This window comes from Malaya genurostris, chromosome 3 (assembly GCF_030247185.1).
Source record: "Malaya genurostris strain Urasoe2022 chromosome 3, Malgen_1.1, whole genome shotgun sequence".
Classification (NCBI taxonomy): Eukaryota; Metazoa; Arthropoda; class Insecta; order Diptera; family Culicidae; genus Malaya; species Malaya genurostris.
In genome coordinates this window covers 286,254,585-286,539,591 of record NC_080572.1, presented here as the reverse complement: position 1 = coordinate 286,539,591, position 285,007 = coordinate 286,254,585, and the positions used below count along the sequence as shown (strand labels likewise).

At 37.2% G+C, this 285,007-nt stretch overlaps 12 protein-coding genes and 2 pseudogenes across 21 annotated transcripts; 8 read left to right on the top strand and 6 right to left on the bottom strand.

The window, feature by feature from the left end:
• The first annotated feature begins 9,403 nt into the window (after positions 1 to 9,403).
• LOC131434504 (brachyurin-like) lies at positions 9,404 to 10,518 on the top strand. The gene is made up of 3 exons (XM_058601254.1): positions 9,404 to 9,645; positions 9,813 to 10,212; positions 10,271 to 10,518. Exons 1-3 carry the CDS (start codon positions 9,434 to 9,436, stop codon positions 10,448 to 10,450), a joined length of 792 nt encoding a protein of 263 aa, XP_058457237.1. The 5' UTR covers positions 9,404 to 9,433; the 3' UTR covers positions 10,451 to 10,518.
• A 109-nt stretch (positions 10,519 to 10,627) lies between these two features.
• LOC131434500 (brachyurin-like) lies at positions 10,628 to 11,640 on the top strand. Its single transcript, XM_058601250.1, has 3 exons — positions 10,628 to 10,856; positions 10,907 to 11,315; positions 11,386 to 11,640. The coding sequence occupies exons 1-3, from the start codon at positions 10,642 to 10,644 to the stop codon at positions 11,563 to 11,565; spliced, it is 804 nt and encodes a 267-aa protein (XP_058457233.1). The 5' UTR covers positions 10,628 to 10,641; the 3' UTR covers positions 11,566 to 11,640.
• Positions 11,641 to 21,827: 10,187 nt separating this feature from the next.
• On the top strand, positions 21,828 to 22,807 carry LOC131434487 (brachyurin-like). The gene has a single exon (XM_058601237.1). It carries the CDS (start codon positions 21,849 to 21,851, stop codon positions 22,743 to 22,745), a length of 897 nt encoding a protein of 298 aa, XP_058457220.1. The 5' UTR covers positions 21,828 to 21,848; the 3' UTR covers positions 22,746 to 22,807.
• Positions 22,808 to 26,940: 4,133 nt separating this feature from the next.
• Positions 26,941 to 27,997, top strand: LOC131434502 (elastase-1-like). Its single transcript, XM_058601252.1, has 3 exons — positions 26,941 to 27,216; positions 27,284 to 27,683; positions 27,742 to 27,997. The coding sequence occupies exons 1-3, from the start codon at positions 26,996 to 26,998 to the stop codon at positions 27,919 to 27,921; spliced, it is 801 nt and encodes a 266-aa protein (XP_058457235.1). The 5' UTR covers positions 26,941 to 26,995; the 3' UTR covers positions 27,922 to 27,997.
• An 8,952-nt stretch (positions 27,998 to 36,949) lies between these two features.
• LOC131434503 (elastase-1-like) lies at positions 36,950 to 39,086 on the top strand. Its single transcript, XM_058601253.1, has 3 exons — positions 36,950 to 37,186; positions 38,446 to 38,845; positions 38,902 to 39,086. Exons 1-3 carry the CDS (start codon positions 36,966 to 36,968, stop codon positions 39,079 to 39,081), a joined length of 801 nt encoding a protein of 266 aa, XP_058457236.1. The 5' UTR covers positions 36,950 to 36,965; the 3' UTR covers positions 39,082 to 39,086.
• A 9,185-nt stretch (positions 39,087 to 48,271) lies between these two features.
• On the bottom strand, positions 48,272 to 49,312 carry LOC131434501 (elastase-1-like). The gene is made up of 3 exons (XM_058601251.1): positions 49,055 to 49,312; positions 48,586 to 48,985; positions 48,272 to 48,528 (listed from the first exon to the last, which is right to left on the bottom strand). The coding sequence occupies exons 1-3, from the start codon at positions 49,273 to 49,275 to the stop codon at positions 48,349 to 48,351; spliced, it is 801 nt and encodes a 266-aa protein (XP_058457234.1). The 5' UTR covers positions 49,276 to 49,312; the 3' UTR covers positions 48,272 to 48,348.
• Positions 49,313 to 61,332: 12,020 nt separating this feature from the next.
• On the bottom strand, positions 61,333 to 62,323 carry LOC131434367 (uncharacterized; annotated as a pseudogene).
• A 3,941-nt stretch (positions 62,324 to 66,264) lies between these two features.
• On the bottom strand, positions 66,265 to 67,293 carry LOC131434506 (collagenase-like). Its single transcript, XM_058601255.1, has one exon. The coding sequence runs from the start codon at positions 67,251 to 67,253 to the stop codon at positions 66,465 to 66,467; it is 789 nt and encodes a 262-aa protein (XP_058457238.1). The 5' UTR covers positions 67,254 to 67,293; the 3' UTR covers positions 66,265 to 66,464.
• An 8,421-nt stretch (positions 67,294 to 75,714) lies between these two features.
• LOC131434489 (brachyurin-like) lies at positions 75,715 to 76,675 on the bottom strand. Its single transcript, XM_058601239.1, has one exon. The coding sequence runs from the start codon at positions 76,647 to 76,649 to the stop codon at positions 75,756 to 75,758; it is 894 nt and encodes a 297-aa protein (XP_058457222.1). The 5' UTR covers positions 76,650 to 76,675; the 3' UTR covers positions 75,715 to 75,755.
• A 12,424-nt stretch (positions 76,676 to 89,099) lies between these two features.
• Positions 89,100 to 90,041, top strand: LOC131434498 (collagenase-like). The gene is made up of 2 exons (XM_058601248.1): positions 89,100 to 89,337; positions 89,400 to 90,041. The coding sequence occupies exons 1-2, from the start codon at positions 89,117 to 89,119 to the stop codon at positions 90,001 to 90,003; spliced, it is 825 nt and encodes a 274-aa protein (XP_058457231.1). The 5' UTR covers positions 89,100 to 89,116; the 3' UTR covers positions 90,004 to 90,041.
• Positions 90,042 to 116,686: 26,645 nt separating this feature from the next.
• Positions 116,687 to 117,659, top strand: LOC131434499 (collagenase-like). Its single transcript, XM_058601249.1, has 2 exons — positions 116,687 to 116,940; positions 117,008 to 117,659. Exons 1-2 carry the CDS (start codon positions 116,720 to 116,722, stop codon positions 117,606 to 117,608), a joined length of 822 nt encoding a protein of 273 aa, XP_058457232.1. The 5' UTR covers positions 116,687 to 116,719; the 3' UTR covers positions 117,609 to 117,659.
• A 7,762-nt stretch (positions 117,660 to 125,421) lies between these two features.
• LOC131434480 (prominin-like protein) lies at positions 125,422 to 283,034 on the top strand. 10 transcript variants are annotated; one of them, XM_058601223.1, is made up of 17 exons: positions 150,728 to 150,886; positions 157,715 to 157,789; positions 229,888 to 230,508; positions 245,973 to 246,246; positions 246,398 to 246,750; positions 246,815 to 246,939; positions 247,291 to 247,314; positions 253,037 to 253,482; positions 253,552 to 253,843; positions 253,912 to 254,115; positions 254,183 to 254,326; positions 254,395 to 254,733; positions 254,803 to 254,924; positions 266,556 to 266,606; positions 266,966 to 267,100; positions 267,388 to 267,912; positions 278,892 to 283,034. In XM_058601223.1, the coding sequence occupies exons 3-16, from the start codon at positions 229,947 to 229,949 to the stop codon at positions 267,821 to 267,823; spliced, it is 3,507 nt and encodes a 1,168-aa protein (XP_058457206.1). In that variant the 5' UTR covers positions 150,728 to 150,886; positions 157,715 to 157,789; positions 229,888 to 229,946; the 3' UTR covers positions 267,824 to 267,912; positions 278,892 to 283,034. The 10 variants fall into 10 exon arrangements, with proteins under 10 accessions (XP_058457203.1, XP_058457204.1, XP_058457208.1 ...); XM_058601220.1 differs by lacking the exons at positions 150,728 to 150,886; positions 157,715 to 157,789 and adding an exon at positions 125,422 to 126,224; XM_058601221.1 differs by lacking the exons at positions 150,728 to 150,886; positions 157,715 to 157,789; positions 278,892 to 283,034 and adding exons at positions 125,422 to 126,224; positions 268,215 to 268,286.
• On the bottom strand, positions 221,406 to 222,689 carry LOC131434507 (uncharacterized). The gene is made up of 2 exons (XM_058601256.1): positions 222,046 to 222,689; positions 221,406 to 221,985 (listed from the first exon to the last, which is right to left on the bottom strand). Exons 1-2 carry the CDS (start codon positions 222,527 to 222,529, stop codon positions 221,900 to 221,902), a joined length of 570 nt encoding a protein of 189 aa, XP_058457239.1. The 5' UTR covers positions 222,530 to 222,689; the 3' UTR covers positions 221,406 to 221,899.
• On the bottom strand, positions 275,834 to 275,983 carry LOC131439710 (U4 spliceosomal RNA; annotated as a pseudogene).
• Positions 283,035 to 285,007: the final 1,973 nt, after the last annotated feature.

The following is a 285,007-nucleotide window of genomic DNA, read 5'->3' as shown; positions in this document are numbered from 1 at the left end:
ATGCAACCACGGTGGCCGAATGTCTGCTGCGATGTCAGCGGTTCAATAATTGGTAACAGGGTGGTTGACATCTCTACGCGTTGGATACACTGGCGTCTTACTGCTGGCGCGTACTTTGCTGAGGTCTGTGCGTACGGGCCATATGCTATTCGGGTTCGTCCATAACTATATATCATTAAAATGTTGATTGATAGCTAGCAGTGTCCTATTTTGTCTGCTAAAAATCTCCGGCATACCGATTTCCCTGCCATAGACGACGCTTTTGAAGGAGTAAGCGATATATCAATGATATCTGGTTCGACTCCAAAGGCACCTGGGGATGTCACATTAGGTATCTGAAACAAAAATGTCAGCAAAGAATCAATTTTCTTCGTACAATAACCGGATCATGGTGGGGTGCCCACCCAGGAGACCCGATAAGGTTGTACCAAAAAACGATATTGTCCGTGATGGAATACGGATGCTTTTGCTTCCGATCCGCCGCGAACACCCATTTCATTAAACTGGAAAGAATTCAGTATCGTTGTTTGCGTATTGCCTTAGGTTGCTAAAGTCGACTCATACGATGAGTCTCGAAGTGCTCGCGGGCGTCTTACCGTTGAAAAATCGATTCTGGGATCTCTCATATCGATTGCTTATTCGATGCGATATCTTGAATCCGATGGTGATTGAAGACTTCGAAAGGCTTGTCGAGATCAATTCTCAGACCCGTTTTATGTCCTTGTATTTTGATTACATGGCTCAGAATATTAATCCTTCTTCGTTTATTTCCAACCGTGCTCATTTCTTGGTTACTTCTGATTCTACTGTGTTTTTCGACATATCCATGCGAGAAGAGATTCGTGGAATTCCGGAACACGTACACCCTCGAGTGGCCCCTAATATACTTTATAAAAAAATTAGAACAGTCAACTGTGGAAAGATGTTTTACATTGATGGATCAAACAGGTTAAGGCATCTTCAATCAGAACATCACCGCTTCGTACAAAGTCAGTGATCCGGCTTCAGTTTACGTCGCAGAATTAGCTGCTATTCAGTACACCCTCGAGATCAATGAAACTTTGCGGCCAGCGCTAAATATTTACCAACGCCATCTGGAAGACTCGTGCAACACTCAATTCATCGACCACTTCCGATCGCCAGCTGAAAGCTGGATTTACGAGAACCCAAGATAACATAGTCATAGTAACATAGTAACATGATACTATTCTAGTTTTAAGTTAGTCGTTAATTTAGATTAGAAAATACCCTTGGCATCTTAGAGCTTAAGCAGTGTGCCTAAAATTAAATTACATTATTGAATAAAAAAAATAGCAATTACAGCATACGACTTACAATTTGTGGTGCCCAAAACGGTAATTGAGAGTGGGTCGGCCGGTGTGTACTACCCTTCATGCAACCTAATACAATTTTTATTAATTTAACATTTCCAAAAAGCCATGCTTACTTATGTCGTTTTCGCTTGAGAAAACTGAAACTGCCCCAGGGTAGTTTCATCAAACAAACACTTTTCACGAAACTTTGTTGATTTCGCCTACTGATTTGACATTTGACGACGGTTGATGATTTGGCTGACAGTTGACGCGCCACCTTCGATGACCGATAAGGCACTGTTTAGCGTTTTACCGACGACACGACCTGCCACTCGTCTATCAAAACTGTATCGTATAGTCGACGACACGACCAGGCACTCCGAAGGAAAATCTGAATAAAAAGTGTTCGTGAGCGATTTACCGCCAGTTACCAAAAATATAGCGACCCCTTGATAATTTTTTTTCCATAAATACGTTTATTTCATAGGCAATATACATAAGTTTTTCTTCGCCGTAGCATCTACAATACATAGTACTTTAAACCTAATACATTTCGAATATCCTATTAGTATGTTGGTATTCATTAGTTAATCTAAACACTGTTTTTATCAAGCGAGTTGCTATTATAAATTACATTAAATGAAATACATTTATTTTGTACATGATCTCTAACTATTTCAGGTTTGTTTGTATCAGTTCATCACTTTTATTTAATATAAGATAGCTGGCTATTGGTTGAACTCATGGAAGAGAAAACAGTCTAACTTAAAATAAAATTTAAATTGGAACTTCAATGGATTTAATGAAATGATAAAGAAGTTTCATGTATGGAAGGTCACGACAAGCAAGAATGTCGCGAACTGGGACATTGGATAGTCTACCTTGGGTACGCAAGGAATTTATTAGTTGAGATCTGACATCACGATACTCCACGCATGTCCAAACAACATGGTCAATATCGCGGTAACCTTCGCCACAAGCACAATGATTAGTCTCGGAAAGTCCAATTCGAAGGAGATGTGCATCTAACGTGTAGTGATTGGACATGAGTCTGGACATCACACGAATGAAATCTCTACTAACCCCTTGATAATGATAAAAATAATTTTCTTGAGCAACACTGTTTAAGTTGCTACGAACTTGTTACCAAGGAGCCCCATAATAAATAAACAAACCATTTGAGAAAGTTATATTATTTTAAATTGTGTGCCATTAGTGCCAAATTAATAAAAACGAAAGATTATTCTAAAGAAATCGAGAATGTACGTAGCTGTACAAGGTGCCGCGAGCCATCGGCCGGCGACTCGTCCCTCTGAGGACGTTCAACGTAACTGGTGACTGATTCAGAAACTCTCACATTCTACAAGTTTAACTTTTTGGATTTGCACCAACCGAACTGGGACTGGAACTGGGTGCCCAATATCTAAATCTGACATGACAGACATGCGTCATCTTATATCATCATCATTGCTATCCAGTAGCTCTACCTGTAATGTAGTGTTATTAAACTCATTTATGATGCTGGTCATTCTTTTCAGGAATATCCAATCGAGTTTCGGAAACATCACTATAGCTTAATATATTGTCATCAAACTAGGAATTTCGTGCCAGTCTGCACGGAACAATCGAAAAAATTTATTGTTTGAATGTATCTGAAATGACATTTGACTACTTCAACAGGTTCCAGACGCCTTACGGGAAATCGTAGTTACTAACTATTTTCAGCTTGAGAATAAATTATCAAATTATCTGAAGGAAACTTGTCTTTGTGAGTGGTTTACAATGTGCACTTAAGAACCTATAATTTTGATCAGATCCTAAGAAGCTTGATTCCCGCACTTTTCAAGTGTCTTTCATGTTCATCAAATTTTACATATGTTTTGCGAAGGTCTCCAAATAACAGAGCAGAAGTAGAGGAGTTTCTCGAATGTCTAAAATATGACAGCGTATTGTTTTACAACATGTACGCTGATCAGCAACGAGGGTTGAACGATTTGGAACAAACTCAGAAGTGCAAATATACAAAGATTTGTAGAACAATTGAAATAGTTTTACCTTCAAAAGTCGTTAGAAAAAGCAAATATGAACTCAGATTATATGTGTATTCGTACCAGTTAACGAAGTACGATTCTGGAATGGATTAAAAAATAAAGCTCAAATATTTAAGTATCTTTGATTTGCTGCACTCGAGTTTCATGCATCTCGTAGAATAGTACGAATATACCGGATCGACTCAGTTTGATCGTTCATATTTCAATACTGAATTTCGATGATTGGACTGATAAAAAGTTTCGGAACAGAGGTACTCCATACAAAAGATCTTGGTCACATACAGCAACCTGATTGCGCTAGTCTTACAACAAATTTTTCATATGTTCGAGCCCCAGCTGAACTAATCGATCCACTACGTCTAGTGATGCTGCAGAACTTGCAACTTGCCGCGAAATAAGGATTTTCCCCTCGAGGCAGTTAGTTTTGTTTACATTCCTCAAGTCATCAATAAGCGGTTACCAAGGTTTCGTTAATTGTTATTTAAAATTAATAATTCATCAACTTGTGTTGCCAGTTTTAATAATTTTTCAGGTGCTTTCGTTTTGACATTACCAGTTACTGAGGGGTACTTAAATTTGCGATACAGTTTAGATAGACGAGTGGCAGGTCGTGTCGTCGGTATAGTTAACTACCCCTCAGTAACTGGAAATGTCAAATCGAGACGCTAGTGAATTTTTTTAAACTGGCAGCACAAGTTGATATATTTATTAGAGGCCCTTACACGAGTCATTAAAAATGTCATTACTAAAAAAAAATATCATTTTAATGAACGCGTAATGGTGCACTAATGACGAGATTTCTAACAAATTTGAAATACATCATTACATTTAAAATGACATTTTTAATGCTCGTGTAAGGGCCGCTATTAATTTTGAATAACAGTCACCATAACCTTGGTTACAGCATATCGAAGGCAAGATGAATGTAAACAAAATAAATTTCAGATCGGTTATTATATTACGGAAAATTTTAATGGATTTACCTGACTCGAGCGGAATGTAAAAATTGAGGAGTATGCGTTATGTCTTATATAAAGCCAAGTTCAAAAGTCAGGTCTTGACTTGAAACCGTTGTGTGAGAAGGAAAACATGGAAATGACCGACAACGAGCTGAGCGAGGCTAGTGCTCTGCGGTACCTGCATAACGTACGGTAAAATGATTTCTTTGTGGAATTCCACTAGTAATCCTCGAATAGTGGCCAACAAGGTGAAATACTGTTTCCACTGCTGCGCAATCAACCAACAATTTTGACACCGGCATATTACACCGAATCCTATTGCCCAGAAAAGCTAGCAGTTGAAGTGTACGGATGAATCGCTGGAAGCAGATCATTGTCCTCGTTCGTTGGTTACATCCATAGTTTCGATTAAATTTCGAAAATCGAGTTCATTTAAATGCATTTCTGCTTAATTTGGACAAAGTTTAACACTAATAGAACAATTCCACCGCTTTCAAAACATGTTTATTTGTTTTGGGGTTCCTTGGTAACTAGTCCGTAGCAACTTAAACAGTGTTGCTCGAGAAGATTATTTTTATCATTTACAAGGGGTCGCTAGATTTGTGGTAACTGGCGGTGAATCGTTAGCGAAGAGTTTTATTGCTGATTTTTCTTCAGAGTGTCTGGTCGTGTCATCGGTTTTACCTTTTTTTTATAAGTATAAAAAATAGGTATAGAATTCGCTCAAACTTTCGAAAAATTTTCCGAGGCCCGGAGGGCCGAGTGACATATACCAATCGATTCAGCTCGACGAACTGAGCAAATGTCTGTGCGTGTGTGTGTATGTGTGTGTGTCCGTATGTGTGTTGTCAACTAAGAGGTCGAGATCTCAGAGATGGCTGGACCGATTTTGATCAAACTAGTCGCAAATGAAAGGTCTCCCCGTCACCCAGAACGCTATTGAATGGTTTTGAGATCGGATGTTTACTTTTTGAGTTATTCGAAGTTTTATGTCAAAATTTTCAGTTTTTTGACAGTATCTGTCACAATTGACCTTGAAAACAGAATATGTTTTCAGACTTAGATTCCGCACGATAATACCTATTCAACAAGCCATGGATTGTTAAAATCCGTCCTTTTTTAACGGAGATATCGAAATTTTTGTGTAAACGACTTTTCCCCCTATTCCAGCAGTACGAGTTTTGAACGCTGTACGACAAAGAAGTGCTTGGGAGCAACGGAAAACACGATTTTTTATTCTGTTACATACAATTGTTTCTAAGTACCAAAAAGACTGTGTACAGCATCCTTTTTCATGACAATTTGCCTCGGACCGATTTTAGCACGGCTCGTTTTTGGCAACATAATCGTTCGAATATGACATATATGAACCAGATGATGGCAGATTTTTTTTTAATTATATTGTTTTAAACTACTTACAGCAATAAATGCTGGAAGAACATAACATCTATATACCATTCGAATCAGTTCGTCGAGATCAGCAAATGCGTGTGTGACAAATAATTTTACTCAATTTTCTCGGAAAATTTCTTTTCTGCAAATTCAGATTCATACGAAAAGTCGTATGCTCCCAAACAAAGTTCCTGAATTATGTTTGGTTCCGACCTCTGGTTTCGGAACTACAGGATGATATGTGAAACGAAATCAAAATTGTGTAACTCATTCTTCTCGTAGATGGCTGAACCGATCTAAGATTCAAATGAAATCTAAGAATCATCTAAGATGCAAATGAAAAGTTTCAAGATTCTTTAAAACATCTTGCTCTTCAGTCAGATCCAACTTCCGGTTTCGGGGATACAGGATGATTAGTATAAAAATGTCTATTCCACATAAATTAATCAGGTTTATCGGGTTAGCAGATTTGGATAGTCGATAAAAAAAATTAACTTTTTTCAGTTTTAGTAATATTCAGTTGTCGATTCAGAAGGCACCTAAAAATTTAATTCGTGCTATGATTTCTCAAAGATGTCTTCACTGATTTTCAAATATTTTGAAACAAATGTAAACTATACAGCTATTCAGGTGAATTTATCTGACTTCATCCATACCGATTTTAGAATTTCGGTTCCAGTATAAAATCGTTTCTCAAAGCTCAATCGTTTTCTCAAAAAAGCCTAATCAAATTTCAGAAACAAAAATTCAAATTGAATTAAACTTATATACAAAATTTATTAGTTTTATACATACATACAAAAATTAATGAATTTTATCCAATTAAGCTTCAAAGTTGTACTCAAAACTGTAATTTATTCGTCATATGGCCATACGAATCGGTTTGGGTTATGCTGGTTCCTGAATACCGGCTCTGGAAGTACCTTAAATTACCGTAAACTCTAAAGTGAAACTTACATATCATGGCATGTTTAATCGATTATCACACTTCTAGATTTAAATTCGATTGTATTTGCAGTTTCGACATTACAGAGCAATGAGTGATTACAATCTCAAATTGTCGCTTAAAACGACGGTCATTAAAATAATGTAATGAAAACTTAAACACCGAAGAATATTCATGCAAAAAACACATGCGGATTGATAAAAAAAGGTATCATCTCACTGCTAGGTGGATTAATCACGTTTTATAAATATAAAAAATAGGTATAGAATTCGCTCAAAATTTAGAAAAATTTTCCGAGGCCCGAAGGGCCGAATATCAAATATCAATCGATTCAGCTCGACCAACTGAGCAAATGTCCGTGTGTGTGTATGTGTGTGTGTCCGTATGTGTGTTGTCAACTAAGAGGTCGAGATCTCATAGATGGCTGGACCGATTTTGATCAAACTAGTCGCAAATGGAAGGTCTCCCCGTCACCCAAAACGCTATTGAATGATTTTGAGATCGGATGTTTACGAAGTTTTATGTCAAAATTTTCAGTTTTTTGATAGTATCTGTCACACTTGACCTTGAAAACAGAAAATATTCTCAGACCTAGATTTCGCACGGTAATAGCTATCCAACAAGCCATAGATTGTAAAAATCCGTTCATTTTCAACGGAGATATCGACATTTTTGTGTAAGCGACTATCTGGCAAAGAAATGCTTGGGAGCAACATAAAACACGATTTTTTATACTGTTACATACATTTGTTTCTAAGTACCCAAAAGACTGTGTACAGCATGATATTTTGCTCGGACAGATTTTAGCACGGTTCGTTTTTGGCAACATAATAGTTCGAATATGACATATGAAAACCAGATGATGGCAGAATTTTCGAGTTGAAAGCAATTTCATAATTAAATTGATTTAAACTACTTACAGAAATAAATGCTGAAAGAACAAAACTGCCATATACCATTCCAATCAGTTCGTCGAGATCAGCAAATGCGTGTGTGACAAATAATTTCACTCAATTTTTTTCGGAGATGGCTAAACCATTTTCTACAAACTCAGGTTCATATGAAAAGTTGTATACTCCCAAACAAGGTTCCTGAATTATGTTTGGTTCCTACTTCTGGTTGCGAAAATACAGGATGATATGTGAAACGAAATTAAAATTGTGTAACTCATTTTTCTCGTAGATGGCTGAACCGATCTAAGATTCAAACGAAAAGTTTTGAGATTCTATAAAACATCTTGTTTTTCAGTCAGATCCAACTTCCGGTTTCGGAGAAACAGGGTGATTAGTAAGCAAAGTCTTGGCATTCCAATTCTCTTGTGGAATTTGGCCTTTCTGTTTCAACAGACTTCGCAGCCGATTCTTAGTGTACAGAATCATTGCATGGCAAGTACTATGGATCCTACTGACACTAAGAATCCTTCCTGGTCGGGGCTCGAACATACGACAACTTACTTGTAAGACCAGCGTCCTATGCATTGAACCGCCAACCCGGGACATTAGTAGAAAAATGTCTATTTGACATAAATTATTCAGGTTTATCGGGTTAGCAGATTTGGATAGTCGATTACCAAGTAAAAATACTTCATTTTTGGTTGATTTCAGTTTTCGTTTCGGAAGGAACCCAAAAATTTAATTCGCACTACGATTCCTCAAAGATGTCTACATTGATTTTCAATCATTTTGGAACAAATGTAAACTATACAGCTACTCAGGTGAATTTGTCTGGCTTCGACTACACCGAATTTCGAATTTCGTTTCCAGTATCGAATTGTTTCTCACAGCTCAATCGTTTTCTCAAAAAAAGCCAAATCGAATTTCAGAAACAAAAGTTCAAATTAAAATAAATCCAAATTTATCCAATTCTGACTTCCGATTCTGGAATTGTAGGATGATGAATTTTTAATATTCAAAGCGATATAGAAGATGATAATCCCGAAAAGCTTTAAAGTTGGACTCAAAAATATTGCAATTTATTCGTCATATTTCCATACAAATCGGATTGGGTTATGCTGGTTCCTGAATACCGGCTCTGGAAGTACCTTAAATTACCCTAAACTCCAAAGTGGAAATTACTTCGACATATCATGGAATGTTTAATCGATTGTTACACTTTTAGATTCAAATTCGATCCGATTTGCAGTTTTGACATTACAGAGTAATGAGTGAATAAAATCTCAAATTGCCCTTTAAAACGACGGACATTACAATAATGTCATGAGAACTGAAACACCGAAGAATATTTATGCAAAAAACACATGCGGATTGGTAAAAAAGGTATCATCTCACTGCTAGGTGGATCAAGCACGTTTTTTTCTTAGTCATTTTTTAAATATTTTTCTCAGCATGATAGTATACATTTTGGCGCATTTCAAACGTTACAAGCAAAGTTACAGCTAAGACATGAACACGAACCTGGGTCTTTTGAGTAATCGACTTCCGTTAAAAGTTATACAGAAGTGATTGTTCCAAACACATTTTCAAGTATGCATACTAACGTTTTTGTTTTGTAAATTATCCATGATTAATTATCGAACACCGGTGATAGTTTAATAGAAAATGTCGTTTAATATTGATCTTGGATACAACTTTGACATGTTATGAAAAGATCAAATCTTCGTTAGAAAGCGAAAAAACTGAAGTGAGTGTATTTTACACGTATAAATCTAATCTTATCGTTCGGTTGAAGCGATCGAACCGATAATTCAAATTGAATTAAGTTTGCTAGTTGCAAATGGTTTCAGTTCGTTGAAAACAATCAAAGTGTTCAGCGATGAGAAGCGTTTTGCTAATTTTACTGGCACTGACGGTGGCCAGTGCCATCGAGAACCGTAGGGACACCCGCATCACCGGTGGAGATCAGGCCGGACCGGATTTTCCTTTCACGGTAGGAATTTTGATCTCCGGAGACGATGAGCATACGTTTTGTGCCGGGATTCTGGTGACTCCTCGATTTGTACTGACCACTGCAAACTGTGTTATTCGGTAAGCTATGCCGTACTGTTTATTTGTGAGCAGGGAAAAGCCCGCTGGAGATGAAATTTGGCAATCTCTCTCTCCAGCAGGCATAAACCCTCCTCATATCAACAGATTACATGATATCCATACTGATACTGTTTGCTTACTTACCGAGATGATCACTTCACTTCTAGCCAGACAATGTTAACCGTTCTGCTGGGATCAACGGACATCACCCGTGTGACGCAGTTTCTAGCGGTTACCAACGTTCGACTGCACTGGAATCACAGTTCGACGGTGATCAGCCGAGCCGATTTGGCGATCCTCACGTTGGCTCGGGAGGCTACCCTAGGTCCTACAGTGGCCGTTGCCAGACTTCCCAGTAAGTCTCAAGTAGACGAAACGTTCAACGGATTTGGATCCACTATGGTCGGGTGGGGTAAATCGGGACATCGAGAGGACGAATCCGTACCGTTGCAACATTTGCAGGTCGTGCGTAATCCGATCATCAGTAACCGTTCCTGTGGATTGTCCCACACATTCATTACGGATGAACACGTTTGCACCTCCGGGGACAATGGTGGTCCATGTGAGGTCAGTATTTTTGGTTGGAATTGACAAAATGTTGAATAATACCTTGTTCTCAACCCAGGGAGACGAGGGAGGTCCAGTGATGATAACCGAGGGCGGTGAATTTACTGTGATCGCTATTCATTCGTACCACTTCGGCGGTATCGGAGGATGTGGACGCGGACGATCGGCCGTTCACACGCGTCTCACCGAACACCTGGAATGGCTGGAGCAGCACACAGGGGTCGAGATAAGACCATAATTGGCGACACAAGATTTGTTGACTATGATGAACGCGACTTGCAATAAATTTATTTTGGCTTCATTAAACTGATCGGAATCTAATCTAATCGATCCGAAAAAAAAACAATTTCATTTTTTTTTTGCGAAATTGGTAACAGTTAAAATTGTAGATTTCTTTTTGTTTTGACCAGTTCCAGTACGGAGTGGAAGATGAAAAGAGTTCTGCTATTGAACTGTTTGCTGGTTGCAGTCTGGGCAGTTTCGCCGGAACATCGCGGTAGGATCAGTAATGGACAAACGGCATCGCCGCGGGATTTTCCTTCGGCTATTGGCATACTAATTTCCGGTGATTCTTCACACTCCTTTTGCGGTGGTGTTTTGATTTCCACCAGATTTATTCTGACGGCTGCGAGATGTGTTACAGGGTAAGAAAAACCAGCATTTCTAAGTGATCAATCTGATTGAACCTTTTCAGCACAAATACTTTGACAGTTTTGACCGGTGCCAGTGATATGAACGAACTGGTTGACAACATCCCAGTGCTCAACATTCCGTCACACATCATTATTCATCCGGACTATAGTTCGTTTTCCAATCGGAATGATTTGGCAATAGTGCAACTTTCGCGACCGGCCGAATTGGGCGAGTATGTCGAAATAGCGCAGCTTCCAAGGCGGTACCACGTTCCGTTCACGTTCACCGATTGGAACAGCACAATCGTCGGTTGGGGAAACACCGGAAACCGAGACAACGAACCGATTCCGTTGCAGCATCTTCAGTTCGCTCACGGATCCGTGATTAGTAACTTCGTTTGTGGTTTGTCGCATTCCTTCATCCGCGATGGTCACATTTGTACTGCAACGGAAGACGGTGGTCCATGCGATGTAGGTTTCCGGTTCAGTCGTGTAACGAAAGAAATTTACTAAATTTTTTTTTTCGGTTTTACTGTTTCAGGGAGATGAAGGTGGTCCCGTTTATGCGGATGTCGATGGGGAGAAAATTGTCATTGGAATTCATTCGACGCACTTTTCTGGCATCCGCGGGTGTGATCGGGGTCGATCGGCAGTCAATACCCGGCTCACGGAGTATCTCGACTGGATAGGAGAGAACAGTGACGTTGAGATCTTGGATTAAAAGCTTTCGTTGTAGTTCTTTTTTACAGTGCATACATATATTGTGATAACAGCATTGCTGTCGTGGTTTGTTCCAGATTCAGATAATTACTAGATTAGTATCCGAAAGAATTTGTTGATTATTACGTTTGGAAAAGAATCGTTATGCCCCATAGAATGCGTGTCACCTTATTGTTGGACAGACATAATAAGAGCTAGACATGGCGAGCAGGGTTACCAGATATACGGATTTTTCAGTATTCTACTGATTTTCAAGTACATTGGTAAACTTTACTGAATTGTACACGGATTTTGCAAAAAATACTGATTTCATACAGATTTTGAAGGAAGTCTGTTTTGCTATAATATAATGATAGAGGAGCGTGATTAATCGGTTGGACAATCGGGCCGATTCCGGCCGACAAATTTCACTGGGTTGAATCATTGAAAACATGCCCAAGTTTAACTCAGTAGAAATAATTAACTGTTGAACTTTCAGAATGCAAGTTTGTAGTGCATGTCATAATTTGGAACGATAATAACTCAGTCATTTGTTTCGAGATTGATATAATTTAACAACCAATCGATACGGACGATACGTTTAACTTAAACATGAATGGCAACGTCGTTTCAGTGTTTCAGTAGCGTATTATTGATAAATTTGGTTTGAATTGACTTATGTTTACACGAGCCAATCGCAGCATACCATAATGATATCATCCTTTAGTCACTTCTGTCTCTGGCTGCCTGCGAACGAAACATGTAGCTTGTCTAGTGAATGGGTGACAAAACAGAGTTGCATTCATTCGCTCGCTGGATAGTCACTTTTACGCGGTGTATGGATGCATAGCGTGCTTGAGTATATTGAATACTGATCAGCTGTTGATACTCCAGTAACCAGCAGGCCAATTTAGAACTATCGGCGATAGATTTTTCGTACCTAATTTAAAGCGCTTGTATCTCGGTAATTTGTTGATGGATTTACAACATTCAACTTGATTCGAAAGCATTACTTAAATATTGTAACCTAATGTCGATGGGGTCGTGCGTATATGGGAAACTCAAATTTCGAGTGAAACGCTGGCTTGCTAATGGATTCAGTTCAAAGTTGTGTTATAAAAATAATCATAGATACTTTTTTTTCATAAAAATGTGCAATCGACAATGATATATTAGTAGCTGAAGGCTCTAACTTCGTAAAATTAGCTTTAGTTCAATATAATTTAGTAGAAAAACCATGTCTCCTTCTATTGATATATATTTCCAAACCAATCAGTAGAAAAATGTAAAATTATTACAAACCTACTTTCGGGGAGCATTATAGTACATTTGCCAATAAAGCAAGTAGTATGTTAGGATTCATTAAACGTTTCAGTCATAAATTTCCGGACTTTTACACAATACAATTATTATCTACGCCGCAAAGCTACAATGATTTACTTTATCGATGACATTGTTTTCTAACAAGTACTGAATTATTGCTTTCACAACTAACGTTTTATGTTCCTAGCCGCCTCTTAGAAGTCGTCAAATATTCTCGGAAAAAATGTAAGACAAATTATGCCAAAAATAATCCTGTTAATAAAATGATGCGCTTTAAGAAGGAAAAATGTTAAAAAAATGATCTCATTATATCCAGGAAACAAATAAAAGAGCAATTGAAACCGTTGTTTCTTTTTTTTTTGTAAATTTGGAAAAATGCCTTAACTGGTTGTTCCACAATTATTTGCCAATTTTGCAAAAGCTATAGCAGGATAAGCATGTGAAATATGCCCCCAAAGGGAATTCATATTGTTATACACCGAAACCTCCATTTACGAACTAAACGGGGGTTCGTAAAAAGAGGTAGTTCGTAAAAAAAGTTTACGTTATTTGGGATTTGGTTCGTAAAAAAAGTTTAGGTTATTTGGAATTTACTTCGTAAAAAAAGTTTTGTGTGATTATTGTGGAAACCGCGTATCATATGTTTATTTTCGGAACGGATGTGAAGAGTAAGTGCAAGAAAATGATGTTTGGGCTCGTCTCAAAATCCAAGATGGCGGCTTCCGGTATGTTGAGATTGCCTAAAACCCCTAACAATTTGGGTATCTTCGGAACGGAATTGATGAGTAGATGTCGGAGAACGATGTTTGAAGTGGTTCTGAAATCCAAGATGGCGACTTCCGGTTTGTTAATATTCCTTGAACACCTTACTATATGGATATTTTCGGAACGGAATTGATGAGTAGATGTCAGAAAACGATGTTTGAGGTAGTTCTGAAATCCAAGATGTCGACTTCCGGTTGATTGATATTTCTTGAAAACTCTTACAATATGGGTATTTTCGGAACGGGATTGATGAATAGATGTCAGAAAACGATGTTTAAGGTAGTTTTGTAATTCAAGATGGCTACTTCCGGTTTGTTGATATTTCTTGAAAACCCTTACAATATGGATATTTTCGGAACGGTAGTGTTTTAAAGGAATACCAAGTTAAAGGAAAATGGCAAAAACTTTCAAAAAATATTAATATACCGGAAGTTACTGTTTTGCATTTCAAAACCAGGGTAAGGGTTTTCAAGGAATATCAACAAACCGGAAGTCGCCATCTTGGATTTCAGAACCAGTTCAAACATCTTTTTCCGACATCTAATCATCAATTCCGTTCCGAAAATACCCATATTGCTAAAGTTTTCAAGGAATATCAACAAACCGGAAGTCGTCATCTTGGATTTCAGAAACACTTCAAACATCATTTTCCGACATCTACTCATCAATTCCGTTCCCAAAATACCCATATTGCAAGGGTTTTCAAGGAATATCAATCAACCGGAAGTCGCCATCTTGGATTTCTGAACCAGTTTAAACATCTTTTTCCGACATCTAATCATCAATTCCGTTCCGAAAATATCCATATTGCAAAAGTTTTCAAGGAATATCAACAAACCGGAAGTCGCCATCTTGGATTTCAGAACCACTTAAAACATCATTTTCCGACATCTACTCATCAATTCCGTTCCGAAAATACCCATATTGTATATGTTTTCAAGGAATATCAACAAACCGGAAGTCGCCATCTTGGATTTCAGAACCACTTCAAACATCATTTTCTGACATCTAATCATCAATTCCGTTCCGAAAATACCCATATTGTAAGGGTTTTCAAGGAATATCAATCAACCGGAAGTCGCCATCTTGGATTTCAGAACCACTTCAAACATCATTTTCTGACATCTAATCATCAATTCCGTTCCGAAAATATCCATATTGTAAGGGTTTTCAAGGAATATCAACAAACCGGAAGTCGTCATCTTGGATTTCAGAACCACTTCAAACATCATTTTCCGACATCTACTCATCAATTCCGTTTCCAAAATACCCATATTGCAAGGGTTTTAAAGGAATATCAACAAACCGGAAGTCGCCATCTTGGATTTCAGAACCAGTTCAAACATCTTTTTCCGACATCTAATCATCAATTCCGTTCCGAAAATACCCATATTGCAAAAGTTTTCAAGGAATATCAACAAACCGGAAGTCGCCATTTCGGATTTCAGAACCACTTCAAACATCATTTTCTGACATCTAATCATCAATTCCGTTCCAAAAATACCCATATTGTATATGTTTTCAAGGAATATCAACAAACCGGAAGTCGCCATCTTGGATTTCAGAACCACTTCAAACATCATTTTCTGACATCTAATCATCAATTCCGTTCCGAAAATACCCATATTGTAAGGGTTTTCAAGGAATATCAATCAACCGGAAGTCGCCATCTTGGATTTCAGAACCACTTCAAACATCATTTTCTGACATCTAATCATCAATTCCGTTCCGAAAATATCCATATTGTAAGGGTTTTCAAGGAATATCAACAAACCGGAAGTCGTCATCTTGGATTTCAGAACCACTTCAAACATCATTTTCCGACATCTACTCATCAATTCCGTTTCCAAAATACCCATATTGCAAGGGTTTTAAAGGAATATCAACAAACCGGAAGTCGCCATCTTGGATTTCAGAACCAGTTCAAACATCTTTTTCCGACATCTAATCATCAATTCCGTTCCGAAAATACCCATATTGCAAAAGTTTTCAAGGAATATCAATCAACCGGAAGTCGCCATCTTGGATTTCAGAACCACTTCAAACATCATTTTCTGACATCTAATCATCAATTCCGTTCCGAAAATATCCATATTGTAAGAGTTTTCAAGGAATATCAATCAACCGGAAGTCGCCATCTTGGATTTCAGAACCACTTCAAACATCTTTTTCCGACATCCAATCATCAATTCCGTTCCAAAAATACCCATATTGTAAGGGTTTTCAAGGAATATCAATCAACCGGAAGTCGCCATCTTGGATTTCAGAACCACTTCAAACATCATTTTCTGACATCTAATCATCAATTCCGTTCCGAAAATATCCATATTGCAAGGGTTTTCAAGGAATATCAATCAACCGGAAGTCGCCATCTTGAATTTCAAAACCACCTCAAACATCGTTTTCTGACATCTACTAATCAATTCCGTTCCGAAAATACCCATATTGTATAGGTTTTCAAGGAATATCAACAAACCGGAAGTCGCCATCTTGGATTTCTGAACCAGTTTAAACATCTTTTTCTGACATCTAATCATCAATTCCGTTCCGAAAATACCCATATTGCAAAAGTTTTCAAGGAATATCAACAAACCGGAAGTCGCCATCTTGGATTTCAGAACCACTTCAAACGTCATTTTCCGACATCTACTCATCAATTCCGTTCCGAAAATACCCATATTGTATAGGTTTTCAAGGAATATCAACAAACCGGAAGTCGCCATCTTGGATTTCAGAACCACTTCAAACATCATTTTCTGACATCTAATCATCAATTCCGTTCCGAAAATATCCATATTGCAAGGGTTTTCAAGGAATATCAATCAACCGGAAGTCGCCATCTTGGATTTCAGAACCACTTCAAACATCTTTTTCCGACATTCAATCATCAATTCCGTTCCAAAAATACCCATATTGTAAGGGTTTTCAAGGAATATCAATCAACCGGAAGTCGCCATCTTGGATTTCAGAACCACTTCAAACATCATTTTCTGACATCTAATCATCAATTCCGTTCCGAAAATATCCATATTGCAAGGGTTTTCAAGGAATATCAATCAACCGGAAGTCGCCATCTTGGATTTAAGAACCACCTCAAATATCGTTTTCCGACATCTACTCATTAACCACGTTCCGAAAATACCCATATTGTAAGGGTTTTCTAGGAATATCAACAAACCGGAAGTCACCATCTTGAATTTCAAAACCACCTCAAACATCGTTTTCTGACATCTACTAATCAATTCCGTTCCGAAAATACCCATATTGTATAGGTTTTCAAGGAATATCAACAAACCGGAAGTCGCCATCTTGGATTTCTGAACCAGTTTAAACATCTTTTTCTGACATCTAATCATCAATTCCGTTCCGAAAATATTGCAAAAGTTTTCAAGGAATATCAACAAACCGGAAGTCGCCATCTTGGATTTCAGAACCACTTCAAACATCATTTTCCGACATCTACTAATCAATTCCGTTCCGAAAATACCCATATTGCAAATGTTTTCAAGGAATATCAACAAACCGGAAGTCGCCATCTTGGATTTAAGAACCACCTCAAATATCGTTTTCCGACATCTACTCATTAACCACGTTCCGAAAATACCCATATTGTAAGGGTTTTCTAGGAATATCAACAAACCGGAAGTCACCATCTTGAATTTCAAAACCACCTCAAACATCGTTTTCTGACATCTACTCATCAATTCCGTTCCGAAAATACCCATATTGTATAGGTTTTCAAGGAATATCAACAAACCGGAAGTCGCCATCTTGGATTTCAGAACCACTTCAAACATCATTTTCTGACATCTAATCATCAATTCCGTTCCGAAAATATCCATATTGCAAGGGTTTTCAAGGAATATCAATCAACCGGAAGTCGCCATCTTGGATTTAAGAACCACCTCAAATATCGTTTTCCGACATCTACTCATTAACCACGTTCCGAAAATACCCATATTGTAAGGGTTTTCTAGGAATATCAACAAACCGGAAGTCACCATCTTGAATTTCAAAACCACCTCAAACATCGTTTTCTGACATCTACTCATCAATTCCGTTCCGAAAATACCCATATTGTATAGGTTTTCAAGGAATATCAACAAACCGGAAGTCGCCATCTTGGATTTCTGAACCAGTTTAAACATCTTTTTCTGACATCTAATCATCAATTCCGTTCCGAAAATATTGCAAAAGTTTTCAAGGAATATCAACAAACCGGAAGTCGCCATCTTGGATTTCAGAACCACTTCAAACATCATTTTCCGACATCTACTAATCAATTCCGTTCCGAAAATACCCATATTGCAAATGTTTTCAAGGAATATCAACAAACCGGAAGTCGCCATCTTGGATTTAAGAACCACCTCAAATATCGTTTTCCGACATCTACTCATTAACCACGTTCCGAAAATACCCATATTGTAAGGGTTTTCTAGGAATATCAACAAACCGGAAGTCACCATCTTGAATTTCAAAACCACCTCAAACATCGTTTTCTGACATCTACTCATCAATTCCGTTCCGAAAATACCCATATTGTATAGGTTTTCAAGGAATATCAACAAACCGGAAGTCGCCATCTTGGATTTCAGAACCACTTCAAACATCATTTTCTGACATCTAATCATCAATTCCGTTCCGAAAATATCCATATTGCAAGGGTTTTCAAGGAATATCAATCAACCGGAAGTCGCCATCTTGGATTTAAGAACCACCTCAAATATCGTTTTCCGACATCTACTCATTAACCACGTTCCGAAAATACCCATATTGTAAGGGTTTTCTAGGAATATCAACAAACCGGAAGTCACCATCTTGAATTTCAAAACCACCTCAAACATCGTTTTCTGACATCTACTAATCAATTCCGTTCCGAAAATACCCATATTGCAAAAGTTTTCAAGGAATATCAACAAACCGGAAGTCGCCATCTTGGATTTCTGAACCAGTTTAAACATCTTTTTCCGACATCTAATCATCAATTCCGTTCCGAAAATATCCATATTGCAAAAGTTTTCAAGGAATATCAACAAACCGGAAGTCGCCATCTTGGATTTCAGAACCACTTCAAACATCATTTTCCGACATCTACTCATCAATTCCGTTCCGAAAATACCCATATTGTATATGTTTTCAAGGAATATCAACAAACCGGAAGTCGCCATCTTGGATTTCAGAACCACTTCAAACATCATTTTCCGGAATCTACTCTTCAAACCCGTTCCAAAAATACCCATATTGTAGTAGTTTCCATGGAGTCGGAAATCGCTTTCGATGAATGACAAAACCTCTTTTTACGAAGTAGGTTCGTAAAAAAAGATTACGTTATTTGGGATTTGGTACGTAAAAAGAGGTACGTAAAAAGAGGTAACGTATAAAAAGTGTTCGTAAACGGAGGTTTGGGTGTACCACATTCGAAAGTTCATAGACTGGAAACAATTTTCTCAAAATTTCAACCCGTTAACTGCCATATTGACGGAGCTAGGGAGGTTATATTGAATTTTATTTTATTTGATTTTTAAAGAAACCGCTACTCCGGAAAAATTTGAAAAAAATCAGATGTGTTTAAGGGATTATGAGGAAGGTTTACATTTTTTTTCAAAATTTTTGAAGATGTATTTCTTCCATTGAAAAATATTTGAAAATTTCGAAACATATTTTTTCCCTCTTCCAATTTTTGCACCACCCCGGATTTTTTAGCGATAAATAAAAAATTTTTGTTACAGTGGTATGTTTTCATATTTGTAAAAAATGTGGATTTTCTAAAAAATAAATAAAAATTCAAAACTTCAAAACTCTGGTGAAATCGAAGAAGACGAAATAATGGTGTCATTCGATGTAACCGCCTTATTTCCATGTGTCCCGGTGAAGGACTCAATCAATCTATTGGAAGATTGGTTACTTCAACAACATAGTAACAGTTTATGGAAAAGCAAAGTAAGGTCATATCTGAACCTAACTCGGCTTTTTATGGATGTAAATTACTTTAAATTCAGAGGCGGATTTTATAAACAGTTACAAGGGACACCAATGGGTAATCCGCTCTCCCCGTTTTTATGCGAATTGTTTATGGCAAATCTTGAAGAACTTTTGAAAAACCAGGGATTATTACCTAATCGCTGGTGGAGATACGTTGATGATATATTCTGTATCATCAAACGCAATGATTCATCAACTTTCTTACAAATGATTAATAACTTACATAAAAACATTAAATTCACCTATGAGGAGGAGAAAGACAACAGTTTACCTTTCTTAGATATCCTCATTGTCAGAGAAGCAAAAACCTTAAATTTCGAGATATACAGGAAGCCAACCAACACAGATCGGGTCATACCAAATACTTCTAATCATTCCCACCAACACAAAATGGCAGCTTTCCACCACATGATTCACAGAATGCTGACCGTACCCCTTAAGAGAGATGCTGCAATAAAAGAGAAAAACTTTATTTTCGAAATTGGAAAGCTCATATCCGGATATCCGGAGCGTTCAATCCAAACAATCCTCGACAAAAAATTAAGATTGTTGAAAAAACAATCACTTACAACTCTGCCTCCCCCATCGGAAAATTTAAAAAGAATATCGGTGGACTTCAATCCAAACATTGCACATCCTTTGAAATCAAAACTAAATAAATTTGGTTTGGATTTAGTATTCAGCAGCATGAACTGTCAATTGAAAAATTTACTAGGTTCTACAAAAGATCCTACGGATAATTTGAAAATATCTGGGGTGTACAAAATCTCGTGTCCTCATTGTGATAAAATATATATTGGACAAACAAAGAGAACTCTAGACATCCGTTTCAAAGAGCACGTCGCTGAAATAGCGAAAACATCTAAAGAATTAGAGAAAGGACTACCACATCATTTCAAGTCAAAAGTAGCTGAACATGCCTTTTCTGAAGATCATGAACTCACTACCAACGACATAAAAATCATAAGACAAATTTCCAACCCATGGAAATTAGACACAGCCGAAAGTTTAGAAATCTTCAAAAATAACTCCATTTCTTTATTAAATCGTGACCAAGGAACAAGTTATTACCGACACATAAGATACAAATAGATTTAGAAAATACTTAATCTCTTAATCTTCCACTTCTTCAGTTTGTTGCCCTCCGCTGACAATCAAATTACCGTCCTACCCGTTTGTTACTACCTGTTTCTTCCCGTTTTTACCCGTTGACAATAAGACATTTCGTATAAAAGGAGCAGCATTACAGCATTCTTTCAAACAAACTTATAAAACATAAGTTATAACATTCCGAAATACGCGTATCTGTATTGTAACGTTTGTTATGCTTCATTAAAGTATAGTGACTTTGTGAAATTGTAATAACGTGACAGTGAAATAGTGGAATTAAATGGTACATTAATAGTGACACTATTGAAGACAAGTGATGTTCGGTGTTGGTTCGGATTGATTGAACTTTTTGATTGTAGATTATTAGAAATTTTGGTTGCCTTGTTTCACATCAATGGCTCGAACAACCCCATGGGGCTGTTCCTTGTAGTTTTTTCTCTTCCATCACCATGTTTGTCTTCGACATCGAAATCACCATTTTTAAAACGTTGAAAAAAACTCCCGACACGTTTTACTCAGAGCAGCACCACCGTAAGTTCTGAGAGCATTCGATGCGCTTCAGCTGTATTGTAACAGAAAAGTAAAACTTCCCGCAAATGGCGAGAATCGGGCACATTAACAGACATTTTAGAAGGTGAATAATACGAAAACAAGAACAACTATCACTGAAACGGCGATGACAATTCGTTACGCACTGTACACACTCACTTTAAAGGCATTATCATCTATGTATTTTGACCAGCCTCAGCCGGTAAAACCACCTATCGGAAAACGGTGGAAGCAAAGTTGTACACCTGATGCAATTTTTACAGTTTTTTCCTGATGCAATTTTTACTGTCAAGCCCCGTGCTAAATCAAAATAAAATTATATATAATCAAAATGCATACAGGAGTGTCTGTGATTGGAAATAACCATAATTAAATTCACCCAATCTGATCAACCGATATGACGTAATCGGGTGGAAAGCCACACTTCGAAAATCGATACAAATCTTTTTATGCATGCTTATCTTCTTTGCGGGAGCCGATTATGAGTTTCCAAACCCAAACTATATAAGTCAAGGTAAATCGTTTCTGCAGACATTCCGTACTGAATCTTCGGCAGTGAAAAAAAAAAACAATACGATGAAGACTATAGTTCTGCTGGTTAGCTTTGTGGCTTTGGCCGTTGCCTCTCTGGATTTGTCTAAATTCAAAAAAATCGAAGAATTGGATGAGTTTTGGGCGCAACTTGATCCTCGTCTGCAGCAGCTACGTGAAAAGTCAATTCCGAATCACAGAATAATCAACGGCGAAGAAGCCGCACCCGGACAGTTCCCCTACCAGACACTGACGCTCAGTTTCTTCGCCAACGGGCAGTCGGGATTATGCGGAGGAACTTTGCTTTCGAATAACTTTGTGATGACTGCCGCCCACTGTGTTGTGTTCGAAAACTTGGCAACCCACGGAACGTCCATTCTGGGAGCGATCAACCGCCTGGAGGAGGAGGCCACCCAACAGCGAATCGCTTTTGGCACTATCACCGTTCATCCGAATTATATCGCGTCGTTGCTGCGGAACGACATCGCAGTCATAGAGCTGGCCACACCCGCCGTATTCAACGATTATGTCCAACCGGTCCGACTCCCGGCAACGTCGGACGAGCGCACGTTTGCCGGAATGACCGGTATCATTTCCGGTTTCGGACGCACAACGGATGAAACTGGATCGCCTGTTTCGAGCGTGCTCATGCACACCAGCAACCCAATTCTGTCCAATGCCGACTGTCAGGCAATTTGGGGCACCATTTGGGTGGGTGCACAAAACATCTGTCTGTCCCCGGAGGGTGCCCGTACCACGTGTCACGGGGATTCCGGTGGCCCGCTTACCATCGTGGACGACGATGGACTAACCGTACAAGTGGGAGTGACTTCGTTCGTTCACTCCAATGGTTGTGTCACCAGCTTCCCTGCAGGATTCGTCCGTACCAGCCACTATTTGACTTGGATCGGTGAAAGTACGGATGTTGTACTACGAACCTAGTGTCTTCGGATTGCAGTTAATGGATTTTATGGTTCATGGCTTTTCCGGTTGGCTAGGCTGTGTGTGTGCAAATAAAATAACAAAAAAATATGTTGTTGTGATTTCTGCAAATCATTTCTTGATTCCTTAATTTGACACTTCGAAATCCGCCTCTCGGGCCGCCAGAAAAAAAAGCTTCCCCTACTCAGAAAATATGACTAAGGAGTGTATCGAAAATAAGCTATCCACATACATTTGTGTTGTACGCATGTATTTGTGATGGTTTTTTTAATGCTCAGATCACAGCGTGCTGCGCATTTGGCTGTCAGCTTTCGTTTGTTTACTTGTTCGTGCGGTTGAAATTCTGCGTTTTCAAAATGTCGCGTATTGAAAACGAAGTGAGAATTAAGGCTCTTGACACATAGCTAAGTGAGAAGGGTATTACTATGCGAAAAATGACGACGCGGTTTGGAATTCATCATGCCAGTGTTAAAACCATAATTAATAAGTTTGAGGAACACTATTCTTTAGATGAGCTACAAGGAAGAGACAGAAAACCCGGTTCTTTCAAGCCGCAACTGGACCAGAAAGTGGTATCTCTAATCATGAAGAACAAATCAATGTCAATACGTGATTTGGAGAAAAAAGCTGGAACGAGTGTCGGATTGATTCAGCATATCAAGAGGCGAAATCACCTGAAGACCTAGAAGAAGCAGAAAATCTCGAAACAAAGTGTAGAACAGAAGACGAGAGCAGCAGCAAGAGCCCGGAAATTGTTTTGCAGTGTCCGGATGCATGCGTTTTGATGGACGATGAGAACCCTTCCAGGTTCACAAAACTTTACTGTCGTCGTTGGGGATGATGTGAGCGAAACGGATTCAAGTGGAGAAATTCAAGTGGAGTGGGTATGGCAAGCAATATGTTCCTGTGGTTTGAAGTCAACCAGTTTTTACACTACCGGAACTATAAATACTGAAATCTATCGATCTGAGTGTCTCCAGAAGAGATTGCTGTCTTTATACAAGAAGCATAGTATGCTTTCACTGTTTTGGCCGGAATTAGCGTCGGCTCACTATGCAAGAACCACTCTCAATTAGCTTGCGGAAAAGGGTATAAATTTCGTTGAGAAAAACATCAATCCACCAAATTCCCCTCAGTTTCGACCCATCGAACGTTACTGGGCAATCGTGAAGAGGGTCTTCAAGAAGACTGGTAAGGCAGCTGGGAACATGCAGAAGTTCAAAATAATTTGGGCTCAAGCGTCCAAAAAATGCGATGCAACACTTGTCCGGAACTTGATGAAGAGTGTTCGATGAAAAGTTCGAAAAATCGTGAAGGAATAACTTAAATTTCATCCGGTTTTCATTATGCTCAAGTTTAACCTCGTACAATAAAGGATCAATTTTTAGTTTGAATGAAATATCGTTTTTTACCATAATTTGGAAGAATAATTTGTGGATAGCTTATTTTCGATACACTCCTTATTAACTGAAATTCTCTTCAACGACATGGGGTCATTTTCGAGTACGGGCTCAACCCGTACTCGAAAATGACCCCATGTCCGATTAAAATGTTCTCGACTTATGTGCAGGGTCGGCTCAAGGCTCATCCGTTAGTCAAAATCGCACAATCGCATGTTAAAAAAATTCAAGAAAATGGAACATTATTTTTCCAAATTTCAGAATTTTGGCATATCTTAATCTTGGCATCCTAGGAAACTACCCCCTACTTCGACTATGCCTTTAACCGGTTCATACGAGAAATTGTTGACTGCAAGACAAATCGATGTCAACATTTCATAAGGGCACATAAACCAATGAGAGCTTCTCTTTGTTTACTTTCTCTTTTGTGAATATTTCCTTAATTTTCACGTGTACCTACAAAGTATTCGTGTAGAATAAAAGACAATATCCCCATGTTTCCAACAGTACCAAATATGTAACGAATGTTTGTATAATAACGCAGATATAGTCGAAAGAGAAAGTAAACAAAGAGAATCTGTCAATTGTTTTTAGGCCTTTTTGAAATGTTGACGTCGAAATGATCATAATGTGAAGTCCTTTTCTTTTTCTTCTTCTTCTTCAGTCTGGTTTGTTTCACTTTACTTGAGCTGACGTCGGTTTGATGACACAGCAACTCTACCTATATTGTCATTAAGAAAGTACACTCAAACCTCCATTTGCGTAAACTTCGTTTTACGTTACCTCTTTTTACGTAACTCTTCTTACGAACCAAATCCCAAAAAACATTAACTTTTTATACGAACCTACTTCGTAAAAAGAGGTTTTTGCAAACAATGAAAATCATTTCCGGCTCATTTGTATTCCATAGAAATTACTATTAAATGTGGATATTTTAGGAACGGGTTTAATGAGTGAATGTCGGAAAATGATGTTTGAGGTGATTCTGAATCCCAAAATGGAGTAGCCATCTGCTCCAGTTCTTTATATCCAGAGTTTCCCTTTATTTAGGCCATTTGTTCAGCAGCTTTAACAGTCTTGATAATCTTAAACTGCACAGAAAGAAATTATTAATTTTACAGGTGACATAATTCTTCAAACGATACAATTCATAACTAATGAACTTCTCAAATGCCACATTATTCCATTCGTACAGAAATTTACTGGCTCCGAATGTAATTTGCACTCGGCTAGCAAGTGAGACTGTATGAATTTATATGCACGATTTACCAGCCAAGCAAATATGGGCTTCTGTGGCACAGTCGACTAACTGGTGTGCTTCGTGATCTAATGTTTTTCGGTTCAAGTTACGTTGTTGATGTCGATCTTTTGATTTTTATTCCTTCCGTTTTAAAGCAATGTAATTTTCAAATCACACAATTTTACATGTTCTTGAATATACATTTGTGTGAAATATGACGCTCTATTTATGTGCATCTGATAAGATGTAAAATCTCAAGAAATTTTCGCACTGTGTAATTTGACTGCTATTTTGGTCTATTTTTACTAAATCCGGCAATAATTTAGATCTGCCGCAGATTTTATGCATATTGTGAAGGTATTCGAGCATTAAAACCTACGTGAAAAGAATTAAATTTGTCATAAAAAGTAGGGTGGGAAATATTCACATAACTTTTCACGTAACTATGATCGATCGTTTTTTTAAATGAAGTAAAGAAATGTTTTGCCTTTCTCATATAGAAAGGTTATGCAATCACTGTGAAAACCGACTTTTGAACCGAGGCCCGGAGGGCCGAGTGTCATATACCATTCGACTCAGTTCGTCGAGTACGCAAAATGTCTGTGTGTGTGTATGTGTGTGTGTATGTGCGTATGTGTGTATGTAACGTTTTTTTGCACTAACTTTTCTCGGAGATGGCTGAACCGATTTTCACAAACTTAGATTCAAATGAAAGGTCTTGTGGTCCCATACAAAATTCCTGAATATTATTCGGATCCGACTTCCGGTTCGGGATTTATGGGGTAAAATGTGCAAAACAAAGAAAACATGTGTTCTAATTTTTTTCATAGATGGCGCGACCGATTTTCACAAACTCAGGTTCAAATGAAAGGTCCTGTGGTACCATGCGTAATTCCTGAATTTCATACGGATCCGACTTCCGGATCCGGAAATATAGGGTAAAGTGGGTTAAAATTGTATACCATCTCTGAAAATGGGGAAAAATCTTAAACAATTTTCTAAATCGACCTCAAATCTTTTCCAATTGATAGTTTTTATCAATAGACGGTCAAACAAACCGATTTCGGTTATTCTTTTAGGAATCGAAGAAAATTATTGTGAAGAATACCACAGTATTATATACGATAGTATGATTGATATGAGAAAGGCATCATTACACCACTAGGTGGATTAAACCAGGTTTTTTTTCTGGAAAAATATGCCAGTTGTCAGGTTTTTTTACCGGGACCCGACCCGTACCCGAGTGAGCAGTAATTTTTTTTAACCGTACCCGATTGAAAATAAAAATTTTTACCCGTCGGGTACGCGTCGGGTCGGATAAAATACCCGAGATCCGACCATCTCTAGTGTATGTATGTCTTCGTTTGAGATAATATGGAAGCGCTAACTACTAACTCAAATAGTTAAAGGTTAAACAGGTTAAAGGCATTTTCGAGTGTTTTGAAACACAATACGATGATTGACGCAGTTGGAATTGTACGCATATCAGACGAAATAACATTAGTCATTGCAATCAGAAAGATTAGACGATTAGCTTTAAAACGAGGTGGACGGGTCTTTCAGTCATTTCAGTCGTTTGTAGTCGCACTACCCTGAAACAATACAACAGGATGCAGTTTTGGAGTATTCTACTGTTTTCGTTTGCGGTTCTGCTAGGAACTGCTTCAGCAGTGGGCTCACCTCGAATTTCTGGTGGCACCATTGCTTCACCTACCGACATTCCGTGGGCTGCCGGTGTCATCATCCACGGAGGAACTTCGGGCCATGACTTTTGCAGTGCAGTTTTGATTTCACCTCGCCATGTGCTGACTTCGGCCGATTGTGTTTCTGGGTAGTGAATGGGTCTTAAAACCTTCTATTGTTCTGTTGATGATGCAGGCGATTTTTTTTTTCAACAGGGCAATTGAAGTCACAGTGGCTCTGAATGCTAGTACCATGACCAGCATTGGAACTCTGATGAGTGTGGCGAACGTTCTAATTCACCCGGGTTGGACTTCGCTGTTACGTCGTGATGATCTTGCTATCCTAACGCTCAATCAGGATGCTCCAATCGACAACGAAACCATCCGTCCGGTTAACATGCCCCGTAGATCCGATGCCAGTAACAGTTTTGTTAATTATGTCGCGACCACGGCAGGTTGGGGAAATACTGGAAATCGTGACAATGAACCCATTCCCACGGAAAACCTGCGATTTGCTGTGGATACTGTAACATCAAACACGATTTGTCAACTTTCCTACACCTGGGTTAGAAGCACTCATATCTGCATTGGAACTGACGATGGCGGTCCGTGCAACGTAAGTTAGAATTACTATTTTATTTCGTTTTGCTAAAGCATTTGATCCGTTTTTCCAGGGTGACGAAGGAGGTCCAGTGACAGTTCAGGAAGCTGGCCGAATTTACTTAATTGGAGTACATTCGTTCCATTTCAACGGAATTCGTGGATGCGACCGTGGCCGATCGGCCGTGGCCACCAGAATAACTGACTATTTGGATTGGCTTGCGGAGAACTCCGATACAATTATTCCTGAATAGAGTTGTATTTTTTTATTGTATAGCAGTCGATTATGGTCAATAAATTATCGATATGCTGTTATCGAGAAACTGATAATGGGGATATTTCGATTTTTCTTTGGAGAGCCAGAAGGCTATTCAAATCGGTTATGTGCAAAGTGCAATAAATTATTGTCATTTTTACGTTTCGCCTCCGGCTCATCAGTGCGTCAGCAGTTTAAGTTGAACTGTAAACGTCTAAACATGTGGACGAACAGTTAATGCCTGTAGTTCAACATAAACTGCTAACACATGGATGAGCCGAAGGCGAAACGTAAAATTGAAGCCAGAAGAGCCAAATTGCCACAATCTGTCGAGTTGAAATGTTTAAGCGCCCGTTTCTGCCATTACTAGATTTTTTTTTCGATATCGTCAACCATTTTACGTTCAATACTCAACCTGTCCCATAAATTGCTGCTAGATTTTATTTGAATCCGACAGTTTGGAAGTTTCAGGTTGATTTCTAGAGTCCAGTATAAATCAACCTGATTTAAGAAGAGAAAGAAATTAAGAAATTTCGCGTGTATTTCAAGACTATAAAAGACTGTACTTTAAAGTCAGCGAAACAGAAAAACTCTGATTGAAGATGCGATGTGTGGCCTGTTCTCTTGCAGGAAGGATTCCGTAGAGATAGGACTACAGACCTTTTCAAAATTAAAAGGCCACCCTCGAGTTTCAAGCTTTCGCGTGATTTTGATGGGACCACCCTTACTCAACGATGGCAACGATGGACACAAATATAAGCAAAACATTTTCGTATCGCATATTTGTTGACAAACAAAGGCCACCTCTTGTTTGTTTGTCAGTTTGTGTTGAATATAGTGATTATAAATATCATTTTTATCCATTTAACAGCGTTATGTTACTATGGGTAAGCGAAAGAGACTAAATCAACTAGAACAAGGAGGAATTTTGGCCTTCAAGAAGGTAGGATGAGGGATCAAAGCAAATCCAACAAAGTATGGTCAGAATAAAAATGCACTACCTTGAGTTGTTCACAAATCCGCACTGAACTTAAGTTGGAAGCCATCAGTTTCGACGGTTTGGAGGGCATTAAAACTTTCGCCCAACATAGTTCGAGCAAAAATGAACAGTGCTCCGCGTTTACTACCTCACCACAAGAAAGCTCGACTGGAATTTGCACGTCGGAACATGTCCCAAGATTGGGAAAAGGTATGAACATGTTCTGCAATATTAAAAAAACGCATTTAAACTATTTAATAACAAATGTGTTAAACTATTACAGCTTATATTCTCGGATGAAGAAAAGTTTAACCTAGACGGGCCAGATAAGAAACCACGATATTTCTCAAACAGAAATTTTGGCGGTGGATCTGTAATGGTTTGGGGTGCGTTCTGTGCAACCGGCAGGCTGAAACTTCCATTTGTATCGCACAAAATGAAAAGTTCCAATTACCCTCAGAGCTAGTCTGCTGCCAGTAATTAAAAGAAGACGCAAGTCAAAGCTCATTTTCCAGCAGGATCACGCCAGTATTCATAAAAGTGCTGAAACAATGAAGTAGCTAAAGTCCGAGAAAATTGATAATTTGGACTGGCCAGCTTGCTCACCGGATTGAAATCCAATTGAGAATGTCTGGGGTATTATGGTACGACAAATTTATGCCGATAATCGTCCAAAAGTGCTATTCTTCAGTCTTGGGAAGCTATTGAACTGGCAACACTGCAGACATTGGTGCAAAGTATTCCAAATCGTGTTTTTCAGACAATAAACCGTTCCGGTGGAGCAACGGATCAATAGACGCTTTTTGTTGCTTATTTTAATCATCCGAACCTCAATAAACTGCAAGTAGCCTTATAATTTTGAAAAGCCATTTTTGTGATGTGAAGTGATGTGATGTGAAGTGAAGCCACCATCAGTTCAAGGACTTGCCAGTGGATGCGGGTAGACTTACAGTAGCCCCGATATGACTCACCCGTTCACCTTCTTACTATAGCTGTTACCGAAAAGCGAACAAAAAGGGTTGGGCGGATATGTAAGTAGAGTCACTTACTCGTATTCCGCGGGAATAAAAGATGCTCTTCCAACCATAATATCCAGTGCATGGATGAAGCATATCGCTATACATGTTTGAACCCGCCTGATGGTTTGTTTGCAAAGGGCGCGTCAGACTCATGTCAAACCTTCAGAAGGAAACAAGTTTCCTTCAAGTGACTTGGGCTGGCTATTCACAATCCCTCGTTCAGTCATCAATTTGTCCGATGCTCTCTCCCCTTTACGCCCCCGTGCAAAATGCACCGATAGCACCCAGTAGACGCCGTTCTATTGACTAAATGTCATCATAGACGCTCGGGGAGGCATGAGATAGGGACTTGTGAGGACTTAGTTATCTCACCATTTAACGACCATAATTTTGAAAAGCCATTTTTCCTTAAAAACGTTATATCACAAAAGTTTTTCAGCGAAATCAATCAACTCTTGGACTCACATTCGTGTTTTGCAATCTAATTTCATGTTCCATCGAAAAAAAAATTCTTAAACTATTCCTTTTTTTTGTATCTTGAAATTTATGGGTGGCCTTATAATTTTGAAAAGGTTTGATTGAACTTTTTCATGATGACCGAACACAGTTGAATATGCACAATAAGGCTGCTTCTGCGTAATTCCCACATACAAGATGTTTTCACTGGCAAAAGATTCCAAAATTTTCGTAAGATCGTTGTTTCATGTTCTCAGAGTCTCATAGTTACATAGCCTGCTGAGAATTTTTAACCCACTCTAACTTCTAGTTCCGGAATAACGGAGTAAATGTGCGTCATGAAGTGTACTTTATTTTCTCCGAAACCACAGTATCGATTGTCGCAAAAATAATCATACAATGGTCTCATAGTTCCGTAGTCGATTCCGAAGTAACGGAGTAAATTGTGTAAAAATTGAAAAAGCGTACTCTATTTGTAACCTGCTAGTTTACTTACACTGATTACTACATGCACAATTTGATTAATATTTGATCAAAATAATAATACACTGAACTCTTTTTTATGCGAATTTACGTACCGCATAAAAAAACCGCATAACTCTGAAAATTCGCATAAAAAAACTGCATAAGAGAAGACCGCTTAAAAAAAGACCTCAGTGTATGTATATAATAGCTTTTGCCTTGAATTAAACAAAAATGTATCGTTAAAATTATTATTGTTATGACTATTATCATAAGTATTTTTATCATCATTATTATTACTATCTTATTTATAACCCCATTTTCAATTATTCTTTTTAAATACGCTGCCTAAAGCCTAAACTTCAAGTTCCAATCCTGATATTGTATCAGATACTCCCTTAGTATTCAAATACAAATGAATTACAATGATTTAAATCACGGAAGGAAGGAAGTGAAACTTGAGTGCCTTCAGAAGGACACCGTAATTTTGATCGGCGTCCCCAAGAGGAATGTTACATATTTTTTTCAGAAGTCGCAACATTTTCGACTGCCAAGATTCAAATGAACGGTCTTGTCGTCCCATAGCCCGGTTGCATGCTATCCAGATCCGACTATCGGTTCCAGATTAATGGGGTATGAAAAAAAAGTTCTTTCGATTTTTTCAGACATCACAGGTTCAAAACTGGAAAAAGACGGTTAAAAGTCTGTACTGACTCTCACTGATTTTTAAGAGCTAACGTGTCTTCGAGGAAGTTTCACAAGATTATATAATGCTTCTTTTGAAAGTGGCACCTTAATTTTCGTTAAGGGGGTAGTACCGATTTCGAATAAAAATAATTTTTTTTCACAAAAAAAAATTGTTTTCTATCTCGTTTTTAAGAAAAAAAAAACATATGAAGTAATTTTGCTGAAGATATAAATATTGTAAAAAACATATTTTTTTCAATATATATTCACTTTATTTTAAAAACAGTCTTTTTTTTCGTTTTATCTTTTCCTATAAATTTTGTAAAAATCAGTTGCATATTTCGCTACGGCGCAAGGAGTTTTAACTTAGGTGAAAAAAGGTAAAATGTTGTATAACTCTGTCAGGAAAGAACAAACCTATGCACTACCTTCAACTAAAATATGGAATATTTTGTTTTTTACAATTATTCCAAACAAAGTGTGCATAACAAAATAACTCGAAACAAGTTATGAATAAAAAACTGATTTTAAGGGGGTTGCCATAAAAACGTTTCGTATATCCGAAACGGTGCGATCTAGACTTTTGCTATGATTGACAAAGTAAATTATTTTCAATAGCTCTAAAACTTTGTGGAAGAAAAAAAAATTCTATATCTTCAGAACAAAAAAGTTATGGTTATATTTTTTTTAAAAATAAGGCCATAGACAATTAGGAATAGAATCAAATTACGCGGTATATATTTGTAAATAATTTATTAAGAACAACAATATGCATTAAAAGAACGGTTTGGCAGCTACTGATTTATGTCCACGTTTTTATTGATTCGAACCACTGTGCATCGAACCGATTGTTGCAAACTCAAGATCTCATGATCACGTAGCCTGCTATAAAATTTCATCAAGATCCGACTTCTGTTTCTGTTTTTAACGAGGAAAAATATGTAAAAAAAATAGAAATGAAGTGCACTTGATTTCTTCAATAATAGAGAAAAAAAATTTGGCATACTAAAATTCAAATGTAAGGACTGTTTTTTCTCAAACGTACACTTTCATTAAAAAGGGATAAGGTTTCTCAATCAACTATTGAATATTACCTAAATCTGATCTCCGATACCGGAACTACAGACATTGTACGAATATTGTTTTTCAGCTAGACTAACTCGATTCGTCAAAGCAATAATGGATCGATTGATGTGCGTCGTTCGAGTATCGTTGTTCACTTTCCGTTCTCTTTTCTCCAATACAAACAACCAGCACCTGGATGACGCCATCGCTCGAGCTGCTCACAATGCCGATTGATTTGATACTAAACCAATTTTGGTTTAAGGTTAAGGAAATTTTGAAAAATTTGCAATACCAAAAACATGCCATGACCTTTGAAAAACTTTTATCTATCTGCAGGGTAAGAATGGTTTAAAAATTTGATGGATTTTCCGAGTGTTATCAAACATAGCTCTGAAAAATTAGTGTTTTTGTGACCTTTCACAATTATTACACACATTCAAACTGAAGCGAACTCTTCAGTTCATTGCAAAGTTGATCTTATTCTGGGGAAAATTTGAAAAAGCATCGTTGCGAATCAATTTGTTTTTTATTTAGTACTTCCAAATCGTCAAAATACAACGAAATCGGTTATATGAGATTCGATGATTTCCATGAAAAGCATGGAAAGCTTTGCCAAAAATGTATCTGAATGTAATCCTTACAGCCATAAAAAGGTTTATTTGAGAGAAAATATCACATCATCGTATTATTTTTTCCAAAGAATTGTGAAAGATTACTAAAACACTCATTTTTCGGAGCTATTTTGGATAACGATCCCTGCACATAGATAAAAGTTTGTAGAAGGTTTATATTCTTTTTGGTTTTGGTGAATTTTTCTAAACTTCCATCGAAAATTTCCTAAAATCACCCGCGCGCATGCAACGAGCTTTCGTGTTACGTAAATTTCTTTGTGACTTTTTCGCAAATGGGCGGTTTTTACAAAAATAGCAACATACAGAATTTTGATGTCGATTATTTCTTTTCGGATTTGCATATTTCATTGAAAAAAAAAATATCCAAATGCTGTACCGGATTCATTTCTGGCATTCAGAAGGGCCAAAGTGTGGAATTCTCTGCGATATTAAAGAGTGTTCGGAACATTTTCCTAGAACCCGTTTCTGCCAAATGCTAGCTTTATTTGCACTCGCTTGGTGTGAACTTCGCACAGCGAAGTGTGCACAAAGCTAATCAAATTAATCTGGATTATCACTGAGCTGATGATTTTTACCATTGATTTGCAAAGAAGCAATCTTAGTTCTTTTGATAATATTGTTTGCCATCGTTGTCCACTTTCCGTTTTCTTGTTCTCCAAGGCAACCGATCAGAATCTAGATGACGCGATCGCTCGTGTTTGAAGCAAAACTCACACAGCGAATGTCCAAGAGCAGATTAGCTTGAAAGCTAATATTTCGTTGATTAATAATCGAATAATTAAAAAAAATCGACATCTCTAGTTATCTATCAAAATTTCATGACACTTGATTCATTTTCGTGTTTTAATTGACGCTACTTTTGCAAAATTAGATATTTACAATGAATAAAGACAAATTGCGAGGGATGGCAAAACACTGTTTTAATAAAATAAAAATATAGTGCAAGCAAAAAAAAACCTACCGGGCTCCGCTTCGAGCATTATTGACTGCTATCAAATCTCGATAAACATTAAAAATGGTGCAAATGACTAATGTTTAATTTCTCTTTCAATTAGTACGGCATATTCCTGTATTTTTCAGCAATTTCAGTAATTATCAAAAGAAAAAGTAAACGAAGAGAAACTGTCATTCGCGCTCAGGACCTTTTCTAATGTTTGGCTTCAAATATTATCAATTAGTTTTTGCACGATGACGACACAAATGAACTGTCGATGAATCAAATTCATTTTTGACAGTTGCCATGTGTTTGTTTTGTTTTGCGACTGCAAATTAAAAATTGAAAAATAACAAAAAGTGCCTCTTAAAAACATGTTCCACAGTGAAAACAACTAAGAAGATTACCCTGTATGTGTTTCCAGCATCAAGGAGCGATATTTGCATAAATCTGTTTAGTGTGAGGCGACTTGCAATTTTAAAATTCAAACGATGAACCTCTGATGAACTTTAAAACTGTAAACAAACACACGTCGACTGTCAAAAAAAGTTCATTCTGTTCATTTTTGCGAGGTTATGTTATGTTTGTGCAAAACCTAATAATATTAGATTTTTTACCATGACGTCACAAATGAGCAGAAATTAATCTTTGACAGTTCAGCCGACGACACGACCTGCCACTCGCTTTTAAAACTGTATCGTAAATTCAACTACCCCTCAGTAACTCGTAATGTCAAAATGAGATCTTGGTAAATATGTTTGGAACTGGGAACCCAGGTTGATAAACTGTTGATTCTAGAATAACAATATCCTTGGTTACGTTTATTGTTCAATTGAAAAAAATTGAATAGAACAAAACAAATCAATAAGTATTTCACCATAGTTCTATTGTATGTCGCAAAGGAATAATACGAAATTGCAATTATGAATGTATTATGGGTTTAATTTAAATGGTTAGCTTATATGGTTACCAATTCTACAAAATATCAATAAAAACTCATACAGGGAAAATATGACGAAAAATTAAAACGATTAAGACGACTTAGATTAACTTCACCAAGATTCTTAGTGAAGAAGTATTTTTGATATGACAGAACTAAAAGTTTTGCGAGTCATACTTAAGAAAATCCACCCGTATTCAAACACTCGGTACTTGTACAAACAGAACATCCATGAACGAGATGTAAAGTAAAATACCTTTGTAACAACTATTTTTAGTTTTTTATTGAAAAATAAATGAATGGGCATTTTACTGCGGTCGGTCGTGTCATAGTAGAATCGATATTTATTCTATGGGCAGATAACAATTTGAGTGAGTAACCGGCCGTATTCTTGGGCTGTTTTATACACGCTCTCTTCATTTCTTATCAGGAAACAATTAAATGGTAACTTCGTCAAATTATCGAATATATTGATAGTGAAGTTCGCAGTCGAAGTTTATGTAGAGCTCCACAGCGAAATCTGATATATACACAGCTAGGTTTCGTATATTTTCTGGAGATTCGTATTTGAAAGCTTACTAAATTAAAAAGTTTGTAGGCTCTTCCAAAACACCACCATCTGGTCGAACTGAAATTATAAATCTGTTATGAGAAATATTTTAAATAATCTTCAAAACTTCACAGAAGCAATCTTGCGATATTCGAGTTCAGACGAACTTTCTCAATTTATTTGTTTATTTTTATTTCTAGGGTACCTTGGTAACTATGTTGTAGCAACCAGAACAGTGTTGCTTCAGAATTTCATTTTTATCATTAACAAGGGGTCGCTATATTTGCGGTAACTGGCAGTAAATCGCTCACGAACACATTTTATTCCGATTTTCCTTCGAAGTGCCTGGTCGTGTCGTCGGTTCAGCGGTACTGTTTACAAACAAGCTTAAACAAAATCGAGGAACACATCTCAAACAGTCATCTTTTCACTTCACAACTAGCCACTTTTATTCAAGAAATCTCTGGAACGAACCGTATCGAATCGTTCACAAATGTTTTTAAACTCTGTTTAGGCGATATGGATCGTGAACGTTCTCATGCGTTTGTCAACAAACAAACAAACAAACAAAGTCTCTTTACAAACAGTACCGCTGAACTGTCAAAATGTGTTCATCCGATTGAGGTTAGCAGTGACGGTAAAAAACCTAATGGCAAATGCAAAATTAATTTAAATAGGGGGTAGTGGAGTTAGTTGAATCACGCTGGATATTCAAACCTAGCTGTTTTAGGCCTCGTGCTAGTGGTAGGGTCCTGTTAGATACCGTGCAAATTCCGTTCTTCAATTTCTGGTGATTGTTCTGTTACACGCTGTTCGAGAACTGAATCTACTGGTATGCGGTGTAGGTGAACACGTGCAAGGTCTGCTTACTGCTTTGATCGCTTTAATTGCTGTCACTGTTGAAATAGGCTGTGAACGTAGAACATTTTTCATTACCGTTAAGTGCCCGAGTAAAATAAGCTTGTTTGGGTCAGTATGAAATACATAGGTCACATTTGGCCGAATGTAGGTTCAAAGGTTGCTAAATTTATTTTTCAAATGGGAAAGACTAATCAGTTATTGATCGTAACGCAACGATTTGCTGACGGATTTTCCAGTAATCAAAATTATCGCAACTCTAGCCCACCCGAAGCGTTTTCTTTCGAGATAAAGAAATTAAAATAGGTATTGATTAGAGTCGTGCATGGACTTGTTCTCTTACCAGGTGTCGTTAGATCCATCCCAATTAGAACGGTTAGAGGTTAGGATTTAAAATGCCGTGCTTGATCGCAAGTTATTTCATTCGTTTGTAGTCGGTACCCTGAAACCATACATCAGAATGCAGTTTTGGAGTATTCTACTGTTTTCGTTTGCGGTTTTGCTAGCAACTGCTTCAGCAGTGAGCTCACCTCGAATTTCTGGTGGCACCATTGCTTCACCTACCGACATTCCGTGGGCTGCCGGTGTCATCATCCACGGAGGAACTTCCGGTCATGACTTTTGCAGTGGAGTTCTGATTTCACCTCGCCATGTGCTGACTTCAGCCGATTGTGTTTCTGGGTAGTCATGAAATTTTCTATTGTTCTGTAGATGAAGCAGTCGATTTTTTTTTTGTCGTGAATACGACTTACTTTACTATGGGGCGCCTTTTCAAAATTTACCCTCTGAGAGAGTGATAAGTTTTTGATCGTGAATATCTCATGTTATATCGAATGAATCAACATAATTCTTGCTACATGCCATCGGAAATATGATCACAATTTTATAATAAAATTTTCAGTTGTGTGACATAATCTCAAATAATTCAAAATTAAGCTTTTCTGATATGTTTGGTATAAACGAGTATCAAAGAGGATAATTCATAAGGCGCGTTTGCCTTGCTCGTATTTTTAAAGCTCATAGCTCCGTGATCTGTGAAAGGATTTATATAATCTAACTACCAATAGAATCGAAATTTTTCAATTTAAACGTGTATAGCAAAAGCAATGAAGTATTTCAATAGTACACTGTTGAAAAACCTGTCTCATTTGACCCATATCAACACCAGCCAATCAGAACGCGTTCTCAGGAAGAGAACAAAATATCTGCTGCTGTACAACTAATCGTTCGAGGAAAATGTACCGAAAAGTGGTGAATATCGTAGTGAGTTCCTCAATTTGGTCCTTCTGAATGCTAGAAACGAATCTCAACAGCATATATATTTTCTTTCAATAAATTATGCGAATCCGAAATGAAATAATCGACATTAAAATTCTGTATGCTGCTATTTTTGTAGCCGTTAGGACCGGCCATTAGTGAAAAAGCTGCAAACGAAATCACGTAAAAAGAAGTCTCCTAGCAAAAAATGAATCAGTTTGGATTCTATCACCACTGCGAGCAGATATATTGTATGTCGTTTGCAAAGCTAGTTTCGCTTTCGACAAGAGCGATTACGCCACAGCTGCCAGTCATTTTTATTGGTGAAAAAACAACGGTGGAAAGCATCACACAAAATCAGCCGTTCTAATGGCTCTAAAAGTTTTTTAAAAACTATTAGGAATTATTTTTCTCAAGTCTAAGGTATTTATCCTCAGTTTAGTGCAAATCTAAAACAGTTTGGTTAGATTTGTGCACTTTTCGCTGTGTGAAATTCACAGTATTCGAGATCAAGTGAAGCTTACTTTGTTTTTGCTAAAAATGTGAAAAAGAGGAATGCTTGCATAATTCATACAATTGATCAACTAATCGATATTCGGAGGTGATAAGGAACATGTCAGTTGTTTTCGTATTCACGACATCGAGTTATGTCTCTGACATTACCCACCCGCCTTTTTCAACAGGGCAATTGAAGTCACCGTGGCTCTGAATGCTAGTAGAATGACCAGCATTGGAACTCTGATGAGTGTGGCGAACGTTCTAATTCACCCTGGCTGGACTTCGCTGTTACGTCGTGACGATCTTGCTATCCTTACGCTAAATCAGGATGCTCCAATCGACAACGAAACCATCCGTCCAGTTAACATGCCCCGTAGATCCGATGCCAGTAACAGTTTTGTTAATTTTGTCGCGACCACGGCTGGCTGGGGAAATACAGGAAATCGTGACAATGAACCCATTCCCACGGATGACCTGCGTTTTGCTAGGGACACTGTAACATCGAATGCGGCTTGTCAACTTTCGTACGCCTGGGTGAGGAGTACTCATATCTGCATTGGAACTGACGATGGCGGTCCGTGCAACGTAAGTTGATATTATTATTTATTTCGTTTTGCTAAAGCATTTGATAATTTTTCCAGGGTGACGAGGGAGGTCCAGTGACAGTTCAGGAAGCTGGCCGAATTTTCCTTATTGGGGTACATTCGTTCCATTTTAACGGCATTCGTGGATGCGACCGTGGCCGATCGGCCGTGGCCACCAGAATAACTGACTATTTGGATTGGCTGACAGAGAATTTCGATACTATTGTTCCAGAATAAAGTGATATTTTATATTTCATAACCCTGGAGTTGAATACACGTAATAAATGATCAATATACTAGCATCAAGGAGCTGAAGCATGTCGTTGCTTTGTTCGAGGGTTTAAAAAAATTTCACTTCCACCCAAGAGTTCAAATGTCTGATAATGTGTGTGCGTATTTCTAATTAATCCTTGCACAAATAGGTGAATTCGAACATTTTTCCACTCTGGATACAAATAATAGTTTGTAGAACTCAAAATTTTCTTTTCTCTATGGGTATAGTTAAATCTAGTGGTCGCACCAAAGATAAATAATGAAGACCTGAGTGTGATGAAGAGCATTTGAAAAAAAGTCGCACATTGTTGAGTGTACCCGGTACCTTCTACATATAATGACCGCACTCACCACTTGGTGGCGCGCGCGGTTTACTGAATTTTGGTTGCGAGTGTATTAGGTTTTTTATCGTGACGACACAATTGAACAACTGTTCATCCTTGACAGTTCAGCGGTACTGTTTACAAACAAGCTTAAACAAAAATCGAAGAGCACATCTAAAACAATCATCTTTACACTTTGCAACTAGTCACTTCTATTTAATAAATATAAAAAACGAACCGTATTCAATCGTGAACGAATGTTTTAAAACTTTATTTAGGCGATACGGACCTTAAATGGTCTGATCCAATTTGTCAATAAACAAACAAAAGAAATTTCTGTTTACAAACAGTACTGCTGGACTGTCAAAAAGTGTTCATCCGATTGAGGTCAGCAGTGACGGTAAAAAACCTAATTGTGAGTGCCGGAAGCAAACGTCAACGCAGGGAAGCCAAATTTATAGTTTCGGTAGGTATGCTTAATGACTTCTTGAAATGCACAAACGTTGGAAATACTTCTTTTTGTGATAACAAACTGTAAATCATCTGTCAACAGCTATAATAAAGATGACTTCTGGATGATTCTGTGCTCGGTGGGAGTTAGTCATAACAGCGAAATAGAAAACTTTTATCTTAGGTCTGGTAGCAATGTAGCACATATGAACAATAATTCTACCAAAATAAAGCATAAGGGCATGTTCAGGAGTGTTCTAGTTTATGTCAGTTTCAAAATTTAAATCTAGAATTTATAACAAAATGAACTGGCAACCCCAGCAGCATTTTATCTGTTTCAAATATAGAAAAAATAGAACGGCAGCGTGTACCAGTTTCAAATTTGACAGTAGAACCAAAGATAAATAATAAAGACATGTACGTGCTTATGAATATTTTAAAAAAATGTGGTTCGTTCCCGGTACCTTCTGAAATGACCGCACTCATTGCTTGGTGGGGCGCGAGATAAATTGCATTGTTATCATTTCAACCAAAGTGTGCCATAAAATCTATCTTCTATAGATAAAAATGAATGTAAGTTTGTATGTTTGTAACGCGATAACTTCGGAACTACTGAACGGATTGCCACCAAACTTGGCACAGGTACTTCTTGTATTTCAGAGATAGTTATAAACGTATTTGGGGGACGGGAGCGTAGCAAGTGTCGTAACCAAAGAGGGGTCATGAAAAAATTCATATAACTTGATGAAAACCGATATTTTTTGAAGATCTTAGAAACATTTTGCATACCGTAGATATAATTTAATGGGGGATGGATGCAGCAAATGCCTTTAAAAAGGGGGGTGTAATGTTTGTAATGGCATAACTTCAAAACTACTTAACGGATTGCTATTAAACCTGGTACATGTACTTCTTGCTCTTCAGATATGCTTATAAGAATATTTCCATGGGGGGAGAGAGCGTAGCAAGTGTCCTTAACAATGGTGGTCATTAAAAATATTATCTAATTTGGCGAGAATCGGTACTTTTTGAAGACACTTTTTGCACAACTTAGATAAGATTATGAGGATATTCTGTTAGGAGAGGGTGTAGTAAGTGCCTCTAAAAAAGGAGTGCAATGTTTGTAACGGCATAACTCTGGAACTATTGCACGAATTGCTAAAAAATTTGGTACAGTTATTTCTTGCTCTTCAGAAATAGTCATAAAGGTATTTTTATAGGGAGGGAAGCGTAGTAAGTATCATTAACAGGAGGGGCCAAGAAAAAAAATTCATAAAATTTGACAAGAATCGATAATTTTTGAAGATCATGCTAACATTGTCCATACCTTAGATATGATAGATATGGGGAGTGAATGTATCAAGTGCATTAAAAAAGGGGGATGTAACGGCATAACTCCGACACTAATGAACGGATTGCTATCACACTTGGCATAGCTGCTTTTTGCTCTTCAGAGATAGTTGTAAGGGTATTTTTTATGGGGGAGAGAGCGTAGCAACTATCCTTAACAGGGGTAATGAAAAAAATTATTTAATTTGACAAGAATCGAAACTTTTTGGAGACCATAGACACTTTTTGTGCAACTTAGGGTATTCGTGTGGGGTGGATGTAGTACGTCCCTCTAAAAAGGGGATGTAATGTTTGTAGCGGCGCAACTCCGGAACTACTGAACGGATTGCTATCAAATTTGGCACAGATACTTCTTGCTCTTCAGAAATGATCATTAGGACATTTTCAGGGAGGAAAGTGTGTATGAAGTGTCCTTAATATGGGGGGAGAGGGTCAATGACGAAATTTGAATAGAAGCGACATTTAGACTAGAAGGAGGGGTTTTTGAAAATTAATTTTAATCTCCCATTTTTTATAAAACAAGAGTGGCAAAAATTTCAAGGTCGTATTTTTCTTTAAATAATTTTAAAAGATCTGGTTCAATTTTGCCGGGGAATTCAAAGTTCACTGACAAAAAGGAAGTTAAATCAAAATAGATTATAAGGTTATTTTGAGGGTGAGAGAGAGTAGCAAGTGCCCCGAACATGGAAAGTGTTAGGGAAAATTGATCGGGTTTTCCGAAAAATTGGTGCTTCTTTACGAGCTCAGTATATTTCTAGAAACTGAGAGAGGTTCACAAAAATATTCACAAGAGGGGAAATAAGTATTCTCAACATTGATCTGAATTGACGAAATCATATAATCAATGTGAATTTTAATATGTAAATTGAGAAAACTGTCGACTCAAGGTGATGGAAATAGGATTGCAATATTTGTATTAACTGAATCATTGTTCTATAGGTTTTCCTCTCCGATGAACGACCAAAATGGTTAAAGCCGGGGTAAAATAAATTATATAAAAAAGTTATTCTATAGTACAAATGTAGTTATGATGTTAAACAACCTTTTGTTATAAAATAATCATTATCAGATGGAAAGTTTTGAACAATTCATGATGTCATAAAATTTTTATAAAGAGGAGGGAGTAGCAAGTGATTATATCCATGGAAGCCAAAGGTATTGCAGATCGATTGTGACGAGGAAGTACGGAAGTACGTTACAAGCACATATAGATATGAAACTCGGAGGTTACTAAGAAGGTATTTATAGAGAGAAAGGTGTTTTGAATGTTCCTAACAAAAGGATTCTAATATAAAACTGATTCAGTTTGTCGAGAATACCATGAAAATTATGATTATTGTGAGATCTGAGATAAGACACTGATCATTCGCAGTCTGAACATGAACGGAGTATTGTTCGATCGGGTTTCCGTCTAAGTTATGTTTCACTACAAGAGTATTTCACTAAGCAGGACAACTTCGAGAATTTTTTTCGGCCTTCCCTTCACGAAATATTTCCGAGCAACGCCGGGTAATTCAGCTAGTTTCAATATATACAAATGAGCTACCGAATCGAAAAGGTTCTCACGGTTTGACATTTGCATTATGGATGTTTGATGTATGAACTCAGCAGTGCAACCAATTTATCACCATTGGTGCCAGTTTCAAGGAGGACCGTAGATATGCGCCAAAAAAGATCGTGACTGTCATGTCTGGAAATTCGTTTGTGGTAGTACTGTTCGACTAAATAAAACTAGAACGGCTTCCTGGGGATACGTTTGTTTCAGGTTCAGTTATTATATAGACCACCAATATGAATTTTGCAGCTGCTGAATTTGCTCTAATAGTCCTGTGTCTCAAACGAGTTACTATTATTTGGTACACCGAATAATGAATTTCGTTAGTTCATTCTGCTATTCAGATTTAACAAAGGGAAGTAAGCTAGCATGATTCAACAGTTAATTAATGTTGCCTTAGTAATAATTATGTTATATTCGTTTTGTTTACCTAAATTTTTCCAATGACTATTTTTTAATTGCAGAAACGCAAGTCGCATAAATTGCATAAACGACAGTGACGGTTTGGAATATGACGAGTAGGATCATTGTTCCACGCAGTAAATGAGAGAAAATAGTACATTTTCATTGTGGCGAAAATCGTTTCGTTATAAAAACTTTTCATTACTTCAATGTAATTTATTGTGTTTTAGTCATCCTCCAAAGAAATAATTATTGTCAATAGAAATCTAAGCCATACCATTCACCCAGACAAACTTTGACGTCGGCAAAACTATTGTTCAACCATACTAAACAGCTTATTAAGTTGTTCCGAATCGACGACAGGAATTCAAACACATGAAATATTCCAACTTCAGCCGGGTGAACTTTTTTTCTGATCGCTTCGATAACGACTGCTGCTTTTTGGTGCTTTGTTAAAAACTCTGATGTCGCCAAAGACCTATGCTCCAGGCATGATGAGATATCTGACTTATAAGCATATTCTTAATCTAAACCATTTCATATGAAGTACGACAATTCTGTATCCGTTAGCTGTGAAGACGAACAATGAGCAAAATAAACTTAGAACGGAATTTTGCCAAAGAATGTTTTGTAAGTTGTATTTCAACTTTCTTTTCACTGAACTACAAGTGAAAACCTCGCTGCGTGACAAAAAAAACCTTTCTTTATTACGAAATATTCAAATTTTCACCGTACTAAAACCACAAACGAATTTCCAGACATGACAGTCACGATCTTTTTTGGCGCACATCTACGGTCCTCCATGAAACTGGCAACAATGGTATTGAACTGTTGAGTTGACATCATCGCATTTATAACACAAATGTCAAACCGTGAGAACCTTTCGATTCGTCAGCTCATTTGTGTATATTGAGATTTTATGGTACACTTAATATTTTGTTTGTTTTGATGTAATCAGGTAACACCATGATCTCTCGTGTATTTAAATTAATAGAGAGAAGACAGTTTACAGCAGATATGAATTATAGCAGTTAAATGGAAGTTACAATGTATACTTTTCGCGTTGGAAGTAACGGTGGCTCGGAAAGTTCGGAATTCCAAGTGCTAATACAGTAGATTTCCGACGTTCCATTATGTACTACGAAAAAGTCAGAGTAGATTGCATAAATGGTAAAAAATCAAAATCTACGGTTGACGAGTATATGGAAGAAATGAGCATGATGGATGCCCATTTTTCGTGCTTTTCCGTTTTGCGATTCGTTTTGCTTATCTTGTTGGTTATTTTTAACAAAAGTCTTTTTATATTATGGCATCGAAATGAGTGACATTTGATTCTGCCCTACTCATGGCCAATTTTGTTGACATTTGATTCTGCCCTACTCATGGCACACTTTAATCGAAATGATATCAATGCAATTAATCTCGTGCTCCATCAAGCGGTGAGTACGGTCATTTTAGAAAGTACCGGGTACGAATCAGACTTTTTCAAATTATTGTAGGAACATACATGTCTTCATTATTTATCTTTGCTAATACGATACAACGTGTTCACTCGTTGAGGGTTTCATCGGAAGTGGAAATGAACAGCTTGTTCGGAAGATCATCATTTAGATCGACACCAACTGTTTCATTTGGCGTTTACGTATAAATATTGTGTTTGGAACTCATTAGCGCTGCCAGTTTCATACTCCTGTTGCCAGTTGAACGGTGGACAGCATTATGACCAAAAAAACTTCTTCACTGTCTAGTTTGTATATTTGCTTGTGGGCGCACTCAAACTGCAAACAAATTGCAGACTTGACAGTGGCAACTTTTTTCGAACGCACATCACGGTCCTCCGTTAAACTGGCACCTCTGCTGAGTTGCCTTCATCATTTACAATGTAAATGTCAAACTGATAGAACTGAGGAAAACTGAAATCATAATAATATTGAAGAGTGTTTCGGTGACTCATGTTTTTTAGGAAATATTGAAAATTGGATAATATTAAAATTGATTTCATTTAAAGTGACGTAAGAGCAAATTTTCGAGGTTTGACTTTACTTCGAAAAAGTCAGAGCCGATTGCATACACTAAGTGAAACTGAAGTTCCTTATCACAATCGGCAAAGAAGAAACTTTTGCTCAAATCATTTCAATAAGTGCAATTATCAATTTTCAAATCTGCATTTCTCTTATCATATTGTCCCACAGTCCGGATTCAACTTCCTGTTCGGAAATTACAGAATGACGAGTGTTGAAACCTTCAATTTCAATAATGTGACACGATGTCAAAGAGAGCTAATACCTTTAAACTATTCAGAAACAGCAGAAAAGGCGGTCGAAAATTTCAAAATATAACTCACATAGATTTCTCAGAGATGGCTGAATCCGTTTTATATAAATTAATATTCAAATAGAGAATCCTAGTCCTAGTTTCATATGATCCAATTCAATTTCATCGAGTCTCACCTTCCGGGTCTGGAAACACAAGGAAACGAGTACTGAAAATTTTAATTCGTCATCAGAAGCAATGCTGTTAATCAGTCTACTGCACATTCTAACTCACAAGTTTCACATTCTAACTCATGACCTTCGCTGTCGAGCCGAATGGGCATCATCCCGTCCTTCAAGCGTTTCTCTTTCTACCGAAACTCGGTTTAACCACCGTCAGTTTATCTCTTGAACAATTGAATGAGAGAGCGACCTTCAAGTGTGGTTTATGTAAACATTCGAATTGGTTCAAGATAATGGATGAATGGTAAACCAGTCATGATAACTGAAATATCAATTACAAAATAAACATAAATTAATTGTTCCCTCTTTCAGTTTACATTTTTAATGTTTGAAAAAACACATCTCAATACATTTCAAACAGTCGAAATTATCGATTTTAACTGGCTGGTCGATAATTGAGAACTCAAATGAGAGCCGCCACCCTTTTATTTATCATTACGGTCGGAGTCGCACTTGCTCACCACCCACAGTGAAGACAAGGAAGACAATGAAACAGGTAGACTACTTGGTATTACAAACTGAGCAAGCAAAACTTCAAGTGACTAGGTACGGTTATTCAATTGACGATAAATTCTGGGAGCTTCGGTAACAAAAGTAAAATGAATTAGAAGGGATACGTTGACAGTCAACGGCCAGAAAATTCCATTTTCAGCTAATAATATTCGATTAAAATGAAGTTTTACCGCACTGATCAAAAGTGACGATGAACAACAGGAAAATTTTTCTAGTAGCGGTCCAATACTCCAAAATTGAGCTTATAATGAGTTTCTAGAGATGACCAGCGCGATATTCATAAAAGGTAGAATTAATTGAAATGAAAGGTCGTCAGGTTTCATAGATTTCCATACTGTTTTAACACTTACGACTTCCAGTTCCGGAACAAGATAAAGAGTGCTCCAAATTTTAAAGTATCATATGTGTTTATGCTTCCTCATTCTCTTCGACTTGAGTTAGTATATCGCGTAGATATTGTCTATGTAACTAAACACTTATGCTTGGCAATATTTTCAATTCAAACGAAGATGCTCACTATTGAAATGTTATCACCCATGAGAATGTTATGGCCGAATTGTATGCGATGAATTGAGCTTCGAAGACATGTTCGCTCCACACACTGATCTACCCAGAACGTTAGAATGATTTCTTTCGATAGAATGAGTCAATCGATGTTATTAGACAGTGAATCGAAAACAAAGAAATACTCATCTATTTAGCGAAACATGTTGGTTGATGAGAACAATCAAAAATTCGTACTCAAGAACACCAGAATACACAAGCGTTCAAGCGCGATGTAATTATTCTAGAGACAATACACATCGTTGAAGTATTGAGTGCTTTGTTTGATAAGTCATAAAACTTCACAGGTTTTCGCTGTAACAAGAGCATAGTGGAGGCCGTTCTGATCATTCATGAATAGCATTAGAAGGAGTGGTCACTTGTTTCGACTCGTGAAGAACAGAAAAAGTCTTCTTGCCGTGCATCAAAACTATTCCAATTTGTAGGTTATATGAGTTGACTTACCTTGGCGGTTTCTGGTTTCCGGCCCCAGAAGTAGCGGTCAAAACCCAAAAAAATGGAACACACGCGATCCTATCATATACCGGTGCATTGTCTTGAAAACACGATTTTTTCGTTCCCAATCAATCCAATAACGCACACTTATACTTGCTGTCAATGGTGTTTTTCCTTTTTCGAGGTAGTCCACGAAAATTCTACCATGACATTTCCAAATAATCGACTTCATGACCTTTCCGCCCTATTCAGTCTCCCGCATCGGAGCACTCGTGCTGACGTCAGTCCATTGTCGGGTAATCATTCTGTTCGCAGGCGTTTAATAATGCATCCGAAGTGTGCTCGCGTTCGTCTTTTTAGTCCTGAGTATGTGCAGCACTTAGCAGCAGGATACATTTTCGATCTGCAGAATCGAAACCATTACTTCACGGTGTAATCTGAAGGAGCACTAGCACCAAAATATTCATTCACATTTTGCTCCACAAATATGTTTTTCAAGAACGAAAATCAGTTTGTCTTTCTTATATAGAAAGAGTATACAATCACTGCGAGAACCGAATTTAAAACCGTAGTAAGGAGGTAACGATGTGTAAACTCTATGGAACTGTGCTACAGCTTGCTCCAAAATATGGGTTAGGGGATTGCTTCGATATATGGTTGTTAGTTTAAGGCCTTATTAATTTACTATGCTATTCATATATCGGCAATAGTAGTAAAAATTTCTGCAATAAAACTTGCATAAATTGCTTATACTACTAGTAATTAGAAAGACATCAATGAACCATTAGGTATATAAAACAGGTTTTAATAAAGTTTTATAATATGTAAGAAAACAGTTCGATTTCGACAGCCCCTGGGTACGTACCTGATTATAGTAACCCACGAACCAGCAGACAAAATTTGACAGCAGTTCTATCAGTCGAACTCTAACCGTGATGGCAAACACAGTGAAACAACACCGTTCAGCAGTGTGCGCGTTCAAAGAACGGCACACAAATATTTGAACTCTCGGGTAAAAGTGAAAAAAAAGTTATTTGAACTCTCGAACAAAGCAACGACATGATCAGTTCCTTGATGCTACTGTATCGATCATTTATATTACGTGTATCAAACTTCAGCTTTATATACTACACAAAATATCACTTTATTCTGGAACAATAGAATCGGAATTCTCTGTCAGCCAATCCAAATAGTCAGTTATTCTGGTGGCCACGGCCGATCGGCCACGATCGCATCCACGAATTCCGGAATAGTGGAACGAATGTACCCCAATAAGGAAAATTCGGCCAGCTTCCTGAACTGTCACTGGACCTCCCTCGTCACCCTGGAAAAAATTATCAAATGCTTTAGCAAAACGAAATAAATAATAATGTCAACTTACGTTGCACGGACCGCCATCGTCAGTTCCAATGCAAATATGAGTACTTCTCACCCAGGCGTAGGAAAGTTGACAAGCCGCATTCGATGTTACAGTGTCCCTAGCAAAACGCAGGTCATCCGTGGGAATGGGTTCGTTGTCACGATTTCCTGTGTTTCCCCAGCCAGCCGTGGTCGCGACAAAATTAACAAAACTGTTACTGGCATCGGATCTACGGGGCATGTTAACCGGACGGATGGTTTCGTTGTCGATTGGAGCATCCTGATTGAGCGTTAGGATAGCAAGATCGTCACGACGTAACAGCGAAGTCCAGCCCGGGTGAATTAGAACGTTCGCCACACTCATCAGAGTTCCAATGCTGGTCATTCTACTAGCATTCAGAGCCACGGTGACTTCATTTGCCCTGTTGAAAAAAAAATAACGACTCCATCAGAAATTAGAAAATTGGTTGGTTTTACGGTTCGTTCACTACCCAGAAACACAGTCGGCTGAAGTCAGCACATGGCGAGGTGAAATCAGAACTCCACTGCAGAAGTCATGACCGGAAGTTCCTCCGTGGATGATGACACCGGCAGCCCACGGAATGTCGGTAGGTGAAGCAATGGTGCCACCAGAAATTCGAGGTGAGCCCACTGCTGAAGCAGTTGCTAGCAAAACCGCAAACGAAAACAGTAGAATACTCCAAAACTGCATCCTGTTGTATTGTTTCAGTGTAGTGCGACTACGAACGACTGAAATGACTTGCAGTCACACGCGGCATTTTAAAGCCTAAAGTCTAATCTTTCTGATTGAAATGGACTTATCGACGCCATCTGGTAAGAGAACAAGTCAATATACGACCCTAATCAATACCTATTTTAATTTCTATATCTCGTAATAAAAGCACTACGGGCATTTTATCTCTCGAACGGTAGGTGGGCTAAAATTGCGATAATTTTGATTACTGGAAACTTCGTCAGCAAACCGTTTCGTTACCGTCAACATGTGGTTTTTCTTTCCCATTTGAAAAACAAGAAATATGAAACTACTCAGTTCATCGTAGCCAACAGTAAGACGAACAGAGCTCGAAATCAATTTATCATAGCTGATAGAATCATTTATCACGAAATTAATTCCATTCGGATCCGAGTTCCTGTTCCAGAGTTACGACGAACACAGTATAGTCAGAGTACTACCTACTGATGTGGATTAGATAGTCCATCTGATTCTCAACTCTAAATATCCTAACAAATCTAGGGTCGAATATTGTATGAATAGAGGTTTGCGAGGCCTTCATTACTGTATCTAACGTTTTCATGTGAAAAATGAACTAAAGGTACCGAGTTTTCATGGGTTCACCGTCACCCGCATTGACTAAACTACCCATGCAGATTTCAATCATAGTAACCCAGGAGTCAGCAGACAAAATTTGACAACTCTATCAGTCGAACTCTAACCGTGTTGGCTTTCAAAGAACGGCACCCTACGGTGTCGTAAACAGACATCTTGGCATATTATTAGACAATCACCCTCATTCTTGCATACGGCCGTATCGACTATTCGTACGAATCGGCCCCCTGTCACGACGCCATCTTGATGAGATCAAAATCGGAACTTCAAAATCAGCTGATTGCGACGCAAATAAACAAACAGTAATACATTTTTTTTTTTTTTTAAAGAGAGGAAATAACTATTTATTGGAATATGAGTTAAAATTAAATTATTAAGATTTAAATTGGGTGTTCAGCCACAAGTGGTGACTTTTCAGCCCTATTATATATATATATATATATATATATATATATATATATATATATATATATATATATATATGATTTGGTTATTACCATGAAGACATCATTTGCTTCCGCAATTCTGAGATTTTTGTGTAGGGAAAATTCTAAACCTACTTGTATTGTGTAATGGGGAAACAGAACTTATATACTAACTTACTAACTAATACAGAGAGCGAATCGATTCAATTGGAGATTGCATCGATGTTTGTCGCAATTTGCTTATAATATTATGTGACATTACATCTAATGGTTCTATATTTGTGAGTCTGTGTAACTCATTTGTACTAAACCAGGGAGGACGCTTCAGAATCATTTTCAGAATTTTATTCTGAATCCTTTGAAGCGTTTTCTTCCTGGTGGAACAACAGCTTGACCAAATTGGTACCGCATAAAGCATGGCTGGTCTGAAAATTTGTTTATAAATTAACAATTTGTTTTTTAGACAGAGCTTAGAATTTCTGTTTATAAGAGGATATAAACATTTAATATATTTATTACACTTTGCCTGGATTCCTTCAATGTGATCCTTGAAAGTGAGTTTTTTGTCATACGTTAAACCTAAGTATTTAGCTTGATCAGACCATGTCAATTCCAAGCCATTCAATTTGAGAATGTGATTATTGTTTGGTTTTAGAAAAGAAGCTCTTGGCTTGTGAGGAAAGATAATTAATTGCGTTTTTGCTGCATTTGGTTTAATTTTCCATTTTGACAGATAATCACTGAAAATATTTAAACTTCTTTGTAGGCGACTGCAGATCACTCTTAGATTTCTACCCGTGGCTAACAGACTTGTGTCGTCACAGAATAACGATTTCTGACCACCAACGGGTAGATTTGGAAGATCAGAAGTGAAAATATTATACAAGATTGGAGCTACGCTCGAACCCTGCGGAACACCGGCTCGTACGGGTAGCATTTCAGATTTACAATTCTGATAGCTAACCTGAAGAGTACGATCAGTTAAATAATTTTGAATCATTTTGATCAAATAAATAGGAAACTGGAAATCAGACATTTTTGCTATTAAACCTTTGTGCCAAACACTGTCGAATGCTTTTTCTATGTCTAGAAGAGCAACTCCAGTGGATAACCCAGAAGATTTATTTGCTTTTATCATGTTCGTTACTCTGACAAGTTGATGAGTAGTTGAATGTTCATGACGAAATCCAAACTGTTCTGGTAAAAAAATTGAATTCTCATTTATATGAGTCATCATTCTTAACAAGATAATTTTTTCAAAAAGTTTACTGATAGAAGAAAGTAAGCTAATTGGGCGATAACTTGATGTTTCTGCTGGGTTTTTATCAGGTTTTAGGATAGGAATTACTTTAGCGTTTTTCCATCTTTTTGGGAAGTAAGCTAATGAAAAACACTTGTTGAAAATTTTAACAGTAATACATTTGTTTTACGCGTTTAGCTTGTTTAGTGCATGAAAATTAGTGAATTTTGGGTCGACTCTCTCACAATAACTTGTCGGTTTACCTAAAATACAGCAGCCAGTGTTTTGGGACATCAAGTGGAGATAATTTTCACAATTTGAGAGTCGCGATGAGTATCAAAACATCGCAGTGTTTGGGGCTCGAAACGCGAGGGGCTCAACGTAATCGGTATACTTTCAAATGGCTGGTGCTCACATACCGGTGTCAGATGGGTGGTACGAATGCATACTTTCGAACGTATGCGAATAAGCTATTCTTGTTTTCACTCGAATCGCACACGAATACGATTCGTGTGCTAAAGAGTGTTGCCGCATCGGTACACTTTTTCGAACTAATTCTAAGCAACAAAGAAGTGTCAGATGGGCAAAATAAACAAAAACAATCAATGTTACATTTTCATTTGCAGGCATTTTTATTTTAAAAAGATGATTCTACCTACTTTAACTCCCAGTTTGAAGCCATTATACGTTTTAATATTGGTGATGTTGACGAAACCGAACCAGTGTCGAGCGGTGGTGAGTTGTGGCAGTCTGTTTTGGTGCAAAAAATATGTAACTAGTTGTGAACATTTGGTATCGTATTAGAGTTTAACCAGGTACGACGTGTTGATAAAATAGTTCAAACACAAAAATGTTTAACCAATGGAATTTGTGATATGTTTTCCAGTTCATCGTGTTTCCCAATTTTGAGCGGATAAAGCAATTGAAGCAAATAGAGGTTCACTGTCAGATACTTGCAAGAGAATGGAACAGCTGAAATCGGGAGGTTTCGTACGTCGGATTTTTAGAGAGTTGAATCGGCGCGGCGAACTGTTTGAATGCTTTCAATTATTTTGATCTCGTCGCTCTATCGACCTTTCAGTTGATGACCACTTTGAATATGAGTGTTCCGAGGACGGATATAGCGTGAAGAATAAATCGATGCCGTTCATGTATTCTACCTGTGTTCGATTCTCAATTCGGCACATAAGGTCAGAAAGTTGATATTATTCATTCAGCAAGTTGATATTATTCATACGCACGTCAAATGTTAAATTTCCAATGAGAAAGTACATGTTGATTCAGTAATAGCCGTTCAACCGAGAAGGTTGTGTATAGAAGCGTACAGTTTAACAACGCTGGTTAGTTTACACGCGTTAAATACGACAACGGTTGAACTACAGGTAGAGACCTGTTGGCAGCAGCCGTTAAAAAGTATAGTCGTGCTGCATAAGAGAGCCCTAGTGCTGGGCCAAGCTGGTGAAGGAAACAACAAAGGGCGTTTCCCAAGCTCTACCCAGGCCACAATACACAGCCACAAGTGCTGAGCAAGAGAGTTCAAAGGCACATCGAAGAAGGAGAGTGCAAAGGCACATAGAAGCAGGAGAGTGCAAAGGCACACCGGTGCGAAGGCACTTCAGTGCAGAAGCATATCGGTGCGGAGCACAAGGAAGAAGGAGACAAGACAACTCGGTCTTTCCACTGCCATACAACACGCAGGTATACACCGGTGACCTGCGCTGGTTACAGCTGGCGAAGACGAAAGCAAATCGGAATTCGAGTGGTGCTTGATGTCAGGTAGCAGTAGCATCACATCATATTCTATCGCTACAGTGAGCTTCAGCATTGTATCAACGCCCAGATACATCCAACAAGAACATCTAGAGCAACGAGGATCTACACGGCAGTGCAACGGAGATAGACAACAATTTCAAGGTAGAAGTTTTTTCTTTTCCTTTTGATTGAGTACTGTGTAGTGTTGGTTTCATTTTTTATTTTAAAGTTTGATTAAAAATTTTAATGTGATGGATGAATCCATGGACGTAAATCCTAGCATGAATCCGATACCCCCACGAACGAAAAAATAGCAGGAGAGCTCTTCTGGGCCTTGGATAGTCTTTTTTAGACGTATATCAAACCCATTAAACATTTTACAAATTAATAAAGGTTTGACATCACGATACTCTTCAATCAAAGAGATCATAAAAGTAAATAATGATAAAATTCGTGTTGTAGTAAATAATTTGAAACGAGCGAATGATATTGTCTCTTCGGAACATTTCAATAAAGAGTATAAAGTTTACATACCCTCCAAAGATGTCGAAATTGACGGTGTTGTTACCGAAGCGAGTCTTTCGGTAGATGATTTACTCAAGCATGGTGTTGGTCGTTTCAAGAACTCTATGCTTGAGGGTGTGAAAATACTTGAGTGCAAACAACTGTACTCAGTAGTTCATGAAGAGGAAAAAAAAGTTTATCGCCCATCAGACTCGTTTCGAGTGACATTTGCCGGGTCTGCGTTGCCGTCCCATGTCTATGTCGATAAAATTCGCCTCCCTGTTCGGCTTTTTGTTCCAAATGTAATGAATTGTACGAACTGCAAAAAATTCGGCCACACAGCTACTTACTGTAGTAATAAACCAAAATGTATTAAGTGTGAAGGGCCTCATAAAGATAATGATTGCAACAAGGAAATTGAAAAATGTATTTATTGTGGAGAAAGTCCTCATGAGGATATTTCAGTATGCACTGCATTTAAGGTACACAAAGACAAAATTAAGCTTTCTTTAAAAGCACGGTCTAAGCGCACATATGCAGAAATGCTTAAAACGGTCATTGATGTCCCTCCTTTGGAAACCGAAAACGGGTTTTCAAATCTAGAGGAACCAGAGGACTCTGACTCTGACGAAAATAGTGAAGGTAATTCGTTTATCACTACCCAAGGGTCAGTTAAGAGAAAGAAGTCTTCCTCCAAATTACCAAAAAAGACACCTAAAATTTCATCTTCAAAAAAAGATCCCCGTGTTAAACAAAAAAAGTCAAAACCAAAGACTGTGCCTCCTGGTTTGTCAAATTCACAAACCAATCCAGGATCTAGTACAGAAAAAGATAATAATCCAGTGGGCTCCATTTCACAGCCACCAACAGGATTACTGAAGTTTTCGGAAATTGTTGAATGGATTTTCTCAGCATTCAATATATCTGAACCCTTAAAGACCCTCATAATGGCATTCCTTCCAATAGCTAGAACCTTTTTGAAGCAGTTATCAGCTCAATGGCCAATTGTCTCAGGTTTTGTATCTTTTGATGGATAATTTATCACCCGCCGCAAATGATACAATCACTGTCCTGCAGTGGAATTGTCGAAGTATCATGCCAAAACTTGATTCATTTAAAATTTTATTGCATAGCCAAAAATGTGATGTATTTGCTTTATGCGAAACATGGCTTACTTCAAACATAGCTTTAAATTTTAATGATTTTAACATTATACGTCTCGATAGAGACTCTCCGTATGGTGGAGTGCTTTTGGGAATTAAGAAATGCTATTCCTTTTATAGATTAAACATCCCTTCAACTTCTAGTATAGAAGTTGTTGCTTGCCAAATAAACATTAAAGGCAAAGATATTTGCATAGCTTCGGTTTATATTCCTCCAAAAGCACAAGTTGGACAGCGACAGCTTAATGAAATGGTTGAAGCCCTTCCTGCACCACGATTGATTCTGGGGGATTTAAATTCACACGGTATTATGTGGGGTTCCGTTTACAATGATAGCAGATCATCTTTAATACAAAACATTTGTGACAATTTTAGCATGACGGTATTAAATATGGGTAGCATGACACGGATCCCAAGACCTCCGGCACGCCCAAGTGCATTAGATCTATCTCTTTGCTCAACATCAATTCGACTAGATTGCACCTGGAAAATACTGCCTGATTTACACGGTAGCGATCATTTACCAATCATCATCTCAATTAGCAGTAGCAATTGCATTGCTACTTCAGCTAGTATTCCATATGATTTGACAAAAAATATCGACTGGATTAAATACCAAAGTAGGATCTCTAGTACTTTGAATTCAATGGAAGAGCTCCCTCCACTTGAAGAATATGACTTCCTCATTTGTTCGATTCTGGAGGCAGCAGAACAATCCCAAACTAAACGCTTTCCTGGGCCAACGACTAACAGAAGGCCTCCCAACCCCTGGTGGGACAAAGAGTGCTCAGAGGCTAAACTCGCAAAACAAAATGCTTGCAAGACGTTTCTAAAACGGGGAGGAGGAACTCCTCAGAATTTTGAAAAACTTATGGTTTTAGAAACCAAGTACAAGAGCATACTTCGAGCCAAAAAATGTAGCTATTGGAGACATTTTGTCGAAGGTTTGTCAAGAGATACCTCAATGAGCACTCTTTGGAACACGGCCAGACGAATGAGGAATCGTAACGTGGGCAATGAGAGTGATGAATACTCGAACCGATGGATATTTGACTTTGCTAGGAAAGTTTGCCCAGATTCTGTTCCTACGCAGAGCATTATACGGGAATCTCCTCCAAACAATGGTTTTATTAATAACCCATTTTCAATGATGGAATTTTCTATAGCACTCTTGTCTTGTAACAATAACGCTCCAGGGTTGGACAGAATTAAATTCAACTTGGTGAAGAATCTGCCCAACCTCGCAAAAAGACGTTTGTTGGAATTGTTCAACAAGTTTCTTGAGCAAAATATTGTTCCACCTGACTGGAGACAAGTGAAAGTTATCGCCATTCAAAAACCGGGGAAACCAGCTTCCAATCACAACTCATATAGACCCATTGCGATGTTGTCCTGCATCAGAAAATTGTTCGAAAAAATTATTCTACGACGTCTCGACACTTGGGTCGAGACGAACGGTTTGTTGTCAGATACTCAGTTTGGTTTCCGTAGAAATAAAGGCACGAATGATTGCCTTGCATTACTTTCGTCTGACATCCAAATTGCCTTCGCTCAAAAGCAACAAATGGCATCTGTATTTTTAGACATTAAAGGAGCATTTGATTCAGTTTCCATTGATGTTCTTTCAGACAAGCTCCACCAACATGGACTCCCAGCGGTTATAAATAATTATTTGCACAACCTTTTGTCAGAGAAACGCATGCATTTTTCATATGGCGATTTGACAACATTCAGAATTATCTACATGGGTCTACCGCAAGGCTCATGCCTCAGTCCGCTCCTTTATAATTTTTACGTGAATGACATTGACAGCTGTCTTGTAACCCCATGTACACTAAGACAATTGGCAGATGATGGCGTGGTTTCAGTTACTGGACCCAAAGCTATTGATCTGCATAAACCATTGCAAGATACCTTAGATAACTTGTCCGTTTGGGCTGTTCATCTTGGTATCGAATTCTCTGCGGAGAAAACAGAGTTAGTCGTCTTTTCAAGAAAGCATGATCCCGCGCAGCTTCAGCTCCATATGATGGGAAGAATGATCCAACAGGTTTTAACTTTTAAATACCTCGGGGTGTGGTTCGATTCCAAATGCAAGTGGGGAGGACACATTAGGTATCTGATAACGAAATGCCAACAAAGAGTAAATTTTCTTCGAACAATAACAGGATCTTGGTGGGGTACTCATCCGCAAGATCTAATAAAATTGTATCAAACAACGATACTTTCAGTGATGGAATATGGATGCGTTTGTTTTCGTTCCGCTGCAAACTCTCATATTATCAAACTTGAGCGAATTCAGTACCGTTGTTTGCGAATTGCCTTAGGCTGCATGCATTCAACACATACAATGAGTCTTGAAGTTCTGGCGGGAGTTCTTCCATTAAAAGATCGATTTTGGGAGCTTTCATCACGCCTGCTAATAAGATGTGAGGTGCTGAATTCCATGGTAATTAATAATTTCGAACGACTAGTCGAGCTTCGATCTCAAACAAAATTCATGACAGTATATTTTAACCATATGTCACAGGAAATCAACCCTTCAAGATATATTCCTATCCATGTCAGCCTCCTAAATGTCCCTGACTCAACTTTATTTTTCGACACATCCATGCAGCGCGAAGTGCGTGGAATCCCGGATCATCTACGCTCGACGGAAATCCCAAAAATATTTTCAAGTAAGTTCAGGCATATTGACTCTGACAAAATGTTTTACACGGACGGATCGCGAATTGAAGAAGCGACAGGGTTTGGTATGTTCAACAATAATGTTTCGGCCTCATTTAGGCTTCAAGAACCTGCATCTGTTTATATAGCAGAGCTAGCAGCAGTTCATTATAGTTTGAGTGTAATCGTCACATTATCTCCAAACCATTATTTCCTCTTCACAGACAGTCTGAGTGCAATTGAAGCCATTCGCTCAAACATGACTGGCAAGACTGAACCGTTTTTCCTGGGCAAAATAAAACAGTGCCTGAACGACATATTGAACAATAATTATCTAATCACTATAGTCTGGGTCCCGGCTCATTGCTCCATTCCTGGCAATGAAAGAGCCGATATTTTAGCCAAAGGTGGTGCTATTGAGGGTGAAATTTATGAGTGACCGATTGCTTTCAACGAATTCTATAGCTCGTCTCGCCAAAGAACACTTGCCAGCTGGCAAGCTTCTTGGGATAGAGATGATCTGTGTCGGTGGATGCACTCAATTATTCCGAATATATCGACAAAGTCATGGTTCAGGGGACTGGATGTGAGTAGGGATTTCATTCGTGCGATGTCCAGACTCATGTCCAATCACTACACGTTAGATGCACATCTCCTTCGAATTGGGCTCTCCGAGACTAATCATTGTGCTTGCGGAGAAGGTTATCGGGATATTGATCATGTCGTTTGGACATGCGTGGAGTATCGTGATGTCAGATCTCAACTAATAAATTCTTTGCGTACCCAAGGTAGACTATCCAATATCCCAGTTCGAGACATTCTTGCTTGTCGTGACCTTTCATACATGAAACTTATTTATCATTTCATAAAGAAAATTGGAGTTTCAATTTAATAAAGGCCCCTTTTAAGACTTAGCTCTGATCCCAGCTGCGTCCATGAGTTCAACCAATAGCTAAATTAGAATAAAAATTATGTAATGATACAAACAAACTCGAAACAGTTTATGAAATTATCAACAAAATGTCAAAAAAATCAGCTTATTTTATAATTTATAGAAGGTAATCGTTTGGTTCAAATAATATTTCCGAGTAGATTTCATAATTAATGACGAGTTACTTAAGATGATATTTAAGCTATAAGAGAATATGTTTTAATAAATTCAAAACGTTGTGACTATGTTATAATTAAATTAGGATAAGAATATTATGTAAAAGTGATGCTACGGCGAAGAAAAACTTTTGTAAACTGCCTTAAGAAATAAACGTATTTATGGAAAAAAAAAATGAGAAAGTACATGTGACGAACGAGAATAGAAAAGTTCAACAAATAAAATTTAGTGAAGAAACTCGGATTTTTTTATTTAATTTGAATTCAAATATGTACAAATTCCATTACGTATTTCGATCGAGGAATTTTTCTGCTTTAAACACTCTAGCTGATTGATGACAAGTATCATGTAATTCAACCAAATTGATAGCGGCCCTTACACGATCATTAAAAGTGTCATTACTAAAAAGGAATGGCACTTTTAATGATCGTGTAAGGTCTACGAGTTCAGTAATGATGGAATTGTGGATTTTCCATCATTACCAACATTATTTCTTCTTCTTATTTTTTTTGTGGAAGTGATGAATATCTTTAGAACTATACGTGAAAAAATGACAAAGTGTAGATTTAAATTGTTAATATTTCATTAACCTTAACGTTTCAATGGCAAATCAAATTTATTTTCAGCTAAACGAAAATAAAAATATTGCTATTGCTGGAGTAGTTACAAATACTCATCATTAATAATGAACGTGTAATGCTAAAAAGTAATGATGTACATACAGTAATGCAGTAATGACGAGCGTTTGAGCAGAAGTGTCATTACTTAGTAATGACACTTTTAATGATCGTGTAAGGGCCACTGATGAGATGAATGATATATCTACAGCGATTATTAAAGATATGGTAATGGTACCTCATCTCAACTCATGTGTTCATCTCGTATACGAAACCATTTTTTAAAGGAAGATCTGCTGTCTCTGTTCGATAATATAAAAATTATGTACTACTTGAGCGACAATAAAAAACCATCACTAGGTGGATTAGGAAGAATATTTTTTCTTCTTATAATACGTCCGAATGCGTGGATCAAAAAGCATTGCAAGTGTGACATATTAAGGTCAAACCGTATTCGGCCGACATAGCCATCGCCGATCTTTTTGTTCGTTCTTCGGTTATGACTGAGCTGCCGGCGCGCGCATGTAAGGAACGCCGGACCCGACATAAAACCCGAAGCAGAAAAAAAGTCAACGCCGGAGAGCTCGGATCGATCGGATCGGCCGAATGCGGAAAGCCCTTTATCATAAAACTTTTATGTTGCTTTGTAGCACTGTTGTAGTTGTCAAATGGTGCATTATTGACAAATGTAATCGACGAATTTTGTTTATCGGTAATACATATTCGATTTTTAGATGGATACTGTAATGCTAGGTTTAATGGCAGTGGAATACGAGAAAAATGTAATTAAAAACAGACGTTCAAACTTACGAAAACGTTGCGACATTCTAGAGATGTCGGATTCAGAGCAAGTAAATAGAATACTAACCAAAAAACTGTACACTTTGTCCAACAGCTAGAATTTCTTACATAGTAATAGTTGTGCTTTATTTATTAAATGTTCTAATTTTAGGTTTATGCCAAATTTTCGATTAAATAAATCAACATTCCAATACGTTCTGGATGAGATCGCAGATAAGTTTCCTCCTCAAAAGCAAGGCGGGATTTCGACAGAACTAAAACTTGCGACGTGTCTTCTGTTCTTTGCAGAAGGTAGCTACCAACATGGCACTGGAAGAGACTTTGACGTGGCAATAGCGCAACCTACATTTTCGAAGATTCTTTCAAACATGCTTGTCGTTTTGGAGAGGAAAATCTGTTCAAGATGGATAAATATAGTAATGACAGCAGAAGAAATGATGGAAGCAAAACGTTTGTTTTTAGAAATCTGGAATATCTGGTATTACATTATTACATTAGAATAATTCCACCTACGAGCAATCGCAACCTTTTTTACAATTGAAAAGGATTCTACAGCTTGAACGTTATAATCGTAAGAGTTTTAAGAGTAGCTTGTATTGTATGACATAATATATGTTTACTATATTTAGATGTGTGACAACAGGCAGCGGATTCGTTTTGTTGATGATAGTTATCAAGGATCAAACCATGACTCACATGTTTGGAGAATTAGTTCTGCTCGAAGTTACATGAACCAGTTGTACAGAAATTGGGAAAGAAATACAAACATTTTGGGTACTGAAAGCTAAAATGAAGTACTCACACATGATAATTTTTACTAAATTCTAGGTGATGATTGCATTATTCGCCTTCAAAATCTTCTAAAATCATTAATGTTTGTTGTGCTTTACACAATATCTGCTTAACTTATCTTGACAATAGATTACAGTAGGTTATGTATTTTGTAGTAATGTGAAAATAGATTAAAACAAAAATAACTAAAAAATCAATCCATTCGAATTTGTTTCACATGACAAAATTTAACAAAAACAGGTTCAACTACTTCACACATGCATACACAATGTTCATTTGAGTCGGATGGTTTATAAGAAACAATAACACATGTTAAAATTACACATTAATTAGTGTATTGTAAATATTTTATTTACAACTGACTCAGTTGTAGATCAATTAATTGTTTCTTGACTTTAAGTTATTCGAATGCGATTTTTTCCATCGCTAGGTTATGTCTTTTTTGCTCAAGTAAATTCTGTGCCTTCAGTTCTTTAAGTTCAGATAGTGTTTTTAAAACTTGCTTCGTATAATAAGCTATGTCACCAGTTTTTTTTTCGATTCGAAAAATATCAATCATGTTCGAATGAATTTTTTCCATCGCTTGTTTTTCTAGCAAGTTCAAACTATTCGTAACTTGTCTCTTTTTTGGTCTTGATAACAGAGGGTCTTCATCAAACGATTCTATGGCTTCATCTGAACGATTTTCGATTGTTTCCAAATTGCAATTTTCCATAGCATCATTATTTTCGTCTGATGCTATTGATATTCCAAAGAAAACCACATCCTTAACACCTTCGATCGCAGCTGTTAGTCCGGACAAATAAATTACTTTTTCTTCCAGCCCTGTAAACTCAATAATTTTACTTTTGCCACCTCCTGTAGATTGCTGTTCTTTTTTGTTGTGTGCCATTTTCCTTTTGAGATTTGATTTCCAGTCAAACCATACCTAGAATTGATGATTTCAATTGAATAAAAAAATTACTATAGTTTTGATATTAATTTAAATAGTATTTTAATAGCCAACATAATCTTTCATAGGTGGACCAAGACTGTTTAAATCTGTGGCAAGATTCTCCCAAAATGGCTTAGCATAAAACTTCGCAAAGCCTTTGGCAATATCTGGCTGATCGCTCAATGCGTCCACGAGCTTATCATACTGCCTTTTATTGGTGCTTTGTGTTTTGTATCTTTTTTCCCTATAAAAAGTTATTTCAATTTACAAATTAGCAATAGAATGCAAATAATACTCTCATCGGAAAGGAAAGCTATTAAAACTCAATTAAACTGTTTTTCTATACACGCTATCAAGCATACGAACGACCTGTTCGCAACATTTACCTGACGAATCGAATGCACTGCATCAAATCTATTCATACGTAAACAGGAATGACACTTTTCATTCGTACGAATGATGTACTAAAAAAAAGTTTCGTTCGAATTGGTTCCAACGTAAACCGTGATACGAGTTTAGCATACTTTCGAACGTATCGCATACGGCCGTAAACAAGAATGAGGGTGAATAATCGAAAGTATCGAAAGAATCGACGCTAAGCGACTAGAAGCTCCAGAGGAAGTTCGAAAGAAAAGTATCTGGCAAACATGAACATACATGTCAGGAAGCGTAAGTCGTGTCCAGCGTGTAATTTTCCCGGCGAATCACGATGTGGCGGTGGTAATGGACGACAAGACCTATCTTACCCTGGATGGCAACGACTGGCAGGGTACTTCGTATTTTACTTCCACCACGAAGGAAGTGAGCTCCGAGATTAAGTTCATTTCACACACCAGTTCCCCATTTAGGTGCTGCGCTGTGACTGACAATCAGCGAGAAGAGGATGTCGAAGCCGCTCTTCTTTCGCTTCGGACTGGCCGTGAACGAGGATAATTTATGGTACGAAATGCCTGCCGGAAGTTGCGTTGTCAATCAAGAAATACCATAAGGGCGAAGACTCCGGATTTGACATCGGCCCACTACTTGAAGCGATCGTTGGAGGAGATGGAGCGGCTAAATATCGATGTGGCACCCAACCCAGTGAACCCGCCTAACTTCTGCCCATCGAAAATTTCTGGGTCAACAATTTTGTTGTGAAAACTAAGGATGAATTCATACATACAACAAAGAAAGAACTCAAAAGAATGTTCTGATTAACCGCTCGCAAGGGCGTAGAATTCTACATTCTATCAAATCCATCAAGCACAATACTAGAAGAAATGACAACTCTCCGATGAACACCAATATTACTGTACTCTACACAGCACTTTACTGAGCTTTTCAACGATAACGTTACTTAATAACGTTGAAGATAAGCTCATTGTTTTTTTTATCACCATTATGAAAGCTTCAGAATAGTCATTAAATGAAGTAGTTGTGACACTGTACGCAATTCATGCAAACAAAATATTTATTATGCAGTCAATAGGAGTTGTTTTGAATAGTTTTTGATTTTGAAATTGTTTTCGTAGTATCTTAAAGCATGTTCTAGAACTGACCAGACAACGTAGCGTCAGACATCGACAGTTTGACTATAAACGTATCATTTGTTAAACGCTTTATGTTTTTGTCAATGTAACACAATAAAAATTTCAGGTTTTCCTTGAAAAAGTCCTACACCGAAGGCCGAAACGTCGGACAGTAAACAACATTCGTTTGTATTATAAGACTGAGGTAGCCGTTTTTCTGTTTTTCCACAATTATCACCCCACTCGAAATCAAACATAAACCAATGAATTTAATATTATCTTGTTTTGAAGCATCTTCCACGGCTATCGCAAATACAAATTTTTTTACGAGAAATGGGGCGTATTTGATTTCTAGCGGTGGTAAAAAATTACTTCCTTTCGCAACATTTGAATCTGTAACTTACAAGAGAAATAAAATACAGTTTTTGCAATTACTGAGCGGAAATATATATTGGAGAAGTCAAATGAATGACAAAACTAACAGAAAAGATGGTTTATTGGAAAAAGATACGCTCGGAGACAGGACTCGAACCTGCGTTCTTATGCATTCCGTACATACGCGCTACCATTTCGCCACTCTGAATCTTGTTTTAGTCACTCTAAAACGACAGTCAGATATGAGAAAGATTTGCACATATTGCCTTGTAATTCCGGAATCGGTAGTTGCATAAAGATAAAATTCAATAGCGATCTATGCACGAAACGACCGAAATCAGTATTTTCGCGAAAAATTTAGTTGATTTGCTGATTTTAGTTAGTTATTTTTTGAGACAACTAAAAAAATCTTACTTTTGCTAATTTAGATTTTTTATTCTCATTCCCTTAATAATAATAAAATATTTGTTGAAATGACAATTTTTTTAGTTGAATTCACAAATTGAACGTGCTGTCATTTCTTAGCTAAAGCACATTTCATTTCCATTCAACTAATTTTTTAGTTGAATTAAAGAAATAAAATGTTGTTTTCAACCAATATGAATGGTTGAATTGGCTTTTGCAATCTGCAGCTATGTGGCGCCCTGTGACCGAAACGGTAACACCGTAATGACTACTAGCCACTAGATGGCACACTACTGCCGAAAAAATTTCAGACGCGGTTGTCTTTACTATATTGGCAGGTATAAATACGATGTTGTATTGGAAAAAAAGACATAAACGAAACATAAACATCTTTTTGAATTTTTTTCTTCTAAACTGTTTTCTTATTCTCACTGAAAACTTTGAGCACTCGGAAAACAAAAACCGAATACAAGTAGTACACCGGACGGCGCAGCTCGGAAGGTTTGAAGATACAAAAAAATTTCATCACAATTAGAGTGAAACATTCGAAATTCACTTCACTGTTCCGCGTAAAAACATTATTACGCACAATCGCTTCAAGTGAGCACAAATTCTGAATAAATACGATTTCCACTAACAGTTTACGACATTTATACATATCGGTTTAGAAATTTAAATAAAGATATATCAAACACATGCGAAAAACATCAAAACAATTTTCAAGCAGTTTCAATAAGACTGTCCTTTTTAGCTTTTTAATGGATTGTTTTGCTTTGACACTTCTCATGAGTTTTTGGCTAATAAACTTGTTAATAATACCCATATCAATTTTGTTTTCTTTGTACTGTCCTTCAGTAATGATGGTGATAGATAAATAGAAACAAGTTTTTTGATTTTAATAACAAAATTAGTTGTCAATAAGAATTTCGTGTTGGATTGAAATATTGCTGGTTTGTGTCCAGGATATTCGCCAACTAAACCCAATCTCTAAAAATAAGAGTTTTTTTCCAGCAAAGTAAATTCTCAGTTTTAACTAATTTCATAGTTATTTTGGAAATTTTGTCGTTAAAATCAACTAATTCAAAAACAGTAATACGAATTAGGCGCAGAGCTAATTTCGGTCGTTCCGTGTGGGACCGCTTGGAATCTAAGTTTGTGAAAATCGGTCGCGCCATCTCGGTCGCGCCATATCACCCTGTAATTCCGGAACAGTTAGTCGGATAGGGATAAAATTCAATAGCGATCTATGAGACCATAAGACCTTTCATTTGAGACTGAGTTTGTGTAAATCTGTTCAATCTTCTCTGAGAAAATCGAGTGACAAACATACAAACACAGACATTTGCTAAGTTTATCGAGCTGAGTCGAATAATATATGACATTCGGCCCTCCGGGCCTCGGTTCAACAGTCGGTTTTCACAGTGATTTTATAGCCTTTCTATATAATAAAGGCAAGAATTACTTATCTTTCATTTATTTGATGCGGGTGCGACCAGTTAATGTTGTTTTAAATAAAGAGATGGCTTTTTGGTCAATTGATTTCTCGTCAAAACCATTATTTTTCGTTAAAAACGAACGTTTCGAAAGTTATATCTTCATCTTCAGGGCAAAACGACTACAAATATTTTACGTCAAGTATGGTGTAACATTTATAATAGTTGGTTGAAAAACGGCTACTCTACAACAAGCACTTCCCACGCACATCGACTTCGATTGAGCACTTATCTTTCATGAATACCAAGTTCTAAAAACAGCCGAAATAAAATCGATTTACGTTCACTCCACTTTACGCTGGTAGATTTCTTGAGGTACTAACGCTGCCGTTAATTATAACCTCGAATACATTTACTATTTTGGTTCTGCTGATACAAGTCTGTCTCCTACTAGTGTTTTTGATTAATAGCATGCGAAGTAAGTCACTGCTCGCTTTAAATTATGTGAATAGCGGACTGGAAAAAAACAGGTTCAGGTTTTTAAGAAAGAGTGGATGAAAGTGTACAAAAAAGAAGGTGCAAGTGTTGTACAGGATTTGATGGATGGTGTTAAATCCAAGATGCGGTAATTTAACCTTGGAGAGGAGGTTGAATAAACCAACTTTACAAAAACTGCTAGTATGTGTTTATTTATTCCCTTAGAATTTCTAATTTGAATTTTTGATGATCGTTTTATTTTGTTCGAGTACAATCTTTATTATAGAATATATCTCCTTCGTTCCTAGTAATGAATATGTAGTAAAACCACGCTTGTTTATTTCTGAATGCACTAGAAATCTTCGGCAATCACGACATCAGAATTATCTCCAATCCATGTCAGGTACGATGACATTCTAGAATACACAGCCGGGCGGTTACTTTGGCATCCGAGAACGGAATTTAGTGAGAATACTCCGATTTGGGTGGTGATTCCGTCGACGTCCACAATCGTTAGGGGGCTGCCATAGTCTCCCTTGCACGGGGAGTTGCTGTCCGAGTTGGCGCAAATGTGGTTGTCCGTGATTTGCTGTGTGGGTAGCGACAACCGGCACGAGGCTACCGAGACGACGGCCGATCTGACAAACAGTAAATCCTCCGACTGGGGCTCACCCTGGCCAGTCGCTCCCCAGCCGGCAACGGTTGCCTGTTGTCCCACGAATGTTGCTTCCGCTTGCCGTAAATTTGGCAAACGAATCGGTCTCACATTGGTAACACTTTGTGGCAATTGAATTAATCCGACATCGAACATTTCACCGGCGATTTCGTAACCCGGATGAACAATCAAATTGGTCGCCTTCAGCCGGATTTGACCCTCGTCGGTTTGATCGAAAATCCGAGTACTTCCTATGACCACGGTAACCGATTCCAGTTCTACGATGCACTGCGCAGCCGTGAGTACATAATTGGCCGAGATGAGCGAGCCACCGCAGATACCAATTGATGTGATTAATCCAACCAAATACGGAAACTGGCCGGGTGCTGCCACTTCGCCATTGAAAATGCGCTGGTTTTTCTCCACCGGACCAGCCAACACTGAGATGACGAACAGCGATGATACAACGGCTGTCATGTACCTCATGATCGGATCAGTCCAACGTTCTACAGCGAAAAATGGCGAACTTACTTCAGTTGCCGTATTTATCCCGATTTGCAAGGCAATATGTGAGGTCAACTCACCGATAAGATAAAAGTTGTGAGAATTTGCACCAAAAAAAAAATGTATTTATCAGATCGATTGATTACGGACGGGCATGCAATAACAGACAGACTGATTTAATGCTTATCGACAGTTTGAACAAACCTTCCGATAGTATTTTTAACAATTGTAATAATATTCAGAAATATCACAATTAATTTATTAATTGTTAATTTAGTAACGAGTAGAAGCAGGCGTTGCATTTCACGTCATTCTCTCCTGGTTTTATGTTTTAATCTCAAATCCATTTATGCCTGGTCAGCATTGCAATCTTGCTCCCCGTTTTTCGTTGTTGTTGATATGAGATTAGGAGTTCTAAACGTCATTGTTGGTAGTAGATTGAGATATTCTGGAATCAGTTGTTATTGGTTCGATAAAGGAAGTCTTCGATGAAAATGGCACACCAAAAAATATCTGTTCCTTTTGAAAAGTATGAGTCTTTTCACTTGAAAAATTGAGGAGAATCTTATTCATACCCTTTTGTTTACATCTATCAAGCTTCATTGTTAGGTTTCATGTTTGTGAGGAGCGAAACCTACCCCCCCCCCCCCCCCCCCCGCTGGAATGAAAAGCGAAACATTACTGCGCAAACCCGTGCCTTTTACAACCTGTGAAATTTACGTGATTTGATGTTCTGTAGGAAGTTCGAAAGAAAAAAAAACATGAAAAAATGTAACCAAAACATGATGAAATTGAAAAAAAAATTAACAATTATTTTATGCCAAATGTAGTTTTTTCGGGAAAATTATTTAAACTAGATTAAGTTTCAGATTAGTACTATACTGCTACAAAAATCCAACGAGATGACGTCATAATCACACGGGAAGACCGAAATCAGCATTTTGGCGAAAAAATTAGCTGATTTTCTGATTTTAGTTAATTATTTTTTGAGACAACTAAAAAAATCTTACTTTTGCTAATTTAGATTTTTTAATTCTAATTCCCTTAATAATAATAAAATATTTGTTCAAAAGGCTATTTTTTTCAGTTCAATTCACCAATTAAACGTGCTGTCATTTCTTAGCTAAGGCACACTTCATATCCATTCAACTAATTTTTTAGTTGAATTAGAGAAATAAAACATTGTTTTCAACCAACATAAATGGTTGAATTGGTTTTTGCCATTTGCAGCTATATGGCGCTCTGTCACCGAAAAAAACGTTAACACCGTAATGACTACTAGCCACTAGATGGCACACTACTATCGAAAAAAAATTCAGTTGCGGTTATCTGTTCCATATTGCCAGGTATAAATACGATGTTGTATTGGAGAAAAAGACATAAGCGAAACATAAACTTCTTTTTGAAAATTTTTCTTCTAAATCGCTGTTTTCTTCATTCGACTTCGCGAAATCGACTCTCTCACTGAAAACTTTGAGCATTTGGAAAAAAAACCGAATACAAGTAGTACAGCGGACCCGGAAGGTTGGAAGACACAAAAAACCTCATTTGATATATACAATTAGCATGTAACATTCGAAACTCACTTCCTTGTTCCGCGTAAAAACATTATTACGCACAATCGCTTCAAATGCGCACAAATTCTGAATACAGTTTACGTCATATTTACATATCGGTTTAGAAATTTATATATGGATATATCGTAACACATGCGGAAAACATCTAAAAAATTCGCAAGCAGTTTCAACAAGACTATCCCTTTTAGCTTTTAAATGGATTGTTTTGCTTTGACACTTCTCATGAGTTTTTGGCTAATAAACTTGTTAATAAAACCAATGTCATTTTTGTTTTCTTTGTGCTGTCCTTCAGTAATGATGGTGATAGATAAATAGAATCAAATTTTCTGATTGTAATAACGAAATTAGTTGTCAATGAGAATTTCGTGTTGGATTGAAATATTGCTGGTTTGTGTCCAGAATATTCACCAACTAAACACATTCTCTAAAAATAAAAGTTTTTTTCAGCAAAGTAAATTCTCAATTTTAACTAATTTTATAGTTATTTTGAAAATTTTGTTGTTAAAATCATCTAATTCAAAATAGTCGTTCCATGTATACGTGGCAACTCTGCTTCGCACGGCATATTTGTATACTAGTATAAAGATGTGTTCAACATCATCACTTCCACTTTCGCATTGCCGTTCGTAATTGAATGTGTTAGTGCAAAATTTTAACTTCTCGTGTTTTGCCGAAACAAGGCAAACAGTTCCTCAGAAAATGGTAGCAAAGCGACAAAATTCAACTGGTTCTTTATGATAATCTTTAGCACTTAAAAGTGCTTTGAATCGTCTGAAAAGTGCTTTGAATGGGCCTTGGTTGACTTTTTGGCTGCCTTTCTACCGGTTTTCGGTGTCATCGTGCTGACGGTGTCTCCTACGTTCCAGACGCTATTTCTCACATAACACTTCATTTTATACCTGCTACTGGCAGCGATGTACGGACAGCCCCTTTGCCAAAATTCCTTCTTCTGTTCGCAGAACGGGAAACAGTGAGACGACAGGTCCTCGATGTTGCTCTCGTGTGTGTGTGTCTTGTTTCGGAAATACAAATGCTCAACAAATGGTAGGAAAAATGAACCACTCAACTTTTATATGGTTGCTCTTGTTCAGCAGCAGACATCTCGCGTTCTGATTGTCTGGTGATGTCAAGCGTCAAATCAAACAGGTTTTTCAATAGTGTACTATTGAAAAACTTCAATGTTGTTGCAATACACGTTCAAGTTGAAAAATTTCGATTCTATTGGTAGCTAGATTATATAAATCCTTCCACAGATCACTGAGCTATGAGCTTTCAAAATACGAGAAAGGCAAACGCGCCTTATGAATTATCCGCTTTGATACTCGTTTATACCAAACATTTCATAAAAGTTTAATTTTGAACTATTTGAGATTATGTTACACAACTAAAAATTTTATCATAAAATTTTGATCGTATTTCCGATGGCATGTAACAAGAATTATGTTGATTCGTTAGATACAACAAGAGATATTCACGATCAAAAACTTATCACTCTCTCAGAGGGTAAATTTTGAAAAGGCACCCCATGGTAAAGTAAGTCGTGTTCACGACAAAAACGAAAGGCGATATACAGCAATGGGTATATTTCGGAAATCCCATGATATAAAAATGGATTGGATTCTTGACTCTGGAGCGAGCTCACACCAGAGTGCACCAGAAGAATGCAGCTAGAGAATTCGAATGGAGTTGAATTCAGTAATACAGAGGTTCCTTCGTGTGTGTCTGCGTGTGTGACATGTCTACAGCGGAAGCAGCATCGTCAGCCTTTTAACAAACAAGGCTCAAGAGCAAGTGAAATACTCGAGTTAATTCACTCTACCTTGTGTGGACCAATGGAGGAAGAGTCCTTAGGAGGAAACAAATACACTCAAACCTCCGTTTACGTAAACTTTTTTTACGTTACCTCTTTTTACGCTAGGACAGGACCAGACAACTGGCTTCTTTTTCTAGAAAAATATTTCTCTTCTTATTCCGGTTGCTCCCTGCTGTAAATAATAAATGCCTCGCGATCACTGTTGCCAGTAGAGATAATTATTCATTCTGAAAACTTTCTCCCCTTATAACATGCGAATATTTATCATTTGAAAACACTTAGACAAATGTTATATCGGTCAAAAATATAGCTCTGGATTCATTTTGATCAGATGTTTGTTTTGAAGAAAACGTTTAGTTGAAACAGCTCACAAATAAAATTTTTCTAAAACACTCAATTTTGAGTAATTATTTTTGCAGCTTTATTAACTAAAGTATTCAACATATTCTATTTGAGAAAAATAATAACATAAAGAAGTATCCAAAGATTCGGTGCTATTCTCAACCAACATAATCAATATTCTCGTCCATATCACACTTCGTGAGTTCAGGCTTTCTCTTTGTATCATCCAATGATTGTTAAATGTAATCGTAAGCTTTCCACATTGACAGGACTTAAAAACGAATTGAACTTAAATCCTATTGAAATTAATAATTTTGAAAAGATGATCCGAAAAATAAAATATCCAATATCAAGCTACATTGTTACCGACGATACTGACAACACTTTTTCTACCACCCTGCAGTAATATTGATTTCAACAACTTGTACTTGCTTATGTCAATTTCAACCAATCACGAGCTGGTCCGAAACTGGTCCTAGAAATGGATTAACAATTGTCAGGTCCTGTCCTAGTCAGAGCTGCTAAATGCCACTATCAAAGAGCAACTTTGCACTGGACTGCTGCCAACCAGGCTCTACCAATCATCATATATTGAGTGCCTGAGAGCCGATCTGTCATAACTTAAATTCTCTTGATATTATACTCACCAGGACGCTCATTGATTGCCGATGCGATTGATATTATCTTCATTTCTCCTGTCACTGCTTGATTACGATGTGACTAAATATTAATCAAGCAGCATAAACATTGAATTAAAATCATGTACACCAATAAACTCCGAAATCCGATGACTTTTTCCAAAGAACAATTAACTTTATCAATTTATGTTTATGTTAGTACTATCATTTTTGCTTCAACAGGGAATAGGAGAATGAGAGAGAGAACAAAATGCGTCACCTGTCTTTGACTGAGTATATTTCTTCTTGGTCATTGAACTATCGAGTATCTCATTTGACAGACACTTTGACCGTACCGATTACAGTTGACGATGATTTTAGTCAGTCTGTCAAGGTCATTTGACATGACTGACAATTTGCAGCTCTGGTCCTAGTTTTTACGTAACTCTTTTTACGACAAAAATCCCAAATAAAGTATCTTTTTTTACGTTGAAAAATCCAAATAACGTAAACTTTTTTTACGAACCTACTTCGTAAAAAGAGGTTTTTGCATACAATGAAAATCGTTTCCGGCTCTTTTATATTCCATGGAAATTACTATAATATGGGTATTTTCGGAACGGGATTGATGAGTAGATGTCGGAAAACGATGTTTGAGGTGGTTGTTTTCAAGGAATATACATTACCCGGAAGTCGCCATCTTGGAATTCAGAGCCACCTCAAACATCGTTTTCTGACATCTACTCATCAAACCCGTTGCGAAAATATCCATATTGTAAGGGTTTTCAAAGAATAGGAGAGAGTGGGGTTAGTTGAACCACGGGGATACATGAACCATTAGGGATATTTCTTCACTGACTAAAAACTTTTCTGCTATCATAAGGTGTACCGGTAACCCTATCGGTAACCTAACCTCACACATATTTGTGCACGCTTCTGACGTTTGTTGTTACAGTTATTAATTATAGAAGTTATTCTCTGCATGAAACTGCACGAATCGCGACCTCACTTTATTCTGGAAAATGTTCATTGTGTTCCACCTGTGGTACATAACTGCATATTTTTTTTTGCATTATTTTATATTTTTTAAAAAAAGAGGCAAAAGAGACATGTAAAAAGCTGCTATTTATGCCAAAAATCGAATTTACATTTATTGATTACATTGACTATCGAAAAGAAAGGTTTGTTTTGATTAATCGTAGGTAAAACATGTTCTACCCCAAATAGTTTAAAAGATATATCAATTAACAAAAAGGCGGGTGGGTAATATCAGAGACATAACTGGATGTCGGGAATGAGATAACAACTGACATGTTCCTCAACACTTCCGAATATCAATTAGTTTATCAGTTGTATGAGTTATGCAAGCACTCCCCTTTTTCGCAAAAACAAAGAAGGCTTCACTTGAACTCGATTACTGTGAATTTCACACAGCAAAAAGTGCACAAATCTAACTAAACTGTTCTAGATTTGCACTAAACTGAGGATATTTCCTTTCTATTTGCGAACAACAAATCCTAATAATTCTTTAGAAAACTTTTAGAGTCATGAGAACGGCTGATTTTGTGTAATGCTCTCCACCGTTGCTTTTTCACCAATGCAAATGACTGGCAGCTTTGACGCAATCGCTCTTGTCGGAAGCGAAACTAGCTTTGCAAACGACACAAAAAAAATCTGCTCGCAGTGGCGATAGAATCCAAACTGATCCAATTTTGTTGAGAGGCTTGTTTTTACCTGATTTCGTTTGTAGGTTTTTCACTAATGGGCGGTTCTAACGGCTATAAAAATAGCCGCATACAGAATTTTAATGTCGATTATTTAATTTCGGATTGGCATAATTTATTGAAAGAAACTATCAATATGCTGTAGGGATTCGTTTCTAGCGTTCAGAAGGGCCAAATTGAGGAACTCACTACGATATTCACCACTTTTCGGAACATTTTTCTCGAACGATTTGTTGTACAGCAGCAGATATTTTGTTCTCTTCCTCAGAACGCGTTCTGATTGGCTGGTGTTGACATGGTTTTTAAATAGTGTACTATTGAAACACTTCAATGCTTTTTCTTTACACGCTTTAGTTGAAAAATTTCGATTCTATTGGTAGTTAGATTATATAAATCCTTTCAAAGATCACTGAGCTATGAGCTTTAAAAATACGAGAAAGGCAAACGCGCCTTATGAATTATCCTCTTTGATACTCGTTTATTCCAAACACTTCAGAAACGCTTAATTTTGAATTATTTGAGATTATGTCACACAGCTGAATATTTTATCATAAAATTGTGATCATATTTCCGAAGGCATGTAGCGAAAATTATGTTGATTCGTTAGATACAACAAAAGATATTCACGATCAAAAACCTATCACTCTCTCAGAGGGTAAATTTTAAAAAGGCACCCCATAGTAAAGTAAGTCGTATTCACGACAAAAGAAGTGGTTCAAGTAGCCCCACTCTCCCCTATCAATGAACCGGAAGTCGCCATCTTGTAAATTGATGCTGCTTAGAACATCCTTTTCCTGTAAATACTCATAATTTTCGTTCCATAACTATCCAATATATTATACATATCTACTAATACATATACCTAAGGAAAACTTTTTTTACGTTGAATATTCCATATAACGTAAACTATTTTTACGTCATAATTCGATTTACTTAGTCCCCGTAATTTTCGACTTACATCAACAATGAATGTAAGAAAGTACACTCAAACCTCCATTTACGTAAATGGAGGTTTGGGTGTACTTTCTTACATTCATTGTTAATGTAAGTCGAAAATTATTTGTTTATTTCTTGAGTTTCAAGAAGGAAGTATTGGAATGCTTTGAAGACTTCAAGGCATTTGCAGAAAACCAAACTGGTATGCAGATTAAGTAACTTCGAACAATAAACGGAACGGAATACGTCAATCAATGAGATACAGAAAACCGGAATTCATCATGAAACAACAGTCGCTTATAATCCTGAACAAAATGGACTTGCAGAACGCATGAACCGAACAATCGTCGAGAAAGTGCGATGTCCGATGTTTGATGCAAGACTAGATAAGCAGTTTTGGGCGGAAGCAACGGCAACAGCAGCGTTTCCTATCAATCGATCCCCAACGAAAGGCTTGACTACGACACCAGAAGAACTAACAGCTAACAGATTTGCCCCCAGGACGTAAAGCACTGAACTGTAAATGGGTCTACAAAATAGAAGAGAAATCGGATGGAATGATGGAGCGATACAAAGCCAGACTTATGATAAAAGGTTTTTCACCAGTAAAAGGTATCGACTATAACGAAACTTATTCGCCCGTGGTGAGGTTGCAGCTCAAATGGGTCTATAGACACACACATATATACACATTCATCAGATGGACGTAGTGACAGCTTTCCTACAAGGTAAACTGTCTGACGAGGAAATTTATATGGAACCACCAGAAGGGTTTGTAGCTCCTAATGCTCCACAGAAAATGCATCGTTTACGGAAAGCGCTATACGGTTTGAATCAGTCCAGTCGAGTTTGGAATATAAAGCTAGATTCGGAAGCGAAGAAAATTGGACTGAAGCGATCTAATTACGATCCTTGCGTCTACTTGAAATCTGATGGCAAGCGTATCATTGTTGTGGCGGTGTATGTCGACGATCTTTTAAACAATTGTGTCAAGGGTGTCAATTAACAGTGTAACCGTTTTTGTTTATATCTTACCCTAATTCTAACGAACGTGTACCTTTTTTTCTCTCTGCTTAAATACAAAATCGCAACATAGCCGACTGGTGGTTTTTATTTGCTCTGCTAATATTTCCAATACACTTCACCTTGTAATTGCCGAACCGAAAGTCGGATCCGGATAAAAATTCAACAAATTCAATTTATGAAACCGTAGGACCATCTGTTTTAGCCTAATTTTGTGATAGTCGGTTTGGGCATCTCTGAGAAAATGACAGTGATTTCCATTATTTTTCGGTACTTCCGAAATCGACTGGGAGTTTATATATCGGAAATAAAATGTTTTGGCCATTAGCTAATAAAACATGCACAATATAAGAACTATATGGCTGGCCGAAAGGACTTAAAAGTCGGTTTTCTCAGTGTATCATTGTTTATTGTTACATGAAATCCGATTACAAACTATCAATCATCAGCGTCTAATCCCGTATGTCAGCATCAGTTTCCTCGGCGATCCATTCCAGGTAGTGAGACATGCGGACAAAACCGGGCGGGAAGTCGGAAATACATCCACTAACGTGAAGGAATGAAACCATTCCAACGACCAAGGATCCTCCGTCTTCCGCAACGGTCAGTGGGCCACCGGAATCACCATGGCATATGGTGCGGCCGCCTTCCTGACTCATGCAGATATTTTGTTCCGTAACCCAAGTCGTTCCCCAGATGGCTTGACAGTCGGCATTGGACATGATTGGATTGCTAGTGAACCAGAGCTGGTTGGAAACCGGTGATCCGGCGGTGTTCGATGTACGTCCAAAACCAGAAACGGTACCGGTCAATCCGGCGAATGTCCGGGTATCCGATAGGGCCGGAAGAACAGCAGGTTGAACAAACTCGGTGAACACAACGGGAGAGGCGAGTGAGATAATCGCGATGTCATTGCGCAGCAACGAGGCCACGTAGTTCGGATGGGGGGTTATCGTACCGAATTCACTGTTCTGCTGACTAGGCTCTTGCTGCTGTCGGTTCTGAGCTCCGACCATGATCGTTCCGAAGCTGGCCGGGCTATCGCTGATAACACAGTGGGCAGCAGTTAACACAAAGTTGGTCGAAACCAGGATACCTCCGCAAAAAATGTTGTTTCCATTCGGCCAGAAGGCGGTTACTACCGCTTGGTACGGGAACTGTCCGAGTTCGGCTAAATCGCCTCCTAATATTCTGCGGTCCGGAATAGCTTTCGTGTTACGAAATTTCTGCAGACTCGGATCAAGCCGGTCCCAGAAAGAGTCCAAATCCTCCGGTCTTCTCAAGTTGGAGAAGTCAATGGCACTTGTCAGCACCACGACGCCAAGTAGCAGAACTAGAGTCTTCATCACAAATGTTGTACTCACTGGTTGGTAGTTTCGGTACCAATTGGTGATGGAATCGATTTAACGTAGCTTTTATAGTTTACGAATTATAACATCTGTAAACAAAATATAAAATACTGCGCAACCGATAACTCCTCATAATTGGGTTTGGCGCTATTTTAGAGTTCCGATTACCGTAATAAATGACGTTTATATTGGGCAGTGCAACTGGAATTTCCTTAAACTGATATGCAGATAAATCGGTTTATAATTAACGAAACGTTCAGTGCAACCAGGTCCCGTTATGTAACTGTTGATTGTTTTGAAAATATGTTATCATATACTTTATTTTAAATTCACTATTTTAGTTTTTGGATGGAATCGGCTTCCGAACTTCTGCGATATTTTTGCAAATCGAATATCATGTTGTGAAATTAACGATTTTTCCTAACAAATTGTTAGCTTCAGTGCTAAATGTTAGAAGATATTGTGATACTAAAACTATGCTGACATCGGAATAATTTATTTATTTTTTTTTAACAAGGTGAAATGCATTCACGCACGGAGTGTGGGACTCTCCACAGAACTACCCAACTGTTGATTGGAACTACCCACTAAAACACCTTGGATCTCCAACCCTACCTCCCCGGCACCACCGCTAGGTATTACTTCGGGGTGGAAGGCTATTGGTGCTCACAGCACCCTCCCCAGATTTATGCAGAATGGGGATCAGCATCCTGCTCTCGAGGGATCGACCAGTTGGATGACGAGGTCGGTCCAGTGATGCCGGTTGGAGGGTAACTTCCGGTTCACTGGCGCCTCGACGACCCAGAACTGATGCTACGTCGCGGAACTACTCGACTAGTGTCCGCCAAAAGATCTAGTCTACACCGACGGAGGGTTCCCCGACGAGGAAAGCCCTCCCGAACCGACGCTTACGATACGCGTCTACAACCCGACCAAAAGGATGCCTAAGCCGATCCAATGATTCCGGTTGGAGCGTGACTTCCGGTTTACTGACGCTCAGACGATCCTAGCGGTACCACGCGACGATCTACTCATCTAGTCCCCGACAAAGGATCTAGACTACTCCGAAGAAGAGTTCCCCGGCGAAGGAGATTCTCCCGACACTGAGTCCTCTCTTACACCACACGGGACACCCGATGGAGTGCCGAGGTCAGTCCTGCGATTCCGGTTGGAGCATGACTTCCGGTTCGCTGGCGTCTCGACGACCCGAATCGGTGTTGTGGCGACTACTCGACTAGCCCCCGCCGAAGGATCTACACCGACGGAGAGTTCCCCGACGAAGGAGGCTCTCCTGAAACCGACGCTTTCGATACCCGTCAACGCCCGACCGAGAGGATGCCTGGGTCGATCCAGTGATTCTGGTTGGAGGATAGCTTCCGGTTCACTGGCACCCCGACGATCCTAACAGTTTTACGTACTACTCGTCTAGTCCCCGACGATGGATCTAGACTACTCCGACGAAGAGCTCACCGGCGAAGGAGGTTCTCCCGGACCGACGTTTATTCGTTGACCTCTCTTGAGCCTACTACGGTTGCACGCGGCTAGCGGTCGCGGCTGCCTGTTGTTGTTCCGCACTCCATTTCCGCTGCGATATACCCGCAATTTGGGATGCCGCGGTCGACACTGCGTTCCAGTTCTCTACGCAGTGGCACATTCTCTGGATCAGGTTCTCCGGTGTGGTGTCAATGCCGCATGCCTCCAGTAGCTCACTCCTTTGAGCCGCGAAACGCGAACATGCGAACAAGACGTGTTCTGCCGTCTCGATCTCGTCTGGGCAGCCAGGAAATACAGGGGATGTCGCGTGGCCAAACCTGTGGAGGTACCATCTGAAGCACCCGTGGCCTGTGAGGAATTGCGTCAGACCGAAGTTCACTTCTCCGTGAGGTCTATCTAACCAACTCAAGACCCTAGGTATGAGCCGATGTGTCTACCTACCCTTGGTTGAGCTGTCCCACTCTTGTTGCCATCTGCGTAGAGAAGCGGTTTTGGAGGCCCTACGGGCGTTCCTGTCTCCTGTATGCACTGATCACGCGAAGACACATCAGTCTATGCGTACTCTTCAGCATCTGTGCGTTGCGTTCCACATTAAGTGCCGACGCCCATACCGGGCTGCCGTACCTGAGGATCGAAACTGCCACTCCTGCCAGTAACCTACGGTTACTGGAGCGCACAGGCGAGCTGTTGGCCATCAATCTAGAGAGCGCCGCGATCGCTTTTGATGCGCGCTTGCAGGCGTATTCAACGTGCTTGCTGAAGCTGAGTTTGTCGTCAAGCATCACACCCATTTGCTTCAGTGATCTCTTGGAGGGGATCACGCAGTCTCCGGCATGTACCAACGCCTCCTGTTCCGATTTGCGGTTGTTTACCATCATTACCTCTATTTTATGGTGCGCGAGTTGCAGTTTCCTGCTACGCAGCCAGTCCTCCACCAAGCAGATTGCGTGTGATGCACTCAGTTCGACCTCTTCGATGGACTGTCAGTGTGACGTCGTCCGAGAACCCGACTATCTTGACACCCGGAGGGAGCCTCAACCTCAGTACTCCATCGTACATTATATTCCACAGGATCGGGCCCAAGACAGAGCCCTGTGGTACTCCAGCCGTGATTGGAGCGGTACGTGTGCCTTCGTCGGTCTCGTAGAGCAATACTCGGTTCTGGAAGTAGCTTTCCAGAATCTTGTACAGCCCTTCCGGTACTCCCAGTCGAAGTAGGGAATCAGTAATGTCTGCCCAACAAGCACTATTGAACGCGTTCGTAACGTCTAGCGTTACTACAGCGCAATAGCGGATTCCTCGTCGTTTGCGCTGGATAGCTACCTCTGCCGTGGTTACCACCGATGTTATGGCGTCCGCCGTCGACCTGCCTCTGCGAAACCCGTACTGCTGGCTGGACAGTCCTCCTGCCTCCTCTATGAAGGGGGATAGCCTGTTGAGGATGATTTTCTCAAGGAGCTTTCCCACAGTGTCTATCAGACAGATTGGTCTATACGCCGATGGGTCCCCTGGACATCGGAATAAGTGTTGGACTATTTGTACTGGTGACACTAAAGGAGTAACAAGATAAGTTGTCTTTCATTATACACTTGATTTAGCATTGGTTTGAAACCTGAAGTAAACCATCTAGGATAAATGCCGGACCGTTTCTAAGAAAATGTCAGAGACATCACATGCGTCTTCCGTTGAGAGGTAGTTGAGTTGTTTTTCACACAACCATATTAGGCATTGGTTAAAGTACACCCATATCTCACTTTGGAACTGCTTCAGTCGGTCCAAGAAGTGTGGTATCCAGAAATACTTGCCTTATTTTTGAATTCTTCATTGGTTAAAAGTTTGCACAAGCCCTTGTGCCCGTGATTGGGTAAATTCCTCTGGCTCTGAGTTTCGTTTTATGAGCTAGAAAATATGCGTATAGATTCATTGATTTCACGCTCTGTTGAGAGCTTAAATTGCAATTGCACTCTGAAAAAAGTGTAGTGAAGAATTAGTTTATATTAGTTTTTCGAAAACAAAATTTCTTATACCTCAACCAGTCACGTACCCAGAGGGGGGGCCCGAGGGGCCCAGGCCCCTCCCGAAATCAAAAACAGATATTTAATTATTCAGAAAATCTCAGACATGTTACAGAAATAACAAGACAGTAAATGTAAAGAAATGTAATACTATAACAGTTCCAGTGAAAAAGTTTAAAGTGTCTGTTAAAAACACCCGTAAAAGGCACACCGAGAATTAGGTACGTCAGCAATCTTCAGTAACATTATTTTTCATCTTTGGGCCCCTCCCGAAACGAAATCCTGGGTACGGGCCTGAGCACAACGGACGACGAAACAAACGCTCGAAGACTTTGAACAGCGTTCCGGGTCTGGCTTTTTCTATTGCAATACGAAGTAACACCGTTACCGAGCATTTCCAGCCAAAGAAGCATTGCCGAGTATTTCCAGGCTTTATTCAACTGATCATTCTGTTTGGGTTAGCCGTCAGAATTGTAAATCTCAAACGCTACTCGTACGAGCAGATGTTCTGTTATAAACAGAAATTCTAAACTTTGTCTTAAGAACAAATTTTTTATTTATTAACAAATATTCAGACCAACCAGGCTCTATATAGTACTAATTTGGTCAAGTTGTTGTTCCCCCAACGAAAATGAACCAAGAATAGATCCACTGGGTTCCTGCTTCCATGTCGTAAAAGACGACAGTTGCTGGAGTTTCTTTTTCCTTTCAGTTATCAGATATATTCAATGTTTCACTTCTGATTACTCGATTTTACTGAATTATCTCTATTTTTTTGTTTTCTTCTTCCATGTTATTGATTGTCTTCCAGGATTATAAATTATATGATAAAAATCAACTATTGCGCAAATCCGTTGATATTACAAAGTTAATAACAGAGATAACATATATCGGTATATTAAATACATAGTCAAAATACACTTGATATTAATATTTCAAATAATAAATTAATATTTTTCTCGGTAGCCGGCTGCCAAGATCAACCAATATAACCAATTAATAGTTTTAATAAATTATTAAAATAATAAAGAATCCAGACTCTCGTAAAATCTGTTGACCTTTACTTGGTGATTTTAAATGATTTTATAAAAACTGTTTAGGATATGTCAATGCAATGAATCAGCTATTTAGTCTAAATCCTATTCACTCGTTTATTTTGTATCACGTAATTTCATTTAAAAAAATTGGAAAGTTTTTATTCTTTACGCGATAGTATTGCAAATTTTTCTTCAGTTTCCTCAATTAAGAGCTTTGAATCAAGACTTCCAGGGACTTCAAGATAGGATATTGTTGAAACGTTCACTCGCGAAGTCAGTGAGTTTAGTGGTGCATCCGAGCATCTTGAAACCGGAACATACTGAGTCGCGCCCGAATACTACCAATACTGAGTTTTTTACTAACAAATATCCTTCTCCCGTGACGCTTGTGGAGTGCGCAGTACTATATACGGTCTCTAGTAACAACAAGTGTTGGACTAACATCCCTCCCATTCCTTACACGATCTACGTTCGGGTCTGGCCGGCGCCGGTACTGATCAAAGAATTCTGGGATTACCAGAAGATGTACATTGAAGGATGATTTACCAGTCCCAGGTCGGATCATCTAAAAACTCTCTGTACAATTTCAACTAATCCCGATCAGTAACGGAGTCGCTCAAGCTCAAGGAATCGGCTTCCGAACTTCTGCAAACGTGGATCCCTCCTTGGAAATATTTTTCGAAAACTTCTCATTTATCCCAATCTGACAAGAAATATCTAAAATCAACGTTTTTTCTAATCATTCCCATATTGTTTCATTCTAAAATTCTACGCATCGTCGTTAAATTCCTATCTTGAAAGCTTAGCATGTGTCCTCAACTGTCCAAGGTACCCGACTTTACCGGATTCGGATCCAAAAACGTGATTAATCCACCTAGCAGTGAGATGATACCTTGTTTTATCAATCCGCATGTGTTTTTTGCATGGATCTTCTTAGGTGTTTTAGTTCTCATGACATTATTTTAATTATCGTCGTTTTAAACGACAAATTGAGATTTCAATCACTCATTACCCTGTAATGTCGAAACTGTAAATCGTATAGAATTTCAATCTTAACGTGTGACAATCGATTAAACATTCCATGAGATGTCGAAGTAAGTTCCACTTTAGAGTTATTCGTCATTATTTATAGTACTTCCAGAACCGGTATTCAGGATCTTAGCTTGATTTTGGCCATAAATTAATACGCCAAACAATTTACATCTTCTATATCGGTATGAATTTTAAAAACTCATCAACTGTAATTCCAGAATCGAATAAAATTCACCAATTTGGAACTTTAAGTCCTTTAATTTGAATTTTTGTTATTGTAGTTCGATTTGGCCTTTTTGAGAAAATGATTGAGCTTTGAGAAACGATTCTATACTGGAATCGGAATTCTAAAATCGGTGAAGCCGAAATCGGTTAAATTCGCCTGAGGTGTGTTTAGACATTTTCGAGAAATTGTAGTGCGAATTAAAATTTGGGGGTACATTCCGAATCCAAAAACGAATACCGCCTAAACTGAAATAAATTTATTTGGTAATCGACTATCCAAATTTGCAAACCCGATAAACCTGAACAATTTATGTCAAATGGACAATTTTATACTAATCACCCTGTATCTCCTAAACCAGAAGTCGGATCTGACTAAAAAGTAAGATGTTTTATAGGATATTTAGACCTCTCATTTGAATCTTAGATAATTCTTAGATTACATTTGAATCTTAGATCGGTTCAGCCATCTACGAGAAAAATGAATTGCATTATTTTAATTTCGTTTCACATATCATCCTGTAGTTCCGCAATCAGAAGTCGGATACAAACGTAATTCAGAAACCTTGTTTGAGAGTATACTACTTTTCATAAGAATCTGAGTTTGTAGAAAACGATTTAGCCACCTCCGAGAAAATTGAATGAAATTATTTGTCACACACGCATTTGCTGATTTCGACGAACTGATTGCATTTTTAGAGAATGAGTTTAGTTGGCGAAAAACCTGTACTTCTCATTGACAACTAATATTGTTATTAAAATCAGAAAATGTGTTTCTATTTATCTATCACCATCATTACTGAAGGACAGCACAAAGAAAACAAAAATGAAATTGGTTTTATTTACAAGTTCATTAGCCAAAAACTCATGAGAAGTGTCAAAGCAAAACAATCCATTAAAGAGCTCATAAGGACAGTCTTGTTGAAACTATTGGCAAATTGTTTTGCTGTTATTCGCATTTGTTACGGTATATCCATATATAAATTTCTAAACCGATATGTAAAAATGACGTAAGCTCTGTGAACTATTATCAAAACGCCCTCTGAATGTCAGAGCCTAAACACTGATTGAATCGCAATAATATTATTAGTATTAATAATTTTTGAATCTAGTAATAACAAAAAAATTAACATGTTAGATGAAAATTTTACATGAGTTATTTTGTTGCAATTGATGTGTCCCTTCATTTAACGAGTCTCAGTGAAATTTTCCGAAAAACAGTAACAGCCTACAAAGTTCGTTTATTTACGGATTATTTGTAAATTTTATCGAAACGTCGGTAATGAATGACGAACAAGTCAGTATAATTTTGACAGGAGCATGTTCAGAGAAACGTTACCGATAGTTCAGCAAATGAAAGTTTTACTGAACTGATTACTGAATAGTCAGCTGTTTAAAAGTCAGTGAAATTTTACCGACACCCGTAAATATGATTTGGTGTGCAGTAATGTTTATGAAAATAAGAAAAAACATTTAACCATTAGGTAGATTAAAGGCAGGTTTTGTAGTCCTATGGATTTTCTTCTCAATTGATTTCCAGCTAAGACAAGACCTGACAACTGGGGGGGGGGTCTGCTTTTGTTCCAAAATGGACCAGTTTCTGATTGGCTGATTTTGATGTTGCTACCCGCACGTTGTGAAAAGAAAAAACTTTTGCAGGGTACGCGAGCAATGATGCCAAGTATAAAGAAAATCAGAAAACAAGTTTATTAAAATGTAGAATTTTAGCTCACCAATGAAAATGAAAATTTTCGGAGAATGTTTCACTTTTTTTCAATCTCATTGGTAATAAGTGTTTATAGTGGCAGCACTGTGTAATTAAAATAGACATCAAGCCGTTTTTCTTTTTAGTGAATAAGAGTGTAACCAAAAAAGATTTGTTAAATTAGTGTAAACTCGAAAGTGTGTTCAGTATAACGAGAAAAATGAACTGTCGTGTTCCACACTGTGGTCGCACTAAGCATTTCTATCCAAACCTGACTTTTTTCGGTTTCCAATAGATCCGGTAATACGCCAACAATGGATTCGATTTTGTGTTCAAAATGAGATATTTCGTGTTTTGTCATCAAAACTAAATTCATTGTTTTTAAGCATTAATATATTATAAAGAAATGCAGTCACCAAAACATTTTTCATGTTCATTTCAAATCAAAAACCTAAAGTCTAAAAATTTAAATGTAATATTTTTTTCCTATCATAGTTCATAAAAAATCTGTAAATATGGCTACACTGTAGCCGATACGTTGATATTTATTCCACAGGGCGAAAATGACGAGAGGGATGATTCGGAAGGACGAATAAGAAGCCAGTTGTCAGGTCTTCACTCTTACCAGCCGCAACCTAATTTTGGGTCAAAACCTATCCAAAATCAACTAAAGTGCATCTCCCCAATTTTGGGTAACGAGTAATGACCTCAAAATTTAGGCAACTGTAAGTTTAGTACAAATGTTATGCCATAACAAAGCACGCTACCCATTTTTACCCATCAACTCAAAGTTTGAGTAAATAACGACCTAATTTTTGGTAGCTCATAGAAGAACTCGACAATGAGTGATTTCTCCTCAAAAAATAGGTAGAAATGATTTTCAGTGTTGTCTTAGGATGTATACGGATATTGCGGGCTACGATTTTACACTGACGTAAAAACATTTATGAATTTCATAAATAAACACTGCGGAAAAAGCGCTTAGAGTTTCATTAGTTTAAAACTTATGAAACAAGCAAAAATCAGTTATATTTCGTGTTGAAGATTTTCGTGAACAGTTTTATGGTTATCTTAACTGTTCTCTAGGCATTGCACAATTTTTCGTGTCATATATTCCTTCAATAATTGGCCCGCCAAAATTCACTGGGCATCTTTAGCACACTCACACTAGTATTAACCACACTAACACATTCACGCGTGAATTGGTCAATAAGAAGCCAGTTGTAAGGTCTTGTCTTAGATTTCCAGCAATAACTTCGCTGTGTTGTAACATCGAGTTGCCAAATTGCGGATAACATGAGCTGATGTGCTCACATGTTGAGAGTTTCATCGTAAGTGTACGAAACACTTGATTCATCCGAGTCGCTCATTTATCAATACAATAAAACAATTGTGCGACCGAGACAGAAGGTGCGGGTTGTTTATTGTTTTCTCAACTGTCGCCATCCACCACCGAATGTATCTGTCATTCTTTATCGGTCGCTTTTAGACAAGTAGCGCCATCTTTTGTTCAACAGTTACAGGTTATCAACAAAATTATGTATACACAAATAAGTTTACAAGAGTTGGGCAATAAACAGACTGGCGATTACTTCTTAGGGAGCCAAACGAACCGTCAAATTCCCATAGGTTCGTTTGGCTCCCTACGAAGTTATTCGCCGGTCTGCTACTATGAGAGTCTGTATCATTTTCCATTGAGCTAATTTTTGACGCAAATTTCGATACAATCATCTCCAGACTGATTCGGGTAATTCACAAAAGTGTGCTTTAACGGTCACCTCGCTTATTCGGTAACATTTCTGGAACCAAACCAAATACATTCAGTATAAACTTGACGAAATAAGTTCCATTTTCTAGGTTTCAACCAGGATGATAGATAAAAGGGTGGGAGCATAAAGAATTTTTAGCTGTGTTAGTGAACGGCGAGAAAAGAGCCAAAACGATATGACGTCATATAATTTTAAGGATTGAAGTAAGTTTTCGAAGAGGAATTGAAAAATACCAATGGCTCATTTTTTAAATTTGAAACAGTTCGTTTTGCATCATATAAAGCATTCATTTTCAATTGTTTAGTCATTAGGTTCGAAAATGTTTCTATTTTTCTATATTTTTACGAACCACTGCTCTTCGTTTATCCGTTTGCTTTCGATTCATTTTTGATTTAAGAAACTTTTGTTCTTTGATATTACGTTTCAAATTTCTCACACGAATGTTAATCTTAGTTTTAGTAAACTGCTTGATGACCTGCACTGAAATGAAAATCTTATTTATAATCATTAGATTTGTCACATGAATCATATGCAGAACATAATTTATAGAAGTTATATGGAAACTAATAATCTTTATTTAAAGTGTACGTTAAAGGACTATTCACACATTTCAGTTCCGTGACGGTTCAGTGAAAGTGCCGTCAGTGTTCTTTTTTTGTCGGAACCCTTCAGTTCTGTTTCCGTGCTGTTTTCGTTCCGGCACAGCAAATGCAGTGACATACATATATCGGTGACGACGAATTTGAGTTTACCGGACGGACGCTACACTGACGGCGAGCTGCCGTGAAACGGCACGGTGCTGGATAGGTGTGAATGCGCGCATAGAAAACGAATGAAATAATATCAGTATCCGTGCACGGTGTCATGTCGGTACTGAACCGGACCGGATATGCGTGAATAGTCCTTAAATCTAAATAGACGTAACCTTAATGAAAGTTATAAGAATATCCCTTATAATGTATATAGGAATCCGATGAAACCTAACTCGTTACATAATTTATATTTATTGGATATGTCCTATAAATCGTACGCAGATGGTATTTCACAAAAGACATGTGACAACTTATGATGCTCAATAAATTTTATATCTTCACACATCTCTAAGTGAGCGTCGTACGATCAACATATCGTCTTAAAAAACGTGTTGCTTCGCGATAACTCCATTTATTTATACGTTTAAAAATGAAATTTCTTCGTAAAGGTATGTAATTTTACAATATTTTTTCATATTTTGTTTGGAAAACATTTTTTCATTTTTTTAATATGTGTTGAATTGAAAAGGCCTAAAAAAATTACATCGAGTTCCACTTAGATTTTTTCTAATATTTTTAATTGTCAAAAAGTAAACAAAATAAAAATCACAATTTGCAAGCATGAGCTTGTTAATGCGTGTTTACGCGCACTTTGTAGTAGATACTTAGGTAATAGAGGTAGATTCTACGTAGATAAATCCAAAAATAATGTTTTTAAAATAAAGTAAATTTATCTCAAAAAATAATTTTGTTACATTATTTATATCTTCAGCAAAAATACTTCAAATGTTTTTTTCTTCAAAATGAGATAGAAAAAAATTTTTTTTACACGGATTTCAGAAGCTACGCAGTTTTTTACGAGGATTTCCGAAGTTACGCGGATTTCTGTAGTAGCACAGTTTTTCATACGCAATTTAAAGTTACGCGGATCTCCAATATTACGTGATTTTTGTTTATGTAATCGGTAATCTAAATTCTTCGGTTTTTTAAACATGGATTTCTGCAACACAGTTTTTTTCGGCATATTTTTAAAGTTAGGCAGATTTTCGCAGTTTCGCGATTTTCTGAAGTTACGAGTTTTTTTTTTCATGCGGATTTCAGAAGTTACACAGATTTTTTACGCACATTTATTATTTTTTAAGGCACTTTCCAGAGGTTACGTGTTTTTTACGCGGATTTCAGAAGCTACGCGAGTTTCCGAAACTACGCATTTATTTTATACGCGTTTTTTAGGCGGATTTCTGAAGTTACGTAGTTGTTTTTGACCTGTTTTACGTACTGTATACCCCGCGTAATGAAAGATTTCAGTTTATAATAACTGTAACACTGTGTTGTGACTGGACACGGTCGCAGCATGCCTCGATACCATGGATTAAAGGGGGTACCTGCAAAATTAGGAAGAAACCTGTATAATTCCATTGAATCAGTTGTAACAAAAGGCATCCATCAGATATAACAGAATTTTACGAGCGATTTGAAAATTACATGGCTGAAAAATCAATAAAACTTTAATGTTTGGTAACGACTGGGACTTGAACCGAGAATCATTAGATCACGAAGAGGGTCCGTGTATGCATTGAGCCATAGAAGCACATGCTTTCACTGTTATTTAAACGTTGAAATTCCGTTGTGTTTGATTTTCAGATATTTTTACTGTGTCGGCACAGGTCAATGATCTCGCCAGTCTCGGCTTCCAGGACTACGCAGCTGACTACGGTTTTCAAACCAGAGGTGTTTGGTGGGCCCCATACCAACAGTCCGTCGGTAACCCGTGCTCCTGGCTCCTAGAGATTGTGAGGAAGGAAGTTTTGGTTTTGGGGAAGTCCCAGGATCTTCTACAAGCTTGATGTTGGCGGATCAGCTGCGGTCACTGAAACATCAATTCAGACATTAGATATTCAACGGGATTCTTGTCCTGTACTAATTTTGGTTTGGTTTGACAATATTTTTTTACCAGTCCAGAGTGAGTTGAAGAGTCGATTTTCCGGTCGAAGGCACGATGACCATTCCAAACGTCATTGTTGCGATGTAATGACCGACCGAAAGGTGAAAGAGTGAGAACACAGGGCTTGAAACATGTAGAATAATATTACTACTGTCCAGACACTGAACTGTACAGGCACTCAATCGGATTGGAAATGTTGGGATAGACCATGTAACGTATTCATTTCAAAAATTCAGAGATTTGGGTTTTATAAATTCTAATCACTCTTCTATGTTATCTACCTCCCATAGAAGAGTCCACCATCAAAACAATAACTATTTTTCTAAAATCTAATCTAAACAGTTTCCTTATTCCCTCCATCATGTACGTAATTTACGTGTGGCATTTGGTGGCGGGGGTGCGATTATGTCCTGATAAGTTACCTACTGGCTTTAAATATCGATGGGGTCCAACTTGATGTGATTAGTCTCTAGTCTCAAGTGCACGGGAAAAAATGAAATTCGTTATCGTTCTTCTGGTCCTGGTGGCCACCGTTTCGGCAATCAGTCCCGCTGGTCTCAATAGTCGTATCACACAAAGTGATGTTGCCACGTTGGGACAGTTTCCGTATGCAGCCGGTTTGATTACCAGGATAAATCTGTTGTTATCCGGTCAATGTTCCGGATCGCTGTTATCGTCACGATATATTCTGACTTCGGCTAGCTGTATCAATGGGTATCGATGTTACTTTCTGTTGGTAATCAAGTGTTGAATTGACCCATTTAATCCCATTGTAGAATACAGAGTGCCGTTGCTGTTTTGGGAGGACTTTTCATCAACGACTCGACGGAACCGGGTCAGTATCGTATGACAGTAACTGAATTTATCGTCCACTCCGGTTATGAAGAGGACTCGGAAAACTTCGATGTAGCTCTGGTGGTCCTGCCATCGCCTGTAACCATCAGTGAGCGCATTGCCCCGGTGCGACTTCCCAACCGTCGGCAGGTCGAGGCTTCCTTCGAACGGCAGCAGGGTACCTTCATGGGCTGGGGACGATTCGGAAACGGAACATCCAACTCGGAGGAGCTTCGATTCGGTCGATCGCAGGTCATCACCAATCTGGCTTGTAGGATCAGCCTCGTAACCAGCACGATCCTGGATGAACATATTTGCACTGCTGGCACGGACGACGATGCCGGAAATGGTTCGCCTTGCCAGGGAGACAGTGGAGCACCGTTGACCATCGTGGATGCCGATGGAATTACCACCCAGATCGGTGTATTCTCGTTCCATTCTACGCTGGGCTGCAACAGTGGCCGTGCTGCCGTTTTCACTAGAATGTCCGCCTACCTCAACTGGATCGAGGAGAACTCGGATGTTGTGATTCGAGACGATTTCTGAGATGCGTTCGTTGGAAATAAAATTTCTTATTAACTGAATATGATTTCGGAAAGTATAGTTATATTTAGCTCGAGTCTTTTTTAAACGTTATCATGAACTGTCCAAAGAGCAATAACATTCGATAACACATTACAGATTAACTATGCATAAGCTTATCAGTTGAATATTATTTGAAAAAACGTTTAGAATGTTGATAATTTTTTATTAGCTTTTGTCCTCTATGTCTGCAGGATGGAGGGAGGGACAAGAAAAATAAAACAAAAAAATTTTGAAAAATGTGTGGGCAACTACTACAACTGAAATCTACCCGTGTGTGTGGGTCTAGGACATTAAAAATGTGCACCGATTTTAACAAAATTGTACGAGGACAATTCCATGTGGAATTTGCATGCTGTTGGCACGACCTCCTTCGATTTGCATGAATCTTTGCATGTGTGATCGGTACACTGAAAAAAATACACACGACAGACTCATGTGAAGTGAACTTTCAATTTGATGTTTTTTTTAAATAAACATATTCCAAATTATTTCAACGTGTAGTTCATTTGTCAATTCACTTAAATGCTAGTTACATTACTACTACACTCAGCTAAGATACGTTTTCCATTGATTGCAGTATGTTTTTTTTTCAATTGATTATGTTTAACACTTCTTTCTTGAGTAGAAATTTGTACGCGGCGGAATTATATGAAAAACATTTCTTATCATTTTGAAGTGAATGTAGAGTCCATTCGAAATGCATATAAGTTTCTACACTTATTACAGAATATAAATGGAATCCATACGAATTTTATGTGTTTTACATATAGAGCAATTTCATGCACGGAACGTCCGAAATTAGCTTTGCGCCTAATTCGTTTTACTGTTTTTGAAAATTTACTTTGCTGAAAAAAGCTTTTGTTTTAAGAGAATGTGAAATGATGGCAAATATTATGGACACAAACCACCAAACTTTTAATCCAAAACGAAATGGCATTTCCAACTAATTTTGTGGTTGAATCCAAAAAAAATTGACGCTGTCTGACTGTCACCATAACTGCTTAAAGACAGCACAAAGAAAGCAAAAATGAAAATGGTTTTATTAATAAGCTTATTAGTCGAAAACTCACGAGAAGTGTCAAAGCAACAGAATTCAATAAAAAGCTAAAAAAGATTGTCTAGTTGAAACTGCTTGGGTTGATATTTTTACATGTGTGGACAATTGATATAAAAGTAATTGACATTTGTGTTGTACGCATGTATTTGTGATGGTTCTTCATGCTCAGATCACAGCATGCTGTGCATTTCGCTGTCAGCTTTCGTTTTTGTTTGTGCGGTTGAAATTCTGCGTTTTCAAAATGTCGCGTATTGAAAAGGAAGTGAAAATGAAGGTTCTGGACACATGGCTCAGTGAGAAGGGTATTACTATGCGAAAATTGGCGAAGCGGTTTGGAATTCATCATGCCAGTGTTAAAACCATCATTAGTAAGTTTGGGGAACACTATTCTTTGGATGAGCTACTAGGAAGAGGCAGAAAACCCGGTTCTTCAAACCCGAAACTGGACCAGAAAGTGGTATCTCTAATCAGAGATGGCATTTCACCAGAGTGATACACGCTGGCGTCAGATTCTTGTCCACACCGAGGATGCAAAAAACGAAGCATCGCACAAAGAGGAAAGCGCACTTCTTCTCAGTGTCGAATAGACAGCATTTGAGTGTGTGCTTGTGGTTAAAGCAGCTGGCGCGAGTGAAACACATTCTCTTCGCATGAATCGCTCTCATGCGCTCTCGCCTAAATACAACCAAGTGACCACTGGCGCGTGATGGTGAGCGAACACTTCTGTGAACTTCAATTAATAGAGAGTAGATCTGGCCTTGCTGTGAAAAATTTGCAAGGAAAACCGAAAATTTTACGATAAATTGTTTTATTTTGCTGATTTTGCGTGTCCACGCTTCTTCTACGCAAACCATACACCAGAGTGCTCACCGGCGTGTACACCTCTGTGAAAGTATCTGCATCCACCTCAGAGAATTTATTAGCTAATGTTCTAGCATTTTGGTGCGATTCAGTGGAAAGAGGTAAAAGGAAATAAACAAACGCACTCATGATGCGTGCACACTTTATACAACAGTGGTGTATGAATGTGAAAGAGAAGAGCTCTCGTTGAAGTTGTCAGTGCGAGGGGAGAAATTTTGCTTGCTCTTCGTCACACAGAGGAGATAGACATCTCTGTCTCTAATCATGAAGAACAAATCAATTTCAAAAAGTTTTTCGGTAAAAAAAGCCGGAACGAGTGTCGGAATGATCCAGCGTATCAAAAGGCGAAATCACCGGAAGACCTACAAAAAGCAGAAAATCTCGAAATAAAGTGTAGAACAGAAGAAGCGAGCTAGAAATTTGGTCGAATGGTACTGGTATGGCAAGCAATATGTTCCTGTGGTTTGAAGTCAACCATTTTTTACACTACCGGAACTACAGGGTCCGGTACTCGAAGTGTAACCAATTAAAAAGGCCATAAATTCAGTTTGGAAAATTACTTTTACTTAATTCAAAGTACAAAATGTGTAAAAATAATACAAAATTCAGAATCAATTCACTTTTGCTCGATATGACCACCTTTTGTCTTGACTATGGCCTTGAGACGGTCAAAACTCGAATCGCAAGTTGCCGAATGTGACTTGCAGGTATTTTGGCCCACTCGCGGACAATAACTTTTTTCAGCGCCTCGAGACTGGTGTATCTTTTAGTTCGGACTTTGCTCTCCAAAATGGCCCAATGAGAATATTCCATTGGATTCGCATCTGGTGGATTCGAGAGCCATTGTGTGGACGTGATGAAGTTCGGAACGTTGTTTTTCAGCCATTCTTGGTTCACTCGAGCTTTGTGAGAAGGTGCCGAGTCCTGCTGAAACGTCCATGGTCTGCCACCGAAATGTTTGTCTGCCCACGGCTTCAAAGCAACCTCCAGATTACTTTCCCGATAATATGTCGCATTTACCTTGACGCCAGGCTCGATGAAAACGATTGGAGAGCGCCCATCTGCGGTTACAGCGGCCCAAACCATTATCTGTTGCGGGTGCTGCCTCCTGGTGGCCAATCGATGACTCAAATTCTCGTATGAACGGTCGGTCAAGTAAACCCTATCGTTTTGAGAGTTTACGAATGTTCGGAAATTGACCGCTTTCGGCCAAACGAAGCAACTCCTTCGCTATCTCAAGTCTAACTTGTTGCTGCTTCGGTGTGAGATCATGCGCCTTTTGGATCTTGTAAGGCTTGACCTTCAGATCATTTTTCAGTATGCGGCGGATGCTACGGTGTGATATTTTCAGTTCTTTTGCCATTTGATTGGCACTTCGTCGAGGATTTCGTTCAAGTCACTTCTTCACTTTTTGAACCATCTTACGTGACGTTGCAGTCTTTTGATGACCACCTCCATGACGTTTTGCGATGCTACCAGTATTATTGTAACGAGTTATGGTGCGATAAACAAAAACTTTATTCACTTTAAGGTGCTCACGAACAATCGTTGGTTGTGATTTTCCATCTAAATATAAAGCAATCACACTATTACGTTTTAAATCCATCACTGATTTTTTTTTCGCGTTCACTTTTGGCAAAATGCTTTCTTGCGCTTGTAAACAATACAACTCCGAACTGTCATTTAGCAAATTTCTAGATAGCTGATGCCCGTGCGTCAGCTGCGCGAGCGGTCTGAAGTTGGTTACACTTCGAGTGCCGGACCCTGTATAAATGCAGAAATCTATCAATCTGAGTGTCTCCTGAAGAGATTGCTTCCTTTATATAAGAAGCATAGTACACCTCCACTGTTTTGGCCGGATTTAGTGTCGGCTCACTATGCCTAAACCTCTCTCAATTGGCTTGCGGAAAAGAGTATAAATTTCGTTGAGTAAAATATCAATCCACTAAATTGCCCTCAGTTTCGACCCATCGAACGTTTCTGGACAATCGTGAAGAGGGTCTTTAAGAAGACTGGTAAGGCAGCTAGGAACATGCAGGAGTTCAAAAAATTTGGGCTCATGCGTCCAAAAAATGCGATGCAACACTTGTCCGGAATTTGATGAAGAGCGTTCGATAGTTCGAAAATTCGTGAAGGAATAACTTAAATTTCATCCGGTTTTCACTATGCTAAAGCTTAACCTCATACAATAAAGGATCAATTTTTAGTTTAAATAAAATTTCATTTTTTATCATAATTTGAAAGAAAAATTTGTGGATAGCTTATTTTCGATACACTCCTTATATGTCAAACGAAATAAGTTGTATTTTCCAACATCACAATATTACAGCTGGTTATGGTTTATTCAGCAGAAAGCTGCATCGAAACAAGAAGAAAGATAAGTTTTCTTCTGTTCACAACATAGTTTTTGATCTAGGAAATAAGATCCAACACAGTTTGCGTAGAATACTTGTAATGGGCGGTTGATTTTCTCTGTAGCTTCTTGTTGTTTTCGCTCGGGCTACGCCGTCCAGAGTACTCATTGTATTCGGTTTTTGCTGTCGGAATGCAAAAAGTTTTCAATGAGATAGTTACTGCCGCACAATTGAATTGAAAAAATTATGATTTTGAATAAAAAGGCGGGTGGGTGATGTCAGAGACCTAACTGGATGTCGTGAATACGAAATCAACTGACATGTTCCTTAACACTTCTGAATATCGATTAGATGATCAATTGTATGAATTATGCAAGCATTTCATTTTTTCACATTTTTCACAAAAACAAAGAAGGCTTCACTTGATCTCGATTACCGTGAATTTCACATAGCGAAAAGTGCACAAATCTAATCAAACAGTTCTAGATTTTTACCTACGATTTGCGAAGAAGAAATCCTAATAGTTCCTTAGAAGACTTTTAGAGCCATTAGAACGGCTGATTTTGTGTGATGCTCTCCACCGTTGTCCTCTTTTCGTTGTTTTTTCGCCAATGCAAACAACTGGCAACTGTGACGTAATTGCTCTTGTCGGATGCGAAGCTAGCTTTGCAAACGACACAAAATACATCTGCTCGCAGAATCAAAACTGATCCAATTTTTATCAAGAGGTTTCTTTTTACGTAATTTCGTTTGTAGTTTTTTCACTAATGGGCGGTCCTAACGGCTATAAAAATAGCAGCATATAAAATTTTAATTGCGATTATTTTATTTCGGATTTGCATTTCATTGAAAGAAACTATCAGGATACTATACGTGAGTCATTCTTGCCTTTCAGAAGGACTAAATTGTGGAACTCACTATGATATTAAGCACTCTTCGGAGCATTTTTCTCGAACGATTTGTTGTACAGCAGCAGATATTTTGTTCTCATCCTCAGAACGCGTTCTGATTGGCTGGTGTTGACATGGGTCAAATGAGACAGGTTTTTCAATAGTGTACTATTGAAATACTTCAATGCTTTTGCTATACACGTTTAAGTTGAAAAATTTCGATTCTATTGGTAGTTAGATTATATAAATCCTTTCACAGATCACTGAGCTATGAGCTTTCAAAATACGAGAAAGGCAAACGCGCCCTCTGAATTATCCTCTTTGATACTCGTTTATACCAAACATTTCAGAAAAGTTTAATTTTGAATTATTTGAGATTATGTCACACAACTGAAAATTTCATCATAAAATTGTGATCATATTTCCGATGGCATTTAGCAAAAATTGTGTTGATTCGTTAGATACAACAAGAGATATTCACGATCAAAAACTTATCACTCTCTCAGAGGGTTAATTTTGAAAAGGCGACCCATAGTAAAGTAAGTCGTATTCACGACAAAATAGTTACGCTGATAACAGACTGCCTGAGTTTCATTTCCGTTTATGTCTTTTCCGTAAATACAGCGCGAGAAGTCACCAGCGTATTTAAACCTGCCAAAATAGTAAGAACAATCGCAAATGTACATTTTTTTCAGCAGTAGTGTGCCATCTATTGGCCAGTAGTTATTACAGTATGAACATTTTATCGGTGACAGCTGCAGATGACATAATCTACTGTTGTGACTTAGCTAAGAAATGACAGCACGTAGAATTGGTGAATTTAACTAAAAAATTCACCATTCCAACTATAGTTCTAGAATGTTTAAAGTAATAAGAGTTAACAAATCCAAATTAGCAACAGCAATTTTTTAGATGTCCTAAAAAATAAGTAACTAAAATCAGTAACCAACTAATTTTTTCGCCAAAATGCTGATTTCGGTATTTGCGTGCATACAAAATCGAAGGTCGATTTTTTTTTGTATCTTTTCATTTGGCTCAAATTTCTCATATGGATTCTTTATCATCAAAGGAGACAATTTGCGTCATACGATTTCCATTTTTACTATAATCAAAAATCCCTTGAAAATTTTCAGTAATATATGTTTCAGAAACGGTGGGTTCGATCGATTTGGTGTCTTCTGCAATGTTTTAGATAATTATAAGGACTATGCAAAACAAAATTTAATATTGTTGGGATCAGGGCCGGTGAAAGAGGTGGGTACGGTGGGTAGTACTACCCACCCGAAAATTCCAAAGGTGGGTAATTACCCACCTGAAATTTCTAACGAAAAATAGTATTAATATTAGTATCATTTATAACAATAAAAATAGTTTAATTTTAACTGAGAATAATAAATAAAATCAGAATTTTAAAAAGCTACTACTCAAGGTAGAGCAATGAAGATATACAACAAACAGGTGAGGTGTGACAATGGTCATTTGAGCAAGCAGAAATCTTTTAGTGACTTAACTTTTACCTTCAACTAAAGAGGTCGAGTTTAAGCAACTCATTCATGCAAATCACTCGACTCTCTGGTATGCCGGAAAGTACCGAAAAAGGTCTTCTGCCATTTACTATACGAACCGGTAAAAGAAAAGTTACCAGAAGTTGTCAGTTTCTACTTGCGACAGCATTCTTATACACATTGAGTTCTTCACTGTATGGATATTTTTATCAGTCTCCATACAGCTAGTTGAACATCAGAATGAAAGGTTTGTTCGAACTATTGCTTATGCCTCCAGAGTCACAGCGTGCTGGCTGTTTAGCCTAGGTTGTAAGCGGTATTCATTAGCGCTGCACTCACCGCTACCTGATGGAAACCCATCATGCTATTTTTACTTTTTCACTATTAGAGATAGTGAAGAATTGATTGTGTACGAGAATGCAGCCGCAAGTAGAAAGTAACAACTTCTGATAACTGTTCTTTTGTCGGTTCGGATAGTAAGTGGTAAAAGACCTTTATCGGTATTTTCCGGCATACCAGAGACTCGAGTGATTTGCATTTGCTTATGATCAACTCCTCTTGCGAAAGTTAAGTTAGTAAAATTTCTGCTTGCTAAAATCAACCTTGTCACGTTTCACCTTTCCATTCTTTATCTTAACATAAATGAAATCACTCAAAATCTTTTGACGTAGGATTGCGTCTTTGTTTTCTATACCGGGGTACAAATTCAAAATATAGAAGTATAAACATTCTCCCTGTTTTTCAAACCATTGTCATTTCTCTAATTGATATGACGGTTTCGTATACATAAGTTCACGGTTTCCATATGATTTCTGCTCTTCAATGAGTGCGTTCGCATTTGAGAAAATTACTCACAGAAAACAAAATTCAGTGTCGAATCGACTTGCACTCTGTGCGGTTCGATACTGCCGTAGAGAAGGTTGCTTCCACATCGTCCAAAAAGTCCAGGAACTAACTAGGAAAACAACATTTCTTGAGCAAAATTTCTTTATTTATTATCTAAATTTTTTGTATAATACTTATAGAATAGGCTTCAGTTGCGGCGATGACTCTCTCAAATCATCAAATGGCAAGTAGTCGCTGCCGGCTAGGTTATTTAGAATATGGTGGGTGAAGAAACAGATCGGTGCCCAATACGTTCAATTTGGCCATTAGTTTCATTGACTAGTGGCACGGTGCATTGGTTAAAGATGATTTTTTCTGCTTCATATGAGGCCGTTTTTTACGATTCCATACTTCAAACACATTAATAACTAAAAACTTTTGTTGGTCTTTCCTTTTCAAGATAGTCGACGTTAATTATACCTCGAGCATCTAAAAACTGACGCCATACTTGTTGCAGCTACGTGTTGCGTTTTCCCCGTCTAAATGTTTAAACAACTCCGGAGAAAAAAGATAGATCCATGTTTCGTCCACTGTTTCATACCAACGCAAGAAATCCTTTTTATTGCGACTGAACAGTGCCGACCATCTCTCTGGATTGTTGATGCGTTGTTACTTTTTATAGATTGAGAACAAAAGAGGCACTTATTTGGAAAAGATTTGATTTCATGCCCAGATTTTTGCATACGATCGTAAAAGCACTTCCAGTTCAGTCGAACTTTGATTTTGTGTTCATCCATCACGATTATCTAAACTTGCTCACATTTTTTCCGGATGACTGCTCAATTTGGTCACGTTAAAATCAGAACACCACAAATCTCTGTTTTTATTCTGAGTGCGGAAAACACTTCTTAAACCATTGCTGGACTTGCCCGGTTTTTCCTTATAGGAAATAATATTTTATCAATAAACTGAATTCGTTATTTTTAAGTTTTTGTAAATCAAAAAGTAACGTCACTTATATATCGGTAAGTTTAGTGTTTGTGGTGTGATTGACGTGAAAACACTTGTCTTCTGAACGATAATGATAGTTTGATATTACAAACGTCATCTCAGTCGGTCCCGGGACTTTTTTTAACAATGTGCTATGCACATCAGCGGCTGGATTTGTTTTGTGCACCGTTCGATTCGCCCGGGTTTGCGGTCCAATGCATACGGCGCTGGTCTTATAAGCCAGTTGTCATAAGTTCGAGCCCCGACGTGGAATGATTCATAGTGTCAGTAGGATCGTAGTACTAGTCATAAGCCTGTATGCTAAGAATCGGTTGCGAAGTCTGTTGAAACAAAAAGGCCAAATTCCACAGAAGGAATGTAATGCCAAGACATTGCTTTCGATTCATGCGAGACATCTTTCACCATCAACCCCAACCAACTAAACGATCAGGGTAACCAAAATTCTCGAAGAAATAATTTCGAAAATTTGCAAACACAAATAAGTTTATACGGAACCTAAAAGACTGCTGACTTAATGTTCCAAACAAAGATTGGCAGTAATTTTGTAGTTTGATATTGCATTTAACCCTTCAATGCGCAATTTTGTTTTACAACAAAATATCGAAAACGCTTCAAGCTTCGAATTTACGCGTCTCATGCAAAGTTATATTGAAACAAAATATTATTTAAAAATCGACTGAATAATACTTCAAAATAGTGGGTCGTTCTCCCTGGTACGAAAAATTACCCACTTGGGCTTAACATGTTTCACCGGCTCATGTTGAGATAAAATAAGATGATTTTTCAATTGTAATGCTAGTATAAATATTGTAGATATTGTATAAGAACTTAAAATAAAATTCTTTCGTGAAAAAAGCTTTTTTTAATAAACTCAAATAACTATCTGTATCGCTGTATCTCGAGAATGGTTGCATATAGTAAAATTTCGATCAATATCGTTTTAATTGGAGATTTAGCGTTCTTTCATAAAATTTTGTTTAAAAATAAATAAAAACAAATTTTTCATAATATTACACAATTTAGAAAACATGTTACTTTTTTGAATATTATTTCTCCATTCTAGAAATTTGACAATATTTTACTTCAGACTTCAGCTACGACGTATCAAAAAATTAAAAAAATCAAAAATACCTTTTTTGAGATTTTTGAATTTTGTTCTTTTTGAAACAAAAATCCAACAACGTTTTTTTTGACGGTGCTAAGTTTTTTTTACATAGTTCTTACAATTACCTAAAACATTGCCGAAGACTCTAAACCGTTTCTGAAACATATATTACTGAAAATTTTCAAGGGATTTTTGTGTAGTCCCTTCTCAAAAGTAAGGCTAGAGTAGAAGAGGTCAAATGGTTTCGTTTGGCCATGAATAACGCTTATACAAAATTTAAGCCAAATTTACAATATAATAAATATAAAATTAATATAAATTTTCAAAAAAAAAATCTGTCATTCGTGGAAGAATCGCTCTATAGTCATAGTTTATATGTTTCACACACGATGTCAACCAATCAATTTTTATCAGTGTATGGCAAATGAAGTATTTTTCACTGGTACAGATATTTTTTTCATTAAGGTCTGAGGACAGAGGGTCACGTGTTGAGTTTTAAATCGACCACGTGGCTCGCTCAATTCCCTTTGAGGATCGTATTTCTCTTGTACTCTCTCGTATATGAGCAAACTGCACCGGGTTACCAGCATACATTTTATTATTTTGATGAGAAGTTTTATCACATAAATCTATCGTATGGGTTGGACATTACATGGATTCCAATGAACAATGAAAAAATATTCAATTTTCACAAAGATTGAATGTCTGTGTGTTTGGCAGCCTTGTCGAGCCAATTTTATTTCTCTCTCCTTTTTCAGAATGCTATCAGGAAACCAAAGCGAAAAAAATGGCGGATGTATTGAAACTGACTAACATATATGTTTTTATGTACTAATCGCATCTAAACTAAATTATTGACTTTGTCACGGTAGATTTATGATACAAACCTTCAAAGCCGAGATATTCGATGAATAAGTAGAGGTATGCATTTCCGAGCGTTCCATTTTTCAGCAGTTCTTCAGTCAGAAAAAATACTACACGACCGCTAAACTTAATGAATCATTCTGTAAATTTCACAGAATATTCTCAACTAAATTTCAAAGACATTGTCAGGTGGGTTTTTCTACATTCTCCACCGTTTCCAAGAAAATTTTATTTGAAACGGGAAAATAGCAAAAAACCTACCACTTTACGGTACTGTTCTTAGCCCTTAAAGACCAACTTTTGTAAGGGCGTAAGTGTTTTGGGCCACATCATTTTCAACATACCCGGGCAAATGACCGGACTTTGTATCTCCTGATTAAATACATGAAATATAAATATCGAGGATCGAAATTTAAATGAAACTTGGATTTAATGAATAGCCGAAGTAGTATTTTCACAATTTCTGTGTTTAATTCACTTAATAGTGCGATAATGTTTTTCTCTTGAAGGTCAATTGGTCAAATTATACGTTTTTTCCAATGAGCTATTTTTTTTTTACTCAAAAGCAGGCATATCAAATAATTTTCAGATCAATTCGGATATTTCACAGAGGTGGACTTCAATACGAGTGCGATTAGGCGAACCGGAGTTTTCCGTCACAATCTAATTTCACTATATTTTATTGTATTAAAAAACAATCAATTGTGTTCGAAAGTTGTATAGAAAGAATATGAAGAACATTTTTTTTGGTAAATCTTATACAGTAAGTTTAATTTAATTGTATTTTCTACAAATTTTCAAAACCCTATTATTAGTCTCAATCTTTGGTGCCGATGAATTCGTTTGTGTTTTCTCCATCGCGTGTACGAAATCGAAAATAGCATGGTGCGTGCTACGTTTGTAGAGGTGGTATTGTGGTTTTATCTTTCGTACCGGCGTATGTACGCTTTTTGATGAAATTTTTTACGCTCATAATCGAAATTACAGAACCAAAAGTCGGATCGAGATAAAATTCAGGTGCTTCGTATAAAATCATAAAACGTTTCATTTGAACATAATTTTGCGAAAATAGGTCAAGCCATCTCAGAGAAAAGTGAGCTCGGGTTTCGGAGTTTGTGAACAATATTCTCGGTGCTTCCGGGAAACTTTCGGTTTTCACTGTGATTGCATAAGCTTTTTATATGAGAAAACCAATAAGGTGTATTCTCACGAAATATCCATTTTCTTCATTTTGTTTCCCATCGATCTCGAGAGTGACTGCTGTTGGGAAGATGCTCTCTAAGAAATTTTTCATTGAGCGTAGCTTGTAAAATAATGTTTCATTGATCAGACACATTTATTCTCTCCAATTTTTCTAAAGATTATTATTTTTTTTGTAATTTGACGAATTGTGTTGCATAGAAGAAAACAAATCGTACGGCACAACCGGAAATTTGGAAAAAAAAAACTATTTTTGATTATTTTGAAAAATCGGAAAGTTTATCTTTCAGTGTATACTTTTTTAGAAAACTAAATTGATTAATGATTCAATCTGAGCAATATTTCTGGAAGTTCTGAATTTTGTATCATTTACAGTGCATGGCATAAATTGGAGGCTCAACCCTCGCAGGAGGGAAATGAAAGCTCTTCTCCTCCTAGAAAAAGAGTGACAACGAGATCCACTTCAAAAAATTCTTTATTTATAAATTCGGCTAATTCGACCACGTAAAGCTTGTACGCAAATAGGCCTGAATAAAAATATCTTTTAAATAAAAAAAACTAAATTGGAGGCATTACATTCGCTTCCCTTAATAAAAACGGGCTTGCAGCACTGATGGTTGGATTCAATAGATTTTTAATCATTTGACAAGTTATCTAAATTGGATCGGAAAAACCTCTGACGATTTGATTACGGTTTGATTTTTACGTTTATTGCATGACAACGCAGTCTACTGGTAAACAACGTCAAACCAATTGCTGTTATCGAAATATCTTGGGGTGTGTTTTTATTTTTACTTTCTCAGTAACACGACGGAACCAGAAAGAAAGAGAATGTCCTTGAATTGTATAATGACACTCGAAGAATATCTTATTTGCAAGTGAATAACTTACACACAAAAAAAATAACGAAATTTACATGACATATAAAACAATAGTAACATGGAATAGACATGGGTTTAATCGAAAGTTTGATTGAAATCCATTATCAATGCGAAACTAAATTGAATTGCATTGAATTTTTTTCTTTCAATTAACACTTAGTTTTGCGATGCAATTATATTGGAACGTACAGAATTGTAAAGTAACTTTATGCTTAATTGCCTGATCCAAATATGTGCATGAAAAAAGATGTAAATTCGCAATATATTTTTATCTGTGTATTCACAAGTGGGAAATTACGTCGTTTCATGAGAACAACATATGCAAACAATTTTTAGGTTTACTGTATGAAATAGAAAAAAACACGTTAGTACTGTTTTCTTCTCGTGTCATCTTAAAAGCATGACAGCTCAAGTTAAATTACTTATGCAACTTAGCAGTTTAGCTGCGGATCTGAAATTTCATTTTTTTTGTGAGCAACAATTTATTGTCGATTTTCTTTTCAAATGTGGCGAGAGATTTTGAATCCAACAAATGTCAAGCGGCGTTTTTTTTCACAGCCGATTCTTAGCGTACAGAATCAATAATATGATCGTACTGACACTGAGAATCTTTCCAGATCGGGGCTCGAACATGCGACAACTGGCTTGTAAGACCACCGTCCCATGCCATAAACCATCATCCAGAAGGTAACCTCATTCTGTGCTTAGAACACAGAACCCATATTTTTTATGTTTCGTCTTCGGTTCGACAGTGCATAGTCTGTTTGGCCACTTAGTAGTGCAACATAAACCGCTATGGGCAGATCACTTTTTGGTTTTACATCGAAGTGCGTTGTCTTCACTGACGTGTCGAACGAAAACGTCCAGAGACTTTCCTAACTAACCAAAAGTTTGGATAAAAGTGACTGATTTTGCTTAAGCAGCTTACAAAGTTCATGAAAAGTATTCTAAGCAGCTTCTATAATACATTGTTCAGCTTCATTTTGCAGTGCATAAATTTCAAAATTACATCTGGACAAGAATGGGCAGAACTTAATGGTGAATATCCCTTGTTGTATTTACCACAGCACCATATTGTTTTTCTATGACAAAATTTTTCAGTAATATGAGATAACCACAGCGTCTGTTCCCCATGTTAGGAGCGGCTGATTACCGTCCTTGTGTCAGTGTGGGACTCTAAACAGTGCTGACACGATGGCCCTCCGGCGAGACAGGAGGTTGGTGCAGGCCTAACAAGCCGCCCGGAAAAAATATGTTACGAACGATCAAGAAGGAAATACGACTCGGAATAATCGGCAAAGACCTACGCAACGAACAAAGGACTACGATTGGAAGCTTGGCACATGGAACTGCAAATCGCTTGGCTTCCCAGGATACGACCGAATGCTGCATGATGAGCTTCAAACCCGCGGCTTCGATGTCGTAGCACTGCAGGAACTTTGTTGGACGGTACAGAAGGTGTGGAAAAGTGAGCATCGAGCGGCTACCTTCTACCAAAGCTGTGGCACAACCAACGTTCTAGGAACTGGATTTGTAGTGTTGGACAAGATGCGCCAGCGCGTGATTGGGTGGCAGCCAATCAGTGATAGAATGTGCGTATTGAAGATCAAGGGCCGTTTCTTCAATTACAGCATCATCAACGTGCACTGCCCACATGAGACGAGACCCGATGACGAGAATGAAGCATTCTACGCGCAGCTGGAACGAACCTACGACAGCTGCCCACGGCGGGATGTAAAACTCGTCATCGGCGACATGAATGCTCAGGTAGGCCGGGAGGCAATGTACAGACCCATGATCGGGCTGGAGAGCCTGCACGCGGTAACAAACGACAACGGTCAACGATGCGTAAACTTTGCAGCCTCCCGAGGAATGGTAGTTCGAAGCACCTTCTTCCCTCGCAAAGATATCCACAAAGCCACCTGGAGATCACCTGATCAACATACGGAAAATCAAATCGACCACGTTCTCACCGACGGGCGATTCTTCTCCGACGTCATTAATGTCCGCACTTACCGCAGTGCCAACATTGATTCTGACCACTACCTTGTCACGGTTTGTATGCGCTCAAAATTATGGACGGTGCACAATACTCGTCGCACAGGAACACCGGGATTCAATCTCGAGTAGCTACGTAGCATTCGTACTGCAGAGGAATACGCGCAACAACTGAAGCTAGTGCTACCAACGGAAGAGCAGCTTGGCGCGGCGACTCTTGAAGACGGCTGGAGGAACATAAAGTCCACCGTGAGTAGCACTGCTGCAACCGTTCTAGGTACAAGGTTATCGAATCGAGGAAATGACTGGTTTGACGGCGAATGTCAGCAGTTGGTCGAAGAGAAGAATGCAGCAAGGACGAGGATGCTGCAACACCGTACGAGGGAGAACGAGGAACGATACAGACAGGCACGGAACAGACAGAACACTGTTTTCCGGAGGAAAAAGCGCCACCAGGAAGACCAAGATCGCGAAGCGATGGAACAGCTGTACCGCGCAAATGACACACGGAAGTTCTATGAAAAGGTGAACCGCTCACGTAAAGGCTACACGCCACAGGCCGAAATTTGCAGAGATACCAGTGGTAACCTTCTCACGAACGAACGTGAGGTGATCGACAGGTGGAAGCAGTACTATGACGAGCATCTGAATGACGAAGCACAAGATACAGAGAACGGTACAGGAATTAATCTGGGTGCACGCTCAGCCGACGACAGATTCCCAGCCCCTGATCTGTCGGAGATAATTGAGGAGATCGGCAAGCTGAGGAACAACAAAGCCGCGGGCAATGACCAGTTGCCAGGCGAGCTGCTCAAACATGGAGGAGAGGCACTGGCTAGAGCGCTGCACTGGATGATTTCTAGGATTTGGGAGGAGGAGATTCTACCGCAGGAATGGATGGATGGAGTGGTATGTCCCGTCTACAAAAAGGGCAATAAGCTCGACTGTTGCATTTACCGCGCAATCACATTGCTGAACGCCGCCTATAAGGTACTCTCCCAAATCCTTTGCCGTCGTCTATCACCAATAGCTAAGGAATTCGTAGGGCCGTACCAAGCGGGATTTACTGGAGCCCGCGCCACTACGGATCACATATTCGCGATAAGACAAGGACTCCAGAAGTGTCGTGAATACAACGTACCCACCTATTCATTGATACGACACAATCGATCGAGAACAGCTATGGCAGATCATGCACGAATACGGTTTCCCGGATAAACTGACGCGATTGGTCAAAGCAACGATGGATAGAGTGATGTGCTACGTCCGAGTATCTGGGACGCTTTCGAGTCCCTTCGAATCTCAGAGAGGGCTACGCCAAGGTGATGGACTTTCTTGTATCTTGTTCAATATTGCCCTGGAATGTGTGATTCGAAGAGCGAGGATCGACACGAGTGGCATATTGATATTGTGACACGTAACCTTGAGAAGATGACGGAAACCTACATCGAACTGAAAGCTGAAGCTAGGCGTATCGGACTGGCCATCAATGCGTCGACAACAAAATACATGAGAGGAAGAGGCTCTAGAGAAGAAACCCACAACGAATATTGATAGACGGAGACGATATCGAGGTGGTTGACGAGTTCGTGTATTTGGGCTCACTGGTGACCACCGATAATGACACCAGCAGAGAAATTCATAGACGTATTTTGGCAGGGAATCGTGCGTACTTTGGACTCAGAAAAACCCTCCGATCGAGAAAAGTACGCAACCGCACGAAATTGACCATCTACAAAACGCTAATTAGATCGGTTGTTCTCTATGGCCACGAGACCTGGACTATGCTGGCAGAGGACCAACGCGCCCTCAGTGTTTTCGAAAGAAAGGTACTGAGGACCATCTATGGCGGAGTGCAGATGGAAGACGGAACGTGGAGACGGCGTATGAATCACTAATTGCAACTGCTGCTAGGAGAACCACCCATCGTACGGACAGCTAAAATCGGACGTCTACAGTGGGCTGGTCATGTCATAAGGATGTCGGACGACAGCCCAGTGAAAATGGTTCTTGAATCTAATCCGACTGGTACAAGAAGAAGAGGAGCGCAGCGAGCAAGGTGGATCGATCAAGTGGAGGGTGATCTCAGAAGCATCCGTGCCTTGAGTGGCTGGCGACGTGCAGCCATGGACCGAGTTTTGTGGAGACGTATGCTTGATACAGCAAAGGACACCCCAGGTCTAAAGGTGTTAGGTAAGGTAAGTACCTATAGCGAAATTGTTCATTTTTTGTGACAGACCAAAATTTTTGGCATGATCACAATACTTCACTGAGCATCATTTTATAAATGAACGGAATAATATTGAAATCTATGGATGGAGGCTTTCGGTTTGTGCATATTCTTTCAAATCGCTTTATAATTTGTATTTTAGTTTTATTCTTATTCACGTCATCCAGCTCTGCCTTTGACACTACCCACCCGCCTTTTAAGCAGGAAAAAAGTGGATGTTTTAAGTAATAGTGGAACTTTTGGTTAAATCACATTTAAAACCGATATATGTCCTTAGCACTAAGGCTGTGAACCGTTTCGCGGTTGATTTTAACTTTTGGTTGAAATCTGACACTTAAGCGGTTATTTTGTGTCGAGTAGTTAAATTTAACTAAAACTGCGGCCCATTTCAAAGTTTGGCGGATGGAAAGTTAGTTGCACTAGAATTAATTTTAACCAAAGAATTGATCTTAGAATTTTCATTGCAAGATTTTTTTCAGTGTCGGAAAATTACCATCGATCTGACAACATCAAAATAACCGCTCGAGTGTCACATTTTAATCAAAAGTTAAAATTAATCGCGAAATGGTTCACAGACTAAATAAGATAAAACTCTTAATGACTAGAATAGGACTTTACACATTTGAAGAAAAAAATTGCTCACAATTAAAGAACTCAGCTTAACGTACAACTGTGCCGCTTTTCTTGAAATTGTTCTAACTCGAAAACTATCAATTCTGTATAGAATTTTCATTACGACCTTGTTAGTTCAAATAACAGATTCTCTTTGTATACATTTTCATTCGATTATTACGGTACTCTTAGCAATCGTTTTCTATAACTATTTGCATAGAATGAGAGCTAAAACTTATCCTTTTATCTGCACTGAAGAAATGATCGAGAAATATTCCGTAATGAACTTTAAAACCCTGTTTTAATCCACCTAGTGGTGTAATGATGCCTTTCTCACGAGCATATAATATTGTGGTATTCTATTCAAAAATTTTCTCTTCGTTTTTTTGAAAGAAACCAAGAGATTGTTTGTGCATAGAATACAGAATAAAACAGTGCTTTGATTGCGTGTCATCCTTAAGAAAACGAAGTGGGTTTACTATTATATGCACTTCCGGCACCGGAACCCGAGAACCGGTATAATCAAAGTCGGTTCGTACGGCCACCAACTAACATAACATTAATAGGCTTTTAAGAGGTTCTGAAATATTGAAGGCAGTCATGATCCAGTCCATGATATCAGAGAATTTAACAAACCCAGTATCTGGTTAATTTTCTGACTGATCTCTAGGGACTTTCGGGGGTTTTGAAATCCCAGGAAGTGATGGAAATTCTTACTCGGAATTTAATTTTCCAAGGCCTGGAGCTTTTTTCTCCGGTTTTTTACCATCACTTCCAGTTGTTTTAATTTTTTGAGACCCGCCAGAAGATACCTTCGAACCCTTACTAGGGAGCTTACTAAAGGGTGATTTTTTAAGAGCTTGAGAACTTTTTTAAACAATAAAACGCACAAAATTTGCAAAATCTCATCGGTTCTTTATTTTAAACGTTAGATTGGTACATGACATTTACTTTTTGAAGATAACTTCATTTAAATGTTGACCGCGGCTGCGTCTTAGGTGGTCCATTCGGAAAGTCCAATTTTGGGCAACTTTTTCGAGCATTTCGGCCGGAATAGCCCGAATTTCTTCGGAAATGTTGTCTTCCAAAGCTGAAATAGTTACTGGCTTATTTCTGTAGACTTTAGACTTGACGTAGCCCCACAAAAAATAGTCTAAAGGCGTCAAATCGCATGATCTTGGTGGCCAACTTACCGGTCCATTTCTTGAGATGAATTGTTCTCCGAAGTTTTCCCTCAAAATGGCCATAGAATCGCGAGCTGTGTGGCATGTAGCGCCATCTTGTTGAAACCACATGTCAACCAAGTTCAGTTCTTCCATTTTTGGCAACAAAAAGTTTGTTAGCATCGAACGATAGCGATCGCCATTCACTGTAACGTTGCGTCCAACAGCATCTTTGAAAAAATACGGTCCAATGATTCCACCAGCGTACAAACCACACCAAACAGTGCATTTTTCGGGATGCATGGGCAGTTCTTGAACGGCTTCTGGTTGCTCTTCACTCCAAATGCGGCAATTTTGCTTATTTACGTAGCCATTCAACCAGAAATGAGCCTCATCGCTGAACAAAATTTGTCGATAAAAAAGCGGATTTTCCGAATGGACCACCTAAGACGCAGCCGCGGTCAACATTTAAATGAAATTATCTTCAAAAAGTAAATGTCATGTACCAATCTAACGTTTAAAATAAAGAACCGATGAGATTTTGCAAATTTTATGCGTTTTATTGTTTAAAAAAGTTCTCAAGCTCTTAAAAAATCACCCTTTAGAAGATTTATTTCTTCTCTTTATGAAGCTATGAGGAACCGCTGAAGATGTACCTTCAAGGGGATCATCAGCATCGCTCTCGTCAGCTGACAAACAAGCGAAAACATTCTCTGGAGGCGTAGCACTCTTCAATATTTCAGCAAAGGAATGCTTCGAATGTTGCTTAAGTGAACGCCTCATCTTGTCTTTGCGCAGTTTGTATGCGGGGCATGCCGAGAGGTCATGCGGTCCCTCTTTGCAGTAGAGACACTTTTCAATGTCTCCGCCGCAGGAGTTATCCGCATGACTTCCTCCACATTTGATACAACGGGACTTATTGCAACAATGGGATGCTGTATGTCCCAATTGTTTGCAATTAGTGCAGTTCATGACCCGCGGCACAAAAAGGCGAACCGGTAAACGAACTCGGTACAGGAGGACGTAATTAGGCAAAGCCGAGCCAGTGAAAGTCACTCGATACGAGTCTGATGGGATGTAGGACTTAGTCCCATCGTTAGCGATCGATACTGAACGCAATTGCTTGCAGTCCAGTATCTTAACATTCTTGAGTAGGGGTTTTTTAAAACCGCCTGCCCTATGCTTAAGAATGTCCTCGCAAGTCAGACTCGGATCGGTGATCACGCCGTCTATCTCGACTTCGCGAGCTGGTACGTATACGCGATACTCCCGCGTGAAGAACTCACTTTGAACGATCTCGTTAGCCTGTTTTGCACTGGCTAACAAGACCCTAAGCTTGTCTGGGCGTACTTTTTCAATTTTTTGTATTGTAGAATATCGCGAGGTCAGGTCTTTAGATAATCTAAGGATGTTCAATTTTTTTTCCGGGTGTAAACCGCGTACGGACCGGCCGGAAGTGCAAGCCCATCGGGATAATTTTTTATACGTATCAGATTATTGCTATCAGATGACTCCATTCCGTCATCTGAAGGGAGGTCAGGCAATTTAAAGCCTGTGGTCATGGCACGGAAAAGTGTCCGTGCGGATAGAGATTGAAGGTCAAAGGTAGTGGTAGTGAACAACAGGGAAAAAGAGAAAAGAAAGAAAAAAATGCGGGTGGGTAATGTCAGAGACATAACTGGATGTAGTGAATAGAGCCATTAGAACGGCTGATTTTGTGTAATGCTCTCCACCGTTGTTTTTTCACCAATACAAATGACTGGCAGCTGTGACGTAATCGCTCTTGTCGGAAGCGAAACTAGCTTTGCAAACGACATACAATATATCTGCTCGCAGTGGTGATAGAATCCAAACTGATCAAATTTTTGTTAAGAGTTTTCTTTTTACGTGATTTCGTTTGTAGCTTTCTCACTAATGGGCGGTCCCAACGGCTATAAAAAAAGCCGCATACAGAATTTTAATGTCGATTATTTCATTTCGGATTTGCATAATTTATTGAAAGAAGCTATCAATATGCTGTATTGATTCGTTTCTAGCATTCAGAAGGGTCAACTTGCGGAACTTACTATGATATTAAACACTGTTCGGAACATTTTCTCGAATGATTTGTTGTACAGCAGCAGATATTTTGTTCTCTTCCTCAGGACGCGTTATGATTGGCTGGTGTTGACATGGATCAAATGAGACAGGTTTTCCAATAATGTACTATTGAAATACTTCAATGCTTTTGCTATACACGCTTAAGTTGAAAAATTTCGATTCTATTGGTAGTTAGATAATATAAATACTTTCACAGATCACTGAGCTATGAGCTTTAAAAATACGAGATAGGCAAACGCGCCTTATGAATTATCCTCTTTGATACTCGTTTATATCAAACATTTCAGAAAAGTTTAATTTTAAATTATTTGAGATTATATCACACAACTGAATATTTTATCATGAAATTGTGGTCATATTTCCGATGGCATGTAGCAAAAATTATGTTGATTCGTTTGATACAACAAGAGATATTCACGATCAAAAACTTATCACTCTCTCAGAGGGTAAATTTTGAAAAGGCACCCCATAGTAAAGTAAGTCGTATTCACGACAAAAAAATTACTTGGCTTTAGTTCTCAAACGGCGAACGGCCGTCAAGGTCCGGTTCTATGAATTCGGTAAATATTCCTTTCGATGAAGTGCAAAAAAACTCCTTGACAAAAAACACTTTTTTCTGTCTCTCTCTCTGCACTGTCCAATGAAACATTTCTCTTTTCATCACTATATATATTTATCACTGTTTCTAATGTATATGTAAACGATATATACGCAGCGGCCAGCTGGCGCTGGCTAACGGTACCAGACGCAGTGCTGCTTTACACGAGCTCACAGTCGGCCTTGAGAACGGATTAATTCGAATTATCACTCGACCGCACTGATGCAGACAATAGAATACGGAATAACCTTGATAACGGAATAAAACAATTCACCACACGATTGGAGAAACACGAGTTTGCGTCCGATCAGCCCGATAGTTGCAGTGGAACTGACTTTGACGATTTTTTTCTTATGTGACGGATGTATTGAAGCTAATTGATTTGTCCACGTATTGCGTATCACCAGAAATGCCAGTTAACAAAATAAATTTAGCAAGAAAAAACAAAAAAATCGCGCCAATTTTCAAAAATCTGTAAATTATGATGAATGTCTGCAAACTATATATGTTTCAAAAGTCTGTAAAACGAAAAAATGTTTGCAAGTTAACTACGAAATTTGATAATTTGCAGACAAGTTTGCAGATTTGGCATCTCTTCATGTCACTGACAATTTTTCACGATTTGTTTAAAAAAAATTGGAGAGCCGGTAACCGAAATCGGCAGACATTTTGAAAATTACGAAAAAAAATTTTGGTTGTGAATATTTTGATAGCATTCGGTATCAAATCACGAAATAGATTGATTTCACTTCATAAACATTCAATCTACCCACGTTTTCGATTGATGCTTTTCAATTTAAGGTACTATAAAAAAAGTCAGAAAAAACTTTTGTGTTAATTTTCATGTAATTAAAATTTGTTTGGAGCGCAGCAAAAGAGTGCAAGCGTCTGTTGGCTTCGGTATTCGGCACAAAAAGAACGTGCTGCTATTACACACACACATGACATTTGTCGGAATGACACTATCTGCTTTCTGTCAAAAGTTACGGTGGGGTGCCGGCAACCGAACACATTCCCCTACCAGTTCCTGAATGGCCAGAATTAAAATACAATAATTATGGTGTAGATAAATGAAGGGTAAAAAAAAAGTACGGGTGTGTAATGTCAGAGACATAACTGGATGTCGTCAATACGAATATGACACGCTTTATTTATGCTTCCGAATTCGAATTGGTAGTTGATCGATTGTTTGAATTGTGCAACTTTCCCCTCTTTCATTACTAGAAATTTAAACGATGTGCCTATACTAAATTACAAATTAGTTACATTAAACATTCTGAAACGCAATTAAATATTATGAAATAAGCAGTATAGTTCTTTATAATAAAAAAATGGTGGCTCTGAAAAGAACTTTTTATGAAAGCGTTCGTGATGAAGAGTGACGAGTTGAGTTAGTTCAGCAAGCAGACTCTGAATTCTAAACCCATATTCCAGAACTACGCTCTGAAACTAGAAGACGATTTTTCGCCATGACTACCAGTATGGGTTGTACAGAGTACAGTAAAGTAAATTTCCGCATAATTCTTTAGGAGTATTATTATGGTTCTAAAAAGAACCGAATAGAACAAGTCTGGAATAAAGAACTGGATCCTGAGTTCAAGAACTAAATTTAGAAGAAATAACAGACTCAGAATCCAGTTTCAATTCTAGAACTGCAATTTCGAAACTCAAATTAGTTCCGGAATACAGTTCCAGAATCCAGTTTCAGCACGCTGGCTCTGAATTCTAAATCTCGTTACGACTACCGAAAAGCAAATGAGAGTTGCGACCTGAGCGTTTGAGGTTTTATCCACGCAGAAGGTGCACTTTCCGTCGCTGCTGGTTGAAGGTTTAACTCCCACGACGTCTGCTACCATCGACCGTACGAAAAAAAATGATCGATTTTCACCACGATTCTCCTTTTATACGCATTCAGTTGAAAATATGTGCCTGACTACCTCAAAATCGTCGTCCTTGCGCGAAAAACCCAAGCGAAAGTAAAGAGTTTTCCGCATTATTTTAAATCTTTGAGAAAACTTAATTTTTGAGTTGTTTGTGGTTATCTCACACTGTTCAAAATATTATCCTAAATTCCTGATCATATTCTTGATGCAATGGTGAAAGAATTATGTTTCTACCATTAATACAAGTCGAGATATTCATGATTAAGTTCTGCCCATTCTTCCATATGGCTAATTATGAAAAGGCACCCCATAGTATAGTAAGTCGTATTCACGACAAAAGTTTTCAATAGTTGTAAACATCGGATAAATTTCACAAATGAGTTCTTTTTAGAAGCTTAAAAGCTTCTAAAAAGAACTCATTTGTGAAATTTATCCGATGTCAGTATTTAAAAATACTGCCCAAAAAAACTGAGAAGTTTTTCTCAACTTTTTCTGTAAATCTACAAAGAAAACATGTGCGTTTTGTCTCTGTTTTGTAGCTCTCAAACGAGCCCACGATTGCTAAGATTGGTTCTGCGGTCTCCGAGAAAATCTTGCGGTTATAGAAAAGTGCGTTTTGTCGTTCACGTCACTTATACCATTGCATCTCCGGGACAGGAAGTGTCAGTCATTTGATCTTCGAACTTAATCAATGGTCGGCTAGTAGCTTTCAAATGAGCCTAAGCTTTCAACGACAAAACAATCTTTGATAGATGCACACAAACGTACATTGTCCAATCACGTCGGGCTGAGTCGAATGGTATATAACACCATGGGTCTCCGAGGGTCGGTTCGAAAGTCGGATTTTCCAACAATTCTATTTCGTTTCTATAGAGAAAGGCAAAACACATTTCCAATTTTTATTGAATGAATTTTCTAGGGAAACGTCAACATAGTTTCGACTATTAATACATCGAAATGAAGTGACTCCTATGTTTTACGAATAGCAACACAAAACAAAGAATGCCATCTATCGAAAAAGGCGGAAATTAATTGGGAGGACAACTGGTATTCATCATCGATTAAAGCGTAGTTTATTACTTGAGGACAAAGTTAGCGAAAAATTAGAGGGTTGTATTCAAGACACGACCGAGTACAATAACATTAAAAATGAAACGTTTCTAGGGTCTTCATAATAAATACAAAAATAAAGATGATAATGATGATGACACACTAAATTTCACTACACTTTAAAGTTACTTGAAAGTTCAATTTTAGATACAAAAAACCTAAAGATTTAAACCTGAACAATTGAAACTATTTTATTTTATGATGATAATTTTCGAGAAACGTACAAACTTACTAATTTGATTTGATTTATATCGTTTATTTACCCCCAGTTTTAACCTAATAATGGTCGTTCACTGGTGGACTTATTAATTTTATAAACAATTAATCGATCCAAGAGAATGTTGCATCAGTAATCTCAGTAATGGTGTAATTTTATTAATCCTTCAAAATCGTCGATAATCTTCGGAAAGTGTCGGTAAATAATATGGCAACAATACGAGGAAGAAAACATGTGAAACAGCCCGCATAAAATATTTAGTTACTTACATTGATTTTCGCTTTGGCATATTAGGAATATACGGAATGGATACGCAACAAAATTCCGAAATTTTGTTCATATTGTAACTAGATGTTATTAACACATGAATAAACATTGTCATAGTTACAACGCGTGTAGCCATCAGACGCTTATTGTTTTGAAGCAAATAATAATTCTACGAGGGTTCATATTCAAACGATACATGTGAAATCGCAAGTAAACTTACCTTGAGTTTATCTTTGATACTAAATGATATTGCATCTATTTGTACTGTATATGTGAGCCTGTGGAACTCATTTATACTACTAAACCGAGAAGGCCGCTTTTAGATAAGTTTCAGAATTTAATTTTGAATCTTTTGAAGCGTTTAATTCCTGGTGGGACAACAACTTGTTCGGTCATATTGTCACGTTTTGTTCGTGTGGGAATGGAGATTTAAGTATGCAAACCGATCCGTTGACAAATTAAAACATTTTTAAGCTTACAATATTGAAGCTTTGGAATCATTTAAATTAGGAAAATCCATTAACAAATCATCGAGGAACAAGCGCTGCAAATTAGATCCGGAAAATCTATCGCTGATAATTCTAAATTGGCCTGATAGTTACCAGACAACCAAAATAAAATACTCAATTCAAAACAATTTTTCAATGGTATGCAATTGAAATATTCGAATGACGTTATCTCATAAGTTTAAGTTAAATGTTTCCGAATCGATTAGTTGTTGAATTAAATAAATCCATCAACAAATGATTGAGTTATAAGCGTTCAAAATTATGACAGAGAATTTTTTACGCGATTAGTTTTGCATGTTTTAAACGACACCCAGCCTCGGGAAGCGAAGTGTAAGGCATTTTTAATGGCAAAATCGACCAAAGATTTGCTAAATACATGGGATATTTCAAAAGAATCGGTAACCACGCTGATTCGGTTCTTCAATAGTTAGATGATATATAAGATACTCAAGCGAACACGGGGTTGCGCAGACAGTAGGAAATTTCACCAACACATAATGCAAAAGCGACAATCCAGCAAGTGAACAATCCAGTCATCAGCTCACTGGACAAGCTACTTGTTTCATTCACAGTCAAACATCAACTAGGCAAAGAAATATTGTGCAGCCTGTATTTATAGATTTCTCTTCATACTAGGCATAACGATACGGTGTTTTTTATGCATGACGCAAAGCCTCCTATGCCGAACAAAAAGTTGACGTCATTTTGTACAACAGGGATTGGTGGATGAAAACATAGGTCGATTCCAACCATTTTTTCAATAGTACGCTATTGAAATACTGAAACGACGTCGTCATACATGTTTAAGTTACAAGTTTCCGAATCGATTGGTTTTTAAATTAACACAATCCATCAACAAATGACCGAGTTATTAACGTTCAAAATTATGACACAAAAAGGTTACGCGACTATTTTTGAAACTTTTAATTGACACCCGGCCCCATATAGTGAAGAGTAAGGCATTTTTAATGCCAAAAGTCGAGTTGCATTTGTGCACAGAATTTGACAGAAATAACGATTTATTTTAGTCTTGTTAAGACGTAGAGTTTCGTCTGTGCGGTAACTTTGTCGCAGTTTTCATTTCATTTTTGTCTTCGTAGGTTTTTTTCCAATCTGCATTCCGCGTTAGATAAGTTCCCAATTGTCGTTGTAAATGTGATAAACTGGTTGTAGCTATGTTTGATGTATAAGTTCGGAACACCTGACTTTTGATAAGCTTTCAAACAAACCAAAAATGGTTTAATTCGATTATCCAATCGATCTTTCGCCACAAGTGTTTAATGACGGTTCTGCATCTGATAGTTGCTAACTGTATAGCTTGTATGGCGATTTATCAGCTTAGACTTTCCCTAAAATACTGATAAGCGATATGAGCCCGTCTTAAATATAAGTCCGTCGCGGCCAATCGCGAAAGTTTGCATTGATCAATTGTCGAGAATGAAGTTTCTGGCAGTGCTCGGTTTATTTGTGGTTGCCGTTTCGGCATCGAAAATTCCAGAACGGGAAAACCGTGTCGCAGGAGGTTCAATCGCCGAGGCCGGTCAATTCCCGTACGCCGTGGGCATAATCACCAGAATAAACGTCCTGCTGTCGGGTCAGTGTTCAGGATCACTACTTTCTACGCGAACCATTCTAACATCTGCGAGATGTGTTTCGGGGTGAGTTGATTGGAATTGTAAATTGTTGAAGAACACCAGAACAGAAGTTTCGTTTCTCGTTCTCAAGAATTCAAAATGCAGTGGTCGTGTTGGGAGGACTTCTAATTGACGACGAAACGGAAGCGGGTCAAGTTCGTCAAACGGTAACACAATTTATCATACACAACGGTTATATCGAAGATACGGATGACTTCGATGTCGCGTTGATTATTCTACCGATACCGATTTCCTTCACCGACAACATCAGACCGGTGCGGTTGCCAAATCGGCGGCAGGTGGAAGCTAGTTTCAATGGACAGCAAGGTACCTTCATTGGTTGGGGACAGTTCGATGGTTCGAACAACTCTCCGGTGCTTCGTTTTGGAAGATCGCAAATCATTTCCAATCTAGCGTGTACCCTGAGTTTACCCACCAACACCATCGTCGACGAACACATCTGCACAGAAGGATTCAGCTCGGCTGACAACCGGGGAGCGCCGTGTCCAGGCGATGCTGGAGCTCCATTGACCATTGTCGATGCCGATGGTATCACGACCCAGGTTGGGGTGTTCTCATTCAACTCCGCCTTGGGTTGCAACAGTGGACGGGCAACGGTTTTCACCCGCATGTCGGCTTATCTTAATTGGATCGGAGAAAATTCTGATGTGGTAATCGTGGACGATTTCTAGTCCGAATGTGCGATTGTATTTTAAGAGAATAAAATTTCCTTCCACAATAAACCAGTTTTTTCATTAAAAAAAAGCAGTAACTGTTTTTCAATCCCCGCCCGATATCGTGAACAACCGATTATTTTCATTCATTATTCATTCAGATATCATTTTGCAACGATGTAATTAGGTTTTGCACGATGGCCTCTCGAATGACCTACCGATGAACTGCCGATTAATCAAGTTCATCTTTTGACACGTATTCTATTTAGAATGAACGCAATGAGAACATAAACAAACCACTGATAGCTGTCAACATTGATTCATTTTGTTCATTTTTGTGAGGTTATGTCATGTTCGTGCCAAACCTAATGATTCGAAACTTGATATTATCCTGTGGAAAGCTTTACAACACTGGTCTGATTCCGCTTGTAAATTGAATTAGCATTACATGAAATTCAAACAATTTTCCATGAAAAGCATGGAAAGTTTTCCTAAAAAATGTGACTAAATGTAATTATTGTAGCCCAAATAATTTGAAAAAAAAACTATACCATGTCATCGCATTATTTTTTTAGGTAATTGTGAAAGATCACAAAAATACGCACTCGGAAATTCTTCTCAATTTTCTTGCCATTTTCGCCCTGCAGAAATATAAAAGTTTTTCAAAGTTTTATTGTTTTGCCATATTTTTCAAATTTTCCATCGAAAATTTCCTAAAACCACCCGCGCGCTTTAATGATGGCCTTAAATCTACACTCTTAGAAAAAATGAAATTTACGCTTGACGTAAATTCAAATATGCCGTAATTTCTGCGATGATGACACAATATTAAATCTACTAACATGTAAACATAAATTTTGCGTCTTTAGCGATGTGAGTTTCAGCTAAAACAACTGTGAAGTTAATGATATGACTTATCTTTAAATGCTTTGTATTGTGAATGTAAGTGAATCGTGACGCTCCTTTTATGTGCATCTAGAAAGATGTAACATTTTTTAAGTGTGTAGTCTAATCATTAAGAATTTAGTCTTATTTGATGCGAAGTGGATATATCTTTTTTAAATTTTATTTACACTTCGGTTTTTTAGGCATTACGAACAACCTAAAGTTCTACAATTACTTAAAACATTCACTTACTTGCTCTAAAAATTACACGCGGAACTTTTCGCAACTCAAAAGTACAGAACTAGTTCCGCGTGAACTTTCTCACTGCATAGTATCTAAATAATCTATTATTGAAGCTGCTTAAAATTTTAAAACTTTAGAGCATATTCAGGAGTGTTCTAGTTCTAGATGCATAATTTATGTCAGTTTTGAAATTTAAATCTAGAAATTATAACAAAATAAACTGGAAGCCGCAGCAGCGTTTTATCTGTGTTTCAAATATAGAAAAAATAGAACGGCAGTGTATACCAGTTTTAAATTTGACAGTAGAACTAAAACGGATTCCTGGGGATACGTTTGTTTTAGTTTCATTTACATTATAGACCACCCATAGGAATCTTGAAGCTGCTGAATTTGCTCTTAGAATTACTTAAAGCATGTAAACACTCAAATCATAATAATGTCCTATTGAAATGTAACGAATCATTTTGACAGATCCAGAGTATCAATATTTTGGTTACATCTGCGAACAATGGGAGCGGACAAGTTGTTATCCGGTGACGCCAACTAGAAGAACGAAGAGAATAAGAAGAAGAAGATCATAACAGTAAGTGAAAAGTGAATTATTAACTGAATGCCTATGGTGAAAAAAAATGCATCCCCAAAAATGCGCGCAAAATTTTTACCGCTTGAGTTGAACGAATCGTCGCACAAAGCACATCAGACGAAACCGACGCATAGATACCAGGAATATTTTCAGTTACTGAGCGCAGTGGGATTATCACACGTTTTTTGGGCTTTGAAAAAGAGACTCTTATTGATTCGTAATGAATATGAAATGTAAATATTTCACATCTTAGATGTATCCTAGTTCAATCTTTATTGTTTTTGATAATTATTACACTATAACAATGAATCATTAGAATTTATAATTAACTAACATGAGGCTACATGTATCTGTATTGACTACCATTCTAACAATGTATATGTCTGAGTTTAGTATTCATGTTCTAAAGAACGATTGAAAATAAGAAATCTTTCAGGTATTTTTGCATATCTCTATCAGTATCAAACAGTAATTCACAACATGAGAGAGTGCGGTCGAATTTCATTATTGATTGAAAAACTATTGAAATAAGAAATTTCTGTAAATTCACTAGACAACGAAAATGTATTATATGTAAATGTTTATTCATGTAAAAAACATTTTCCATAAGCGTGTATATTGTTGAATTGTGATTCTGGCACCAGGTTATACAAGGTATTCAAAAGTTCCAGGATTTTTTTTAAATAGCGTCAATAAGGTTTTACACAAACATGGCATAACCTCACCAAATGAACGGAATGATCTTTTTTTTTACAGCCGCCGGTGGTTCGTTTACAGTTTAAAAGTTCATCGGAGGCTCATCGTTTGAATTTAAAAATTTCAAGTCGCCTCACACTAAACAGATTTATACAAATACGGTTCCTTGATGCTGGAAACGCATACAGGGCAATCTTTTTAGTTCTTTTCACTGTGGAACATGTTTTTAATAGGCACTTTTTCAATATTTTTCAATTTTGAATTTACAGTCGCAAAACAAAACAAGTCTGGCAGCTGTCAAAGATGAATTTGATTCATCGGCAGATTTATCTGTATTATACAGATTTTTACACGCACATACAGATTTTATACAGAATACAGATTTTGTACAGGTTTTTTAAACTCAATACAGACTCATACAGCTTTTTCAAAAGAAAGGAAAGAATAAAATAATTTAGTTCGTCTGAGCTCTCTTTGGTAGTGGTGACGAGATGAGAGTTTTGTAATCAATCGACGAATCACAAGTTGATCTGTAAATCTTTAAATGGTGTTGATAGTTTAAGTTGAGCGCTGAGATCCTACATCAACTCACCAAACCAACATTTTGAAAGTATATGAAATTGAAATTATGTTTTGTTGATTCCGATTGGTGATGAAAATTAGAAAGCATTTAATGTCGTCGTTGTAGAATGATATGAATTATGAGCACTCATTCAATTTTTCATTATAAAAGCATAAATTTTTGTAATAATATTACCTCAACAAATTTTTATTATAAATATTTCGATTCTATAGTGGATACAGATAAATACAGATTTTTTATTTTGGGTACTACAGATTTTCTATGAAAATATCTGGCATCTCTGGTCACTGCTAACCTTAGAGTGCCTATAACCAGAGTGACGACATCTCATCCGTAATTTTGGCAACAATTCAAAACATTCCATTAGCTTTACATTGAATTGACAGGTCGTTTGCTCGTTTGGAACTGGGAGCTGTCATTCCAAACGAACAGCTGTCGCCACTCTGATTATAGTCACTCTAGCTAACCTCAATCGGATGAATACATTTTGACAATTCAGCAGAACTGTTTGTAAACAGAGTTTTGTTTGTTTATCTGTTGACAAATTGTATGGGACCTTTTTCGGTCCATTTCGCCTAAATAGATTTTTAAAACATTTCTCGATGAACATTAGAAAAGGTCCCAAATGCAAATGACAGTTTCTCCTGGTGTACTTTCTCTTTCAATTATTTCAGCAAATTCCAGTCATTTCCAACAAATTCTACAGTGCATATCGAAAGTTGATGGTTTTTGCTATTATCCTACGTGAAGTGTTAAATGGAAAGATTGCTGATTGGACCGTAATACTCGAAAGAGAAAGTAAACAAAGAGAAACTGTCATTTGCACTTAGGACCTTCTCTCGTGTTTGTCTTCATTTGTTCACGATTGGATACGATTTCTTTTCCAGATTAATTGAATAAAAGTGACTAATTGCAAAGTGTAAGAATGATTGTTTAAGATGTGTTCTTCTACTTTTGTTTAAGCTTAGTTGTAAACAGTACCGCTGAACTGTCAATCGATATCGTGCTAAATGTACCAGTACATTTGTAGTGTCGGTCGGTAAATGAGCATCGAACAAAGAGCCAACATTAAAACTGCCACATCGCACTTTGCCGCTTGGTTTCGAGATCATATTTAAAGCACCTTATTCTCACATTTGTAATATGTTTCAATATTCTAAGGCTGTGAACCATTTTGCGGTAAATTTTAACTTTTGGTTGAAATCTGACACTTGAGCGGTTATTTTGTGTCGAGTGGTTAAATTTAACTAAATCTGCGGCTCGTTTCAAAATTTGACGGACGGAAAGTTATTTGGATTTATTTTCCACTGGAAATAATTTCAACTAAAGAATTAATATTAGAATTTTCATAGAAAGATTTTTTTCAGTGTCGGAAAGTAACCAAACCTATCCTACCTAGCCTATCAAAAAAAAACCATGCTCTCGAGCAGGATTATCTTTGACAGCATCAAATTAACCGCTCGAGTGTCAGATTTTAACCGAAAGTTAAAATTAACCGCGAAATGTTCACAGCCTAAATGAACGTCTACACGCTAAGATTTGATTCGTTTGTTCGGTAATGTTTTTGACGAAAACTTTCGGTAATCAATAGAAATAACCGATATTTTTTACATGATTTTAATTTTACAAAAATTATGCAAATTTTAATCGGACGATCAGTTTCACACAAGTTTTTATTACAGAAATTTGTGAATAGGTGTATAATTCATACCGAATAGTCACCGAGTACGGTAAAAATCGTTTATATGGTAAAATTATCTTCTAAATACTGATTGTCATGAACTGTCAAACAGTTACTAAAATTTTCAGTAGGTGTCTTAGCCATGACTTATTCGGGTTTTATCCGTTTTGCCTTTCTCATATGGAAAGGTTATGCAATCACTGTGAAAACCGACTTTTGAACCGAGGCTCGGAGGGCCGAGTGTCATATACCATTCGACTCAGTTCGTCGAGTACGCAAAATGTATGTGTGTATGTGCGTATGTGTGTATGTAACGTTTTTTTGCACTAACTTTTCTCGGAAATGATTGAACCGATTTTCACAAAATTCCTGAATATTATTTGGATCCCACTTTCGATTCCGGAATTATGGGATAAAATGTGCAAAAAATTGTGAAAATAAGTGCTTTATCTTTCTTCACAGATGGCTAAACTGGATCCGGGGAGTTATGGGGTAAAATGTGCAAAAAAATGAAAATATGTTTTCTAGCTTTTCTCATAGATGACGCGACCGATTTTCATAATGAAAGGCCCTGTGGTCCCATACGTAATTCCTGAGTTTTATCTGGATCCGACTTCCGGATCCGGAAATATAGGGTAAAGTGTTTTAAAAATTGTATACCATCACTGAAAAGGGCGAAAAACCGTAAAAAGTTTTCAAAATCGACCTCAAATCTTCTCCAATTAATAGTTTTCATCAGTAGATGGTCAAACAAACCGATTTCGGTTATTCTTTTTAGGAATCAAAGAAAACTATTTTGAAGAACACCACAGTATTATATATGATAGTATGATTGATATGAGAAAGGCATCATTACACCACTAGGTGGATTAAACAGGTTTTATTAGAGATTTTTTTCCATGTTATTACAATCGAGAAGATTCGGTGATCCTACATACACATAGATCGGTTTGTTAAATAAATAGTAGGAAAATGCTACTCCGATAGATTTGAATTGAATTTGAATTTCGCGGTAAATTATATAGTAAAAATAGTAAACAATCCAGACGCGCGTGAATTCTGTTGACCTTTTTTCTGGTAATTTCAAATATTTTAATTTATAAAATAATTAAGTCATTTATATTATCTGTGAAATAGAGCTATCGGATGTTTTCAATATGCCACAAAAATTAAACAACTATTTAGTCTAAATCCTATTCACTAGTATATATTGTAGCAGGCAGTTTCATTTAGAACAAAATTAAGGAAGTTTTTATTCGTTCCGAAATAGCATTTAGAATTGTTCCTCTGTTTCCATCATTAAGAACTGTGAATCAAAGAGACGAGACTTCAGTATCGGATGTTGAAACGTCCACTCGGGAAGTCCATGAGTTTTTATTAGCAGCCGACAAGGTATGTTTATGATATATATTTTTTAAATATAGTTATTAATTATAACGGTTTGTTTATTTATCTTGAACATACATCTGATGTTTATTGTTTTTCAAGAAATTTATAATTATGAAATAATAATAAAAATCATAAGACATTATTGTTATTATCATTGTTGGTTTTCCTATATTGTTGTTGGTTTTCCTATATTTCCTATATATCATTGTTGGTTTTCCTATAATACGGATAGCGATAGCTAAAGTTCTTCATATTTTGTAATAATTTTTCATCTTGTTTATTAGTTTGAATCCGAGCTGAATAATCAATATTTTAAATGCTTGATTATATTATTTCAAAGTTCTTTATGAAATTTGGTCATTTGTTCTTTATTATAAGTATTATTTTTATAATAATAAAAGTATTTGCATTATTATTTTTATTTTTATAATTATTATATCATTATTATTAGGGGAGAGGTGGTAATTAGTGCGCCTCTAAGCTTTTTGAAGTATTACAAATAAAATATTACTTTTACCAAGATCATAAACACGTCTACGGGAACATCAAACCTTGTTATTCAATATCCTCAAATGAACTATTACAATTATTATGTTACTTACAAGCATGAAAGCCACAAAACAATCGTGTTTTGTTCCTTATAGTAAGCAAGGTAAGGTAATAGTGCGTAATACTCGGAATACTCGATGCTAACTTCGTTTTGATCGAAAAGCTCTTACGAAACCAAAATAAAACATTTATTTCTATTAGAAATAAATAAAAAGTTTATTTTTTAATGACAGATTTTATATTTACGTCTGTCGTATTGATGTAAAATTAACAGGGAATTTTAAATGTATTCGAATAAAGTTAATTGGGTCAAATCTCAATATATATTGTAAGTAAAAAGTGGTAAACATTCACAGGAGCTCACAATGAGATGAGCACTAATATGTACCGCGGACTATTACCCACCTTCCTTTATTATTATTATGATTATTATTATTATTAATAATATTATTATTAAAATTACTCTTGCATAATCTAGATAATCGATACATTTCAATTGTCTCTTACTAAAATTCCGAGAAGAATTAGATATCTTCGCACTAAATAGTTTTCAAAAAAAATTTTTTGTGCCCAGTCTATATTAGCACTTTAAAACGCAACTGTTTCAAGTTTAGAATATGCAGTTTTGGAATAGTAGATGTTTAATGTAGCTAATCTGTACTTTAATGCAGGTCATCGTTTCAAACTCTAGCAGCGAAAAAAGGGAAAAGCTTGCACAATTCACACAATCGATCAACTAACTGATATTCGGAAGTGTGAAGGAAGCGTGCCAGTTTTTTTTCAGTATTCACGACATCCATGTCCCCAGCATTATCCACCCACTTTTTTCACTCAAATGTTTGAAAATTCAACGCTAATTCTAGTGTATGATTAGATGCGAGAGAACTCATTGCCTGAGTAAATTTTACTAGTTTATGAATTCGAGTAATTTTTAAATTTGAGTAATATAAAATTTCGCAGCTCAAACCATGAGTTATGTTCAAAGAACTTGTAGTACGATTCCATCGTGTGTTTTATAGCACATATGTGAATGCCCCCACTTTCGCGGCCTTCAGTGTAAAACCCCTTAACCAATCCATCCGTTAAACGGATTGCGGTTACATGTTCGTCGTTTCCCCGGCTTTCCGTTCATTCGAAACGTTCATTCTATGCTGTAGGCCACTTGTACACTAACGAGCGTCTGTTTGCTTATGTTGCTGGCTACTGCTCTGCCGCCGTGGATTCAGTTTCAGTCAGTCGCAGAGAGTCGTTAGTCCAGTGTGGTTCGATTGCCGTTCACTTGCGGTGTCGCCGCCGGATAGGGCTTTTTGCTCTTGTTTTTTTTCGTTCTGTTTGCAACATAAAAAGGTTCGGATGTTTTGCGCGTGTATATGTGTGGATTTGAATAGATTGGCTGCTGTAGTAGGGCTGTTGGATGAAAAATCTTAAGTGCTCTGTGTGTGGAAGGAAGCTGAGACGACAATCCTGCAGAAAGGAATTGCAGTGTTTTGTTATCCTTTTGGCATTTGGCATTCGATGAAACGGCACTCCGTTGTACTCCTAGTTTAAAAAAAAATTCTGTGCTGGGCTGTTTTTTTTAAATAGTGATCAATGATGATGGGTTTGAATGAGATGTAGAAAAAAAAATCATAATCGATCCGTGGCCTGTGCTTGTGACGGGGAAGCATAGATGTGTTATCAAAGTGGATACCTTTTATAAGTGAAGAGTAATGTTTTTGCGTTCTGAAAGAACGTTTCCGGTAATTATCGTGCTTCGAAGGTGGTAACTAAGCCGGATTGAAGCACATTAGGATTGATGTTATGTGATAATTCTTGCCTACAAGTGTTGGTCTTTTGTTAGGTGAAAAAACGGCAGACATCGCCTTTATCTTGTTTTTTTTCTATCCCAAACGGGTGAATTCGTGGCACAACAGTGAACAGTGGTGTGTTGGTGTTTTTCTGTTTGCTTGCGAGGGACGGTTGCTTAGGATTTTGTCCCTTTCAGGAACGGAACGGAAGGCGTTTGCCAACGAATCTGAAAAAAAGGTAGGTCGTTAACCAATACCAATGCGTTGGAAATTGAAAACATTCGCTGCGTACGATACAGGAGTTCATGCTCTACTGTCACTCTCGTTTAGTATGGTTGGCTCCCACAACGCACACACTCAAACGAAAACGATTTGGCATGGTTCATTCTTCTTGCGTTTCGTCTAGGGATGGCAAAATAGCATAACATCGTTCTGAATGCTGGTGCTGGTGGTGGCATTGAAGGATGTTGATTTCTACTATGTTAATGTTAATATTTATTTTGGTTTAGTATTTTTGTTCCTCAAATCTCAAGAATTATGCATCAGTAAAAGCTTGTGATCGAAAAATTTGTCTCGATTTTCATGCTCGATGGAAGAAGAGAAAGGACGATGTCCTCGACATCCTTTGTTTGCGGATTCACCTGTGGCCTGTTTTTCATTTACATAATTGCAGACGTTGTGCGGTGTTTGAGCGCAGTTTAATTCATCGGTTTGTTGGTTTTCTTTTCTCAACTCACATTTTAATTGAGTGAAGTCTAATTTTCAACGTATTTTCGTTTCAGTTCGTTCTCAATCATTGACAATATTCACTGAGGTGGCTTCCGGAATACTTATGAAACGCTTTCGATTGCCTAGTGCCTATCACTAATGATTGATGGTCGAAAAAGAAAACATAAACGTGTGAGCTGTGAATGTTAATAATGCTTCGATTGAATCAACAAACCGTCAGAGTGATGGTCAAGGCTCTTCCTTTTCGAACTATGAATGTTACTTCTCTACGCTCATCGCTAGGTTATTATTCATGAGGCAGGTAACTCAACCGTGAAAAGTGAAAAAAAAACAATGCAAAACAAAAAGCGCCGGTTCGATAGCTGGATGTACCTGTTCTAGCTCTACCAGCGAAATACATAAATGGCATACCGTTCTATTATTACAGCATTTGTTTCTAAAAGCTGAAAGACTAGATTGTGCCAAACATCGTACCCTTTTTTCCAGTTTCATTCGACCAACTCAACCCGGATCACTAGATAATATGAAACCTAATTGAGCCAATTAGACTGTCTCTCCATTCAATTTAGTCTTGCTTTGCAGTGTGAGGCACGAATTCCGAATTAATTCCATTGTCGTCGCACATTTCAGACGAAATTAATCCCGCTTATTATTCTTCGGTTTTTCTTCCGCGTTGGTAAACTGATCGGAGAACCGAATATTCCACAGCATTGAAGCTATAATACCGGTTATAAATATGCAATATGTGAGGGGCCAATGGTACTTTCGATAGACAGTTACCCATCGATAGGCCGCGCAAATGACAATCATATTACGCGGTTTCGATTTTCGAAAGTTGTCACCAGAATGTGGCATTGGTCTTTGACTTGCAGGAGTAGTCTGAAAAGGAGGACAAGTGCTCTGCTCTTCTCAGTCTAACGATGGCTGAGAGCTCGATTGCTGTTGTTTCGTGCCTTCAACGAGGGGACCCCGTGTGTATTCAGAGCTGCTGCATTGATTAAGTAGAGCAAAGCTTAATTGGATTCCCATTCCACATTTCATTGGAGATCGTTGTGGTTGCAACTGAAACAGTTACTATGATGCCATTTTTCTTCTTATCCACAGCCACATACTTTTCTGTGATGTGTTTTACGTGAAGCTTGGTAGGATTTGAACACTTTCCACGGTACTCAAACGGAGTGCGAGCACGACCTTCAAGCCAGCTGCAAAGAACTTGCAAGATACAGGTTTGAAATGGTAGTCGTGCTTGGGCTAAAACGCTTGAGAAAAACCGAAACTGCAGAGTCTCTCATGAAAATCTATGGACCAAAAGTGCCGAAACCAAATTCAGTGCGATCTAAATCCAGATAAAAATGCCCATCGCCTTATTAATTTGTGAAATTTGAGTTTTATCTATTCGAAAAGATTTACCACTCAACAAACAATCATTGTTTAAAACTTCAAAAGAAGTTTCCCAGCCTCAGCGTTTGTTGAGAGTGACATTGAAAATGAATTCAAACCAACAGCTCGGTTCGGGTATTTCTCAAACCCAACTACGTCTCCCACGGTACAATCAAAGCCGGTGCACTTGAACATTGCGTCCTACTCTGCAAGCAGTTACGGTACGTGCGCTTGAATGGAGCCATTTAAATTTGCCCCAGATTTTTCATTTTCGATTAGACTTTGACGGTTGATCGTCGTCGTCGTCGGAGACTGAATCATACTTGCAGGGAAAATTATTCATCGATCGATTCATTGGACTGGAAAATTTGGCTCAGTAGCTAGTACAATCAGATTCGACACAAATGGAATTTATCGCACCTACGTAAATAGCCTTTCGAACTATCGGTTATCCGGTCCCCACGCCGATGATAAAGGCTTCAATAAAGATAACCAGCGGAAATTGAAATACCTGCTCAAATGTGTACGTTCAGATAATGCGGAGTGTGCTGATAGTGGAATCAAAAGTGAAAGTGATTGCAATTAATTACACATTCGGAAAACAATGGAATACAATTGAATCCCCCTGGGAATGTTGTGATGAGCGAGACAACTTTAGCTCCGTACAGCGATGGCAGGTTGTCGCAATGTCAATCTAAAGATTTTAACTAGACGGGAAAAGTCTAGAAAGAGTAGGGTTGAATACAATGGCCTTCTCGCTTGTTTCCAAAACCTAACCCAGTTTCCACCCTAACTGCTGTTTGTTTGAAGCTAGTTCCGAACCTAATTTCAACGTTGTTGAACTGAAAATCGAGTCAGTTTCGAACCTGGTTTTTATAAAAGGTTTGCTCAAACCCCAGTTGCTAAGTGCGAAACCAACACAGTTTCGTAAAAAGTGTTTGTTTGTTAAAACCAATCTGGGTCAGTTTCGCGAAAACGACATAAGTAAAACGCTTTCCTGTAAACTTTTGAAAAGGTAGTGGCTTCCGAATAACGTGCATACCAGAGTAATTAGGCTACATTGCCCACTTGAACACTGAAATTCTGACTTTTTACGAGAAAACTATGTCAATTCAAATGCTGCGCCTGCTGTGTGTTCGAGACATGTAAAATGCTGTGCTCCTGTTACTTCTATAAATTAAATTCATGCTAAATAACGTTTTATTGGGCTCAATCTAAATAGTGCAATATAATCCGAATTAAAATAGCCTTTCGTCGCTATGATAATTATTTGGAATGTGGATAAAAATATTGTTCATCATATTGACCACCCTATGGGTATCGAAAATATCGCAGCTATTATTTCTCAGTTGCGAATTTATTCAGTGGAGATTTTTTTATTGATGAAAATATAAAAATTATATTTTTTGCGCGAATAAAAAAATGGTTCAAATATGTTTCAACTCTGTTGGGCTTTTTCCCACTCTGTTAGTTCATTTAAATATGTACTTGGTTTAATAAATAAATAAACGTATAATAATAAATAAAACGTGCTTAATACACCTAGCAGTGAGATGATACCGTTTAGCTTTCATGGAATGATTTTGATGACCATCATTTTAAATGAATTGTAATTAAAGTTTTGGAACTGCAAAAAGAATCGAAGATGAAACCTTAACCCAAAAATAGTTCGTATGTCCATGAATTAGTATGACGAATAAATTGAAATAGTCTTGAGCTGTAGTTTGAAATTTTTTTTTGTATCGTCATCTTCTATGACGGTTTGAATGTTAAAAACTCATCACCCTGTAATTTCAAAATTGGAAGTCGGAATCGGATAAAATTCATCAATTGTAATTGTATAATTTTTCTCAGAGAAGACGTGAAAGATTTTTACAAACTTTTCAAATTCAAATGAACGGTCTGATGATTCTATACAAAACTTCTGTTTCATATGATTCCAAACAAACGATTGCGGTTATTCCTTCAAGAATTGAAGGAATTCGTTCAAGTACACGAGTTTTTTTTAATAAGAACATTAAGTTTGGTTTAAAAACTTGATAACAAAGTTTTGAGATTGATGTATAAGACGCGGCTTTTTATATGCGTTTGTTACGCGATTTTTTTACGAGGATTTCCGAAGCTACGCGGTTTTTCGAAGTTACGCGGTTCTTCTACGCGGTACGTATCCCCCGCGTAAAAAAGACCTCAGTGTATTAAGAACCAACATTGAACACGCGAACCCAGACTCGGTTTGCCTTAATTCGTGTTTGTCTTGTATCCGACGAAATTACACCAATAACCTAAATATATACAAATATACCTACGTGCATACTCGCGTAACGGATCTCGATATTAATGCTTCTCTTCGCCAAGCTTGTGCTCAAGTTTTGTATGCAAGCAGTTATTTTTATAGCGTTGAAGCGGTTGAAGCGATAAACTTTTTCTCATTATCAATCGAGTTCATCTTATATGAATTAGAAATTAATCTTAAGCACTTAAAATTTACCCTGGGATGGTTGTCAATTTCTCAGGCGAAACGACATAACATGGAAATTCATTCGAGCTTGCCGGATCGTTTTATGGAACTTTTTGTTCTTCTGTCTAGCAACAATTTACCTCTAGCATGCTACGCGTAGGACTGAAACGTTAGCTATAATTTCGCTTCTATTTATAGATTCGCGTGCTTCCAACAGCTTCGCCTTTGCATTGATTAACCAATCAGAGCGATGCTTTCCCTTTGATATATCGCTTATTCCTTCAATACCATCGTCTATGGCAGGGAAATCCGGTATGTCGGAGATTTTTAGCAAACAAATAGGACACTGCGCGTTATTAATCAAAATTTCAATCATATGTAATTGAAAATACTTGATAAATTCAAATCGAATCTCAGAAATATTTTCAATCAAATGATGAAATAATAATAATAATTGATACAAAATTGACAGAGCTGTAAGTGTTAAAAATCTGATCAAATTTCTACGTGTATTTTTCCTTGGGTTTTCTAATTTTAGCCCTTATGTAGACAACAAAGATGTGTTCCACATCAAAAGGAATGTTCGTTCATACATTTGATATCGATTGGACCCCGCTCCTTGAAAGTCGAAGATCTGGTCAGTTCGTGGACCCGGTTTGAGGTAGTTAGACACGTATTAGTCCTAATGTTCTACTGGGCGAGTATAAAAGTCTGCATTGCATTGAAGATTGTCGGAATTTGCTCATAATATTATGTGACATTACATCTAATGGTTCTATATTTGTGAGTCTGTGTAACTCATTTGTACTAAACCAGGGAGGACGCTTCAAAATCATTTTCAGAATTTTATTCTAAATCCTTTGAAGCGTTTTCTTCCTGGTGGAACAACAACTTGACCAAATTGGTACTGCATAAAGCATAACTGATAGCTAACCTGAAGAGTACGATCAGTTAAATAATTTTGAATCATTTTGATCAAATAAATAGGAAACTGGAAATCAAACATTTTTGCTATTAAACCTTCGTGCCAAACACTGTCGAATGCTTTTTCTATGTCTAGAAGAGCAACTCCAGTGGATAATCCAGAAGATTTATTTGCTTTTATCATGTTCGTTACTATGACAAGTTGATGAGTAGTTGAATGTTCATGACGAAATCCAAACTGCTCTGGTAAAAAATTGAATTCTCATTTATATGAGACATCATTCTCAACAAGATATTTTTTTCAAAAAGTTTACTGATAGAAGAAAGTAACCTAATTGGCTTGATGTTTCTGCTGGGTTTTCATCAGGTTTGAGGATAGGAATTACTTTAGCGTTTTTCCATCTTTTTGGGAAGTAAGCTAATGAAAAACACTTGTTGAAAATTTTAACCAGGAGTCTCAAGGCAACATCGGGAAGATTTTTAATAAGAATATTAAAAATTCCATCATTACCAGGAGCCTTCATGTTTTTGAGTTTCCTAATAATTGATTTAATTTCATCATAATTCGTCTCAATAATGTCATCTTGTGATAACACTTGGGTTGAAATATGATCATATTTCAGTGAGGCTTCATTTTCAATAGGACTCACAACGTTCAAATTGTGGTAAGTTTTTGAGCTATTTCGCCATTTGTAAGAAGTATTTGATTTCCTTCCTTGAGAGTAGGAATTGGTTTCTGAGGTTTCTTATGAACCTTAGAAAGTTTCCAAAAAGGTTTAGAATGGTTTAATTTGTTCAACTTCTTTTGCGAAATTTTCATTTCGCAAAAGAGTAAATCTATGTTTAATTTCTTTTTGTAAATCCTTAACTATGTTTTTCATAGCAGGATCACGAGAACGTTGCTATTGTCGTCGACGAACATTCTTCAACCGAATGAGCAGTTGAAGATTGTCATCGATGATAGGAGAATTTAATTTAGTTTGAGCTTTGGGAACTGAATGATTTCTAGCTTCGATAATATAATGATTCAAATTATCAATTGCTGTGTCGATGTCCGCAGAATTTTCTAAAATAGTTTCATGATCGACATGATTTTCAATGTGAGATCTGTAATCCAACCAATTAGCTCTATGATAGTTGAATATAGAACTAATTGGAATAATTATAGCTTCGTTGGAAAGTCTGAATGTTACAGGAAGATGATCTGAGTCAAAGTCAGCATGTGTAATCGGTTCACTACAAATGTGAATTTGATCCGTTAGAACCAGATCAATTCTAGACGGGTTTTTCACGGAAGAGAACAAGTCGGATTACTGGGATGAAGAACTGTGAAGTAACCAGCTGAGAGTTGATTGTGAAGTGTTTTACCATTACTGTTATTTTGCCTACAATTCCACTGCACATGCTTAGCATTTAAGTCCCCTATTACGAAAAATTTCGGTCGATATCTTGTGAGTTTTCGCAAATCGCCTTTAAAGAAATTTAATTGTTCGCCGGTGCATTGGAATGGCAAATATGCTCCAGCGATGAAATAAATTCCATGAAGGGTTTCAACTTCGATTCCCAAGCTTTCAATAACTTTAGTATTGAAAGAAGGTAAAATTCGATGTTTAATTTGCCTTTGGACAAAAATGGCAATTCCACCACCCATTCCAGTAAACCTGTCAAATCGATGAACCACATAATGTGGATTGCTTTTCAATTTGACATTTTGTTTAAGAAATGTTTCTGTCACAATGGCAATATGAATTTTGTGAACTTTGAGAAAATTATAAAATTCATCTTCACTCGATTTCAAAGATCGAGCATTCCAATTGAAAATATTCAAATACTTATTTAACATCACTGTTAACTTTTAAATTCATAATATTATTATTTGCAAATTGCCATCCGATTTGAAATGCTTCAACAAGTGATGAAGTCGAATTCATTCGGATGATCATTTGAAATAGTTGATCTTGTAGGTAGATCATTTTATTTTCAGTTATATCGCCTAAATCGACTTCATTTAAAGAAGCAAATGGCATTGAAGGAATATTGGTAGGTAGACTGCCATTAGAAGAATATGATTTGGCCGATCTACCTATTAATAAATTGTTTTGATTATTTATATTAGAAGAATTAAGAGATAGTTGTCTACCTGTTACCAAAGCGTAACTGTCATTAGAAGAAGATGATGGCAAGGTCGATCTACCTGTCAATAAATTGTTTTCGTTAGAAGACGAATCGGAAGGCGTACCTGTTTTTCGTTTTAAATTCGAAGAAATAAGTGCCTTAGAAGAATTAGGCGTGGTATTTGTAACGTTTTTTTTATTTTCAGGATATGTTCTGTAAATTTTAGGTCGTTGATTTGACTTGTTGTCTAAGCGAACGAGCGTTTAAAAATTTTTCCCTGACAGGATATTTCTAATAATTGGATTTATGATTTCCATCGCAATTTGAACATGAAAATTTATCAGTGCTTCCATTCATTGGACAAACGTCTTTCGAATGCGATTTACCACAATTCAAGCACCGTATATCCATTTGACAATTTTTGGTTCCATGGCCGAAGCCTTGACAACGACGACATTGCGTTAAGTTCGCAATACGATTGTGCCGTTTATTATGTTCCCAATGAATTTTAATGTGGGAAATAAAACGTACTTTTTCTAAAGTTTTCAAATTGTTTGCGTCACTTCGATTGAAGTGTATTAGGTAATGTTCATGGGAAATTCCAGAGCGTGGTTTAGGAGTACCATTCGCTCTTTTTTTCATAAGTATTACTTGGAAAGGGGCAAAACCAAGCAATTCTTTTAGTTCATTTTTAATTTCATCAGTACCTTGATCATTTGATAAACCTTTCAAGACAGCCTTGAAGGGTCTGTCTGATATGAATAAAATTTATGAAGTTTCTCGGACAAATATCGAATAAGTCGTTCATAATCTTCCAATCCATCAACCAAGACTCGACATTCTCCTCTTCGTCCGATTTGAAATGAGACTTTTACTTCCGGGAGAAAAGTAGAAAGCTCAGTACGGAATGCTTTGAAGTCGGAATTGATCACCGTCACTGGTGGCATAGATTGATGTTTCTTCCCAGAACGACAAGCGTTCACTTTGGGAATTTTTGAAGAATTTTCTTCTATGTCGCTACAATCGGAATCAGGAAGAATCTCGTAAATATTGTTAGACGGCATAGAATCAACGGAAGGGAAATCCGTCCGAAGTCTTTTATTTTTACATTCAAATTCTATAAGATCGTGAAAGTTATTAGAAAAATGTTGAATAACGGATTGTGATTTATTCCGTATTGAATTATTTTTAGCCTTGGGCTTGTTGCCTTTCCGGTTGGACGCAGGCATTTTTGAAATGAATGAAATTTGAAATTAAATTAACTAGGCTAAATTAGTCTTAGATTAGACTCCTGGTTTGGGAAAAGTCTTGATAAAGACTGATTTTGTGGTAGTCTTAATAAAGACTGATTAGTTCGAAGAATAGTTCTTTGAATAGCTAGCCTTAAAAAAAGGCTGATTAATTTCTTAGTCACTCAAATATCACTCTTTGTATAGCCTTGAGAAAGGCTGACTAATTGTTAATCTTTAAAAAAAAAAGTTAGTGATTCAGGTAGCCTTGAAAAAGACTGAAGCCTTGAATGAATGAAACTCTAGGTAGCCAGAACAAATTTCCAGGAGCTAAGAGCTATACGCGTGCGGTGCGAACGACTGCTCAACGCCGACGATGGTTCCAAACTAAGTTCCGGAATTTCATATGTATCCAACTTGATAGAAAATATGGAAATAGTGCATTAAAAATGTGAACATAATGTCACTCACTTTTCTCGGAGATGGAAGTTCTTAAGATGTTATAAGAATATCCTAATTTTTATTCGGATCAAACCCCTGGTTTCGGAGATAGGGTGCTCAGTATGAAAACGTCAATTTCAGGAATACTTTGTTCATAAGCTACCTTTTTATATTGGCTAGTGATTTTCTCTAGTTTGCAGACCATGAGACTCTAAACCCAATAAACCATTGATAGCCCCATAAATGATTTGCTGAATTTTATCCAAGTCCGACTACCGGTACATTTTTTCCCACATTCAAATCGTCATAGAGAACCGTAAATAAATTTGTAGTTCATGTTAGTGTATGGTTGAATGCACCGAATGTCACTATGTCGATATCCTTCTTTCGGTTCCGGAAGTACCGGCAATAATAATCAAATATAATAAAATGGAGCTCACTTCACTTTCTCACATGTGGTTGAATAGATTTTCACTAACGTAAATTCAACAGTAATCTTCAATAGTATTTTTTGAACTTTTCAAAATGTAGTATTTCGGGGAATTTCTACTGTAATATACAGGAAAAAGTGAAAATGAGAAAGGCATCATTACACCACTAGGTGGATTGAAACAGGTTTTTCACTAATAATCCTGTATCTCCGGAATCGGAAGTCGGATCAAAATAAAATTCAGCAATTTTGTATAGGACAATTGTACTTTTCATTTGAGGTCTCTTTTTCTGAGAAAAGTAAGTGCGCTTATTTTCATTTTTTTTTTGCGCATATTACCCTGTAATTCCGGAATTCGGATTGGAAAAAAATTCAGGAACTTTGTGTGGGGTTACAAGACCTTTCATTTAAATCTAAGTTTGTGAAAATCGGTTCAGCCATCTCCGAGAAAAGTGAGTGCAAAAAAATGTTACATACATACATACACACATACAGACATTTTGCGTACTCGACGAACTGTGCCGAATGGTATATGACATTCGGCCCTCCGGGCCTCGGTTCAAAAGTCGGTTTTCACAGTGATTGCATAACCTTTCTGTATGAGATAGGCAAAAATTGATGAATTGGCAAGGAATTAGTAGTTGTGTATTTGAGAACATACTTTTCAACACAAATAAAACGATCAATTTAAGATGTTTTTAGCAAAGGCGCTTCGAGGAATAGTAATTGAATCTCATAAGGTTTCGGTGAAGTTTTGTTAAGATTTATCTAAATACCAATTTTGTTTATCTGCCCGATCGACGTTTGTTGAGTCACGCCACGAAGGTTCAACCTGAAGTATATATTTTATCGCGATATCTATTCAGCAAAACAGTAACGTTTTTTTTTCGTGTCCTAGAATTGTACCCACCACAGAATTGAATACCATTTCTCCACACACGGATTTTAATTGGACCCTCACGAAGAGTATCAAGTGTCACACTAACCAAACAAACGAACAAGAGAAGAAAAAAAAAACCTTATCTGGTTTCACATTCTGCTCTAGCCTAGTTTTCTCCAAACGCATTCAAGTCCGACGACCACCCGACCGACCGACCGACCGACCGACGGAGGTGCGAGTAGAAATCGTCATTCGAAGTGAAGGAAAGTAAACAACTCAGCGGAAATTTTTGTCCAGGCTCGAGAGGATGATTTACAGTTTGGTTTATGTTTTTTATTTCATTTCTACTTGCATCACAACCGAACGAATGAATCTCGGTTCTCGATTGCCTGAGACGAACTTTCTCCGTCCTCTATCCCTTCTGTATGGGTGAAATCCGTGCGTGTCTCTACGTTTTAGTGAGACCTGAAAGTAAATCATCATGGCACAGTAAATCTCCCTCCGAGTGCTTTAACCTCTCCAACGTCACAATTGCTACCAAAGCTACCGGCTTGATTTTTTCCCCGTGGGTTTCGATTCTGAAGGGCGGAAGAGGGTTCTTAATGGAATGATAAAAGTAGTAATGATACGCTGGTGCGTTTACTGCTCTTACGTTATGTTGACATGAGATTAGCGCAGGTGAACGAGTATGAATATTATATTGAGTTTTTTTTAGACATTGGTCTGTTGTTTAATTGCCAGAACTAGACTCTAAATTGGTTCGAATACTAGAACCGAACTTTGAATGAATGAATTTAAACCAATACAGCTTCCTGCTTTCTAAAAGCCCCATTAAATTTTAACCTTCGTGGCTACCGATCGAGAAAAGTGATTCAGTAGCGAACGTTGGCTTCAAATAGAAAAAAACGCGCCTTCACTTTTTACATTCGCGAACCAGCCAAACCTTTAATATAATCGGTTTATGTTTTCATTTATTCGGTGGCGACCGGCGGGGACTACAAACATTGAAAATAGAAAAAGTAAAAAAAAAAACGGAGAACAAAGAACTCCCTCAGACTCATGATTAATTACCGGCCGAGCGTAGCAGAAGTTGTTTTCAAATTATGATTAGCCGCAAACAACTTCAGACGACGCACACACACACAGAAAACGAACAAGAACTGTGTAGTAATAGTAGCGACGACGGTGCCAGGGGCCATTTGTTGTAACTGTACACATCGTTTAATGGTCCGGGGCCCGGGAGTATGTTTCACACCTGCTACCTACAGAACCGCAGGCCGAATGAGATATGCGAACAGAAAAAAAACCAAACAGCAAAAAAAACAATCGCGGCCGGAAGGCGCGAGCGCTCATCGCGTATATTGTTCTCCCCGGCCCGGCCGTGCTTTTCCTGTTTTGAAACACTGACACCGGCTGGCTGAGGGGGGGTGCTCAACAAACAGTCATATTTTTCGTCGTGGTGGTGGTGAAATTGTTTGCTTAGTCGCAGATTTAATGGAAGTGCTGTAGAAACATTTACCAAACGGAAAACAGATTCAATCAAACTGTACATTTAGTTACCGTTCGTCATTGTTTAGAGAATTTGTATTTGTGACTCGACAGTTTCACTATCACGAAAGCAAGATAAAAACGTTGATGACGATCGCAGAATCAGCTCTGAATTGCCTATCTCCCTGATGTCCCCAGTCATGAGTCATAATGGTGGGTTTTTAGGTACGTACAATAGAAATCATGGACAGCAATTCCAGAGATTAACAACAGCAGCTGAAAAAAATCAAGATCGATTTTCTCCGATTTATATGATACTGTGTATGGCAAACCATCAATTTTTCCGGGATAGAGACACTGATTCGACTCAAGACTAATTTTTTAAACAGGGCGAATATATTTTTTGCATTACTTTCCTCATATCGTCTACACAAAATGATGTTCAGCAAAAAAAGGGATAGCAATTCATTTGGCACTCTACAAAAGTTATGCATTGAGAAAAAAGATTTATATTACATCAAATTTTCGAAAACCAACCGAAACCCTGTTTCAATCCACCTGGTGGTGTAATGATGCCTTTCTCGTATAACTCATACCACCATAAAAATTATTGAAAACGCTTTAAAAACACTTTGTTCGGACATAAACTAGCCAATACTACAAATCAAAACCCCTGTAGTTCCGGAACCGGAATTTCGTATGAGAAACCGTATGACTTTTCGTTTGAATTTAAGTTTATGAAAATCGGTTTAGTTCGTCGAGTACGCACAATGTCTGTGTGTGTGTGTTTGTACGTATGTGTGTATGTAACGTTTTTTGCTCTAACTTTTCTCGGAGATGACTGGATCGATTTTTATAAACTTAACTTTAAATGAGAAGTTTTGTGGTCGAATACAAAGTTCCTGAATGTTACTTGGATCCGACTTCCGGTTCCGAAAGTATGGGATAAAATGTGCAGAAAGATGTTCAAATAAGTATCCAACTACCGTGGAATTGATGCTTTGTGCGCTGTATCGAAGCTGTTTGAAATTATAATTCTGGATTTTATAACACATAGTTGCTCTGACTACATATCTGAGACTCAGCATGGATCCATGCCATAGCCTTCAACTTCCCCAAATTTAGTAACCTACACTTCCTTCATCATACGTTCTTTACAAGCACGACTACAAGTATATTTTATATACACCGATTTCGCTGTTTCGTTCGACAAAATAGGAGCCTGTACAACCTCATCATTTGCTGTTACCTCTCTATTTCACAAACTGTTCTCGAACGCGCATCGTCTGTTAAGGACCTGGGTGTTCTTCTGGAATCAAAGTTAAATTCTAAAGAGCAAATAGAACTTACTATGTTCTAAACCTCTAAGCTATTAGGATTCATTATTCGCGTTACTAAGAAAATCTCTGATGTACATTGCTTGTAAGCTCCGTATTCCGCTTTAGTTCACTCAACTGAAATATACTGCGGTTATTTGGTCATCTTATTACCAAACGATATCCAACGCATTGAAGCGATTCAACGCAAATTTGTCCTATTAGCTCTCCGACGTATTCCATGGAGATATCCTTTAAACTTACCGAGTTACCATGACCGCTGCAAACTGATTGGTCTCGATTTATTATTTGGCCATCGAGATGTTTGTAAGGCTAGTTTTGTGGTAGACCTACTTCAGTCGCAGAACGATTGCTTCGAGTAATTGCAATTGTTACAATTTGTTAGTTTTAAACGTAAATGTATCTGTTGGATCATTGTAATCTGTTGATACAAAAGATGAGGAGGTTTTATGCCTGCTGGAGAGAGAGATTGCTCCATCGGGCTTTTCCCTGCTCCCCAAAATAAATAAATTTGTCATTCGATGTCGTAATCTTCGATCCTATTTTTTTCTTCGGATTCCCTATGTTGGAACTAATTATGGATATAACGAGCACATTACTATCATGTGCGCACATTTAAAAAATGTTTCAATTCTTTCGACTTTCATTTATCACGTGATGTTGTCAAGAAATCGTTTCTTATGTTACTGTCTCATTAGATTTAGTTACTATAGAAGCACTAGATTTAATGTAATGTATCATTTGGATGATTTTAATCTATTAATGCAAAAGATGAGGAGGTTTTATGCCTGCTGGAGAACAAGTTTGACAGATACTAATTCCAGTGGGCTTTTCCCTGATCCAAATAAAAGAGCAAATGATGAGGAGGAAAAGAAAGACATTCAGAGTAAAATCTGACAACAGGAGAAGGCTATATTATAATTGAAATTGAAAGTAAAAAGAGTAAATCAGATCATCCTGATGCGGTCTACCTTTAAATTCTTCTTACCAAGAAGGAAATGCTGGCCGAGCAAGATGTTGAAGCAAAAAAAAAAATGTCTTCGCTGAAATTAACTTCTTTCAATATCACAATTGTGAGCATTTTTATTTTTTATTAATTAACTAAGGACATCTTAAAAGCTGTAGAATAAAAATGCAATCATTTTCATGGGATTTCTCGAAGTGACGTGTTGTATGCGGACTTATTTATTGCGTTCATATGACAAACTTATGTAGATTTTTAAATTATATTTAAGTGAATTTTCAAGTTCTGCGGGAATTATTACCTGCATAAAAATGGTTGTCTAACGCTTCGCTCGAACATCGCACGTTTCAGTTTTCAATTTCACGCGGATTTAGCGCGTTTTAGCTGTTCACTTCGCGCGGATTTCGCGCGTTTTGATTTTGTAATGTTTCGTAACAACCCTGGAATTCCAATCGGCCTGTGTCCTCGGAACCGGAAGTCGGATCCGAATGAAATGCACAGGTTTTGTATGGAACCGTAACTCCTTTCATTTGAACCTAAATTTATACAAATTACCGACACCAAACATGAGTAAAGTGAGTAAATAATTTTCACAATTATCACCCTGTAAATCCTGAATCGGAAGTCGGATTCCAATTGAAATTTTTCATGAGACTCTAAGACATTTGAATCTAAGTTTTTGCCTTTCTCTGTAGAAAGGTATTAGAATTGCTGGAAAACCCGACTTTCGAACGGAGCCTCGGAGACCCATAGTGTTATATACCTTTCGACTCAGTTCGACGAGACGTAACCGACAAATGCAAAATTTAAGCTAAATCGAATATGGGTAAGGGGTGCTACCCGGCGGTTAAGGTTTGAAAATTTTCGATCTGGAAAAACCAGAAAGTCGATTTTTCGGAAAAATTTTTTAAATCTCGACGTTTCATGCAATTTTAAGACTTTTGGCATCAACAATTTTTTTTTTTGATTTCGGAAATTTCATGTACCACCCACACCACCCAAAAAAATGGAATTTTAAAAACACTGTCTTTTTGGAAGTGGAAGCCGGATCCTGATAAAATTCAATTGCAACATTTGTGAATATTTGAGCCATGTGACTATTTGTACACTCATCTGAGCATCAGTGAGTGTAAACAGGTGAATTCCGTTTGCTTCGGAGGTTTTTGGAACTGATTTTTATGTCGTTTATTTAAAACCGGCTTTAACCTAGTTTAAAACGCTATCGCAGAACAAATAAAAACTACTGTGTGAACGAGTGAATGTAATTTAGACAAAATGACATATTGAATCATCCATAAGCTTTTTTTTAATTGATAAAGTATGTGTATTAAGTATTCTATAGATTATAATGAACCATTTTAAATTTTCAAACAAAAATCAACTGACTTCACGCACGTCTTTGTTGTGTATTATTTCTACTATATTATTACTATTTACTAGAGATGGTCGGGTGTCGGGTATTTTACCCGAAACCCGACCCGTACCCGTACCCGACGGGTTTTTGGTCGGGTACGGGTAAAAAATTTTATTTTCGATCGGGTACGGGTCGGGTACGGGTAACTTTTTTTTCTGATCGATTACCCGGCCATTTTTACTTCACATAAATATGTTTACACGTTGATGAGAATTTTTTATTGCAAAACAGTTGTTCCGAAAAATAAACAATTTGATTCAAGGGGTTTTGACATTAGCGCCTAGGACCAGACCTGACAACTGGCATCTTTTCCCAGAAAAAAACATTTCTTCTCTTCATTTAAAAAAAACTATCAATCATAGTTACGTGAAAAGTTATGTGAATATTTCCCGCCCTACTTTGTTTATAACATATTTAATAAGACACACTGCCTTAGCTCTAAGATGTTGCGGTCGGATTCTACTTTTCACGTAGGTTTTAATGGACTGCCATTTTAAAGCTGTTTAATGCACAATCCAGTAAAAATTATTTGATTCATATATAAAATGTAGTGTAGTACTCATATTCATATCACATTCAGATACCAGAAAATTCTTATGTTAAATATTGTTTGGAGATTTTCAAAATTTTCATATAAATCATTAAGATTCTTACCATAAAAACATGAACATTTATTTCTGAAAATCTGCATAGAAGTTCTTCCTATTCCTCATTTCTGGGTGGTGTCACCTCACTTGAAATGACACCGATTGATGGCACAGCAAGTTAGGCTATATTGCCAGTAAAATTTTCGTTTCTTTTCACTGGACTACAAATGAAAATCTCGATGCGTAACAACGTGCAGTCGCCAAAAAGAAGGGGGAAAATCTTTTCTCGCGAAATACTCAAATTTTCACCGTGTTCACTCGTTGAGGGTTCCACCGGAGGTGGCACAGAAGTTAAAAGGTTGTAAAAACCACCAGCTACCGTTAACATAGTGGGTGTGGGTTTGTGAGGCTTACAAAACGGGCATAGTTGACAGATTAATTTAAATCAAAATCATAATTCATTTTGCTTTGTAGTAATAAATTGTAACCATAAAAAAAAGTTCTCACGAATGTTCAAACTACTTACACTTGAAGGACTCATTGTTCACCATGTTCAAAATTGAATTTTTCACACCGGGAATACACGTACATTATTTGATGTTTGGTCAATTCACGTAAACGAACCGATGATATTTCATTTCATTTTAGGGGATGTTCGCTTAACATTCATTTTCGTCACGTATAATATTCAATTTGACATTTGGAACCATTTTACGTGATTTTTCAAGTGATTCGAATGTGAATTTTTATTTGTGTGTCAAGATAATGAGCACGCTTACTTGTGGTTCTAAAGAATTGGATCAAAAGTCGCACTGTTTCGTAAAAACCATACCTACCCAAAATTGAATACAACGGGTATTAGGACATATTGGGTAAATATGCTTCTCGAAAAATTTGAGTAGATATTACTCCCTTTTGTTGACATTTGTAAATGAGTATAAAGTACCAAAGACATTGGAAACCTATAGGGTCCGCCATCTAAAATTTATTTTTGAACTAGCGGTTATTTTGACATTGGTAACCTATATGTCACTTCTGATTTGACAGAAATTTAGTTGTATCCTTCCGCTGAATGAAAATGGTTGTGTATACACTTGAGGAACGCGTAAAAATAGTGAAGTTTTACTTTGAAAATCATGGCAATGTTACGGAATGTGTGCAAAAAAATCATCTTCTCGGATAAGGCACATTTTCATCTCGGCAGGTATGGTAATAAGCAAAATTGTCGTATCTGGGGACGGAAAACCCGCACGTTATCATAGAGAAGCCGATGCATCCTCAGAGAGTGACGGTTTGGTGCGGATTTTGGTCTGGCGGCATCATTGGGCCATTTTTTTTCGAAAATGAGGCAGGCGCCGCCGCCATGGTCAATGGCGAGTGCTACCGCGCCATGATTAGCGATTGGTTCTTCCCGTTACTTGAAGAGGAAGACGTGGACACAATTTGGTTCCAACAAGACGGCGCTCCGTGCCACACAGGCAACGCTACGATCGATCTTCTGCGCACAGTCTTCGAAGATCGAATCATCAGTCGATATTCGGATGTTGTTTGGCCGCCTCGGAGCTGTGATTTGACGCCGTTAGAATATTATCTTTGAGGGGGCTGTCAAAGATAAGTGTTAAGTGGACAAGCCAGAGACAATTCAAGCCTTGAAGGACAACATTCGTGGAGCCATAGCTGAAATAAAGCTGCATACAATCGAAAATGTACTAAAAACCTGGACCGTACCGTACCGTACTGCCAGGCCAGCCGAGGCAGCCATTTGAATAAAATATATATAAAATAAAATATATTCCACAATTAACCGGAAGGATTGTACTTTAATATGAAAAAATAAATTTTGAATTCGGATGAACCGTTTGTGTTTAAAAAAAAGTTACATGGCGGACCCTGTATTCATGCTTCACAGTGTATTTTTATTTTTAAATGTAAACAAGCATTTTAATGTATTTTACTTATCAACTAGAGCCTGATACGGCTCGATATCTAAAACACTTTATTTTTTCCATACTGAATTTTGGTACATTTTTTACTACTCATTCGGGTCGGGTACGGGTACAGGTAATTTTTAATCGGGTACGGGTAAAATTTTCTATTTTTTTTCGGGTACGGGTCGGGTACGGGTAATTTTTTTTTATTATTGATCGGGTACGGGTCGGGTACGGGTATTTTTTTAAATTTTTAATCGGGTACGGGTAGGGTACGGATAATTTTTTTTGCTGATCACTCGGGTACGGGTCGGGTTCGGGTATAAGAATTTCTATACCCGACCATCTCTACTATTTATATATTGGTTGATCTGGGCAGTCGGCTGCCGAGGAACTATTTTTAATTTATTTTCTTCAAATCTGGAGGGTTATACTTATCTAATCGGTTTTCAAGAGTCAGGTGACCGAACATTTATAGGCGATCAAACCAACAAATATTTTCTTACTATTTATCCATTATACCGATCTATGTTATCTTTGTTATTAACAAGAAAAATGAAAAAATAAATAAAATAAAACTATTCTCAGAAGCTAGATGGAAATAAGTATGAACTCATTTTGTCGTAAAATTATGACAAAATATTTTTGAGAAAAAATAGAACTATTTGTTGAATGAAGATACAATTAAGTATAGTATAGATGTAAAACGTTGAAAAAATCAGATAACTGAAGGAAAATAGAAACTCCTGCAATTGTCGCCTTTTAAAAGCAGGAACTCAGCGGATCTTGTTCCAGAACCCAAGTTCCTGAATTCGATTCCAGGAATCAGGAATTAAATTCAGGTTCTGAAACCAGTTTCAAAATTCTGGTTCAAATCTTGAAATTTGCTTCCAAAATCCAAATCTAGAATTCATATCATGAATTTTGTTTCGAAACTCTGAACAAAATTCCAGAATGAGAATTTTGAGATACCAATTTCATAACTCATCGAATGAAACATTGTTGCTAACCAAAAAATCAGCTCACTTGGACAAAACAATGCGCATCTCTCCCGCTTCGCTGAGTTTCAGGTAATTAAATATGTTGTGAGTTAAACTATAACTCCAGATTAAGTGCGAATAATAAAAATAATGTTCTCTCCGGTGAACGACTAAAACGGTTAAAACCGGGTAAAATAAATGATATAAAACCTGTTTTAATACACCTAGCGGTGTAATGATACCTTTCTCATATTACTTCTATTTTCAAAAATGTCACTAGAAGATTCTGTCAAGAATTTTTTTTCAATCTTAAATAAAATAAGATACTTTGTTTGGGTATGATCTTACATAAAATTTTCAATTTGTAAACAGTTATGTCAAGTTAATAAGAATTTGTCTTTATTTTGCATTGTCGCACGTAATGATTAAACACACTTTACTGTATCAGATCTAGAACCGGTAGTCGAGCCCGGATGAAATTAAACAGAAACCTATTAGACTGTAGGAACTTTTATTTGAGCCTAAGTTTGTGGAAATCGATCAAATCAACTCTGCAAAATTAGAGTGAGTCTCGTTTTAGAGTTTTTGAACACAATTTTCGGTACTTCTGGAACCGAGAACTTGGAACCAGTATAGTCGAAGTGGGTTCGTAATTCACTAATAAGTAGGTAAAAATTAAATAAGAGATTTACAAATTTACATATTTTTCGCCTGAAAAATATTGATTTAAATGTGGCAACCCTACACGCTATACGAAATTGAATAAAGCACGCTGCGAACGGAGCAAAGTCGCACGTACCGTCGTGTACTAGTTTTGCATCGTCATTTTGAATGACGATTTGAATGTTTTGACACTCATAGCCCTATAGTTTCGAAACCGGGAGTCGGTTCTGGATGAAATTGCACAGTATATTTAAAGACAATGAGAGCTTTAATTTTAATCATGATTTGAGAAAATCGGTTAAACTGTTGCTGAGAAATCGAAGTGATTTCCGTGTTTTAGGCTTTTCTTCACTTTTATCGGTGCTTTCGGAAGCGGAAACCGGGGACTAGTAAGTCCCAAAGTAGTTTTATATATTCACTAACTAACATGATCTATTATTGTATGATTTAATATGTCGGAAAGCAATTCACTTCAAATACCGGATTTATTAACCTTAAATAAAACTGCTGCCGATACTGTTAATGAACACAGCACTAACGCGTTGCAAGTTTGCATTACGGATTTGGAATTGAGAATTGTATGTTACGATGAGATTCAAAACTCCTTCTGATTCCACCTAATGGTGTAATAATGAGCTTGGACTCAAACCTGTATTTTTCTTTACATTCCGTTTATACGCGTTTGCCATTTCTGCCACCCTGAGCTGTGGTAGACACTGGTCTACAGCGGCACCGAGTTGGTTTTTCAGGTTCCACACATTCCTTAGAAAACGAACTAGGCTACGTCAGCCAAATGAACAAACACTTGTATCGCTGGTGGAAGCTTAGACCGACATCGAGTTTGGAGCAAAACTTTTTCAATGCATTTTTTCATTCATTCATTTTATCATCATTGGTTGTTTGCTATGCCAAAGACGTGTGCTAAACTTAATCCAAATCGACTGATGATTTGCTACCACCATTCTGGATGTTCGGTTTCTAGGAATCGTCTGCCCACTTACCGTCATCCTCATCATGATCCTTAACGCAGTGAATAATTGAGCTCTGAAGCCGCCAAACATGCTGAATCAGAACTTTATGGATTTCCAGTTTGCCAATGCATCACGACGACGGCACTGAAGACGGGCCTGATGATGATGATGATGATGATGACGACAGTGGGCCGTTCATTCTTGTCTGATGACCTTTTCCGTCAGTTGTTGCAAAACCAGTTCCAAAGCCACCTTTGCTGGAAGACGTAGAAGTAGTAGCAGCCGAGCTGAGCTGTGGTGGTGGTGGATAAAACTGCACTTTGAAAACGTAGGAACTTCATTTCAGTCTGAAATGAATCGACGACTCTGTATTCCGTTCTGTGCGTTTTTTTTTTCGAAATAGTTTATAGTATGTGGTGAAATCAGAGCAGCAAACCATAGTTGTATTAATAACCACATACACGTTGCATCGTGGGTGATGATGATGATGATGACGATGACGATGATGTTGATGACCTCTTTCCAGCAAATAGCACCGAGAAAAAAAGCAACGGGTTCAGTCGAACTCTGCTTTCGCGCTTGATTGGTTGGCTGGGGTTGGTGGAGGTCAAAGGTTTTCTCAACGCCAACTCGTTCGGTACTCTGGTAAATTCTGGTCGTCGGGTCGTAGACCGTATGTCGCCATTCGAGTAACCTTTATGTCAGGTGGGTGGTACATATGGGCCGTGACCCGCACAGTCTGTGTTTAGGTGATAGATTTTGGCTGATCACAATTTTGGCATCGCGAAATACGAACATAAGGCAGTAGGACAGTACGAGAGCGACAGAGAAAGAGAGAGAGCGAAAAAACGGGGTACAGTAATCGACCTAAAGTGCTCGCTTTGTTCACGTGAGACCAAATTGTTCTGGGGAGCAAGCGGTTCGGGATGAATAACATTGTAGCAGTCGATCTCTTTTCAATGACTGCGTTTTTCGCAAACTAGGTTGGGGATATCGATTTTCCATAACCGTTTGTTTTTTCATTCGTTGGGAGATGCAAACGAACGCAGCATAATTGATCTGAAATTCTGCGATAACACAGAATGGAATAACAGTGCTCATCAATCACGGAAAAAAAAACCTGGTCGCATTCATTCAATTATTGTGATAATTAAAATATTTTGCAGCACGTTCAACATAACCAACTGTCCGCTCTAATTTATTTTATGTTTCATTTGAAATTACTCATGTGCACTTTAGCTCAAACCGATACACACGAGGAACCCCAAAACCCCTGAATGACTACCGTCTGTTGACAGGCAGTGTGCCGACAATTTGTTTTGCTCTTTTGGCACGTCAGGATAGACATCGCACTTCGGAGCAAATAAGTTAATTGTAAATAACAGATACTTTACGTCTGCTTAACGGATTATGTTGTTCCGCGAGTTGGCATTAACAGTTGAACATAATTTGCTCATGAACTGACAATCTGAATGCGAAACGCAAAATAATGATAAAAAGTACAAGTACAAAAAAAGCTCACAAAAAATACACAAAAGATACACAGAAAGTACATGAAAAGTTCCCAAACAGTACACAAAAAATACACGAACAGTACACAAAAATACACGAAAAGTGCACAGAAAGTACTTAACAGTACACAAAAAGTATACAAAAAGAGCATAACAGTACATAAATAGCATAGAAAAAGTACACAAACAGTATACAAAACGTACATAAAAAGTACACAAGATGTTCACAAAAAGTACACAAAAAGTACTTAAAAAGTATACAAAAAGTAAACAAAATCTACACAAAACCTATACGAAAAGTACACAAAAAGTACACAAAAGTGCACAAAAAATACATAAAAGTGCACAAACAGTACACAAAAAGTACACAAGAAGTACACAAAAAGTATAGAAAAAGTACACAAACAGTACACAAAAAGTGCACAAAAAATACATAAAAATTGCAGAAGAAATACACAAAAAGCATGGAAAAAGTACACAAAAACTACACGAAATGTATACAAAAATAACACAAAAAGTACACAAAAAAAACACAAAAAGTAAACAAAAAATACACAAAGAAAGTACACAAAAAGTACACAAAAAGTACACAAAAAGTACACAAAAAGTACACAAAAAGTACACAAAAAGTACACAAAAAGTACACAAAAAGTACACAAAAAGTACACAAAAAGTACACAAAAAGCACACACAAAGCACACAAAAAGTACACGAAAATACATATAAAGTACACAAAAAGTTCACTAAAGGTGCTAAAAAATTTTATAAAAAGTACATAAAAGGTTTACAAAAAAATACACAAAAAGCGCAGTGAAAGTAAACAAAAAAAGTACAAGAAAAAATACACAGAAAGTGCAGTGAAAATAATCAAAAAAGTACACAAAAATACATAAAAAGTACGCGAATGGTACACAAAAAGGACACGAAAAGTACATATAAAGTACACTAAAAGTTCACTAAAAGTGCTAAAAAATTTTACAAAATGAACACAAAAAATACATAAAAAATACACAAAACCTACACGAAAAAATACACAAAAAGTGCAGTGAAAGTAAACAAAAAAAGTGCACAAAAAGTAAACAAGAAGCACACAAAAAGTACAGAAAAAGTACACAAAAATGCACTAAAAGTATCCAGAATGTACGTAAAAAGTACACGAAAAGTTAAAAAAAGAACACAAAAATTATGAAAAGAGTATGCAAAAAGTACGAAAAAGTGCAAAAATGTATAAAAACCTGTTTTCATCCATCTAGCGGTGCTATAATGCCTTTCTCATATAATTCATGTGTCCATTAATATTACTAAGGGATTCTTCTAAAAACTTTTTTTGAATATTGAAATGGAGCAAAAAAGTTTGTTTAAGCTTACATCAGTGTACTTAACCTTTTCAGTTTTAAACAGTTTTAACCCAAAATAATAAGAATTCTTCGTTTTTTTTGTATTTTCGCTCTAAATGACGGTTTAAAATTTTAAACACATCTCACCCTGTTGTTCTGGAACCGGATGTGAGATCCGCACAAAGGTTAAAAGGAGATTTTTATAGACGATGACCCCTTTATTAAAGTCTAAGTTTGTAAAAATCGACTTAGCTGTTTCTGAAAAAAAGGAAAAGAGCTCTGTTTTCGAGTTGTTGAACCGGCAAGCTGAAATCGGTTTGTTGGTCAGCATAAACCCATCAACTGAAACAGTTTTGAACCAAATTTAGGATATTTACGTATCGTATCTGGATGAAATTTTGTAGTATTGCATGGGATTGTAGGACCTTTAATTTAAATCTAAGCTTAAAAGTAAAAAGTGAATGAGCGGTCTCTGAGAAAATCGAGTGCACTTTTTTAGTTCCTTTGCACATTTTACTCCGTAACTCCCGAACCGGCAGTCGGATCCAGATTAAATTTAACATCCTTTATTTTTAAACTAAATTGTAGAAAATAGGTTAAGCGGAACATAAAAAAATACACAGAAAGTACACAAACATTACACAAATAGAACAGAAAGTGCAAAACTAAAACTACAAAGTTATGAAACTATCAAATTATCAAACTATAAAACTACAAGAAACTATAAACTATGAAGTAATAAAGTTTCCTGTTTACTTGGGTATCCAGGATCTCATTTCGTTCAAATTCCCTTGGCTTGTTATCGAGTTACACCCTATCATCCTACCACCGCACCAAGCCTGAGACACTGTTTCGGGTGCTAGAACTGAACCCTGGCCAGTCAAACGAAACGGAACATGAAATTCGAAACCTGACACAGATTACTGAAGCGTTAATTCATCTGGATGCCCGGTTTTGTTTTTTCGTTTAGCGTCTCAATCCGGTCCGCAAGGTTAGGGAGTTACGACAGGTTGCAATTTATGGCAATCGATCAGTCGAATGTGCAGTGTTTTGAAATTCTTAGTTTTTTTTTTGCAATGTGGTTAAAACGTATCCGTTTATGCCCGGTTGGCGCTTAGTCTTAGCCAGTCTAGTGTGAGTTGAGTTTGTGGTTAAAGTGTTACAATTCTAGTGCATTGCAAGGCGCCTGAAGGAAACCTTACTCGGCGTCTTGCTTTAGTAAATGGTGATTTTGGTTTTCGGTTTTAATAGCTTCAGTGTCGTGAGCAACTGAAAGTGTGTGTCTTCGTGACTAGAAACGATGGGTTTGAAATTTTCAGGTTTCTCCAAAGTCATTTTATTATTGGTTTTATTAATTGAAACGGAGAATGCAGTTTTTGCTGGAGTTCTGTTCTCCGGAGTAATGGATTAATGTTTTCTAATCTATATTTACTTTCAACGCCATCTTGATTATTTGTAAAATTATTTGTCAACAAAAACTTTTAAGTTCGAACAGCCAATGCCAAAAACAACAATTGAAATATTGCAATTTGCGATTTACGGGTTCTCCGTGTGTAAAGAATAATTGAAATAAATATTTCTAGTGAATCGGACGATCTGGGACTTTTGCTAAACGTAGATTGTTAATTACCTCGATTTAAGATATCAGTGCCGACATTTCAGATGCCATATAAAAAATTGTACTAATAAATATCATTATCATAAATACGAACGATAACCCACAAAGATAAAATCGAATATTGCTCTACTCGAACAGGGTGGTACATTATTCTCACTTTTTCTTATAAAACGAAAACATTTTGATGACTTCATTGAATGAAGTACAAAAACTCTCATCGCTGAAATAGTACTAGTGACTAGTGCTACTACCGTGCTAGGATGGTATCATCAGAATATAGGGTGTCCCAGAAAGTCCAAGCACCTTTTGTAGCGAATTGTTAGTGTGTAGTATTGTATTGAGTTAGATGGTAACGCGACTCCAAGGTATGGCGAGTTTATTTTTAAGAACAAGGAAGTATCAGGACGTAAATTTGCCTCAGTGAATCAAAACCTAGACCATGAAAAGCTGCAAGCGTTAATCTGTAAAACAGGTGTTTCCGTACGAGATGTGGTCAAAAAGCTGGGAGTATCTAAGTGTACTAGAGATGGGTAAAAACCTTCGTTTCGAAGAATCACTCAGAACATGATACAGGGTGGGCCATTTAAAGTGGAAGCGTCGGGCAACTCAATAACTGCGTCATTCCAAGACAATTTTATCATAGAACAGTACCTATTTTTTTCAACGCGATGATGACGCAACGAAAACTGTTAATGGCGATCGTTATCGAGCCATGATAAATGATTTTGTGACGACCATTATTCGTGAGTCGATGGTTTTAACAGGACGGTGCAACATGCCATACAGCACGACTAACAATCGATTTGTTACGACCATTATTCCTCAGACGAGTCATGTCTAATTACGATGCGGAAACAGGAAAAAAGAGCACATTTTGTACTCAAGGTCAAAGGTTTACCGCAATATCATTTTCAAAAAATAGCTGTAACATCATTGAAACAAAATAAATTATAATCAAAATGAAAATAAATAAAATTACTTTTTTCATATATTTTGTACAGAAACAAATGCTTCCACCCTGTATGTTATGGGGGTCATATATTTTTTTCCTATATCACGTCTGAAACGTGTTTAGAAGACGTGGGCGAAAAGATTGTTTGAAATTTGAAGCGGTTGAAAAGTTATACGCGCTAGAATACGTGCCGTCATATGGGGTGTGCTTAACCCGCTTAACTTTCGAAAGCGGTTTTTCTAGAAACACGATTTTTTTAAAACTGCTGTCATGATATCTTGAAAACTATTTGACCGATTCTCTTTATTTATTTATTTATTTATTTATTTATTTACTTTATTTATTTATTTACTTTATTTATTTATTTATTTGGGAGCAGGGAAAAGCCCGGTGGAGATGAAATTTGGATATCTCTCTCTCCAGCAGGCATAAAACCTCCTCAGATCTAAAATTCATATCCTGAATTTTGGTTGGGAATTTTGAAGTTGGAATTCTAAATCAGAGTTCTGGATTCAACTTCCGAAAATAAATTAAGGAACTAAATTCAGTTCTCCAAAAACCCAGAAGTTCCAGAATTAGAATTCAGTTCCAGAGTCACAGTTTCAATTTCTTTACCTGTAATCTAGAACTTAATTCTGAAACTGAGTTCCAAAGCTAAATTTTAAACTTGAAATTAAGTCCAGAATTCAGGTGGGCCGGGATTTAGCATTAAGTTTTAGAATTTTGAACCAGGATCCAATCCAAAATTCAGTTCCCGAATCCAAACTGTTATCTAGTGTTAGAAAGCGGTTATTGATAATCCATTGTTGCTGCTACTAGCTGACAGAATTATTTGACACGACGTCCGAAAAGCGAATGAGAGCGCAATTTGGAAAAGGCGAGTCATAGTAAAGTAAGATCTCGCTGTTGACTTCAGACGGCATGTGTTTTCAAAGAAACCTATACCGTCTTTTGTGTTTTTTGGTTAGGATACACGAATTCCATGTAAATCACTTGTCACATACAACCATCAGCTGGCTGCGTGTCAATATTTTTTAGAAAGCTGCTCACTACGGTATGTTCTGCGAGAAACTAGACAAGGAGTCATGTGCAATTAAGGACAACAGCATTTCCTTAACGTCGTCCCTGTACAATTCTACTACTACTACAAATTACTAAAATTACTAAAATTACTGAGTTTGCTGAAAATACTAAAATAACTTAAATTACTTAAATTACTTAAATTACTTAAATTACTTAAATTACTTAAATTACTTAAATTACTTAAATTACTTAAATTACTTAAATTACTTAAATTACTTAAATTACTTAAATTACTTAAATTACTTAAATTGCTTAAATTACTTAAATAGCTTAAATTACTTAAATTACTTCAATTACTTCAATTACTTAAATTACTGGAATTACTTGAATTACTTGAATTACTTAAATTACTTAAATTACTTAAATTACTTAAATTACTTAAATTACTTAAATTACTTAAATTACTTAAATTACTTAAATTACTTAAATTACTTAAATTACTTAAATTACTTAAATTACTTAAATTACTTAAATTACTTAAATTACTTAAATTACTTAAATTACTTAAATTACTTAAATTACTTAAATTACTTAAATTACTTAAATTACTTAAATTACTTAAATTACTTAAATTACTTAAATTACTTAAATTACTTAAATTACTAAAATTACCAAAATTACTAAAATTACCAAAATTACTAAAATTTCTAAAGCTACATAAATTATTTAAATTAGTGAAATTAACAAAAATTTCTAAAATTGCCAAAAATTACCAAAAATTACCAAAAATTGCCAAAAATTACCAAAAATTACCAAAAATACCAAAAATCACCAAAAATTACCACAAATTACCAAAAATTACCAAAAATTTCCAAAAATTACCAAAAATTACCAAAAATTACCAAAAATTACCAAAAATTACCATAAATTACCATAAATTACCAAAAATTACCAAAAATTACCAAAAATTTCCAAATATTACCAAAGATTGCTAAAAATTACCGAATATTACCAAAAATTACCAAAAGTTACAAAAAATTACCAAAAATTTCCAAAAATTACCAAAAATTACCAAAAATTACCAAAAATTACCAAAAACTGCCAAAAATTACCAAAAATTACCAAAAATTACCAAAAATTACCAAAAATTACCAAAAATTACCAAAAATTACCAAAAATTACCAAAAATTACCAAAAATTACCAAAAATTACCAAAAATTGCCAAAAATTACGAAAAATTACCAAAAATTACCAGAAATTACCAAAAATGTACAAAAATTAACAAAAATTAACCAAAGATAACAAAAATTAACCAAAGATAACAAAAATTAACCAAAGATAACAAAAATTAATAAAAATTATGAAAAATTATCAAAAATTACCAAAAATTACCAAAAATTACCAAAAATTGCCAAAAATTACCAAAAATGATAAAAAATTACCAAAAATTATCAAAAATCATAAAAAATTATCAAAAAATACAAAAATTACTAAAATTTAAATTAAGGAACCGAATTCCGTTCTCCAAAAACCAGTTCCAAAATTAGGATTCAGTTATAGTGTCACAGTTTTAATTTAATATTTTGAACTAGAATCCAATCCAAAATTCGATTCCTGAATCCAGATCTAGTATACAGAGGCATTAACGTCATGGTTTTGTCGTTTTTGACGTTAGACGGGAGCACTTTTGACCTTCGGAACAAGAAAATGAAACCTTGTTCAAGGAATAAGTTCACCTTGAGTTGAAACGGGTTCATTCACGGCAACGAGAAATAAGACAAATTCCATCTTATGTGGGTTTCGGTCAGGACACACGAATTCCTTGTAAATCACATGTCACCTACAACCAACATACATCAGCATGTCAATATTTTCCGTAAACTACTCACCACGGTAAGCGGTAGTGAGAAACTGGACAAGAAGTCATCTACACTCAAGGACAACGGTACTTTCTGTATACCGGCTTTAAATAACCGCAGTACTTCGGACACAATCATTAACAAAAAAAGAATCACTATCATCACTCGTTTGGTTCAGTTAGAAACAAAGCCAATGCACGAAGTAATAACAACCAAGACAGGAAAACCTCGAACCTTCCACCAACAACAGTGACAGAGAATGGCGAACCATTGTCTTCTTAATTCGAAGGCAGAGATGCCTGATCTGCAGATTTGTCTGTAAATCTGCAGAGTTCGTACATAGTGCTGCAGACATCTTTTGTTGTGTAAACTTTTGCAGACTTTTGAATATCGAGTTTTTCGCAGACTTTCTTCAAAATTTACAGACTTTTGAAATTACCGCGACCTCTTTTTTTTGCTCGCCAAGTCAGTTTAGTCTATCATGCTTTATAGAGACATTGCTGCCAGCAAGAAATACTTGCTGACTGCAGATTTTTTTTTCGGATATACAGACTTTTGCAACCCTATCAGAAGATATTTGAAATTTTTGCCTGGCATCTCTGTTCGAAGGATAGCAACAATAATTTCTCTCTAGTAATAATTTTTTTTCTAATTGCACAATCGGCTACTTAAAACTTACGCAAATGAGCTGGTATAAAAATTAATAAAAATGGAATCAAAATTTGACTTGCACGGATTGGTATTTTCTAGCCATGCTTAGACTTACTGGGACACCCTACATGTGGGTTGAGCTAAAAGTTCATGACGAACAGTCGCAAACTGCTCAGCTCGGGCTCGGTCGGGCGAGTGTGGTTGGAATTACACACTTCGCTGTGTGTGGAAGTTTGTCACTCCAGTCCGTTGGCACTAAAAATTGATTGAAAAATTGGTCCATTTATCTATTCACTAGAGCGAACAGAGCTCTGAGGTCTTCGTTCGAACTGAAACTCAGCCAGTGACATTATGTACCGGCGTGATTTTGTGGCTTTCTATGGATCTTTCAAACGCCTCTCGCCGTCTGGAAGTGTGTACTTCAGTACAAATAGAGGCGAAAGTAGTGCAAAGGTATGCAATTGATAAGATTGTTTTTTTCTTGTTAATTAAACGCGACTGGTTGAGAGTACAAATTTATCGGAGTTGGATTTAAGTTTGTGTTTTATCAGATTCAATTGTAACACTTGAAGCGTGCTTTGATTTGTTGGTCAACTTTTGAAACTACATATTCGAAACACATTGGAAACCTCTTATTTATTGTCTTCCAATGAGGTGCGAACAGACGAGAAGAAATATCGTCCACCGAAGGCAATGCTAATCCTTTATGAAATCGGATCTAACGGAACCGACGAAACAAGCTTGGAGGAGCTGAAACTGGAAGACTTGACAACTACAACCACAATTTATCAGCGAGGATGGAACCCATTCACATGCCTGGCAATTAGCGGTTTGCCAATACAGAGTTGCGTCGAGGGATGCTGGTTTGTTTTTTTTATTTTGCTTCGGCGAACTTTCTAGCCTCCTAAAGTAGCCCATTTAACGGTAATAGCAATCTCATTTCTTTCCCGTGGCTGCAGTTTCTTTCTTCACACCTTCTTGCTTGTGTTGTTTTGATATGAAAATAACAAAAAAAATCGGGTTCTTGAGATCGACTGATCTTGCTTTGTTATGGGGATCTTTATGTCCATTGAGTTTAAGGGGCTTTTTTTTCTACACCACAAACGGTATTTTAAGCAATTGCCTGCACTCCAAAGTTTGTTGGTAATTAACAAATGTGGGGAACAGAATAAGACTTCAATCGACAAATTTGTAAACATGGTGAGATTCTTCTCCTCGAACGACCAACTCATCAATCTTGTTTTCAAAATATCGCATCTTCCGGCTTCGAGTTCGGACAGTTAATCTCGTCTATTCTCCAGTAAACTCAAACAAACGACGAGGGAGAAGAAGCAGAAGTGTGTGTGTGTGTGTGTGCGTGTGTTTGTACATGTTTATAAAAAGTGCGCTCTACAGTTTATAAATTGTTTATGTTTGAGGATTTCCGTTGTCAGTCAGCTCTTATCTTTCTCTTTTTCTTACCTTCTTGCCAGTTGTGCTGGCCTTTGTAGTTTTGCTGCCTCCTCCTTCTATCTCCGTTGGATGCATGCTGCTTTGAATATGCTTTAAATATGAAACCACGATCCATTTCGGAAGCTTAATGTAACACCACACCGTAGAGAGTCATGTGTCGGTGAGATTTTGGTTCGGTTTACATGTGTTTTTTTTCGAGCACCTATTCCGAGTTTTAGTCCAATTTGATGATTGTTTACCGGTACGAGAATAACGCTATTAGGCGTAAGCGCGCGCAGACCTTGAAGAAACTAACCTCGGATAAGTGCGGCCAGTCAATCTGGTCTGTGTTGGGATCTTGATTTAGGGTAAACAAGCTCATAAATTGGTTTTAACTCAAAATTGTTTTTTTTTTCTTCTTTTTTCAGGTATGTTCCATATGGTTTCGCTCTTTTGATCATCATTCAAAAAGCATTTTTGTCGGATCTGTGTCTGAATTCCGGGTAGGTTTTTGTCAATATTTCTTTATGTACAGTGCTACCGAGCAATTTTAGAAATGTGTACATGCTCATTAAAGTTCGCATACTTCGATTAAAATGAAGCTTTTTACACATCCCACTTTGACAAAGGAGTGAAAAGGTATAAAAATTCCTAGAAAAACCGACTTTCGAACGGATCATCGGAGACCCATAGTGTTATGTACCATTCAACTCAGTTCGACGAGATCGGAAAATGTCTGTGTGTGTGTACTTTTCGAAGATATTTTTACCGCTCAAATTTCTCAGAGATGACTTAACCGATTTTAACAAACTTAGTAGGCTCGTTTAAAAGCTACTGTCGGGCCATTGATCAAGTTCGAAGATCAAATGGCTGTGACTTCTGGTTCCGGAGATATAAAGGCATAAGTGACGTAACCGACAAAACGTGTTGTTTTTTTTTACCGCGCAAGTTTCTCGGAGATGGCTGAACCGATTTTAACAAGCTTATGCTCGTTTGAAAGCTACTGTTGGGCCATTGATCAAGTTCGAAGATCAAATGGCTGTGACTTTTGGTTCCGGATATATGATGGTATAAGTGACGTAACCAAATTTCCGGAATCGAAATTTTTTTTGGTGCCAAAAATTTTAAAATTGCATGAAACTTCGGAGTTTAGTGTTTTTTTTAAATCGACTTTCTGGGATTTTTGGCAGTTTTGATATTTTTTTGAAAGTCCCAGAAAGTCAATGCCTTTCAATGTCATTGAAACAGTTTCATTAGAACATACTATTTTGTCATTAAGCAAATTTATGACAGAAATTAAATCTAATGATTTCTGACAAAAATCCATTCAAATTGATTCGGTTAGCCAAAAACCAAAACTATCAGCAATAATTTATTCGAAGTTGATCATAGCAGGTGACCGGGAATATAACAGATCGGCTGAAAAGTTCGTATCGTTTCTATGAGAGGGCGCCACTAGAATTAAATCCATACCATTTTCAGTTAGTACCAACCTTCAAAAGATACGTGTATAAATTTGACAGCTGTCTGATTATTAGTTTGTGAGATATTGCATTTTGAGTGAAGCTACTTTTGTTATTGTGAAAAAAATGGAAAAAAAGGAATTTCGTGTGTTGATGAAACACTACTTTTTGATGAAAAAAAGTGCCGCCGATACCAAAAAATGGCTTGATGAATGTTATTCAGACTCTGCACCGGGCGAAGCAACAATTCGTAAGTGGTTTGCAAAATTTCGTACTGGTCATATGAGCACCGAAGACGATGAACGCAGTGGACGTCCAAAAGAGGCTGTTACCGATGAAAACGTGAAAAAAATCCACAAAATGATTTTCAATGACCGTAAAGTGAGGTTGATCGAGATAGCTGACACCCTAAAGGTATCAAAGGAACGAGTTGGACATATTATTCACGAATATTTGGATATGAGAAAGCTTTGTGCAAAATGGGTGCCGCGTGAGCTCACAATCGATCAAAAACAACAACGAATTGATGATTCTGAGCAGTGTTTGGAGCTGTTATATCGAAATAAAACCGATTTTTTCCGTCGATATATAACAATGGACGAAACATGGCTCCATCACTTCACTCCGGAGTCCAATCGATAGTCAGTTGAGTGGACTGCACGCGATGAACCGAACCCAAAGCATGGAAAGACTCAACAATCGGCCGGTAAGGTTATGGCGTCTGTATTTTGGGATTCGCATGGTATAATTTTCATCGACTACCTTGAAAAGGGAAAAACCATCAACAGTGACTATTATATAGCGTTATTAGAGCGTTTGAAGGACGAAATTTCACAAAAAAAGCCCTCATTTGAAAAAGAAAAAAGTTTTGTTTCATCAAGACAATGCACCGTGTCAGAAGTCGATGAAAACCAAGCTGAAATTGAACGAATTGGGCTTCGAATTGCTCCCTCATCCACCGTATTCTCCAGATTTGGCCCCCAGTGACTTTTTCCTGTTCTCAGACCTCAAAAGAATGCTCGCTGGTAAAAAATTTAGAAGCAATGAAGAGGTAATCGCTGAAACTGAGGCCTATTTTGAGGCAAAGGACAAATCGTACTACAAAAATGGTATCGAAAAGTTGGAAGATCGCTATAATCGCTGTATCGCCTCTGATGGCAATTATGTTGAATAATAAAAACGAATTTTGGCAAAAAAATGTGTGTTTCTATTAAACGATACGATCTTTTCAGCCGAACTGTTACTGGTTCAATGTTGGACGTTCATTGGAAATTGGGCAAACAAGCACAATGAAAGCTCAACTCGAAAATTAAGAATGATTTGGATGCTTCTGTGGGTTTTTTTTAGGTAAGTGATGTTAAAGTCTCAAGGAAACATCGGGAAAATTTTTAATAATATTCAGTGGCGCCTCGTGTCAAAATTTACAGGTTGTGCACTGATTAACTGGTACGGTATCTTATATACCAGTTCGTTGAAAGTGAAAACCAAAGATTGAGGAATGGATATTCGCTTGTGTTTTTCAATACAATGAAATAACGATATACTTTTGGAAGGGAGTTTTTTTCAAACTTGTTTCGTATCATCGCTACAATAGAAGAATTCGGCGCTCTGCAGGTCGAGAAAATCTTTCAATGACTTCATCAATAAAACCACTTCAACGTTGCAACTGAGACAGCAATTCGTTTTCAACTGACATAAGCATAAGTCTCTCCTGAAGGTGTGCATACAAGTTCTTACCGAGCCAAAAGCGACAGAAAGAGCAACAAATCTCAGAACTGAGCTGACTGATTTCTTTTCTTCTTGAATCTGTGCAGTAACTCATGTGCACGGAAAAGGTACTAACACAGCGACAAGAGATACTTGAAATTTTCAGTTGGATGTATTTTAAGATGTGTGTCAATGTACGCAATTTTGGTGCACTAGGCAAAGTACTCGAGTGTAGAGCACCACGGCAATGCAATATGAAAAGATTGTTTGGCTGTTATTGGTGCAATGTGCAATATGGAGAAATTGTGCATATTGCACTGTGGACAAAATCACTCATTATTTTATATTCGGAGACATCCGATGTTCATCGAACAACTAGAGAGTATAAAAATAATTGCATGCGGATGGGGAGACGCAATTAATTCCTTCAAATTGATCGGTTGTGCAGTGCACGAGGACGAGACGCCCCTGATAAAATTATTAAAAAATCTTGGGAGCCATTGTTTTTAGGTTTGTTAATGATTGCCCTTAATTCATCATAATTTGTCTCAGTAAAGTCATCTTGAGGCAATACTTGTGTTATGCTAATATTTCTGTGATATGTCAATAGGACTCACAAAATTGAAAAAGTTGTTGACTTTGATCTTATCCACCGTTTCCAGGGAGTATATGAGTTCCGTCAGAAAAGACTCCGTTGCAGAACAAAAAGTGTTCCGTAAGTAGCAGAAACTTTACGTCTGCTTAGCGCCTGATAGGACATTGTTAATAATTGGTTAATTTTCAGTAAAAGGCGGATGAGTAATGTCAGAGACATAACCGGATGACATAAATACGAATAAAAAAATCTTCCGCTACTGAACACTGTCGAGTACAGTGTGAAAAAGTACCTGGAAATTGACTTACCATATTACTGGCCCAAGCCCAAGTAGATATCCAGATCCAGGAACTGGATCAGATCTTACCGTATTTATAGATCAGTACCTAAAACTGGATATAGTTCCAGGTTCAGGATTTGAATTTCGAATTCCTAGATCCAGGATTAGTAATATGAAAGGTAGAAGTCCATAACCAAAACTGAGACCTGGATCAATAATATGGTAAGTCTAGGTTCAGTAAAAAGCAAAGTCTTGGCAATACATTCCTTTTGTGGAATTTGGTCTTTCTGTTTCAACAGACTTCGCAGTCGATTCATAACAGGATCATCGTATGGCTGGTACTACGATCCTACTGACACTACCCAGGTAACCAGTAAGCACTAATAATGGCATAAAAATAGCATTTTATAAGCAACAAAAAGGCTTTTAGCTCTATATCTGCCTTCTGAAAGTTTATCTGTTGTAAATCAATCAGAATTCAGCTTTCAAACTACATACCAGCCATAAATAAGCATTATCTATGAATAGCCGTATATTTTGCCACAGTTGGCCTTCAATTAGTCTCAAGTGCGATTGAAATGCCAATTAGCGATTCTTTGCTGTCATAATGCGGCATTAGTATGTGCTTATTGGCTACTGGGGGCAAGAATCCTTTCAAGTCGGGGCTCGAACAAACGACAAATCGCTTGTAAGACCAGCGCCCGATTCATTGAACCGCCAACCCGGGGAAAGTCTAGGTTCAGTTCTATTTCCAAATACAAGTTCAAGGCCAAATCCAAAAACGGAATTTGCGCCAGACTTTGAATTCACACTAGGCAACGAATTCTGAAATAAAAATTCGAACTGAATTTTAGTACTATATTCTGGAATTAAATTCCGAATCTGAATCCTGGAACCGACTAAGAATTTAGGACCTGGATTCTAAAGTTGAATTCTAGAAATGAATTCTATAACTGAATTAAAAAGCTGGAATTTAAAATTGAATTTTAGAGCTGCATTTTCAACTAAATAATTTTTCAGATCTTAATTCTGGAACTAAATTCGGAACATAAATTTTAGAGTTAAAATAAATCCTGGGCCTGGATTCTGGAATTGAATTTTTGAACTAAATTCTGAAACAGGATGTTGAAACTGAATTTTGGGAACCGAATTTTGGATCTGAGTTTTAGAATAGATTTTTTCAGCTAAAATCTGTAGTTGAGTATTGTTCCTGAATCCTGGGTTCTAGAACGCGGGAATTGCCGAAGCCGGTTTTCGAGTAAGAAAAAGACAAATTTTGAAGCTGAATTTGGAAACTGAATTCTAACCCTGAATTTTGAGATAGGATTTTCGTGCTAAATTCTGAAATTGAATTCAGAATCTGGGTTTTAGATCTGATTTTATAATTTAGACACTGAAGTTGGTAACTGTAACTGAATACTGGATCAGAATTCTGGAACTGAGCCCTGGTTTCTGAAACGCGGGAATGTTTAAAATCGTTATCCGAGTTATCTCGCCACGATCTACTCTATTTGATGTTCATTGATTCCTTAAATCGTAGAAAACTTTTGATTTTATCATAATTAGCTGATCGTATTTTCGATGGCATCAAACAAAAATGGTACGATTACACTAAGTACAATGAGACATTCGCGATTGAAAACTTATCATTCTTCCACATCGCTTATTTTGGATAGGTACCTGATAGTAAAGTAGGACGTATTCTCGTCAAAAAATGTGCGATCGAGAAAACAAATGCGATATGGCGGTTACATCACTCATACGATTATGTCAGCAGAATTCATCTTCGAACTTGATTCACAACCCAAAAGTATCTTTCAAACGAGTCTGAGCGGCTCAGCCATCTACGAAAAAATTGAGCGGAGAGATAAAATGTACGTTTTGTTGGTTACATCACTTATGTCATTATATCTCCGAAACTGTGCCAGTGACAGACAATCGGTGATTCACAGTGAAAGAGTACCATTCGAATCATCGATATCAGCAAGTCTCTCTCTCTCTCTCTCTCTCTGTATGTGTGTGTGTGTGTGTGTGTGTGTGATAAATTTTGATTCTAATGGAGATCTCATGGTATCAAACAAAGTTCTTGAATTTTATTTAAATCCGACTTCCGGTTCCGGAATTACATGGTGATATGAACCAAAAATATGAAAATAATGCTAGTCACTTTTCTCGCATCGATTTTTACCAGTTTAGATTTAACTGAGAGGTCTTCAGATGCTATAACAATATCTCGATTTTATTAGGATCCTACCTCCGGTTTAGGAGGTTTAGGGTGCTTAGTGTAAAATTTCAATTTCAATAGTATGTCTTGTCATAAGTTAGATTCTATAAATTGACTAATAAATTTCTCTAGTTTGCAGATCATTATAGTCTATGACCAAATAAACGCATATTAAATAAAATGACTGATGGCCCCATTAAAAGTTTGATGAATTTTATCCAAGTCCAACTCCCGGATCTAAAATTACAAGGAGATGGGTTTCAAGCCGCCAAAGAAAATCGTAAAAAATTTTCTAAGGTTGGCTCAAAACTGTTCCTATTTGTGGTTCATATTAGTCGATGGTTGAATGAACCAAATATCGAGTTTTCGGTTCCAAAAGTACCGGAAATAGTGGTCAAACTCATTAAAATGAAGCTCACTTCGTTTCTTCATACATGGTTGAATCTAGAAATACTAGACCTTAAATTCAAATGTAATATCTAAATGTAGTAGTATTATGCAAATGAAATCTTCAAAGCCCTCCGGTGAACGAATATATTTAGTTTGAAGCCAGCGTTAAATGTACTGTATGAAAAGGAGGGTGGGTAATGTCAGATGCATAACTGGAGGACGTGAATACGAATAAAGCTGAATTTAACATCTTTTACTGCTTCGCTTCCCAAATTGTAACGGTTCATAATTAAAGCATATATCAACTATGTGTTATTGACAACAAATATATTCTATCACACAAATAACGCTTAACAAATGAAAGTCAAACAATACAAAAAACAATGTTATAGTTGTTTGTTGTAGATTTACATGCTCACTTAGAAAAAAAATCGGATAGCTCTTTGCGAATATTTTAACGGTTCAAAAAAGAATTGATTCGTGAATTTTTTTCCGATGTTTACAACTGTTGAATACTCTTTGTCACCATTTATCTATACCAGAACCTGAATTCTGAACATTCAAAAACTGAATCTGAATTAAAGTACTAGATTCGAAACCAGGCTCCGAGTTCAGTTGCAAAATTTAGGCTCGTAGTCCAGATCAAGAACTCAGTTCATGAATTTAGTTCTATAATTCTGGAACTTAACTGAACTGACACTTCTGGAAGTAAATTTCAAATCAGGAATAAAATTACGGTTCAGAAGTCAGAAGTTCCAAAAATCTGGTTCTGGAATTCATATCTTGAATTTTGTTTCAGAATTGTGAAGTTGAATTCCTGAATCTGATTACGAATTTCTTACTTAAATTAAGACACTAGATTTAGTTTCAAAATCTAATAAAAAAAACCAGATCCATAAATCTAATTCAAGTATCTAGAATTACGATTTAGTCACCGAGTCTTAATTTTAGCTTTTGAACCTATGTTCGGGAACTAAATTCTGAAACTAAATCTTGAAATTAAGTTCTAAGCCTTACATTAAGCTAAGAATTGAAATGGATGAAAATCTTCGCTCTGATTTGCTGTTTCTGGTTGAAGGCTCTCACTACGATCTCTATTCTCGTCTAACGCATGATCGATTTTCGATCATGGTTTACTCCAGTAGAACGTTGAAACGGGTGAGGCTTCATGCCACCCGTCATCCAAGTGCCGAGAAGGCGAACAAGCATTGTGAATTTTCCTCATTATTTCCAAAAGTTTGAGGAAACTAAATTTTTTAGTTATGTAAATAGTTGTGTTGTTGCTCTATTAGTAAAACTAGAGATGTTCACGGATAAGTTCTACCCATTCTTCTGCAAGGCGAACTTTGATGTATTCACGCTGAAATCTACCAAACTAAAGGGAACGGGTATAGCCCGATGGGTTAGTCGATGTCTTTCACGCAGTCACACAGTCTGGGTTTGATTCCCAACCCCGCAATATATAATATATAGGAGATAGTGAATAATAAAGACACTTTTACACCACCAGGTGTATAAAACAGGTATTTTTAAATGGCTATTTTTTCTCGGGAACATCAAATTAGAAAAATGCCTAAAAGTTTTTTCAGCTGCTACTTATTTACTTTTTAATTAAATGAACTTTCGGTAGAATTACTAAACAAAAGTTGAAGAAACGTTTTAACTTTTCGAAAAGTTTTCGATTTTTTAAGTGTATTATTTTTTAAGAATGACCAATCCGAGCTACAAACTCAATTACAATTGCAATTACAACTTCCGAGCTTTTTGCTGCATTGCTTTTGTGGAATTGCTCTAACCGTTCTATGTAAAATGCATATCATCATTCTTCGCCCTCGACTCGTCAGTGCATAACAGTTCGATTTGACACATAATGGTGAACTATGAGTTGCCAAAATAACTGACCAATGTTTAATATGACTCAAATCTTTAACGCATTTTTTGATCTCCTCAGTAAAAAAAAACAATCCTTATTATTAAAGCTTCTCCTAAGACACCCTACTTGGTGGATTGTGCTTGTTTTCGAAGCTCCTCACTAGGCCAACCGGTACTCGATGATTCACTAATAAAACACAGCATAATTGAATCGATATAACTTTTCCCACAGCGGCTATTGTGTAGAAAAAAATTATGTTTATTTACTTTCATTCGCCTGGCTGTGCATAACAATGCACACATCACAAGCTAACTGCGCGTAAACTGTTTTGTCTAGTTCCAAAAATACCGAGGCGGAAACCAAGGTGCGAAACGAGACTAAACATATTTCCACAATGCTCTGGTGCTTGTTTTCAATCATTGCGGTAAATTGGTCGTCGCTATCAGTTATTATTAGTGGGCGGCAGTTATTTGATCTATCGATTAGGCCGGAATTTTGATGCGCTGCGTATGCCGAGTATTAAAGTTTGATTAAACAATGCAATCAAAGTGTTGTTATGACTATTTTAATCGTTGTCGATACACGCCGGTGTTGGCGGTAATTGAAAAAGGAACAGCAGTTTAATCTTTATTTTTTTAATAAAAGATATTTTTATTCAGGCCTATTTGCGTACAAGCTTTACGTGGCCGATTGAGCTGAGTTTTTAGCTAAATTTTTTTCTTTGTATTGGATCTCGTTGTCACCCTTTTTCTAGGGGGGAGGAGCTTCCATTTCCCTCCTGCGAGGATTGAGGGGCAGTTTGTTCGTGGTTTGATGCGCCATGTTGTACATTGTTTGCAGTTGGTGGTTGGTTGGATGGTAAGCTGTTAACTGCAGCTGGTGTACTTTGTTCTATAGGGGTTACGTTGGATGTTTTCGTTGAAGTTTTTGATCGTGATAATCTTTTTTCGTTTCTAACATATCAACATAATTTTTGATACATGCCATCGGAAATATAATAAGCAATTTATGATAACATTTTCAGTTGTATGACATAATCACAAATAATTCAAATTTAAAGTTTTTTCAAATGTTTTGTATCAACGATTATGAAAAAATTACGCCTTTCGCGTACCTGGGTAGGTATAAAAGGTTTACTGATAAAATAAATGGTAGAAAAAAAGGGCTAACACTTAATATATTTCGTTCATTCTAGCCTGCGCAGTTGGCTGAAGCAAGTGCATCATTCCGGTTGGTTCAGGTCCAGAGCTCAGTTCCAGTTCTAGTATCAAGAATTCAGTTCAACTTTGAAACAATTGCGGGATGTTCGTTTCAAAAAACTGGGACTGCGTCATCCTGCTGCTAGTCGTTTGCGTTGGAGCAAAATGGGGAACATTATAAAAAATCAACCCTTCTAATTGATGCTTCATTCCTTCTTCCCTACGTAATTGACTCGTTCAGTCCAGATCAAAATCCAATTCTAGGGTTTAGTTCTGAAATTCAGTTTCAGAGTTCATTACCTGATATTTTTTTCATTTCCATTGATTCTAAGCCAGGATTTTGGAACCGAAGATCTGAGATAAGGATTGATCAGAGACCTGGATCTTGGATCTTCAGATCGAAATCCAGGAATAGAACTCAGATCCAAAATTAAGTTGTAATTAATTGAGGTTTAGACTAGAATGCTAGTCTAGAATTTGGTCACTAATTTGTACTTTGAGCTTTTGATAGAGTAATTTCACCAGAATAATTTTTTAACATCATTCAGTTCTACTAAGGAGTGTGTCGATAAGTAGTTAGCAACATTCAAACAGTTATTACTCTGAAATGGTTTAATTTTTTGCAGCGTGTTTTGCGGTGACATGTTTGTTTACATGTCAATAGCAGCTGCACAATCGATTGGTTTCGGTACGGTTTATCGTTTCAATGATAAGTAGAATTGATCCGGAAACGCGAAAGAAAATTCTGCACACTTGGTGCTCAGAAAGTGGTGGAGGAAAACGGGTCCCAGCCAGCCCGGCCGGGACTTAAAAGTGGTTGAGTACATCAGGAAAAACCCATCGGCGTCGACGCGGGATTTGGCCAAGCAGTTCAACGCCAGCATCGGGATGATTCAACGTATCAAAGTTCGGAACTCCCTGAAAACGTACAAGAAACAGAAGGTGCCGAAAAAGTCCCTGGTACAGCAAGTTCAGGCCAAAACAAGAGCGCGAAAACTGTATAACCGGATTCTACAGAATAAAGACGGATGCATCCTGATCGACGACGAAACCTACGCCAAGGAAGACTCTAGAGCGCTGTCCGGACCGCAATATTGTACGAAATCGGTGTACCAGGACCTGGACGACGCTGACACCACGGTGGCGATGGAAAAGTTTGGGCAGAAGGTGTTGGTCTGGTAGGCAATTTGTACCTGTGGTTAGCGGTCGTCGATTTTCTTCACGAAGGGCAAAATTAACGCCAAGGTGTACGAGGAAGAATGTTTGAAGAAGAGAATGCTGCCACTGTACAGAAAGCATAAGGCTCTTCCTCTCTTCTGGCCGGATTTGGCATCAGCCCACTACGTCAACTCCGTTCTACAGTGGTTGTCAAAAAATAATGTACAATTCGTGGAAAAGGACATCAACCCACCGAACTGCCCGGATCTTCGGCCAATTGAAAGGTATTGGGCAATTGTCAAGCGGAAGGAAGGTACAGTGACCCAAAACATGCAGGAGTTAAAATAACTGGACAGCTGTCACCAGGAAAATCACAAAAGTAACTGTGCAGAATTTAATGAAGAATGTCAAGTCCAAAGTGCGAGCGTTTCACAGAAACTAGGATTTTCTTCAATATAATCAGTGAAATGCATAAAAATGTAGTTTTTCTACAATATATCGAAAACTGATGTCAAAATATGTTTGTTTTTCGCTTTTTTTATTCAATAATCAATGTTGCTAACTGCTTTTCGATACACTCCTTATATATAGTAGAATATAGAATTTAGTTCCAAAGTTCAGTTCTACAATTCTAGAAATGTAACTAAACTTTGGAACTAGATTCGGAAGATCTTTGAACTAAATTCTGGATCTTCTGATGTGAATTCTGGATCCGAATTAGAAAACGAAATCCTGGATCGAAATTTTGTAACTAAAATTCAGCTGCGGATCACAATCCAGGTCCACAGTTCAGTGCTAGGATTCAGGTTTAGAATTCACAATCCTGGTCTCGAATCCAGTTCCACAACACCGGTTCAGTGTTTGAGTTTAACTGTTCAGAATTCAGTTACCGAATCTAGCATCTAAATTGAGTTTCAAAATTCAATTCTAGCATTCGGATAAAAAATTCGGTTCCTGAGTTCCAGTTAAAGCAATTCAGAAACTCTCAGAAACGTCAAAGAAACTGAACGATCCATTGCATTCGTATTCGCGTCATCCAGTTATGTCTCTGAAATTACCCTCCCGCCTTTTTTGCCTTTCTATATAGAAAGGTATTAGAATTGCTGGAAAAACCGACTTTCGAACGGAGCCTCGGAGACCCATAGTGTTATATACCATTCGACTCAGTTCGACAAGATCGGAAAATGTCTGTGTGTGTCTATGTATGTGTATGTATGTGTGTGCACTTTTTGAAGATATTTTTTTTTTTTTCATAAATACGTTTATTTCTTAAGGCAGTTTACATAAGTTTTTCTTCGCCGTAGCATCACTTTTACATAATATTCTTATCCTAATTTAATTCTAACATAGTCACAACGTTTTGCATTTATTAAAACATATTCTCTTATTACTTAAATATCATCTTAGGTAACTCGTCATTAATTATGAAATCTACTCGGAAATATTATTTGAACCAAACGATTAACTTCTATAAATTATAAAATAAGCTGTTATTTTCAGACATTTTGTTAATAATTTCATAAACTGTTTCGAGTTTGTTTGTATCATTACATTATTTTTATTCTAATTTAGCTATTGGTTGAACTCATGGACGCAGCTGGGATCAGAACTAAGTCTTGAAAGGGGCCTTTATTAAATTGAAACTCCAGTTTTCTTTATGAAATGATAAATAAGTTTCATGTATGAAAGGTCACGACAAGCAAGAATGTCTCGAACTGGGATATTGGATAGTCTACCTTGGGTACGCAAAGAATTTATTAGTTGAGATCTGACATCACGATACTCCACGCATGTCCAAACGACATGATCAATATCTCGATAACCTTCGCCACAAGCACAATGATTAGTCTCGGAGAGCCCAATTCGAAGGAGATGTGCATCTAACGTGTAGTGATTGGACATGAGTCTAGACATCACACGAATGAAATCTCTACTCACATCCAGGCCCCTGAACCATGCCTTTGTCGATATTTTCGGAATAATTGAGTGCATCCACCGACCCAGATCATCTTTATCCCAAGAAGCTTGCCAGCTGGCAAGTGTTCTTTGGCGAGACGAGCTATAGAATTCGTTGAAATCAATTGGTCTCTCATAAATTTCACCCTCAATAGCACCACGTTTGGCTAAAATATCGGCTCTTTCATTGCCAGGAATGGAGCAATGAGCCGGGACCCAGACTATAGTGATTAGATAATTATTGTTCAATATGTCGTTCAGGCACTGTTTTATTTTGCCCAGGAAAAACGGTTCAGTCTTGCCAGTCATGTTTGAGCGAATGGCTTCAATTGCACTCAGACTATCTGTGAAGAGGAAATAATGGTTTGGAGATAATGTGACGATTACACTCAAACTATAATGAACTGCTGCTAGCTCTGCTGTATAAACAGATGCAGGTTCTTGAAGCCTAAATGAGGCCGAAACATTATTGTTGAACATACCAAACCCTGTCGCTTCTTCAATTCGCGATCCGTCCGTGTAAAACATTTTCTCAGAGTCAATATGCCTGAACTTACTTGAAAATATTTTTGGGATTTCCGTCGAACGTAGATGATCCGGGATTCCACGCACTTCGCGCTGCATGGATGTATCGAAAAATAAAGTTGAGTCAGGGACATTTAGGAGGCTGACACGGATAGGAATATATCTTGAAGGGTTGATTTCCTGTGACATATGGTTAAAATATACTGTCATGAATTTTGTTTGAGATCGAAGCTCGACTAGTCGTTCGAAATTATTAATTACCATGGGATTCAGCACCTCACATCTTATTAGCAGGCGTGATGAAAGCTCCCAAAATCGATCTTTTAATGGAAGAACTCCCGCCAGAACTTCAAGACTCATTGTATGTGTCGAATGCATGCACCCTAAAGCAATTCGCAAACAACGATACTGAATTCGCTCCAGTTTGATAATATGAGAGTTTGCAGCGGAACGAAAGCAAACGCATCCATATTCCATCACTGAAAGTATCGTTGTCTGATACAATTTTATTAGATCTTCCGGATGAGCACCCCACCAAGATCCTGTTATTGTTCGAAGAAAATTTACTCTTTGTTGGCATTTTGTTATCAGAAACCTAATGTGTCCTCCCCACGTGCATTTGGAATCGAACCACACCCCGAGGTATTTAAAAGTTAAAACCTGTTGGATCATTCTTCACATCATATGGAGCTGAAGCTGCGCGGGATCATGCTTTCTTGAAAAGACGACTAACTCTGTTTTCTCCGCAGAGAATTCGATACCAAGATGAACAGCCCAATCGGACAAGTTATCTAAGGTATCTTGCAATGGTTTATGCAGATCAATAGCTTTGGGTCCAGTAACTGAAACCACGCCATCATCTTAACCACGCCAATTGTCTTAGTGTACATGGGGTTACTAGACAGCTGTCAATGTCATTTACGTAAAAATTATAGAGGAGCGGACTGAGGCATGAGCCTTGCGGGAGACCCATGTAACTATTTCTGAGTGTTGCCAAATCGCCATGTGAAAAATGCATGTGTTTCTCTGACAAAAGGTTGTGCAAATAATTATTTATAACCGCTGGGAGTCCATTTTGGTGAAGCTTGTCTGAAAGAACATCAATGGAAACTGAATCAAATGCTCCTTTAATGTCTAAAAATACAGATGCCATTTGTTGCTTTTGAGCGAAGGCAATTTGGATGTCAGACGAAAGTAATGCAAGGCAATCATTCGTCCCTTTATTTCTACGGAAGCCAAACTGAGTATCTGACAACAAACCGTTCGTCTCGACCCAAGTGTCGAGACGTCGTAGAATAATTTTTTCGAACAATTTTCTGATGCAGGACAACATCGCAATGGGTCTATATGAGTTGTGATTGGAAGCTGGTTTCCCCGGTTTTTGAATGGCGATAACTTTCACTTGTCTCCAGTCAGGTGGAACAATATTTTGCTCAAGAAACTTGTTGAACAATTCCAACAAACGTCTTTTTGCGAGGTTGGGCAGATTCTTCACCAAGTTGAATTTAATTCTGTCCAACCCTGGAGCGTTATTGTTACAAGACAAGAGTGCTATAGAAAATTCCATCATTGAAAATGGGTTATTAATAAAACCATTATTTGGAGGAGATTTCCGTATAATGCTCTGCGTAGGAACAGAATCTGGGCAAACTTTCCTAGCAAAGTCAAATATCCATCGGTTCGAGTATTCATCACTCTCATTGCCCACGTTACGATTCCTCATTCGTCTGGCCGTGTTCCAAAGAGTGCTCATTGAGGTATCTCTTGACAAACCTTCGACAAAATGTCTCCAATAGCTACATTTTTTGGCTCGAAGTATGCTCTTGTACTTGGTTTCTAAAACCATAAGTTTTTCAAAATTCTGAGGAGTTCCTCCTCCCCGTTTTAGAAACGTCTTGCAAGCATTTTGTTTTGCGAGTTTAGCCTCTGAGCACTCTTTGTCCCACCAGGGGTTGGGAGGCCTTCTGTTAGTCGTTGGCCCAGGAAAGCGTTTAGTTTGGGATTGTTCTGCTGCCTCCAGAATCGAACAAATGAGGAAGTCATATTCTTCAAGTGGAGGAAGCTCTTCCATTGAATTCAAAATACTAGAGATACTACTTTGGTATTTAATCCAGTCGATATTTTTTGTCAAATCATATGGAATACTAGCGGAAGTAGCAATGCAATTGCTACTGCTAATTGAGATGATGATTGGTAAATGATCGCTACCGTGTAAATCAGGCAGTATTTTCCAGGTGCAATCTAGTCGAATTGATGTTGAGCAAAGAGATAGATCTAATGCACTTGGTCTTGGGATCCGTGTAATGCTACCCATATTTAATACCGTCATGCTAAAATTGTCACAAATGTTTTGTATTAAAGATGATCTGCTATCATTGTAAACGGAACCCCACATAATACCGTGCGAATTTAAATCCCCCAGAATCAATCGTGGTGCAGGAAGGGCTTCAACCATTTCATTAAGCTGTTGCTGTCCAACTTGTGCTTTTGGAGGAATATAAACCGAAGCTATGCAAATATCTTTGCCTTTAATGTTTATTTGGCAAGCAACAACTTCTATACTAGAAGTTGAAGGGATGTTTAATCTATAAAAGGAATAGCATTTCTTAATTCCCAAAAGCACTCCACCATACGGAGAGTCTCTATCGAGACGTATAATGTTAAAATCATTAAAATTTAAAGCTATGTTTGAAGTAAGCCATGTTTCGCATAAAGCAAATACATCACATTTTTGACTATGCAATAATATTTTAAATGAATCAAGTTTTGGCATGATGCTTCGACAATTCCACTGCAGGACAGTGATTGTATCATTTGCGACGGGTGATAAATTATCCATCAAAAGATACAAAACCTGAGACAATTGGCCATTGAGCTGATAACTGCTTAAAAAGGTTCTAGCTATTGGAAGGAATGCCATTATGAGGGTCTTTAAGGGTTCAGATATATTGAATGCTGAGAAAATCCATTCAACAATTTCCGAAAACTTCAGTAATCCTGTTGGTGGCTGTGAATCGAAGATATTTGAACGCGCTCAATTTTCTCAGAGATGGCTGAACCGATTCGAACAAACTAGGGCTCGTTTGAAAGCTACTGTCGGGCCATTGATCAAGTTCGAAGATCAAATGGCTGTGACTTTTGGTTCCGGAGATATGATGGTATAAGTAACGTAACCGACAAAACACGTTGATTTTTACCGCTCTTGTACATATAAGGGTGCCAATATTTTGGGATCACTTCTTATTTCGTAAAACGCTAGCGCTCGAAAGTTTAAGCACCTCGAAAAATGTCCTCATGCAAAATTTGAGCTAAATCGGACATGCGTAAGGGGATGAGCATGAACCTAGCGAGGCACCCCTCACCGATGATAACGCAAATAGGTGAATAATTTGTTGCTAATTAGTAACGGTAATTTTGAATTTGTTGCTCATTTTTTTTTAAATTTTTTTGAGTACTTCGCTAAGTTCATATGAAGTTAGCGAAGCCTCCCTTCAAAATATGCTTCAAAACAAATCGAAGGCTAGTAAATAATTTGTTGCTGATTAGTAACGGTAATTTTGAATTTGTTGCTCAATTTTTTTTTATTATTTTGAGTACTTCGCTAAGTTCATATGAAGTTAGCGAAGCCTCCCTTCAAAATATGCTTCAAAACAAATCGAAGGCTAGTAAATAATTTGTTGCTGATTAGTAACGGTAATTTTGAATTTGTTGCTCAATTTTTTTTTATTATTTTGAGTACTTCGCTAAGTTCATATGAAGTTAGCGAAGCCTCCCTTCAAAATATGCTTCAAAACAAATTGATCCCTAGTGAATAATTTGTTGCTAATTAGTTACGGTAATTTTGAATTTGTTGCTCAGATTTATTTTTTATTTTTTTGAGTACTTCGCTAAGTTTACATAAAGTTAGCGAAGCCTTCCTTCCAAATGTGCTTCAAAACAAATCGAAGCCTAGTGAGTAATTTGTTGCTAACTAGTTATGGTAACGGTTTTTGGCATCAAAATTATGTTTTCGATTTCGAAAATTTCATGTACCCCCCCCCCCTTCCCTATGGTGATTTTTCAAGATATATGAAAGTTCCACTAAGTGGACTAAGAAGGGTTTTTTTTTAGATTGGCATCATTCTTTTCATACAAATAGACAACGCAAATGTCAAGCACTAGTTTGGAAAAATGAAGCTGACATGAACACTGAAGCATGCTTTTGTGAACTACTCGAATCAATCTGAATCAATTGGTGTCAAAATTAGTGTCCGAAACATATTTTCATGAGACTGTTATGCAAGAAGAGAAAGGCATTATCACACCACTAGGTGGATTAAGAAGGGTTTTTTCCTTCAAGATACCCAAAAAATGCTTCAATACTCAACTAGCAGGACTTTAAAGATGTTTTTTTTACTTGGGATTTTAAAGCCACCCTAGAATTAGGTAGTTTTGCGGTTCAGTTTGGTTTGATTACCTTTATTTGAATTATCTAGGATGTTAGGATGTCAATCATTCGGTCGACACAAAAGGCCACAGTAAAGTTGGATCGACATCAAATATAATCGTTCCTTACCGACTACTACGGGTTGGCTTGCACGGAAGAATACAAACGAAATTCGATTACAAAAAGCTAACTTTTCACTAATAAATAAACTGATTGAACTTGAGTAAACATTAAGTTGTCATTTCTCATAGATTTAATTTAACTTCGCCATAACGCAACTGAAATGGACAATTCCACTTAGTGTGTTCCGTTCATTATATCGGATGGACTGAAAACAAGCATATCTCCCTCCGGCTGTAAATCATACGGAAACAAGAACTTTTCTATGGATGATGGGCGTTGAAAAGCAGCAGCAGAAGCAGAAGTGTGCGAAATCTCCCTGCGTCTGAATGTGCATACAATTGTTAACCGCTTCCTGGGGATTGAATCGTAGTACTGCACGGACCGTTTGTTGCCTCGGCTTGCACCTGCTATAGGTTGAGTTTGTCTGGAAAGTTGTTTGAATGGAGATTTGCCTGTCTGGTTCTGGGGGCTAAGAGATTTCACACTCGTCTCGTTGACTCCCCCGTTGATGGTTTGTGTAGAAATACGCCAAGCGAAACTGCAGGGATTTCGAGAAAAAAAGGGTTCGAGATTGAATATACAGATGTAAAGTAATAATGTGTGCACTCATTCGTTTCCCATCTCGGAGGTATACCGTTTTTATTCGGAAAAGTTGAGCTACATCGAATATTGGTGTGCCATCGTTTGAAATAGTTCTGTAATTGAAAACATTTAAAATGCTATTTTATTTTGTTCTTCTCCCAAGTCTCTCACATAACAAGGGATTTATATTTCGATTGATAATCCGCAGAAGGCAAAACTTGTTTCCTTCTAAACACGAAACGAGTACGTGATATGATCGGAAATAGTTTCTCAAGATGACATCCTCACGTTCACGGGCACTGACACATGGCTCCGGAGAGACGGCCACCGACCAAGACGGCTTCGAAATTCTTTGTGCAATTTTTCTTGATTGACGACACAGGATCACGTAGGAATCGATCAAGACACAAGACACGTGTTCGCTTCGAACCGATCGAAACCGTTACAACAAAACAACTGTTATTAGCTTTGTCCATTATGACAATATTTTCGCGGTGGGAGTGGTGCCTAGAAAGTGGTATAAAAATATCGCAACTAGCAATTATTTACCAATACAAAATTCCATTTGCGAAAACAATGATTAGGAAGGCGTTGATGTTTTCGAGAGACAGCACCCCGACGATATCGGTTCGGAACGTGTCTCACATCATCATGGGAGGATGATTTATGAGCTTGAACTTGATGGCCATTGTTTTGCTCGGTGCTCTGCTGGATGACGACGACGACCAGCATAAGAAATGGTGACTGTTTTAACGAAAACTATAAACCCAAAAATGCTCAATTTGTCGCCGTTCGCCGGGAGAAGAAATTTTTCAGATCAACCTTTGGTGAAAGTTGTGCATGGGAAATCGTCACCACCGTCGTCATGAAGAAATTTATTTGCAGTGCGTGTGTCTCACGTGTTCAGTGACGACAAACTGTGTGAATCATTTCTTCATTCCGTTTAGTGACCGAATTCCCCGCGAGGGCCTCGCGCGGTGCCGCTTCAGTTAGGAGTTGATGAAAAAAATAACACACAGAAGAAAAAAACACGATCACAAGGAAGAAAACCGGGAAATGCCGTGGCACATCGGTGCATGCAAAACGATGTGGACTGTTTTCGTGTTGAATGGTGAGAAATTCGTGCTCTCTGTTGGTCATAGTTCGAAATGGTCGGCATTGTTGTGGAAGGAAATTGATCACTTTTTAAAATTTTTCCCAGACCCTAGACACAAAAATTCGTTGAAATTCGATGCAACTTCACTGAAAAAAGTAAAGACTAATTATCATCCATTAAACATCATTTCCATTTGGAACCGCTCGGTTCCACTGTTCCTTGATGTCATTGTACCCACTGTCTGCCATGCACTGTACATTGTTATTTGTCAAGCCATCTATTCTGTGCTATTCTGTTCAATCCTTTAGTGTTCGTTTTTCTAACCCCGACGGCTCTCTTGTTCTTATGGTGGAAAATAAATTTATCATAAGAGATTTTCAGTTATAAATAACAGCATTTTTATGATTTTGCTTTCCACATTTTCCCCATCTTGTTGCATTCTGGTCACGTTTCGAATCAGGATTCGGTTGCTATTTGGAACCCAACTCGTACGAACATATGAATCGAGGAAAAAAAAAAGAATGAATCATTGCATGTTTGTTTTTCTCTCTGGTTGACAATAATTTCAACAAATCAACACATTATTCCCTTCATTTGCCAAAAGCACTTTTTTAAAACAACTGTTCGTTTTATTTGTAGCAACTTCCTTTGCTGCTCAAGGATTTGCATTACGTATTCGATAAGTTAGGGCCGTTCGTTTATGTTTCAAACATACGTTTAAACTTAAGGCCATCGTCCAAGTACCATGCGCGCGGGTGGTTTTAGGAAATTTTCGATGGAAATTTCGAAAAATTTGACAAAACCAAAAACATACAGACCTTTGAAATACTTTTATCTATCTACAGGGTGAAAATGACTGTAAAATTCGGAGGATTTTACGAGTCTTATCAAAAATAGCGCTGACAAAATAAGCTTTTTTTGTAATTTTTCACAATTATTTGAAAAAATAATTCGACGGAAAAAATTTTTTTTTTCAAAAAAAACCTCATGCTGGCAACAAAGATCACATTCGAAAACATTTTTGGACACGCTTTTCACGGAAAATCAACGAATTTCATATAACCGATTTCGTGGAAATTTTTGAAATTCGTGGATTTTCAATGAAAAGCGTGAAAAGGTTTTCCAAAAATGTGTCCGAATGTAATCTGTGTATCCATAATAAAGTTTATTTGAAAAAAAAAAAAAAGTTTATGTCATCGCTTTATTTTTCCAGATAATTGTGAAAGATCACAAAAACACTCATTTTTCAGAGCTATTTTTGATAAGACTCGGAAAATCCTCCGAATTTTCCAGCCATTTTCACCCTGTAGATAGATAAATGTATTTCAAAGGTCTGTATGTTTTTGGTTTTGGCAAATTTTTCGAAATTTCCATCGAAAATTTCCTAAAACGACCCGCGCGCATGGTACTTGGACGATGGCCTTAACACATGGGTTGAAAAGTCAATACCACCTTTGTACAACGATTTATCTTTTGCTTTAGAATAGGCCTCAGTTTCAGCAATAACCTCTTCATTCGTGCGAAATTTCATACCGGCGAGCATTTTTTTCAGGTCTGCGAACAGCCAAATCTGGCGAATACGGTGAATGTGGGAGCAATTCGAAGCTCAATTCATGTAGTTTTGCCATTGTTTTGATTGACTGGTGACATGGTGCGTTGTCTTCATAAAACAAATTTTTTTTCTTTGTCATATGCTGTCGCTTCTTTGCAATTTCAGCCTTCAAACGCTCCAATAACGCTGTATAACAATCACTGTTAATGGTATTTCCTTTCTCAATCCATCCAGCCGATTATTGTGCTTTCGAGCGCTTTGGACGAAAAGTGATGATTCCATGTTTCATCCATTGTCACATATCGACACCAAAAATTCCGATTTGTTACGTTTAACACATGGCCAAACACTACTCAGAATCATCAACACGTTCTCGTTTTTTTGGTCAACAGTGATCTGACGCGGCACCCACTTCGAACAGAGCTTTCTCATAGTCAAATGCTCATGCAATCTAAAGCCAACACGTTCTTTTGATATCTTTACAATGTCAGCTGACTCACGCAAACATTTCATATTTCGATCATTCATAACGATTTTGTTAATTTCTTTTATGTTTTTTGGTGTTACCGCCTCATTTGGACGACCACGTTTGAAGTCAGCAAACCAACGATTTATGGTTGTTTCTGATGAAGCGGAGTGTAAAAGAAGAAACACGAAATTATTTTTGATAGTTTGTTCTGAAAACAACAAAAGTAACGTTTTTAGCACAATAACTCACAAACTAATAATAGAATATCATGAAATTTTAACAGCAGTCTTTTAAATGTTAGTATTAACTAAAAAAAAGGTGACTGCAATAAAACTAGCGCCATCTATATGTTAGGCCCTATACGATATTATTTTAATTTAGCAGTTATTTGCCTATCCGTGCGTATAGCTAACAATGTCCGTGGTAATAATGGCTCCCGCCAGCTGTCAAATTCGCACTGTAATAGAATTTTTTCCGTACAAAAAAATCTTTAGTTGGTAATTTTAAGAGGTAAAAAATTGTTTTTTCAAACCCCCAAATTTATGCTAAGTGCACATACCCATTTTAATTTGATTTTACGTTTTTTTTAATTAAAAGATATTAGGCCTATTTGCCTAAGCTTTACGTGGCCGATTTAGCTGAGTTTTTAGATAAAAATTTTTTTGTATTGGATCTCGTTGTCACCCTTTTTCTAGGGGGAGAGGAGCTTCCATTTTCCTCCTGCGAGGATTGAGGGGCAGTTTGTTCGTGGTTCGTCTCGTCATCCATTGCCATGGTATTGTTGTTGATTTCGTTGCTAGTTGCTGTAGATGCGCCTTGTTGTACATTGTTTGCAGTTGCTGGTTGGTTGGATGGTAAGCTGTTAACTGCAGCTGGTGTACTTTGTTCTATAGGGGTTACGTTGGATGGTTTCGTTGAAGGGGATTCTTTTATTGTTGTTGGTGGCTGTCACAGGTGTACTGGGGTTGCTTGGGGTTGGTGTGAAGGAAGCACCGTTGTCCTTTGGTATAGTTGTCTCCTTCTCCGGTTTATCACATGGCTTACCGTAGTGAACAGCTTTTTGGCAATATTGACATGTGGCCATCTGATTGTCATAGGTAACAAGTGATTTGCACAGTATTCTTGTATCCAGACCGAATGTCACATAAGAAGGTATAGGCCTCCTCAAGCGCATGCGTAACAAACGTACGTCATTTAGAATACCGGGGAAAAAATTCTTCCACTTTTCTTTTTCGATAGAGAGAATCTCTCCGTATTGGGACATAGTTGCGCGAATATAAGAATCGTTGACGCTTGAGGGAAGATCATGCACACGCACTTCTATAGCACTATCTTCCATATATACTGGAATGTTGTACTTGATATTTTCATGCTCCACACAGTGCACATTATTATTGTCTTTAGCGAATTGAATTGCATCCAACTCTTTATAAAACTGTATGTAAACAACATTATTCGTCTTATTGCATTGAAGTAAATGCACACGTTTAATGTCAAGATGCATTTGCTCCTTAAGCAAACCTTCAAGTTCTCGTATCGAAGGTCGAATTTTGCACTGTCTGAAGTCAACAATAATTGTATTCTTTCGTACCGGCGGTAGCTTTTGTTCGTTTGGTTCACTCATTTCGAGATCGTTCTATTGTTCACTACACAATACTGTACTCGGTTTCTTATGTCCCGAACGTAAGCGGTTTTGTTATATAGACTGACTTGGATGAGATGTGAAACCCAACTGATTTTACGTTTTGTCTATGCCTCATCGTGTTTTACCTCGCCCAGAACCGGATGGGTCGGTTGGTCGGTTCAAAAATTCAGTCGGATTTTTTCAGATATTTGAACCAAAATACCCCATTTTTTTCGGATTCGATCCTATACGAATAAAGTTTTTTATTTTCGATCGGGTACGGGTCGAGTTCGGGTTAGAAAAAAAGCTTACCCGATCATCTGTAGTTTTTTGGCCTACTGTAACAAGCGGCAGCAGAAGTTTGTGTCGTGGTAAAAAATGCAAAAACCAAATGTTCATGACGGTTTTTTTTAAATATTGTAGAACTTCTTCATCGAAACAATTTTTCTACCACTCACAGTTTTCAAGTTAACGAAATTTTCGTGCAAAAATACTTCCGCTTTTTTTTTAATCAGTCTCTCCATCTGTGCAAAACACATGGTTTGCCGCACTGAAGATGTGTGCAAAGCTTCATTCAAAGCGGAAAAAGTCGATTCTGATTTTGCCACCTTTTCTGTTGTTAATTTTTGGAATCGGTCGCCATGGAAAATACATGGAAGTGATCAGCGACTGTGTGGCAAAATGAAGTAGATTGCTTGGAAATTTAATATGATAATTTTGCTTATTACAAAATGGCCCCTCTTTTCGAATATTTGATTCTATTTCTTCGCGTTTCGCCTTCGGCTAGTCAGTGCTTAAAGCAGTTCAAACTGAACTACCATCTCGTGCCTAGCAGTTCAACTTAAACCGCTAAGCAGACGCAAAGTTTGCACTATTTATGCAACCCGCAAATAATATTGCACAAGTGGTATATTATTTCTGACGTCTGCTTAGCGGTTTAAGTTGAACTGCTAGGCACGAGATGGCAGTTCAGTTTGAACTGCTTTAATCACTGACGAGCCGAAGGAGAAACGCGAAGAAATAGAAATAAAATATGTGCTTTTTGCACAAACCAACAAAACCTCTAAATGAATATTTGATTGTATTACAGTCTCTTGCACAGTTTTCATAGTCTAAAATAAATTTATTTATTCCAATCATTTTTATCATTATCATATAGAAAGACTATCTAATCAACTTTACAACCGAGGCCCGGAGAGCCGAGTGTCATATACCATTCGACTCTGTGCGCTATGAATCAGCTGTAAAGTCTTTTGGAACAGAAGAGCAAATTTCACGAAAGGAATGTAATAAATACTTTCCTTTGGTTCGACAGAAACGGACTCGATACTTCGGGTTATTGTTTTCTAAAACAATCCGTTTCCTGTTATCATTTTAGTTTCTTATCGACCGATTTCATAAGGCATAGTTTGTAAACTTTACGTGAAACGCTCCAAGTAACCGAATTGTCACTCTGAGAAACACCCCTAATCAGTGGGTTTCGTTTCCCAACCAGGAACGCTTCCTGCTTTCAAATTTATACAACATGAATTTTTCTTTTTAGAAAGCTTGAAGTAGGTTTCTTGAAGGTATTGAATAGAGTTATTCTAAGATATCGAAGGTTGTGCTTTTTGTGGGCGTTGCTTTTGTTTTCTCCCAATTAGGAAAGCCATTAATTTGTTTTGTCTCTCTGTATATTTTAACCCAATTCTGAAGAAATCACTTCGTCTTTCCATCAATTTAGAATACGATAGTTTCGGTGATTTCACATCGAGTGCACTGATAGGTAACCTCAAAGCTTCGCGTGAAAAATGCTATAAGTGCAACATAGTTTAGAAAAACACGTGAATGCAAAAAAAACAGATAAAAACTTTGAGAGTAAAACCGGACACGGATGTTTTTGCAGTAACTAATAATGATTAATTATCTCAACTTATACATTAAAAAAAGATGTCTTTCAAACTTGTTTTCTAGGTCATGTTTATTTCATTATCCATGTTCAAATTTTCAAATGCTTTCAACAGCAGTTGGGCCCTTTTGTCTTGGAATGATCGAATTTTTCACATATTGCAATCAAGTCGCTGGTATATGATTTTTGTTGTATCCAATGATTCGATTCTCCATCAGTCCGGTCCAGATATAGATCCTTATGTTGTCATTATAATCATAGATAAAATGAACCCTATTTTCTTGATTTAAAGGTAAAGCATGATTGAATCAACAAATACATTCCCAATATCCTCAACTCCACTAATCATTCATTTAGTTTAGTTCAACAATAAAATCAGTCGAAACAAATAATTTTTTCGTTAGCCTAGATCAGAATTTTGGACCATTTGGTTTCGAAAAACTGCGTTTGTGTTCTAGGAATTAGAGCGCCAGTTTAAGACTCTGGAGCCTTGGAAATGACTTTTTGGTTACGGATGATTACGTTTGTCTTCCAGGAAGTAGGGCACCATTCCAAGTCATTTGTAAGCTTAAGCCTTGACCTAGAAGAAATCAGTACATGAATATTATCGCAACACATGTCGTACAATCGCTCATATATTTCAATATTTGGTACATCTCAATATTTGAGTAAAACTATCAAAATGCCGTACGGGATTCATTTCCTGCTTTCAGAAGGGTCAAATTGTGGAATTCTCTACGATATTGAACATTTTTCGGAAAATTTTTTCGAACGCGAAGCAACCAAATACTCGCTTTAGTTGCGCTCGTTTGGTGCGAAAAGTACACAAAGCTAATCAAATTATTCTAGATTTGCATTAAACTGATGATTTTTACCTTCGATTTGCAAAGAATTAGAACGACTAATTTTGTATAATGTTTCCCACCGTTGTCCACTTTTCGTTTTCTTTTTCTACAATGCAAACGGCCAGCAGCTGGGTGACTCAGTCGCTCTTGTTTGAAGCGAAACTCATACTGCGAATGTCCAATAATAGAAATCCTCACAGAAGAACTAGGAATTCCCCATTGACTGAAGCACCAGTTTAATAATTTCGAATGTAGTTCCATTGTTTTGACGTAGATGCCTGTGCACTCGATGTGGTATCATAGACTGAAGCTATCAAATGTGCAACAGGGTCTATTTATAGATTCGTCTGCTTTTGGTGTTTCGTCAAAGAATTAAACAGAATACTCAAACAGGGAAAAAGTTATTAACAAATCAAGTCGGAGTAATTTCGTTACACTTCTGTGTGGTGAAATTTTGAAAATGCAGCAAGGTGAACATAGTAAGGAAAGACGTAGTCCTACGTCAAAAAAAAAAAAATCTACGCACAAAAAAATCTACTATTGAATACCTCATCTATTTTTTTTTTTGAAAAACTATCAAGTTAGATTGCTTCCATATTTGAAAACATTGCTTATTTTCCAATGGTGTTCCAAACTTTTTGTGTGAATGTTTTTATTTTTTAGCAACGGCTCTAGGAAGTGTCACCAGCAGTTGAAAATTCCAAAATTACTTTTTTCTGGGAACTAATGGTACACAGTACACCGAAATATTGGTATTTGTTTCTGTTACTATCTCGTCACATTAGTGGCGTAGTAGTAAAGATATTAATGAAATTAAATATTCCATTATTATTTACTTTTTAATTCGAGGTTAAAATTTGTTTTCGCGATAAGTTCATTGGAAAATGTATGATGTGACAAGCGATTTGCATCTAGGGATACAGCAATTTCGAACCTGTCGCAACAGACGTTAAGGTTTGTGGAATTTTATCCTGTTTAGGTAATTACTTAAAAAAGCTCAATCTGGAAATGGATTGTTTTTATTAGATAAAACTAGAGATCTATGAAATTTCTTTTTCTTATAATCATATCGTTTTACTTAACTCCGGTTTTAATTTGTATCGCGATCAACGAATTTGCAGTATAAAACAAATCATTCAAAAATTTGCAAACACTTAATTTAAGTCTGATGAGTCAACCGGTTATCACATTTACTGAGCTTGGCTTATCATGAATCACTGATTGCCCGCCCGTGCGCGGATGTTGATGTGATATTCATCATATTAAAGTTTCTGCGGTAATACAGCAACCATTCTTCTCACTCTTTTCGCAACGCATTTATTCGCAATAACTTTATCTTGAGCAGATGTTTCGGTTTTTTTTTTTTCATTTGGTTTCAGCAAATACGGGAGCAAATTTTTCATGTACAGTCAGTAGCGGGAATTTCCAGAAACAAGCGTCTGTCTGAGAACAGCAATCGAGTGGGTGGTGAGATTTTTTTGATTAGATAATAAGGCGAGGAATGGTTTCAGTTTTTGTTGTTTTCGATTGGTCAAACATTTTTTTAAGCATTTGAAATACCGAAATTTAGGCAACCATTTGAGATTGCGGAAACACTCTTGGTCTGTTGAGATGCGTTTGATATGTTTTCTAATGCATTTTCGGGTTTGTTTTATTTGAAATCATTTCAATTTCAGTCCAGTCCAATCGCCTATTCGTTTCCTTCGTGACCTTAGAAAAGACATTTCGCTTCGGCGCTATATAAAAAAGTGTTTCGTAAGTAGCGTTAACTTTATGTCTGCTTAACGGTTCAAGTTGAACTGTTTAAGTTTGAACTGCTCTGCACTGACGAGTCTAAAACGAAACGTAAAGAATAGTAGATTAAGCATGCCTTATATCGATAACAATTGGAAATTTATTGCTAACCAACCACTGACTTATTACTGATAAAAACCCTCCCGCCTTTTATTTTTCGGAAACGATTCGAGAAAGTGTCTCCGGCAGTTAAAAATTCCAGAATTACTTTTTTCAGAACTAATAGTACAAATAGTACACCGAAATACTCGTATCTGTGTCTGTTACTATCTCACGACTTAGTAAAGATTTTTTAAATATAGTGGAATTAAATGCTACACTTTTTTTCTATTTAAATTGCGTTATAAATTTATTTTCGCGATCAGTTAATTGCAAAACACATGATTTGACAAGCGATTGTCTGCTACGGATGCAGTAATTTCGAACCTATCGCAGTTTGAATTTAACTTGCCGCTCTCGCAATAGTCGTTTAGGTTTAAGGAACGTGATCCTATATGGATATTCACATATAAAAGCTCGTTCTAGAAATTGAATGTGTAAAAAAGTTGAATCCAGAACAATGTTCGAAATATTTTTGATTCGCTGCCTAGTCTTAATATTAACTAGGACAGCAATTAGTTTCTCTTCCAAAATTTTTTGTTTAACATGGAAAATTTATATCGTTTCATTATATTACATTGTATATAAGCGAAACTGGTAAAAAAATTCTACTTCCATACTATTACTATTCTAAGCGCCGAAACATTTTTTTTGGAAAATTAAAAAAATCAAAAGTGTTAGGAGTAGACCTAAAAAAAAAATTTGGAATAACACCAAATCTCAACGTTTCATGCGTCTCTAAGACAGAATAAGAAAACCGCATAACTTCGGAAATCCGCGTAGAAAAAACGCGTAAAAAGACATCAGTGTACAGAATGAATTGAAACGATTTCTAGTGTGAAAATAGAATAATATCTATATATATAAAAATGCAGAGATCTTTCTTTGTAATCGCATCACGTAAGAACGGATGGACGGATTGAGATGCTTTTTTTTTGTTTGATCAGTTTTTACCCCCACCGGGTTCGTACATCAAAAAAATTAGGAAAACTTACCGGAAAAGTGGGAAAAACCAATAAAGTTATTTTGTATGGACAATGGAATTTTCCACTGCAAAAGTCGCCAATGATTGCTAGATCTACAATTGATGTTTGGCGCGCAAGGAGTATTTCGCCGTTGAAGAAAAGAATACTAGATCTTTGGAAAATCGTTTGGCGCGCAACGAGTAGATTTGGGTGGAGATTTTACATGCATGATTGATTCGTCATTTGGAAACACGTGCTTAATAGGGTATCAAAATCATTACTTGCCAAATGACTGTTTTAGCTATACCGTAAACAGAAGCACAAGTTCTAATGAAATTTACCAGTAGATGTAGTTAGATGAATTATGTTGGCCATCGTGGGTGTGAGTTGAATAAATCAAATTTTGTAACGATTTTTTTACGTATCAATAATAGGATTCTGCTGTTGAAATAATGAGTTCAGATGAAAATATTTTCCTTGCATTTAGCATGCTGACGTTTGTTCAGCCGATTCGAGTGAGTTTTCAAGAGTGGTTTACTTCAAAACGGACGGTATTCATGACATTTGTAAGCTGCTTAAGCCAAATCATTTCATTTTCCGAACTTTGGATTACTTGACGAATTACCATATGCGAATCGTGAATATCATATCTGAAGGAGAAATCGTGGCATGTAAGAACCATTAGTTGTGAGATCTGCTGTTTTATACATTGACTTTAACGATAAGAAGAATACTGGTATAATCACTCCTCATGTTCACTCCGCTAGAACAGAATATTGATTCTCAGGACTGAATACTAAGTAAACCGATGTGGTGGCTCGACGAATGAGAGGCCTTTTGATACAATTCTTGAACGAATATAGCGTTCATGTCAAAGTTAATGGACACAATATTTAATAAAAGGGTAATTTGAACTTTCGAATGTCCAAGTATTTTTCATTTTATCGCTAATTCGTTATTCGAAAATTGATCCTGTCATTATCCTGCTACGAACATTCATCAAACACGACTAAGTAATATCACTTGCGGTGAAGTAGGTTATGGACAACCGTTCAAAATTAGTTTATTACTTTCGATAATCCCTAAGGATTTGCTATTAAATTTTAAACGTCTTCAGTACAAATAAGTCTTAATATTCAATGATAAACAACAATCCCCGAGGGCTGCTTTTAGAAATTTGTGGGGTCAATTTAAAGTATTTATCTTGGTCATCTCTTTTTCATCCATCTGTTAATTTATTTATTTGTTTATTTAGGAGCAAGGGAAAAGCCTGTTGGAGCTGAGATTTCGGTTCTCCTTCTCCAGCAGGCATAAAACATTCTCATCTTTTGTATCAACAAATAACATTTGACCAAATGATACATAACGAAATCTTTAATTACCCTTATTTACTACAAAGCTAACTAACAACTATTCATATTGACTAATTATCCTAATAAAACTAGCGGGAAAAGATTTGGAGAAAACGGGTTTTAATGGCGTTACGAGATAAATTGAAATTAAATCCATCAGAGCAAGTATTGAATACGCGACATATACTCGAAAACGGTTCAAAGAACCCATAGTTAGTTCTAGCACGAGAAATTCTGAGAAAGGAATTAAACCGCAAATTACGCCGAAGAATGTCAAAACTTAGCTATTGTTGGAGATCTGCACTATCAATTCGAGATTGGATGAGGTCCGCGACGAAAACAGCTTTTTGTGTATCACGGCGGACAGATAGCAAACCGAAGTGTATGTCTATAACGATTTTCGTAGCTTGGAAGATTAAATGGATCTCTCCAGGCGACGCAAAGCAAAACGAATGAACTTGCACTGAACAGTTTCAATGCGTAGATTATCTGTTTGATAATATAGTGCCCAAACAACAACAGCATACTCGCGAACTAGAGCGCAATATAACGATTTCAGGCAGTATATGTTATTGAAATTTTTTTAGATGCGAAAGATGAATCCTAGCATCTTTAATGCTTTAGAGAGGGTATATTCTATGTGATCTTTGAAACTAAGTTTTGAATCCAATAACACTCCTAGATCCTTAATTGATGTCTCCCGTTTTAGTACAGCTTGCGAAATAGTGTAATCATACATGATCGTGGTTCGTTTACGAGAGAAGGAGATAACGAAGCATTTGAAGGCGTTAATAACCATTCTGTTGACGTTGCACCCGTTAGAAAATACATCCAACTGTGACTGCAAGAAGTTTGAGTCTTTCAGATATTTCATGAGATGAAACAGTTTGAAATCGTCGGCGAATGATAGCTTCATGCATTGCAATGCGAAATTCAGACCATTTAGATATAGCAGAAATATGAATGGTCCTAGATGGCTTCCCTGAGGAACACCAGAGCTCACGATGAATGATGGAGTAACGCAGTCGCCAATTCTCATGGTCATACTACAACCAGTCATTAATGATTCAATCCAATCCATCATCCCACATGTCAAATCTTTAGTTTGAGAGAGATCTACAATCTCTGTTCAATACACTGACTCGAAGGATGAGATGGCAAACGGTGCATTTGTTTAGTTTTTGCGTAACAAAAGCATTGAACATATCCACAATAATTATTGATGATATTTCTTCTTCGGGGCGAAGTTATTGTGTTGGATATGAATTTGTCGTAATTCGTCTATTGTAAGCCAAGTAATCAGTAAAATAATGGAAAGAAACATTAACGTTTGGAAACTCTGCTGTTCGAAAACACAAATTTAAAAAAATAATTTCAGGCGAGACGAAGTTCGACGGGTCAGCTAGTTTTCTATAATTATTTTTTCTTATCATTCTCGCTTGGGTCTGACCGCCCGTAACCAACAAGCAAACCATGCTTCGTCTGCAGCGACAGTCGGTAAAAAAGAACTTCGAAAGCTAGACCGGAATTCCTTGGAAAAGGTTTAAGGTCTTTTTTTTCATTTCCTTGAAAAAATCTCATTAAAAACCGCCAAGAGTTTAAAATTCGTCTTACAAAATCTCAAAATTTTGAAAATTGGCATAGTTGATAAAAAAAATTTACTGCCTATAGTGTCTTAAAAATTAATGAAACTTCGAGATTGTTTTTTTAATATCCACTTTGAGACTGTACGCTTTCCAAAATCGATTTTTCTACGTCAAATGTTTTTGTAATGCATGAAACGTCGAGAAATAGTGTCATCTCAAAAAAAAATTTTTTTTTGAAAAAATCTACTTTCTGGGACATTTGAGACTTTTTGAGTCCCAGTAAGTCGACTTTTGTCGTGAATACGACTTACTTTACTATGGGCTGCCTTTTCAAAATTTACCCTCTGAGAGAGTGATAAGTTTTTGATCGCGAATATCTCTTGTTGTATCTAACGAATCAACATAATTTTTGCTACATGCCATCGATAATATGATCACAATGTTACGATAAAATATTCAGTTGTGTAACATAATCTCAAATAGTTCAAAATTAAACTTCTCTGAAATGTTTGGTAAAAACGAGTATCAAAGAGGATAATTCATAAGGCGCGTTTGCCTTTCTCGTATTTTTAAAGCTCATAGCTCAGTGATCTGTGAAAGGATTTATATAATCTAACCAATAGAATCGAAATTTTTCAACTTAAGCGTGTAAAGAAAAAGCATTGAAGTATTTCAATAGTACACTATTTGAAAACCTGTCACGTTTGACCCATGTCAACACCAGCCAAGCAGAACGCGTTCTGAGGAAGAGAACAAAATATCTGCTGCTGTACAACAAATCGTTCGAGAAAATGTTCCGAACAGTGTTTAATATCGTAGTGAGTTCCACAATTTGGTCCTTCTGAAAGGCAGTAATGAATCTCGTACAGCATCCGGATAGTTTCTTTCAATGAAATGCAAATCCGAAATGAAATAATCGACATTAAAATTCTGTATGCGGCTATTTTTATTGCCGTTAGGGCCGCCCATTAGTGAAAAAGCTACAAACGAAATCAGGTTTGGTTTCTTTCTCCAACAGGCATAAAACCTCCTTATCTTTTGTATCAATAGATCATTTACATTCCAATGATACATAGATATCTTATACTTAAACTTACGTCTAATGAAGTAATTATTACATTTCCACTTAAATGATCATACTGATTCTAATGCTATTCTGATAAGTGATTATGAAATAATCGTCTATTCATATTCCGAGACAAATGAAAGTCGAAGATATTGGAGCAGTTAGTGAATGTTCGACGCTTACTGGAGAATGAATCATTGTAATCATAATTTGTTTGTGCAATATGTAAACTCAAAAAGCGATGATAGCGTAGTTATCGTCAATGAATGTTTAGATTAATCAATCGCAGAAGTTCACTTCATCGATACATGATTGTAATACATCAGTAACAAAATTGGCTATAGAGACGATATTCCTACGAATCAATAAGCTTCAATTAGGTCGATAAGCTAATAGTGATCTTTGTAACTAGGAAGATAAGTGGCAGGTGACGAATCGAGCAAATTTACGCTGGATAGCTTCGATGTGTCCAATGTCAAGTGATTACGATTAAACGTTAGAATGAAAAACTTCGAGGCATTCAAAACTATTCTATTTTAATGACACCAGTTCGCGAATAAGTCTAACTGCGATTGCAAATATGTAGCGTCTTCTTGACATTCAACTAGGAAAAATAGATTGAAGTTATTTACGATGGATAGTTTTTGGCAATTAAATATGAAGTTGAGATCGTTGAGGTAAAGTAAAAGTAAGAATGGTCCTAGGTGATTGCCTTGAGGAACTCCAAAGCTTACAGCGGAAGGCCTAATGTAATGAAGTTTCCAATTTTCACTGCCTATTCGATATGACTGGATGACCTTAATCCAAGTCTATTGAGTTTAGCTTCTGGTATTTGGTGTTCAAAAGTTGCAGAAAAATTTAGTGCATCAGAACCTTGGTTTGAGTCTTTTCAAGTAATATAAGAGAATCAAAAAGTTTATGCCTGATGCTATATTGTTTGGTCGATCTTGCATGTTCTTAAATTCACCAGACAATATTGCGTCAAACATCAACTATGTGACTGTAACGATAGACTTTATTTTTCGATAGTAAACAGCATTCCTTTCTATCATAAGACAGAAATGGCCACGATTTCTTGAAAAATTTCAACAGATTGTAATACTAACCTAATAATCATTCAACTGCGTCACGACGACTCGTCCCCAACGCTGGTAAAAACTGGTCTAGCGTTATCGATTTTGTTTTTCTTGAGCAGCGCACAGCTCTAAAAATAAGTGATTTGCAAAAAGCCTGTACTTAACGTCTACTTAGCAGTTTATATTAAACCACGAGGTGGCATTAACAGTTCATCATTAACTGCTAATGCATTGATGGGTCGAAAACGAAACATAAAACCTGTTTTACTCCACCTAGTGGTGCAGTGATGCCTTGTTCATACAACTTATATTTTCATAAATATTACTAAGGTTTTTTTTCAAAAAACTTTTGTTTTCAATTATAACCATAAGTATACGATCACTTTTTCCGGTACTTCTGGAACCGGGAGCGAAGATCCTCGAGTTTTCTTTTATGCGAAGGATACGTACCTCCTTTCAAAAATTCATAAAAAACAGCATAGCTTGAAAAATTCTTCTTAAAGAACGCATAACTTTAAAAATTTGCATAGAAAAAAACACTAAACTAAAAATTAATTTTAAAAATTCATGAAATATTGCGATCTGGTGCTGTCTTGAGCTTTTTTTTAAATATAGACTTTTATACTTTAGATGTTTAAAATCGTATTTTAGAAGCCAAATGTTTTAGAAATTTCTGAAACGTCGAGATCTAGTGCTGCCTAAAAAAATGCCCCAAAGAGTCGCATAACTTTTAAAACTCGCATGAAAAATTGGCACAGCATTGAAAATTTGTATAATAAACTGTTTTAATCGATTTAAAGGTGTAATGAAGTCCGACTTCAAGACTTTATTTGCATAATACTACCACATTGAACACTACGTGTGAATTTAAGTTAATGAAAATCGATATATGAGAAGATGAAATCCGGAATTTCCGGTAACGAAAACCAGAATTACGGATCATTAAACCATCAGAAAATATGAACTGTAAACTGTAACAGTCTTAAGCCCCAAAGAATTTTCAATATTTTTTGTACCTTCGATTTAAATGGCGGTTGAAAATAAATGACGTGTCCAGTATAGCTTACAACAGTTCGTATGACCAGCATGGCCTACGAATTGGGACAGTTTCGAGCACAACTTTTACGATTTTCTATTTGCACCTTTTTGGTGCATATCACCCTGTCGTTCTGAAACCAGAACCGATTCTAAATGAAATTCAGGATCTTTGTATAGGATGTGAGACATTTCATTTGAATCTAATTTTTTTCGAAAATTGAGTGATAGTATTTGTTACACACACCGACGTTTACTCAGTTCCTCCTACTGAATCGATTGGTGTATGACATTCGGCCCTTCGGGACTCGGTTGAAAAGTCGGTTTTCACAGTGATTGTATAACTTTTCTATATGAGAATGGCATTACTGTGCAAATTCGCATAAAAAAAGACCGCATTATTTTGAAAATTCGTTTAAAAAACGTATAAAAATTGCCTAGACTCAAGAGTACACAAAATCAATGTATTCTCATTTTTTATGCGAATCTTTGAAGTTATGGGGTTTGTATGCGATTCTTCTCTATGTCGTATGTATCTCCCGCCAAACAAAAAATTTGTAAGTTATTGGCGTTACAGAGCGTTACGAAGCGTTACTTTTTTGTAAGTTAAAGGCGTTACGAAGCGTTACATGCGTTATTTTTTATGAATCACAGGCATAACGAAGCGTTACATGCGTTTCTTTTTCAGTAAGTTATTGGCGTTATAGAACGTTACGAAGCGTTACTTTTTTGTAAGTTAAAAGCGTTACGAAGCGTTACATGCATTACTTTTTGTATGTTATAAGCGTTACATGCGTTACTTTTTATGAATCATTACATGCGTTACTTTTTATGAATCATAGGCGTTACGAAGCGTTCCATGCGTTACTTTTAGTAAGTTATTGGCGTTACAGAGCGTTACGAAGCGTTACTTTTTTGTAAGTTAAAGGCGTTACGAAGCGTTAGATGCGTTACTTTTTATAAGTTAAAAGCGTTACATGCGTTGCTTTTTATGAATCATAGGCGTTACGAAGCGTTACATGCGTTACTTTTTTAGTAGTATAAAGGCGTTACAGAGCGTTACGAAGCGTTACTTTGTTGCAAATTAAAGGCGTTGCGAAGCGTTACATCCGTTTTTTGTAATTTATAGGCGTTACGGAGAGTTACTTTTAGGTAAGTCATAGGCGTTACTTTTTATAAGTAATAGAGGTTTCGAAGTGTTACGTGCGTTACTATTTTTTTAAGTTATAGGCGTTTCAAATAATATGCGCTAGTTTTTAGTGAGTTTCAGGTTTTACAAGCCGTTACATCCGTTACTCTTTTGTAAGTTTTGTGTGTTACGAAGCGTTATACATGTTAAGTTATAGGTGTATATGAATCCTAAACCGGAATTCTGTAGCCTACATTCAGTTGTAGAATCCAGGTCCAGAGTTCAGTTCTAGGATTCAGGTTCAGATTACTGGGCTCGAATTCAGTTTTGATAGTCAGTTCCACAACATAGGTTGAGTAATCAGCTCAACAATCCAGAATACAATTCTAGATCTGCTGCAGAATGCAGTTCCTGAGTTCAGGTTTCGAATTCAGTTCCAGAACCTAGTATCAACATTGAGAATTCTAATCTCAAATTTTGTTCTAGCATTCGGCTTTAAAATTTTGTCTCAGAAATCGAGGTCCAGAATTCAGATTCTTTAACATAAAAAAACTGAACCAACCGAATTTTAGAACTTGAGCCTGGATTTCAAAACCGAAATCTAGAAGTGGTCAGGATCTGGATTCTAGACCTGGACTCTGGAACTAATGTTCAGAAATAAATTCTGGACTTGGATCTGAATTTTGAAACTTAATTCTGGAACTGAAGTTTTGGATCCGAATTTGAAAACTGTATCCTGAACCGTAAATCTGAGCTTACATTCAGCTCTAGAATCCAGGTTCAGAATTCAGTTCCGAACTAGAATCCTGGTCTCGAATTCAGTTCCGACATTCATTTCCACAACACAGATTCAGTCATTAGTTATACAATTCAGAGTTCAGCTTCAGAAACTAGCATCAAATTTGTGTTCCCAAATTCAGTTCCAGCTTTCTGCTCCAAAATTTGGTTCCAGAAATCCAGGTCCAGAATTCAGATTCTTTAGCATCAAAAAAACTGAACCATCCACTTTATTCGCATTCACGTCATCCGGTTATGTCTGTGACATTACCCACCCATAATTTTTTTTACTGATTGGATTCGAATTATTTGAATTAGTTTGCTTCGACCCTAGGAAGCTTTATCATAGTAAAATTAGTGGGAAATTTCAAATCGAATGAACCGAATTTCATCTCATTATCTGATGCAATTAATTGATCAGATATAGCAGAACCTTCTCTGACCAATGGTTTTAGTACTTGTGGTGAATGATGGAACCGAGATGATAATGGGAACTTTGTCCGTTCTTCAGATAATGGCTTCCAACGAAATAACTAATCTAACAAGAAATCTAACCTGAAACGATCGTTAAGAAAAATGATTCTGGTGCCAAGATGCCTTTCAAGGGACACTATCTGGCAAGAGATTTGTAGGGCAAGCGAATATGGTAATGGGATTTGCTCATACAAAAAATAGAATTTTCATTTATTGTTTCAATCGATAGATCCGTGTATGTTTATATGAAGCTAAGTATTGAATTTGACCGGTAGCTCGGCCACCAATGGAAATCGATCTTCAACGTCAACTTCTTTTGCGGAGTAGCCTCGATAGCCGTAAACAGGTAAGCCGTTTGGCATCCGGCGGAATTATTTCAACCAAGAATTGATTCACCGGTTTCCTGTTCGATGTCGTAAAAGGCCACTAAAACGGGAGCTCACAAGTCAAAGTTTATTTTCGTGCCGATGACTGAATGACTGTAGGAGCCTAAAAACGAAGCATTTGTGGGATGGGTCCCTTTCGCAGCTCAAAACTCCGTGTCACTGTTAGATTGACTAATTGAAGGCATGATTTCGTCATTCTTCATATTATATGAATTCCAGTGGAGCTAAAGCCATAACTGGTAAATTCAGCCGTTTTGAAACAAACGCGAATGATACTGCACGACCGTCTCCCCTAGAGCAGCAGACGAGTCTCGGATCGAGTGACTGGGAATGAAAATATATGTGGGCAATAATGAAATAACGACTAAATGGATATTACACTACTAATGATGTCAATATGAATTTCAACTGCAATGCCGAAGTCTGTCTGTCGAATACTGTTGGATAATGAATAGCCAACCGAGCTGATCTATTGTCATGCGATTATAATAAACAAATTGCAAAATATGTTTGAATGTCTGTAGCAATTAGGAGTTATTGGATTCAGTTTTATTGAATACTAGCTTAACCCGAAGCACCCGTTGAAATTAAATAAAGAAGTTTTTTTTCAAAATTATTGAAGGTTTCACCATTCTCAAAAAGGTTTCAACAAACTGCCTAATCGCATGTTTATTCACGTATTGAAGAAGAAAGTGACATTGAACTTTATTGATTGCTACTGAAATTTAGACTTTTATCCTGTAAGTCCTGAACCGGAAGTGTTATTCGGATAAAATTCTATAGGCTTCAATGGGGATTGGTAGACATTTCATTTGAATCTAAGCTTGTGAAAGTAGGTCCAGCGGTCTCCGAGAAAATCGTGTGCACTTTTATGAAAATTTTTTTTTGTACACTTCAACCCGTTACTACCACCTACCGGAAGTTCGATCTGGATAAAATTCAATGGCAGGAACAAGGATTAAGAGACATGGCAGTTAAAGCTCCGGTGTACCTCAAGGCAGTCATCTCGGATCATTGATATTTTTACTTTATTTGAACGATCTAAATTTTTCGCTTAAGTGCCTAAAACTATCATTCGCCGTCGATTTTTAACTGTTTCAGCTCATCAGAGATTCCGAAGATACTGTATTCTTGCAGAAAGAGTTGGATAATTTTACTATGTGGTGTGACGTGAATAGGATGGTATTGAACGCAGCCAAATGCGTAATGTATTGTAAGGAATACATTATCTCAAAAACTTCTAAAATGCTTGGATTCGTATTTCACATAACTAAGCACTTCACTGATATATACTGTTTAAAAGCGCTGTATTGTACTGTATTGTACGACCGCAACTAGGTTAAAACCGGGTATAAATAAACGATATGATAATAATAATAATACTTTGGTCCGATCTACTCTCGAGTACGCTGCCGTTGATTGGGCACCGTACTATCACAACGGCATCCGTCGCCTTTTCAATCGCTGTTCTGATGTTTTCGATTTCCACTTGTCGCGTATTACTGCAAGAAAAAAACGTTTACTGAATACTTTCTCTAGCTAGCTATAATTCTATATACGATCTGAGAGATAGGCACAGTTATGGTTTTCATGTTACTTTATCTATATTTTTAAAAATTTGTTATGTTGAAATAAAGATTAGCGATAGTTGTATTTTTAAGCGAAAAATGAATCTGTGGGATATTTGTAATCTGTTAATACAAAAGACGAGAAGGTTTTAAGCCTGTTGGAGAAATAGGTTTTAAGAATCTCAACTCCAGTGGGTTTTTTCCCGACTCCAAAACAAATAAACAAATAAACCTTTCATTTGAATCGAAGTTTGTGAAAATCGATTCAGCCATCTCCGAGAAAATCGATTGCATATTTTTATTACATAGACACACTCGGCTGGGACTCTTCTCAAAAGACGGTTTTCACTGTGATTGCAAAGCCTTTCTATAGGAGAAAAACAGAATGAAATTATTTCGTCATTATCGTTTGCTTTCAGACTTCTGGTCAGGTCTACTTTCAGACTTCTACCGCAGTGAGTAGATATCTGGTGATATTGACATATGCCTTGTTGATTGTCGTAGGAGAGAAGCGATTGACGAGGGTTACATGTCTCGTGACCGAAGACCACGTAAGAAGAAATAGGTTTTCTCAAGCGCATACGAAAAAACATGCGTGCACCGTTCCGGATATCGGGAAATACAAAAAATAGTTTAAGTACACAATTTTCCAACTTTTAAATTTTAAATTATGGAGATTTTGGCTTAGTGGTCCGTCGCCTTTTGAAGCTACATTCTTACTCCATATGCAGAGTTGGAAATCGAGTCCGGGTAGTCCATGTCTCGATTTTGATTTTTCTATTTTGAAATCTGGAATTGAATGTCATTATAGATTTTTGCCTCGCTCGAGAATTGTAATGTCTCGAATTTTCGAATAGCAAATTTGTTCAGCGCAACCCAACATTATCTTTTCAACCCCGAAAACGAAGGCTGCCGAACTCCGTCGAAACTTTTAATGAATCATACAGTTCAAGAACTCCCAGTGGATCAGTTTTATAGTGGATATAAGAAACATCATCTCTCATTTGAAATGCTACCAACTTGAGTCTTGGTTTGAGTAGCTTCCTTTCTCTTCTGTATCCAAGTATGATGGCAGCATCCAGTGTGGTTTGAGAGAAGAAAAAGCAAAAAAAGAAAAAAAAACGTTGATGATGTTTTGTGTGTTGTATATAATTACACATACCAAGCGCCTAACACTGCTGGCTGACCTACTTAGAGAGAAGCGGCAAGATTCGTTTCTTCCACTCAATGCTAGCCATCCGACTAGCAGTTTCCCACTTCTTACAAATGCCCTCCGTGCATCGTTAATGGTGAGAGTCGCGGAAAGCCATTAACTCTTTTTCCAAGGATTCGTCCAGTTTGTGGTGAGTTTTTGTTTGGTTTCGATATTTGCGTTGTAGGTTACGTTACACTCAGTACAATAAAAAAAATTGTAAAATGAATTTTGCATGCAGATTAAACACTGGAACTTTTCAGCATAGTAGACCATTTTAATCAAGTCTACCAAAAGTAAATATGTTTCAATTCGTCTCTTTCACCTTCACGTTTTCTTCGGATGGAATTGGCTCCGACCGCCCAAAGCATAGACAGACAGACCCTTCACCAGGAAACTTTCTCACCCGTATCTTCGAGCATCCGTTTTGAGTCCAATCATCATCATTACACAACTGACTATTGCTATGATGACGGTGGGTGCCTGGCTTATGCACATTTTATCTCCACGACTGGGGGCCCCCTTAGGAAATTTGGATTGGTTCTGCTTTCGAATCTACTAAGTGTGGGATTAGTCACTGCCGCCACCACTGCCGTCCGAAACGCTCCCGTCGAAAATCGGTGCAAAATAAAATTCGATCTGTTTTTTTTCTCTCTGTTACCCTTTTTATGCTTTGCCCCGGAGTAAAAGTTGAAGAATACCGACTCATGACTCGGGGCATTTCGAAACGAAAAGAAAATACACTTAATTCTGTTTTTTTTTCACACGAAATTCTACCCTTTTTTTTATTTGAAAGTTTTCAATTTTAACGCCAAACTACTCGAATTCTGTGCGACAATCTGAAGAATGCAAATTTTTTTTACTCGTTTCGGAATCAGTGCAAAAATAAGATTCAGGTGTACTTGGGGCGTGTGGAGCTCGTCACGATTGGTTGTAATTTGATCATTTATATAACAAATCATTGTTTCGCTTCGGTTCACCGGAGGGAGCTAACGAACCCTGCTGAATTGCAGGTGGGAAGCGTTAAGAATTCAATTAAAACTACGTCATCCGTCACATGCAGACACTGCATCATAGGTAGAAGATGTCGGAAATATTTTTGATTGTTTACACATCTTTTTTGTCAGGGGAGATGTGGAACAAATGAGCACCGTAAAACTGTCAGCGGGTTTAATTTTACCTATTTCAATCTTGTTATCGCAGTTGAAATCAGTTTAAAATAATTTGTGTAACAAATGAAATGAAATTTTGAAACTTAAGCGTTTGAAAATGAAATTTTCTGTAAGGCTGAATGTAGTTTTAATGTTAGAATAATTATGTTGATCAGTGTTTCACTTTTAAGGTTTTCTCCGAGAAAGACTTTAACAAGTACCGAGTTTCAGTTTGTCACTAGCCTTATAAAAAAGATAATCTCCAGAGTCAAAAGTTAAAGCCTTATTGTATTGTAATGAACGGCTTTTCTCAGTCTAAAAAGTGAGACAGACAATTTGTTATATGGTTTTAGAAAATTTAATGCCGCTGATACAAAATCCGTTTAAATATTTTGACAAATCCGACTACAACAAACTTCTTAACGTTTGGAACAAACGAAAGTGACAAAAATGACAAGACTAAGTGAGTTCCCCTAGTGCATTTTCTATTGTAAAAACATGTCTAGGCTACCGAAAACGACCGAAACATCGGGCCAATATATCTAAAATAAACTTCACTCTCGTAGTTTTTCTTTGAAAAAGGCCTTCAGAAATGGCCGAAACGCCGGGAAACTTTAAAAACAAATCGTCTGTCACACTCTTTAGACTGAGAAAAGCCGTTCGTCACAATAGAACAATCCATAAGCAGTTGTTAAAGGACTTATACGTTGAAGTCTTATATCAAGTTAGTACAATGCGAAGTTTAAAGTGGAAAGGTTAAAGGAAGTAGAAAAACGAAAATCGATTGTGATCAAGTGCTGCACTAAAAAACGATTATCGCTGAAAAAAATTCGCAAAAAAGTTGTTGTTAGTGTCGGTTTGGTCCGAATTGCCAACAAACAATTTAGTATGTATAGTGTATTGAAGGAATTACCAGACCAGGTCGTACAAAAAAGACGAAATTTGCACCAAGAAAGTGGAAATGTCTGCAACGCTCCCAAATTCTGGTGGAAAGGCTCGAAATCTACAGGGTCCGGCACTCGAAGTGTAACCAACTTCAGACCTTCGAGTCTGGCGTCAAGGTAAATGCGACATATTATCGGGAAAGTATTCTGGAGGTTGCTTTGAAGCCGTGGGCAGACAAACATTTCGGTGGCAGCCCATGGACGTTTCAGCAGGACTCGGCACTGTCTCACAAAGCTCGAGTGAACCAAGAATGGCTGAAAAACAACGTTCCGAACTTCATCACGTCCACACAATGGCTCTCGAATTCACCAGATGCGAATCCAATGGATTATTCTCTTTGGGCCATTTTGGAGAGCAAACTCCGAACTAAAAGATACACCAGTCTCGAGGCGCTGAAAAAAGTTATTGTCCGCGAGTGGGCCAAAATACACCTGCAAGTCACATTCGGGCAGCTTGCGATTCGTTTTTTGACCGTCTCAAGGCCATAGTCAAGGCAAAAGGTGGTCATATCGAGCAAAAGTGAATTGATTCTGAATTTTGTATTATTTTTACACATTTTGTACTTTGAATTAAGTAAAAGTAATTTTCCAAACTGAATTTATGGCCTTTTTAATTGGTTACACTTCGAGTGCGGACCCTGTATACTAGAACATATATTATCTAAAAAAGCTCATATAAAGATTTATGATGGATGACGAAAAGAATATGTTATATTTGAATACAAAAACTTCCGAGGGTACATTGTGCCACGGATTTTTTTATGTATATAAATTGTGTGAAAATTTTGGGAAAAAAGTGAAGGTTTTGCAAGCGATTTGCCAATAAGGTACAAAATTATCTCTTAATGCTTTTCTCTATAGAAAGGTTATCCGGCTTTTGAAGTGATCACAAAGGGTTTCCGAATGTGTTATGTACCATTCGACTAAGTACCTTCCAAAGATTTTTTACCGCTTGATACCGTTGAGCCATTGATCAAGTTCGAGGACCAAATGAATATCAATTCTGGTTCCAGGGATGTAATCCTACAAGTGACATAAACGACAGAACTCCATTTTTTTCTTACCGCTCAATTTTCTCGGAGATGGCTGAACCGATTTCGACAAGCTTAGTCTCATTTGAAAGCTACTATTGCATTGTGAATCCAATTCGAAGATCAAATTACTGCCACTTCTGGTTCCAGAGATACAATGGTAGTAAGGTAACGTAATCGACAAAACGCGATGTTATTTTAACGCTCGATTTTCTCAGAGATGACTGAACCGATTTTAACAAACTACTATTGCATTGTGGATCAAATTCAAAAATCCACTTCTGGCTCCGGAAATGTAATTGTATAAGTGACATAAACGACATATTTCTCTTGGTTCCGCGATGTTATTTTAACGCTCGCTTTTCTCAGTCAGTTTTACACTCAAAGGCTCGTTTGAAAGCTATTATTGAATTGTGGATCAAGTTCAAAGATCAAAAGGCTGTGATTAGCCGGTTCCGGAGATATGATGATATAAGAGACGTAACCGACAAAACTTTTTGTTCACCGCTCAATTTTCTCAGAGATAGCCGAGGCTCCTGTTTTAACAAGCTTTCTTTAAATGACCTTTAAAGGATTCACCCGACCGAGGTCGAAAAAAGTGAAGGTTTGGTTAGCGATTTGTCAATGAGGTACGACATTGTCTCTCTTGCTTCGTTCTGTTCAGGGAGGATTTGGTATCTTACCATAAACTTGAAAATTCGCATAAAAACCGCGTAACTTTGAAAGTCTGGGTAGAATAAGTCGTGCTAGAAACCGCATAAAGAAAGACCTCAGTGTAAACTGCCCATACTCGCATATCAGTCCCATATGAAAAATCGACATATTGTAAGAAATATGATTGAAATTTTCTTTTCAATTTTTTCGATATTTTGTGCTAGTGCATATTGAACGTTAATGACACCTCAATGCAATTGGCACTGTACGGGACTGATGTGTGGGGGAGCGGGTCATTTCGCCGAAAGCCATTTTGCCGAAAGTCGTTTCGCCGAAAGGGTCATGTGTCTTGTATGCTATGTCTCCTGTATAACTGATGTGCCGCAGCCACATAACCGATGCCAAGGCGAGGCGACGCCAGCTGAGTCGGTCGACGACCCACTGTCGGAAGCGGCGGCCTCTTGCATTCAAACCTGAAACCGCCTAGATTGCCCGGTCTACTCAAAGCTATTTTTTTTTGCTTTATTTAGGTCCGAACGAACGGTAGCGAGGTCGGACAGCATATGAACCAAAACGATGTGGCGTAGTCGCAATAGATTTTTTTTCATTTTCGCTTAATAAACGGAAAATATCAGATACTTTTGCGTGGTAGAAACAAACATACAATTGCTTTGATGTTTAGTAGCTAATATTCAACAAATTTTCTTGGGAACTCCGTTTTGAGATCCATGAATCATTCTTTATTTAAGAGTACAAGAGTTAATCTTTATTCAAGAAGTAAAATTGTAGATCAACAAAACGGGCGTAAACGCTATCATTTTCCATTTGTATTTTAAATCAATTCCAATTACGATTTTAAGACGATTTCAGTATTCGGCAAAATGACCCTTTCGGCGAAACGGCTTTCGGCGAAATGACCCTGATCCATGTGTGGGTACTTTTCATATAGGACATACAAGAGTTGATATTTTGTTCATATTTTTCTGGATCATTATTGCAGTTTCTAAAAATATTGCAGTTTCTAAAAAATTTTCAGTGACAGACCTCATTTGTCAAGCTAAATCAAAAATGTCGAAAATCCCTTTAGGACAGATATGCGAGTATGGACAGTAAAGGTCCGTATAAAATTTATTATTGATATGTTCGAAATTCAATTGAAAAACGGTCATCAATTTTGGTGGTCACTGTTCACTGGACAAATATTGTTGGCTCTAGACGCTGAAGTGTGCACTCTATTCGACATCATTGTTTACTATTATGCCCCAAAGTTTACGATTATGCCTGAAAACGCTGGCCACTCTTTTGCTGGACGCTATAGTTGATTTAGATATTTTCAGCGATTTGTGGGAAATATTTCGAAAAAAAATGTTTTTCCTTCGTTTCTCTTGCTTCGATAAACATCTTCCAACAGCCAGTTCGGTTTTACATCTCATCCAAGTCAGTCGATAAAACAAAACCGCTTACGTTCGGGACAGAAGAAACCAAGTACAGTATTGTGTAGTGAACAATAGAACGACCTCGACATGAGTGAACCAAACGAAAAAAAGTTACCGCCGACACGAAAGAATACAATTGTTGTTGACTTCAGGCAGTGCTAAATTCGACCTTCGATACAAGAACTTGAAGGTTTGCTTAAGTAGCAAATGCATCTTGACATTAAACGTGTGCATTTACTTCAATGCAATAAGACGAATAATGTTGCTTACATCCAGTTCTATAAAGAGTTGGATGCAATTCAATTCGCAAAAGACAATAACAATGTGCACTATGTGGAGCACGAGAACATTTAGTACAACATTCCAGTATATATGGAAGATAGTGCCGTAGAAGTGCGTGTGCGTGATCTTCCCTCAAGCGTCATCGATCCTTATATTCGCAAAACTATGTCCCAATACGGAGAGATTCTCTCTATCGAAAAAGAAAAGTAGAAGAACTTTTTCCCCGGTATTCTAAAATACGTAAATACAAGAATCCCGTGCCAATCACTTGTTACCTATGACAATCAGATGGCCACATGTCAATATTGCCAAAAAGCTGTTCACTACGGTAAGCCATGTGATAAACTGGACAAGGAGACAACTATACCAATCCTCGCAGGAGGGAAATGGAAGCTCCTCTCCCCCTAGAAAAAGGGTGACAACGAGATCCAACTAAAAAAAATTATTTAAAAAATCGGCTCAATCGGCCACTTAAAGCTTGTACGCAAATAGGCCTGAGTAAAAAATATCTTCCAACAGCCGACAAGTTAATAGAAATAAATAAGGTAACATTCCTACCGAACAAGAAGCGACCGAATTTTTACGTGTCATGATTGAAATGATTTCTGATTATTCCATCCACTACGAATTATTTCGAACCATCGAAGGATCATTGTTACGTACCGAAATAATTCGTTTTAAACGAATAGAGAAGCTTGACTGATCTGAATATGAGACTTGGAACAAGTCATTTGCGAACAAATACTACTTGGACACAAGAGGAAGGAATATTATGCCTCACTCGTCTCAAAGTTCAAGCAAGACACCGTCCGATTATTGTCTGATAAATGTGGAAAAATGGTTGAAAATTTAAGTAGGATTTGCATCTGTTCTGTTCCAGATCGTGTAGCAATGCTTGAAATATTTCACTCGTCGTTTGCAGGTTAATTTTTGCCAAGGTCTTTCTCGTTCAGGGGTTAGCCTAATTTTGTTCTTAGGGTACATAATCGTTTTACTGTTCTCCATAGAAAGTTAATATAATTGTTGAAAAACCCGACTTTTGATCGGATCTCCGGAGACCCCTAGTTTATTTGTTTATTTGTTTGCTTGTTCCATCTGACAATAAAAGTCTTAATGAATATAAAGTTAAGTTATAAAATCGAGGATTGCGACACTTTCTGAACAAACTTGTGCGATGATTCACCAAAATCGAATAAATTTTCAACTAGGGAGAAAGTTCGAACACACGCTGCAATAGGTTCGTTGGCTCCAAACGATGTCCGATGGAATCTTCGTTGTAGCAAACCTGTTGATCGTAGAGTTCGTTGTGAAACCCGGAAGTCGATGAGAGACAGGATTTTTGGAGAGTCGATTTCGCCGTTGATAATCTTCGCCACAAACGCAGCTTGTTGAATCTTCCTTCGTCGTTCCAGAGTGTCAAGACCTAACAGGCGACATCGATCAGGGTACGGTGGCAGATCCAAGGGATTTCGCCAGGGAAGGTCTCTTAGCGCAAGCCGAATAAATCTTTTCTGAACACGCTCAATCCGCAAGTTCCAAACGAGTTGATATGGACTCCATACCAAACTGGCATTTTCCAGCAATGGTCGCACTAAGGAACAGTATAACGCCTTCAAACAATGTGGATCCTTAAAATCTCTGCTGATTTTAGCTACGAATCCGAGTTGTTTCGTTGCCTTAGATATTAAAGCAGAACGATGCTGATTAAATGTGAGTTTTGCATCCAATAGTGTTGTATACCATTCGACTCAGCTCGACGAGATCGGAAAATGGCCGTGTTTGTGCACTAGGGTTGGACAAAATATTGTTTTCAGCTCCACTAAACTTTTCGTGTTCCTTTTGGGTCCCATAAGCAAGGATGCAAACTGCCTCCCCTTCTTTATTACTGTAGTCTGTTAACCCACATTTACATTTTCTATTATTCGTACTGTACCACGCTACTGCATCCAAACTAAAATTCTATTACAGTAGGCATGCGAAGCAGTATCGCGTTAAAAACTACCGCCGAAATCACCGCCGCTTGAGGTAGGTAGAAATTCTATCTTTCTAAATTTTACTGTCTCCTTGTTCGCGCTACTGTAGCACAAAAAATGTAGCTCGCTACGGTAGAAAAATATACTTTGCCGGTGTAGAAAAAAGTACATTAGTGCGATAGAAAAATGTACTTTACCGCGGTAGTTAACAGTGGTATCGAAGAACAGTAAGCGCAGCACATTGCCTATGTTTTTCCGCTATTTTAAAGATGATTTTCGCTTATTCAGAATGTTTATAAAGTAGTATTGCTAATACCATTTATTTAACCCCGGTTCTAAGCTTTTGATCGTTGCCAGGAGGTATTAATGGTTGGTTTTGCCAGAGGGTATTAATGAATTATTTTTTTCGAACAAAAAATGTTTTGAAGTAAAATTATTAAGTTGCAGAATTATTTATGTATTTCAAATAAAGAAATTATGTAATCGCTGTGAGAATCAACTTTTGAATAGAGGCTCGTAGGGCCGAGAGTTTGAATCAGTTCACTTAGTTCGCACGGTGACTGTGTGATTAGTTCAATAAATTATTCATGTTTTCTGAACTTGTTAATTGATAGACAAGTAAACTCAATTCGACTTTACTGGTTCCGGAAAGTAGTGGGCGAAAGATATTTTTGAAATGGTTTGATCGATTCTCACTAACTTCGTATAAAATTGAAAGACTAGTTCCGAAATGACATATTTATACGTGTAAAATAATTCAAACCGTGATATGAACAAAATAATAAAATCAATTAGTATTTCGATCGAAAAGAATGAAAAACTCACTCGGAATGGAAATACTCGAAACTCTGCCTGTTAGAAGGTTTTTTTTTATTTTAAGAACAAATTAACGGATTAATGAGTGCGGTTCACAATAAAATATAATCAATAATTAAACACAGTACTAAAGAAACAGATTAGAATAGTAACTTAAACTGCCATAGTTAGATTCATTATACTCTATTTGTACAACCGTCAATCAGATGTATTAAAAAAAAGTTTTGTACTGTGTTATAACATGCAGATCATCCAAATTTATTTCCATTGGTATGATCGCTGACTTGCTATCCTCGTCAGCTGATTGTTCATTTATATTATTTCTCCAAAGGTTTCGTATTAGAATGAGAAAAGTTGGTGCTTCGCATATCGCGTTTTCTCTGACAGCAACCTAAGGACCACCGGAAAAGTGTTGACTTATGACCAATACCGTTTTTTACACTTTTCAATCTGTTACGCACTAAACACCGAATTGAGTCAAAATCGGTTATATCAATCGAAAGCTTCCCAAGAAACAAATGCACCTAGTGTTATAAAATATCTAGTATATTTACATGCCTAGAGCCACTTAAGTAAACTCGAAGAAAATTAAATCTCTGATACACAAATAATTCCAACTGCACTGACTCTGTCAAACGGAAACCTTTATGATAATTGTTAGGTTAGGTTAGGTAGAACTAACACCCACGATATATCACTAATATGAAAAAAATCGTTAAAATATTGCTGACTTTCTAACAGCTCAACAATAAGATCAGTAAAAAGTATCATTTACCGATCGATCGGTAGAGCTGAACTGAGACTCATTTCTTCATAATTTTATACTGATTTATTTATCGCTCCATACTGAAATTTGAGGACATTTACATACAAATTGTAAATACACGAGATTGGTAAGCTATAGAGCATTAGTGCTATTTTAGTCGGTTTGGATTAAAACCTGGTAAAATATCATCTTTGGTCCCACAAAATCAATTTATTTAAGTGTGCTCGAAAAAACATTAGGCTTACTACCCAAAACATGAAAAATATTCAGATATCGGAGACTATATCTATCTGAAATCGTTATTAGCTTTTCAATTTCAGTAAATTATGTAATTATCCGAAATTTAATTTGCACATATATGCCGTAATCTGATTTTTCAGAGCCGAAACAAAGATATTTCATCCGATTTTATCATAATTTGTTGATTGGTAGTCGCGTAATCCTGAAAATGACGTGGTAGCTCCACAAATGAAATGATTACTAATACAATAACCCTATGTAAGATGAATGCATTTCAATAGCCATAAATTTTAATTTTTTATTAGTCTGTATTATTCTAAACACAAAATATAGTCAACACAAAAATTTTACAAGATAGGCTCATGCAAATGCAATTCTTCACGTAAAAACAGGTCTTGATACCAAATAACAAATTGCATCGTTCAAAAAGATTAAAGAATAATATCAACGAATTCCTAGTTCAATAAAATATAATCAGTTGTTCAAATAGATCAATAGTTTGTCCTTACGCAAAAATAATACTTATGCATGTGAAAGATTAATTTAATCAACCTTTCAAAACACACCTTCTGAACAAACACCGTAAAGTACAGCGGTAGAATACATTTTCGTCCGCAGCTGTAAAGTACTTTTTCATCCGCAGTAGAGTACATTTTTGTCCGCAGTAGAATACTTTTTTTTCGTTGCCGGTTAGGAAGCTACAGTACATTTTTGAAATCTACGGGAGTTTTCAAGAAACGGTAGAATGAATTAGAGCAAAATTTGTTTCTACCTGTACCGTTATGATCGTCGCTGGTACTCTCTCTGCGGTAAATGTACCATCAAGCAGTTGTAGCAGGCTGTAGAATTTTGAATGTGTAGAATGTACAAGGATAAATGTATTCTACCGCTACCGTTTGCATCCCTGCCCATAAGCACAATACAAAATTTCCGCTTGTTTTGAGAAACCATATTTTTGCGCCCGATGTTTAAAGTTTGTATGAGATTTAGTATCAAGAAATTCAATTTTTACAAAAAAAAACGTGATTAATCCACCTAGCAGTGAGATGATACCTTTTTTATCAATCCATATGTGTTTTTTTGCATGGATATTCTTAGGTGTTTTAGTTCTCATGACATTATTTTAATTATCGTCGTTTCAAACGGCAAATTGAGATTTTAATCACTCATTACCCTGTAATTTCGAATCTGCAAATCGTATCGAATTTCAATCTTAACGTGTGACATTCGATTGAACATTCCATGAGATTGTGAGATACTTCCAGAGCCGGTATTCAGGAACCAGCATAACCCAAAATGATTCGAATGGCCATAAATTAATACGCCAAACAATTTACATCTTCTATATCGGTATGAATTTTAAAAATTCATCATCTGTAATTCCAGAATCGGATAAAATTCACCAATTTTGTATGGGACCTTAAGTCCTTTAATTTGAATTTTTGTTTTTGAAGTTCGATTTGGCCTTTTTGAAAAAATGATTAAACTTTGAGAAACGATTCGAAGCTGGATCCGGAGTTCTAAGATCGGTGTAGCCAAAATCAGATAAATTCACCTGAGGAGTGTGTAGACATCTTTGAGAAATTGTAGTGCGAATTAAAATTTGGGGGTACATTCCGAATCCAAAAAAGAATACCGCTTAAACTGAAATAAATTTATTTGGTAGTCGACTATCCAAATTTGCCAACCCGATAAACCTGAACAATTTATGTCAAATGGACATTTTTATACTAATCACCCTGTATCTCCTAAACCAGAAATCGGATCTGAATAATTTTTATAGGATTTTAAGACCTCTCATTTGAATCATAGATGATTCTTAGATTTCATTTGAATCTTAGATCGGTTCAGCCATCTACGAGAAGAATGAATTGCATTATTTTAATTTCGTTTCACATGTCATCCTGTGGTTCCGAAATCAGAAGTCGGATCCAAATTTGGAAGTATACTACTTTTCATATGAATCTGAGTTTGTAGAAAACGGTTTAGCCATCTCCCAAAAAATTGAGTAAAATTATTTGTCACACACGCATTTGCTGATCTCGACGAACTGAGTCGTATGGTATATGTAAGTTATGTTCTTCCAGCTTTTGTCGGATATCATCTGGTTTATAAATGCCATATTCGAACGATTATGTTGCCAAAAACGAACCGTGCTTAAATCGGTCCAAGGCAAATTGTCATGAAAAAGGATGCTGTACACAGTTTTTTGGGCACTTAGAAACAATTGTATGTCACAGTATAAAAATCGTGTTTTCCGTTGCTCCCAAGCATTTCTTTGTCATAGAGTGCTCAAAACTTCTACTGCTGGAATAAGGGGAAAAGTCGTTTACACAAAAATTTTGATATCTCCGTTAAAAATGGACGGATTTTAACAAACTATGGCTTGTTGGATAGGTATTACCGTGCGGAATCTAAGTCTAAAAACATATTCTGTTTTCAAGGTCAATTGTGACAGATACTGTCAAAAAACTGAAAATTTTGACATAAAACTCCGTATAACTCAAAAAGTAAACATCCTATCTCAAAACCATTCAATAGCGTTTTGGGTGACGGGGAGACCTTTCATTTGCGACTAGTTTGATCAAAATCGGTCCAGCCATCTCTGAGATCTCGACCTCTTAGTTGACAACACACATACAGACACACACACACACACACACACACGGACATTTGCTCAGTTCGTCGAGCTGAATCGATTGGTATATGACATTCGGCCCTCCGGGCCTCGGAAAATTTTTCGAAAGTTTGAGCGAATTCAATACCTATTTTTTATATATATAAAAAAAAGGTAAAAAATCGGCTAGACATCAACCTTTGAACTCTAAAAAGCAGTGCGCAGTGTCATTTTTGTATGAAATTTATTGAGGAAGAGAAATTTCGAAGACTTCAAAACAATCCGAAATTTGTAAAAAAAGTTATTAAAGGAAAACCGACACAAGGTCCGAACCTTGGCTCGTTCCTTAATATATCTAGCACCACTGCTGCTAATGATGGTACTATGATTTTGCTTTCTTTTATTATGCTATAACGGTTGATCTGAGTTGTTTGATGTCTTTGTTGTATTATTATTTATTATTTGTATGTCAAACTTATGCAGATTTGTAAATTATATTCATGTGGATTCTCAAGTTCTGCGTGAAGTATCATTTGCATAAAAATAGTGGTGTAAAAAAATTTCGCGCGTTTTGATTTTGAAATTTTTCGTAACAACCATACAATTCCCAAATTCGTGTCAGAAATTATTTTAATGAAAAAAGTATGTTCTAATGACATTGTTTGCATGACTAGGCTACTAGGTAGATTAAGAAGAGGTTTTTAATTTTCGTTTCGTCTTCTTCTCATCAGTGTCTAGCAGTCTATGTTGAATTGTTAGGTCACCTAACGATTCAAAATGAACCGCAAAGTAGACTTAAAGTTTTTTTCTATTTGCAGAAATGTGCTTTCTGCATGTGAATAACCATCATTAACCATCTCAGCGTTTCTGATAAGGCATATCATACGCATTGTCTTGAACCTGATAATGTCAGGTGATGCTTACCCTTATAAAACAAAGAAAAACCCCGGCACCTGAGTCATCGTGTCTTGTATTACCGACTGAATAAGGCCTCATTTCAACGGGAAGATAATTTCAATAGATAAGTTCTATAAACAATCTCCGATTGTACCTGGTTGTAGAAAAGACCATCGTTCTTATTCTTTTTCTAGTTAACAACTTTCACTCTCTTCACCGGCTGCTATCTGATCTGGCTCAAGGCACTTCATCTCAAGGGTTTCTTCCTCCTGAAGGGACCTCCGGCGAAGGTTGTCGTTGTTCGTTGTTTACTGACAGTAGGTACTAACACAAACAGACAGGTTGTTTTATGAATTCCAGCAATTTTAAAAGACTTCGTCATCCACAAAGCAGGAGGTGTGATAACGAAATAAACCAACAACCACCAGACAAGGCAAGCTACGAAGACTTCACAGTTAGATAGTTAGATTTGAAGCAGCAATACGACAAAATCCGTAGTCCGTTGAGGAACACGGCAGAAACTGTTGTTCGACTTGTGTCCAGATAGAGTAATTCCTTAGCTTAGAGAAGTGTTAAAAACTGGATATTGTGAAAAATATGTGCGATCCTGAGATCCGTCAAGTCGTTCGTTTGGAACCGGTAACGAAAGAAAATTTGTCAAACTAGTAGGGATTTTATAACCGAACGAGACCTCAAGAGAAAAACAAAATAATTAGAATAAAGGGTCTTCAGCACGCAAAGCCCAAGGAAATTAGTTTGTTCAGTGGTTTTGCTACTCTCAATTATCCTTTTGTGTGTTCATTCGTTGTTCTATCTGTCGAGTTGTTTTCAATGCTTTTTACTCTTTCTTAACCAAAAACCATGACTCACCAGCTGGATTCCATTCGGAGTCAATTGAAGCTGCCAAAGGGAAAAGTCGTTTTTCAACGTTCGCGCAGTTCCCGTTTAGTGAAGTGCCGCCGCCGTCGCCGCACAGAAGATTGATGTCTTTACTTTCGGTGTACCGGTTGTTTAGAAAGAATCAAATTCAAATTAATTTTAACAATCCTGAGAGATAAGTTTGATTTCAAACTACAGTCTTTTTACTAGAGTATTTTCTTTCTCTCGTCATCGTGCTGCGGGATTGTGATTCAGATGAAAACTATGCCTCTAGAGCTGGACGGTGTTCTGAACAGTTCGACTAAATAAATGACCCCAGCTGCATCATGTAAAATGTTCGGTTTCGTGTAATGTTCCAACGCAAAGCTCCCGACTGGTTCCGATGCTGGGAGGCAGACATCGAAAGGGTTTTTTTTTTCAGATGTTGAAGTTAGGACCGAGTCGAAACATTTGTGTTCAATCACAACTCGGTGGGATTGTTTTGACATTTCAAGCAGACGGTGGATGTTTTTGTTGGTACTCAATTTTTCGAGTCCGTAGCAAAAATGCGAGATAGAAGCGGTTTCTTTTACTGATACCGTACAGAACCGTAGTGAGCGTTTCTGGCGCCCGAGGCGAACTCAAAAATATTCGCCATTTTTAACCAACACCATGAAAACGAACTGACATGATTTCATTATTCTGTAAGGTTATCTCAAGCAACATTTGTAATTTTATTAGATACATGTAGCAGTGTTGAGTGTTATATCATAAATCACCTCTTGAGACAGTAAACTCCACAAAAGCCTATTGAAAACCATTCAAAGATCATATTTCAGCCAAACGGACAATTCTTTGTAATGTTTATAAAGCAAAATGATGAATCAGCATAAACTGACGTTAAATCTATTTCGAAATAATTCAAAATTCAAGAAAATTTTACAACCTTTGCATTGCTTCCGTCTACATTTCCCAAGAGCCTCGATTGGGTACCGACGGTTTTGCGACCTCATAACTCTCCTTCCTGCACCAACGTTAGTTTTAGAATACTTTAACTCTCATGGTACGGGATAAGGCTGTCTTCATGATGATAACAGATCAACTTTGATCTATGATCTTTGCGATAACTTCAATATGACCATTTTGAATACGGGAGAAATGACACGGATTTCTGCACCACCAGCGAAACCAAGTGTACTGGATCTTTCCATTTTTCGATATCGCTACGGTTGGATTGCAAGTGGAAGGTAATCCCTGATCCCCACGGTAGCGATCATTTGCCGATCGTAATTTCAATCACCAGCGGATTGAGATCATTGGAGACAATCAATGTTTCGTATGAAATATTGATTGGAAATACTACGCAAATTCGATATCTGAGAAATTAGTTAACATAATAACTTCCTCCGGAGGAAGAGTATACGTTTCTGGCTGACTTGATTCTCGATACCGCGATACAATCTCAGACCAAACGTGTACCCGGCGCGAAAACTTACATCCATCCTCCCAACCCGTGGTGGGACAAAGAGTGCTCAGAACTGAAAGTAGAAAAAACTTCAGCTTTCATCGCGTTTAGAAAAAATGGAACACCAGATAACTATCGAAAATACGCGTCGTTAGATTTTAAAATGAAAAGCATGATTAAAGCTAAGAAACGCGGTTATTGGTGTCGGTTCGTAGAGGGATTGTCGAGAGAAACATCAATGAGCACTCTTTGGAATACGGCCCGACGAATGCGCAACCATAATACCACGAACGAAAGTGAGGAATATTCTCACCGCTGGATATTCGATTTCGCTAAAAGAGTATGTCCTGACTCTGTTCCGGAGCAGAAGATCACCCGCGTCACGTCATCAAACAGAAACGAAACACCATTTTCAATGGTAGAGTTCTCACTTGCGCTCCTGTCATGTAACAATAAGGCTTCGGGGCTAGACAGAATCAAATTCAACTTGTTGAAGAATCTGCCTGACACCGCCAAAAAGACGCTTGCTGAATTTATTCAACGAGTTCCTAGAGAGTAATATTGTCCCACACGACTGGGGACAAGTGAGAGTGATCGCCATTCAAAAACCAGGGAAACCAGCCTCCGATCACAATTCGTATAGGCCGATTGCTATGCTTTCCTGTATCCGAAAATTGTTCGAAAAAATGATTCTATTTCGCCTAGACAATTGGGCCGGGACTAATGGTTTGCTTTCAGATACACAATTTGGCTTCCGCAAGGGCAAAGGAAAGAACGATTGTCTTGCGTTGCTCTGAACAGAAATTCAACAGGCATTTGCTCGTAAAGAACAAATGGCATCAGTTTTCCTAGATACCAAGGGGGCTTTCGACTCAGTTTATATAAATATCCTGTCTGAGAAGTTGCATCAGCATGGTCTTTCGCCAGTTTTGAATAACTTTTTGTATAATCTATTGTCCGAGAAACACATGTATTTCGCGCATGGTAATTTGTCGACAATACGATTCAGTTATTTTACATGGGTCCTCAGGACTCATGCTTAAGCCCCCTTTTATACAATTTTTACGAAAACAACATTGATGAATGTATCAGCACATCTTGCACGCTAAGACAACTTGCCGACGACAGCGTTGTGTCTATTATAGGACCCAAAGCTGCCGATCTCCAAGGACCATTGCAAGATACACTCGACAACTTGTCGACATGGGCTCTTCAAATGGGTATCGAGTTCTCTACGGAGAAAACTGAGCTGGTCGTATTTTCAAGGAAGCGAGAACCAGCACAACTACAGCTTCAACTAAGGGGTGAAACCATAGCTCAGGTCTTCACATTCAAATATCTCGGGGTCTGGTTCGACTCCAAAGGCACCTGGGGATGTCATGTTAGGTATCTGAAACAGAAATGCCAGCAGAGAATCAACTTAACCTGAAAAGCAATAAATCTCATAGCTTACAACACTATACTTTAAACCCTTTGTTTGGGCACATTCATTCAGAATGTCTGAGCTGGACGAAGTGATTCAAATTGGATACTTCAATATTCAATACTCAATACCCAATACACAATACTCAATACTCAATACTCAATATTCAATATTCAATATTCAATACTCAATACTCAATACTCAATATTCAATACTCAATACTCAATACTCAATACTCAATACTCAATACATGATACTCAATACTCAATACTCAACACTCAATACTCAATACTCTATACCCAATACACAATACTCAATACTCCATACTCAATATTCAATATTCAATACTCAATACTCAATACTCAATACATGATACTCAATACTCAATACTCAACACTCAATACTCAATAGTCTATACCCAATACACAATACTCAATACTCAATATTCAATATTCAATACTCAATACATGATACTCAATACTCAATACTCAACACTCAATACTCAATACTCAATACTCTATACCCAATACACAATACTCAATACTCAATACTCAATATTCAATATTCAATACTCAATACTCAATACTCAATACATGATACTCAATACTCAATACTCAACACTCAATACTCAATACTCTATACCCAATACACAATACTCAATACTCCATACTCAATATTCAATATTCAATACTCAATACTCAATACTCAATACATGATACTCAATACTCAATACTCAACACTCAATACTCAATACTCTATACCCAATACACAATACTCAATACTCAATACTCAATACTCAATACTCAACACTCAACACTCAATACTCAATACTCAATACTCAATACTCAATACTCAATATTCAATATTCAATACTCAATACTCAATACTCAATACTCAATACATGATACTCAATACTCAATACTCAACACTCAATACTCAATATTCAATACTCTATACCCAATACACAATACTCAATACTCAATACTCAATATTCAATATTCAATACTCAATACTCAATACTCAATACATGATACTCAATACTCAATACTCAACACTCAATACTCAATACTCTATACCCAATACACAATACTCAATACTCCATACTCAATATTCAATATTAAATACTCAATACTCAATACTCAATACATGATACTCAATACTCAATACTCAACACTCAATACTCAATACTCTATACCCAATACACAATACTCAATACTCAATACTCAATATTCAATATTCAATACTCAATACATGATACTCAATACTCAATACTCAATACTCAACACTCAATACTCAATACTCAATACTCAATACTCAATACTCAATATTCAATATTCAATACTCAATACTCAATACTCAATACTCAATACATGATACTCAATACTCAATACTCAACACTCAATACTCAATACTCTATACCCAATACACAATACTCAATACTCCATACTCAATATTCAATATTCAATACTCAATACTCAATACTCAATACTCAATACATGATACTCAATACTCAATACTCAACACTCAATACTCAATACTCTATACCCAATACACAATACTCAATACTCAATACTCAATATTCAATATTCAATACTCAATACATGATACTCAATACTCAATACTCAACACTCAATACTCAATACTCAATACTCTATACCTAATACACAATACTCAATACTCAATACTCAATATTCAATATTCAATACTCAATACTCAATACTCAATACATGATACTCAATACTCAATACTCAACACTCAATACTCAATACTCAATACTCAATACCCAATACACAATACTCAATACTCAATACTCAATATTTAATATTCAATACTCAATACTCAATACTCAATACATGATACTCAATACTCAATACTCAACACTCAATACTCAATACTCTATACCCAATACACAATACTCAATACTCCATACTCAATATTCAATATTCAATACTCAATACTCAATACTCAATACATGATACTCAATACTCAATACTCAACACTCAATACTCAATACTCTATACCCAATACACAATACTCAATACTCCATACTCAATATTCAATATTCAATACTCAATACTCAATACTCAATACATGATACTCAATACTCAATACTCAACACTCAATACTCAATACTCTATACCCAATACACAATACTCAATACTCAATACTCAATACTCAATACTCAACACTCAATACTCAATACTCAATACTCAATACTCAATACTCAATATTCAATATTCAATACTCAATACTCAATACTCAATACTCAATACATGATACTCAATACTCAATACTCAACACTCAATACTCAATACTCAATACTCTATACCCAATACACAATACTCAATACTCAATACTCAATATTCAATATTCAATACTCAATACTCAATACTCAATACATGATACTCAATACTCAATACTCAACACTCAATACTCAATACTCTATACCCAATACACAATACTCAATACTCCATACTCAATATTCAATATTAAATACTCAATACTCAATACTCAATACATGATACTCAATACTCAATACTCAACACTCAATACTCAATACTCTATACCCAATACACAATACTCAATACTCAATACTCAATATTCAATATTCAATACTCAATACATGATACTCAATACTCAATACTCAATACTCAACACTCAATACTCAATACTCAATACTCAATACTCAATACTCAATATTCAATATTCAATACTCAATACTCAATACTCAATACTCAATACATGATACTCAATACTCAATACTCAACACTCAATACTCAATACTCTATACCCAATACACAATACTCAATACTCCATACTCAATATTCAATATTCAATACTCAATACTCAATACTCAATACATGATACTCAATACTCAATACTCAACACTCAATACTCAATACTCTATACCCAATACACAATACTCAATACTCAATACTCAATATTCAATATTCAATATTCAATACTCAATACATGATACTCAATACTCAATACTCAACACTCAATACTCAATACTCAATACTCTATACCCAATACACAATACTCAATACTCAATACTCAATATTCAATATTCAATACTCAATACTCAATACTCAATACATGATACTCAATACTCAATACTCAACACTCAATACTCAATACTCAATACTCAATACCCAATACACAATACTCAATACTCAATACTCAATATTTAATATTCAATACTCAATACTCAATACTCAATACATGATACTCAATACTCAATACTCAACACTCAATACTCAATACTCAATACTCTATACCCAATACACAATACTCAATACTCAATACTCAATATTCAATATTCAATACTCAATACTCAATACTCAATACATGATACTCAATACTCAATACTCAACACTCAATACTCAATACTCAATACTCTATACCCCATACACAATACTCAATACTCAATACTCAATATTCAATATTCAATACTCAATACATGATACTCAATACTCAATACTCAATACTCTATACCCAATACACAATACTCAATACTCAATACTCAATATTCAATATTCAATACTCAATACTCAATACTCAATACATGATACTCAATACTCAATACTCAACACTCAATACTCAATACTCAATACTCTATACCCAATACACAATACTTAATACTCAATATTCAATACTCAATACTCAATACTCAATACATGATACTCAATACTCAATACTCAACACTCAATACTCAATACTCAATACTCAATACTCAATACTCAATACATGATACTCAATACTCAATACTCAACACTCAATACTCAATACTCAACACTCAACACTCAACACTCAACACTCAATACTCAACACTCAATAGTCAATACTCAATACTCATTACTCAATACACTCTAACCTTCGTTTACGAACACTTTTTATACGTTACATTTTTGTACGTAACTCTTTTTACGAACCAAATCCCAAATAACGTAAACTTTTTTTACGAACCTACTCGCAAAAAGAGGTTTTGGCATAAATCGAAAGCGATTTCCGACTCACTTATATTCCATGGAAACTACTATAATTTGGATATTTTTGGAAAGGGTTTAAAGAGTAGATTCCGGAAAGTGGTGGTTGAGGTATTTTCGAAATCCAAGATGGCGACTTCCGGTGTCTTGATATTTCTTGAAAACCTTTACAATATGGGTATTTTTGGAACGGGATTGATGAGTAGATGTCGGAAAATGATGTTTGAGGTAGTTCTGAAATCAAAGATGATGACTCCCGGTTTCTTGATATTCCTTAAAAATCCACTCTCCGGTTTATTGATATCCCTTAAAAACCCTTAAAACAAAGACATTTCCGGAACATATTGGATACCAATAAACGATGTTTGAGCTCGTTTCAAAATTCAATGAAGTGACTTCCGGTATAATGTTTCCAAGGAATACCAAGTTCAAGGAATACAGCAAAAACTTTCAAGTAATACTAATAAACCGGAAGTCACTGTTATGCATTTCAGAACCACCTCAAACATCGTTTTCCGACATCTTTTCATCAATTTCGTTCCGAAGATACCCATATTGTAAGGGTTTTCAAGGAATATAAATAAACCGGAAGTCGCCATCTTGAATTTAAGAACCACCTCAAACATCGTTTTCCGACATCTACTCATCAATTCCGTTCTGAAAAAAATCATATTTAAGGGTTTTCAAGGAATATAAACAAACCGGAAGTCGCCATCTTGAGTTTCAAAACCACCTTAAACATCATTTTCTGACATCTGCTCACCAATTCCATTCCGAAAATATCCATATTTTAAGGGTTTTCAAGGAATATAAACAAACCGGAAGTCGCCATCTTGGATTTCAAAACCACCTTAAATATCGTTTTCCGACATCTTCTCATCAATTCCGTTCTGAAGATACTCATATTGTAAGGGTTCTCAAGGAATATCAAGAAACCGGAAGTCGCTATCTTGAATTTCAGAACCACCTCAAACATCATTTTCTGACATCTACTCATCAATTCCGTTCCGTAAATATCCATATTTTAAGGGTTTTCAAGTAATATAAACAAATCGGAAGTCGCCATCTTGAATTTCAGAACCACCTCAAACATCGTTTTCCGACATCTACTCATCAATTCCGTTCCGAAAATATCCATATTGTTAGGGGTTTAATGCAATCTCAATAAACCGGAAGCCGCTATCTTGAATTTTGAAACGAGCCCAAAAATCATTTTCTTGCACTTACTCTTCACATCCGTTCCGAAAATAGCCATGTGATGCGCGGTTTCCACATTCATTATACATAACTTTTTTTACGAAGTAAATCCCAAATAACGTAAACTTTTTTTACGAACTACCTCTTTTTACGAACCCCCGAACAATACTCAATACTCAATATTCAATACTCAATATTCAATACTCAATACTCAATACTCAATACTCAATACTCAGTACTAAATACTCAATACTCAATACTAATTTCAATGTGATGTGAAGTAATCATATTTACATATACATGTAAAGTGATCATATTTACATATACAAAATTGTCGTCTCTGTTAGGGGAAGTTATGAGAACGGCTTGGTAAACAGGGAGAATTAAACATTGTTGATTATTAATTGAAATTTCGATCATTCATATATAGTTTTATTGACCACCACGGGCTTATTTTCCGTATTTGGAATTCGCACTTCTATAAAAAAAGAGACAAAGACGTAGTCCTATGTGAAAATGAGCTATAGCAGATCAGTGGATAGTACGGAAATCTATGCACACGCACATTTTATCAAATTTGGAATTTCAGGAATGGCAATTTCACTCAAAAATCAATTTTTTGATGGAAGGGGAACTTTCTCAATGAGCAAATCAATCCGAAAAATTTTTACTTTTAGAAAATCTAATTGCTTAAATGCTCAATAAGTAGTTTGCAGATTCTGGTCTTTGAGAATTTCGCTTGAGTTCTGTATTCTAAATGGCTGTAAACTAACTGTATAACAAATGTTAACCAATTCCATCATGTTTTTAGAATTAATAAGCGGAACTAATTGGCTCATATAGCACGTTCTCCTAGTTATTTGGAGATTTTTGCCTTGCCGTGGCTACTTACCATTTTCCTGATAGGAAGGTAAGGATAAAAGAAACATGGATAGAAACTGTGAAGTGGGTGAGATGGGCAAATAGTACAAAACTAAAAAAAACACATTTCATGAAACCTCCAACACCCATGATTGATTTCACAGATTTTACCAGCGGATTCCCAATATGTAAGAGCAGAAGCGAGTTTGCCACCCTAAACACTATTCAGTTTCAATACAGGAAGGGTTCATTTTCTCTAGGAAGAACGATGAACCCCTCTGACTATAGCTCATTACCCTTACGATGAGAAATGATACAATATCCATTAATTTAAGAACTCCATGCGCAGATTAGACCACGTATGGGGAACCAAAAACCCGGATACGTAATTGCGTCAATGCGGAACAGTTCGAACATATCGTTTTCCATGCATACAACTCTCACGAATAATATTCTGAAGCATCACGCTCTGATCAGAATATTGCAATAATGCTTGACATTTTGAAATTTTTCAAATTCAAATCTGGTAAAAATGTTTTTGACTGAACACAAGTTTGCAAGTTTCAACCATCAGCCCAATAATTCCCAATAATACCAGAATGGTTGAGTACCCATAAGAAGTAAACAGTATTCGAAATGCTGAGGTCTTCGATTTGAGTTCTACAGTATCCAACAAGTGAATGAGACTGCCCTGGTCTCATTTCACGACAGTAGACATCAGCAGAGGAAACCAACCAATCCAACAGAGAACCATCATGAAAGATTATTGTTACGGTAGTCGCTGAATGGCGTCTCTGTGTTCTGAATGGCTACAGAGTTGCACTTTCATGTAAATAAATACGGTGGCATCTCATCGGATTTATCTTAAACTTATTCCAACTTGAATAATTTAAATCTAATTTCTATAGTTCTCCCGGAATGCAACAATTTTTTACTAGTTTTATCGTGTTTTGGCGCCCCCAAGCTCGCCTCACCCTCACTACGGCACTGCGTGATACCAGGGATACAGTGAATGATTTGAAACAACTGGAACTTGATGACAATGTCTGCTTTATTCACTGGAACCAGAAACATCGTTGTAGAAAAATTATCATGCTTTAAGAATTCAACCTCTCAGCTTTTTTAGAAACTCAGCGGTCGTCATTTCTCGAAGATCAATAACACTCTTTGACTGTCGTCATCATCGGTTTCCATCATCTTTTTGTTCGATGGCACTGAAAGCTGTAAAACCAGCCGATCCAATTTTTCCTCCAACGATTCAAGTCTCCGTTCAAAATTGTTGATTTGATGTTGAATGAACGGGCACCGTTCGAACGATTCGCACTTGATCAGTCCGTCCGAATTGTCCAGAACCGTTTCCATCGATGAGGTGAGCTCGAGTTCTTCAGCACTTCGAAGTGACTCACTGGATTCCATTTGTTGTGTGTTGTTGAAAAATAGTTCTTGCAGCGACATTTCATATTGGGCACCAACAATTTATGCTCTTGAGAAGGGAAAACGATTTCAAGCTGTCAAACCAAATCAAACCAAACTCAAAGCTTACTGATCTTTCTTCGCAGTTTTGGAAAACATTTTGGCCGGATAGATTTCGAAGATTGGAGTCAAGATACAGGGAACACTGAAAGCTGTACAAAAGATTCTAATCTGAGTCATGGACTTTTTTGAACCTTAATTTGAATACTTACCGTTTTTCATCTGGTGTTTCATTTTTGAAAGAACACTACCAAAACTATTTCGTTTCGGCTCCTTACTTTCATTCGAGTCCGATGATGAACTCGCCAAGTCGGTGCGAGACTCCGAATAGTTCGATCCAGGTTCCACAGTAGGGTGTCTAGTTAAATTGATTTCTTTTCCACCTAACTTTACATTGATCACAACATTTCGTTCGTCCAAAGTAAAATCGTGTTCCGTCAATTTGGCAACCGATTCCTTAAGTTGTTCGACGGTTCGGTCTAAATTTCGGAATGCTTCTTGGATGGTGTATTCTAAGTGATTAACTTTCAAATCGATTTCCAACAGCCGAGAATTAATCAGGTTGAGTTGAGTGCCATGGTTTGTATTGTGCTGCTGATCTAAAGTTGAATACACCAGAGTTGAGGTACTTCTTTCGGCTAAAACAGCTGAAGATGAGGTGCATGATTCGCATTGCTGAAGTTGATTATCGGCCATACTTTCAAACGGTTAAATTTTATAGACTTTAGAAATTTCAATTTGACGTTTTTTTATTTCAAATCGTAGGGATCTGAGATTCGTTTCGATGGTTGACAGTCCTATTTGTATCTCTGCTGTAAAAAAGAACTGATGAAATTATGACAAATGAAATCTTTTTCGGATTTTTTTGGCATTCGATGAACATTTCTGTATAGAAGTTTAATTTTTATCAAAGTGCAAATGGTTGATTTTCTTTGCTCATTTTCTTTCGGAATAGTTCAGTATTTTTATGATTTTTTTTTCAATGCATAGAAAAGATGATAGTTTTAGTTATTATTCTCTGAAAATAGTTAGAGAGAAGGATTGCTAGATGTGCCGTAATAATCGAAAGAAAATGTAATCAATAAGAATATGCCATTTTCTTTTAGGTCATTATGAAAATTCTATATAGATTTTAAAGCAATTTCAAAGAATGTGCTTGATTTTGACGATCCGAATGTTGTTTGTATCTAGAATATCTCTAGTTGTACTAAACATCATTCTGTTTCCTTAACAATTAGAAATATAAACATGTATTTATGTTAAAATTGTTTTACAATACTACATGGAATGAGAAGTCCCGGGTCTAACAAAGAAAAAGTAGATTATTTACCGCGAAAACTTTTTTATTCTTCAGTATAGTCTCCATCTAGACCGATACACTTGACCCATCCAACATTTTGATGCCCTTTGAAAAAAAAAAGATTTGTCAAGGCCTTTAAAATAGGCTTCCGTTTCTGAAAGGACCTCAGCATTCGATGAAAATTTCTTTCCCTGGAGAAACAAACCTTTACAGGTTTGAAAATAGATAATAGTCACTGGGGGCCAGGTCTGGAGAATAAGGGGATAGTGGACCAATCCGTACCGTAGTTTTATTCTAGGTAGGTCTTATGGTCCCATGTACTTCTACTGAATTTTATTCCGATCGGACTTCCGGACCCGTAATTTCAAAGCTACATGTGCAAATCTGTAGAAAATGCACACTCAATTTTCTCGGAAATTTCTAAACCGATTTTTACAAACTAAGAACCAAATAAAATGTCTTGAAAATCTTTAAAAAAAAGTCCCCGAAAAGTTGATCCAGATCCGACTTCCGGTTCCGGTATTACAGCACGATAAGTGCAAAATTTTCATTTTCGTGAGTATTTTTTCACTAGTGATGGCAAAACGAGGTGCAATTTTTTTTATAAATCTGACTGATAAATTCATCTAGTTGGCAGACCTTGTTAATTAGTGGATATGTAAATCTACTTTGGAACTGCTAGTTCCCGGTTTTCGCTCTCGAAAGCACCGATAATAGTGAAGAAGGATCGTTTAGGAACGGAACTCACTCCGATTTCTCAGCAACGGTTAAACCGATCCTTACAAATTATGATTCAAATTAAAGCTCTCAGTGTCTCAGAGAAATACTGTGCAATTTCATCCAGATCCGACTTCCAGCTCCGAAATTATTGGGCAATGAGTATCAAAACATTGAAACCGTCATACAAAATAACGATGCAAAACTGGTACGCATCGGTACGGAAGAAGAAAACGCCACCGCCTAGCAAACAGCGTTCAAGCGTTGTCTAATTTTGTATAGCGTGCAGGATTGTCATATTTCAATCTATATTAACTTGATATAACTGTTTACAAATAGAAAAGGTTTTATTTAAGTTTGAAAAAAGATATCTTAACAGAATCTTCTAGTGATGTTTTTGAAAATATAAGTGATATGAGAAAGGCGTCATTACACCACTGGGTGGATTATAAAAAGCTTTTTACATTAAATACGCAAGTTCACCATAATGAATGATTATACTGTGTGTTGTATTTTTGTTTTCGTAAGCTTCGCCCTGTTGACTCTACAGGTGAATTGTTAGTGCTAATAATGCTTTTAGTTGCTTAGTTGTTAATTAGTTACGGTAGTTTGGAAGTTTATATGAAGCTTACAAAGCACCGCTCCTAAAAAAACTTGAAAACTAATTGAAACCCAGTGAATAATTTGTTGTTATTAGTTTTCCCGAGTTTGGCATTAAGAAGTTCAATTTGTACTGCTATGCGCTGATGAGTCAAAGGATGAAACGTAAACATATTGCTAATAAGTTGCTAATTAGTTACGGTAATTTTGAATTTGTTACTCAATTTTTTTGTGTACTTCGCCAAGCTCATACAAAGTTAACGAAGCATCTCTCCTAAATATGGTCGTAAACAAAAATACGAAACAGTGGATGATTTGTTGCTTTGTAGTTGCTAATAAGTTACGATGATTTTGGCTTTGTTGCTTAATTTTTCTTTCGTGTACTTCGTTAACTTCATATAAGTTCATAAGCGAAGTACTCAAAGAAAATTTGAATAAATTGAGCAGTTAATTCAAAATTACCGTAACTAATTAATAACTAATAAGCAACATATACACTGAGATTTGATTTATTTTCAAACTTATTAAGGAGAGGTTCTTTGTCAACTTCATATAAACTAACGGAGTACTAAAAAAATAGCAACAAATAAAAATTACCGTAACTAATTAGCACCTAAAGGGTCATTTTTTGCTGGTATCCTTTTTGACAGATCACGCGTGAGTCGAGTCTTGTGTCATTTTCAAACTTGTTCAGTTTGGTCCATAATTCAGTCATGAACTGTCGTTTGACCTACAATTTAATCTCGAATCGGCGCTGAAAAAGTTGGAGGAAGATCCATTTTGTTATCGGAAAAATTGTGTTCAGCGACGAAGCTCATCGAATCATCATTGGTTGAATGGATACGTCAACAAGCGAAATTGCCGCATCTGGAGGGAAGACCAGCCAGAAGCATTGCATAAGATACCAATGCATTCCACAGAAGTCACTGTTTGGTGTGGATTATGGACCGATGGCATCTTCGGGACGTACTTCTTCAAAGGCGACGATGGGTGAAATGGATGGAAGAATTGGACATGCCTGACATGTGGTTTCAACAAGACGGTGCCACATCTAACACGGCACGCGAAACAATGACCGAATTGAGAGAAGCCTTCGGTGAACAGTTTATCTCACGTTTTGGGCCCTCCAATTCGACGCCTAAATTGTGTTATTTGACAACACCTTTAGACTATTTCTTGTGGGGTCACGTTAAGGCTCTTGTCTACAAGAATAAACCAGCTACGATTAACGCTCCGAAAGCCAATATTGCAGTTTCTAAAGCGGAGCCTCGGCCAACATTTGCATGACATCATCTTCAAACACGAAATTATATTGATCGTTCTATCGATTCCTATAAAGATTTTTCGTGTTTTGTTTTAAAATCAAATGCTATACCTCCTAAAAAATCACCCTTTACAATAGTCCCTATTTGAAAGTATGTTCTTGTTTTTTCAAGATGCAAAAATCGATCCTAAAGAACCATTTTTTTGACGTGAATACGTCTCACTTTACTATGTGGAAGAATGGGTAGAACTTAATCGTGAATATCTCGAGTTCTACTAAACGCAAAAACAAAATTCTTTCTCCATGTCTCCAGAAACATGATCAGCAATTTATGTTAAAATTTTCAGCAGTGTGAGATATTCATAAATAGCTAAAAACTTAACGATTTATTAATTTTTAATTGGTTTGTCGTAAAGTCGCCATAACTAAGTTCAGTCTTGCAATGACTGAGTGGAAACATATATTGGAGTAACCAAATAAATGATAAACTCACAGAAAAAACGATTTTTTGGAAAAAAGATCGCTCAGAGTCAGGACCCGCGCCTGCGTTCTTATGCAATCCGTGCATACGCGTTTACCATTTCCGCCACCCTGAGCTGTGGTAGACACAGTTCTAATGCAAAACAGTATTGGTAAGCGTATATCGCACAACAGTCTAAAAATAGATATAGAGCGAGAAGACTAGGCTTTGTTGTCTGATAAACATAGACGATGTTTGGATATATGGTACCGGTCGTGAGGCTGCTAGGATTTTTCAAATCAACTCTCTGACACTGATATTTTTTTTTAGATTACACCAGATCTCGACGTTTCGTGCATTTTTAGGGTATTTGGCAGCAAAAATAATTTCTTAAGTTTTGCGGTTTTTTTCTACGCGAGTTTCGGAAGCTCCGCGGTCCCAAAATCCCAGTCGATTTTTTCTTAAAAAAAATCGTTTTCCAAATAACACAAGATCTGGACGCTTCATGCATTTCTAAGACATTTGGTATAAAAAATATTGATTAAATTTGAGATTGTATAAGTTCATATGAAGTTAACGAAGCACCCCTCCTAAATAAGCTTGAAAACAAATCAAAAACCCAGTAGAGTTTATGCTTATTAGTTCTCAATTTTTCTTTCTGTCCTTCATTAACTTCATATGCACTTAGGTTTCTTTTTACGCGAGGTTTCGCCCCGCGTAGCAATAACACGCAAAAAAACGCGTAATTTCGGAAATCTGCTTAAAAAAACCGCGTAGCTTCGGAAATTCGAACTTTTTTTATGCCATTATGTCTTAGAAATGCATAAATCGTTGGGATATAGTGCAACCTAAAAAAAATGTTTTTTGAAAAAAAAAAACTAATTTGGGAGACTGCGTAAATTTGGAAATCCGTTTAGAAATAAAATGCAAAATTGAAGAATTTTTTTTATGTCAAACATCTTAGAAATGCAAGAAACGTCAAGATCAGCTATAATCTAATTTTCTTTTTATTTTGCAAAAAAATCGAAAATGTCAGAGCGTTGACTTGAAAAATCGACGTTTCGACGATCTCGACGTTTCATGTATTTTTTAGAATAACCTAGAAACTTTGAAATGTCGCGTAACTTCGGAAATCTGCGTAAAAAAACTGAGTGAAAATACAGCGTATCTTCGAAAGTCCGCGTAAAAAAACTGCATAAAAACCGTGTGAAAAAGACCTCAGTGTAACTTCATAAACGACTCGAAGTACTTGAAGAAAACTTGAATAAATTGAGCAGAAAGCTGAGCAACAAATTCAAAACAACCGTAACAAATTAGTAACTAATAAGCAACATATTATCCACTGGGTTTCGATTGGTTTTCAAGCTTATTTAGAAGGGGTGCTTTGTCAAATTGTGTTAGCTTTATATGAACTTAGTGCAGTGCTAAAAAAAGTTTAAAAGAAAAATGAGCAACAAATTCAAAAATACCGTGACTAATTTGCAACTTATAAGCAACATATTATTCAGTAGGTATCGATTTGTTTTCAAGTTTATTTAAGAGAGATGCTTCGTCAGCTTCATATGAACTTAATAAAGTAATAAAAAAAAAACAATTGAGCAATAAATTCTAATCAACCGTAACAAATTAGTAACTAATAAGCAACATATTATCCACTGCTTATTTGTTTTCAAATTTATTTAGGAGGGATGCTTCGTCAACTTCATATGAACTCAGCAAAATATTCAACAAAAAATTAGCACCAAATTCAAAACTACCGTGACTAATTAGCAACTTATAAGCAACAAATTATTCTCTGGGTATCGATCTTTTTTTCAAGCTTATTTAGGAGAGGTGCTTCGTCAACTTCATATAAACTTGATGAAGTAATAAGAAATAAAAACAATTGAGCAAAAACTTCAAAACAACCGTAACAAATTAGTAACTATTAAGCAACATATTTTCCACAGTTTATTTGTTTCCAAGCTTATTTAGAAGGGGTGCTTCATCCACTTCGTATGAATTTAGCAAAATATTTAACAAAAATTGAGCGAAAAATTCATAACTTTCGTAACTATTTAGCAACTTATAGGCAACATATTATTCACTGGGTTTCAATTTGCTCTCAAGCTTATTTGGAAGGGGTATTTCGTTAACTTCATGTGAACTTAGTGCAGTACTTAACACATGGATAAATAAGTCCCGAGACTAAAGCAGAGATGGCGCTCGTAGTAAACCAGTAACCACGTCTTTAAGTCGACCCGACCAGAAACAGCTGAGTTATTGAGGTTGGAGTAAAGTCGTTTTGTAGTTTGTTTTAAAAAATGGAAAAAACCGAGTTTCGCGTTTTGATAAAACATTGTTTTTTAAATGGGTAAATACACCGTGCAAGCGAAACAATGGATTGAAAAATGTTATCCGGACTCTTGTCCACCAAAAGCAAAGATTTGTCGGTGGTTCGCGAGTTTAAACGTGGTCGTACCGACACAAATGACGCGGAACGCTCGGGTAGACCTGTGGAAGCCGTTACACCGGAAAATGTGAGTGAAGTGACAAAAATTATAATGAAAGATCGTAAAGTGAAGCTCCGTGAGATTGCTGAGATGACACAGATATCATATGGAAGTGAATTTACTATCCTTCATGAAAAATTGATCATGAAAAAGGTTTTTTCCAAGTGGGTGCTGAGATTGCTTTCGATGGAACAAAATGCACCCTGCCACAAGTCGATGAAAACAATTGCGAGATTGAACGAATTGGGCTTTGATCTGCTTCCCCACCCCCCATACTCGCCAGATTTAGCCCCCAGTGACTACTGGCTCTTTGCTGATCTTAAAAAAATGCTCCAGGGAAAAATATTTGGCTCAAATGAGGAGGTCATCGTTGAAACTGAAGCTTATTTTGAAGCGAAAGATATTTTTTTTATAAACATGGTATTGAAAAATTGGAAAAACGTTGGAACCATTGTATCACCCTAAAAGGTGATTATGTTGATGAATAAAAAAACATTTTGCAAAAAAAATGTTTCCATTGTTAGTCTCGGGACTTATTGATCCATGTGTTAAATAAATTTAAAAGAAAACTGAGTTACAAATTCAAAACAACCGTAAAAAATGATAACTAATAAGCAACATATTATTCACTGGGTTTTCGAATTGTTTTTAAGCTTGTTTAGGAGGGGTGCTTCGTGAATTTCATATGAGCTTAACGAAGTTCTAAACAAAATTGAGCTACAAATTCAAGATTACCGTAACTAACTAGCAGCTAATTAGCAACAAATTTTTCACCTATTTTTGATATCATCGGCGAGAGAATCTCACTACCAACAGTTGCCATTTTCCAATTACTAGTGCAATATGGACTTTCTGAACGCGGCATTCTGTAAAACGGAGCAATCAATTATTTGGTCTATTTTTGGCATACGGGATTATGGTTCTCGGATTAGTGTCATTCGCCGTGACTGGTTAACGTTTTTTTAATGACCGCAGCTTCGTGAGTTTCCTGCTATTCTCCGTTCATTTTTTCTCAACGGCATTAATTTTATTTAAATTTCTCAAACGAACGTAATGCGTATGAGTTGAATGTTTATCGATATAGGTACCAGGGTTCCATTAAGCTATCGATGACCGACCGAGCCAAGCGAACTACATAACATCCATTAAGCTTACATATTAGGACTGTCGTGACAACCGCAACTTCTAATGGTATTGCTTTTTTTTCTGCTTCACTTTCAGATTGAACCGTAATTGAATCATTCCTGCCGAGTCACGCTTCGGGCCTTCCATCATCCGCTATGGGAGTGCCGAGAAACCGAAGCTTCAGAACCAGCACCAGTGCACCGGTGCTCCGAATTCGCCATTCGTCGCGTCCTCCACGGAATAACGATACTGTCAGTAACAGCAGCAACAGCAGCAGCAGCTGTAGCGCACGGAACGGTGCTGTGGATGTCACTTCCGTTTTCACCAACAGCACAAGTAGTAAAAGTAGCAGTAGAAGCATCAACAGCCAACTCGCCATCCGAACCCGCCATTCGTCGCAGTCAAGCAGTCATTCCTCATCCTTCTCCCCCTCAGCAGATATGATGATCTCAACGCGAAGCTGGCAAAGTTCCCGGCCCATCAGCGGTCCTTTACTGATGTTCGTCGTCGCATTGCTCATTACCGTATTTAGCAGTAGTGTCCTGCTGGTGCAGGCCGAACACATCCTGAAGATCCACACGACTGAGTTTTCCAATATTAGCGAAACGCCCAAATATGTCAGCTCAACGGCGTACAACGCCCGCGGAATGGCTCCGTTGTACAACATTACCAGTCTGGTGACGAAACTTTTTGTCAGTACGGCACCGGTTCCGGAAGGTGAGTGAAAATTGCTTATAATCTGCGAAATGATTCTCTAACCGAATTCGACTCGACGCTCGTTTCTCGATTGACCGCTCGTGTGAACATGAAGCACATGTTGAAACTCGCACAGTTTTTTCCAGCTCGGTTTTTGAGACAATGGAAGCAAAGGAACCATTCTAAAATCTAGGTAATGTCGGTTAATTTTTCGCTATGCTGCCGCTTGACCAACCGACGTTTGAAATTCAAACATCAAACGATTGCAACTGACCTGGGAGTTTTTGGTCAAGCCCGGCAAGACAATGGCTCTAGTTTCTCAACCGAACCCACCCAAAAGTAAACGGTTTCTCGTGAAACTTTCGCACCGTTTGAAACCCCGAATCGTGTCAGAGTTGTGAGGAGGCACATGATACCTTTCCGAAGCTGCTTTGCATGCGCTGACATTGCATTGTCCGTTCAGGCGAAGGTTTTTTATTTTAGTTTTTGCACCGTTCACAATTGCGGGAGGAATTCGTCCCCCATACCCGCGTCTTATTTATGATTTTCTTCAAGAGTGTCTGTAAGACCAAGTGGCCCCTAGACCAAGTGTTCCTCTTTGTTCGGTCGGGGCGCGATGCAAATTGAAAACGTTGCAAAAGGAGCTAATTGTCTGGGGGAGAGAGAGAGCGAGAGGGGTGACGAGAAGCTTGTTGCCCTGTGATCTCATCGAGAAACGTGTTTCACAATAACTGCCTGCTACATTCGGGGTTGACACCTCCGGGCGTGTTCCAGTGGCAAATGATGGGAAACTGGTTGTGGTGTTTTTCATCACTCATTCCTAATTGATATTAAAGAACACTGGTGTCTGTCCCAATGAATTTCGGAGATTTACTACAAGATCGGTAACAACGTTTCATCGTTTTTCAAGTAGGTGGATTCCAATTGATTTAATGGGGCTTAATTTACGATTGCTGTCGGAATGGCAATAAAATCAATGTCTTGATCTAGAAAAGTGTGCGGCTTAAAAGTGAGCAAAAATAATGTAAGAATCTTTTTCTTCCCGAAAAAAATCACTTGAAGATTCTGTCAAGAATTTTTCGTTCAAACTTGAATAATATCAAAAACTTTTTTTGGTTATAAACTTCCATAACGTAATCAATATGTGAAGAGTTATGTCAAGTTTATATGTTTAAATATGGGAGCCCTGCACGCTATATCAAATTGAACAAAGCACGCTGTGTGCTAGGCGGTGGTGTTTCCTTCTTCTTCCGTACCAGCACGTACCAGTTTTGCATCATAATTTCGGAATCGGAATCCGACGATCTGGATAAAATTACACAGTATCTTTTAAGACACTAAGAACTTTGAATCATGATTTGTGAAAATTGGTTTAACAGTTGCTGAGAAACCGAAGTGAGCTCTGTTTTTGTAGCTTTTCTTCACTATTATCAGAGCGTTCGGAAGCGGAAACCGGAAACTAGTAGTCCCAAAGTAAATTTATATATATATATATATATATATATATATATATATATATATATATATATATATATATATATATATATATATATATATATATATATATATATATATATATATATATATATATATATAACTAACAAGGTTTGCTAATTAGATGAATTTAGGAAAAGTTTTACACTGTCACTCACAAATTTAAATTATGTCGATTCATCTCCAAGTGAGCATCAGACTGAACTAACGAAATGTTTCTCTCGGTGAAACTCATTCATTATTAATGACACAGTATGTGCAGCTTTTCATTGAGAGAGCTTACAAGAGAATGAAGAAAGGCAAAAAGAAGGCGGAATGACACAACTGCCATTGGTCGGTTACGTCACTTATACGATTATTTCTCCGGAACCGGAAGTATTCGCCATGATCCTTGAAAACTTAGCCCAAATGTGCTGGTCTTACAAGCCCAGTTGTCGTATGTCAGTAGAATCGTACCCTGTAGCTCTAGGAAAAGTCCGGAAGTCTGATCCAGATGAAAGGCAATAGTAACCTATGGGACCATAAGACCTTTCATTTGAGTGTAAGTTTGTAAAATTCGGTATCAGAACTAATTGGCTCAAGTGGCACGGTTTTCTTGTTATCTGAGGAATGTTGGTAGCAGTATTATTGTAATTCTCGTTCGTTCTGGCTCTCTTTTTATTTTACACTGAGGTCTTTTTTAACCCGGTTTTCTTACGCGCCTTTTTTACGCAGATTCCCAAAGTTGCGCGGATTTCCGAAGTTTTTTTAACGCGAATTATCAAAGTAATTCGGTTTTCTTGTTTTGTCTTAGGAATTCACGAAACGTCGAGATCTGGTGCTATCCCAACATTTTTTTTTTAAAGCTTACTCTTATAGTTAGAAAATTTACGATGTTTTTCAAAAAAAAAAATTTTTTTTCACATCACACCAGATCTCGACATTTCAAGCATTTCTAAAACATTTGGTATCGATTTTGGATATCTCAAAATTTTTCAGTCCCAAAGTCGATTTTTTTAGAAATTTGTTCTTGAGATTACAATAAATCTGGACGTTTCATGCATTTAATTTGACATTTGGCATAACGTTATTTTTTTAGTTTTGCCCTTTTTTCTATGCGGGTTCCCGAAGTTACGCGGACGGTCTCAAAGTCCTAAAATCGATTTAAAAAAAACTGAGATTACACCACATCTCAATGTACGTATCTCCCGCGTTAAAAAGGACTCCAGTGTATTGTACAACCGCTGTAAAATTCCATTTGAAGCACCTGTAGATGTTCGTTTGAGGATAGAAAAAGAAAACAAATTTTATTTAAACAAAAATATTCAAAATATCGTCGTTGAAGAAAAAAACCGCGCAAAACATCGCGCAAATTCGGAAATACGCGTAAATTCGAAAATCCGTATAAAAAAAATTAAGAATTTCTTTTATTCCAAATTTCCTAGAAATGCATGAAACGTCCAGGTCTGATGTAATTTATTTTTTGAAAAAAATCGGCTTTGGGACTTAGAGAAATTTGTGATCTCTGAAAGAGAAATTTTTTTTGATGCAAAATGTTTTGGAAATGTATGGAACGTCGAGATCTGGTGTAATCTTAAAAAAAATGTTTATGTGGAGTCAACTGTTTTGGAACATATTTTCCACATTTTGGTAATCTGATTCGCGTTTCCAGCCGTTTTTCCACTTTTCTTAAGCTTACGTAAGAACTGTGGGCAGTTGGGTCAGCGATACCAGATCGTGCGCACTGAATTTCCGTATTCCATCTTGTGTCGAAGTGGTGGCAGAGGAGAAAATACTGTATAAATCCGTATAACATATTTACATCTATTATATCTTTTTTATATTAATTATGGCGTAATTTATTTAAGCGCGTTTTTTTGGTTTTTGAACAATTTTTTATTTAATATGAAAAAATTACACGACCGATCATGATGACATTAAAATGTAAATTTCCAACTCTCCTATTAACAGATTTAAATTAAAAAAATAGGCAAATAATTGTGAAACAACCAGTTAAATTGGCCTGCTAGTTACTGGAGAATCAACAGCTGATCGGTATTCAATATACTCAAGCGAACTCGCTATGCAGCAGGCGGAAAAAGGCATCCATACACCGCGTAAAAGTGACTATTCAGCGAGCGAATGGCATCCTGTGATTGGCACGTGAAAACATAGATCAATACAAACCAATTTTTCAATAGTAGAAATACTGAAACGGATGTTGCCATTCATGATTATGTTAAATGTTTCCGTATCGATTGGTTGTTAAACTATATCAATCTCGAAACAAACGACTGAATTATCATCGTTCAAAATTATGACTTGTACTACAAACTTTGGGCGCATTCTGGAAGTTCAATAGTTAATTAATCCTACTGAGTTCAACTTGCGCATGTTTTCAATGATTCAACCCAATGAAATTTGTCGGCCAGAATCGGCTTGATTGTCCAACCGATTGATCACGCTCCTCTATCATGATATTATGGAAAAACAGACCTCCTTAAAAATCTGTATGAAATCAGTATTTTTTTCAAAAACCGTATAAAATTCAGTAAATTTTACCAATGCACTTGAAAATCAGTAGAATACTGAAAAATCCGTATATCTAGTAACCCTGAGTTGGGTGGATTTATGTTGTTATCGATGGGTAATCTACGTTATTATCGGGATACCAATGGATGACTTCCCGGCTGTAGTGAAAACTCGCTAAATCTGGCCAAATCTTCATGGGATCTTTATGGGCTTTAATGAAAGGTAGTATTCGATTCTCGGAGCATTCTTCATGGTCTTTGCCCCGCAACTACATATCCCTTGCCAAATCATCAGTTTTTTTGACAAACTTGTTCATAAAAGCAAACTTAAAATTCGCCAGAACATCTTCTCGTGCCGTCGCCTCGTGGGATTTTTACCAGGAAGCTGTCCGAAATTCATATTGCCGTAGGTTTCATCGTCGTTGGGCAGGCATCCTTGGTACTTCGTCAAAATCATGACGATGACGTGACTTCAACGATCTGTTTGGTTGCTTGTGGTCATATGTCCCACTACGACGCTTACCTTGAGACACTCGATCCTCGCTCTTTTGCTTCCTGAAATGTTTGAGTACATCATACACGGATGATTTGGCGATTTTAAACGTTTTTGCGATTTCTATTGCGGACCACATTGGATTGTCAGAGTGGGTGAGCAGAATTTTTTCTCTCCTCTTTTCTTCCATCTGGAATAGCTTTCGACTCACTGCACGCAACACCGTGAAATTTATACCACAGAAAGTGGGTGCCTTGGTAAACAAATTGCTGTAAAAGAATTCTTGCAGCGGTCACTTTCCGTGCCGATTCTGGACAGAACGTTACGTCAAATCCGATTTCAAGTCAAAAGTTTTTCATCCTTACTTGACGGGGGATGATTCGGGAGTTTCAAGTCCGTGTCGACAAGTTCGCGAGTTCGTCGACGACATCTCAAGTTTACATCGAATAATACCTGATAAAGCGCAAGCTCAGAAGAAAAGTCATATTTTGGCTTGATTTGGCCAGCTACCACTACTCGAGAGTGGTCCTGAAAGAAGGGAAGGCCACCTACAGGATCGATTTTCTACCCAAGCAAATGAATACTCTAAGTTAGCCGGGATCGAAAATCAAAGAGGAGTAAGTGCCTTACGAGAATATACTTTTCAGAATAATACTACTATTAAGAATTACGTCCGCGATTACGTCCTTCTGTGTTAAAATGTTAGATTGTTACAGTATATTTAGTGTTTGAATAAAATCACACACACGTTGCGGTTTTACTATTAAATTTAGACTTCATTGCAATTTTTATTCGATGACCCGCAGTTCTTTGAGATATCTTCGAAGTGATTCTGTCAACGATCTTTGATTTTAAAATTTCCTCTCCATATGACGAATTTCGCTTTAACTCGAACAAACACCCTCTCAGATTGAATGAAAAATTTGTTCACAAACAAAATTTTTGCATACTTTGTTTTTCCAAAATGTATCTAGATTCTAATTTGAAAAGGGCCAATTTGAAAAATGACAAATACTACAAAAAAGTGTTGTACGAGTGGTTTTTACAAAATTAGTCAAGATTTTGAATGAAAATATTGACAAAAAATTCTAATCGACTCTTACACTGAAAAAAATCGATTTTGAAAATTTAAAGCCAACTTGCAGAAACCAATCAATTTTTAATTTGGATGAAATCTGTTTTTTTTTTCATGCAATAATATATTTTTTTAAGGCACACTGCTTAAGCTCTAAGATGCCAAGGGCTTTTTCCAATTTTAATTAACAAGATGAAATTTAGTTACAAGATTGGTGAATGTGTTCCCCATCTACAGTCAAAAATTCGAGTTGGGCACTCAAAAGGAACAAAACTTTTCCTTATCCAAACTGATTTTTTTTCCAGTGTAACTTTATCGAAAACTAAACCAACGAAAGTCATAATTATCTCAGAACTCAATGAAACTCAGTTTGTGAGAAGATGTTGTCTAATATAGCAACTAAGCATATTTTTATTAAGAATTCCCTTGAAAAGAGTTTGTGTCATTTAACAAATGTTGCACTATTATTTTATATTTTCTTGTTTATTTTTTTTGTTTAAATTATAGAGGTATTTTTTTTTTTGCCCTCCACACTCCCCCGCACCAAAAAGCTCACATTAGGAGCCCTCTGGTTGCGGACACATACAGTCCTCAGCTTGGGGAAAAAAATTCTACTAACAAAAAAAACGCGATTTTATCAAGCTGAGGTTATTATAAAACGAAGAAGGCTAACTATTTGTACTAAGCAAGAGCTCCCAGTGGAATGTAAGATTCCTGTTAAGGGGCACTTAATATGTTAAAAAATAAACTGTTCTAAAAATAATATTTATGTATTCGTCTATTGGAGCAGGAAAAATCCCCCTTGAGCTGACCGTTGAACCAGTACTTACTCAAAGGGCACAAAAACCTTCTCCTCTTTTTATATTTGATGAATAAGTTAAATGAAAGAATTAATAAATAAATTAATGAATAAGTAAATGAATGATTAGAGTAATGTAAAACGAAATTTATTTCATAAATGAACAAGTGAATGAATAAATGAATGAATAAATGAATGCATAAATGAATGAATTAATGAATGAATAAATGAATGAATGAATGAATGAATAAATGAATGAATAAATGAATGAATAAATGAATGAATAAATGAATGAACAAATGAATGAATAAATGAATGAATAAATGAATGAATATATGAATGAATAAATGAATGAATGAATGAAAAAATGAATTAATAGAATGAATTAATAAAATTAAAAAATTGAATACAAAACCGGTTAGAATGATAGTAACAGAGTAACAATACTTGGATACAATAATAAATCTTGAAAATAAGCACAGCACATTATTACGACAACAGAGGATACCTCTGACGGAAGCGATAAATAAAAAAGGGACTAAAAATACACACACACACACACATCCAAAAACCAGGACATACAACATACAAACCACAGCATGCGGCTGATACACCTACACAATATAATCAACTATCTTCGATTTTACATATTGTTTCATTTTAGTTTTAAACAAGTCAATATTCATGATTTGTTTCAGACTTATAGGTAGAGAATTATAGATAGTCGGACCGTAGAACGTTATCCGAGTTTGACCGAGATTTGTGGATACTCTAGTTCGCAGTAGTGAATTAGCTTGTCTGCTATTTCGCTGCCGTGCAATAACCGATAGAGGTGAATTGCTATGAACCCCTGGTTGGTATAGCGCCTTATGGACGAACATGATTGTTTGCATGTCTCTCAATGCCAGAATGGGCAAAATGCAGTGACTAGTGTTGGAATACAGTAAAGCTGTGGGATACAAATGAGGCAACTTAAAAATAGTTTTAAGGCATCTATTTTGCAATATCTGAATTTTTTTCAATCTGGACTTAGGTGCATGACCCCAAACGATTATTAGATACTGAATGTGAGAATGAATACAAGCAAAGTAGAAACTCAATAAAGCCCTCCTTGGAACAAAATAGCTAACTTTGCGCAATGCGCCGGATAGTGCGGATAATTTTTTTTCGATAGCCTTTATATGTACATCCCAAGAAAGAGTTGAATCGAGATGTATACCTAGGTATTTGAAATCGTTTACTTTTTCTATTGCAATTGTCTCAAGACATGGATGAGGATGATTTGGTAGTTTTTTTCTCGGGGAATGAAACACCATGTATTTCGTTTTTAATAAGTTCAAAGACAACAAATTTGCGTTGAAATATTTAGATAGGATCCGGAGGTCGTACTCAATCAACGGGATTAATGTTTGTACGTCCTTGCACGGATAGAACAGTGCAGTATCGTCAGCAAATAACCTAGGTACACCTTTTAGATTCAAATTCTCAATATCGTTAATATAAATTAAAAATAACAATGGTCCTATGTTACTACCTTGAGGTACTCCTACACTAATGGAGCGATATGAACTAGATGAATGACCAATAGATACGAACTGTTTTCGGTTGGATAAATAGCTTTTGACTATGTCATTTGCCACCCCTCTAATCCCGTATCGATCCAGTTTTTCTAAAAGGATTTTGTGATCTAATGTGTCAAAAGCCTTTCGGAGATCCAAGAACAATGCACCAACAATTTGTTTGGAATCAATATCACCAATGAGACAATCAACCAGCTCAGCAATAGCTGTTGTTGTACTACATCCGGATCTAAAACCGTATTGGAATCGATATAAGATATTATTAGAATTTAGGAAGTCGAGCATTCTGTTCACGAGAAGTTTCTCCAAGATTTTATTGAAAATCGATAAAGTAGAGATTGGACGGTAGTTGCAAGGATCGCACTTATTTCCGGTCTTGAAAATGGGTGCTACACGGGCTATTTTTAGGCAATCAGGATAAACACCAGTTATTAAAATTTTGTTAAATATTTGAGCTAAAATTGTTGAGAAGGAGCGAGGATTACTTTTCAGAAGCTTTGCAGAAATATTGTCATAACCATTACATTTGCTGAAATCAAGTTCGTTAATTATAACAATGACTTCATTTTCAGTGGCTGGACGTAGAAAAATTGAATTTGTGACAGAATAAACATTTTCAATAGGATTTGAAGTGTTCAAGTTCGAAATTTCGTCAGCTAGAGAGGCGCCAATACTTGAAAAATAATCGTTGAATGTTTCACATACTTCCAATTCGCTTTTTGTTTTTGTTCCATTTATTACTAGTTTTATTTGCTCTTTTGATTTAGTGCGACCCATAATTAAATTAACATTTTTCCAAAGTCTAGAATGACATGTAGTATTCAGAAGATTTTCGTAATATAATTTCTTGTTTGACCTTTTCACTATGTCAACTTTCCTGGAGACGTGTTTCAGTAATCCTAGAAGGTTGAGATCAGTTGGTTTTTTTCTTACTTTTTCTAGATAATTGGATTTAAGCTGTAGTAGTTTCCAAAGATCGTACGACATCCAAGGACAGTATTCACGTTTCACATTAATTGCTTTGGTATAAGTCTTAGTACACTGCAATAACATTGAGTTATATGTTGATATGATGTTCGAAATGACGTCTTCGACAACATCTATGGACAATAAACTGTCAATATATTGATTGAAAATTCTATTGAGCTTGCTGTGATCAACTAGTTTTTTTGTTAGTACCTGTTTTTGTCTATTTCCATTCAACTTTATTGACGATATAATTTGAAGATGATCGCTTAAATTCGTAAAGATGGTATCGTTACGTAAAAGAGCGGCATCATCGGTTTTGCAAATAAAATGATCGAGAACGTTTCCACTAGATGGTCGAGTCGGAATGGTATTAGTGCATATAAATCCATAGGACTCGAGTAGGCTACAATATCGCGATACAATGTTATTACTTGGTAAATTCATAGGAACGTTAGTATCTCCTATTATGTAACATGGTTTGTTCTTTTTGACATTTGAAAGCCAGGATTCTAACATATCATGAAATCGATTGAAATCAAAAGCAGGAGGTCTGTAAACGCCTATAATGTCAGAACAGTGCCCATTAATGTTAATCTCAATTTGGATGGTATGTAGACCATCAATAACCTCATTTTTTAATATGTTATGCTCTATATTTTCCTTAACGAACACTGCTAACCCACCGTGGGAACTATCTCTACAAGAAAATGTAGCCGAATAACCCGGAATTCCGTAAATTGATGTACTACCCTTTCTGAGCCATGTTTCACCGATGACGATGATATCTATCGTTAAATCGCATTGAGCCAAAAAGTATTTTATATTATCAAATTTGTACAGATCATTCATACCATTCATTCATTCATACCTCGGATATTCCATTGGACTATCCTCAAGCATTTCTCGCTTTTATTATTACACCGTAAATTAAAATCGTATATATTATCATGATATGTATTGACAATACCTTCCATTATAGGAAAAAAATATAACATCACGTTCAACTGAAGAAATACAATACATTTTATTGCAGTGAGTTCGCATTTCTTTTTCTCTTGGGTGAGGGAGAACCAATCGAGACAGAAGTATTCAACAGACGAGTAATCAAACGGCTCAAATCTTCTCTATTCCTTACAAGCTCGGGTTTTGAATGCTCGTCCTTTTTTACTAATATTACCCCTCCTTTACCAGACCAAATATACTTAATGTTGAGAGCTTCCTGGGATTCTCGTAATTCTTTTAAAATCTCCAGCGCCAGCGGTGTCAATTCGTCGCGAATCGAAACGGTATTAACCTTAAGGTCTGGCCTCTTCGGGCCAGAAAGCTTTCTGACCCTATGTGCGGGGTTGGGAATCGAACCCAGGTGGGCTCTGCGTGAAAGGCATCGACTATCCCATCACGCTAAGCCCGTCCCAAAGTGGGAAAAAATCTGCGAAAACCCGCAAAGAATTTTGTAACTCATGAACTAATTGAGATAGGTCAACAAACTAAAACGTTATTTATGTGAAAATGTCCTATTAATTCAATGGAATGGTTTACAATGGCCGCACGAATCGCAATCCTGCTCGTTTTACCCAAAAATTTACAGCAGTTTTGGCGTTTCCTATAACATTCACTCTGTAACTTAAAAAGAAGTCGAGTGCGGTATTCTGGAATAGCCTACTTTAATGTGAAAAAAGTCTGGAGAATCGATTAGAAGAACCCACACTGACCGCACGAAACGTTTTGATGGCTATTATACCTCAATTCCTTCAATATGTGAAATTTTCATCTAAATAACCCTTAAGTCTTAAGCGAACCACGTTGAAAGCATACGAAAACTATCTTATATTTTGTAAAAAAAAGTCTGGAAAATCGAATAAAAGAACTTACACTGCACAGTGGTCCGAAACGGGAAATTAGCGTGACAAAAATATTTTCACTATTAAATACTAGTTTTTTGTAGTTGGTGTCTTCACAAAAGTTGTTTGTAATCGAATAGCGTTCCTTTTGATGAAAAAAACTACTAGGGTGGTCCTCATTTAGATTGAAATCTGAAACCTAAATTTCTTAATTGAACTCGAAAATGATTTTGTTGTACAATAAAGTTGTAGGAAATTCTATTTTAGGCAACTTTGATGAAAAAAAAAAAACCTCTCACTAGCTCTTCATTTGAACGAGTTGCATAAATTTTCCCGAGTAAAAGTAGGGTGACTCCAGAAAAATCACTTTTTTGTTCTAACTTTTTTGTGAAACGTTCTACGGAAAAGTTGTCTTCAGAATAGTTGTTGAACTAATAATTGCGCACAATTTTGCTCAACCAAGCTTTTTCATATGAGCTACCAGTAAAAAATTATGATTATTTTTTCATCAAAAACTAGTCATGCTTCAAATATCAATATTCATTAGATGCCAGATAGATAAAAATGTATCCTATGCGGTTCCTAAAAGGTCATAATACGAGGTCTGTTCGAAAAGTTCCCGGAATTTTTTAATTGCGCGCGTCTGGAGAGTCCGGTGGTCAAAATTTTTTTTTATTGTGTTGGTACATATGTCCCTAATGTATGGTGAAATTTTCAGCTGTATTCATTGTTTACATTCTGTCTTGTAGCGGCTGGTGTAGACGTGTTTTTTTAGCTCAGTGATTTTTGTTAGTTTAAACAATGGAAGAATTGAAGAGTCAATGAATTTGTATTAAATTTTGCGTGAAAAATGAAATAAAGTGTAACCAAGTGTGCGAAATGTTACAGAGAGCCTACGGTGAGTCTGCTATGAAAAAAACAAGTGTTTACGAGTGGTATAAGCGTTTCCAAGATGGCCGCGAAGACATTGAAGACGACGAACGCTCCGGTCGACCCAGCACGTCAATAATCGATGAAAATGTGGGAAAAGTGGAAAAAATGATAATTGATGATCGTCGCATCACTGTTAGAGAAGTTGCTGATGAAGTTGGCATATCAGTTGGCTCATGCCATCATATTTTTTCAAATGTTTTGGGCATGAAACGAGTGGCAGCAAAATTCGTTCCAAAACTGCTGAATTTTGATCAAATTTTTTGGCTGAAATCAAGACTTTAATCATGCCCCAACTTCCTTATTCACTAGATATCGCTCCGTGTGATTTTTTCCTGTTCCCAAAGTTGAAAAGACCCATGAAAGGACAGCGTTTTTCATCGATTCAAGAGATAAAGGCAGAATCGCTGAGAGTGCTACAGAGCATTACAAAAAGTGACTATCAGGGGTGTTTCGAAGACTGGAAAAAACGCTGGCATAAGTGTATTATATCTAGGGGGGATTACTTTGAAGGGGACCATATAGATGTAGACGAATAAATAAATATTTTTTTAGAAAAATGAGAATTCCGGGAACTTTTTGAACAGACCTAGTATAAGTAAAAATTTAAGAGAAAACTGGAAGGGTGTTATTTTTTTAACTTATTTAAATTAGTTTTAAAAATACCTTTAAAAAACTCAAAAACACAAAAACTACAGCCGAGAATAGATTGCAGAACAATTTTAATTCATTTATCACCAAAATAACTACTTCAATTGAGTTTGAGCAACTGAGGATTAAAGATACTGTGTAATATGGTTATTCCGAACTAGTTGGCCATGATAAATTTATGAACCGAAATTTTCATGATCTCGACAACAATTCCAACAAGCAGGTGCAAGTTAGTAAAATGCAAATATTTTTATCCACATCGTGCCAAGACGCCTATGACACTGGCCCTTCTTTCTCATCCACTTGTGTACCGAATAGCCTGTTAAAGCCGGGAAACGACGCACAATGAGTTTTGGTTCGAATAAATACATTCTACTCATTTTAACAAACTAATGATTTTCTTGGGTTGCAAGAAGTGCTTTGACTTACAAAAAATCTATTTTCGGCAGTAGTTTTTGTGTGTCTCATTTCTCGAAAGGATAATGTATGGAACATTTGTAGAACTTATTTTTTTGAAGGTATTTTCAAAACTAATTTAAATAAGTTAAAAAATAACACCCTTCCAATTTTCTCTTAAATTTTTACATATATTATGACCTTTCAGGAAACACATAGGATACATTTTTATCGATATGGCATCTGATGAATATTAATATTTGAAACTTGACTACTTTTAGATGAAAAAACAATCATAATTTATTAATGGTAGCTCATATGAAAAAGCTTGGTGGAGCAAAATTGTGCACAATGATTAGTTCAACAACTCTTCTGAAGATAACTTTTCCGTAGAACGTTTCACAAAAAAGTTAGAACAAAAAAAATGATTTTTCAGGAGCCACCCTACTTTTACTCGGAGAAATTGATGCAACTCATTCAAATGAAGAGCTAGTGAGGGGTTATTTAGATGAAATTTCATATATTGGAGGATATGGGGTAAAATAGCCACCAAAACGTTTCGTGCGGCCAGTGTACACTCTTCCATTCGATTCTCCAGACATTTTCACATAATATCAAGCTATTTCAGTAGACCGCACTCGATTTCTTTTCAAGTTACAGAACAAATACTACAGAAAACCCTAAATCTGCGGGGAATTTGGGGTAAAACGAGCAGGATGGCGACTCGTGCGGCAATTAAAAACCATTCCATTGAATCTCTTGGATTTTTTTTACATAAGAAACACTCTTGTTTGTTGCCTTTTTCCATGGTTCCCGGTTTCTATGCGGGTTTCTTGTTTTTTTCCACTGTGCGTCCCCTTGTTTAGTTCTGAGGAAAGATCTGGTAAAGAAGTAACCACCACAACATTACGTATTGAATGTAACATAATAATTTATTTATATTTTTACATAATCACCTATCTTGTAACAAATCGCGTGTGAATTTTCAAAATCGGGTTTTTTCAGTGTAGAAGTCGATTATGATTTTTTTTCAGCATTTTTATTCAAAAACTTGACTAATTTTGTAAACATCACTCATACAAAACTTTGTTGGAGAATTTGTCAGTTTTCGACTACAGTCATTTGAAAAAATTGGTAAAAAAAGTTAGGCCCTTTTCAAAAAATAGTCTAGATCGTTTTTGGATAAAACAAAGTATGCAAAGTGCTTTTTTTTGTGACAAAGTCTTCATGTACAGTAAGTTTTATTAAAATCGGAGACGGGGTGCAGCCAACTTTAGAATACGATTTAGCGCCAAATTCGTCATCTTAAGCGATTCGGAATTAAGGAGTGTATCGATAAGTAGTTAGCAACATTCAAACAGTTATTACTCTGAAATGGCTTATTTTTTGCAGCGTGTTTGGTGGTGACATGTTTGTTTACATTTCAATAACAGCTGCGAAATCAATTGATTTCGGTACGGTTTATCGTTTCATTGACGGGTCGAATTGATCCGAAAACGTGAAAGAAAATTCTGCACACTTGGTGCTCAGAAAGTGGTGTCACGTACAACGAAATTGCAAAACGGGTGAAAGTGCACCATGAAGAATTTGCCCTGATCCGGCAAGGAAAACGGGTCCCAACCAGCCCGGCCGGAACTTAAAAGTGGTTGAGTACATCAGGAAAAACCCATCGGCGTCGACACGGGATTTGGCCAAGCAGTTCAACACCAGCATCGGGATGATTCAACGGATCCAAGTTCGGAACTCCCTGAAAACGTACAAGAAACAGAAGGTGCCGAAAAAGGCCCTGGTACAGCAAGTTCAGGCCAAAACAAGAGCGCGAAAACTGTATAACCGGATTCTGCAGAATAAACACGGATGCATCCTGATTGACGACGAAATCTACGCCAAACTCTCGAGTACCAGGACCTGGACGACGCTGACACCACTGTCGTTAGTGGTCGTCGATTTTCTTCACGAAGGGCAAAATTAACGGTAAGGTGTACGAGGAAGAATGTTTGAAGAAGAGAATGCTGCCACTGTACAGAATGCATAAGGCTCTTCCTCTCTTCTGGCCGGATTTCAGCCCACTACGTCAACTCCGTTCTACAGTGGTTGTCAAAAAATAATGTACAATTCGTGGAAAAGGACATCAACCCACCGAACTGCCCGGATCTTCGGCCAATTGAAAGGTATTGGGCAATTGTCAAGCGGCACTTTCGGAAGGAAGATACAGTGTCCCAAAACATGCAGGAGTTCAAAAATAAAAATAACTGGACAGCTGCCACCAGGAAAGTCATAAAAGTAACTGTGCAGAATTTAATGAAGAATGTCAAGTCCAAAGTGCGAGCGTTTCACAAAAACTAGGATTTTCTTCAATATAATCAGTGAAATGCATAAAAATGTAATTTTTCCACAATATATCGAAAACTGATGTCAAAATATGTTTTTTTAGCTTTTTTATTCAATAATCAATGTTGCTAACTACTTTTCGATACACTCCTTATACCATATTTCCGGATGGCAACCGTTTTTGTTTCCCGCCTGCTATTCAACGCAGAACTCGCCCACGCCCTGTTACTGATCTGTCATTGAAGAAAGGCTTGTACTGCCACCACAATGTGAGGTAGAGGGCGTTTTGCGATATTCTCATGACCTGTTTGTTTTTTTTGTTCCGAAAATATCTACGGTCTCATCAAAATTACTTTTTGTTTCAATGTCCTGGACGTGATCTGTTTTTTTACCGATCATCTTTCACTTTTTTTCAGGCTATCTCATTGTCCGGGAAGGTGACATCCAACCGGGACCGAATGTGCAGGAAAACAATTGGGGACCGCTGCTGCGGGAGTACTGGGCCGTGCTGCTGGTGGTGATCCTCTGCGTCCTGCTGATCGTGCTGATGCCCTTCATCGGCTTGTGTTTATGCTGCTGTCGGTGTTTTGGCGAATGCGGTGGCCGCACGCAGCCCTTCGACAAGAAACACGACACCTGCCGACGGGTGCTGCTGGGTTTGGTTTTGATCTGCACCACATCCTCGCTGGTGTAAGTATTGTTGTTGTTTTGCAGGTTTTTTTTCTCTTTTTTGCTTCGCTATGACCAGCTTCTGCACGACCGACCCACTTACTAGGGCTTCAGTATTTTAAAGTATGTTGGTATATATTTTACATCTTATTCCTGTTTTCTGGCTCGGCAGGTTTGGCGTTGTGGTAGCCTATGCCACCAATAGCTACCTGCAGCACGGTGTGGAGAACATCACGACCTCGGCACGGCACGGTGTGGACGACACACGTGAGTTCCTGCAAACGACCTCGCGACAAATTTCGCAACTGCTGGACACCAACTATCAAGAGCTGAGCGTCCAGCTTAAAAGGACACTGAACGAAGCCTCGGACATTATTATCCATCGATTGGAGGAAGAATCGAAGGCGGAAAAACTGACGACGTTGAACGAATTCATCGAGCAGCTACCGACTATCAAGCAGGACCTTGACCGAATGACATTGTTAACCAAGGAGCTGCGAGTGAATGCTTCCCAACTGAATGATGGTAGGTGAATTCGCATGATTGTCGTAACCGCGTTCTTAATTTTTTCGTTTTCGTTTCGAAACAGGACTTCGAGGCGTCAAGCGTGAATTGCTTGCCTCCCTGACCAAATGTAATACCAAGGATTGTGTTGACATCATGGAGAAGTATAAAATTGGACGTTTGGATACCAACGGAATCGATTACAACTCGGTAGGTGCCACGGTTTCCAGCTAATTACATTACTAAATCATCATCCATCAGTCATCGTCTACGACAAACCCACAGACAATGAAGGATGGACCGTGATCATACAGAAAATAGTTTTGCTAACAAAAAGGGCTCGAACCAGCGCTCTCTATTCTCAACACGATAATTTGTTCTTGTCTTCAATTTCATGCTGTCGATTCCCTGCTCCTAATCGAATCCAATTTCATCCTGCTGTTGTTATGTGTATGTGTGTTCGTCTGCCTCTCCAAATCATACTCATCTCGCCTCCAACTTTTCATCATCACGTGTGCATAAAAATAAAAAAAAACCAACAACCGAAATATACACACACAGATACAAGACAGATACTTCCCAAGGGTAGGTTCGATTCACTGTTTGCTGCCGAAAACAAAAAAAAATAATAGTGTGCTCTTGTTTGCTGATTCCAAAAGAGTGTTATTTCCGTTCCGTGAATTAATTTTGGAGAGAAATTCTAATTTGTTTTTTTTTGTTGTTGTTGTTGCCTCCAACTGACCATGCATGCTGTTTTTTTTTATTGTTATTATTTTATACAGTGGGGTCTCCTGCAACACCTCGGGTTGACCTGAGGTGTGAAAAAGGAATCTGCGTTCTAGAGCATATGGGGGATACCTCGACTGATTGGGGCTGTGAATGATTAAAAACCGAAAAACGAAAATCCCTGGCTGACCAGAAGTCATAAATAAGAAAGTATAATGTAAAAATAACTTCATTTGCGTACAATAGAATAAATGGTTTATTGTCCCACATCCTATTGAATTTCCTATATAAATGGTACTTGAAACAGCAGTTTAACCATATTCGAATGAATGTGGACTTCAAACAAGTTTTCAATAAACTCAACAGAAACATTAATTCGCAAGTTTAAGTTATTAAATATTAAATAGACTATAACTATAAAGCTTGCTTCATTTAGAATTGGAACAAACTTTTGTTCATATTGTGGCGCTCCTGGTGGACATATTTGTGAGTTCTTGGCGCCCACGTGCCGGGAATTTTGTCAGCTTCACGTATGATTTTTGACATTCCGCAAATCGACTGTACTTTGTAAACAATCAACATGGAAGTCGAAAGAAGGGAAAAAATTGTGCACAGTTTTTTGGAAATTCCATTGTGGTCTGCATCTAGGCTAGCTAAACAGCTGAAATTACCCAGAAATACCCAGATTTTGAAGACGATTAAGAGGAATCCTAATCTGTCGGACTGTGATTTGGCCAGAAAATACGGTGCTGCCCATAGTACCGTGAGGAGAACTCGATTCCGGGAAGGAATCAAGTCGTATCGAGCTAGCAAATAGCCAAATCGGACCATAAAACAGAATGGTGTGGTCAAAATTCGTGCTCGGAAACTATATGACCAGGTGCTGACCAAGTTCGACGGGTGTCTTCTGATGGACGATGAAACCTATGTCAAGGCTGGCTTCGGACAAATCCCAGGTCAAAAATTTTACTTGGCAACGATTCGGGGGGATGTTCCAGCCAAATTTAAATTTGTTTTTGCGACAAATTTGTAAGAAAATTAGCAGCTGTGGCAAAAAACGAAAGTTTTCGTTACAAATAAGACAATGACATCGAAACTATACTATATAGAGTGTCTCCAAAAACGAATTTTGCCGTTCATTCGATCCCACGACCATCCCGTAATGTTTTGGCCAGATTTGGCAAGCTGTCATTACAGCAAAGTCGTTCAAGAATGGTATGCAGAGAAAGGGGTCCAGTTTGTTCCGAAAAACCTTAACCCACCCAACTGCCCCCAGTTCCGTTCTATTGAGCAATACTGGGCAATCATGAAGAGGAGAGATCTTGAATTTAATAATAAATAACTGAAATACAGGCAATTGTCTTTGTTCCAATTCTATCTGAAGCAAGCTTTAAAACCTGATAATAGAACGGGTGTTTTAGGAGGTTTGTTTTTTTCAACACTTCCAACGAACTGTTACATCTGATAACACAGATAACACCACATAATCTGTGCACAACCCGTGAATTTTATCATAAGACGCCACTGTGTTTCATACATTTGACAAAATTTGAGTTCCTTGAAAACTTGTTTCCAGTCGGAATTCTTTCAGACACTAAAATTTTCGTGAACTCCACGATTGAACTGCCGTTTCAAGATCTAAATTCTAAGGATATGGGACAGTTTTGCGTAGAATGACAACGGTAAACCATTTTAGCTAAGTTAATGAATTATTTCGTGCTATTTTCGAAGCGCCTCGGGTGGAACAGCTCTGAAATATTTGCCAGCTAAATGGTTCTTAAATGTTGTTTGAAATCCGCGCACACTCAAATTGCTCCAATTTTTGATCCCTTGGGTGAAACTAATTCCACGAATTTCACGGTTTCTGGTAAGAAAAGGTTCGAAAATCGTCAGACTGTTGATCGGAAGCGAAGATCCGGGAAAAACTTGTCAGATCAGCAAGAACTACCACAAACGCGTAATTAGGACCTTTAAGTGAACGCCGAACGCCTAAGAAGTTTCATGTGTGCGAGACTTTCGTGCAGAAAACGAAAACTGGAGCTGGAATACGTATGTTTAGGGTTCAGAATGCAGTCGCGGAAATCCAATGATCAGATGTTAGGGGCTGTCCATAAAAGACGTCACGCCTCAAGGGGAAGGGGGGTGTTTCACAAAACGTGACCTTTTGTGACAGGGGGAAGGGGGGGAGGTTTTCGGAATGTGACGTCCAATATTTTCCATGAGCGCATTTTTGAAATACCTAATTATATTACTGCTTTGCCCTATTTCCTGAAAAAAATCTCCACAATAAACGTTTACATTCTATAGGAAAACGCGTATTTCTTGATGTAAAAGCTTCTTCTTGTAAGTTCGGAAATAAATGATGCAGGAAATCATTTCTGTTTTGATCAGCAAAAGTGCACGGAGGAGCGAGTAAATTAGCGAAATTAATAAATTTTGAATAATATGAGTAAAAAAGAAAAAGATGCCTTCAAACGGTTAAACTTAAGTTATGCCCTGACAATTTTTTCCGTAATTTGATTTTCTAGCATTGATAATAGTATATCATAAGAATTTCTCTTATCTGATTCTGATGCAGTTTATTCAATTTACTCCATTTGAAAAAGGGCGGGAGATCAACGATTTCAGACGTAGATCATGTCATGTCTTATCTTGATCATATGTGATTTTCCTCCATCAATATCAAAGCTTATCGAATCATCCAATGATTGAACTTATATAAATTAAGAATCATTTTAGCTCAAAATCACTACCCATTGTGTAACGGAAGATCAGTACCGATATTGATGGATGTGATTTAAAATTCATTGATCAACTGATCATGAAAAGATTCTCCGGCAGTGATCTCGTTTTGATGAGGTTTTTGGTCTTTATTTTCTCAGCCCTGTATGCTACACTAAGGAAATATTATTCTCTACCTAAAATAATAATATATCTGTGTACCCCTAGGAGGAATAATTCAGATGATTTAAATGTTTCATCAATTCCAACCAAATATTTTTGTTAATTTATATAATTGATATTAATCAAATAATTCCGATGATTTTTTAGTTTTAGGGATATTCTTTAATCTAATGACAGCATGTAATAAATCGATTTTTCCCTCATATTTGTATGGTTTGTCATACATATTGAGATGAATTTTGGGTGGGGGGTCGTTACTTCTGTGACAATTTGTGACAAAGGGGGAATGGTGAGTCAAAAATCGTCAAAAAAAGCGCGACGTCTTTTATGGACGGCCCCTTAACGAAATCACACTACTGCGTTTTGGACGACGGGACATATGTGAAGGCGGACTTCAACCAGATTTCAGTAAACCTGTATTGTGATTGCCAAGGACAAGTGTGATGATCCCAAGAACCTCCAGTCACAGAAGACTTAGAGTCGAAGTTCGCTTAGAAAATCTTGAAATTTTGAATTTGAAAATGCAATAATAAAAAAAAACGGTATGATAGATTTCAATGATTATACATTTATTTGAAATGTTGATTCGATATTGTGCGAACAATCTTTGAAAATCGAATAATCAGCAGGAGAGCGATTGAAGATAAATGTTACATCAATCATCCAGAAACAACTAAAGACCTCAAGTACGAAATTCAAGTTTCTAAAGACTGCTCCAGAAAGTATGGACGCACTTTGATATCGCTGTAAATAATTCACAAGTGTTAGATATTCAAATTTTATTCGATATACCGATAATATTAGACTACAACAACAGTATATTATCCTCAACATTTGCTACTTAGCCATTGTAGACTAGCTGGCGCACCTTCTTGCGGACGTTCCTCATTAAATTTCGTACAGAATTCTTGGCGACAAGTTTTGACACTTTTTTCCAATCTTTTTCGAACTGTTGAATGGTTTCGGCTGCCGAGACATGTTTCCTAAGATGTGCCTTCGTTAATGCCCAAAATTCATGTTTTTTGAAACGAAAGTGACATTCTACCGTTAATTTCGAGTAGTGGCTAGAAGCAAGATCTGGCCAAAACACAACAGGATCATTGTGGCTTCTAATCATAGGTAGAAGTCGTTTTTGTAAACATTCCTTGATGTATATTTCGCTGTTCATTGAAGCAGTGGTGATGAAGGGTTTCGAAAACTTACCGCAGCTACAAATTGCTTGCCAGACCATAGCTTTCTTACCAAATTTTTCGACTTCAATGGATGTGTCGGACTGGTTTAACACTTGCCTTTCTCGCACCGTATAATATTGTGGTCCCGGCGTGGATTTGTTTTTGGCCACATCCCGAACTGAAACCTCTTTCTTTTGCTCGAACGCCTTCAGTATACGTTTATCCAACTGAGGGTTAGCAGGACCTTTTGTACACAATTTTTCGACTTTGTTCCATTGAAAGTCCACGCATTTTGGAACAAACTAATGGAAACGAATAAACAACTGCACAAGTGGTTAGAGAAGAGTGTAAACAACAGGACGCAGCCATAAAAATTGACAGATTCTGAACCATTGCGAAATGGCAGCGGTTTTTGGTTGCGTCCATACTTTCTGGGACAGTCTTTAAGGTCAGAAACAATTGAAAATTTACTAAATAATTGGGTGGATTGGATGGGCTTTTACCAAACCAGAACGAAATTATTTTTCATAAAAATTTCATGAATCAACCTTTCCAATATAGCTTTTTAGCTTAGTTGACCGCCCGTGAGTTTCCCGTGAGTGATTGATCAGAGAGCCGTTAAAGTTGCATATTGAGCCAAATGCATGATACTAGGGGGGTCGTAGATCATGTTGTTATTAGTGACCGAGGAATTCTCTGTATCACCACAAGTGTCACAGGAAAGGAGTGGTGTTAGTGGGACGAGGAAATGATTAGGATTTATCTTGGTTACTTATAATATTATCATGTGTTTATTGCTCTGAGTAGCCGAGAATGTGTTGCAATTTTATCGCGTTTTGTTTCGAATGTTTCGATCAATCACTTTACTGGATGTTGTTTGATACACAGTGTAATTAGACTTTTTCCAGTGCAACACTTAGGTATCGCAACGTACTTCGTATCGTTTTTTTTTATTATTGCATTTTTAAATTAGAAATTTTTCGTGGGGCACTCGTTACTTTCGTAAAACCGAGTAGGTGCAGGCATCATGAATGAACAGGTGCATTTGAAAAAATGTCTCCCTCTTCTGAAGGCTCAACACGGTTCAACGATCTTCTGGTGGGATTTGGCATCATGCCACTGACATGAAAGATGTGCTAGAGTGACACAAGGCGAATTTTCAGAATGAATTTTGTGTTTACGAATTTTAAACGGTACACTATTCAACCCCACAGTTTGCAAGAGAATCGTTCACATGCCAAATCAGTTGAAATACCATATAGAAGGAATGCCCCATTGTACGAAATCCCACTGTATTTTCTAGTTTTTTTTGTGGGCTGTGAAATGGGACAATCAATATCACCATATTTTATTAATCCCCCCCTCTGCTTGTCGTACGTTTGATAAACAGCTTCATAAACATGGCTTGATTCATGGTCATCCAAAATTTGTTGTTAAATTTGCGTTGAATCATTCTGATTATTAAACTGACTGATGAAATTGTTTTTTGTGCAATTCCAAACCAGCTACCGGATTTGACAGATATCACAAATAGTGTAGCGGAACTGCTCACCGGAAATATCGAACATGCCGTCAAGGAGGGCGTAGACCAGTTGGACAATCTGAAGAAAACGTTGAAGCAAACCGTCCGGGACAATATTCCACTGGTGACGGCAGCGGTGGATTCTACCGGACGAGCCATCAAATCCGCTTCGAACAAGTTGACAACGCAGTTGAACGGGGCATCGAACACCATCGGCAATAATACCTATAAACACCTGGACACGGCCGATGATTACATTGCCCAGTACGGAATCTACCGCTATTATGTCGGATTGGCCATCAGTTCGGTGTTGCTGCTGATTTTAATGTGTCTCGTGTGCGGTCTGCTATGCGGAATATGTGGCAAACGACCCGATGGCTATGGTGACGATTGCTGCAACAAAGGCGCGGGAGGTCGATTCTTGATGTTGTAAGTGTTGTTCATCGGTGCTTTTTTCTTGCGTAGGTCGAGTTCTAACCCGGATCGCTTTTTATTCAGTGCCGTGGCCATCATTTTCCTAACATTCTCGGTGATGCTGGCGCTAATGCTAGTTTCATTTTTGCTGGGAAGCGTCGCTCGCCGAGGGGTTTGTGATTCGCTGAAGCAACCTAGGGATAGTCAAATAATCGAGTATATGGACACCTATTTTAACTTCAACAAGCAATACGAGCAAATCCGAACGCAGAGTGCTCGGTCCGAGTGGAAGCTGCAATCAACAAACCGAGACGTGGATCCTATTCACATAGTGGAAGTTATTGAATCTTGCAGCGCTAATAATTCGGTTTATAAGGTAACTTTTACTGTTACAGTTTCGCGTTCCATTGAATTAATTTAATAAAAATGAAATTTTTCCATCAGGTTCTCAAATTATCAAACTTCTACGACATCAAAGAGATACGACAATTTCCGGAGGATTATGGAATCGTTCGAGAACTGAATACTCTCCAGAAGAAAATCCAAATCGACAAGGTCGTCATTCTGGGCGATGAAGCCAAGGCCGATATCGAAAAGCTACAGCATTCGGAACTGAACCAGTTCGAAGCGTACAAATTTGTAGACAATGTAAGAACTACTAACTGCCTATGGAACTATCGTTTCCGATGATCAAAACCGACTGTTTTTTTTTCAGCTCACACCGAACATAACACAAAGCAACTTGAACGAAATTGCCGACAAACTGCGGGACGTAGCCAACAAGCTATCCTCGAGCAAGGATGTAAACGAGATTAAAGTCAGCTTGAAAAATCAAGCGCTTCACTTATCCTCCTACCAAGTAAGTCAATCAAAGTTTTGCAAATATCGTCACCATCAACTAAACCAACCAACCAATCGCTTTCCTAGTCTAATCTAGTCGATCCGATGTTGCGCTCTACCAACGAGCTGGTTAGCCTGTCAACGACGTTGGACCGGAACCTGAAGTTCGGAAAGCCATCATTCGGAGAAGCGATTGGTGATTTCCTCACGGAAATCAAGAATGCCGAAGAGTACATCAACGATCAGGGGCAACCGTTCGTGGAGAAGGTCGTCGGAGAGCTCATCGATGGTTTCCTCAGTCAGATTCATTCCTACCTGGAGCTGGTGATTGAGCATACCACCAAGGAAATCGGTCGCTGTGGTCCACTGGCGAATGTGTACCAATCGATGACGGTGGCCACGTGCAATCGGGTCGTGGACCCATTCGTAAGTAGAGGAAGGTTTGACAGTTGATAGGATAGATTGATTGATTTTTTTTCTGTTCACCTTTGACAGAATGGCTTCTGGGCTGGAGTCGGCTGGTGTTTAGCCATTTTCCTGCCAACCATCGTACTGTGCGTGAAGCTATCGACGCTCTACCACAAATCCGATCCCTATCCCGGACCGCTAGTCGAATCGTAAGTGTAACCCAATAACACGTGTTGTTTCTGCAACATTCGATTCTTTCGCAAGACTAATCAGTTATCATCTGTTTTTATTTGATTCGATAACACACACACACACTGTTCATTCATGTAGACGACAAAAGTTGACTCCGAACTTATGAATCTTCTGTTTCCAACCTTATCTCTGAACCGTTAATCCCATTTGTTAATCGCATCTTGCACCTTTTTTTAACACGGTCCACTGTGGAATGACAGCAAGTCCCTTCCGTTTTAACCATAGCCTGTAGAGTCTGTAGGATGTAGCATTAATGCGTGCAATTTGTAAATAAACAGTATTACTAGTTTGGTTGTGTGTGGCCTTTTATTTCCGATTTATTCTGTCTTAACCATGGTAAACAGTCAAATCTTTGATTAGTTTGTCTAATCCCTTCCCGAAGAGTAATGGATGTTCGTTTATCGGTAAAAGAAAGTTGAGTGGCCAGTGACTCGGAAGTAGTTTCAATTCTTTCTTCTCAACTGTTTGGTAAGTTGCTTAATGTTGGTATCCACGTAGTGTCTAAATCTTTCATGTTGTGCTAGTTGAAGACGCAATATCAGTAATCTCATTTGTTGATTGATCCATTCTTGAATCATGAATAATTACTGTTGATACGCCATTCATCCAAAAGCTTGACTTTCTTTTGCTATCTAAATTTTTTGAACGACATTTTTCGGTAGTGGCATGCATTTACTTGTTTACTAATCTGATGTTTGTTATGCTAACAATTAGTGTTGTTTGAAGCAATCGGTTTTGGAATGGTAGTCTAGGTAAGTTGCTCTATAGAAGGGATTGAACTTCAAACGAATACCGATTATTTTGTTCGTTGAGACTGGCAGTGAAGCCTTTGATTTTGGTTGAAAAAATCTATTTCTACGTAATAAGAGCTCGGAAACTTATGGCATGCGATCTTGGCGCCCCGTCTATCACAGGAATAAGTGTTCAGTCTATCGCATCAGTTATTCCATCAAGCAATACGACATGGTGTGAGCTTTGAGCTTGAGCTTGAGCGAACACCCCTGGTTGCTACTCCGTTACTGATCGGGATTAGCTGAAATTGTACAGGGAGTTTCTAGATGATCCGACCCGGGACTGGTAAATCATCCTTCAATGTACATCTTCTGGTAATCCCAGAATTCAATGATCAGTACCGGCGCCGGCCAGGCCCGAACGTAGATCGTCTAAGGAATGGGAAGGAATGTTAGTCCAACACTTGTTGTTACTAGAGGCCGTATATACTACTGCGCACTCCACAAGCGTCACGAAAGAAGGATATTTGTTAGTAAAAATTTCAGTATTGGTAGTATTCGCTAGCGACTCAGTATGTTCCGGGTTTAAGATGCTCGGATGCACCACTAAACTCACTGACTTCCCGAGTGAATGTTTCCCGGGAAGTTTTGATTCACAGTTCTTATTCGAGGAAACTGAAGAGAAATTTGCAATACTATCGCGACAAGAATAAGAACTTCCCTATTTTTTATAAATGAAATTACGTGATACAAAATAAACGAGTGAATAGGATTTAGACAAAATAGTTGATTCATTGCATTGACATATTCTAAACAGTTGTTATAAAATCATTTCAAATCACCAAATAAAGGTCAACAGATTTCACGCGCGTCTTGATTCTTTATTATTTCCACTTTATTATTTCAATTATTTATTATAATTATATTCATTGATCTGGGCTGAAGGCTACCGAGAAAAATATTAATTTATTATTTGAAATATTAATATCAAGTGTATTTTTACTATGTATTCAATATACCGATATATGTTATCTCTGTTATTAACTTTGTAATATGAACGTATTTGCGCAATGATTGACTTTTATCATTCATTTTATAATCCTGAAAGACAACCAATAACATGGAAGAAGAAATCATTCCTAATAAAACTTTTCCGAAGCTAGACGGAAATTGATAGGTTGAATGAAGAGATAATTTAGTAAAATAGAGTAATCAGAAGTGAAACATTGAAAATATCTGATAACTGAAAGAAAAAAGAAACCCCTGCAATTGTCGCCTTTTACGACATGGAAGCAGGAACCCAGTGGATCTATTCTTGGTTCATTTTTTTCCGCCGGATTCCACACGGCATCTAGGCTGGTACTGTCCGGAGAGAGCTAATAGGTACTATCAATCTCCTAGTGGACACCATCCCCTGCAGGCAGTACGATATGGTGTGGCAGACAAAGTAATAATATAATATAACAATAATATCAACATTTTCACGTCTAGGGGTTTTAAAGCAAATGTAATCGATGCGTTCAGCTTCACTGCGAACACCAGCTGATAGATTATTTATACCTTCAATTTCGTTATCAATTGAAAATGCTTTCTAGTTTTGATATTTTATAAGTTTTTGTCTGTCTTATTTAGAAAGGTATATGCAATCACATACCATTCGATTCAGTTCATCGAACTGAGCAATGTGCTTATGTGTGTATGTCAAGTAATCTCACTAGGTTTTCTTGAAGATGACTTAAACGATTTTGACAAATTTAGGTTCAAATGAAAGGTCTTATGGTCCCATGCGGAATTCCTGGATTCGAAACAATAAACCTAAAAAGTTTCCTGAACTGGCCTCAAAACTACTCCAATCAGTAATCATTATCAGTAGACGGCCAAGTAGTAAAGTAGCTGAATTAACTGTGAAGTTAACAATATGACTTAGCTTTACCTGCTTTGAATTGGAAATATAGGTGAATTATGACGCACCTTTTATGAGCATCTATAAAGACGTAAATTTACACCATTCTTTCAAAGTGTGTAGAGATCATCAGAATCAGATGGAAAAGGCCTCGGAAATTCAACGAATTCTCGTAGAGATTTATGGCAACCAGTGCTGTAAATCTTCATTCAATTCAATTGAAATCGAATCTATGCACACACCGACGATCACTCTACTGCAGTAAACTTCACATTCTACCACACAACCTTCGCTGTCGCACCGAATGTGCATCATCCCGTACATCATTAGCGGCCCTTACACGAGCATTAAAAATGTCATTTTAAATGATGACTAACTAATGATATATTTCAAATTTGTTAGAAATTTCGTCATTAGTGCACCATTACACGTTCATTAAAATGATATTATTTTTAGTAATGACATTTTTAATGACTCGTGTAAGGGCCGCTATTGGTTTCTCTTTCTACCGAAGCACAGTTTAACCACCGTCATTTTATCTCTTAAAGTAACAAAATGTCTCTTACAATTCAATGATAGAGCGGCCTTCAAATCAGGTTCATGTAAACATTCGAATTGATTTTAGATAATGGATGAAAATACATAAAATTAATGGCCCTTATTACCGTTCAGTTCGCTTTCACGTTCACTCTCACTTCACTTACTTTTACTTTTTTTCCAACAAAATGTTAGTAACATGATTTTCAGAATAACTTCAAGCTCATCCAAGTAATTTCGTTCTTTCTTTGAAGTGACTTTCGTAATAAGAACCTATATTCACTTCTCTTGATTTCCACCGTGCAGTGGTACCAACAGTTCCCTCTTGCAGTTTTCATTTTTAATATTTCGAAACACATCTCAACACACATTTCAAACAGTCGAAATTATCGATTTTAACTTTTGCTGATGATATTTGAAAACTCAAATGAGAACCGCCACCCTCTGTTTATCATTATGGTCGGAGAGAGTTTTGGTTATCGAGTTGATGTTCATTCGCACTTGCTCACTACCCACAGTGAAGACAAGGAAGACAATGACACAGGTAGAATCATCTGAGAGCCACGGGAACAGTGTAAATAACGGGTTTTTAATCATCTGAGAGCCACGGGAAAACCCAAAAGGTTGGTAAAGGGATTTCACACAAACTGAACCAACGACAAACTGGAAAGAAAAAATTTCAGTGCGTATTGTTCTTGTTACGCTTCGAAAGAAAGAGTCCGAAACGCAAAAAAATCTGGCATTTAACCGAACCGTTCTTGAAAAAGGCGGGTGAGTAATGTCACAAACATAACAGAAGGGCGTGAATACCAACAAAAATGATAATCGTTCGCAGAGCTTAAAATTGTCACGCATTCTAAATGAAAGAAACCATTCCAGCATTTCAATAATGTCTCATTTTCAATGTTTTACTGTCTCATTCGTAAATGACCGACACCAGAACAAACGAAGAGAGACGAAGCATTTTGGTTTCTCATCGAAAAAATGAGAGAACATAATTGCCAACGTCACTCTTTCCTCTGTGACAAGACGAAACCAAACTAACGTCTTCAGGGAGCATCAGCAGAATTTCAATTCTCATTCTTTCATCGCTGTATTGAAAATATGTGACGCTTGGCTATAAGAAGTGACTAAAATATGGCAAATCGAACTAATTACATCCCAGAACTTCTTTGGAAACCAAAACTACTACAAATTCGAGCACCAACAGTTAAAACTTATTGTGAAACCTTTTTCTGTCGTTTTAAATTCTCACAGCTTCGGTTGAATATCGACACGGCATACTATGGGATTTTCACTGAAAACTGCAAATGACTGAAAGGGCAAATGAAAGAAAAAAACACAACTTTGAAACTACTGTCCCGCTTATGTCATTGACTGGACATAGATTTAGTTCTCATGGTTTGCAAGCGAAGCTGAGAGTGACACTAATTTCTTGTCATTTTCGTCTATTTTTCAGTCAATGAAAATGACTTTTATTAGCTCTGATCGTTCGTATTAGTTGATTGTGTGAATGTCGTAACTTTTACTGATTTGCTTCCAGAATTGTAACGGTGCATTTATACTCAAGATTGACTTTTTGGCGATAAATATTTTCTACCACACAATTGAAAAACGCGGATTAAATGACAGTAACATACAGAATTTTTATGTCGATTATTTCATTTCGAACTTGCATGTTTCAGTGGAAGAAACTACCAAAATGTTGTGCGGGATTGATTTCTGGTATTCAGAAGAGCCGAATTGTGGAGTTTTCTACGATATTAAACACTATTCGGAGTGTTTTCCTCGAACGCGAAGCAGTCAAATGCTGGCTTTATTTGCATTCGTTTGGTGCTAATTTTGCACTGCGAAAAGTGCGCATCGTTGATCAAATCATTCTTGATTTGCACCAAACTGATGGTTTTGATTTCCGATTTGTAAAGAAGTAATCTTCATGGTTCTTAAATTTCCACTTTTCGTTGTATTTTGCTCCAATGAAAACAACCAGCAGCTGAATGACGCAATGGAACTGGGGATACTGGCTCTGCGAACTTCCCGCAATTGATTCAATACTGAACTGAATTCGTGATACTGGAACTGAGCTCTGGACATGAATGAACCGGAATTCATTTCCTGCTCGGCTGCAACTGCAAATATATCACCTCTTTTTACTTACCCAGGTATAAGAAACGCGCCATAAGTTTTCCTCTTTGACACTCGTTGATACTCGTTGAGAAATTTAAAGAAATAAACTTTAATTTTTAGTTATTTTTGATTATGTCATGTTATCATAAATTGACGATCATATTTTCGATGGCATGTAGCAAAAATTATGTTGATACGATAGAAACAACAAGACACGATCAAAAACTTATCACTCTCTCAGAGGGTAAATTTTGAAAAGGCACCCCATAGTAAAGCAAGTCCTATTCCAGACAAATGGGCTGTCCAAACATCAGTAAAAATACAACAATGTTATAGTTGTTTTTTTTAGATTTACATAGTAGGAAAACTTTGTGTAGTTCTTCGGGAGTATATTATTAGTTATAAATAGAATCGATTTATAGAATTCAGAAACTGGAACAAGAACTAAACAGGCTCAAAATTCAGTTGCAATTTAGTTCTAGAACTGAATTCTGAATTTAAATTCCGAAATCAAGTTCCAGCATGCAGGCTTTGAATTCTGGAACTAAATTCGGAAACAGAGTTTAGATACTAAATTTTGAAGCTAAATTTTAAACTAAATTCATTTACAGAAATTAATACAAAATTCAGCTCCAGTATTCAGCAGCTGAAAGCGATTTGCGTCCAAATGAGAGCACGACATGAGCATTTCACGCTTTATACCTGGTTTGTTCTTACTGATTGAGTTCTAAATTGGTACATTTTGAGAAGACACCCAAAGTTTTTTCAGTTGATATTTCGTTTTTATTTTTACCTTTTTTTATATATATAAAAAATAGGTATAGAATTCGCTCAAACTTTCGAAAATTTTTCCGAGGCCCGGAGGGCCGAATGACATATACCAATCGATTCAGCTCGACGAACTGAGCAAATGTCTGTGTGTGTGTATGTGTGTGTGTCTGTATGTGTGTTGTCAACTAAGAGGTCGAGATCTCAGAGATGGCTGGGCCGATTTTGATCAAACTAGTTGCAAATGAAAGGTCTCCCCGTCACCCAAAACGCTATTGAATGGTTTTGAGATCGGATGTTAACTTTTTGAGTTATACGAAGTTTTATGTCAAAATTTTCAGTTTTTTGACAGTATCTGTCACAGTTGACCTTGAAAACAGAATATGTTTGCAGACTTAGATTCCGCACGATAATACCTATCCAACAAGCCATAGATTGTTAAAATCCGTCCATTTTTAACGGAGATATCGAAATTTTTGTGTAAACAAATTTTCCCCCTATTCCAGCAGTAGGAGTTTTGAGCGCTGTATGACAAAGAAATGCTTGGGAACAACGGAAAACACGATTTTTTATTCTGTTACATACAATTGTTTCTAAGTACCAAAAAGACTGTGTACAGCATCCTTTTTCATGACATTTAGCCTCGGACCGATTTTAGCACGGCTCGTTTTTGGCAACATAATCGTTCGAATATGACATATATAAACCAGATGATGGCAGATTTTTTTTAATTATATTGTTTTAAACTACTTACAGCAATAAATGCTGGAAGAACATAACATCCATATACCATTCGAATCAGTTCGTCGAGATCAGCAAATGCGTGTGTGACAAATAATTTCACTCAATTTTCTCGGAAAATTTCTTTTCTACAAATTCAGATTCATACGAAAAGTCGTATGCTCCCAAACAAAGTTCCTGAATTATGTTTGGTTCCGACCTCTGGTTCCGGAACTACAGGATGATATATGAAACGAAATCAAAATTGTGTAACTCATTCTACTCGTAGATGGCTGAACCGATCTAAGATTCAAATGAATTCTAAGAATCATCTATGATTCAAATGAGAGGTCTTAAAATCCTATAAAAATTATTCAGATCCGATTTCTGGTTTAGGAGATACAGGGTGATTAGTATAAAAAATGAAAAGTTTCAAGATTTTATAAAACATTTTGCTCTTCAGCCAGATCCAACATCCGGTTTCGGGGATACAGGGTGGTTGGTATAAAAATGTCTATTCCACATAAATTAATCAGGTTTATCGGGTTAGCAGATTTGGATAGCCGATAAAAAAAAATAACTTTTTGTCGATTCAGAAGGCACCTAAAAATTTAATTCGTGCTATGATTTCTCAAAGATGTCTTCACTGATTTTCAAATATTTTGAAACAAATGGTAATTATACAGCTATTCAGGAGAATTTATCTGACTTCGGCCATACCGATTTTAGAATTCCCGTTCCAGTATAAAATCGTTTCTCAAAGCTCAATCGTTTTCTCAAAAAAAGCCTAATCAAATATCAGAAACAAAAATTCAAATTAAAATAAACTTATATACAAAATTAATTAATTTTATCCAATTATGACTTCCAGTTCTCGAATTAAATGATGATGAATTTTTAAAATTCAAACCGATATAGAAGATGGGATTGAGCTTCAAATTTGGACTCAAAACTGTTGTAATTTATTCGTCATATGGCCATACGAATCGGTTTGGGTTATGCTGGTTCCTGAATACCGGCTCTGGAAGTACCTTAAATTACCGTAAACTCTAAAGTGGAACTTACATATCATGGCATGTTTAATCGATTATCACACTTTTAGATTTAAATTCGATCCGATTTGCAGTTTCGACATTACAGAGTAATGAGTGATTAAAATCTCAAATTGTCGCTTAAAACGACGGTCATTAAAATAATGTCATGAAAACTTAAACACCGAAGAATATTCATGCAAAAAACACATGCAGATTGGTAAAAAAAGGTATCATCTCACTGCTAGGTGGATTAAACACGTTTTTTGTATTAAGCTCGATTGCAGTCCTACGTCAAGTAGACTACCCTGATCGAATTTGCACCAGCATTTGATTACTGGTTTCTCTCCAAGCTGCAAGGGTCTGTTTTTAAGTCAACCTTTAAGGGCTGAGTCTTCTTGAAGGCCCTCTTCACGATTGCCCAGTAACGTTCGATGGGTCGAAGCTGAGGGCAATTTTGTGGATTGATATTTTTCTGAATGAAATTTATACCCTTTTCCGCAAGCCAATTGAGAGAGGTTTTGGCATAGTGAGCCGACGCTAAATCCGGCCAAAACAGTAGAGGTGTACTATGCTTCTTAAATAAAGGCAGCAATCTCTTCTGGAGACACTCAGATCGTTAGATTTCTACTTTTATAGTTCAGGTAGTGTAAAAAATGGTTGACTTCAACCCACAGGAACATATTGCTTGCCATACCAGTATCTTTCGACCGAATTTCTCCACTTGAATCGACCTGTGACGACAGTAAAACATTGTGGACCTGGAAGGGTTTTCGAGTCCTCCTTTACGTAAGTCTCATCGTCCATCAAAACGCATGCATCCGGTCACTGCAAAAAAAGCGAATACAATTTCCGGGTCTTTGTTGCGACTCGCCTCTTCTGTTATACACTTTGTTTCGAAATTTTCTGCTTTTTATAGGTCTTCAGGTGATTTCGCTTCTTGATACGCTGGATCATTCCGACACTCGTTCCTGATTTTTTTTGGAAAATCACGTATTGACATTGATTTGTTCTTCATGATTAGAGATACCACTTTCTGGTCCAGTTTCGGGTTGGAAGAACCGGGTTTTCTGCCTCTTCCTGGTAGCTCATCCAAAGAATAGTGTTCCCCAAACTCTTTTAATGATGGTTTTAACACTGGCATGATGAATTTCAAACCGATTCGCCAATTTTCGCATAGTAATACCCTTCTCACTTAGGCATGTGTCCAGAACCTTAATTTTCACTTCCTTTTCAATACGCGACATTTTGAAAACGCAGAATTTCAACCGCACAAACAAGTAAACAAACGAAAGCTGACAGCCAAACGCACAGCATGCTGTGATCTGAGCATATAAAACCATCACAAATACATGCGTACAACACAAAAGTATTTGGATAGCTTATTTTCCATACACTCCCTAATCAATTTAGACTACTTTGCGTGCAAAGGGCGCTGGTCTTACAAGTTGTAGTACGCTTGTGCCTCGACCTGGAAGGTTTCTTAGTGTCAGTAGGATCGTTGCATCAGCCATACAATGGCTTCTGTGTTATAAGAATCGGCTTCGAAGTCTGTTGAAACAGAAGGTCAAATTCCGCAAAAGGAAAGTAATACCAAGGCTTTGGTTTGTGTGCGAGTAGTTTGGATTTTCGCGATGGACGAGCAAAATTTTACTTTTGCTTCGATGCCAGTAGGCACGATAACTAAGTCAACTTGTAATTGCAACGCGATGAATTCAAATAAAGAAACTTTTGAGCTTGACATGCAAACGTTTGAAGTTTGAACGCAATATAGGGTGTGGGAAGTTTACACAATCTTTGATCTCGTTCAACGATAGGCGGAAAATGGAGATCTGCAGGAATACTGCGCACATTTAGAATTCTCTCAGAATAGCTTTATTTCGAGGTTTGACGATATCTTAAATATACATGTCTCTGTTTGTTGATATGTGAAGATAAAAATCTTCACCTATAAATCAGTTCAATTACGAAGTCAAAGTTATTCAACACACTTAAATTGGATTACCGACCTCAGCTGTTCAAATCTCGGTAGGTGATTTTATCGGTAAAATTCACGTTTTATCACTGCGGTACCTTGAGGTACTGCTGTCAACAAATGTTCATTTGTGCTGATATATCAGTAGAATGGAAATATTCGGTAGTTCAGCTGTTCAAAACTCGTCAAAAGAGGCAAGAATTACCGAACGAAATTAAGTGTGAACGTTTTTAAAAACAGCTATTCCGCACCTAGGAAAAATACACATTTTTGATCACACATAGCTACACTTTGTATGATAACACATCCAATGTTTAGCTTTAATGCATTCTGGAAAAATCAGTGATATGAAAATATCGAAATATGAAATCTAGTGACATCAATTTTCGAAGACAGTTCTTAATTCGCAACCTTCTTCGAGTTCTGCCAATTGCACCACTCTGGATGTGATGAACAAAGTGTACCACATACCGGATTGGAATGTGGGTTTCGAAGTTTCTAATAAAAATTAAACTGGTTCATGGTGACGATCACCGGAAATAAATTGGCTTCAAGGATCATTTTGTGGCCTAGAATAATTTCAGTAAAGTATGGGGGCGAATTTAGCGTGATGGGTTAGTCGATGCCTTTCCGGCAGCCCACCTGGGATCGATTCCCAAACTCGCACATAGGGTCAGAAAGTTTTTCCGGCCCGAAGAGGCGAATGACCTTAAGGTTGAAACTTCTACAATCGAAAAAAAAAAACAATTTTCAGTCAAATGAATTGATTTTAAGAACATATATGTTCAAAGATGCCATATTTAAAACTACCTGACTTTTGAACAACGTCCTCTCGATCTTTTTTTTTGCGGGTTATTTTGTACCACAAATACACGAGAAAACTTGACCACAGATATAACCGAAATTTTGAGTCTGGAAGCATCGAAATATTATCGATCTGTTGTATTGGAATTGGTTATGTATTTTTTTACTTTTCTTTACGTTTTGTCTTAGACTCGTCAATGCAGAGCAGTTCTAATTGAACTGCTTAGTGCAAACTTAAACCTCATTTCAACTTGGACCGCTAAGCAGACGTAAAGTGAATACTATTTGCAAAACATTTATTTTTTATTTGGCGCCGAAGTGCCATGTCTTCACTGACGTGCCGAACGAAAACGTCGTTTTCAGCTAATACTGGCTGATTCAGGTATGGACATTTAGGGGTTATCCTAAACTTGTGCTTAGAACACATAACCGTTGTTATTTTTCTTTGCGTTTCGTCTTAGACTCGTCAGTGCAGAGCAGTTCAAATTGGACTGTATTTTTTGTTTCATTTCACTACTAAATGAATTTGAAATGGTAATGAACCTTGAATAGAGTTGTTTCAATTAGCTTGTGTGAAAAAAAGTAGTAGAATAAAGATAAAGCTAACTACTAACAAAGTTTCATTCTAGATCAACTAATTCATCAATTCTACCGTAGGATTATTAATTTCATAACCTTTTTTTTTAACTGTATGTTTTAGTGCATTATTCCTCCAGTTTTAGAAAACTAGTCCCCAGAATTTGCGTTGTTTGTTTTTGTTTTTTGCCAGTGTTTGATTCGTTCAAAACTACTACTACTGTTTGGATTGATGCACAGGTTTCACGTAAAACTTCTCAACAACAACCTACACTTCCTTGTTTTTTTCTTTTGTTTTTGGTTTGTTTTCTTATTCTACTATCCCCTTTTTTACCAACATCCGCCATCGGTTTGTTCGTACTAACCTTCTTACGTTCGAGCGTTTTATTTTTGTGGTCTCTCCCGTCTCATTGCAGAGAGTATTTGTACGATGCCTACAGTGAACGAGACAATATACCACTAGCGAGGTAAGTATCGTGCACTAATTGCAACCCCCTATACTAGCGTTTAGTTGATCTAAGTGACGACGAAGCAACAAATAAAAAATAAAAAAACACAGTCATTGAACAGTTCTAGAACAATTTTGGCCGCTTAAATGTGTAAACATTAAAATCCGTTTCTTGTCTCGTACTTTATGGCGCATCCCATTTTTTCATTCGCTGACGTCATTTATCGTAATTTTTTGGGTTAAAGTTACTAATTTCCAAATTTCACCTTTCATTCGTCAATGAATTTTGTTTCAGCAAAAACAGAATAAAAAACCAAAAAACGTTAAACTAATGGTTGACTATCTATTTTGGCATGCGTTTCTTTTTTTTTTTTGTAGTGGACCAAAGAACAAACGTCGTAAGAAGAACGATCGTCGTCGGGATTCCCATGATCGACGTGACGTGTACTACGAAGACGGCAGTCCTTCGGGAGGACACAGCCGGGAACCCAGATATAACGACATGGCACCAAAGTGAGTACAGCCTTTTCGGTAGGGTCGATAGATAGAGAGGCCCGTTCGGTAGAACTTCATCTCCCTTTTTGTATTTAAAAAAAAGAAAGCATCTAGAAACATGTGGTGTTCATTCTAGCATCACAAAACACATGGCAAACAGCACACAAACAGTTACTCCTAGCCCATCCGATAGATGTAGTAAACAAAAAAAATCGTCGTTCCTTCAAACATCAAGTTTCCACCGAAGATCGCTGGCATGTTTTCTTCTATTAATACATCCTAACCACATCCTTGTACTATTCCAGTCCAGTGTCTCAAATGCCATCAATACTAACCACTAGCAGTAGTAAGGAACGTGAAATGTCCTTGAGTCCACCGGATTCTCCGGACGTTGGCATGTCGTCTCTGAAGATGGCAAGTCGTCCTCCGTCACCGAACCGGCTGCTCAGTCGGCTATTTCAACGGTCGTTTTTCGAAGAATTCCAGAAAATTAACAGGGATAGCAAGTACCGACGAGCCGGCGACGAAGAAGAAACCCAATTCGGCTGGGGTCAAAGTGCAAGCCGTAGCAATAGCAGTATTGGTTCGGTCGGGATTTTGGCAACCCGTACTCCGTCGCCTCTCGACTTTCGGGCGATTTCGTTCCGCCGACCACGGTCACTGATCGATGATCTCGACAGAGGAAAACCAGACGGACGACGGACGTCTTCGCGGGCAGACGACGGTCACGAGCGGTACTGATGTTAAAGACACAATACAATGTAGCCGACTGAACCAGAAAGATCGCCAATCGCGAGCTTCCAAAACTTAATTATCAACTAACAAAACAGGTTACTTTCTGGGATTTTGTTTTAATTTTTTTCGTGGCTAAATTCATTCGTTCCGTACATTTTAGTAAAAGCACATTCCAAAATTTCACTTAGTGTGCTATCCATGTTTTCGACATGCACACCATAAATCTCCTCACCCTCCGTTGTATGATACACAAAGATAACCCCTGAAAATCACTAAAATCCGTTAGCTATTTCCTAGGCATTCGGAAATGTCCAACTCACATAAATCTGCTTTGCTGCCTCACAACACTCGTACTAAATGTGGTGTTCATTCATTTACTATATCCCGTTACCAAAAGATGCAATGGCACCGACTGCGGTCAGTCGAATTGTAGATACTAGATCTAGAGGTGATCAGCCCAGCCAGAGCAGTCAGAGCAGAGGGGTTCATTGTAAGTAATCGTTGAAAGAATCAGTTTGTTGAACCAACCAACCAACCAACCAACCCCTTCCGGTCTGTTTGTATTACCTGTTTGGTCTTGCACTATCTTGCATAATACCCCTGCATATTCTGTTTTATTGCCTCTCTTCGGTCGACATTCGGCAGCTAGCGGTCGTGGTTCTGTCAATTCATCCAAATGTCGATGGAGTGAAACTTTGCTTTCATGTTATCACTTGTTCATCTCACAAACGACCTTTTGCTGCGCATAATTGTCCCTCGTTACTTTGTAATGTTTTGAACGTTCATTTCGAAAAAAAAAACAAAGCCATAATTTAGGCGCGAGTTTCGAGCGAAGCGTGTCTGGTTGAGAAACGGTACCGATTTCACTAAATGCGCAGTCAAACATCCAATCGAAGCGAATGTTTGGGAAGGCATTTTACAGCGGGAATTTAGTAGGATTAGTAGGAAGCAGGAAGCTCACAGCATGAAGTTCAGGCACGTACCCAGAGGGGGGCCCGAGGGGCCCTGGCCCCTCCCGAAATCAGAGCAGAAATAAAAAAAATGTTTGATTCGAAGCGAACAGGTTCAAAACTAAATAAAATGAAAATTAAATACGGAGCAAAATAAACGACAATATTAAAAATACACTTAATTATTCTGGACGACTGGAATATGAAAGTGCGCGAGCTTACCAAGGGGACGGGTATAGCGTGATAGGTAAGTCGATGTCTTTCACGCAGCCCGCCTGGGTTCGATTCCCAACCCCGAACATAGGATCAGAAAGTTTTTCTAGCCCGAAGAGGCGAATGACCATAAGGTTAAAACATCTATAATTGAAAAAAAGGATTCTGCCAATTCGAAAGATATCCTGTCGCTGGATCTCGCACATACTTATTTAGGACTGAAAAGACAAGCGCAAGTGCACTTCGAGTACAAGTTTGGATGGATCCATTATTATACGCCAGAGAAATAAATGATTAAACGACAATGGACTGAAGTCGTCGCGGCATGCGTGCCAAGAAGGGAGGCTTAATGGGTCGGAAATATCATGATGCCAGTTTTCTGGGATTGTCATAGTATAGTTTTGAAGTACTAAATTGATTAAAGACCGAAATCGCTGTAGAGGGCCTTACCTGCACCAAATGAGCATCGCTACCATAGTTAAAATCAACGATTTAGTGCTCCAATTAATTGCCCATCCACCTTGTTCACCTGATTTGGTCTACTCGAACTGTTATCTATTCCCAAACCTAAAGTCATCTCTGAGAAATCGATTTGAATTTCGTTTTGGAATTTTAAACCGCTACTTCCGGAACCTGATACCGGAACCTGTATAGCTAAAGTAAGTTTGTATGGCCATCAACCAATATGACCTACAAATTTTGAAGATGCTTTCCGTTCTCCACGAATCGAAGTAAGGGATCTATCTCGAACCACTTATCAAAATTCATCACAAGTCTTGTGGGTTTTTGTGCTCTAGAAATGGACATTTAGGCTGTGAACCATTTTGTGGTTAATTTTAACTTTTGGTTAACACTCGAGTGATTATTTTGATGTTGTCTAAAATAAACCTGCTCGAAAGCATGATTGTTTTTGACAGATCGATGGTTATTTTCCGATTTTAACCAACAGTTAAAATTAACCGCGAAATGGTTCACAGCCTTAGAAGGTCTTAAAAATATGGGATTGAAATGGCATAACATTAAACGTTAAGAAATGTAATATAATAACTTTCTCTCGGTCATAGTCACAAATTTTATTTAAATATCTAATTATGATAGTTTCAGTGTAAAAGTTTAAGGTGTCTGTTAAAAACGTCAGTTAATGGCGCACCGCAAATTATCTAATTAGGCAATTTTCAGTAACATTATTTTTTTTACGGGCCTGATGAAGTTGTTTTAGTTGTTGATATAAAAAAAATAAGTAATATTAAACCTTATCGAAAAAAATCACGTGTGATCATATTTTAATTTTCCCTTGGTTACCACGAGAAGACTGAACGACTTTAAGAAATTCTGACTCAGATAGTGCTTTTAAAAACGTTGCGCACAATTTAAAAAATTCTATATTTATGTTCGAAAATAAAAAAAAAACGCGGGTGAGTAATGTCACCTACATAACTAGAAGATGTGAATACGAATGAAACTGACATTTTTTTTTAATTTCTGAATATAGATAATATAGAAATATATTCTACCACACATTTAAATAATACGTAACAAATAGAGGGTGTTTTTTAGGAGCTTGCTGATTTGAAGTATAAATAAAACACATACCAAATAATGAAACGGTCAATTTTTTTAATTTGGTAGATCATTTCTTGGCATTTAAAAGCCGTTTTGGGAATGTCTGACGCTTCAACTTCGATCTGGTGGAACCCGGATGCTAAGTCTAGCGTGGCAAAATAATTGCATCTCCCAAGTTTATCGAGGATGTCGGTTATGTTCGGGATAGGATAGTCTTTTCATTTAATTTCCGATAGTCGATTACCAACCGCAATTGATCGAATAAACGCTGGTTTATCGGCTTAGCAAATTTTGATGAAGGTTGGGTTTCAAAATTATTTAATTCAAATTCCATGGGTTGACTAATATCGTTTCGCGATAACTCGTTCGAACTATTAGTTATGGCTAAACAAGCTCGACTATTCACTGCGCTGTACAAGCCTGAGTGCAGGAGTATATCGTTGCAAATAAAAGTATCTTCTGATACTAGGAAATCGCCGTTATCGATATTAACAGAAAAGCTTACGAATTTCGTCTGGTTAGAGTTTAATTGTACTCGTTGAGAATGAGGATATTTTCGCTACATTTGAATTTTTCCAGAAGCAAATTGAAGTTCGTTACTAGCAGTAAGAATATTGGCTTTCAGCAATTGTAACGCCTCGTATCCAATTATTCCATCGAAATAAGGATGAAAATCAAAGATATAAAATTTCAATTTTTGTGTGCCAGGAATCTGAATGAAGTGGTTAGATCCAACAAATTGATTTATTTTATGACAATCATTGAAATTTTGAACAGAGGTTGGCTTGGTAAATCGGCATTTTTCAAGGTTTACGTGCTTGGTACTAATGTAATTCTTGTTGGCACCTGTGTCTATGAGAAATTTAAGTAAGCCTTTGGAAGTGTTTATTTCGATGTAAGGGACGAAATTATTTACGTCGGATGAAAGTCTGCCGCCACTTGATGAAAATTTAGATCATCAATTTCGGCTTCCTTGCTATCGGTTTCTTGATTGAATTCTAAATTTTTTGGTTTTGTTTCGACTGGTTGAGGTTCGTTAGTGTTTTCATACGCAGTTTGATATTGTTGGTTATAATTATCGTAATAATAATATTCATTGGGATCATATAAATTGGAATCATCATAATTTGTTGGAAATTCCTCTATTTGAAAATGTGGACGGTTCATATAATTTTTCTGCCTACTTCTAATGGAGTTATCCAGTTCCATTGGAATTGGCTTTGGTTGTGGGTTTTGAATCACTCTTTCTTGAAACGGAAATGGTCGCTGTTGGGGGTTTTGAAATTGTACTTGCGGTGAAAAGGGAAATGGTCGTTGTTGAGGGAATTGGAATCGCGGTTGTTGGATGGGAAAAGGTCTTTGTTGTGTGAATTGAATTGGTCGTTGTGGTGAAAATGGAATGGGTATTTGTGAAAACGGTGGAAATTGTGGTCTATTCAGGGTGGCAAGTGACCGGGAAAACCGGGAAAAAGTCGGGAATTTTAGTGCAAATCCGGGAAAAAATTTATTAGCCCTAATCTTAGTAAAGATTTCCAGCATCATGATTTTCTTGATTGAACAAATGAAAAGTTGGAGGCAATACTCCATTTTGTGTTTGAGTGAGAAGTTCAGTAAAACTTTTGAAACATCGTGTTGTCCCACACAAGTTTTATGGTACACAATCCATTGGAAATGGGACCAACATCCTCGTTCGTTCGTTCAACAGTTTTTGTAAGGGTTTGGCAGCAATTTTTAATGGATCAAAAAGCATCAAAGCTTTCTTAGTTGTTATCAACAACAGCACATCGAACGGATGTTTTTGCTAGATTTCTATCAAATTTCAGAACAAGTTTGCATATGATTACAAAAGAAATGTCAGGTAACATGTTTAAAAAAATTATGAAAAAATTTTAGGAGCCTTCATGTTTTTGAATGGGTTTCATCATAATTTGTTTCAGTAATGACAATGATTTCCTACTTTGAGAGCTGAAATTGGTTTCTGATAGTTTGTGAAAAACCTTAGAAAGGATTAGAAGATGGTCTGCTTTGTTCAGTGAATGTTTAATGTTTAATTTATATTAAAGATCATTACCCTGTAGATTTCATAGTAGGATCACAAGAATGCGGATGTTGATGTCGACGAAGAATCAAATTTAGATCATCTCAGTACATAGAGGCATAGATTGTAGTTGTTTTTCCAGAGCGACAAGAGTCCATTTTAAGAATTTTAGAAGGGTTTAGTTCTGCTTCACCATAATTCAATTTTGAAAGAATATCTCATATGTTGTTAGATGGAATCGGGAGTAGAACTGTTTCTTGCTGGTTTTTAACCTTAGGTATACTTTTTTTAGACTATACTAGGCTAATATAGTATTGGAATACACTAGAGATGGGTAATCCGTTCACGAACAATTCAACGAGTTATTTCTCCTCGAAGAGTGAGTGACTTAGGGTTCTTTATTCAAGAATAATAGTTCTCTATATAGAAATGAAAGTAATCGCATTCTATTAGGACATATGCAAGTTAGTTGCGTTATTCGGAATGTTTGCTGGTTTAAGGAATCTGGTAGAAGTTACACACATTCGTGTCCTTTGTTAACGTATAAAAAATGATTGTTGGTAATAATATATGCAAAAAGTACTCACTATTATTGAATTTGTAATCTGTAGCTCTCATATTATTTTCGAAGAAATATACAAAGTTTTGGAAGAACGAAACCAAAAAGCTTAAAATCGGGATAAAATAAATGATATATAAAAAAAGAAGATCGAAAGAACGGTTCAATAGAACTATTTTTTTGGTAGAACTATTAAATTTTGATCGATTCTTTGTAAAGAACGGTTTTGCCCATCTCTGGAATACACTCCTAGTTTGAATCCTAAGAGTCTTAAAAACCAATGATTTTCCAGATAGCCTTCATAAGACTCATTTAGCAGTAGTCTTACAAAATATTGAATCCTTCGGAAAATAACAATTTCAATTTTATTTATAAGACTTTAAATTTAATTCTTGTTTATTTGGCTTTTAAATTTTAAATGGTGGCATTTCTGGCAACCTAGAAAACACTAACAATAATCGAATTAGGGGTAAAAGCTGCACTTAAGATCATTATTAGAAAGAGAATGGAGTCGGAATAAAATAGGTTAATTTTCAAACAAAATTTCAAGAATGTTAATGCTGTATTCCTTCGTGAAATGCAAGATTTATCACTTTTATCATATCCGCTGGCCAGATATGTTTTTTGTTTTAATCCTACTGTTACCTCGAATTAATTTGAAATAGTAAAAACGTGATTAATCCACCTAGCAGTGAGATGATACCTTTTTTTATCAATACGCATGTGTTTTTGCATGGATATTCTTAGGTGTTTTAGTTCTCATGACATTATTTTAATTATCGTCGTTTAAAACGGCAAATTGAGATTTTAATCACTCATTACCCTGTAATTTCGAATCTGCAAATCGTATCGAATTTCAATCTTAACGTGTGACAATCGATTGAACATTCCATGAGATGTCGAAGTAAGTTCCACTTTAGAGTTTTTCGTCATTATTTATGGTACTTCCAGAGCCGGTATTCAGGAATTAGCATAGCCCAAAATGATTCGAATGGCCATAAATTATTACGTCAAACAATTTACATGAAATTTATAAACTCATCATCTGTAATTCCAGAATCGGATAAAATTCACCAATTTTGTATGGGACCTTAAGTCCTGTAATATCTGTGTTTGAAGTTCGATTTGGTCTTTTTTAAGAAAATGATTGAGCTTTGAGAATCGATTCGATACTGGAACCGGAATTCTAAAATCGGTGTAGCCGAAATCAGTTAAATTCACCTGAGGAGTGTGTAGACATCTCTGAGAAATTGTAGTGCGAATTAAAATTTAAGGGTACATTCCGAATCCAAAAACGAATACCGCTCAAACTGAAATAAATTTATTTGGTAATCGACTATTCAAATCTGCAAACCCGATAAACCTGATTAATTTATGTGAAATGAACATTTTTATACTAATCACCCTGCATTTTCTAAACCAGAAGTCGGATCTGACTTAAAAGTAAGAGGTTTTATAGGATTTTAAGACCTCTCATTTGAATCATAGATGATTCTTAGATTTCATTTGAATCTTAGATCGGTTCAGCCATCTACGAGAAAAATTAATTGCATTATTTTAATTTCGTTTCACATATCATCCTGTGGTTCCGCAATCAGAAGTCGGATCCAAACGTAATTCAGGAACCTTGTTTGGGAGTATACGACTTTTCATATGAATCGAGTTTGTAGAAAACGGTTTAACCATCTCCGAGAAAATTGAGTGAAATTATTTGTCACACACGCATTTGCTGATCTCGACGAACTGAGTCGTATGGTATATGGAAGTCATGTTCTTCCAGCATTTATTGCTGTAAATAGTTTAAATCAATATAATTATGGAATTACTTCCAACTCGATAATGCTGGTATCATCTGGTTTACATATGCCATATTCGAAAGATTATGTTGCCAAAAATGAACCGTGCTAAAATTGGTCCGAGGCAAATTGTCATAAAAAAGGATGCTGTACACAGTCTTTTTGGTACTTAGAAACAATTATATGTAACAGTATAAAAAATCGTGTTTCATGTTGCTCCCAAGCATTGCTTTTTCATACAGCGCTCAAAATTCCTTCTACTGGAATAAGGCTTACACAAAAATATCGATATCTCCGTTAAAAATGGACGGATTTTAACAATCTATGGCTTGTTGGATAGGTATTACCGAGCGAAATCTAAGTCTGGAAACATATTCTGTTTTCAAGGTCAAATGTGACAGATACTGTCAAAAAACTGAAAATTTTGACATAAAACTTCGTATAACTCAAAAAGTAAACATCCGATCTCAAAACCATTCAATAGCGTTTTGGGTGACGGGGAGACCTTTCATTTGCGACTAGTTTGATCAAAATCGGTCCAGCCATCTCTGAGATCTCGACCTCTTAGTTGACAACACACATACAGACACACACACACAGACATTTGCTCAGTTCGTCGAGCTGAATCGATTGGTATATGACATTCGGCCCTCCGAGCCTCGGAAAATTTTTCGAAAGTTTGAGCGAATTCTATACCTATTTTTTATATATATAAAAAAAGGTAAAAAGATTGAGTTTTTATCTTGAAGAGCTAGTACATACGAATAACATTAGTAGCGAAGTTACAGACAAAATAACGATGGAATACATTAAGCTGGGTGGTACTGTTGGTTCTAAAGATGAATATTTGGACAAGGTTTGTAAACGTCGTTCGAAGGATTATTTAATTCTTAAATCTTCTATTAAGCAAATCCTCATACTCTAGAACAAAAACGTTTTGAAATCTTGTGGCTCAGCGTTTCGTTGATAATGCTGTTAGTTTTTAACTAGCAATATTCGCGCCTCGGTTGAACCTCATTGGTTACGATATCGGCACTGCGGAAAGCTTTTTGATAATGCTATATTGATTGCTGGGAGCGTAATCAAGGAGGCTGTTGAGCCGAAGAAACAGTTTCTAATCAAGATTAGAGCATATATTTTCACTCTGCTGATCTCCATACATACATACATACACAATTTCTGATATTGACGAACTGATTCGAATGGTATATGACACTCAGCCCTGCGGGCCTTGGTTGGTTCCAGAATCGGTTTTCACAGTGATTGCATAACTTATCTATATGAGAAAGCCAAGAAAGACTTCTTGCAATTGTTATGTGCACTTGGCGTAATGAATATTTTCTATTTCTAAATCGAGATACCCAAAAAATACTATTTTTTTCAACTTTCGGTGTTCTTTTGGATATGGGATTTTTTTAGAAATATTAAAAAAAAACTAAACATAGGCGATTTGAGCCTGTTCTAAAAACCGGGAATTTTAGTCTCACGCACCGGGAAAACAGGGAAAAAACCGGGAAATTGAAATCGGCAATTCACTTGCCACCCTGTCTATTGTTAAACGGTTCAATGGGCCATTGTGGAGATGAATTTGGTTTTTGTGGAATTGGTGGAGGTGTGCCAAATTGTTTATTTCGCGTGTGAGATTAATTGCTTTCTTCGATGCATAATCGAAGGGCATCCTTTAAATTTGTTGGGGCCTGAGCCCGGATTATTGGTCCTAACGGACCTTTTAATCCTCCCACTTTTACAATACTTTTAGTCCTAGCTGCTGATAAAAATTGTTCCTCGCTGCTTTCACAGCTGTGTGCTCTTCACTGATGTTTAGCAAATTCACTAACAGAGACACCACATGAGAGATTTTGCTGTAGTATTCTTCTACAGTGCTCACTTGGTGAATAGCGAAGAGGTCGCGTGTCAAAGACACCTCGTCCCGTCGGTCGCTATAATGTGTAATTAAATTTTGTTTTATGTCGGTCCAATTCAAATTTGTACCGTACAATTCGAGAATATTGTCTGCTTCTCCCACTATTTTGGTTCGAATTGCTTGAATCCAAACTTGGTGGCAACCTGTTCCAACAGCTCTATTGATAGTTGGCATTAAACTATCAATGGCTCTAATAAAAGAATGTAATTTTATAGGGTTTCCATCAAAACTGGGAAGGTCTCTAATGATCTGGGGAGTCTGGAGAGATTTTAAAATACTCTCGGGATCCCCTGCAACTCGAGGTAGCATATTTGCTCTAGCCTCGGCAGCTGCTACTTTGGTAGCTTGGGGATTCTGCATTGTAATTATTGTTTTGCTTTCAACTGACTCCGGCATTTGACAGCATTCGAAACAACAAATTTTTCAACTACTTGAATATATGTAAATCAAAAACCATATTGGTTGAATCAGAAAGAAATTAGTTAAACCAACTATCGCAAAAATCAAAAACTGCGATATCGCAATTTTATGATCAAAGGGTTCTCCGTGTAAAAAAGGAGAAAGCTTGCACAATTCATACAATCAATCAACTAACTGATATTCGGAAAAGAGATATGAGCGTGTCAGTTTTTTCGTATTCACGACATCCAGTTATATCTCTGACATTACCCACCCGCCTTTTTTTAAATTCTCCAAATTAACTGCACAGTAAAATTTTAAATTTTAAACGAAATCGATCCAAAAAATTCTAAACGTCGAAATGATTCCAAAATGTTTCTAACAATATCGTGTGTTGTCTCATAGTTGGCATTTGGCCCTTTTTAAGGAAAATTTTGACATTTTGAACCTGAGAGTGTAATAGTGCAATATTTTGGTTTTGATTGCTGTCGCCATTGCTAATTTATGAGATGAATAAAGGACCAACGATACGATGAATATAAAACCTTTGAGATGAAATTAGGAGCACAGTAGTGAGCACATCAGAAGTGTTTTTAGATGATTTTTTAAATATTATTATTTTATTTTCCAAGGAATGTGAATCAATTTCCAATGTGAAGCAAGGCGAATTAAGCAGAAATATGAAAAAATCGCAATGATTTTAGTGGCTAAATCAGGGTTTTAGGGTAACGTCCTTACAAATGAGATGAAATAGGGAGCCCTTACCCTACAAGAAAATTTTTGCCGGGCTTCGTTTACAGTTAGCAAAAAAAAAGGTCTCCCCACCTATCGTATAGAGGCCAAAACCGTAAAGATCTAGCAAGATCTGACAGAATCTAGGAAAATTTGGAAAGTCTGGGAAAATTTAGAAAATCTGGCCAAATAACTGTTTAGTTTGAGTGTTTGGTGAAGCGAGACAAATCCTGCAACCTGCCAACGCTGGCCGTCTTGACGAAACAGTAAAACAGACTAGGGAAAATTGATCATTCCGTGAAACAAACATTGGCGCTCCGAATGTGTGTGATCTAGGGGTATTAATATTTGTATTTGCTTATACGATCATTAAAAGTGTCATTACTAAAAAGTAATCATTAAAAATGACATTAAACATTCTCGTGTAAGAGGCGCTATAGCCATCATCGAGATGCATTCATCGCTGACTTTGAAGACGGTACTCTAGTACTACCTTTAAAAGGACTGTTTCATGTTGAAAATTGAACTCGATCATTTGCTTCCATGCAATTTTCCAAATGTAGTTTAGCAGTACTAAGAATCAAGAAATGACGATCACGGTCCCAATCGATGTCATTCCCACCTCACTAGAGAGTTTGAATAAAAAAAAGTGAAGTAGGTAAAACTCGACCACGATGCTCGAAACACTTCAGAAGAGACGAAACCATCCAACTGATCGTTTAATTCATTGTACATTTTCATACCTTCGTACTGAACTCGTCGTCTGTTTGTGTGCGTGTTTGTGATGTGTATGCTAATGAACCATCATCCGATTTCTGTGGCAACCTGCGCAATCCAAGGCGCTTCGAAGGCAAACGAACTAATCAAATCGTTTTGTGTGTGTGTTTTTTTCTTCCACAGGAACTGGGACGGTGCTCCTCCACGCTACCAGAATCCTCCGATGGCTCCACCGGCAACCGAATACGAGCGTCCACCACCCTACTACTATCCGGGAGCTCCCAGCGAGCATGAGTAAACCGAGTCGAACCAGTGTTTGTTTTTTGTCTCTGTTTTGCTCGAGAGATTATGGAGATTTGCTGCCAAACAAAAAAAAGAAATGATACTTGATAACAAAACAACATTTTTAACTGAACATGAACTGCTGCGCGAGTACTGACGAAGTTTTCTAGGAGTAGTAGTAATTCCGACCCGGATAGGATGCCTCACCGCAGCGACGGAAACAGCCTGCCTTTCCGCTGTTTAGACGATAAAAAAATAACCATTTTTTTAAATGGAAACTCCTGTTTTTTCCCCACAACTTGTATCTAGCAAAATGTATTTTCCTATATTACTGTCATTACTATTAATTATACTAGACGTCATTGCTGGCCCAATTGGAATCCTGTAGCTGATTGTTTATTTTATTGAAGGTAAATGTATAAAGCGGAACAAAAAAAAACGGTTTATATCCATTCCAAAAATTTGACTGCTTAGGACATGCATTTGCTCAACGCGAAACGGAAACGCGAGAAATGGACCCCTCCCTTTTTTTGAGTAGCAAAGTGCGGCATGAGATTATTGCACAGAAGACCAAATAAAATCGAGTTTGTTGAATTTGAAAACTGCCATCGTTAGTCCTAGAACCACTAAGTAACCTCTAAACTAATTTCTAACACAACAAAAAAAAAATACTTGAATGCTCACACATCAAATACGAATTCTGTCTGTTCGAAAAAAAAAAAAACTAAATCTTGATGTGCACAGAAATCGAAAAACATCACATTTCAATACTTCAACCAATAACTCACTCGTATCAAAATGATGTATCACATACCTAGTGTAATCTAAATCAATTCTAGCGATGATATTAGTGTGGGATTCGGTTAAGTGGTCCTAACCAACCAACCAACCAACCAACCAAAACAAAACAACCAACCAATCAAGCCAATAACAGTTAAATAAGTAACATTTGCTCCCATTGATTAGCAGTCGTTTGTGGGGACTAATTTGTAATTGATTTTTTTTTGTTTGTTTTCGATATGCGTGGGAAACGGATAGTAGATAAAAGGCTGATTAGCTCGTAGATGAACTGAAACATGTGAATGGAAGATCTGAAGGTTGACTAAAAGTTCAATTGGTACGCACGAAACAAACCTGTAATTTGTGATTTAATTAGTTAAAAAAAAGTCCCATAATAGTTGCTATACAGTACTTTTATTAAGCGTTGTAGGGTTCAAATGAAATCTCAAACCCTTCTCACGAAGAAATCCATCGGCGCCCACTTTTACTGGAAGTCGCTGCTTTGCAGTTACACAATATTTGTTCCGAGTGGTTTAAATTCGGAGTAACAAAATCGATCTAGTTGGCAGTATAATTCTACTGCAGTGACTACTAGCCAAAACCTAGCAAAATTTGACTTTTTCCTTATGCTTACAGATGAACGACAATATACTATGCTTTTTGAGGAAATTTTCGATGTAAACTTCGGAAGTCATCGTTGACGATGCTGACGATGAATGATTCCGTTTTCAAGCCAAAACAACAAATCGCGAACTTCAATCTTCCCGGCAAATCCTCGCATCCAGTGGTGATTGTTATTTAAAAGTTTTTTCATTGACATAAAATAAACGAAAATGACGAGAAATAAATGTCACTCTCAGCTTCGCAGTCGCAAATTATGAAAACGAGTTCCAGGTCTCGACATAAGCAAAACCATAGTGTCAAAATTGTGTTCCTTCTTTCATTTTCCCTTTCAGTCATTTATGGGCAGAGATGCCAGGTCTGCAGATTTGTCTGCAAATCTGCAGATTTCGTATGAAGTGCTGCAGACATTTTTTGTTGCAGATTTTTTTTTTCAAACTTCTGAAAATCCGGTTTTTCGCAGACTTTTGTTAAAATTTACAGAATTTTCAATTGGCCTGTTTTTTTTTTGCTCACCAAGCCAGTCTTGTGTGTCATATTTTATAGAGAAATGAAAGTCCGTCGACATTGTCTCGAATTCACAGACTTTTGCAAACCTGTCTGAAGATATTGGAAATTTTTGCTTGTCATCTATTCCTTTCACCAGAGATGCCAGTATTGCAGATTTCGTAGAAAGTGCTGCATACATTATTTGTTGTGCAGACTTTATAAAATCGAGGTTTTCGCAGACTTTCGTAAAAATTTGCAGACTTTTGAAATTATCGCGACCTTTTTTTGTTTTTTTGTTCGCCAAGTCAGTTTAGCGTATCATACTTTAGAGAGAAATTGCTGCCAGAAAGACATATTTGATGACTGCAGATTTTTTTTCGGAAATACAGACTTTTGCAACCCTGTCTGAAAATTTTGGAAATTTTTCCCTGGCATCTATGCTTTTCACACTCTGGGTCTTTTTGTAGGTTTTGAGCACTCGAAAAACTGATGTTTTCAGCATTTTCAGCACTTTAGTCAGCAGGCTACTACGGATTTTCCCGGTGTTTTTGAGTAATATTTTCTCTTCTTTCGAGCTCTATTTGACATTCGTTCTGAACGCGACCGACTACTTTGATCCAATTTGAACCAGTTGTTCTTCACGATGGTGAATGAACAGGTGACGAGAATGTCCTATGTTGTGAATGTGGTTGGCATTTTGTTTTTTTGTAAAAACAAGAAGATATTGGGAAGAAAAGTGTAAACATTGAGCGTTTCAGGGTCATCCGTCGAATCATGTCCAGTTGCTAGAACCGAGAGCAAAGTTTAATTTCATAGTTCCCAAGGAGGGAATACTTGATAACTTGAAAAAATCAAACTACATACCCAAAAACACCACATATTAGCTCTGAAATAGAATTTTGAGCCATGTTTTGTTCCGATGTTTACTTGCGACGATCCCGACGCCGTTTTCGCTTGTGAAAACTGAAACTGACCCAGGGTAGTTTCATCAAACAAACTCATTTTTCACGAAACTGTGTTGGGTTCGCATTTAGCAACGGGGGTTTGATCAAACCTGATATAAATATCAGGTTTGAAACTGACTTGATTTCCAGTTCACGTAACGTTAAAGCTAGGTTCGAAACAAGTTTCAAACAAACGGTTTGACAGCAGTTAGGGTTCGGTTATTATTTATTTTGTGAGAAAATTACAAATTAATTCTACATCGTGACTGTTCTCCGTTGGAGTGTAAACAAATCACTGTCAAAGCAGTTCGAGGGGCATACCAATGTACTTTTAGTCAGCCTTTTATTTTAGCGCAAATTGAATTGTCAAATCTTTTGTTAATGTCGGTTAGAAAGCAGTTTAGTTTCTTTTTTTTGTTAAATTACTCGTAATTTAAATTCAGATAGTTTCACTCGCCATTCGCTTGTAGTTTATTAAAAAAAAGCTGCACTAAAAATGGATAAATACTCATTTTTTAATGATCCTATTCACAACAAACACGTCTTAAAAACGGCTTCAGCCACAACACTAGCTAACAAGTAACAATCGGAAGTTTACTACGAGTAAGAGAATTAGTCAATCCACGTCACTTGATCATAACTTTTAGTAAACACACTCACACACAGACCGAAGTAGACGAACGTTGGTGGTTCCAATCGCCTTTTGGACCCGAACGTGTGTTCGTGTTCTGGTGTTGGTTGGTCGACGCGCATTTAAATTTTACTTTAGTGTAGTACCAAGCCACATATAGCCAGGTTAGATACCGCGAGATAAGAATGCAGATCTGCCCAGCAAAAGCAAAACGAGGGGCGATGGTTTATATTTTCTTTCATTTTTTTTTACTTATTGAATAGAAAGCGTTCGTACGAGGAAAGCTCTTCAATTCGCATACAACAAGTAAATTGATAAAAGACTTTACATACTTTAATTGTATCTATCAATGTGAAATAAAAACAAACAATTTTAAACGTGTAAAAATACAATAAACTATCTACAACCCGATCATCAGTTTAGATGTTCAATCAAGTGCGAGTTTTTAATGCTATAATGTAAAGCACGAAAATCATCTGCATCAATGGTAACTAATACGTGTCTTTTGCTAATGATCAGAGAAAATAAGAAGGTCAAAAAGGTTGGAAACTCAAGAAATATAAAAGTGCTAAACGGTAATGCACTGCCGGTTGAATTTATCCGAAATAATCCATTCTGAATTCGTAGACCGCATTTAATTCGTCGTAAAGTGGAATGAATCAAATGCACGAATGTTCGAACGATGTGGCTTGATCTTCTGTGGTGAAGAACCAATCAAATTCCACACAACAATGTACCGGTCTTTCTAGAACGATCTCTGAGTCTCGAGCGTGAAAATAAAACCAATATGCATAAACCACTGCCCTCGATACGACGCCATTCACCAGGACGCGAAGGAACGCGACCACCTGGTTTGGGGTCCGCCTTCTCCCAATAACACAAAACTGCCCTCGTGCAGAGTTTGCTGGCTTTGGCCGCGACGACGAGGTTTTTGAATGAATATTGCATTCTAGAACAGTCCCGGCGACGGACGACGGGATGCTTTCAGAAAAGCATGATGAAGATGCAAATCGCGATAATTTCCATCGTCATCGTTTTTTTTCTCGTTTCCTTTCTCCGGCGGCCCCGAAAGATGGGGAAAGATGGTACAGCTACTGTATGACAAACTTGGGGTAAGTGAGCTCGGTTTGGTCACCGTACCAGTTCGGTCGGTTTTGACTGAGCTACTAATAAAGTCAACGACAGATTCGTTAAAAGTTAGCTGACTAGAATTTCACCTTTCGCCGTCAGTCAATGTTTATAGGTGATGGAAATAAGCCAGTTTTGCGCATGAAAATGTGAATCAAGATTTCCGATTGTGAATCAAAAAACCGAACACCGTGAATTAAAAAATTGGGTAACAAAACTAAAATTGCGAATATGTTTTAAATTATGGAAAATGAAATTGAAGACTTTTTTAAATTCTAAGTAAAACCAAAATTTATCTCATCAAAAATCATTCGTTTCAAAATTAATTATAATATCTACAATAAATATGTGATATGAAAAGATAACACTGACTATTTTGATATACTGTGAATAAAAAAATTTGCTTATTTCCACCCCTGCATTGAACTCACGAGAAATGACGCCTTTACCCTACTTCTATTACACAACTTTGCGTAAGTAATTTTCCTCTTACGACTCCGTCCAGTTCACAACACAGTTAATCTTCATTGAAATATATTCTGGGTGCACAGCTGAGCTCAATGACCAATTTACTGCTCGCACAAATCATGCACGGATCTTCTGGGTGTAGATTCCTAGAAAATCAGAGAATTTCATTGGACCTTCTTAATCCTGGCGTTTTGTCTGAATGTCGATTTATTTAATCAAAGTCTACGCACTCTACATCTAAGAGGGAGGACAAAAGTCGACGTAGTCTCATAATAATAGAAATTTCATATTCGTAATCTGATTAAATCCACACGGAACCACCCGCGATCCCATTTCAACCAGAATATTAGTTGATTTTCTGAATTCGATTGGTTAAAATTTGGTACAACTAATCGATTGTTGTTTTAACTGAACTGTCATTTTTGTTTTTCGATTAGCAGAAACGATGGTTGAAACAACTAATTCAACTGTTTGAAAAAAAAATGCTGTCAATTAGTGAGGACACATACCTTTCAATTTCAACAAATATTTTAGTTGAAATAACTGGTGTTGTTATTGGAACAAAATTCTGTTAGTTGAAAAATAAATTGGTTTTATTTGTTTGTTTGTTTTGAGATCAGTAAAGATCTAAATTCTAAAAAAATACTTCTGATTCGATCGGAAATGATTGATGTGGAAAAATTATTAAATTTACCTAAAATGATGCCTTCAAACGGTTGAACTAAAGTTATGCACTGATAATTTTAGTCAATTTATATGAGCTTGGGTGCGTCAACCGCTGGTAATTGGAATTTTGCGACGGCAATTCAAACGCGCCATTGAATCGCAGCGCGTTCTGCGTGTTTAAAACCCTTCGCTCCTGTTACTTTTATAAATTAAATTCATGTCAAAAAGCGTTTTATTGCTAATGCATGAACATCATCATCGGTATCAAACAGCTGGAAGTAAAACAGTCT

Excerpts from the sequence above, each read along its gene's own strand:
- LOC131434504 (XM_058601254.1), top strand. The coding sequence starts at position 9,434 with ATGAGAAGCGTTTTGCTAATTTTACTGGCACTGACGGTGGCCAGTGCC. Across the intron at positions 9,646-9,812 it reads ACTGCAAACTGTGTTATTCG|CCAGACAATGTTAACCGTTC; the intron begins GTAAGCTATGCC and ends CTTCACTTCTAG. Across the intron at positions 10,213-10,270 it reads ACAATGGTGGTCCATGTGAG|GGAGACGAGGGAGGTCCAGT; the intron begins GTCAGTATTTTT and ends TTCTCAACCCAG.
- LOC131434500 (XM_058601250.1), top strand. The coding sequence starts at position 10,642 with ATGAAAAGAGTTCTGCTATTGAACTGTTTGCTGGTTGCAGTCTGGGCA. Across the intron at positions 10,857-10,906 it reads GCTGCGAGATGTGTTACAGG|CACAAATACTTTGACAGTTT; the intron begins GTAAGAAAAACC and ends GAACCTTTTCAG. Across the intron at positions 11,316-11,385 it reads AAGACGGTGGTCCATGCGAT|GGAGATGAAGGTGGTCCCGT; the intron begins GTAGGTTTCCGG and ends TTACTGTTTCAG.
- LOC131434487 (XM_058601237.1), top strand. The coding sequence starts at position 21,849 with ATGAAGACTATAGTTCTGCTGGTTAGCTTTGTGGCTTTGGCCGTTGCC.
- LOC131434502 (XM_058601252.1), top strand. The coding sequence starts at position 26,996 with ATGCAGTTTTGGAGTATTCTACTGTTTTCGTTTGCGGTTCTGCTAGGA. Across the intron at positions 27,217-27,283 it reads TCGGCCGATTGTGTTTCTGG|GGCAATTGAAGTCACAGTGG; the intron begins GTAGTGAATGGG and ends TTTTTTCAACAG. Across the intron at positions 27,684-27,741 it reads ACGATGGCGGTCCGTGCAAC|GGTGACGAAGGAGGTCCAGT; the intron begins GTAAGTTAGAAT and ends CCGTTTTTCCAG.
- LOC131434503 (XM_058601253.1), top strand. The coding sequence starts at position 36,966 with ATGCAGTTTTGGAGTATTCTACTGTTTTCGTTTGCGGTTTTGCTAGCA. Across the intron at positions 37,187-38,445 it reads TCAGCCGATTGTGTTTCTGG|GGCAATTGAAGTCACCGTGG; the intron begins GTAGTCATGAAA and ends CTTTTTCAACAG. Across the intron at positions 38,846-38,901 it reads ACGATGGCGGTCCGTGCAAC|GGTGACGAGGGAGGTCCAGT; the intron begins GTAAGTTGATAT and ends TAATTTTTCCAG.
- LOC131434501 (XM_058601251.1), bottom strand. The coding sequence starts at position 49,275 with ATGCAGTTTTGGAGTATTCTACTGTTTTCGTTTGCGGTTTTGCTAGCA. Across the intron at positions 48,986-49,054 it reads TCAGCCGACTGTGTTTCTGG|GGCAAATGAAGTCACCGTGG; the intron begins GTAGTGAACGAA and ends TTTTTTCAACAG. Across the intron at positions 48,529-48,585 it reads ACGATGGCGGTCCGTGCAAC|GGTGACGAGGGAGGTCCAGT; the intron begins GTAAGTTGACAT and ends AATTTTTTCCAG.
- LOC131434506 (XM_058601255.1), bottom strand. The coding sequence starts at position 67,253 with ATGAGGTACATGACAGCCGTTGTATCATCGCTGTTCGTCATCTCAGTG.
- LOC131434489 (XM_058601239.1), bottom strand. The coding sequence starts at position 76,649 with ATGAAGACTCTAGTTCTGCTACTTGGCGTCGTGGTGCTGACAAGTGCC.
- LOC131434498 (XM_058601248.1), top strand. The coding sequence starts at position 89,117 with ATGAAATTCGTTATCGTTCTTCTGGTCCTGGTGGCCACCGTTTCGGCA. Across the intron at positions 89,338-89,399 it reads TCGGCTAGCTGTATCAATGG|AATACAGAGTGCCGTTGCTG; the intron begins GTATCGATGTTA and ends ATCCCATTGTAG.
- LOC131434499 (XM_058601249.1), top strand. The coding sequence starts at position 116,720 with ATGAAGTTTCTGGCAGTGCTCGGTTTATTTGTGGTTGCCGTTTCGGCA. Across the intron at positions 116,941-117,007 it reads TCTGCGAGATGTGTTTCGGG|AATTCAAAATGCAGTGGTCG; the intron begins GTGAGTTGATTG and ends CTCGTTCTCAAG.
- LOC131434507 (XM_058601256.1), bottom strand. The coding sequence starts at position 222,529 with ATGGCCGATAATCAACTTCAGCAATGCGAATCATGCACCTCATCTTCA. Across the intron at positions 221,986-222,045 it reads GAAACACCAGATGAAAAACG|CTTTCAGTGTTCCCTGTATC; the intron begins GTAAGTATTCAA and ends TCTTTTGTACAG.
- LOC131434480 (XM_058601220.1), top strand. The coding sequence starts at position 229,947 with ATGGGAGTGCCGAGAAACCGAAGCTTCAGAACCAGCACCAGTGCACCG. Across the intron at positions 246,247-246,397 it reads TGCACCACATCCTCGCTGGT|GTTTGGCGTTGTGGTAGCCT; the intron begins GTAAGTATTGTT and ends CTGGCTCGGCAG. Across the intron at positions 267,101-267,387 it reads TATAACGACATGGCACCAAA|TCCAGTGTCTCAAATGCCAT; the intron begins GTGAGTACAGCC and ends GTACTATTCCAG.